The sequence below is a fragment of the Sciurus carolinensis genome, chromosome 9, assembly GCF_902686445.1.
Source record: "Sciurus carolinensis chromosome 9, mSciCar1.2, whole genome shotgun sequence".
Classification (NCBI taxonomy): Eukaryota; Metazoa; Chordata; class Mammalia; order Rodentia; family Sciuridae; genus Sciurus; species Sciurus carolinensis.
Window position 1 is genome coordinate 135,930,894 of NC_062221.1, and position 284,866 is coordinate 136,215,759.

Here is a 284,866-nt window from a genome sequence, read left to right on the forward strand (position 1 = left end):
AATCAAAAAAACTCCTCCAGAAAACTTCTAGACCTCAAGACCCCCATAGCACAAGAAGTAAAGCAAGAATCAATAAATGGGATAGATTCAAACTGAAAAGTTTTTTCTCAGCATAGGAAACAATCAATAATGTGAAAAGAGAGCCTACAGAGTGGGAGAAAATCTTTTCCACACACATTTCAGACAGAGCACTCATATCCAAAGTTTATAAAGAATTTAAAAAACTTTACACCCCAAATACAAAGAACCCAATCAATAAATGGGCTAAAGAAATGGGCAGACACTACACAGAAGAAGATATACAGGTGATCAACAAATATATGAAAAAGTGCTTATCATCCCTAGTAATTAGAGAAATGCAAATTAAAACCACCCCATGATTTCATCTAACTCCAATTAAATGGCTATAATCAAGAACACAAGCAATAATAAGTGTTGGCGTGGTTGTGGGGGAAAAGGCACACTCGTACATCGCTGGTGGAGTTGCAAATTGGTGCAGCCACTCTGGAAAGCAGTATGGAGATTCCTCAGAAAACTTGGAATGGACCCACCATTTGACCCAGCTATCCCACTCCTCAGTGTATACCCAAAGGACTTAAAATGAGCATACTACATTGATGCAGCCACATCAATGTTTATGGCAGCTCAAATCATAATAGGTAGATTGTGGAACCAACCAAGATGCCCTTCAATTGATGAATGGATAAAGAAACTGTGGTGTATATACACAATGGAATATTACTTAGCCATAAAGAATAATAAAATTATGGCATATGCTTGTAAATGGATGAAGTTGGAAAATATCATGCTAAGTGAAATAGGCCAAGTCCAAAAAACCAAAGGCTGAATGTTTTCTCTGATAAGTGCATGACAAAATATAACGATGGGGGTGGCAGGGTGAAGAGAACAATGAAGGAACTTTGGATGGTGTAGAGGAAGATGGGGTGGAAGGGGGTGGAGGACAGAAAGTTAGTAGAATGAAACACACAGTATTACCCTATGTATATGTATGATTACATGAATGGTGTGAATCTATTTTGTGTACAACCATAGAAATGAAAAGTTGTACCCCATTTGTGTACAATCAAAATGCAGTAAGAATAAAAAAGATTTTAATAAAAAAAATCTTTTACTTTATTTACTACACATATAAGAGTTGTGATTATTTTGCTGTAAAGCCCAAGGTTCATCTAGATTTTTTCATATTAGATTGATTTTAAGTAGTTTTTTTTGGGTGCTGGAGATTGAACCTAGGGCCTGGTGCATGCTAGGGAAGCTCCTACCACTGAGTAGTCTCCAGTCTCTAAACATTGTCTTCTGATTAATGAACTTATTTTTCAAGCATGCAATTTTTTAGGTTGTTTAGATTAATTAGTGTTTAATTTATGAAATGTACAGTTGAGACACATTTTGCATATAACTTCTTGGAAAACATATTTATTTACTTGCCACCACAAGATAGTTTTTATTTATGGAAAGGCTTATTTGTATTTTAAAGTAAGTTTACTTAGGAACAAAAGTGGGTCAATTTAAAGAAAGCATTAACACAAATGATTTGTACATATGACAAAACAGCACTTGCGACGATGGCCTCACAGTAATTTTGGGGTTCCCCCGGGTAGTGGAATGGGTAGAACACGGCTACGGAAACCGGGAAAGCCAGAGGAAGCCCAGTATATCGCTCATTCCATCAGGAAGAGTCGGCCCCGCCTCCTCTCCACTGCGGCGCAGTGCGCAGGCGCACCGAGACGCCGCAGCTGGGCCGGGGACCCACTGCGCAGGCGCGGGGGCGCCTGCGCGTGGTCCCCATGGAGCTTCCGTAGCTGTGCTGGCGCCGCGGGAGTGTCCGGGATGAGCGCGGCCGAGGCCGACCGCTGGGCGTGGCTGCTGGTGCTCTGCTTCGTGTTTGGGTGCAATGTCCTTCGGATCCTCCTTCCGTCCTTGTCCTCCTTCGTAAGTGGCTGCCTGCCCTCCAGGACCGGTGGGGATGCCGCCGCAGGGCCGGTGGCGTGGCGGGGTCCCAAGCCCGCCGCCCGTGCGGACGCGGCCGGCGCGCCGGGGCTGGCCCGCTGGTGTTTTAGGCATTTCTTGTCAGTTCCGAGCACCTGAAGTTGCAGAGTTTGCTCGGAGCCGGCTTCGTAGGTTCTGGAGCGGCGGAGGACACGGGCCTCGCCTGGTCGCGCTCTCACGTGGTGGGCGGCGCGGCGAGCCTCGGGCCGGTGCCCGGCACCGGGCGGCCAGCCTCGCGCGTTCGGTTGGCCCCGTCCCTGGACGTCAAGCGGCCCTCGGCTGCAGGGGCCCGGGCTTCCCGGGGCCTCGCTGCATGGTCGGCGGGGCCAGGTCCCGGAGCCACGGAGCCCGGGTGCAGGGCCTCCCAGCATTTTGGGACGAGCGGGGCCAGGAGGCTGGCGTAGAGAATCCCAGCTCAGGGTGGCGCTCCCGGGTCCGAGGGGGCAGCAAGCCGTGGGGGCAGTCTCGCCCGCCGTGAGCGTCTTACCTCGCGACCAGGTGCACAGCTGCAGTGCGGGGAGTCGCCACCGTCCACGTCTGCCCTCTGGCCTGTTGGAGCGTGAGTAAGGGATTTGGTGGCAAATTGTGGGGCAGGGGCACCCTCTCTGCTCACAGCAGAAGCCTGAGACTTCAACTAGAAACCGTTCTTTCTCTCCTAATATAAATTGGTGGCGGCGGCATATTTTAAACTAGGCAGGACTTCTGCTTCTTTGTTTATTCTACCAGGGTTGGTTGAGTGTGTGTTTTGGGCAAAACTCTATTCTAGGGCCTTAACCCCTTTCCCCGAAGTATAGAGGATTTTCCTTTAACCCCTGCACGCCTTTCAGAATCTTTCCTGATGCTCCCTGATGGTTAAGAGAATATCCTAGGTGCTCGTGTTGCCTAATAGACTGTTGAAGGGCTGTCTTCTGTTTTTTGTTATGGTTTAGCTCTGAGGTGGCTCCCAAAAACTCACGTGTGAGACGGTGCAAGAAAATGTGGAGGCAAAGTGATTGGGTTATGAGAACCTTTACCTCATCAGTACCTTATCCACTGGAAGGGATTAAGTGTGTGGTTTGTCTGGGCAGGTAGGGTGTGACTGGAGGAGTAGGGCACTGGGGTGTGCCTTTGGGGTATATGTTTTGTCCCTCTTCCTGTTTCCTGATTGCACGTGTAGAGCTGCTTTCTTCTGCCCCGATGTTCTGCCTCACCTCAGGCCCAGAGCAGTGGAGTTGGCCATCTATGGACTGAGACCTATGAAACTGTGAGCCCCAAATCAACTTTTCCTCATCTAGAATTGTTCTTGTCAGGTCTTTGGTCACAGCAGTGAAAAAGCTGACTTTCTTTTTATGTGAAGTACACTTAACAGAATTTATCATCATCGTTGTTAGCTGTGCAGTCCAGTGACAGGAGGACCTTCTCATTGTTGTGCTGGCTTCTCTGTCACAGCGTCTTTTATCGCCTTTGGCTGAGACTCTTGCCCATTACACGGTAGCTCTCGTCACCTTCCCCCAGTCCCTGACAGTCGCCATCTACTATCTCAGTTTGTCTACTCTGGGAGCCTCATGCAGTGGAACCACACTGTTTTTTTTTTCCTTTTATGTCTTACTTCACTTAGCATACTACCTCATCCATGCTGTAGCATGTCAGGATTTCCTTCCTTTTTAAAGACTGAATAATATTCCATTGTATGTATGTACCACATTTTGTTTATCCATTTATCATTTTTTTTGGTACTGGGGATTGAACCCAGGGATGCTCTACCACTGAGCCACATCCCCAGTCCTTTTTATTTTTTATTTTGAGAGAGAGTCTCACTCAGTTGCTTAGGGTATTGCTAAGTTGTTGAACCTCTCAAGTTGCTGATATTACAAATGTGTGCCTACTTGTTTATCCTTTTCATCTGTTGATGGATGCTTGGGTTATTTCTACCTTTTTTTTTTTAATTTGTTTTTTAATTGTAGATGGACACAATGCCTTTAATTACTTAATTAATAATTAATTAATTTAATGTGGTCCTGAGGATCGAATGTAGTCCCTCACGTGTGCTAGGCAAGCACTCTACCACTGAGCCACAACCCTAGCCCTATTGACTGTTCTCAAAGTGAAGCTACTAGAAATGGATGTACTAATATACGTTTGAGTTCTTGCTTGCCATTCTTTTGGGCATGTACACAAGTGAAATTGCTGGAGCTGGTGCGGTAGTGCACACTTACAATCCCAGCTACGGCCGGGCTGCGGCAGGGAGATTGCAGTTTCCATGTGAGTCTTGGCAACTTATTGAGATCATGTCTCCAGATAAAAAAAAAATCAGAGGACTGAGAGAGTGTAGCTCAGTGGTAGAGTGCCCCTGATTTCAAACCCCGAAACTGCAAAAAAGGGGGACTTGCTGGGTGGAATGGGAATGCTTTTGAGTTCCACTGCGACGCTGCGCGCTGCTGGCGGGGAGGGCCAGGCCATCTTACGCTCCCCTGCAGTGCTCAGTGTTGCGTTGCCGCCCGCCTCCCAGCACTGGTTAGCTTCTGGTTTAAACCACTTGCTGTCCTGATAGGTGCAGCGAGGCTACCGTGGTGTTTTCCACTTGCGTTTCCCTGGTAATCACCTCGAGCCTCTTTCCGTGTGCCTATGGCAGTCAGTGACATGATGGTTTATGTATTTTGGTTTTTGTTTGTGGTTCCTGGTTCATAATATCCATGGCTCTTGTTATTTTGGAATGGCCTCAGAGCAATAAAGATTAAAGACCTTTTTAAAATAATTTTGGGGCACTTTGGGCCTCAGAAGCAGATTCCGTCTTTCTCGTCCTTCTCCCGTCCTCCTTTCACCGCCTTTTCTCCCCGAGGCAGGCCCTAGGAACAGAATGTCTCTTCCCTGGGGCGGTCGTAGGACCCAGAAGCAGAAGCTTCCCCGCTTTCTGTCTAGAGCTGAGGCGTACTCCTCTCTCAGCTTCTAGCTCTTTCTGCTTGCTTACGTTCCTACATGACTGTCCATTCTTCCGTCATGCCTGTGTAGTGAAATCTCCTTAGTCTCCCAAAGGACAAGGTGTGGGCAGCTTCTAGCCAGCCTACCACGTGGAAGCTCACAGGAGCGTGCACAGGAACTCGGCTGTGTGTTGACAGGGTGACCACCTCAACGGGGACGGGTTCCCCTGCTCAGGACCTTCCTGACCTCACTTTTTATTCCCTTCGTCTGCTGCTTGTCTGCATCCTGTAAAATACCCTTGTAGACATGAGTTTCCCTGAGTTCTGTGAGCTGGGCCAGCAAATTCTTTTATTTTTTTTTGCAGTGCTGGAGCTTGAACCCAGGGCCTCTTGCATGCTGGGCAGGTGCTCTCCCATTGAGCTGTATTGCCAGGCCCTGGTCTAGCAAATTAATGGAACCTAAAGCGGGGCTCTTGGGAACTCCAATTTGTAGCTGGTCTGTCAGAAATTACAGAGGCTGGCACTCGTGATCAGCGTTTGAGGTGGGGATTGTCCTGTGGGCAGAGCCCTCTACCCGTGGGATTGAGTGCAGTCTCCTGGTAGATTGTGTCAGAGTGGAACTGAATCAGAGGAAGCCTAGCTGGTGTCTCGGTGGAACTGATTGCTTGGTTGCTGGTAAGGAGAGGTCGCCACCCATTTTGGGGTCACAGTGGCGGTCTGCATTGTGAGCGTGCAGCAGGAGAAACGGTTTTCATCTCTCTCACCTCTGTGTTGTTTTGGAGGCTGGCTGGGCAGGTCTTTTGCCCTTTTAGTCCAGTGGGTTGATTGACTGCATAGGTACAGGAGGGTCATACTAGGGTAGGTGCTGGGAACCAGTGGGCAGAGGCCGGGGTGAGGGTCCTGGCGCGCCACGTGCACTGCGTAGGTGCAGCAGTTTGTCCCTGACGCAGCTTTGCAGACGGTCAGGTGCAGCGCAGTCTGCCTGTGCAGTGTGCAGGGCCTCCCACTATTTCACAGCTTCAGCATCTTCAGTTGTCCTTCGCTTCTTTCCCCTGTGCACTGGGGATAGAGCTCAGGGGCACTGGACCACTGAGCTACACCCCAGCCCAGTAGTGTGTTTTGTTTAGAGACAGGTCTCCCTGAGTTGCTTAGTACCTCTGTGTTGCTGAGGCTGGCTGTGAACTCACGGTCCTCCTGCCTCAGCCTCTGAGCTGCTGGGATTGCAGGCGTGTGCCACCACGCCTGGCTCTCTTTCACTTTTTGCTGGAAAAAGTGGCCATTTCCCTTTCCCACTTCGAGGACAAAGGGAGAGGTGGACACTGGGGTCTGCTTGAGGCCCTGCTGTGAACCTGGCTGGAGGATGGCTCCAAGCGTTGGCAGGACACGGCCCGCCTCTCAGGGCCTGCTGGGACTGCTGCTGAGGGTGACGGGAGCAGTCCTGCAGTGTCCTGAGGAGGGGCAGCGCAGGCCTGGAGCTCTGCAGCGGCCTCAGTCCTTTCCCTGGAGGGAAGAGCGACCGTCCTGGGATGTTCCCGTGCTTGCTGTGGAGGTCTGCAGGGACGAGCCGGGCGGTGAGTCGTCCTCCCGCCGGTGGGTTTTCAGAGGGCTCTGGTCCTGGCTGGTGGGACTGTCGTGCTGTCAGGGCTGTGCCGGTGGTTTTATTCAGTGTCGGCCTGGCCGCCTCAGGAGGGCTGCTGTGTTCTCCTTGCCTCTCGTCTACTGGCATAGGACTTCCGTTTGGGGTGCTTGCTTGGTATTTGGGGCAGGTTGCTGGAGGCCAGCATCGCCCACCTGGACCTCCCTGCCTCCGTGTGCCTGCTCTCGCCGTGCTGTGACCCAGCCCCATCTTGAGCAGTTGGTGGGCACCACCTGGCGGCGATGTCACCTCATCCCCGTGTTCTTGGCCCAGGGGCGCAGGGAAAGGCAGAGGCCTTTGGGTGGCTGCCAGCCTAGGTGGGCTACAATTCCATACAGGCCTCCTCTGCCCAGGGGTCCTTTGGGTCTTGCCAGGGGCACATTTTCCTCAAGCCACAAGTTCACATCCATACTTCCTGCGCTGAGTGGCAGTTCTTGACCAATGCCCATTTCTGTCTCTGACAGAAGACTGACTCCCCTTACCCCTAATGCTTATGTGGTGTCCTTGCACATAATCTCCCCTCTCCTCTGCCACCCGTACCCAGTGTGGACGGCTGCTTCGTCCTTGCTTGGCTTCTGATGCCATGTTTGGGGGAGTTTCTGTTTTCCGACTTGTGCATCTGTACCCCTCACCTGTTCAGATTCTGACTCCCTGTCTGGCAGCCCTGTCTTGGGGGTTCTCTGAACCACCTTGCTTGGGTGCCCCGGGTGGGAAGGCCCTCCCCACTGGGCCCCGACACCCTGCTCTGGGCCTCTGCCTCATCACTGATACCCTGCACCCCCACCTTGCTCAGCCCCGTCTAATCTGGAACTCGGCTCTTCAGGACAGGAACAGTACGCACGTTCCCTGTCACTCAAATGGCTGCTCTGATGATGAAATTGATTTTCATTTTATAATCCTAATTGGATGGTTAAGTGAAAAATACACACATTTCTACTGTAGCAATCCAAAAAGGAAAAATGTAGGGCTGGGGTTGTGGTTCTGTGGTAGTGCGCTTGCCTACCACATGGAATGCCCTGGGTTCGATCCTCAGCACCACATAAAAATGACGAAAAAAGGTATTGGTCCACCTATAACTATTAGTTTGTATAGTCATTCAAGTTCAAGGGAGTTTGGGGATTTTCTTCTTGTTGTTGGAAAGACTAGGAAAAGGCCACATAGCCTAGCCATGTAGGTCAAGGGCAGCTTGACAGGCATAGCAATATGATGTTGGTTTGTCCTGTCCAGCCAAACCATGGTCAGTCACCTCAAAAGCAGTAGCGGGGGATTCCCTCAAGAGGCTGTCCCAAACCACCTGGAGACAGGGCTGGGTGGAATTCCAAAGAAAGAAGTTCTAAATGCTGGGGTGATCTGTGCAAAGCGTTTCTCAGGGGAACTAACTTACAGCACACCACAGTCATCCTCGTGACAGACAGTGAGAAACAAGATGTTTTTCCTAGGTACGTCCTCCACAGGGGACTGGGTCACTAAGTTTATGTGGGTGTTTGAGGGATTTGCTGAAGGTGGCTGGTCTCTGCATGTTGAGCAACAAGGCTAATCGCCCAGTGTTTTCCAGCACCTACCTAAACCATGTCCATATTGAGGAATGTTCAAAGCCACATCGTGGGTTCAAGCCTGCAAGGAAAACAGGCGGCTGGCTGGTCACAGAGTAGAGAGCACACTGCGTTTCTCAGTCAGAACATGGAGGGAAAGGTGGGAAGCTGGGGAACCCTCCTCTGCCCACGTGGAAAGACGCTCATCTCTCCTCTGCCCTGCCAGATGTCCAGAGTGCTGCAGAAGGATGCAGAGCAGGAGTCGCAGATGAGGGCCGAGATCCAGGACATGAAGCAGGAGCTCTCCACGGTCAACATGATGGACGAGTTTGCCAGATACGCCAGGCTGGAAAGGAAGATCAACAAAATGACAGACAAGCTTAAGACTCATGGTACTGCAATGAGTGGCACCTGGAGAGTGTCACAAGAGCTGTTGAGAGATTCTTTTTTTAGATTTTTAAAAAATTGTTGATGGACCTTTATTCATTTATTTATATGTGGTGCCGAGAATTGAACCCAGTGCCTTAAACATGCTAGGCAAGTGCATGAGCCCCACGTGCAGCCCCTGGAGGATTCTTCATACATGGGTTTGCAGAACGTAGGCTTTGCTTCTTAGGTGTTCTAAATGTCTATGTTCTCTGCAAGAAACCCAGTAATAAATATTACTTTCTCCTTATTTGCTGGTGAAACTTGGCATTCTAAACAAAAAAGCATTTAGGAATCCTTTTAGATTTTCTTTGGAGCCAACATTTCTGTGTAGGTTTTCATGTTCAAATTCAGCACTTTTCCGAGGGAAATCTAGAAAAAGATCTTGTAGTGTTCTCAGGGCCTCTGTTCCTCTCTGGAAAACGCCCACAAGTGTTGTGTCTGAGTGAAGGGCAGCCATGTGCTGAGAGGCCCTGCTGGTCTGCACAGTGGGAGAGCAGTCTTTGTGGTACATCCTCAGGCTGGGGACAAACTGGACTCCTGCTGGAGGGTGAAGTGTGATGTGGACAGGAAGTAGGAAGAGAATTAGTACTGTTGACACGGGGTGGAGGCGTTGTAAAAAGAACCTCTGGTTTAGGTGGATAATTTTAAGGGTTTTCAAAAGTGAAGCTCTCCTGACCTCATAATCTGAGTAGGTAGGATGTTGAGTGACTTTTAAAAAGTTCTGTTTTATATTTCTAGATATATTGTTCTGTCCGTAATCGGAAGTACTCTGTCAGGCTGAGCATTTCTGGGGGTGTAAGTGTTTTCTCGGTTTTTCAGGACTTTCATCCTCTTCTCTTTTCCTTTCAGTGAAAGCACGGACAGCTCAGCTGGCCAAGATAAAGTGGGTCATAAGTGTCGCTTTCTACATACTGCAAGTAAGTGCGCTGTCCCCAGGGCCGTTGTGACTGGGGATGGATGGGCCTTCAGATGCTGTGGCCTGTGGAACCGTGTCCCAGGGTCCTGCCAGCCTGTGTCTCTGACACCCGTGAATTTCTAACTACACTGGAAGAAAGCCTTTCTCGGGGCCTGGGTTGTCAGAGACTGGGACTTTGGCAGATGAACTCTGAAGTGACTTTTTGGGAGTTCCCACACGGCCTCTGTTCCAGTACGGTTTTGAGGCCTGTGGGAGTGTTGTAGGAAGTTCACAAGGACCTGTGTTTTCTAAGATCTGCAGTTGTTTTGCATATTCCATGTTCCCTAGTGATAAAGAGCACTCCATACCCTCCAGACGGGGACCGGTTCTTCTCATAAACTCGGCTCCGACTTCTTGGCTGCAGGTTCCTGCCACACGGCTTCCCTTGGACCTGCCACCTCTGCTGCTGCTCTTGTGAGGCTGTGGCTGTGCTGTCCTTGAGTGTGGCGTTATGTATGTCTTTGCCGAGGTGAAGGGTTCAAACCAGCCTCCCAGAGTCTAAGTCTGGGTACACTGGAGTGAGATGGTCCCGAGGCTCTGTTTCTGAAACAGATCGGTGTCACAGAGGCACAGGGTCCCCCGGAGCCCCTCCTTTAGTTCTGCCCATTTTAGTGGCCTATTCAAGGCTATGACAGGACAGTTTTCCACTCACCTCTGGAACGGGCTCGCCTCTGCATTCACGCGCTGACCCTGCTCTTGGGGGCATTGGCTCACTTTGCAAGGACCTTGGAGGCGTGGGAATGCTTCTCTCTCACCCGTGTACTCGACTGTCCCTGAGCGAGGCAGAGACAGGCAGTGGGACCAGAACACCTGCCTCTGCGGGGACTTGGTTGGTTCATCAGCTAACTTCCATAGTGTGTGTTCGGATTCGTCATGAAATATTAAGTTGCCAGTTCATCTAAGGAGGCTCAGCCGCTTGTTGGCAGTGTGTTCTGGGCACGTTCAGGAACTTCTCCTCAACCAGGCCTTCCTTCTGGAGGCTGCAGCACTGGAGAGCAGAGGCTGGTGTGTCTGTTCTGTTGGCTGCAAGGGCTGGGTTGACAGGGCTTGGGGCCATCGGTCCCCCAGTGTTCCATACTTTGCCGTCTTTTCCCCGTGGTTATTTGTGTGGTGGCAGATGGTCTGTCCTCACCAGAAGTGTCTTTTCCAGGCTGCCTTGATGATCTCGCTCATTTGGAAGTATTACTCTGTCCCTGTGGCTGTTGTGCCGAGTAAATGGATAACGCCACTAGACCGCCTGGTAGCCTTCCCTACCAGAGTAGCAGGTGAGGACTCTTTGGAAAACACAGGGCAAGACTCTGTGGGCTTCCGCAGAGGTGGAGGGAGGCTGAGCTGCCTGGCATCATTGTCACCATCTGCTGGTGAGCCGTGGCTTGTCTCAGCGTGTACCAAGCTTGCAGTAGAGCAGCTGAAGTCCAGAGAAGCTGTTTAACTTGTCCAGGTCACTGCAGTGTCAAAGAGCACACTCGAATCAGCTGAGGCCCAGCAGGGGGAGTCTGGTGCCCCAGTCACTGAAACACCACCTCAGGTTTCCAAATTCCGTCTTTTCTGTCTGGAACATGATTGGCCTTTCTGCACACCTGCTGTCGGCCCTCCTTTTACCTTGGAAAGACAGCCTCTTTTGGATGTTAAAAGTAGTACATGTCAGTGAAGAATGATGAGAAACAGAAATCGTCAGAAACCCACGTTGGGCATTTTGATACACGCCTGTAATCCCAGCGACTGAGGTTCAGTCGTTGGTTCCGTAAAAACCAACCAAACAAAAACAACCAAAAAAACCCATTAGTTATGGATTAATACCTCTCGTAGTATATTTTTTCCCAGTCTTTTTTTCCATTCATCTGATGTAGTTCAGAACTTCTGGTACATACCATTCTTCCACTCTGTTCCCTGGAGCTGGAAGTCCAAGATCAAGGTGCTGCAGGACCCATGCTGATGAGGACACGTGTTCTGGTCCATAGGTGGCTCCTTGCCTGTCTTCAGGTGGTGGAGTGAAGGACAGAATGAGCTCTCAGGTCACTTCCTAACACTCTCTGTGGGGTAGGGTTTCAGCATGTGGATTTGGGGGTATAAACATGTAGAATGTGGCACTGTATCAATTCACTCTTGACTAGTGAATTTTCTTTACTAAGGAATGTTCTTACAGTCTGTTAATATCATACACAGCAATGCATCTTTCTGGCAGCAGAGGGAACTCAATCCAGTGTCTGTTGTTCACTGTCATTTCTGCTTAGTAAACCATGCAGCCCTCGGGATCTGTGTAGTTGGACAGATTTGGACCTGTGAACTTACTCTTTCTTAGCCCAGCACTGCTCAGAAAGAATTGCAGTCGTGTAATTTCCTCTAATTCAGTTGAAGGTGACAAGGTTATTGGCATGCTCTTATGTTCAATTTCTTTATTTTCAGGTGGCGTTGGAATTACCTGTTGGATTTTAGTCTGTAACAAAGTTGTGGCAATTGTACTTCACCCTTTCAGCTGAAAAGGAGGATGAATACTGCTGTGGGACCTTTCGTGTCCTGGGGATTAAACCCAGGGCTCTCTACCACTGAGCTGCAGCTCCAGCCCTTTGTGTTTTTAATTTTGAGACAGGGTCTTGCTAAGTCGCCCAGGCTGACCTCAAACTTGCCATCCTCCTGCCTCCACCTCCCAAGTTGCTGGGATTATAGGTATGCCCCACCATACCTGGCCCAGCTATATGACTTCTAAAAATGATTTTCTTATTAGGTTAAAAGTCTGATTGCCACTTAAAAAGAAAACACAAAAGACAAAACAAAACAAAAAAACCACCCCAAAACAAAACAAAAACCCCACCAGCAACCCAAAGTAGATATGGTAGTTTTTTTGTTGAGTATGTTCTTGGGCTTTGTTTAGATTCCTGTAAGAATCTCAGTGTTCTCCAGTTGGAGACATGTGCGTCAACCACCCAACACCAGGTTTGATACACTGACTTGCTCTCCTGACACACTGTCCTATTGCCAGCTGGAAAGTCACAGCTTTCTAACAACTTAATCCAGTTCAGAAAGTAGCTAGATTCTACTATCACTACTAGAACTTGAACCTTTGTTTCTTGTTTCATGGAGTACAACTGAAAGGATAACACTAATTGACATTTCTTGTTCTTTTTGTGTGTCTAAATGTCGTTTTTTGGATGAACATTTGTAGAGTGTGTATCATCTACTTATTTGGAGCTGTTAGTTTTTCATCACAGTGTTTTATAAGTATATTGATGAGACCATAATGCATTGTTTTGTGATTGAATTGTTTTGTATTTAAAGTATTTCAAATTAAGTATGTTTTATAAACGTTTAATATTTATGCTCAGTCGAATGGAACAAAGTTAGAAAAACAAAGCAGGGAGTCTGACTGAATCAATCTGGATTGACACTTGCTCGACCTCTCGAGTATGACTGCTGATTATTTTTTCGATGCACTTTTTGTAATCATAACATCCGCGAGTGCTGGCGTGACTTCTGCCACCGCTCACTCACGATGGCGAGAGGCTCGGCTGCTAACTCTGTGACCACAGCGCAGCAGCTGGGCTCTGTCGCTTGTTTCCAGGAGGTCATGGTGATTCTTGTTTTCCTCAGATCTAGTAGCAGCTCTTCACTATTCCAGCTGATCCTACTGGAAAGACAAGTGCTTTGGTCCTTTAGTCCATTGTCACGCTGAGGCCCACCAGGGCAGGTGTGAAGTCCCATTGACATAAGCTCACGAGACGCTGCAGACTTCCCAGCACCACCTGTTTACGATGTGTGCAGACCAGGAAGCGGGCAGTGTTCACGGCAGTCGCGTCAGGACTGAGAGGAGCGCTGCGTCTTGTCTCCAGGACGCGTGAGAAGCCCGCAGGAGGAGATGGAGGGGCACAGGGAGGCTGCCTGCCTCCCTGTCCCAGTGAGCCACAGCCCTACAGATGGGTCATATGGGAATCAGTCGGGCAGCCAGGACAGCATCCCAGGGGCCTCCGCGGTTCGCTGATCAGTGTCAGGTCCCCTGACACGACCCTGTCTCCAGTTGGTACCACAGGAATCGTGACAAGTCTTGCTGAGGCTGAGGAAGGACCGAGCGCTCAGAGCTCTTGAGCCCTTCCGTGCACACGACTGGTTTGTAAAGATTAATAGGGAAACAGAAACGGCCTTAATGTTGCACATCATTGTTTTGTTTTTCAAAAATTGTATTTGTTTTATTTGATAATAAACAGGGTGTTGAATTAAAAAGATAAGAGAAAGGGATACCATCTTGTGACCCAGTTTCCCAGAGTTCTCATGTTACCAGTTTCTTATGATTTTTCCAAGATTGCCCATGTGTTTATGAATACTGATGTATGTGCTCATAAAATAACTTTTTTTTAAGTTATAAAAATAAAACCTGAAAAGAAAGCAATTCTTATTGTATTTTATTTTTTTAAATCTAACTGGGACAGTATAGAAAAATAGTGAGAAGCACAACCTCTGATTCCACAGGACGAGAATTGCCGGGCTTTGCTTTTCCTATGTGTGGGGTGCATGTTATTTATGGATAACAGGGTTTTTATTTTGTTCAGAATATTTTGAACAAAATATTTATTAAATTTACATATTTTAAAATAGCTTCATATAAAAACAAACATCTCTTTAATTTAAAACATACCTCAGACTCTCTTATTACCAGTTTTGTCATAAACGTGTGGCTTACCCAGCTGGGAGACCTTTGCAGGCACAAATCCACAGTCACTTCCGAGTGGGCCCCTGCGCCCTGGCCACCGTGAGGCACTGAGCTACTGGAACTGCACTCCCCTTCCCTGGGCTGCTGGGAGCCCACTCCCCTGAGCCTGGCCTTTGAGACTCCTTGGAGCTTCTGACCACCCGAGACAGTGACTTCTCCCCCTCCTCTGACATCTGAGTGTGCCACGACTCCTCAGCCATCTTGTGTGGCGATGACGTCTGCCATTGTGCACTTCGGTTGCTTGTTTCCGGTCCTGTTCTTTTGTAATAAAAAGCTTACTTTCTAGTGAGGCCCTCAGGGCCCTCAGGGCCAGAGACAAGTTACTTAGACTGTGCTGACCTTTCCAGCATGTCCTGGGTCAGGAGTATTTAACAGAAAGAAAAAAAAAAAAAATCATGCAGTGATTTTCTACCACAAAACATAAATTTTTTTTTTTAGTCATCAGTGGACCTTTATTCTATCTCTACGTAGTGCTGAGAATCAAACCCGGGCTGCCACTTGCTGCTTGCCACCGACCAGCGGGACAAACGACACGTACTCTTCAGAGGTTCATGAAGCAGCTTCCCTTTATTCGGATCACACCCTCAATATACAAGCAGTCTCCTGCATAAGCAATTGTAACCAGATCTGTCCATCCAATCCTATTAAAGGTCAAGCGATGGCGAGCTCAAGCACACATGTGAGGTATATCTGTCCACCGCTAGGCAGCTGAGCTAATTATCATACAGCCGATGGTAAATGCTGCCTGTTTTTCTCAAGGCGCATTCAGCACGCCTTTGGCTCTCTGCCAGTCGCCATCTTGGATGCATGTGGGTTAACCCTGGGTCCCGGGTCTCGCTGGCCACACCGGGCCTCACACGTGCTGGGCAAGCCTCCACCACTGCACTCGACCCAGCCCTGTAAGGCCTGTAAAAGTGCGTTTCCTTCGTAGCTGAGGTGATGTTAGTTAACTGTCAGAATCTGGGGTGCTGTCCCCTCGGGGCGGCTCCCAGGCCAGGCCGCTCGTGTGCCTCTGGGTGTGTGGGTGTTTGTGGGGCAGCTTTTCTGCTTGCACATTTGGGGTCCAGCACATCCTCTCCACCTTTTTTTTTTTTTTTTTAACTTTTTTCCAAGGATGGGTTTATTTCAAAATTATAAAGATATATATTATTTTTATTACATGTAATAAGCAATTTTAAGCTTATAGTAAAAAGTTTAACATGTTTAAAGTTAAAAAAAAGATGTCTTAAAAACGTGGACATTTTTAAAAAGCCGAATAAGCTAAGTATCTCTCACAGCACAGATATCTCCCTTAAATATTCACATTCAAAAGTTGTTTTGAAAAGATTAAAAAAACTGGCTAAAATTACTTAAAATTGGCAATGATTAAAATCTCTATCTTTGGAAGAGTATGTTAATGACACAGCGACGTTAAAGCCAGGCACACTTAGCTGTCTGGCTGTGCGTGTGGTCTGACCAGTGCACGGAGAGCTTATGCAGTCCTGTGGTTGGTGCTGTAGCGACCACTGCACCAGGAACAGTGTGCTTCACTAGCAAGGGACTGTCAGCATCCCAAGGTGCTTTTCCAGGAGCAGCTTCTGATTTTCAACTTAGGAGAGAAGAGCAGCATTTAAGTACTGCATCCCTTGCATATGGGATGTATGACAGACTGTACCAGGTCATGGACAAGAACTGCAATATGCAGAATAGTAAGGCCAATCCCTTCTTATGCCACACAAGGGCAGCACACAGGGTGAATATGAAGCAGAGAAGCATAATGACTGTTGCAAGCAATCTTGTTGTTTCAAACATTTTCTTCAGCTGCTTCACAGGTCCCATTAAAAAGCACGTACTGGCTAATGCAGCAAGATTCCCAAGGTGTAAAATACTGCAAAAAGCTTTATGTCACCAGGAAGCCACAGCAATCCGGTTCCAAGGATAGAAAAAAAAATGCCAGCCACGAAGCATATGATAAACCATTTCAATCTGGTGTTGAAACTGAGAGATGAGGCATCCAGGACCTGCGCGGTCAGGCCCTGCTCCTCATCGTCCTGGCTGCTCAGGACCCGCCGCAGCTTCTCCATGGCCCAGTCCGCGGGCCGCAGTGCCGGCTGCTGGCGCCCACCCGGAAACCAGGAGCCCATCCTCTCCACCTTGAGTGCTGACTTCTCTAGGGAGCTCAGTCGCAAATGGTATCGTGCAAAATTTTTGACAATATGGTGGTTAAGGACATTGGGCTCTAAGAGGTGGAATAATCATTGTTCCTTCATGTTCACTAAATTTTCTTCCTGATCTTTTTTTTTTCTTGGTTTGGGGATTGAACCCAGGGGTGCTCTGCCACTGAGTCACTTCCCCAGTCCCCTGTTTGCAGCCTTTGGCCATTAGAGACAGACATTCTCGGCCAGCTCTTGTGGTGGCCGGCACTGGGCTAGACTCCAGGGCATGTACCAGGCCTCGAATCGCTGGCTCAGGCGGTGGGCCTATTTCATTCTGCTAAGTAATGCCAAAATGTTCTAACATGGGTGAGCCAACGTGTGCCCTCCTGTCAGTGTGCAGAAACCTTCACTTGGTCCACACCGACGCCCAGGCTTGATCCGGGCCTCCTCTTTGGCTTTTGTTGAGAGGGTGGTACCATGGTTTCATTGTATTTGCTGACTCCTAACAAGACACTGTATCTGATCCTGTTCTTGAAATGCCTGATCCTGCTCGCCCGTTTCTTAGACTGACCTTTCGTACCGATTTAATTCCTTTATATTCTGAATCCTAAGGTTTATTCACTAGGTGTGAAGCAAGTCTTTTCTGCATATTGGGGCTTTTCTCTTTGTTTGTAGATCATTTGTTGAACAGATATCAGTCATAATCTACCCTTTTCCTTTGTGATTTACTTTTGTGTCTTAGGAGTCTTGACCTAACCAAAGATCGTAAAGATTTCCCTGTGTCTTGTAAAATTAGTACTATTATACTTTTTAAAAAATATATGGACCTTAATTTTACTCATTTATTTAGGTATATGTGGTGCTGAGGATGGAACCCAGGGTGTCACACGTGCCGGGCAGGCCCTCTGCCACTGAGCCACAGCCCAGCCCTATTCCACTTTCCATAGTTAAATCCAAAGCAAACTTCATTTTAAAATAATTTCAGGTTTACAAAAATAGCACAAATAACTCCTGCACAGCCTTCACTTAGTTTCCACAAACGTTTTAACACCTTAACATGAAACTGCTATTCAAAAAGAAGGTAAAATAGAACTAACCGCTAGGTCTTACTGGGACTGTGTGCATTGCCCACAAATCTTTTTTGTGATCCAGGACCCAGTCTAGGATCCCACGCTGCACTTGCTGGTTATGTCTCCTGAATCTCTTCCAACCTGGGATAGGTTTTCAGTCTTTTTTCCAGAAAGATTTTGACACTTTCGAAGACTGCTGGCTAGTTATTCTGTAGGAAAACCTAATTTGAAGTGCTTTGAGATACATTCACGATTGAATTCAAGTAAGGCATTTTGACAAAAATACCACCTTCCTGGTGCAGCATGCTGCTGTGTCTCCTAGTGGTAGTGGTGTTAGCTTTGGTCACTTGGTTAACGATGGGGCCTGCTGAAAAAACATGGAAACCCACTTGAAAAGCTCCTGATGTCTGGAACAACTTGAGAACAAAATAAGTAATTATATTAAAAGGATTATAATTTGTAGAATAGAATAAGTACCCACAAGTCCATGTTAGTATAAATAAATGAGAAAAAAGGGATTTCCCCCCCGACTAGAGAATTCAAATAATGAATGTAGGAGGAATGGTGGGTGCGTTGGCAAGCCCCACAGTACTGTTGTGGGCATCTTTAAGGTGTGCTAAGATTTGTGGGCAGGAATGTAAGAGCAAGATATTCACATTGTTTCATGACTTCTCCATAAAATGCTTATTGCAAAGGGAGAAAAGAGGAAGCTGGGCAGATAGAGTGGAGCCTTTTTCTTGTGCCAGGGATGGACCTGGGGGCACTTAACCACCGAGCCACATCCTCAGCCCCTTTTTTGTGTGTTTTGAGGCAGGGTCTTGTTTAGTTGCTGAGGCTGACTTTGAACTCAAAATTCTCCTGCCTCAGTCTCCCAGGTCTCTGGGATTACAGGTGTGTGCCACCACACTTGGCTAGAGTTGAGCCTTTGATCAACCTGGAACTGATTTTTGCATGTGGTCAAGCTAGGGAACCATTTCTTCCCATGTCTCCTCACCCCACCACACAGGTGCCCACTTGGCAGGCACCAGAACTCTAGGATTTCTTTCTTTCTTTCTTTTAAAATATTTTTAGTTGTAGATGGACACTTAGTTGTAGATGTACCTTTATTTTGTTTATTTATTTCCTTTTTTAGTGGTGCTGGGGATTGAACCCATGGCCTTGTGCATTCGAGGCAAGTACTCTACCAATGGAACTACACCCCAGCCCTATTTAGTTTTTTTATGTAGTGCTGGGATGGAACCCAGGGCTTCAGGCATGCTGGGCAAGCACTACCACTGAGCCCCAGCCCCCTAGGATTTCTTACGGCCTGGGGTAGGGTAGGTTCCTCCAGAGAGGACTTGCACTTCTGCTGCCCTGGGGTTCTGCCAGCCTGGACCTCCTCTTTCAGTTTTAGGTGGTGTAGACCCTTGGGGCCATCCAGCTGCAAGCTGTCTGAGAAGATGAGGGCTGTCTGGCCTTTATATGTACAAGGTGGTGTCCTGAGGCTGAGGACCTGGGGGTGGGGGATGCCAGGACTGGGTGGGAAAGGGACCCCTGGCTGCCCAGGTTGGCCCTGTGTCTTCCTGATGCTCAGGTGTCTGGATGTGGCCAACGCTGGCTGCAGAGCCTTGCTCCCCTCCCTGCCTGACTGCCCTGTTTGCCAGCTGGCCAGCGCCACAGCATGTTCTGTGGCGTTGATGCTGTATCTTTAGCCTCTTTTTCCCCCTTTTTCTGACTTTTTTCTGTCTTTTTTTTTTTTTTTTTTTTTTTTTTGCGGTACTGGGGATCAAACTCAGGGCCTTGTGCTTGTGAGGCAAGCACTCTACCAGCTGAGCTATCTCCCAGCCCCTGTCTTTCTTTTTTACAGCAGAAGTGTTCAAGTACCTTCTCTATCAGAAGGTAGCTATGCATCCTCAGGTGATGAATCTGTTTTTATTTTAAAAATCATTTTTACTTGATTATAAAGTTTCATTCATGATGGAAAACATATAAAAGAAAGTCAAACTAGAAAACACTGAAAATAAATTTAAAAGTTGGCCAGGACTTTATTCTCAGAGATAAAAAGTAGCATTCTACTGTTTCCTTACACCTTTCCCTATGCTCAGTGACTAGAGGGCAGCAGCCAGGAGCCATGGAATACTACAGCTGTGTAATAAATAAACCAGTCTTCAAAAATAATTTAGAAAAAAGATGTAGATTTGTATTTAAAATGTCACCACTGAATAATACACAATAGATTTTAAAAATTAATTAGCAACAAAGCAGCAGCCTAATTACCCAGTCAATCTAAGCACTAACATACACAACCTGGCACGTTGGGCGTGGTCCGATTAAAGGCGCATGAGCAGCAGCATCTGAAACCAGCTTGTATTAGGGTATGATAATGCTTAAATAATCACTTTTCTTTTTCCTTCTGTAGGTGACGATGACTGAATGGAATTGACCACAGTCAGGTTAGAATCTCCAAAAGCGTTGCTGGCGGAGGCCTGACTGGGAGGCCCGAGGGGTGTGGCCTTGCTTCTCAGAGTCTCCTCGGGTCTGTCCGCCGCAGCCGGGTTGCGCTGGTCACTTTTTAAGACACAGCCCGACCCGAAGAGTTCGTCCATGAGGCTGCTCTTCTTCTCTCGGAAGCTCGCGTCCTTGGCCTTCGTTCTGGAAGACTTGCCGAAGGAGGGCTCGTACCTGCTCCCGGGCTGCCCGGGGCTCGCGCCTTCCGAGCTGCCGCGGCGCCTGCTGGAGCTGGGGCCGCCCCGCGCGCTGCCCGGGTCGGCGTGCCCGCCCGCGGCCGGCAGCCCCTGGTGCAGGTTTTCGGTGGCCTCGGTGAAGGAGTAGAGCTTGCGCGGCCGGCCGGCCGGCCTGGCGGGGGCGGCGGGGCCCTTCTCCGGCGGCGCCTGGGCTCCGGGCGGCTGCCCGCTGCAGGTGACCCTTTCCTTCCCCGGGTCGCCCGGGGCGCCCGCCTGGCCGCTTTCTCTCTCGGGATGAGTCGCTTGAACTCTTTTTGTGGGTAGTTCTTGCTCTTGCAGGATGGTTTTCCTTTCTTGCTCTTCCTTCTGCTCCGCCTGTCTTCCGGTATTCTCCAGAGGCGCCTGCACCTCCCGATGCTCCTCGTCCTTCGATGACTCTGTATGGGAAAGCAGACAACGCAGTGCCTTTAACATCCGTGGATTTGTCTCAAGGTGGCTTCCTGACAGGCACCTTGGGATGGCAGCACGGGTAAGAACAGAAAGGGCTGCCTTCAACGACCAGCTTGACAGCTACGCTTCCTAGGAGGTCCCAAATCCCTGGGAATCGTGCAGCCAGTCAAAATGACATTCATGCACAGACTTTGCTGACAAGGTACTGGTGGGCGTTTGACAATACTAGCTGGGCGTCCAGCCCATTAAAACAAGGAGAGGGTTTTTCACGCGTCCAATTGACGTGTCATTTCCAGGTGGCGGGTGACTGGTAGAGCCTTACTGCAGGGCAGCTTGGCAGGAGCCAGCAACATTTCAAGTGCACAGACTCACAGGCCTGACCGCCTCACTGCCGGGACCAGCAACCTGGTTTAGAGACTGGACAGGGTACCCGTCTGTCAGAGGAGTGCTGTTTGGATCAAGCTGGTCGTGTGCAGTCTGCGGAGCTCTAGGTTGCCGTGAAGAATGAGGTGCTAACTCGAACACTACGGGCAAGCACGGCAGGCAGGGTGTTTGTTTTTTCTCCCTTGGGTGCTGGCGTTGACCCCAGGGCCTCGTGCATACTGAGCACCTGCTCTACCGCTTGCCCGGGGCTGGGTCGTCACATTTGTTCACCGCTCCCCTCCCCGTGGCTGGAACCGTGCCCGACACATACCATATGCCCAAAAAGAGTCTGTCAAATGAATGAATAAACTTTCTAGGATAATAGGAATTACACACATAGATCAAAAAATGGATGGAAGACGTAAATGGACCAGTGACCTCAGTGGAAGCCAGCTGGTGACCGGCGTCCGCCACACTGTGTAATTTAAGCCTTCTCTGGCCTCACACCAAGGTGGGCCGCCGGGGTCTCTACTGAGGGCAGGCGTGTTCAGCAAGGGCTCTCCTCTCTGCCTGAGGGAGCGCGTGTGAACACAGCCCCTAGCCAACGGGAAAGGGTGCACTGTGCTTTCCTCAGGAATCATTCTTCCCAGCCTTGCAGAATGTCACCCGGATGGCGTGTTGACTGTAACGTGAAGCAAAAACAAGGAGGTAGAGTCTCCAGAACTCAAAAGGAAAACGACCTCCATTCTGGTGTCTTTCTACCTCAGCCATCATTCATCGAGTGCCTGGTGGCAGGGACACTTCCTGAGGAAGGCACAGGTTCACCGTACACCACTCCTTCTTGGCGCTTAACGCATAAGAGAAAGAAGAGGACGTGGTTTGGGAAGCAGAAGACCTGGTGGAGAAGGTGGTGACAGAAACCTGCCGGACACCATGGGGATCCCACCGTGCACCAGAGGCAGAGAGGACCCCTGCTCCGTTGTGCCCCCAGGCCCAGGGCCAGGTGCGCGGGCCTTGGCCTGCCTCACCCATGGCTGCCTTGCCATGTCCCTGCAGCCTGCGGCCCCTCCTTGCACCCACAGAAGCGTCCTGCTTTGCCTCCTCCTGAAAGCTGGAGGTGGCTTCGGTGACCTGCGCGGCCCTCCCTCTGCCCTTACCAGCCACTGTTTGGCCTCGCCTGCCGTGGCAGAGGCTGTTCACTGATGGCTCTTCTATCTGCAAGGACCTTCTTGCCCTCGCGGCTGACTGAGCCCCGGTGCATGCAGGGGAGCTGGGGCTGGTGTCCCTGCTTAGCTAATCGATTCCTGAAGTCTTTTACATGGCAGTATTTCCCTCTAATCAGCGGGTCGGGACGCAGTGATTCAGAACTGAACACACTGTCTGGAAGGAACATACTGTCACGGACTGAGTTTGTGTCCCCTTCTCTGCTGAGTCCTGTTGCAGCTGGACCGCTGGTGGGACTGGACTGGACTTGGAGCTCTGCCCTCCCACGGCCAGGTCCTGGGGTCTGAGGCAGTGCCTCTAGGAGGCAAGTACAGCGCTGCTGAGGGACAGCCCCGCCCCCGGGCGGCCTGCTAAGGACGGTGACTTTAGGTGAAGTACTAAGGGTGGGGCAGGAGGAGTGACCTATGGGTCCTTCCTCACCGCGGGAGGGGCGTGCCCTCTCCTGCCCGCCTCCACTGCGCAGAGGCCGCGTGCAGACGCGGTGGGAAGTGACCTCTGCAGGCCAGGCACCAAGGGGCCAGAACCTTCAGCTTGGACTTCTAGCCTTGAGTACTGTGAGAACTAAGTGTTTCTGGTTCAAGCCACCGGTCTGTGGCTTTCTGCGGCAGCCCAAGGGGATGAACAGACACATCAGTGCAGGGGACTGGGGGGCGGGGGAATGACGGGCGGGAGCCCAGGACAGCGAGGAGACAGCTGTGAAGGGCCGGGTGTTGGAGGAGCGCCAGCGCTCTCTTACTTTCCTCTGTTTTGGTGCGGTGGCTTGAACCCAGGGCCTGTTGGCAGCCGCTGTCCCACCAGGCTGTGTCCTCCTGCCCCTCTGTGCTGAGCCAGCGTCCTGAGTACAGGCGCTCTTACCGCACGCGCCTCTGCACGCATGTACGATTCACAAGGTAAAGCAAATAAGAAGAAAGGAGACTTTTATTTTCGGTGCTCGGGGTCATCAAACCCAGGGCCTCAGGTATACTAGGCAAGCAAGTACTCTACCACTGAGCTAGACCCCACCCCTAAACAGGGCTTTTTAAAGGTGTTAAAGTTACCTTCATTTTTCCTCTTAGAATCCTCTTGTTTTGGTAGTTTATTGATACAGTGAATGATTTCATGGTTTATTTCAGTTGGTTTTTCTTTATGACTGATGTTTCCTGTTGCCGCTTTACCCTATAATTTAGAAAAGCAACCAAAAAAATATTTTTGGGGGGGAGTCTACATAATTGCAGATGTGTTTTATTCTAATGATTCAAGTTCTTTTGTATAGAACAAGGGACTGTTTTGTAGCTTCCCATATTTTTGTTAAGACACATTTAATTAAAACACTGTAAAAGTAGCAGGATGTAAAATTTACACCCATAAATCAATTGCATTCCTGTACACCAATGATGAATCAGCTGAAAGAGAAGTTAGGAAACTACCCCATTCACGATAGCCTCAAAAAAATAGGATACTTGGAAATCAATCTAACAAAAGAGGTGAAAGGTCTCTGCAATGAAAACTACAGGACACTAAAGTCAAAGATCTTAGAAGATGGAAAGACCTCCCATATTCTTGGATAGGTAGGATTGGTATAGTCAAAATGGCCATACTACCAAAAGCACTATACAGATTTAATGCAACTCCTACTAAAATTCCAATGACGTTCTTCACAGAAATAGAAAGGTAGTCACAAAATTAATTTGGAAAAATAAGAGGACCAGAATAGCCAAAGCGATCCTTAGTGAGAAAAGTGAGGCAGGAGGCATCACACTATCTCTCCCCCTGCACAAAACTCATCAAAGACCCAGGCTTTAGACCGGAGACCCTGCGCCTACTAGAAGAAAATATAGTCCCAACTCTCCATCAGGTTGGCTTAGGAACCAACTTCCTCAGCAAGACTCCAAAAGTGCAGGAAGTAAAAATCAAGAAACAATAAGTGGGATGTATCAAACTAAAAAGCTTCACTGCAAAGGAAAGAATCAAGTGTGTAAAGAGACAGTCTACAGAACGGGAGAAAGTCTTTGCCACCTGCACCTCAGACAGAGCATTAATTTCCATGATGTATAAAGAACTCAAGAAACTTAACACCAAAAAAACAAAATCCATTTAATAAAGAACTGAACCTTCACAGAAGAGATATGAATGGTCAACAGATTTCTGAAAAAATGTTCAACATCTGTAGCAATTAGTGAAATGCAAATTAAAACTACACTGAGATTCTATTTCACTCCATTCAGAATGGCAATAATCAAGAATATAAGTAACAATAAATGTTGGTGAGGATGTGGAGAAAAGGTACACTCATACATTGCTGGTGGGACTGCAAATTGGTGCAACCAATATGGAAAGCAGTATGGAGATTCCTCAGATAATTGAAATGGAACCATTTGACCTAGTTATACCACTCTTAGGTATATATCTAGGAGTTAAAGTCAGCATACTACAGTGACACCGCCACATCAATGTTTATAGCAGCTCAATGCACAATAGCTAAGCTATGGAACCAATCCAGGTGCCCTTCAACAAATGAATGGATAAAGAAAATGTGGCATACACACACACACACACACACACACACACAAACAAACAAAATGGAATATTAGCCATCAAAAGGAATAACTTTATGACTTTTGCTGGTAAATGGATGAATCTGGAGACTATCATGCTAAGTGAAATAAGCCAATTACCCAAAAAAAAAAAAAAAAAAAAAAGGTGGAATGTTCTCTCTGATATGTGGATACTAACACAGAATAAGTGAGTGTGGGGGGAGAATAGATGTTCATTAGATTAGACAAAGGGGAGTGAAGGGAAGGGAGAGGGATGAGAATAGGAAAGACAGTAGAATGAATGGGACATCACTTGCCTATATTCATATATGAAACCACAACTGGTATAACTCCACAAAAATGGGAGGCTATACTCCATGTATATATAATATATCAAAACACATTCTACTGCCATGCATAACTAAAAAGAACAAATAAAAAAACCTTAAAAAAGTTCTAATGCCCAAGTGAGAAAATTAAAAAAAAGGAAAAGAAAAAAAAAAAAAGACACTGTATGATTTCAAATTTGCTGTACCTTAGTTGTCAAAGGTGGAATATCTTCTGATTTTTGGGTTTCTTGGTGACTCACACATGTAAATGACACACTTTTTCTGTCTGCTTGTACTGATTTTGTTGAAGAAACTACTGAATAGGCAAGACACATATTTTACATTTGGAGGCAATATTGATTTAAACATAAAATACCATTAATATAATAATAAAACACAGTATACTAGATATTTTCTAAATATTCAATACAACTATAACATTTACTATTTTCCTTTTTCCCCTGCCATCTCCCTCATTTTGTCCTTTTTGGGTGACAGGTTATGGTCATCAGGGTTAGGAGTGAAAACAGGTGGGCGTTGGGCTAAGACAGCATGCTGTCCCTCTGGAGGGGATTTGGAACTGCAGATGTGCACTCGAGTGGCTGAGCCCTGCAGAATCCTGTGTCAGAACTCGGTACCAGTGGTGGACTGTCTGAGGAAGCACCCAATCTAGACATTTTCTCATTTCAACTCCATGGTGGTTCATTGTCTTTTCTGGCAGCTGTTATTCTGAATTATGAGCCAGAAATAACAAAGGAAGGCAAGGAAATTGTAGTGTGCTGCCTTTGAAGGTAAAAGTGTAGTTACTGTTTCTACCAAACTCGAGCCCAGTGTTCTGTTGAAGCTCCTCTGAGCAGAACCTGCTGGGAGATCATGGGGGTATGGAGGTACTTGCTCATGGAAAAATGCTACTCAGCAATACAAAAGGTCCAAGCTCATGGAAGCATCAACATGGGTGGATCTCAGGTAAGCCAGGTACAGGAACACACGTGCTCTGTGATTCCACTGGTGTGAAATTCTAGAACAGTCAAACTAGCTATTGTGACGGAGGGAGTTGGAAGGTGGCTTGGGCCAGGGCTGGGGATGCTGACTGCGGAGGGGCAGGAGGCGGCTTCCTGGGGAGATGCGACCTCCATCAGAGTGCGGCTGCCTGGGTATAGCATTTGCCCAGATCCACTGAGCTGAGAAGCTAAAACGGGCGCCTTTTATGGAGGTAAAGTATACATCAGAGACCATACACTGGCTAACAGATACAGGTAGAAAGTTCTGTCTGGGGCAGATTTTTCTTCAAGCTGAAAAGTTATCCTTTTCTTCCACCTTAAGACAAAAAAGATTTGAGCTGAAAATGAGAAAACAGGAAAGCATTTCTATTTTTTTGGAGCTCAACATCACAGCTTCGTTATTCTAAAATCACAAAATGGTTTTTAGTAACTAATGAAATGCTTTTAAACATGTCTGGCATTTGGGGACTGGAGTTGGGTTCAGTGGTAGAGCACCTGCCTAGGTCCAATCCCCAGCGCCCCCCAACAACACATAAATCCATTATGTGTGTAAATAGAAAAATATGACTAGGTACTTAAAAACAAATTTTGAGCAAAGTTGCTAAAACATACCTTTTGGGTAATCTTCTAATTCATGTAAATTTTTAAGTATTCGATTAGTATAGATGTTTCTAATTTCAAGTTCACGATCCTTCTCCTAAAAAGAACCACAATATCATTTTTTTCTTTGACTATTTGCTTTTTTTAAAAAAAAAATTGGTTGTAGATGGACACGATACCTTTATTTTACTTATTTATTTTCCTGTGGTGCTGAGGATTGAACCCAGGGCCTCACACGTGTTAGGCAGGTGCTCTACCACTGAGCCACAACCCAGCCCCAACGATTTGCTTCTATTAACTTTGATGTATTTTAAAAAATAATGAGTTCTGTATGCTCTGAATAAAATATGTAGGTTCTAGAAGAAGTAAACAGGCCGTGCCATTCTGGACACCAAAAAGCACTACTTTTTGACGAAGTGGCACATTATGGCAATGGGGAGCATGTTTGTGAAGAACCTTGCAAGTCCGCTTCTTTCCCTGTACCCTTCTGCGCCTGGGCCTGTGTCCTGAAGTTTATTGTTCCTCTGCATGCCCACTATAGTACGCACTGGCCACACCTTGTGATTCAAATTAAGTAAAATGAAATAAAATCTAAAGTTCAGTCCTCAGCCACACTACCCCTATCTCAGGTGCTCAGTCGCTGCTTGCAATGGTGACCACAGTAGTGGGCTGCAGTGACAGAACATGCCCATCACCCCAGAAAGTTCCATCAGACAGCGCTGCCTTGATACCAGGGCAGATGTGGGAGCCTGGAACGAGGACAGCAATGTCAAGTTTTAAGTCTCAATAGTGACGTTTTTTGAGTCTTGGAAAAATGAAAGTTTTGAAACCTGACTTGTAGGGGAGAAAAAGGGATTTTATTAAATACTAAATGCTCCTTCTTACATATACAATGGACTCAAACCCACAAAGTTTTATTCCCAGACATAGTCAAGGGAGGTGGGCATGTGTGACTGAAGGTATCTTCCAGTGTATGATTGGAGAGGAGAACTCGGGTGGGCCCTGGGGATGCAAGTGTGTGTGAGTGGGGGTGTAGAGTGTGTTCTGGTCTCCTTGTGCCCCTTGGGATCAACTCTATGAGCCAAGGAATATTAGGGGGTAAGAAACACCTCTGAGGTTTAAAAAAGACTCAGGGCTGGAAGACTTGGTGTGGTCCACAAAAATTGCAAGCCTCTTAAAGCCCACTTTCTTCATGAACCTGGAGTAGCTTTTTTTAAAAAATCTAAATGGCAGATTGGAAGGGGCTGAACGATGTCAAACACCAGGGCTAGTGCCTCCTTTACCTGCGCTCAGAGGGCCTGTGTGGGGAGCTCCCTGGGGCTGGACACAGGTGACCCCATAGCACTGGCTTCAGGACAGAGAGTCTTACCAGGGACCAGAGGGAGCTGCACTCAGAGCATTTCATCAACAGTCAGCAAGGGACTATCACCAAGATTTGACCACAGTGACAAGAGGCCAACCATATTTGGTATATACCAGACTGGGTCCTGGGAACATAATTAGTTAAGACCGTCACTCCTTGGTGGAACTCACTGTAGAGAGGAACCAAGGACAGACCATGGATCAGAGACCTCTTTGTCCCACCACCAATAGGTCGTCTCTATTTCCTCTTATGCCCAGCTGTCCTCTCTACTGAGAGAGGGAAGAGGGGGAGGGAGAAGAACTCTGCAAACCTAACAGGCAATCTAAAAGAAGACTGATTTTTTTTTTTTTTTTTTTTTTTTTGGTACTGGGGATTATTGAACCCAGGGGCATTTAACCACTTAGCCACATCCCCAAACTTTTTTATGTTTATTTTGAGACAGGGTCTCACTAAGTTACTTAAGGTCTCAATAAGTTGCTGAGGCTGGCCTTGAACTTGCAATCCTCCTGTCTTTGCCTCCAGAGTTGCTGGGATTACAGACATGTACCACCTACCCAGTAGGGAGGCTAATTTTAATTAGAGGAGACTGAGATAAGTTTTTGTCCATTTGTCCATCTCCATTCCCACACTAATTTGTGGGAATGGGGTTCATAAGGAAGAGTAGTTCAGTTATAGAATAGAACATGACCTACTTTTATACATCTGAATGGTAGAGTATAGGCTTGGTACTTAATCTTAAAATTAGTTTATTATGAAATATACATAAATGGGTGAGAATACTAATCTTTTCTAAAATTTAGGTTTCTAGAGGCAAAAATGCTGCAGTCCTCTCCTTTTTACTTCCTTCTCATTGTGGTGACACTTTGCTCAAAGACTGGAAATGATGGTTCAGCATGCTGAAAAGCTGATCAAGGATCTTCTGGATACTATGTTGAAGAGGAGGGATATAGTACAGAGACTTTTCAGAATGATTTGTCACTCATGCTGGTTAAGACAAGAAAGATTGTACATTTAGAGAGGCAAATTTTGATTATCTGGAAAATTCATTTGCATGCTTTGGTATGGTCTGGGCGCACAGGAGTAGTATGTAGTTCAGGGGCAGAGAGCAGGAAGAAGACAGGTTAAGAACTGGTTCTGATGTAAGCAGTACAGGGAGGTGGGGGTATTAGGAAGCCACACGAAGGGCAATCCTTTAGGATTGGAACAGAGGTTCAAGTCAGCTACCTACTATAGAGCTGAACCAAAAATCTAAAACAATGGGTTTGGTACACAATCCAGAATACTTGGACGGTTGTTTAATTAGTTAATTAAGAGAATAAGAAAGAAATCCCATGGTCAGGTATGCTCATAGGATTCTTGTGAAATGTCCCTAGGAAAGACTACTCACAAGCTCAGAGGACATCAGGTCAGACTTAAGAGGGACGTTAGGTCATGGTGTGGAACCGTGGTAAGGTCAGTGTAGATGGCTTACAAAAATTAGGGAGCAGTGTCTCCATAGGCACCATCCCTTGGCAGGAATAAGATGGCAACTGGCATGTAAGCAGGGTCATGGCAGCTCATTGGGGAGCTGAGGAAGGCTGACATCTGTCCTCTTACTTCAGCCCGTGCTCCACAAGGGGGCCTAGACTTGGAATGGATGACCTTGAAAACAAGTGTCAAGGTGCAGAGATAGACATTCCATCTTTGGGATGGGACCTGCCCAAGCTCAAACAATAATGGCTTATGTTAATGTGGCAGATTGTGTTTTCCTAGAATTGCCACATCAATATTTCTGTTCTCTGTGCTCTAAGAGAACCTCATGACTGCACAAGCGGTGAAGTTCACCACCTCGGGTGCCTGGCGGGTGGGGCGAGGTGGAAGCGATGCTGTCTGGCTGCCGAGGCAACGTGCTCCCCCTAGCTCTCCCTCCTCCCCCCATCTCTCTCTCTCCATCCTTGCCCTTGGAATGCTGCCACCCAGTCCCGAGGAAGCCTACACCACGTGATTCCAAGTATGGAATTCCAGCCAAGCCCTCAGCCATCAGCTGGCACCAACTGCAAGAGGAGACTTCAGAAAATTCCAGCCCCAGTCTTTCCACCACCATAGCTGAGGATGAGACGGGTGCAGACCGGCAATCCTGGCAAGCCCTACCTAAGCTGTTGATTTGAACAATATTAGTGTTATTTCTTAAGTTATTTAAGTTTTGGAGTAATTTCAATACAACATTGTAACAGAAATAGTCCAGACTCTAAAACATCTTGAAAGTTTCTATTCTTCCCTACTTGGATTACCGCTAGCAGTGCGCATGGAGAAGCCTACAGGATAACCTCATTTTCCCAGCTGAATAGCGTTGGTGGGAGGTGGGAGTTATCCTGACAGGCCAGGGGCTTAATGACTGAGGGATGAGAAGTGCACAATGAATTCTTTAAAATTATTTTGTGCAACATATTCTCTGGATGTGCGACCTTTTTCTTGCTTTTTTTGCATGCTACTGGGGTTGAACCCAGGGCCTCACACACGCTTGCCAAGTGCTTTACCCCTGAGCTACACCCCCAGCCCTGTTTTATTTTCAGAAAGGGTCTCAACCAAGTTGCACAGACTGGCCTTGAATTTATGATCCTCCTGCCTCAGGAGGATCACTGGGATTAGAGGTGTGCATTAAGGAACCGGGCTTTTATTTTTCTTCTGAATATATTTATCTCTTTGACCTCTGGCTCTTCATTTAGGGAGATTTTCCCAATATCATTAGGTTTTCTAGCTCTTCTACTGACTTTTGCATACTGGCGTGTTTTAAGTTTTACTTTTTCTTAATTGTTCCATGTTCAGAACATCCTATTTTATGCACACAGCACGCACTTTCTCTCCTGGGATATCAGACTGAACTCCAGGTCAGTGGCTCTGCTTCTTTTCCTCTGCTCTTTTGTGCGCTGGTCCTTTGCAGAGTCTGCGGGTCTGAGCGCAGGTGAGAGGGTAGAGCCGCGCTATCTTATGTGCTCTGCTCTGCATTTCTCCGGCTTCTTGCTGAGTGGGAAGGAAGCTGCTCTGGCTCATGGCTGGAACTTGCTGACTGACCGCTTCACTGTGAGGAGTCCCTCGGGGAGGACTGTCCCTGGGACACAGCGTTCTGCCAGTAGCCCCACTTCTCCTGGAGCAGTGCATTCACTTTGGGGAGGAGTTCTGGAGTGATTTCAGTGCAGCACTGTGACAGGAACAGTCCAGGTTCTAAAGCGTCCTCATGGCGTCCACTCCTCCCTGCTTGGATCCTGCTAGCCATGCCCACTGCGCAGCTCCGATGCCACGGGCCGTGGAGGCGCTGTCTTCTCACTCCTGTCCTCCGTACCTGCCGGCCAGCCCTGAGGCCAACAGCCTCTGCACCTCACTGCAGGAAGGCTGCTGCCCCCCAGGGGCCCGAGGGCCTGAAGGCAGAGGGACGGGCAGCCGGCAGTGGACTCTTCAACCCGCCTCCACAGAGGATTGGTGATTTCCTCGGACTCACAGCCAGCTGCCCCAGGGCTCCACCCAGTCCTCTGAGTCACCTCTGAGGATTCTGTTCGGGGTTTCTTTGCATGTCTGTCAACCCCTCTCTAGGACTTTAGCTTGTCATGGTCTGTGTCTGGTTTCTCCATCAATCTGAAAACACCTGCTTTTATCTTCCTGAAGTTCTTGGGTGGCTCTGGTGCAATCAAGGTATCCTTTCTGGGGTGAATTACTACTTTAAAAATTAAGTTTTCTGTTATTTCCATGGAGCTTTGGCAGGAAGGGACAAAAAGCAGTCTTTTTGATCTAACCATTTTTACTCATTTTTTAGGCACATAAATTTGTATTTTTCTTACTTTTTTTGAAAACTTTTATTATGCCATGCCCACTCTTCTTGACCCTATGCCCAGCCTGAAGTTCTTTTAAGCAAACCCTAGGTATTATAATTTAATGTCAACATTTCAGCATCTAAGGAGAACAGCATGTCTCCTAATCACGTATGATTCCACCCTCCAAAATCAACAATAAATCTAAACCTTAATATCATCCAATATCTACTTGGTTGCACATTTTTCCTATTGTCCCAGGATAATTTTTCTACAGTGCATTATAATCACATGTAACAGTGGAATTCACTGCTGCATATTTGCACATGCACAATAACTTGGTCAACTTCATTCCCTAGGACTCCCCTCCCTCCCCTTCTCTCCCTCTGGTTCCCTTACTCTGCTTTCCTGGTTTCCTTTCCTTTTCTCTTCCACTTTAATGTGAGGGTCTTTTTAGGGCACCGTCATTTCTTGGTGACATGCTCTGGGATACCGGTCTGTGGTGCATCGTTGGATGTATTTCTGGCTGGCTTTGTGCTGGTTCTCTGCTGATGATTAGTGAACGCTGACAGAATATCTATTGCATCAGAGCTTGAGGATCCCACATTCTCTGTAGGTCCACAAGAGTGGGAGAGGGTCGGGTACTTGTGTTGAACATAGCAGGGTTCTTAGGGAACACCTTCTGGGATTGCTCATCTAGACTTGACAACTCTGTATGTTCTAAAAAGGCTTGGGAGTGAGTTAGGTTGAGGAACCGGGTAGGTGTGGTGTCTGTGGTCTCTTGTGTCGTTTTGTTCTGCTGTTACTGTAGGAGTAGATGTCCACGATGGGACCTGAGGCCCCTCCCTAGCCATTCATTCTTTGGGCCTGGCCATCAGAGAAGGAGTTTTCTCTCCCCTGTTCTTTGTGTTAGAGTACTGCTGAATGTGACAGGGTCAGGCTGTGTGGAGCAAGGCTGCTGTCTTTTGGTTGAGCTGGGGGTGTAGCTCAGCAGAGTGTCCATCCCATGAACTCACAGGGTCACCCCAGATTCCCAGCATCTGGCAGAAAATGGTGGAAATAACAGTAACAACCTCAGTGAACAATATACAACATTTGAAAAACTACCATAGGCCTACTATGACATCTGTGACTCCAATAGCCATAGAAACAGGAATGGTGGGGTCAGCCACACCAGCAGCAGCCACAGACGACTGTGAACTAGATAAACGGCACCAGAGCAGACACCAGGTTTCAACTGTGACATCCACAGCACTAGCTGCAGTGGCATGAATGTGGGGCCAGGAGTTATATGAACTTAATTGTTCTAAAGCAGGTGAAAATACAGTTCATCAAGAAAAAGAAAATGGGGTAGGAAGGCAAAGAAAGTCCTGAATTTCAAAAGATGAAAAGAGAGAAAGCAGAAGGGAGGCAGCAAGTGAGGACCATAAAGAAGGAGAACAAATAAGAGACCAGAGAGAGCCGGGGAATGAATTTGGCACTGGAAGGAAAAGAGAGGAGAAAAAGAGGAGCAAGAAAAACAAAACCAACAACAACAAAATACACAACCTAACCCTCAAAAAACAAAACAGCAAAATAACAAAAGCAGAGTAAAAAGCAAAAAAATGATGAAGAAATAACTGTGTAGATATATGCATATACATGAACCAAATAGCAAATATTATTATAACAACCCCAAATTCTGTTTAAAAAAATAACTTTAGTTGTAGCTGGACACGAATACCTTTATTTTGTTTATTTTCATGTGGATCGAACACACTGCCTCACACATGCTAGGCAAGCACTCCACCGCTAAGCCGTAGCCCCAGCCCAACAAAAAATTCTTAAAGAAAAATGAAAGTGTGGTCTCCACCGAGGTGGTTGGAAGTGTGGACGATGGTGATATTCAGTCTATGCCAGATTCTCTTCTTTCCATTTCTTCCTGGGCTGTGCAGCCCTTAGAGAGAGCAAGAGCTGGGGATTGTCAAAACTTTCCTCCTCTCATGTCGCTTGCCAAGCTGCCAGCTGGAGTGTCCGGGACCAAAGCCGGTTGGAATGGCTCTCAGCTTCCCTTCTAACCAGTACAAAGCAGGATGAATGGCGATTGCTGGTTACTGGAGTTCTGTCTGGGCAGACTAGACTGATGCTCTTCCAGGGTGGGGCCAGTACTAAAAACAGTGACTGTTTTTGTCCTTACTATGTATCTCAGTGTATTTTATTGCAGGCAATAAATCCCATACAATACATAATACAATGTGTGCATGTAACAGAGTGTAATTCATGTATGTATATAATAAAATATACATACAGTAGATGAAATCACTTGGAATATTTTCTTTCCGTGACCTTATGCCATCAAAGGAATATAAAGTTGTGTTCATTTTTCTACATTTTACTTTGGATTTTTGGTTATAGTTTTAGTTTTTTTATTTTTAACATTTAATTCTGTTTTATAATTTTGCAAAATATTTGTATGGTTCCAAAGACAAATCTACCAAAAAATATTTAAAAAATCTAGGTTCCACAACTATTCCTTTTATCCCTCCCTCTCTGCCTTTTCTATTGTTCTCTTTTTTTTTTTTTTTTCAGTGCTGGGGATTGAACCCAGCGCCTTGTACTTGAAGGAAAGCCCTCTGCCAACTGAGCGAAATCCCCAACCCTCTATTGTTATCTTATCATTCTTTTTCTTTTTAAAATACAGGCGAATACATGGGAAATCTGTATTGCCTCCCCTTCCTAAAGTGGTAGCTGTTTTAGCCAGCTTTTTCACTGCTGTGACTAAAAGACCTGACAAGAACAATTGTGGAGGAGGAAAAGTTTATTTGGGGCTCATGGTTTCAGAGGTCTCAGTCCACGGACAGCAGGCTCCATTCCTTGGGCTTGAGGTGAGGCAGGACATCACGGCAGAAAAAGCGTGGTGGAGGGGGAAGTGGCTCACGTGATGATCAGAAGCAGAGAGACTCCACTCACCAGATAGAAAATACATACCCCAAAGGCACGCCCCAGCGACCTGCCCCTGCAGCCATACCCTGCCCGCTTTCAGTTACCACTCAGTTAATCCCACTAGAGGATTAATGCACTGATTGGGTTTAGGCACTCATAACCCAATCATTTTTCCGCTAAACCTTGCATTGTGTCACAGATGAGCTTTTGGGGAACACCTCACATCCAAACCATAACATTCCCCTGGCCCCCCAAATCTCATGAACTCTCCCAGTGCAAAATGCATTTAGTCCATTTCCTAGAGCCCCAATAGTCTCAACAGTCCCAAGATTGCCCCAAAGTTCAAGTCCAAAGTTTTCTCTGAGACTCAGGGCAAACTTGCATTGGGAGTTCCTGTAAAAATCAAAAGCAATTTACAAGTATCCAATTATAAAGGTATAGTTAACATTTCCATTCAGAAAAATAGGGGCCTAGAAAGAAGGGATGGGATCAAAGTGAGACTGAAATCCATCTGTGCAAACAGTTCCTGTAGTTCTGTCTGGCATCTGGGCACATGGCATGGTGATATCCTGTCCAAAGGGTTTGTGTAGCTCCGTCCCTGTGGCCTCGTGGGCTTGTCTCTGCTTGATTCCTGCAGTTTTCCTAGGGTGATGCCCTACATTACTGGCATTTCTTAATCTCGGAGGTCTCTAGTGCAGCATCAGCTTCCTCTTCACACCTCTGAGCACTGTCCTCTAGAGGGTGCCCTCTGGCCTCCCAGGCCTTCCCCTTTGTCCAGCATCCTGCATTCCTGCAGACCCAGCACCACATGGCTGACGCCCAGGTCTGCTGCCATCTTGAGCAGTAGCAAGCCTCTTGAGATACTGGCTCCAGCAGCCTCTGAGTGCCTGGGTGACTGAGCTCACTGAAAAACCTTCCTAGGGCCCCTTGTGCAAGAAGGGTACCAAACTTGTCTCTTCTCAAGAGAATTTTTACTTTTACTCCCTGAATCTGAGATGGGTTCGGTCTTGCTAACTTCTGAGACGCCCTCAAACCATCTTTCTTATTGTTTCTGGGCAAAGTCTTTAGAATTTCTTTAGTGGCAGTAATGTCTTTAATAACTGCAATTTCCTTAGCCCCAGTTTTACTCCCGCCTTTGAAGTCCAAGTTTTTCAAATCTTTCTGCTCTGCTTTCTGCTGCTGCATATCACAATAAACTTGGCTAAAAGCCACCAGCATTATCCATGGCACTGCCTGAATACTATGCTGCCTAGAAATTTCTCCTGCCAGATTAAGAAGTCCATTGCCTTTAAAATCAGCCTCACAGGGCTGGGGATATAGCTCAGTTGGTAGAGTGCTTGCCTTGCAAGCATAAGGCCCTGGGTTCAAATCCCCAGCACTGCAAAAAAAAAAAAAAAGAAAAAAAATAAAATCAGCCTCACAGAAAGTCTCAGGACACGGAAAAAATGCAGACAACTTCTCGATCAGAGCATAACATGAATAACCTCTAGTTCAATTTCCAATAGAACCTGAACCTCTTGAGCCCTGTCTACAGTCCTACTGACATTCTGGTCTTCTGAGCTCCCACCAGAATTGGCCATTAAGCTCCACTAACAGCAATCTAAAGCATTTCCAGCTTGTACAGCTAAGCATCTCAAAATTCTTCCTTCAAATTCCATAAAGGTCCATCAGATTTGAACCACATGGTAAGGTTAGACACAGCAATGACCCCACTTCTGGTACCAATTTCTGTTTTACTCATCTTTTTGGTTGCTGTAACTAAAAGACCTGACAAGAACAACTTTAGAGGAGGAAAAGTTTATTTGGGGGCTCATGGTTTCAGAGGTCTCAGTTTATCGATAGCTAGCTCCATTCCTCTGGGCCTGTGAGGCAGAACATCATGGCAGAAGAGTGTGGGAGGGAAGTGGCTCAGGACATGATAATCAGAAAGCAGAGAGATCCTTTGCCAGATATAAAATCTATACCCCAAAGGCATGCCCCCAATGATCCACCTCCTTCAGCCATACTCTACCCTTCAGTTTACCACTCAGTTAATCCCATCAGGGGATTATTCACCAATTAGGTTAAGAGTCTCATAACCCAGTCATTTCTCCTCTAAACCTTCTTGCACTGTCTTACACATGAGCTTCTGGGGGGCACGTCACATCCAAACCATAACAGTAGTACACTGTAACTTTCCTCCTCCTTCTCTTTTTCCCTTACCAATATACCCTGGAGATTACTTCATAGTAGCACATAAAGATTACTCTTTTTTTTGCATTGCTGGGAATTAAACCTGGGGTCTCATGCATTCTAGGCAAGAGCTTACCACTGAGCTATATTCCCAACCCTCTTTCTTTTCACAGATGCACTGAAATACATTGTGCAGAGGTACATTTACTTTTCTTTTAAAAAATTAATTTGAATCTTATCGTATATAGAATTTTGTGTTCTTCTTTTCACTAAGCATCTCCGTAAGTACTAAGCATTTCTCCTGTCAAAAAGGGTTGTTGTGGCTACCTAATATTTGTATTCATATATCTATATAAGGAGATAAATAATTGCCGGGCACAGTAATCCCAGCAACTGAGGCAGGAGGATCACGAGTTCAAAGCAAGTCTCAGCAACTTAGCAAGATCCATCTTGCTAAGATGGATATTTAGCAACTCAGCGAGATCCATCTATAAATAAAATGTAAGAAGGAGTTGGGGATGTGACTCAGTGGTTAAGCACCCCTGGGTTCAATCCTTAGTTAAAAAAAAAAAAAAAAAGCAAGCATACAATTTATTTAAAAATTCCCTGATTGTGGGCTGGGGTGTGGCTCAGGGGTAGAGCACTTGCCTAGCACTTGTGAGGCACTAGGTTTGATCCTTAGCACCACATACACATAAATAAAACAAAAAAAGGTATGAGTACATCCACAACTAAAAATATTTTTTAAAATTCCCTGATTGTGTCTCCACATGTGTGTTTGCCTTGATCAGTGGGTCCTGAAGCCTCTTCTGCCTGACTTCTAAGCTGGTTGTTTTAGCCATGCCCATTTTCTGGCACATTCTTAAGTCTCCTGAAACTACAGAGAAAAAAAAAAATGAGCAGAACCCTTTGCCCTGCTTTACAAAAGGAGAAGTCACGTCCAGCAGCCTCCTCCTCCCTGCTCTGGGTGTTCCCACCTGAAGCTCCCAGGAAGTCCAGACTCCCTACTTGGCCTGGAAAGGTCAAAGATCCTTATCTAAAGAATGAAGCTTAACATTTATTAACTGAAGATCAAAACCTGTTATTCTTTCCTTGTCTTCTTTAGTTTTTCTAAATCATTGAACATTTTAGAAATCTCGAAGGCAGAAAGATAACAACTATAAAAAGAAATATTTTAAAAATTCTTGAGGTTGGCTGCATATGCAGTTCAGCGGTAGAACAGGTGATCAACAAATATACGAAAAAGTGCTCGTCATCCTTCGTAATTAGAGAAATGCAAACTAAAACCACCCTAAGATTTCATCTAACTCCAATTAGAATGGCTATTATCAAGAACAAGCAATAAGTGTTGGCGTGGATGTAGGGGAAAAGGCACACTCACACATTGCTGGTGGAGTTGCAAATTGGTGCAGCCACTCTGGAAAGCAGTATGGAGATTCCTCAGGAAACTTGGAATGGACCCACCATTTGACCCAGTTATCCCACTTCTCAGTTTATACCCAAAGGACTTAAAACCAGCATACTACATTGACACAGCCACATCGATGTTTATAGCAGCTCAACTCCCAAGAGCTAGATTGTGGAACCAACCTACATGCCCTTCAGTTGATGAGTGAATAAAGAAACTGTGGTATAGATACACATGGAATATTACTCAGCTATAAAGAAGAATAAAATTATGGCATTTGCTGGTAAATGGATGAAGTTGGAAAATAACAAGCTAAGTAAATAGGCCAAGCCCAAAAAACCAAAGGCCAAATGTTTTCTCTGATAAGTACTTGACAATATATAATGAGGGGGCTTGACAGAAATGGGGAAGAAAAGAATGAAGAAACTTTGGATGGTTTAGAGGAAAATGGGGTGGGAGAGGGTGGGGGATGGAAAGATAGTAGAATGAAGTGGACAGTATTACCCTAGGTATATGTATGATTACGTATATGAATGGTGTGAATCTACATCATGCACAACCACAGAAATGAAAAGTTGTACCCCATTTGTGTATAATGAATCAAAATGCAGGCTGTAAATATAAAAAAAGTTTAATAAAAAAAAAAGAAACATCAAAAAAATTCTTGAGGCTGGCTGTAGATGCAGTTCAGTGGTAGAGCACTTGACTGGCATGTGTTTGATCCCCAGAACAGGAAAAAAATCTTTTTAAAATTTTATTTTTAAAGCAGCGTGCATACTTCAAAAGGCAGTTTTGCAAAGGTCTTTCAGGGTGAGATCTTAAATAAATTTATGGACCATTAACATGTACCCTTAGTATTACAATGTTACAAGTTAATTTTTAAATTTAAATACTTATTTTGAGTTACATTAAAATGTTAACAAAATGCAATAATATTACTTAATGTGATGAAATGAAAATGGTAACGAGAAGTCTTATCAGTGAATGGAACAGAGCTTTAATTTTTCTAATTGCAGTACATATTCACAGCATGTGAGCTCATTCTAACAGCTGCAGATCTGTCTGGCCAAGATCTTAAGGTTGGGTGCAGCGACACACACCTATAATACCAGCGGCTCTGAGACAGGAGGATAGAAAGTTCAAAGTCAGCCTCAGCACCTTAGAGAGGCCCTAAGCAATTTAGCCAGACTCTTTCTCTAAATAAATATAATAAAGAGTTGGGAATGTAGCTCAGTGGTTAATCCCTGGTGCCAAAAGCAAAGCAAAACAAAACAAAAAACCCAGAAAGATCTCAGGGATCTTAGAAATGACCTAAGAAACACTTATGAAATTAAACAATCTGAAAAAAAAAAAAGAAATTAAATAATCTGAAGGCATAAGAGACATAAGTATAGCTCTGATATTTTGGGACACAGAATTTCACAGCTTTCGAAGATGATTTGAAAAACATACCCTGAGTCTTTGCTGCAGGCGTTTGACTTCTGTCTGCAGAGTATTTGTAGCTGCGTGAGCAGCTAAAGTCTTCCGATTTTCAATGGCCAGCTGCCGACTGAAGGTTCGATTTTTCAACCTCAATTGTTTTTCCAAGTTCTGAAAGCAGTATATATTTCAACTCTTCTGTAGCCAATTTGGCATTATGAAAAACTTCAACTACTATGGAACTAAGTACATTTACGAGAAGTGCAAAGTTTTAAATCAGTTTTAGCAATTGGCTAGCTTAGCAGACACAGATTAGAACCAATTATCACCCCGGCCCTCCCCAAAATTCTCAGATCTCATTTCTAGAGAATAAATCTCATGCTTTGAGTCCAATGTCCCAGTGTTTTTTTTTTTTTTTTAAACACATTCTGGAATTTGACAAAAAATTTGGACACATCCTGAAAAATCAATAAATACAATGTCATACTTTAGATAAAAAACTAAGCGGTTCTGCACAGGGGCCCCTCTTAGGACATCTCCATGCTGCTTCTTACAGGGTGGTCCAGCTCAGCGCAGACCATCAGCCACAGGGATTCCAGAAAATAGATGCTGCAAGTTGTAATGGGACTCAGGCTGCCGTCCACACTACGGATGACAGCCAGGTGACCTGGTCACCGTCCACACATGGATTCACTGCTCTCTGCAACTGTTTACTAGAGAACTGTTCTGAACTTCTGACAGAGGCTTAGCCAAAAGGACTTTTTCTTTTTTACATGAAGTAGGGCCCTCCCATTATGACAATAATACTTTTCCATTAAGGAGAAGTGGAAAACAGAAAGCTAAAGAGACGAAATTACACTAAAAATCCCACTCCCTAAAGTAGTGATATTTAAAAAATACCTACATGCTTTGACCCACAAAACATTTCTCCTCTACCAAATGCCCTAGGACCAAACCGAAATGCTCCACATTATCATGTGCTTCTGATAGTCAAGAAAAATGTTAATTCTGAAGTCTGCATTGCTTCTGTCTAGAGGTACAAAAAATGAACTACTGAAACATTTATACATAAAATATGTAGATGAGATAAAAATACATTTACTTTTACATGACAGATACATACTAAGACGGATCTAATATTGTCCTAAAAGCCAAATAACATGACTTTGGTATATAAGAGTGAAACAGGTTTCTCACAAGGTTTTACAACTCATCATACATCCATTTTTTTTTTTTTTTGCGGTGCTGGGGATCGAACCCAGGGCCTTGTGCTTGCAAGGCAAGCACTCTACCAACTGAGCTATCTCCCCAGCCCGCATACATCCATTTTATGTGAGACAATTCTCTTTGAAAGTAGAGAATTTTATCAAAGGAAGAAATAACTGAGATAAAAACATGGATGAAATGAATTTGATACTTATTTCAAGTTCATGGAAAATACTTGCCTTTGCATCAATATCAAAGAATTAAACAGTAAATTAATTCCACTTATGTCCATAAAGTCTAAAACTTCCTTCAGTACAATATGGCAAGAGATTTCTCTATACTCTCAGGGCCCCTTCTAATGTAACCCTGGCTTCTGACATTTGGGGCTATTGAGGAAATCAATCTACTTATTAGTTATTTTAATTCCTCTTCCTTTCCTGTTCCATGTGGCATTCTGGGAAAAGTTCCTAATTTAAAAAACAACTAAAAATGTCTATGTGGTAACAATGATGGGTCAAGGCGATGAGGGAGAACCCAAAAAAAGGGGCTGACCAGATGCTGTGTTCAGGTTTTGGGGAAGCAGGCTTTTAGGGACAGTTCATCGAGGGCTGATTTGAAAGGGAGTTCTGCACGAGGCGGGCCAGCTCTTCCACACCCGAGAAGACTTCCCGCGTGCTGGCGCTGCGCGTTTCCACTTAGGTCAGTCCAGCTCGAGTGAGCTCACGCCCACTGCAGCGGAGCAGACTTCTCCAGTCGAGAGCCTCTCCTGTCTCTCTTCAAGCCTCTCCCTTGCCCCGGCCTCCCTCGACACAATCTGCAGCATGCCAAGCCGAGAGGGTGGTGATACTGTTACAGGGGTGGACTGGATCAATGCACACTCTCTTTATTAATTGTGAGGGCTTAAAATTTCTAGGCTTCTGGGCTGGGGAGGTAGCTCAGTTGGTAGAGTGATTGCCTTGCATACACAAGGCCCTGGGTTCAATCCTCAGCACCACAAAAAAAAAAAAAAAAAAAAAAAAAAAAAAAAAAAAAATCTAGGCTTCTGAAATACAGACCTGTATTTTTTTGTCATTTGCTTCCATTTTTGTCGTAAGAGTAGACAGTCTCTGAGTCAGTTCTTCCCTTTCTGCAAGGTTTTTGTCTTCGGAAAGTTTCTGCAGAGCCTGCAAGGTGTCTTTGGTCTTTAATAACTCGACATCAGTGTCTCTGAGTTTCCTGGATACAGCTCTTTCCTTCTCCTGGGATTTCCTAAGTAACTGCCTTAAATTTCTTACTTCATTCTGGTGTTTAATCGTTATTTGAGGTAGATTGTTTTGTGAATTCTCATATTTTCCTATAGCTTTTAAGTGCCTAAGCTGAAGTTGTTTCAAAAACTGATTTTCTATAATGATGGCTTCCAATTTCCGACGCATATCAGCTAATTCATTTTTTAGCTCTTTAATCTTGTGAAGCCTGGCTGAAAGTATCCGATGGGCCATGGCGTCTCTCCTCTGGGCAGTCATATTGACTTGAGAATTGAAAACAGATGAATTGCAGGTACGCTTTTTTTCGACCGAGATTTCCTTCCGGCCTGTATAAGCAGACAATCCAGTTTATTACTATTAATATATGTAGATATGCAAATATACACATATGTGTACCACACACATATACACATGCACAAACATAAGTGTCACTGGAAGGGGAAGGAGCTAATGCTTAATGAATACCCATGCTTTTAGGCTATGTATTATGTGTGTGTGTGTGTGTGTGTGTGTATGTATATATACATATGTGTGTAATATATATCCCAGCAGCTTAGGAGTCTAAGGCAGGAAGATCTCAAGTTCAAAGCCAGCCTCAGCAAAAGTGAGGTGCTAAGCAATTCAGTGAGACCCTGTCTCTAAATAAAATACAAAATAGGGCTGGGGATGTGACTCAGTGGCTGAGTGCCTGAGTTTAATCCCTGGTAACACCCCCCCCCAAAAAAAAATCATTAATGCAATTCTGATTAATGCAATTCTGTCCCAGTCCTTTTTATTTATTTATTTTATTTTATTTTATTTTTTTTTGCGGTACTGGGGATGGAACTCAGGGCCTTGTGCTTGCGAGGCAAGCACTCTACCAGCTGAGCTATCTCCCCAGCCCATTAATGTAGTTCTTTAAGGTCATTTGTAGTCTATTAAAATAGACTATAGCTAGAGATTTTTTTTATAGCTAGAGATTTTAAGTCATTTGTCCAAGCTTACATAGCCATGAAGTGACACAGAATGGATTGAATACCAGGTCTTCTTTGACTCTCAAATCTGTACTTAGATTTCTGTTGTAAAAGTTATACTAAAAATCATGCCACTGTAACAGCTAATGTCTACTAAGTGCTTATTATACGTCATGTGGTGAACTAAGTACTTGTGCAGATTATCTGGTATAATTCTTTCAATAATATGAAGTGGTAAGTGTTGTGTGAGGACCCATTGTGAAACTCTCTTATACTCAGAATGACCCTTAAAAAGATATTAAACTGGGCTTGGGTCATGGGCTCAGTGGTAGAGTGCTTGCCTAGCCCGAATGAGGCACTGGGTTCCATCCCCAGCACTACATTAGAAAAAACTAAATAAATGCCCAGACCAAGTTCTCCTCACAGGCTCAGCCCTGGGGGTTGCTCTTCTCCATCCTCCAGGAAGGCTGGGACCTCATGCAAAGACATCTTGGCCTGATCTGTTTCCACCAGCACCCCCCTCCCACCCTGGGGCTCTGGGCACTGAGAACCCACCGGCCCCCAGCCAAGGGGAAAGAGCTCCTCTGAGACGTCCCCACCCCTGCACTGAAAGGGACTCCAGATGCTTGCCACTTCCCCAGGGAAGAGGTCCGTGTCCCTCCTGCCCGCTGCTGTTGCCTGGGCCCTCGCCAGCACAATCTGCCAAAGCCGGAAGTTCCTCTGCCCTCCCCATCACCTCACGTGCTTTTTTGGTGTGTATTTTGTTTTGTTTTTATGATTTTTGGAGCAATTTAACTTCCCAGTTGTTTATTTTCACAAAAGAAAATAAAATTGCAGTTTTATAAAAAAAAAAACTAAATAAATAAACAAAAAAAAGGATTAGCTAAGAAAGGTATTAAACTGTTAAAAAATATATACATATATATATAAAATATATAAATCCAGTGCAGTCAATTTTGCTTCAGTACTTTGGACACTAAATGAAGTAGCTGACGTGTTCTTAGGGCCTTTATTTATTTATTTTTTCAGTGCTGGGGATCAACCTAGGGCCTCTCTCATGCTAAGAGAGGGCTATTTTAAACAAAAGGTATCTAAAATATATCACCCTTAGCACTAGGTTTATATAGCTGCTTTGGGTGTGGTACCTGCGTCTTACCATCACTGTGCTATTATCTCATTTATGGACAGACACACCGATACTTGGGGATGTGACTTGCTAATGGGCGCACAGCTGGCGAGTGGTGAGAGCCCATGGTCTGTGTGCCCAGGCTACGGCCCCAGAGGCATGTGGACATGTGTACGTGTGCACCGGACATGTGAATCTGCGTGTGCCTGCGTACCCAGTAGCATGTCCACATTCTGAGAAAGGGAGAGTGCAAATGGATTCTAAGACCTGAAACAGCCTGGTTCTCATTCTGGAGCGGGAATGGTCCTCAGTGGCCAGGGCCGTGGAATCCTGCCCGAAGCCACTGGCCCATGCGTGGGCACACTGAGACACGGTTAAGGCGTTGGGCCTAGGTGGTGGGACAGGCAGTTCTACCCCTGGTGGGAGCCGCCTGACGGGGCAGAGCGTGCTTCCCGAGGAGACCTCAGGACCCTCACTGCACTGGTGTCCCATCAGCAGCGATGACTGTCTGCGGCGGTGCCTTCGAGGGCCGTTTTCTCACAGAAGTGGCTGTGGCTGCATGCTCAAGCGTCTTAGAATAGGTTTTGAGCACATTACCGAGTGGAGAGCAGAGCCAGCAGCCTGGGGACCCTACTGGGGGCTGGGGAACAGGCGTCTGTGCTGGTGTGCAGGCCAAGTGCTTCAGGGCCCTGGGCATGACGAGGGTGTCCCAGACCAAGGCAGCGTGGGTCAGGCAGGACTGAGGCAGGGAGGGAAGGGTGACACGTGCTGTGCCACTGCCGGCACTGCCGAGCTTGCCCCACCCGGAGCGTCTTCCGCCTCTTGGACAGTGAGCCCGGAAGTGAGAGAATTTCCCTGAGACTAGGATGAGGGGCAGTGCATTCCGTGGGCACGGGGGCTCACGTCCCCTTCCACGTCATCGCATCTTAAAAGGCGGGAGGGTAGAAGAAGAACTGAGCGTGCCTGGGGACACATGCACGGCCACGGGAGCTGTGGCCAGGCCCCAGGCGTCCAGCCGGGCACAGAGCACACGGGTGCTTGGAAGAGGGGCGGGGGAGGGCGCGAGAGCGATGGGGGCGACGGGCCCGAGGCCCTTCCCCACGTGCTCCCTCCATTCCTTAAACAGTCTGAGACTGAATTTGTACCACTCGCGTTTGGTGGTATACAGCAAGTTCATACTGTATACACATGGCGCATTCTTGTGTAACTATGGAGGTTATGGAAAACTGGAATAGGGTTTAGTCCTCAAAGGTTTAGATCTCATTATTCTTAATTACACATAATAGGAATGGTATGATATAATTTTGATCCTATTTCACATAATAAGGCAGATTTAGCCAAACATACTTTAGGATACCTAATTCTTAAACCACTGAGCTAAAACACTCACTCAGATTAACTTAGTTCACAAAAACATACACATTCGCCGAAAGGCACTTCACATTACCTACAGGGTGCTCAACACCTTGGCCCCGCTCCCCCTCTGTTCTTGCTGGCATCTTTCCCGAGTACCTTCCTGGTCACCTGGCCCGGTCCTTCCTTGGTAAAGCCTGCTGTCCTCTGTTCTGTCTGGCCTCCTCTCCTGGTCCCTCCCCCTTTGTTCCCACTGTCCCACTGCCTCCCCAGGTCCCCACATCTTGGCTGTTTCCAAGTATCTTGAGTCACATTCCCATTAGCTGGGCTGACTGGGCCCTTACTGAGGCTCCTCTCTCCCTCTTCCCGGTCTACACTCTATTTTCCCCTTACAAAAGGATGGATCCACTTTCTCCATGCACCAGGGAGGAAGAGGGTCAAAGGGAGGCCTCTCCCTGTCTGCCCTCGGCAGTTTCTGTCTGATAGATAAGGCGTCTCTTCCACACTATCTTGGTCTTCCACTCTACCTGGCCAAGGACAACAGGGTGAAAAGGGTCTAGAGCAATTTAGTACAGTAGTTCCTTTTTTGGCATACCAATGATTTGAAAGACAATCACACATCTTGGCACTGTCTTGACAAAGACAATATATCAAAGGAAGCAATTTTCTAATTAACAGGATATGTAATTGAATGTATTTTGAAAGCATATTTTCTACAAAAGAAGGAAACAGTTTTTGAATAGCAAACTGTGAAAATACGTTTTTTGCTATTTACAATGATTTTAGTAAATCTCTAGTGTTTGACCAAAGTAAAAATCTTATCAAATTGAAATTCTCACTTCAGTCTCAAGATTTTTCCTAAGGAATGTTTTTCTGCCATAAAATTTGCTTTCCTCGATTCTCTTATTTGGGAAATACTGATGATTCCAATCCAATGTTACCACCTTTCAAGAGTCAGAGATCCACTTTTAATATCAGAAAACTTAACCGACACTGAACCTTCACTGGGGAAGGGACTACCCTGGCTAATAAATAGTAAGCCTCTTTGCCCTCAGAATTGTATTACCCTAGAGTGGAACAAATTACTTGCTGTTTAAATTACTTTGGCAAACACTTGCAAAACACAAGCTGTATGGGAATAGGAGAATAAAACCACCAAGAAAATACTTTATCACTCTGGGACAAGACTTTAACTTACAATTAGTGTTTTCAGTTCTTTTCTTAAATATTCTTTTTAGTTGTAGGTGGACATACCTTTATTTTATTTATTTATATGTGGTGCTGAGGATAGAACCCAGTGCCTCACATGTGCTAGGCAGGCGCTCTACCACTGAGCCACAATCCCAGCCCCTCCTGTTCTTTATACACTGGTGCCAGGGTCCTCAGTGCTTAAAGGCACATGTAAGATTTGTTTAAAACATAACTAAATATTAAATAAACATGAAACAACACCCAAGTAAGAGTCAACCTTTTGCTCTACTGGATGATGGAATTCAGGATTCTAGTCTCCTATGAAGTAACTGAATCGATTCATGTTGCTTTCAGTTTATGAACTGGTATCTTCAGCATATTATACTCACTCAATAGATATTTACAGAATAAACAAACAAGAAATAAATTTTAAAAAGCTAAATTATAAGGTATAGTTTCTTATAGAAAGTTTTATGGATGCCAACTGCATTCCTGAATAGTCCCTTAAAAGCTTAGAATTGATGTAAAATACAGTGTATAAATCTAGGATCCCTTATCATAAGCCCTTGGGACAGGCTGTTCAGATTTTTTTGTTTTTGTTTTTGTTTTTTTTGGAGACAGGGTCTCACTACATCGCATAGGCTGGTCCCCAACTCCTGGGCTCTATATATGTCTGTCTGTCTGTCTATCTACTTACCTATCTACCTATCTACCTACCTATATTTTAGTACATGGGCTTGAATCCAAGGGTGCTCTCTACCACTGAGCTACATCATCAGTCCTTTTTTATTTTTTATTTTGAGACAGAGTCTAGCTAAATTGCTGAGGCAGGTCTGGAACTTGCTATCCTTCTGGCTCAGCCTCCCAAGTGGCTGGGTTACAGGTATGAGCCACCATGCCCAACTCAAACAATACATATATTTTTTAATTTTAAAATTTTCAATTTTTTAATTTGTTCTAATTTGTCATACATGACACTAGAATGCATTTATACATTTTTATAGATCATACATAATGGAGTATAATCTCTCATTTTTCTGATTATACATATTATAGGATCACATCAGTCATGCAGTCATATATGTCAATATTTTTGTGGTAAAATATACAACTACTCACTAAATAAGATAAATGAAGCTCAGTTTCATGTCAGTTCAAATCAGATTTTCTTTTTTACAAATAAATTTTGGTTCTAGAGGTTGGGTTTTCAGAGATTTGTAATGTGGGCGAAGGACATGTAATGGCAGGACCCAGCCAAGGTGTCCTTTTGTGCTCTCTCTCCCCCAAATACCATAAACAGACTTCTGTGACAGAGCCACACCACGAGAGAGGGAAGCAGACTTTCCCTCTTCTGCTCAGGTCTCAGTGGGCCTGGGGGGCCCATTCCCTCCTCTCTTAAGAAGGGAGTCTTAGCCTCTTGGGTATCTGGTGAAATCTATGGGTTCTTCTCCCTAGAAAAGTTAACAAATGCACAAAGATTCTTAAAAAATAAGGGATTCTTGAAGAATCCCTGCTCTGTAGCTGGGAAGCAGGTGACTGAAGAGTCTGGATGTCCCAGAAGTGGCAGGGAGGACCCAGGTCACAACTGGTAATAGCAGGCTGGGGAGGAAAGGACCTGGGCAAGTGAGGCAGTGGCAGAGGAGCCCCCCAAGTTGTAGGCTCCCGATTAAGTGCTTCCAGCTGTTGGCCAGGGTGCCCTGATGGCCAGAGTGACAAAGTCCCAGCTGCTCCTGCAGAAGGAGTGCAAGTGGGAAAAAGTAAGGCAAGCCTGGGCAGTGGTGCAGGGGCAGAGTCGCCACGTGGCTGATTCCAGCTGGGACGGCAGAGTTGACGGAGCTGGTACTTGTACAGTCTACAAGGAAATGGCACTAACAGCAGCCTTTTGAACCTTTCTGGTTCAAAAGACTGTTTTTGCCACTACGCTCACCAGTTTTGGCGACCGTCCTCTTGGGTTGTTGAGACAGGCATTTGCATTTCATTGGCAGTTCAAACCTGGACTCTTCAGCTGAGATGAGAGGCAAGAAGCCAGTGAGATCCAAGTACTGTGGTCCTCTGTAACAAGGCCACCTGTTGACTGAAAAGGAACCAGCCTCACTAGTCGGCACCAGCAGGCTAAGCCATGTGAGGATAAGACTTCACATTTTAAACCTTTCTATTATTATTATTATTATTATTATTATTATTATTGATATTGGGGATTGAACCCAGGGGAGCTTAACCACTGACCCCTTTTTATTTTTTATTTTGAGATAGGGTCTCTCTAAGTTGCTTAGGGCCTCTCTAAATTGCTGAGGCTGACTTTGAACTTGTGATCTTTCTGCTTCAGCCTCCCTCGCTGCTGGGATTATAGGCGTACACCACGGTGCCTGGCTAAACCTTTCTATTACTTTGTAATTATCCTTAATTTCTTTGTTTCCTATTTCCTTCCATAAAAGTTTATGTACAATACACATTTACAATATGGAAAGTTAGCAAAACAGAACATGGACCTCTTCAAAATACTAGCAAGTTAAACAACATCATTATAACCAGGAATCCAGCCTCGGCTGAGAAAGCTTGCCTCTTACCTGTAGGCTGGGTGGTTTTAGAAGCATTATGCTTTTTCTTCTCCTCCTTTTCTTTTTCCAGAGGTTGTCCTAAATAATTCCTGCTGGCGGCGGCTTCTGAACATTCAGAGACGAAGTCTTCTGAATAGTCGTAGTGGGAGCTCAGGCTCCTGCAGGAGCACTGAGATCTGCTGTAGTCTACGCTCCTGTCCGAAGCCCTGCCGTTCCAGGACAAGCCATCGGGGCCCGGGCTTCTGCATTCTGCAGGCCTCCTGCTGTCTTCCAGGGCCATGCTGGGGAGATGCTCTTCCGTATGCACTTTTGTTGTATCAGCCAAAGACATCAGAGACAACCTAGTAATAGAAACGTATTTTTGAATCCATGACTATTGACATGAAAATGAAGCATGCTTTACTATGTTTTATTTAACTATATGAGTAATTATGACATGAAACAAGGCATTATTTTGAAGTATTTTCCAGAAGAATTTCAGTTTGGTTTTCATGTTATTTCTACATAACATATAAGATCCTGAAACCAAGTTTTGGTAACATTCACAAGTGATATGAGATAGAATCATATTTGGGGGACAACATTGACAATTATTTATGAATTACTGAATGACATCTTGTTTCTAGAGGCTGGTTGTTAGTTGGGTATTTTTGCCTTGATTAGAACTGAAGAAAATGACAGTTCTCTGTAAGTCTGGCCAACTGGTGTGAAATACAGCTCATGACATTCAGACATATTTATGGAGATGTTCGCTTTCATTTACTAATGATGAGATCACATACTTTTGAGATTAAACATGTAGAGCACAAAGTAATTAATCTTCTAGTTTTATAGAGTAGTATATATTCTAAAATCAAGAGTAATATTACTAATAGTAATAATCTAGTGACATAAACTTGATATGCTGATTAGGAGTTTATGTTTTAACTCAGGAAATTTACTTTCCTTTTGTGCTTCATTTAGCTAACATAGCATGAATATGATTCCCATGATTATATACTATAAGATGACAAAGGAAGCAATTCAGGAAAACATGCATATTTTCAAGGGAAGATCATGTAGGAATTAGAATTTCTGTGAAGGAAGTACACAAATGGAAAACATACATTTCTCTAATAAAGAACTGAGCATGCTTTTGTCTGCACCAAAAACCAAACATATAAATAATGGATTTGGGAAAATCAAAATGAACTTTTAATGTGAAAACTCAAATCTTATTTGGGAATTGAATAGTAGAGTAGACTCCAAAGAAAAATGTTTAACAGATAAAAATGAAAATGCAGTTTGATGGTGTGATCCTAAATTCTAATAAGGGGCATATGATATCACATAGTGGTTAAAGGTCCTTGTAACCAAAGGCCATGACTGAAAAACTAATCAAGACCTACCTGGTATTGTACTGCTTTCACTTAGGGTGGATTTGTTTCAAATTGAGTACAATTTAAAGTGGTTTAAACATAGTAGTTCTTCTTATCAATGAGTCTCTTGAAAGCAGCATATTGGTGGGTCTTTCTTTTTAATCCAATCTGCCAGTCTGTCTTTTGATTGATTAATTTAGGCCACTGACATTCAGGGTTATTATTGAGATATGATTTGTATTCCCAGACATTTGGGCTTATTTTTGGTTTTTAATTGGTTTCTCCTTTGAAAGGTTTTTCCTTTAAGGTAGTTCCACCCTTTACTGACCTACATTGTTGTTTTTCATTTTCTCCTCTTGGAATATTTTGTTAAGAATATTCTGTAGTGCAGGCTTTCTATTTGTAATTTCTTTTAACTTTTGTTTATCATGGAAGGATTTTATTTCATCTTCAAATCTGAAGGTTAGTTTTTCTGGATATAAGATTCTTAGTTGGCAACCATGTTCTTTCAGAGCTTGAAATATGTTGTTCAGGCCCTTCTAGCTTTTAGAGTCTGGGCTGAGAAACTGCTGATATCTGTATTGGTTTCCCCCTATATGTAATCTGATGCTTTTCTCTCACAGTCTTCAAATCCCATCTTTATTTTGAATGTTAGGCATTTTCATTATAATGTGCCTTGGTGTGGATCTGTTGTGATTTTGTGCATTTGGTGTTCTGTAAGCCTCTTGTAGCTGATTTTCCATTTCATTCTTCAGGCTTGGGAAATTTTCTGCTATTATTTCATTGAATAGGTTGTTCATTCCTTTGGTTTGTATCTCTGTGCCTTCCTAAATCCCAATAATTCTTAAATTTGGTCTTTTCATGATGTCCCATAGTTCTTGGAGGTTCTGTTCATGATTTCTTACCATCTTCTCTGCTTGGGCAACTTTATTTTCAAGATTAAATATTTGTCTTCATTGTCTGAGGTTCTGTCTTCCAAGTGGTCTAGTCTGTTGGTGATGCTTTCCATTGAGTTTTTTTATTTGGTTTATTGTTTCCTTCATTTCAAGGATTTCCGTTTGGTTTTTTTTTGAGAATCTCTATCTCTCTGTTGAAATGATCTTTTGCTTCCTGCAGTTACTCTTTCAACTGCTTATTGGAGAGATCATTCATTGCCTGCATTTGCTCTCTTATCTCATCCTTTGCTTCACAAATCATCTTAATCATGTATAATCCGAAGTCCTTTTCTGACATTTCTTCTACCATAGTATTACTGGATTCTATTAATATAGAATCTAGATTTGTTTGGATCATTTTCTTCCCTTGTTTTCTCATGTTCATGTATCTTCCCCTCTAGCAGTGCAGATCTGGGGTATTGCAGTTTTCCCCCTATAGGCTTATAGTGACCCCCTACAGGGTTATAAAACCTTTTCTTTAAGGGGAAGATCAATATTAGCAGTGCCCAGTTCAGAAAATAAGCCACCCTAAACCAAATGCTCCTAAGAGGATGTTAACAATATTGTCATAATAAACAGAATGAGTTCAATTATTATCTACCAGTATAACAAATAGATTTGCAATAAGGTCTGCAGTTTCTAATGGAGGACAAAAAGGATGGGGAGGGGTATAGGATGTAGTTGTTAATGGGATAAGAAAAGAATATATAGAAGTTCTAGATCATAGAAGGAGTGAGAGTGTAATCAAAAGAAGTTGGTTGTTAGCATGGAAAAGGGAGAAAGAGGCTCTGAGGGAACAGGTAAACAAAAGGAAAAGAGAGTGAGAAAAGTAAAGAAATAAAAACTTAAAAATTTTCAATAAGGAGAAAAAAAAAACTACACTATAACAGTCATATAGTATTCAAACCTCCCAGTCTTCAGTAGCCTGACAATGAGCTTCCAGTGCCCAGCAGGCATCTCAGGATGAGATTTGCCCCACCTAAAGATGGGAGCTTCTGCTTCCAGGATAATCCAAGATGGCTACTCTGGCTTCCATATGTGTTGGCAAATGGGGAACTGCAGCTCGGGGTGTGGTCGGTCTGGTTGTGGGATCCTGGAGGTGGGGCACAGTCAGTCGAAATGGGGGTCCTAGCAGCGGGGAGCAGTTAGTAGGTCCAGGGTCCTGGAAGTAGGGAGTGGTCGGTTGGGCTGAGGGATCCTGGAGGTGGGGCTCAGTCAGGCCAGCCAGGGGTCCTACAGGTCCTGGCTGTTGTCTAAAATGGTGGCATCACGTGTAACCAAACCTGCGGGTACTGTGACCGAACTTCCAGGCAACAGCAGGCAGTTGACGCTCCACTGGTGGTCTGCGGTCAGTCTGCTGGCTGCTGTCGGATGATCAGAAGGTGAACCTTGGGTGGTGGGTGATGGGTAGGTGAAAGGCAGGTAACGGACAGGCAAGAGGCAGGCAAATGGCGCATGGTAGGCTCCAGACAGTGAGCAATCAAGAAACATATATCCTCTGCTTGAAACCTGAGTTATCACGGTAGTTCTTCATTTGTAGATCCAGAATGTTTTGGGCCAGCAAATTATTCCCCAGAGCAACCCTCACAAGTCGCTTCAGGATCTGTGGAGCTAAAACAAGTCCTCAGTTTCCACTGCTAGCATTCTAGCATTTTGTGGACAAGGACGTTGTAGAATCTGACTTGTAGCTTTTGTTTTTTCAGTTAAAAAAATTTATTTTGTACGAGGGATGGAACCCAAGGGCATTTCATCACTGAGCAACATCCCAGCCCTCTTTATTTTTTATTTAGAGGCAAGGAGTTGCTAAGTTGCTTAGGACCTTACTAAATTGCTGAGGCTGGCTTTGAACTTGTGATCCTTCAGCCTCAGCCTTCCAAGCCTCTGGGATTACAGGCGTGTGCCACCACGCCCAGTTTGTACTTTATATTGACATTACTCCTTGGTACTGGTTGAACTGTCATCTGTGTGGCACACAGACTGGGGACACTGTCCCTCCTATTGTTTCACACACTCTCCCACACGTCTCCTAGGCCTGGCCGCTCTTGACAGCCCTGGTGGCATACACTCTTCCTAAGAACCCAAAGGTTTCACATGAAAGTTGTCTCCCTGATCACCAAGTCCAGCTCCCACCTGGCTCAAGACAGCTGCTCACAGCAGCTGAGCCCTCGTCCCTGACAATAAAGAAAGAGTGGGTTCCAAAGGACACACACTTCCGATACTTTCAATGTACTCTCTTAGTTGTCTAAGTGAGAATTTAAATGGAAGGAAGTGGAAGTCACACAGAAGGAGGTTACCTCAGTTAAGCAGCAGAGGGTCCTGCATGTCTTCATAAAGCGCCCACGGTAAGGCAGGGTAATGCCACTCGCGGGTCATAGCAACTACCTCAACAGCAGATCGAAACCAACAAATCCATCCTCTGGGACTTTGAAAGGATTATCTTTTCATTTGATTCTTAATTCTCCTGTGTTATCGAGAAAGCAAAAGAGAAATTAGCTGGCAGTAGAGCCTTTCCATCAGAAAATAAATCTCACTCTCTACTGGGAGATTTCTTCCTAAATCACATTCTGCTTTTTGCTGCCTGTTTGACTTGCCTTCTCTGCTGATGACACACATTGCGCCGTTCACAATCTCCCTCTACAAAGAACTCAGCCCAAGTCTTCTTATCTGTAACATTAACCTTGTGCTTAGTATCTCACTAGTGCTTGTACGTTGTGCAAACTGCTTTCATGTCAACCATTCCTTGCAGCACAGAAGAAGGCTCAGGTGAGGTCAAAGGTTAAGTGACCGTCCAGGCTCTCCAGGGCTTTTCCATTCAGCAGTGGACAGCATACGGGGGACCATTACACAACCCTAACTCAAAGGAGTTCTCTTCCCAGCCAACATTCTGCCATGTGGCAGTGGGCAGAGGACGGGCAGAGGCAAGGTTCCTGATTCATGACTCTTTGCATCTGGAATAAGAAGAATCCCAGATGTTAGTACCTTAAAGAACTACAATGCCTGCTTAGCCCTCAAAGCCTTGCCTGTCTTTGTCCCTGGAAGCTGTTCTTGCCCACCCTTCTTGTTCAGGACCTTAACCCCTGACTCTGTTCTTTTCCATCTTGATAAATCCAAGTTATCCAACAATTGTTGGTAATCTGCAAGAAGTATTTGGTTTCTGGCCCGTTGTTAGTGCCATGAGCTAGTCTTGGCAAAAGCCTCGTGAAGACTCCCTCCTCCTTCCTTGCTTCAGAGTGAGGGAAGTGTCCTTGGACCTGGGGTGAGGCTCGGGGGTATAGAACATACTTAGCATTCACAAGGCCCTGGGTTCAATCCCCAGCAACCCACACACGCACACACAGTCTTTTCATACCAGCATCTTATTAATTCAAGAGTATTTTTCATGCTATACTCACAAACTGCCCAACAGCTCCCCCGTGGTGGGGAGTGTGATGAAATAGAAGATGATAGACAATTTAAAGGCAGAGAGACTTGGTTGGACCTGGGTCCATCTGTCACATAAGGGCTTTGACCCTCTGAAAAATATTTCTTACACCACCAAATTCACAGGGGCATTACAGGGGGAAATGAAAGAGTGTTTGTGATGCAGAGTAAGCATCAACAAATACTAGTTTTCCAGCTGGAGGAGTAATTCTGGGACAAACACAAGGGCCACCAAGGACATTGCTAGTGTCTTCATTTGAGAGATGCCACCAAGACTCAGTCTGCTTTCCTATGGACTGTTGTCCCAGGGACAGCCCCTGGAACAATCCCATTGGACTGAGAACTCGTGTCTTGTCCCTGTGGTACTCCGGGCTAGCACAGAGCTCTTTCAGTATTTCCACATCCCATCGACTACGCCTACAGAAGTCTCACAAGTTAGCTTACCTAATCATGATGAGGGCCTGTCTTTTTTTTGGTACTGAGGATTGAACCTAAAGGCACTTTCCACAGAGCTACATCCCCAGCCCTTTTAATTTTTTATTTTGAGACTGTGTCTTGCTAAGTTGCTTAAGTCCTTGTTGAGTTGCTGAGACTGGCCTCAAACGTGCAGTCCTCCTCCCCAGCTTCCCGAGTTGCTGGGATTGCAGGCATGTGCCACCACACCCAGCAAGGTATTACTGGCTCCATAGATGTGGAACGGAAGACTTGGAAAGTTAACTAACTTATCCATAGTCACAAAGCTAGTAAGTGGCAGAATCGAGTTTTGAACCCAGGTCTGCTTGCCTTGAAAGTTCTTTTCACTGCACCATATTTCTGGACCCCCCAAAATGCATAATTTGACCCGATACATTTGCTTGCTGCAACCTTAAAATGTAAACTATGCAATATTTGTGATGAACCTAAGGGAATTACCAATGACTATGTTCTTCATTAGTTGATCTCCACTCTAGTGTTCCAAATTCTAGACTATCCTGAAAACAATCACTTTTCCCTTCATCTTTCAGTGTAACTCTGGATGTGACATAGGAGCAACACTGAAGTGACGGACACAACACTGACTGTATCCTACTGCGACTATTTTTAAAAGGATTCCCTCTGACCTCACAAGTACTGTCTGAGGGCCAAGATGGGCTTTGGTTGCTCCATGTTTGACACAGTGAAGAGCTAGTCATCCTAGTCTCTTCGTCTATAAAGATTGATACAACGGGGAGAAAGGAAAATATTCAAATGGAAATCCATTGGGATGAATAATCATAAGACTTGGAAAACAAGACTCCATATACAATCTCACTTCTAACCCAGATGAAAAGGTGCCCGAGGGCAAGTCTTGTGACTCAGCTGGAATTCGGTGGTGGGCCGAGGCCACTGCTGCCCTCCCCACCTGGGTCTGTGGTCAGAAGCCTCTGCTTCTGACCCAGGAAGTACTGTCTCCTGTGGGTCTCTGCATTTTGCAGGATCTGCATAGCAAGGAGTTAGTAACTCTTTAAAATGCTTGAAAAAAACTGTACAGTTAAAAATGTCCTAACAAGGAGATGTCTAGCAAAATTGTCCTCAATCTTTCTGACTCACTTTACCTAATGCTACAGGTAAATTCCTCAGGATGAGCCCAAAACAGAACCCTACTATAAAGGCATTTTCTTTTTCTTTGTTAGATGGATGGTGGGTAGAGAATTCTTTATTTCCACAAATTTTCTAGATGATGTACCATTGGCCTACTGTCATTAAATTTATAAAACATGATATGAGGCAATCATTCTGCTCTTGATCACTATTATAACCTAATTTATCTCATGGAAAAAATACTGTAAGCAACTTGAAATTAATTGCTGTGTTCACTGATTTATCACTGTGTTATAATGCTTTGGCACAAATATTTAAAAATCAAAACCTGTAATTTCAATCCATATCCCAAGAAACTGAACTTTGGGGAAATGGCTAAGAGTTATCATAATCACTTTAGATGGCATATTAACATACTGTATTGTTTTGGAAGAATGTATCTATAGTTGGTGACAATAGCATGTGACCTGGCTGGCCCAGGGACTTATCAGAACTAATTAATGCTGGTGTCACTAAAGCCAGATTTTAGGTAAATTTATTATGCCTCTTTTTGCTAGAATGATTGAAAGACAATTGCTCTCTTTTACTACTAATGGCCTAGTCTTTGACAAGGTGAGATCATAAGAAAAATAAGGCTTCACAGTAAGAAGTTCAATGCAATGATACCAGCACTTAAGGGAATGTAGTAGGTGGATCACCAACATTTGATAATTTTTTTTTGGGTACTGGGAATTTTTAAGGAATATTTTTAAAGATGTTGATAGACCTTTATTTTTTTCATTTATTTATACGTGGTGCTGAGAATTGAACCCAGTGCCTCACACATGCTAGGAAAGCGCTCTACCACTGAGCCCCAGCCCCAGCCCAATTTTGTATTTTATTTAGAGACAGGGTCTCACTGAGTTGCTTAGCATCTCACTTTTGCTGAGGCTGGCTCTGAACCCAGGATCCTCCCATCACAGCCTCCTGAGCCCTGGGATTACAGGTGTGCACCACCACACCCGGCAACATTTGATCATTTTTAATCTACCCAATAGATAAATTTCTTTGGCCTACACATTTTATAAGAAAACAAATTCTTCAGTCTTTGCGATGAAATTATTTTTTAATTGAAGAAAACCCCCTTTTACTGAGGTATAAATGAAATTTAATAAACTGCACATATTTAGAGTGCACGATTTATCGTATCAGACATTGTGCATGTGTACACACAGCGGTACTCACACACTCATGAGACTGTCATCACAGCCAAGAGCGCGGCCTAATCGTGACTCCTGCTTCCTGAACCTCTCGGTGACTCCTCTCTGCTGTCACTCCAGCTCCTCATCCCCATGCTGGGCAACTGGGATGTTTGCATAGATTAGTTTGCATTTCCTAGTTTTATAACAATGAAATCATACCATATGTACTTCTATTTGGTTTCTTTAAGTCCGCCTACCTAGAGAGTCAACATATTACTATGTGTAGTAACAGTTTATTTTTTTGCTAGGTGTGGTGGTGCACACCTGTAATTCCAGCAATTTGGGAGGCTGAGGCAGGAGGACTGCAACTTCTAGGCCAGCCTTGGCAACTTGGCAAGGCCCTAAATAACTTAAAAAAAAAAAAAAAAAAAAAGGACAGGGATGTAGCTTGGTGTGTAAAGTACACCTGTGTTCAATTCCTAGTATCAAGAAAAAAAAATTCAGGTTTTAAAATTGCTCAGTACCATCCAGTTGTTTGCATAAACCATGATTTGTTTATCTATATGTCTGTGTACAGACCTTTCAGCTATGTTTCTCGTATATTAAAAGAATTGCTATAAACATTCACGTACAAGTTTTGTGTATGGATGCTATAGTTTGGATTTTTAATGTTTCCCAAAGGCCCAAAAGATCCCAAAGGATCCCAGGCCCTTCCTTCCTGTCTCCCTTTGCTTCCTGGAAGCCCTGAGGCGAGCAGCTTCCTTCATGATGTTCTACCTTCCCACAGGCCCAAGAGCAACAGGACAACCAATCGCAGACTGAAATCTCCAGGACTGTGAGTCAAAATAAACCTTTCCTCCTTAAAAATTATGATCTCAGGTATTTCGTCACAGTGGCAGAAAGCTGACCCACACCATGGAACCTTTCCCTAATACCTGTTAATACCTGGGAGTATAAAGGCTGCATGATATTGTAGGTGTATGTTTTTAACTTTTTACGAAACTTTCAAACTGTAGTTGTACCATTTTACATTCCCATCACTAGTTCCTGAGTTCCAGTTACTCCCCATTCCTGCTAGCACTTGATATGAGTATACTTTAGCCTTTCTAATAGGTTTGTGTAGTGATATTGTGGCTTTGCTTTGCCAAGTAACTGATGGCATTGGACATCTATTTGTGTGCTTATTTGCCATCTGTTTTATTTAGCTTTCTTGTCACTTTGGCCAAAATACCTAACAAAAACAACTTAGAGGAAGAAAAGTTTATTTGGGTCTCATGGCTTCAGAGGTCTCAGTCTGTAGAAGGCTGACTCCATGGCTCTAGGCACAATGCATCATGGTGGAAGGGCCCAGTGGAGGAAAGCTGCTTGGCTTTTGGTGAGGCCAGGAAGCAGAGAGGTGGAGCAAATGGGGAAGGGGCTACAGGGAGGATGTACCCTTCCAGGGCACGTTCTGAGCGACACACCTCCTCCAGTTTCGCTCTGTCCATTCAAACCAGGATGGACTGATTAGCTCTCACAATCCAATCCAATCCAATCATTTCACCTCTGACTATTTCTGCATTAACTCAGGAGCTTTCAGGGGACACCTCATATCCAAACCATAACAACCTTCTTTTTTCTTTGGTGAAATAATTGCACATTTAAAAAATTGGATTGTTTTGTTATTGAATATTCAGAGTTGTTCATAAATTCTAGATGTCCTTTGTCAGATCTATGCTTTGCAAATAGTTTCTGAGACTTGCTTTTTCATTCTCTTAAAAGTGTATTTTAAAGAGAAGACATTTAAAATTTTTTCATGAAGCCCAATTATCAATTTGTTATTCTATGAATGGTCCTTTTGGTATTGTACCTAGGAAGAGTTTGCATAACCTGAAGTCACAAAGATTTTTCTCCCTGCTGTCTTCTAGAAGTTTTATAGTTTTAAGTTTTACTTTAAGTCTGTGACCCATTTTGAGTTAATAATTATGAATTTTTTATTTCTTGAGATGGGGTCTTACTGTTGTCCAGGCTGGTCTTGAACTCCTGGGCTCAAGTGATCCTCTTGCCTCAGCTGGGATTACAGGAATGTGCAAAGGGAGAAGGAGCTACAGGGAGGATAGACAGCCACAGTTCACTCTTTTGATATATGTACATATGTCCCTATGAATTCTATTGCACTGATCTATTTCTCTAGTTTTGGTTCCTGTAGCTTTATAATTAATCTTGAAGTCAGGCAATATTAGTTTTCCAAATCTGTTCTTCTTTTTCAGAGTTGTTTAGGCTATTTTAGGTCCTTTTGAATTTTCATCTGAATATTATAATTAGTTTGTCAATTCCTAAAAAAAAGTCTAATAGGATTGAGGTTGGGATTGTGTTGAATCTGTAGATAAATTTAGGGAGAACTCGTGCTTTGTCAATATTGAGAATTCTGATTTGTGAATACAGTACACCTCCAATTTATTAGATCTCTCTGGCTTTCGCAGTTTTCAGTGCATAAATCTTAAACAAACAACGTCTGTCACATTTATCCCTAAGTGTTTTCTATTTTTGATGGTAATCAGTGATGCTGTTGTAAGCGGTACTGGTTTTTATTTTCAGTTTCTGATTGCTGCTAGGATATAGAAATACAATTGGCATTTGCAACTAACCTTATACCCCACAACCTTGCTATACTTGCTATGAGTTCTAGTAGGTTTTTTTCGTAGCTTCAATCAGGCTTTCTACTTAGATGATGATGTCATCTGTGAGTAGAGCGAGTTCTCTTCTCTTTTCACACGGCCTGTTTATTTCTGTGTTACGTGGTTGCTCTGGCAGAATCCCCAGGACCACGCTGAATAGCAGCAGTGGTGAGAACGATGTCCTTGGGTTGCTTTGGCTCCTGGAGGAAAGCACTCGGCCTTTGACATCAAGGATGCTGTCGACGACGGCTTTTTCACACAAGTTCTTTATCAGGTTGAAGATAGGTCCTTCTGTTCATGGGAATAAGATGAATCCCAGGGAAAAATGTGAAATGAGAAGACATCAAGATAGAGAGGGAACAGGTAAGAGGGAGAGTCAAAAAGGAGCAAAGTCATTGGGGCACCCGATGAAGGCCTAGAAGATGCCCACCTGGAAAACCTCAAGCCACTGTGGCAGAGGGCCCCCCACTGGGTAGTACAAGGAGCAGCTGTGGGGGAACAAACAGTGCTTTACCTTCCCAAGCATCTGAATCTTCTGTAGCCACGGAGAGCTCTGTGAACTCCGTACTGTGTCCGAGGCTAGGGAAGGGTGATAGGCACTGTCTGGAAAACCAAAAGGCTTCCCAGCTGTTTCTCAAAAGTGTTAAAAATTGGGCTGGGGCTGTAGCTCAGCAAAGAGAATTTGCCTGTCATGTGTGAGGTACTGGGTTCAATCCTCAGCACACATAAAAATAAACAAACAGATAAGATATTGTGTCCATCTACAACTAAAAAAACATTTTAAAAAAAGTGTTAAAAATTAAATTGAGGGCTGGGGAGATAGCTCAGCTGGTAGAGTGCTTGCTTTGCAAGCACAAGGCCCTGAGTTCGATTCCCGGTACCGCAAAAAAAAAAAAAAAAAAAAAAAAAAAAAAAAAATTAAATTGAAGCCAGGGGCGATAGTGCATGCTTGTAGTCGCAGGGACTCCAGAGACTGAGGCAGGAGAATTGCAAGTTTGAGGCCAGCCTTAGCAATTTAGTGAGACTTTGTCTCAAAACTTAAGAAAAAGGGCTGGGATGTAGCTCTGTGGTAGAGTGCTCCCAGGTTCAACCCCCAGTACTGGGGGAAAACAAAAACTGAACATTGACTCACGAATCAAGCAGAAGCCAGCTGTGCTTTTCATTTGGGGTCACTGATAGAGGGGCTTAAAGAAAAGCCTTTTACAAAGTGAATGAGGCAACACAAAGAAAACAGTGGATAAGTTACCGAGTTGTCTTATTTGGACTATTTGGTTGGAAAGGTCCTAAGTAGCAGCTGGGTGGCAGTTGTTAAAGTTGCTCACTTTCCTTGACATTTGTCATTTCTGAGAAATGCAGCAGAGGTAGGCTTTGGTTTGCTTAGGTAGCAACCCAGGGCCTTAGCCACTCCAGTCTAATGGTTTCCTGGCTGATTATTCTAACCAGCAGTAGAAGCAGCACCCCACCGACTTCTGGATGGCCAGGATCACCTGGGGTCCAGTGATTGCTCCTATGTAAGGTCAGGTCACTTTTCCTTCCCTGAAGTTTTCATCTCCAGAGGAATGTCAGGGCACAAGTCACGCTGGTTTCACTTTTCTGACACTGCTGGGAATGCACACTGTGTGGTAGGTAGCTTGGAAGGCAGGTCCCAGTGACCCTCCCTCCTTCTCACGCCCTTGTGGGATCCCTTCCTGTTGATTTGACTTGGATGTCACTTCCAACATTAGGTAACTAAAAGACTCCCATTGCTGTCTTTTTTTTTTTTTTTTTTTTAATTTTTAAAATTTTTTAGTTGTAGATGGACACAATGTCCTTATTTTATTTATTTATGTGGTGCTGGGGAATGCCCCACGCATGCGAGGCAAGCGCTCTAGCACCGTGCCGCCACCCCAGCCACCCCAGCCCTCCCGTTGCTGTCTTAATCACTCTCTTTTTGTCTCATTTGCTCACACTGATAGAAGCCAACTACCACACTGACTCATGGACACAGCTGACTCATGGACACAGGGCAAGAAACAGAGGCTTCGGCCAACAGCCAGTGAGGAAGCGAGCCTGTCTAACAGCCTGTGAGGTACAGAGAGTCCTGCCAGCAACCATTTGAGGGGGTTCGAGTTTGGACCTTCTCCCAGATGAGTGCTCAGGTAACTGCAGCTCCCACTGATTCCTGATTTCAGTCTTAGGAGACATCCTGAGCAGCAGGACCCCGCCGTGCCTGGGACCCGTGGCATAATAGATGTCTGTTGTTTTCCAGTCAGTGAGTGTTCATTTGAAAACTGGAGAGAAACTTGCAGAACAGAAGACTTCTGTGTGGACCACGGGAGGCTACAGTTAGCAGTGATCTTGCAGAAAAATGGATGAACAAAAGACGTAGTTCACTTAGGTTAAAAGGTGCTTTCTAGAATGTTTATTTACCTAATTTTAAAAACAATCTGTGTAATGCTATATTTTCTCCATCTCTAATCAATTAATTTTAACAAATAATGATGTTATCCAAAATATTTTTTTGAGTGGTGGCCAACCACACTATTGTATTAAATGGTTTAAGTCTGGGGGTAATTATCATACAGGCATAGACGATAAACCCAGGTAAATCTTATTAAGGCATTTCAGTTTCCAAAATTAAAAAAAAACTGGATGTTCCTGATTGCCAGTGGTTCAATTTACATTTTTTGACTTTAAGGTGGACTGCAATCCACATGCATTCAGCATAAACTGCATTTGGAATTCTGATCTTTTCATGGGCTACAGGACTCTCACAACGCCAGGCAGCGAGCTGCAGCTCCTACTCAAACAAGCAAACACCCAATACCCCAGAGTGTACAGTCTTGCCAGCGATTTTTCTTGATACAAGTATTCAATAAATCACGTTATTCAGAACCTTGTTATAACACAGGTTCTGTGTTAGATGATTTGCCCAACTGCAGGCTAATGTAAGTATTCTGTGTACATTTAAAGTAGGCCGGGCTAGGTAGGTCAGGTGTATTAAGTGCATTTTTGGGTGTATTGGAACATAGTCCACTGCAGGTCCAGAAGCATCTGTACTTGACCTTAACATACATCATACCTGCCAAAGAAACAGAACACTCTTAGCTTTCTGGAATTTCTGGGACCCCAAAACTGCTGTAAAATTTCTACCTGTGCCCTGAACCTGGTCTTTTTGGGTTCTCCTGGCTGTCACCATGAGAGTTCATTTTATTCATGAAACTCAGCCTGAGAAACATTATCTGTGATATAAACCAAAGAAAAACCAAATTTGATTTTTGGCTGTGACTACAGTTAGTAATAAGTACACAGAATACATGTATCGAGTAGCTCTCTGGAATATTCAATCTATTAAGTACCAGTTTTCTCACTGATCTGCTAAAAATTGATGGATGACTAGTATCAGGCCTAACCTATTGGTGCACTTCTAAGGTAACTAAACTGTTTTAGAGTGTCTCTGTGTTTATACAGATGGACTACTTGCTACAGTTATCAATAAAATGCCTGCAATTACACATAAATGGAGTTCTGATTATGTAGCACATAATGGAAAAACCTAGGTCTTGGGCCAACCACCCAAAGTTCTTAGTAGTTAATTAATTAACATGTTAAGTTAAAGAACATTTATTCAGTGTCTGCTGAGCCCTGGGGTCATGAAGGCAAACTTCTGCCTTCAGGATATTAAATGAGGTCCATTTCTCCACTGCCCTAATGAAAACATCTGACCAGGTGGATGATGTGTTTTTCTGGAGTGCACCATGATGAAGGATGGCTGCTTACGAGAACAGTAAGCGCCTGTGCTGTGTTCGCTTATTACAGAACTCGAGAGAAGAGTGCGCTAGGTCCAGGGGTACATCTCGATCACGCTTGAATACTACAGTCAGGGGTTTCCACCCTGCTTTTGGATTAAGGCTGTCAAAAGAAAGTATCTGCTAAAATGTCGTAAAATGAATTCCTGCATACCTGTTGTTCTTACTCAACTTCCCTAAGGTGTCTGAGGATAAACTGTATGTTCTGAGCACAGGGTTCATCACACTGTAGAATTTAGAGTTTCCAGGGTAGTATTTTTTGAAATATTTTGGTCTCTTTTAAAAGATAGAATATATTTCAAAAAACCTAAAATGATCTTACAAAAGGAAAGTGCTACTATTTCACAAAGAAACATTTATATAAGAACAAAAGTTCTGAACCAGTATTAATTCATATAAATTCATTTGCATTATGAATTGTTTTATACTTCACACACCAAGGCTTTTCCTCTATTAAACTGAATCGACTATTGGCAGTTGATTGGGAAATAATAATAATCATCATCTTGATTGAACTTATCCCATGCTTATGCTGAAGTAAGGTCTGAAGAAGTTATACTGAGCGGTGCTTTTCAAAATGTTAGAGGCAGCACAAAAGATCCTGTAGTTCATCTGACTGTTCTTTCTTTCCAGTGTAAAACAGAACAAAAGTAGAGTGGATTATGGGCTACTTGTCTGGAAACAACATAAAACAAGAAAAGGAGGACCTCTGGGTACAACTGGTCGGCACTGGATCTCATTTTGGAAGGACTGAGGTTGGCAGATTTAGCATCACATACTGAAATTCGTTCTTCTGAAACACAGTATAGAACAAGTGTGTTACAGAAATGCAGACTACCAAGAAATACGGAAAAAAGATGTTCTAGCTTACTCATAAGTTAACACAAATTAAAACAACCAGATTCCATTTTTCATCTATCAGAATGGCAAAAGTTAAAGAATTAGGCAAAACATGTTGTGGTAATTGTCACTATTAACTGAGATTGCACAGTCTAAAACCATGGGAATAAAACCTATTTCTGTTTATGGACATGCATATGTAAGGATCTCCAAGACATGTTAATTCTAATCAGTGTCTACATGCTGCTCATTGCCTTCCATAACGAAAGGAGTTAAGTCCCATTTTTGAAGTTTAAAACTTTCATATGGTTCTGATGGGCTGATTAATGGTCCCTTAAGGATATCTATATCCCCAGAGCCTGTTACTATATGTAGGAAAAGTGACTCTGCAGTTGCGAACAATTTCAAGAACTTGGGTAGGAAACTTTTCCTGAATTAGCCATGTGACCTAATATAATCACGTGGGCTTTTGTAAGAGGGACTCAAGGAGTCAGAGTTAGGTAGCCCTATGATGAAGAAGAGGCAGAGACAGAAGACACTATGCTACCAGCTTTGAAGATGGAATAAAGGGTCACAGGTCAAAGAACATGACTTTTCTAGAAGTTAGCAAAGGTAAGGGATTGGACTCTCCCCTGGAGCCTCCAGAAGGAAACAGTCCTGCCAGAATCTTAAGATATTTCAGACTTTGGATCTCCATAATTTCAAGAGAATAAATATATTTTATTTTAAGGCACTGTGTGATGATTTGTTATAGCAGCAATAGGGAACTAATACAGGTGCTTTGAAAAACATCATGAATTAAAATGACTAAAAACAGGCTATTAAGATATAAATTAAATACACTATTATAAGAAGTTAAAAAAGAAGGTGATTATAATGCTTTGGGACAGTATTTTTTTTTTTTTTTGATACTGGGGATTAAAACCAGGGGTGCTTTACTACTGAGCTCCAATCCCAGCCCCTTTTATTTGTTACTTTTTGAGACAGAGTTTCACTAAATTGCTTAGGGCCTTACTACATTGCTGAGGCTGGCCTTGAACTTGCAATCCTCCTGCCTCAGCCTCTTGCCTCAGCCTCTGAAGTTACTGGAATCACAGGCATGTGCCATTGCACCTGGCTTGGTACACTATCTTTTAATTAATTAATTATTAATTTTTAGTTGTAGATGGGCACAATACCTTTATTAATTTTAAAAATTCTTAAATTTTATTTGTTCTAATTAGGTATACATGACAGTAGAATGCATTTATACATTTTGATAAATCATACATAAATGGAGTGCAATCTCTCATTTTTCTGATTATACATATTGCAGGATCACACTGGTCATGTAGTCATACGTGTACATGAGGTCATAATGTCTGTTTCACTCTACATGAGTCCACACTGACATAAATGAGTAAATGAGAAAGCTCTGTCTTGTGCTACAGCAAAACTAACACCTGTACAAGAGTGGAAATATAATCACTATTTGACAACGTCTACAGAGGACACACACAGGCAGGAGCTGCCAACGGATAATGAAGGTCAGTGAATGTGAGCGGACGAAGAGGAGGATCTGCCATAATATTAGGACATCCCTTCCCCCAATACTAGTCAAGTGTAAAGGGAAGACAATGACATTGTGAAGAAACCCTGCAGACACCGTGGGTCAAGGTTAGCAGTGGTGGGACATGTCCCTGGGTGCTTAGAAGGGCACAGTCGTTTCTGTGGCCTCCCTACCAGGAGCACGCCTGAATGTGGGCAGGGGAAACATCAACCAGACCTAAGTTTGGGGTTTTCCTACAAAAGAAAGGCCTGAACTCCTTCATGTGCACCCTGATACAAAAATGTTGAATGGACAGAAAGCTCTTCCCTCAGCCTATGAACTTGGTACTAGTTTTCAAGGACACCATGTCAAACACATCTACTTTTAAGATCATGTGTCCTGGTTTTCTGCTTCAGATCTCTGGTCACTCTAGAAGTCAACACATAGAAGTTTGAACTGAGTCCTCTTCCTCGCTCCACCAGTGCACCAGCTATTTGGACTCAAGTGGCTAAGGCGAGAAATCAGCCGATTTGCCCAGGCCCCTAAGGCCCGTCTAGCACTCAAATCCTCAGGTGAAACCGAACTGGATTTACCAGAAATTCAAGCTGACGACATGAAAATGTGTTGTGTTCAACGACTGGATGGTCATAGACTATATGGTGGGTTTTGGTCATTTAACAATTTTAGACATTTTATTTTTGACAAAAAGCCTGAATTCATTACCAGGCTGACACCTCAAAGCTGCACCTTTAGGATAAAAACTGTGCCTCTCTACTTCCCCCAAGTGGCGAAAAATGCAATGGGCTGCTCTGCCCAAAGGAAAATTTAATTTGGATTTTCCCAGGGCTTTCCAACCACAGAGGTGCTGATTTTTAGCTCCCCTGCGACCACATTTAAATATTTTCAATGTTTACCTATTTTTTTTTTACTAGAATTTTTATTCTATTTCAATAAAATTGTGTTAAAATACCAGAAATGTACCATTTCTCATACATTCTTTCAACACATATTGAGCGCTCGCTGTGCCAGGAGCTGTGGGCGGGGTGGGGACACCAGGACGAAGACAACACCAACAGGGGCTTGTATGTTGACAGATGCTCGTGATAGCAGTGACTTCTACATTAAAGGAGATACAGTTCTGTCAGGTTGTGTAACAAACTGGATCCTGACAAGTGACCCAAGGAGGGACCCCCATGGAAGCGCTGAGTTGAGACAGGAAGTCAGTGGGCACTAACTAGGAGGAGGGGATGAGGGCAGGAGGACAGTGGCAAAGCCTTAAGGGTGCAGGGCGCCCATGTGGCTGAGGTCCAGTGGAAGGGCCAGTGGCTCCTGGTTCCTGATGACTCTGGAGAGGCAGGTGGGTGGGTGGTACAGGGCTTGGGAAGGCCATGCATATCTGGATCATGTGTTCCAAAGTGAAGGGAAGTGGCAGTAAACTAGCGGAACACCGGGAGGGCTGGCGTAACCGGTTATGCCTCTGGCGGAGGCTGCTCAGGCTGCAGTGTGAAGAACAGAAATGAGGAAGGTCAGAAGGGGTAAGGGGACCAGCCAGAGGCCTGCAGAAGCTGAATGAAGTGTGTTCAAGTCTGGATCTACAACGATCCCCAGTCCAGGTGAGGCAAGAGGCTCCACCACGTGTTCCCTGCTGTGACGTGCTACCTTGCCACAGGTTCAAAGGTAATAGGTTAACCAGCCATAGACTGAGGCCTCCAAAAACTGTGAGCCAAAATAAGCCTTTCTCTACATTACCACAGGTACTTGTTAGTTATGGAGAGCAGACCAACACAAGGTGGCAGCGTGGACTGAGGTGCTGGTAATGATGAAGGCAGGAGAATGATGCCCAGGACAGGGCTGGGCTGTGGGTCAGCAGGAGAGCGCTTTCCTAGCACGTGTGGGGCACTGGGTTTATCCTCAGCACCACGTAAAAATAAATAAATAAAGGTACTTAAAAAAATGCCCAGGTGACATTACCAGGACTGCCTGCTGGGGTACAGCGAAAGGCCAAGGAGGAACCTAGCTGACAAGGGAAGAGGTTCCACCTGGGGCTGGACGGTGGGATACTGTGTGGTCCTGCGGCTGTTGAGCTGAAGGTCTGAGTGATGTTAAGAAGCAGTATCATTCAGCTAGCTGGACGTATTGGTCTAGCTCAGAAGAGGCCACTGTGAAGAAAGTTGGGTGTCAAGAGCACATAGCTGGCATTTAAGGCTGTGGGCATGGATTTATGCCTACTGTCAAGGTCTAGGGGAACAGAGAGAACAGACGAGGAGTATGAGCAACTCCAGTACTTCGGAGCCTGGAAGAGGAGCGTGAGCCAGAATGGCAGCAAGAAGAGCAGGGGAGCAGGGGGGGCGGAGCATGCAGAGGCGGGGAGTGTGTCAAGAAGAGATGGGGCAGCAGTGACGAAAGCCACTCAGAGACAGAGCATGACAAAGCCTGCAAATGTCCATCAGAGGTTCTCCCCGGCCCCCTGCATAAGGATGAGGATGGGAGCCTGACTGGAGGGGGTTGAAGATAGATTCTGAATAGGTGTAAGATGTACTGAATATGGCAATTCCTTAATTAGTGGACCTGTCCAAAGGGATGAAGGATTAAACAATAATTGGAAATTGAAGGGGAATGTGGGGTAAAGGATTTCTTTTTCTCTCTTTTGTGATAGGAGACTTGAACATTTAAAAGCCCTGGGTGAGGGGATGGGGATCGGGGTGAGTAAACAGCATAAAGCCAATTGAGATGGACGAGGTGATTACACTGGAGAGAATGGACACCTCATACCATTGGGGCTCTGACCAGTGAAGGGAGTTGCCTTGGATAGGAGGGAGATGAGATGGATAGGGATGTAGTAGTGTTTGCAGTTTTGTGGCTGGAGATTGAGGGTCTCCTGACAGCCCAAAGTTTCTCTGTGAAGTGACTGCACAAGGTGGGTTGTGTGAGACGAGATTTGCTAGAGTGCAGGCTTGTGATCTGTGACCTCCTCTGGTTCCTCAGTTAATTGCAACCAACTCTTAGCGAATTGGGGTTTCACTTGATGGGGAAAAGAAGGGGGTTGGGAGTTTAAAAGATTGGTAAGGGTACAGGTTCGTAGAGGCCATTACCTCCCTGAAGGCAGGGACTTGTCACATTGATGATTGTCATCTTTGACTGACTAGGGTACCAGCACCCAGGTACCGAACTATCAAAATAATCAGCACGGGGATGATCACTTGTCTCCATCTCAGTTTGCCTCTTTAGATGCTTCTCTTAAAAAAAAAAAAAAAAAAAAAAAAAAAAGTACGGAACAGAGCTTTAATTCCTACATGGTTCCTTTTTTTCTCACTTGGAGGAAGGCTTGGAGTCTTTTGTTCTTCCCTGCAGTGAGGTTCTTACTCTAGTGAGGTTCCAGGGACACTGTCATATTTGTTCCTTTAAAAAAGCTATAGGGCATCTTTCAATTTGTAGCTTGTTAACAGTACCGTGCTTATGCAGTCTTGTCTACCTGGCTTAACAGTTGCAATTCTCTAAGCACATACTAAGAATACATTTTTATCTATGAGAAGAATGAAATTAATATAATCCTTTGAAAAATTTGTTCACATGAAATAACCAAGAAAGGGAAACTAACATGACTGCCTGTAATCAAGTAGGGAAGGGTAGAAGCCAAGAAAACAATTACAAGGTTATTGAAATGCAAGCACCAGATGACAGTTGCCCGGAGCAGGGTGGTGGCAGTGGGGGGTTGGAGAAATGGCAGAACTGTGCCTCTTTTCTGAGTACGTCTAGGATGCACTGACAGAGGAAGGCACCAAGGCTTGGACAACCTGAAGGGAGTTTCTGGTGAGGGGCTGGCTCAAGAGCGTGGTGGAGCAGGGTGGGAGAGCGATCAGGAGTTATCTTGGATCTACAGCCTCAGGGACTCCTTAGACGCCTACCAAGGGTCACGGTAGGCTGCTGGGTGCACCAGTGTCACCTTCAGGGGAAGGGCTAGGGTTAGTGAGCATTCGGGGCTCAGCGGCTCTTACATGTGGATGCAGTCGTCTAGGGAGCGTCGGCAGAAAACAGGCTCAAGGTCACGTTCAGCCCGTGAAAAGCTGGCCTGGAAGAACTCAGTGTTGTCATAGCTGTGGCACCGAAACGTTAGAGCCTTCCGGGAACTTGTGCACAGAACCCTAGACTGAGCGCGGGGAGGACGAAAACCGAGAGGCCTTTTCCAAGCTGCAGAGGCTCACGGGCAGGGGCGAGGGCCGCAAGGTCGGAGGGAAACCGCAAACAAGCGAAGGCGCGTGCAGGGAGGCGGAGGCCTGCGGTCGGGCCCCACGGCCCGGGCTCCCGGGGCCGTGCCCGGCCCGCTGCCCGAGCGGCCGGGCGGCTGAGCGGCTGTACTCGCCGGCGCGCTGCCGGCGCTGGTCGCTCTTTCCGGGCAGGGGCGGCGGCCGCCCACCCGCCGCGCTTTGCAGAAGGAAACGGCGGCGCCTGGCTACGTTACCAGCGGAGCGGCGCTCGAGGCCGGCCCGGCAGGGACCGGGAAGAGCTCAGCAGGCGCCTGGGGTGGGCGACAGGCGACAGCTGCAGGCAGTTACCTGTTTCCCGCGGCTCCTGCGGCTGCGCCAACCCGGCCTCTCTTGGGCGCCGGCGCGTCGCCGTGGAAACCGCGCGATGCCCCCTGGGACGACCGGACTCGCAGGCGGGGCGGCGATGCGCATGCGCACTCGGAGCCGCCCACGCGGCGCCTGCGGCGGTAGCGGGGGCGGGGCTGGCGTTGCGCGGCGTTGCGCGCCGGGCGGCCGGAGGGCGCGTCTTCTCCTAGCAGAGGAGTTAGCGGGGACTCGCTGGAGCAGCGTCCTCCATTCCAGCGCGGCGCCCGGGCCCTGCGTCCGCTGGTGGTCGCGCTTGGGCCTCTGCCGCTTGCCGCCGGGTCTCGGGACCTGGGTTCAGCGCGCGGCTCCGCGGGGTAGACGCCTGCGCCCTGCGGAGGCGGTGACCCGGCGCATGTCCTTGTCAGCTTTCTCTCACTCGGATGGGTGTCTCTGATCGCGACACCACGCGTTTCGGTGTAGAGAATTCAGGGACGGACAGACGAGGACAAGGAGAAACTCTGCCCACCCGGGTGGTGGAATTACTGTTGGTTTTTAACTCCTGCCCATTTTATCAGTAATTATTGGCACATTTAATTGTACTCACTTCCTCGTCAGTAGGAAGGATAGATTTTTTAAAGGAAGTCGTCCTTATTTATTGATTTCCGGAAAGGAGCATCGACCTGGCCGGATCCGAAGCTCACATTCCTCCAGCGCCCCCCGCTCGCCTGCTTGTCTTCAGGCTGGCTCTGCCAGGGTGCCCGCTGGCCTGGGCTCCTGGGCTCCAGCGACCCCCTTGCCTCAGCCTCCCCAGTAGCTGGGACTGCAGTCATGGGCCTCCGCGTTCAGGACTGGGGCCCGTTTTGAACGTGATGTTCATCCTTGTAGATACTGACTTGGAGGAACTTGAGACGTGTGAAGGTTCCTTCTGTGATACATGTTGCATGTGTTTACTCCAGGTTGTCAAGTAACTTTGTTTACAATGTATTTTGGTATTTAGGTAGTCAAGTGCATCACATTTTCCCTTTAGAATTCCTGCATTTGGTGTTTATGCGGGAGGAGCTGTGGCTACTCCTTTTCACATAGGCTGTTTAATTCCACTTGGGTAGGTGCGGGCTGGGACAAAGCTTTTCTCCACATCACCATCCCTTTCTCGGTCCACTGTTAGGAGTGCCTCCCCCCACCCCCCACCCCAATTGGAGAAGCTTAGATGGTGAGTTATCTGTAGATGATGGTGGTGGTGGGTTTTGGTGGTAGTGGTGAGCTGGGCAGCATCTCCAGGTGGACAGACAAGAGTCACTGTAGAGATACAAGGAAAATAGTAGGAATTGCTATAGTTGTGTAGTTAACCTTGCATGTTGAAGCCAAAAGTTAAGTTTTGGTAGAGTTACCTCAAAGATTGCTTGTGGTGGAAATCAACCTGGGCAGTATTCCAGGGACTGGGTGTCCTTTCTGATCACAGGCACCCACCTGAGGGTTGGGGGAGCAGGCCTCAGTGCCTTCAGGACTGTGGAAGGGGCAGGTGCAGAAGTCAGGGAGGACCCTGCCCACTCCAGGATCCAGTATCTCCTCCTCCATAGTGAGCAGCAGGGGCTTTGAAAACAAGGGCTAATATCCCCCTCCTGCCTCCTGAAAGACTTTGTCCCTAATGCCCTTGATCTTGATTTTGAAACTCATTGGAAGAGCTTGGGTGACTAACATGAATTTTTCTGATTTTTAACAAAATCCAAATCATTTACATAAATAAGATGGGGTAGGTAGAGGCTGTAGTAAACAAATTATTGTTTGTTTTCCTCCAAAGTTTTTTTTTAATTGTAAACAAATGGGATACATGTTGTTTCTCTGTTTGTATATGGAGTAAAGGCGTACCATTTGTGTAATCATAAACTTAGATTGGGTAATGTTTGATTCATTGTTTTTTTTTCCTCCCCCCCACCCCTCCCACCCCTCTTTTCCCTCTGTATAGTCCTTTCTTCCTCCATTCTTGCCCTCCTCCTTTAACCTAATCCTAAATAATTCAATCAACAAATGGGCTAAGGAAATGAATAGACTTCACAGAAGAAGATGTACAAGCAATCAACAGATATATGAAAACATGTTCAACATCTCTAGTAATAAGAGAAATGCAAATCAAAACTACCCCCAAAGTCTTTAACACAGCGAAGGTAACGTGCTGGTGGCAGGCATCATAGTGACCAGCGAACCTCTGGGATGTCAGGAAACCTTACAAGGCCAAACAGGTGGTGAAGGGAGAAAGCTGGAAAGGGGCCATTCACAGAGGAATTGCTATTGTGTTACAATTTACTGAGTTTTTGAAAAAATCTTCCAGAAAAATCTTAAAATAGGAAAGCTGCTCTTTATTTAAAGGCCCTTGTGGCTTTTCTAATCCTTCCGTTTGTTAGCCAAAAGCTAGGTGAGGCCAACCTCCTCCTGGACTGAGACGGTGTTTTCTGAGCTTTTCTGGTGGCTCCAAAGAGCTCCTCCCTTGCTTCTGTTCCCTCTGCTCCCTTGTTCCCAGGGCCCCACCTCCCTTGTCCCTAGGCATCTCTCCACGGATCTCTGATTGGTGCACCGCACAGCCTGGCCTTTTAGGGACTGTTGTCGGGCATTTAAAGTGATAAGGGAAAGGGTCCAGTGGCTGCTTTTATCAACCAATCAAATATTTTCTTGACAGATCCCAAAATATTCCTGGGCCAATGGAGGGGGAAGCCCGAGATGCCTGTCTGCTCCTCTGAGGGGCAGAGCTTCCTGCGGGGGGTGGGGGGAGGCAGAGGGGAGCCCTGGGCAGCTGCCCGCTCGACCTGGCACTTGCTCCTCCTTGTCACTGTCAGGATTTGTCTAGCGACGCGTTCCCTGATAGGGGTGTGTTGGAGGGAGTCCTCTTTCTGACTATCGAAATGGTTATCAAAGTGTTCGTGGCCACTTCTTCCGGGTCCATAGCGGTAGGTGTCTGGTGGGATCCGTGGGGCATGCTTCTTTCTCTACTGTTTTCTGGATAAATCGGGGTGGGAATTAGAAGGAGCCGGTATGGACAAGTGTTGGCCTTAAATTCTTTTGAGCGTGTGAGTCAACTTCACTCTGCATTGAGGGCCATTGGCTTACCGTGTTTTTGTAGTGTTGAAAATAGCGTGTAAAGTGTGTGATCCAGACAAGTGTGTGTGTGGATTCCAGGAAGGCGAGTGTTGGATGCTAGAGTTTATGACGCGATCTATGTGCGTTGCCATTGCATAGATTATAGACTCATGAGCTTTTATTTTTATTTTTTTGGAGTGTTTCTGCTATTAAGTCTGCAGAATTTAGACTAATTTAAAGCTAGAAATAAATGACACTTTGTACAACTCTATTTGGAGCATATGATGAACAGGATTGCTAAAATGACTCCTGAGCCTAATTACTTGTGTGTGTGTGATGTAACCACACAGAAAGTGTGAAGTCAGTGTAATATTATTATTTGAGGAAAATGATGTCACAGTGACAAGAGCAAACATCTCTGAGGCCACAGTTTAAAATGCTCCAGGAATTCCAGTGGCCCACATATAGGAAGTAGGAGCCAACCTCCCTAACATTGCTTGGTCTGATGACCGAGAGCCCAGGCACCTGCCTCCCACGTGCCTCTGTTCTCGGGCTGTAGACCTGCCTTAAGAAATACGAGACACCTTTCTCCTTGAGAATGATTCAGGCTTTGCAGGCTTGAATCTGCTGTGTCTGTCTGGGATTGACCTTTCTACCAGCATTTTAGTAGAAATTCGGAAGGCCCTGAGAAGAAATCATTCTACAGTGCCCAGAGTCAGGGCCTGAGAGGGGGCCGTTTCCTTTTATATCTTGTTCCTGGGGGAGCTCCGGTTGCAGCTCGGATTTCTGGAGTCACAGCCCCATTTCCAACCCTGAAAGTTCCCAGGGGTTTCAGAGGGGGTGAAAAGAAAAGCAAGAGAAAAGATCCTGCTAGCTCCAGGAGATCACAACCGCTCAGCAGTTGCTTTAGTGATCTCTGGAATGGGTTGACAGAAAAAGGAATAAAGATTCCAAATGGAAAATTCCAAATGTCAATCTTTCTCGCTGATGACTGGAAACTTTTAGTTGATATCTAGAGTATCTTTTTGTTTGTTTTGGGATGCTGGGGAGGGAAGCCAGGGCCTCACACATGCTAGGCAAGTGCTCCACCACTAAGCTGCATCCCAGTCCATGAGTACATTTTTGGATTATTTTGATAAAACATACTATTTGAGGAAAATGGCATCGGGGGCCTTAAATGTTCAAGGCGGAAAACTTTTACTACTTAACTGCCATCTTCTGTATATTCTGTAGTCTTGGTGTGTGTGACCTTGTGTATTCTTTGGAAGAGAAGGAGTAAATTTATGGATTTCTTTTATTTTCTAGATTTTTTTTTTTTCTGGTACTGGGAGTTGAACCCAGGAGTGCTTAACCACTGAGCCACATCCCCAGCCTGTTTTACATTTTACTTAGAGCCAGGGTCTCACTGAATTGCTTAGCAAGTGACTTTTGATGAGGCTGGCTTTGAACTCACAATCCTCCTGCCTCAGCCTCCTGAACCACTGAGTGTGTGTCATCACACCTGTCTCCAGCCCTTTTTATTTTATTTTGAAACAGGGTCTTGCCAAGTTGCCCAGGTGAACTTACCATCCTCCTGCCTCAGCCTCCTGAGCCTCTGGGATTACAGGCATGCGCTACCATGCCTAGCTAAATGTATGAATTTCTTAGTTTTATTTGATGTCCCACATTCCTGAAACTTGGGATCATGATTTAGTGAGCCTTGGAGGACCCGGAGGAATGCCACTCATTCCAGGATCTTGGACAAGCCAAGTTGGTTCTAGTCCCCAGCAAATGTTTCAGTGCCACTTGCAACTGTGTGACCTTGGGAAAGGCATTTAACCTTGTGGAGCCTCGACTTCCTTGTCTGTGAAATGAGGATAAGAATAGTGCCCACCTCACGGCGTCGTCACGAGGGCGTCTGAAATAGGATGCTCAGTGCCGGGTCTGGTGTCAGGTGCCCCATCCATGCTCAGAAAGTACCGTGATTACTGGTTAATCACTGCTAGTTTATATTAGTTGCTGCCATGATTTTTATGATGATTGGTCCATTGTAGTTAATAAAATTAGCATTACAGCTGTTATAATTATCACTTATGACAATTATTAGTCAACATATCCTGAAGAGGGAGAACTTGCTACCCCAGCGCAGGTGCTGCTGAATTTTCATGGATCGGGAATTTCCCCCAACAGCGGCTTGGCAGGAAGACCCCGGGAGCAGCCCCTGTGCTGGGCGCTCTGCAAAGCCTTCCTCGCTTCTTCAGCACAATGTATTCTTGCTTCACACCTCATCAGTCAGGGCATTCTGACTTCTGTTGGATAAGTGAAGTAAATGAAGAAGGAAAAACACACTGTAATCTCTTCAAGGAATTGAATACCCGCGACTGTGTGTTAGCGCTCTATTTAAGGAACTGTGATACATTTTATCACATTCTGGAGGGGGTTTGGGTTAAAGACCATGGGGAAGCAGAAGGCAGGTGTCTTCTTATAGGACTCTCTTCTCTGGCAGAAGGCCTTGGCCACAGTGGGGCATGGGGACAAAAGGAGAGAGGACAGTCTCTGCTGTTTCCAAGATGCACAGCCCCTGGAACTTTAAGGTCTTCAAGGGCAGACCCTGGTGGGGACTCCTGGAGTTCTTCGACTGCATCTTGGTTGATAGTGTGAATTTGGTGGGAGACACATGACTCTTGAATGAGATGGATCTGAGTGTAAATCTTGGAACATTCATCGATCATCAGACCCTCAGTGTTACACCTGTCTGGCCTGGAATAACGGGTGCTGGGTGCCTGGCAGGACGGTTCTCAAATCACGACACACGTGCTTTCCCACGTGTCCTTACTCAGGTCCCTGCGGTGGCACTCCTCGAGGATCTTCCTCACCCCATTTTTCAGGTGAGGAAATTACAACCTGAGTTCTTGCTCAGACAGCCACTTTCTGGTCTGGGACGGAAACGCAGGCTGTTTGTGACTCAAACCCAGCGGGCTTTTTACTAGAGGACGGTGACCTCACTGGAAAGCTCCTAACTGTACAAGACAATAGGCAGGAGGTGCCAAGTGGGTGACAGAAAGAGGTGCCGCAGTCAGATTGCTCCAACACATTAGTGTGACTTGTGGCAAAGCCTTCAGGAGGGAGAACAAACCTTTCTTAGGAGTACCCGTGACACGGCAGGAGCACAGAGCTCTCGGCCTCTGCTAAAGGCTCCAAGAATGACGCAGGCCCCAGGTTGCGCAGGTCCTGCAGAGCTGCTCCCGGGACAGATGGTGCAGCCTGTGGAACCAGCACTGGCCCATGGCACTCTGAAGGGTGGGGAGAGTGGTGGAGAGAGAGAGAGAGGGTCCATGGCAGCAGCTCTTGGGCAGCTGTGCTCACAGCCCAAACAGTGAGCCCCCTGGGGCCATGACAGGGAGGGCCCTCTGAGGGCTGGTGCTGTGCCTCTGCGGTCAGCTCAGGAGGCTGCAGGAGAAGGGCCACCCTTTGGGAAGCCTGGAGGGTCTCCTCCATCAGGAACCTTTAGGAGAGAGAGACCCCTCACCAGAGGTAGGGTATTGGGGGGCAGCATAGGGGACAGTGCCAGCCAGGTGGGCTCATGTGCTCCCCTTTCCCCTTGTCCTTCCTCTGAGCTTGTGCTGGACCTTCTCCATAGGTGTCCAGCCCAGGCACAAGTCAGGTGCTCCTCCTGTTTTCCTTTTGAGCTGGTTTAAATGACCAGCCTGGGGCCAAACAGGTTCAAGTTTCTTCTTGATTTGCGGGGAGTGGGTATGGGGGACTGAGAAATGGCACTTAACGCAGAGCCTGGCGTCTGCCCGTCACATAACTTACCTGGAGGCCCTCGCTGGTCCTGCAGTGAGCAGGTGAGCAGTAAGCATGGTCGCCCCTTCCATCTACTCCACTCCTTTGCCTTTCTTGGAGAAGTGGAAGCCAGGACTTTTGGAAATGTTTCACCTCTTCAGGAATCATGCGGTAAAATACAATGGAGCTGATGTTGGTGAAGGGGTCTGCATAGAGTCAAGGAGACGGCCTCCGCATGTTTAATTAAGAGCAAACTTGCCTCAAGTGAAGACAGCTCTACTTTTTGAAACAGCAAAATGTATCTCTGAAAATATCTAAAGGACATTTATAAAATGGCACAATTATGGACAGGTTGGAAAGGATATATGGAGAATATGATCAGTTAAAGTAATGATTTAGTCCCACAACCTGTCATCAGGTCTGATGGGATTTTGAAATATCAAAAAATCCAACTGTGAAGCTGTGGAACATGAAGCAGTGTCCTTGCGGAGGAGAAGGTCAGGGTTGCTGCAGCCCAGCGGTGGGGGGCGGGCAGTGTCCTCTCTGTTTTTATGGGGGACACCCAGGAGTCACCAGGCTTCTTATGCAGACAGTTTAAAGGGAATTGCTTTATTTAACACCTTTCTGTAAAATTTTTTCCATGCTTGTCCCAAACTGAAATGCATCTTGGCTCAAGTCTTACTGCCTGTGGGTATTGTACTGTAGCTAATAGCAGACTTTAATTTATCAATATAATCCTTTTAGTCCAAATGTCTTTATTATATTGATGGTAAAGATGTTAATGAAAAATTAAATGCATAATTACTGTTCATATATGTAATTTATGACAATTCAAATATAATTTGTATATGTTTACTTTCTGATAATACAAATAAATTAAAAAATTTTGACTATTAATCTGTATTTTATATTACTGTATGTAAAATCAAATGACCATCCCAAACAAATTCCATGTACAAATTATTTTATGATATTTTGTATAATTTGTTTTGGTGGTGATTTGATTCCAGGGCTTAAACATTGATATGTGTCTTACTTTTTTATTAAGTAAGGAATACATTATCCATGAGTCATTGATAGTCGTTCATTTTTGGCAAGAAGAAATAAAATGGGTTTTTTTTTTTTTTTTTCTTTTCTGGGGGGGGTTGGGGTATAGAATGCTTTAAGAGAGGATGTGGACTTAGCCAAAAGAGGGTTTGCATTTAGACATTAGGCCTTGTTTGCATCATTCTGGTCTGGTCCTGTTGATAAACAGGTCACATGAAGGTGACGAGGGGCCCTTGTGCCCTATAAAACAGTTTTAGTGACTCATTTTCATTCTGAGACACTAGTCTATTCAGAAGACTTTTACAAAAATTCAGATATTATGGGGCTGGGGATATAGCTCAGCTCATAGAGCGCCTGCCTGTCAAGTAAGACCCTCGCTTCAATCCCCAGCCCTGAAAAAAAAAAAAAAAATCAGATATTAGCTATTTTTGTGTCCAAGAAAATTATTATTAAATGTTAATATTCCTTTATAAAGTGGTCATATTTATGCCTCTGTGATATCCTGAGTACGTTCTGCGTCTATAGTGTACAAATTAGTTCTGTACTGTTTTTCTCCCAAATGAGCAGTTTAAGAATCTTTTCACCAGAAGGACTTGGCACAATGTCTTGTGCAGAGTAGAGAGTGGTGAATAACTGTTGACTGACTGCACTTGTAGAGATTTATGCCTGGGGTCCTAAAAAAGGGGGTCCACAGAGTCTTCTGCAGCTTTTCACAGAGCTCATACTGTGCATGGTATTGCACATTCAGGGAGTGAATCCTTTGATTGAAAATTGAAAATAGTTGTGACTGCTTTATGGGGAAGGAGCTCTAATCTTTAAAGATAGTCACATTGACAAGAAATCGCTGTGGGGACACGCAGTGGTTCCACATGTGCCACAGGCAGAGAAGAGTGCACCCCTAGGGTGTGGCGGGCGCTGCTCCCTGGGAGTCAGTGGGACGAAGGAATCTGTGGGACAAAAGTCTTATTCTGCTGCGCTGCCTTTTTAAGTCCTGGGAGAAACACTTGCCAGCTTTTTCTGTCCTGCCTTCTGTCCTCCTGTCATCTCCATGCAGGCTTTTTGATTTCTGGTGTTATTTCTAAAGTTCCTTCCAGTTCAGTGTGACTCATACTCCTGTTTCCGTAACTTTGAACGAAATGCATGTTAGTGTAGGAATGCGTGTTTTATATTTCATAGTAAATTATCTTTTTTCCATTTTCTTTTTCCTCTTTTCCTATTCAGTTCTCCTCCTAGCTAATTTTTTTTTACATTTTTGGCTATTTCAAGTTTTGAGTTATCAGAATTTTCAAATACTGCAAATGAGAGATACGAGCACACCTCTGTTCCAGTTAGGTTGATTAGACAATAATTTAAACACTGATGCTATTAAAACCTCAACATTTAAATGGCTACTTTTTAATGCAGAACTGTGATTTTTGGTATTTCTCATTTTAATACTTTACAAAATTATTGGTGTTGTATGGGTAGTTAGAGAAAGGATTTATTTTATGTAAATGTCAACAAATGTTTTTCAAAAACAATCTGAAAATATTTTTCACTACTCTGGACCAGATTAGGAAGAAACAGCAAGAAGTGGTGGGCTTTTTGGAGGCGAATAAAATCGACTTCAAGGAGTTGGATATAGCTGGAGATGAAGACAACAGGCGGTGGATGAGAGAGAATGTTCCTGGGGAGAAAAAACCTCAGAATGGGATTCCTCTGCCCCCACAGATCTTCAATGAAGAGCAGTATTGTGGGGTGAGTATTTGGATTTGTGGGAAATCTTTCTGTGTGTGTGTTTATCAGAATCGTTCAAAGCAGATGAATTTTGAGACAGCATTTGAAATCATTCCCAGTGGTCAGTTCACCCTCTATTTCTACCATCCAGTACCTGGATTGTAGATCTGCTGTGAACAATCCATATTTGAGATTGACTTAGGAAATGGTGGAAACAATAGCATGATGATTCAGAGGCTTTTTGGGGTTATTTTAGGTTCCTTATTTAATTTTGAAGAATCAAGGTCACTTGTTCAAACAAAATGTGCATTTATTACTTTTTTATTTTTTAAGTTTACTTTTAGCTATGCATGACAGTAGAGCGTATTTGGACATATTATACATACATGGAGTGTAACTTAGTCTAATTAGGACTCCATTCTTGTGGTTGTACACGATGTGGAGTTTCACTGGTCATGTATTCTATACGAACACAGGAAAGTGATGTCCAATTCATTCTACTAAAATGTGCATTTAGTTAGAAGGAATTGTCTCTTCCTTTGCTGAGAGTGCATCCACATGGACACATGGTAAGTTTCCACTTTTATACAGATTGATTTGTGTAACTGCAGCCTTACTGTAAATAAAAGATAAATTTATGTGAATTTAGTTAGTTTAAAAACTGTTCAAGACATTTGATTTTAAGAGCAGTTTTTATACATTTAGTAGTTTATTTCAATAGAAAATAAACTGTAATTAGAGTTTACAGATTGTGTCTAATAAATCAAATTGTTGAGAAGGAACATTTAACAAATCAAAGGACTTTAGAATATGAGGACTGGCAATCACCTTAGGTGGACACTCGGATGAGAGCAGGTCTGCCTAGTGGGGGCAGCTGCTCAGTGTGCTGCTTCTGAGAGCTGAGGCGGGGCAGGATCTGAACCCCTCTTCTCCTCTTGCTGCACAGAGCTGCTGGCTCCCTGGTGTAGGTTTTCTTTATTACACTTTTCATCGAAACCACCTGTCATCAAGCAGGTGAGGGCCAATTCTGCCGCTGTCAGTTTCAGTGAGTACAGTTTTGTTGGAACACATCCATGAGAAGTCCTTTACCCATCGCCCGTGGCTGATCTCACACCAGGGCAGATCTGCATGGCGGTGACAGGACATACGACGCACGAAGCCCACGTGTGTATTGTCTGCTTTTTCACAGAAAAGCCTCCACACCTGACGTGAAGCACAAATTGTTTAGTTTGGGGGCTCATGTTAGTTTCCTGTGGCTGCTGTAGTGAAGTGTCACAGAGCTGGTGGTTTAAACAATAAAAATGTAGTCCCCCAAGTTCTGGAGGACAGAAGTGTAGAAGTGTGAGATCCAAATGTTGCTTCAGGGTTGGCTCATTCTGCAGGTCTGAGGGACAGCCTGCCTCTGCTTCTCCCAGCTGTCCTTGTCCCTCTTTGGCTGGGGAGGTGTGGCTCCCAGCCCTGCCTGTCTTCACTGGGATTCTCCCTGAGGTCTCTGTGTCTTCACACGGCCTTCCTGTAAGGACAACCTCAGTGGAATAGGACGCACCCTAATCCATGCCCTTAATCATAACTGATCACATCTGCAAATACAAGTGCCCTGTCTGAGGTGCCAGTAGACGTGGGGTTGTGAGGGATGCTCCTAGCCCAGTGTAGGGCTGGATGGATTTAGGTACCGGATCAGCTTCTTCACAGGCTCAGCTATAGTCCTGTGGCCGTGGAAGTGTTTTCAGATCAGCTTAGTGTGGTCAGTGTACATTTAGGGGAACCTGTGGTCCAGTTCAGCTCCCCCGTGGATTTGACCTGGGCCTCCCAGCTGCGGCAGAATTTCCTCCAGAAATTCTGGAGGAAAATTCCGCCCAGCCCCGCCTCTTCCTCACCTACATTCCTAAGAATTGTTCCTCTTATTGAATAAGAAAGGGATAATAGGGGCTATTTTCGTGATAATGGTGAGGAATTCAGTTTTATTTTTTCTAATGCGATTTCTTTCAATAACCGAAACATCAACACATGCACACACTGGAAACAATATGGTTCAAAAGGTCTCCAGTGAAGACGATTCCTCTGCCCTTTCTGGTCCTGTCACTCTAGCTGCCTTCCCCTGAGCCAGGCTGGCTCTGTGCCATGTCTTGACATTCTTAGCAAGTTTTGAACAAAGGGTCCCAAGTTTTCATTTTGTACTGCTTTGAGGTCACTACTGTTGGCAATTTCTTGTTTGGCTTTCCAGAAATTTCCTGTGTGCATTCAACAGTGGTTGACTGGGGGTGTGGCTCAGTGGTGGAGTGGTTGCCTAAAATACTCAAGGCCCTGGGTTCGATTCCCAGCACTGCAAAACAGACAAACAAAAACCCATTGTCTATCACCTCAAAAAGGGGATATGCTACCTCCACGTTGTCTTGTTCACTTGATAACTGCGTCTTGGGGGTCCCTGCAGAGTTGCATGTGCTCCTTGTTTTTATGGCTGTAAGGTGTTCTTTGTGCATGTCATAAATTCGTGGGTGACCCTCTAATGGAGGACATTCACGTTGTCTTCAGTCTCACACTGTTGCAAACACTGCTCCCTGAGCCATCTCTGTGGGCAGACTGGGTCTAGCACAGAGGCAGGACAACTGTGCTAAGAGGTGCTGAGCTACAGGAACTGTGGCCTCACGTGTAAAAAGGTGCTTTTATTATGCCTTGTAGTTGTACAGAGAAGTGGGTTCATCCTGACGTAACCGTGCACACACGGGGTTTAGTTTGCTCCATTTCAGTCCCCAGGGCTCCCTCCTTCCCCCAACTCCTCCCTCCCTCTGTTCCTCTCTTCCACTCCACTGGTCTTCTCTTCACTTATTTCATTTGCACCTCACATTTTGAAATACACTTATTGCAAATGTCCTTCTCTCATGGCTGACCAGGTTGACATCTCTGTCCCTTGAGTTTAGGGTGGCTAGTTCCCAGTGACTTTCACAACCTTGAGTGTGGCATACTTTTGGAAACAGTCTGTTAGATGAAAAATTGATTCTCACTGCTTTGATTTGAATTTCTTTCTTTATGGGTGAGGTGGAACATCCTTTTGAAGCTGTTTATAAGCTATTTGTGATTTTTCTATGACTTTCCTGTGCATATTCTTTGTCCTTTTTCTATAGATAATGTGTACTGGTTTTTACAAGGGTCTTTGTATATCAAGGAAAACAGCCCCTTGACTACCATAGATATTGTAAACATTTCACCCACGTTTCTTATTTGTCTTTTGACTTTTTAAAGGGGCATTTCTTATAATGCAGAACTTTTAAATGTTGCATGTAGACAAATTTATTATTTTTTTTCTGTATGGGTCCCATACTTAGAATTTCATTTAGAAAAGCTTTGTGCACTCTAAAATTATCAAAAGAAGCATTTCCTGTTTCCTTCTAATACTTTCCCAGTGAAACTAGGATTGAAAATTTCTTACTTTTGCTTCTTGAACTGTCCTTTTAGATTTTGACTGTTACAGTAGAGACAATGTTGAAGCATACAACTTTCTGTCTATATTAACTACTAGGGTAAAAATTCTGCAGTTATTTTCTGCTATAAAAATAAAACCTCAAAGGTATCTCTTATCCTATTTTGCTGTGATCTGGCATTTAAAAATATTTAATTGTGGAGAAAAAAAATTACTCCAAATGCTGACTTCCATTTTTAAGATATGTTTTCCTCTTACAATTGTAGATCTAATGAGTTTGCAAATTGTTTTGTTTATCTCTTTTGGGTTCTTTTCAGTCCTGCCTTTGGGGAGGTATTAGCAGCTACTGTACTTTGAATCTTGAATGTCCTCTGAGGATCCATGTGTTAAAGGCTTGGTCTCCAGGGTGGTGCTCCTGGGATGTGGTAGAAACTTTAAGAGGTGGGGCCTAATGAGAGGTCTTTAGGTCACTCTTGAAGGGGATAGTGGGACCCTAGACCTTTCTTCCTCTCTTTGCTTCCTGGGCGTGAGGTGAAAGTTTTTCTGTTCCAGGTTCCTGCCATGATGTCTTGCCTTGCCACAGACCCAAAGCAATGAGGTCAATTAGTCATGGACTGGAACCTCTAAAACTGTGGGCTAAAACCTTTTCTCTATAAGTTTGTTATTTCAGTTATATTTGTTATATGATGGAAAACTAATGAACAGTAATTCTTAAGAGAAGCTTTTCTGTAGGGCCGGGGTTGTGGCTTAGTGGTGGAGTGCTTGCCTAGCATTTGTGAGGTACTGGGTTTGATTCTCAGCACTGCATATAAATAAATGAATAAAATAAAGGTCCATTGGTATCTAAATTTTTTTTTTAAATTTGCTTTTATGCAATCTATGGATACTCCTAACAAAAGTTAATTAATGAGGCAGAGGGCTCTGGTTTCAGAAAGTAAGTGAAAATGATTTGTATTATGGGCTCACATTTTAACAGGAGCTCAGAAGTTCTGATGGATATGTCAGGTTTCAAATGGCATAAATCTGGAGAGTTTGTCGATGTGTCCTTCCACATGACTGGAATGAGCACCATAAGAACTATTTAAGTTGTCTCTCTGGTTCCTGAGGAGTCTTGATCAATCACGTGCCGTGGCTGATAATGGCAGCAGAGGAAGGAGACTCAGGGACAAGTGGTGGATTTCTCGTCTCAGGGCGGTGTGGGGACTGGACGTCAGGGAGAGTCCTGAGTATCATTGTGCCCCTGTGCTTGAACTCCTGCTGCCCGGGGCAGAGCAGATGAGGATATTATTTGGGAGCCTAGGCAGACAACTCTTAGAGGAGGGGGACAGGAGGAGGGAAGCCAGGCACCATCACAGGCAGAGGAGGACTGCCGGAAGTAGCAGACACATCTGTGGACAGCAAGTTGGAATGTGCACCCTCAGTCAGAGTAAGGGCTGGTGTGCCTGCCTGGCTCTAAGGCAGCCACTGAGCAGAGACGGGGGGAAGTGAGGAAGGACGGAATGCAAACCCACCAGGGCGGGGAGAGGCTGCTCAGCTTGCTGTTGTTACTGAACAGACTATCTTGTGTTCTTAAGAACTTGTTTTGAGAGCCCACCACCACCCAGCGCTCCACTCCTGGACTCAGGTCTACTGCGAAGCTCAGGAGCAAGTGGAAGAGCAAGGCCCACACCATGACCTGGACCCCGAGGCTCCCAGCCACTCTTGGCGGGGCGCTCACCACTAGTGGGGTGCCCTGGGCAGTAGGGGGAATTCACTCCAGGCAGCTGTGCCTCACGTAAGCTCTTAACATCTTACGGTTTGCGTAACTCTAAGCTGTCTCCAAACTTCTGGAATGAGGAGATAGTACATGGAGGAAAGAGATTCGGGCATGAAATCAATGAGGCCAGGTAAAAATTCTGTAGCTCTTACTTTGAATTGTATGTATGATGTATTTGATGTATGAATGATGTATTTGATCTAAATCTAAATTATTTGATATAAATATAAATGTAGTCATGGTTCGCTTAACGAAAGGGATACATTCCAGGAAATGCATCGTTAGGCAAGCATCACAGAGTGTATTTTCACAAACAGATGGCATAGCCCACTGCGTACGTAGCCTATTGCTCTGCTGACTTTGCTCTGGCAAGTAATTTTCCTCTGCAGGTAGTTTATGTAGAGTGTCCAAAAATTCTTCAGTCTCCTGCTTACCAGAACTTGCCTACTCACTGGTGCTCTCACAGTGTGTAATGAATCATGATTCTTGATTTGTTTAGATCACCCAGAGCTAGCAGTAAATTCAATCATTCAATCATAGTTGGGTTCAGTCTTTTCTTTCAAAAAAAATAGAATTTGTTTTGAAATTTACCATTTATGATTAAAAACATGTAGTTTAAAGAAGAATGAGACAGCAGGGCATGGTGGCGTGCTCCTGTAATCTCAGCTGCTCCGGAGGCTGGGGCAGGAGGATCACAAGTTCAAAACCAGCCTCAGCAACTTAGCGAGGCCCTAAGCAACTCAGTAAGACCCTGTCTCTAAATAAAACATGGAAAAGGGCTGGGGATGTGGTTCAGTGGGTAAGCGCCCTGGGTTCTAGTCCAGGCACCAAAAAACAAACAAACAAACAAACAAACAAAAAAAGTCACTCAGTTGAAGAAATGTGATGTCAGCAAAAATGTAGAGGCCCACTGTGTGCTCTCCCCTGGTGCTCCCCTCCCTCTGCAGACGAGGCCACCCGAGGAGTTGTTTGTCTGCCTTCCCTTTCTTTCCACATACCTAAACCGTGCGTCTTTTAGTTTTGAAGTTTTTAGACACACACTCTGGGTGCTCTCTGGCCTGTTTCTGTCGCCCACATACTTTAAAGATGCCTCCAAGCTCGTTGGTGGTGGGTCTATTCACTTTTCTGCTCTGGAGAGGCCCTGTGTGATTCCTGGCTTTCGGCTTCACACCTATGGCACAAGCCTTGTTCTCAACAGGCTGCTGGTGACACGTTTCTCTTGGTCCTGTTAGTAGGGTGTGTCCCGTCTCTGCTGTGGGCGTGCATGGCCTTGACAGGTGGCTTCAGGTGCTGTCTTGGTTTCTCTTGGTCCTGTTAGTAGGGTATGTCCCATCTCTGCCGTGGGCGTGTGTGGCCTTGACAGGTGGCTTCAGGTTCTGTCTTGGTTTCTCTTGGTCCTGTTAGTAGAGTGTGTCCCGTCTCTGCTGTGGGCGTGTGTGGCCTTGACAGGTGGCTTCAGGTGCTTTCTTGGTTTCTCTTGGTCCTGTTAGTAGAGTGTGTCCCGTCTCTGCTGTGGGCGTGTGGCCTTGACAGGTGGCTTCAGGTGTTTTCTTGGTTTCTCTTGGTCCTTTGAGTAGGGTGTGTCCCGTCTCTGCCGTGGGCGTGTGTGGCCTTGACAGATGGCTTCAGGTGCTGTCTTGGTTTCTCTTGGTCCTGTGAGTAGGGTGTGTCCTGTCTCTGCTGTGGGCGTGTGTGGCCTTGACCGGTGGCTTCCAGAGTTTTCTTCCCGGGTTCTGCCGAGGTGCTCCTCCAGCAGTGGGAGAGAGGTGCAGTGCTCACGTCTGCCACGTGTCGCGTGGTCTAGCTTTGAGTTCCTGGTTACTAGGGAGCGAGTGGCTGTGCGTCTTGTTCCCGTGCCCTCTTCTGCGTAGCTTGGGTACGTTTTCCTGGGCGCTCTGGCCTTTTCCTTGCGATGGGCAAAGCTTTGCGCAGTGTGGAGGACTCCAGTCTCGTGGCCCTTAGGCGTCATAGACGTCTTCTCCCGTTCATGGCTTGCCTTTTTACTCCTCTAACTTGAAACCTATAATATATTCTCCTAGACTGTCTTCTAAAATTTTGATAATTTTTGGTTTCATATTTGCTTTTTCAGTGGACTTCAAATTAATATTCTGTGTGTGGCGTGAAGTAGAAATGTAATTACCATTAAAAACCTGGATCACCAATCGTCTCATCCACTTTTTTTGTTGTTTTTTGCTGCGCTGGGGTTGGAACCCAGCGCCTTGTGCACGTTAGGCAAGCGCTCCACCCGGAGCCCCACCCCAGCCCTCCCTCGCCCGCATTTATTAAATAACCCGTCCTTTCTTTATGTGCCTGAGTACCAGCTTTGCATGACCATTTTCACACTGCATACCGTCTAGTCCTGAACTTATGTCCGCTTGTGCTCTAGGGCAACGTGTCCGGTGATCACGGATTTCCATGGGACGCACCACCTGATTCTGCTGCCTGGCTCCATTATTCCTAGCTCTTTGCCTTGTCATTTTAGATTATATTGTTTGGTTCCTGCTGGGATTTTGATTGAAAAAGTATTGAATCTATACTTCAGTAGATCAATTTGAGAAGAATTGGTATTTTAAAGCTACTTTTCTTATAGAAATGTCCAATCCAAGGGCACAGCTATACAGCATCATTTATTTACATCTTCTGCAATGTTGACGTTTTCTCCACACATATCTTACTTTTTTTGAGGCACTTCACATTTTTTTATGCCATCTCTTTTTTCAAACTACATTTTATTCCTGATTGTGTTGTTAATATAAAAAATAACATTTCGTATTAATATTTCTATCCAGCAACCTTGCTAAACTCTTGGCTGCAATGATTTATCTGTAGATTAATTTGGGAACTATATATATGTAAATAAGTACATATATTATTAAAGGACAATTTTGTTTATCCCTTTACTCTCTTCATTTCTTGGCTTAATGCACTGGTGAGGGTTTTTAAAACAATATTGTACAGAAATGATAATAATAGGACTTGTTTTTCAATTTCAAAGAAAGTTTTCAGTATTTCCCCATTATGTATGATTTTTTGATAAAGTTTCGTATAGATGCCTTTATTTGACTAGTTTCCTAGTGTGTTAGTCACCCTTTTATTACTGCAACAAAACACCTGAGATACTCAGTTTAAAGAGTGGAAGGGTTTATTTAGTTTGGTTCAGTTCAGAGTTTTAGTCTATAGCCAGTTGGCCCTGTGGCAACGCGGCACATCATGGCAGGGAGTGCCTGGTGGACAGGGCTGCTTACCTCACGGCCAGGATGGGCAAGAGAGGAAGAGGAGGGGCTGGGGCCACACCCTCCCTCTTAAAGGCACAACCTAATGACTGAAAGACCTTCCTTGGGGCCCCACCTCTTAGAATTCCCTCACTTCTGGATAGTGCCACCTGGGGCATAAACTTTTAGCACCTGGGCCTTTGGGGCACATTTAAGATCTAAATGGCACCTTGTTGACTAAAACATTGAACTATCCTGTGACTAGATATTCAATTTTTCTTTGTGTCTGGATAGTTCATCTTTTATAATCTATAAATGGAATGCACTATGCCCATAGATTTCTGGTGTTGGATCGCGTAGTTTCTGAGGAAACTGGATTTGGTTGTGATGTGCCAACTTTTGTATGTGGCAGGTTCGGGCTGGGAATCTTACCAGGATTCTTGTCTCTGCGTATGGAGGGAATCCCAGGCAAGCTTACCTTCCCTGATTCTGGTGTGCAGAGGAGTAGGCTGGCCTTCGCACTCAGCTGGGCTGCTCCCCTTTTTATTCTCCGTGGCCATTCATGGATTTATCCTGTTGCCGCTCTGCTCTAATTCCAAGTGTCGATCCCTTCCCTGCCGTGGGGAGCTGGCTCCAGGTGCTTCTCCTTCGCAGTGAGTGCAGGGCCCAGCTTTGTCTTAGGGGGTTGCTGGAGGGACCCTGCAGGGCCAAGGGACCTCAGCTCCTGGTGCCCACCCACGCGTGTGGTCTGCTGCTGCTGCTCCTGTCACGGTGACAGCAGTGTTGTGCGTGCATGTGTGTGTGTGTGTTACTGTGAGTGTGAGAGTGCATGAGTATAACTGAGTGTGCGAGTGTAGGTGTGAGTGTGACTGGGTGTGTGTGGTGTCTGTATCGATGAGTGTGCAAGTGTGATGTGTGTGCAAGTGTGAGAGCATATGTGTGCATGTGAGAGCATGTGTGATTGTGAGTGTGAGAGTGTGTGAGTGTAATTGTGAGTGTGTGAGTGTGGGTGTGAGTGTGACTGGGTGTGAGTACGTGGTGTCTGTATCAATGCGTGTGCACATATGAGGCATGTGTGTATTGGTGTGTGCAAGTGTGAGAGAGTGTGTGTGCACATGAGTGTGTGTGATTGTGAGTGTGAGAGTGCATGAGTGTAATTGTGAATGTGCAAGTGTGGGTGTGAGTGTGACTGGGTGTGAGTGTATGGTGTCTGTATCAATGCATGTGCATGTGTGAGGCGCGTGTGTGTATGGGTATGTGCACATGTGAGAGTGTGTGTGTGAGTGTGAGTGTTTGTGATTGTGTGTGAGAGTGTGTGAGTGTAATTGTGAACGTGTGAGTGTAGGAGTGAGTGTGACTAGGTATGAGTGTGTGGTGTCCAAGTCAATGAGCGTGCACATGTGAGGCTGTGTGTGTGGGTGTGTGCACGTGTGAGACTGTGTGTGTGGGTGTGTGCACGTGTGAGGCTGTGTGTGAGGGTGTATGCATGTGTGAGGCTGTGTGTGAGGGTGTGTGCACGTGTGAGGCTGTGTGTGAGGGTGTGTGCACATGTGAGGCTGTGTGTGTGGGTGTGTGCACATGTGAGGCTGTGTGTGTGGGTGTGTGCACGTGTGAGTCACCTTGCTCGAAGGCACGTGTAAGTGCAAGTGCGTGTGTGCGCGTGGGTGTGTGTCTGCACCTGTGCCCGCTGGCTCTGGCCTCGGCCCTGCCTGGTCGCCTGGGAAGGTGGAGGCGGCCGCAGGTGCTCTCTGCAGTGCTCTGGCTGCCCTCCTGGCTTCGTGCCTTTTCTCTGCCTGGCTTGACAAAGGTTGTTTTGGAGACCGTGTCGCAAGGCCTCTGGTCTCCAGGCTAGCAGAGCCGGAAGCTGAAAACCACCGGTGCTCCTGGGTGTCCACGTTGGCTCCAGCAGGTCAGGAGACTGTGACTTGTTCTTCAGCTCAAGAAGTTCTGAAGGAGCTGTGTGGTCCTCAGCTGAAGCAAAAGGCAGTTGCCCAGCCACGAGGGACCTTTCCTAGAGCAGAGCTGGAGAAGTTCTGGGATCTTCCATCTCTGGAATTCTTGTAGCAGCATGCGTTTCCTCTTCAGGTTTCCTTAATGCTCTGCCTCTGCTAAAGCATTGTCTCGTGTAGCCCTTCTTTAAAAAATAGAAATGCATTTTCTTTTATTTAGAAAAATGAAGGCTCAAAGTATGGTTTGTTGTGGTAGCTGTGGGAAAAATGTTAACCATTTTTCCTTACTTTGGTTTAAACAGCCAATAAGAGCAGCCGGCTCCCCTTCACTACCAGTGGGCAGACACAGGGACAGGACCACTCTGCAGACAGAAGGAGCACCTTTTGAGGAGAGAAATTAATTTTAAACTAAGTTAAATATCTTACTAATAAATGCATTTTTTAAAAGGTAGCATTTTTGTCCTATGATCTGGAGCATAACACATGTACCAATTTGAAAAATAGAATTTTTCTGCATGTTAATGACAGGTGTTACTATAACAAGTTCCTAAGTGAAACTCTTTTTATGTAAAAAAATCCTACCAACCAGAAATGAATTTTGAAAGTTGAATTTTCTATAATTATACATATCTTAAAATAATTGAGTGATGCTTTATTATAGAACATGACTCAAACTATTGTTGGAGTTTCAATATATTCCTGAAGAAATGGTCACAAGAATATTTAATATACTAAAATGGAAACAGAGTTTACAGTTCTGATTTACAGCTATGAAAGGGCAACTTCTATTTAAAACTATAACCAATGATGGAATGTACTCCAAAAACAAACTTTGGTCAGGCCACCTTTAATATTGGTGAAAGGAGTCAGATGTTGGTTGCTGATGAAAGTTATTTTAATCCCATGTGCAAAAGAAGTACAGCTGTCTGCTGTGTGCTTGACATCAGCACTTCTTCTACTTCTTCTACACTTGAACCATTTTAGATTTATTAATTTAAGTCAGCATTGTCACCTCTCTCTCTTTTTTTTTGGTACTGGGGATTGAACCCAGGGGCACTTAACTACTGAGCCACACCCCCAACCCTTTTTTAAAAATATGTTTTAGAGACAGGGTATCACTGAGTTGCTTAGGGCCTTGCTAAGTTGCTGAGGCTGACTTTGAGTTCACAATCCTCCTGCCTCAGCCTCCTGAGCCACTGGGATTACAGGTGTGCATCGGGGTACCTGGGCACATAGACTGGTCACTGACTGCAGAGAGCCCAAAAGCCCGATTCTGTTGTGTCTGCATAAACGCATCTGAAGAAGCATTTCTGTTCTTGTCCTAATTTTGAGTCTAAATACTAATCCAATTTCAAAATCAAGAGTTTTTTAGATCCAGGAAGTCTTGGAACTGTTGCACATGTAAAAATCGTGTCTCTGAGAGGCTTCTCTACCTGCTGCCCTCTGGTGCACTTCTTAAATCCCTGCTGGCTGAGTAGCAGTGCCCCAAGCAAGGGGACCTCACAACTCTAGACCTCCCACATCCTGGTGGGTTTGCTCCGACTTTAGAATGTGACTGCAGCTTTCAGGGTAGGCACAGGGGCAGGCGGCACGGATGGAGACCTCAGAGAAGTGAGAGCAGTGGTTGCCAGAGGCTGGAGGGGGAGGGTGGGGAGGATCTTGGGGCAGGGGTGCCGTGGGCAGGAGTATCTCCCAGTCTTCCACAGCACAGCAGGGTAAGTGTTGGGACTAATGAGATGTTAACTAACTCAGGCTGACTCCTTACTCCCTGGTCAGTGAGCAAAATCAAGGCTCAAAGGCGGTTTCAAAGGTTCATGACGATAAACCGGACCACCGTCAGGGATTTGTTAACAGTTCCGCGAACGTGATCAGCTCGTGCTTGCCATATAGTCCTATGGGACTCTTGCGTGCGTGACCCCCCATGCCTTGCTGACCTTTAAGCTGATTGGTTCCCGCCTAGCCCCCACCCTACATAAAAGCTGTGTGATTTCCTCAATAAACGAGTTCCTGCTGTGACGGGTCTCCCTGACGCCTCTGATTGTCCTCCACCTGGAGGGCTGGGAGCGGGTGGTCAGTTGGCCCTACCTATCCCGGTCTGACCTTGTTGGGGAGTGTCCCCTTCCCTTGTCGCTGGTCGAGAAGGGCAAGGGGGCTTAAGACCCTGACAGGTAAGTACGCCTGACATCAGCTAATGGTATCTTCCTTCTCTTCCCTTCTTCTTGCTGTGTTGCCCAGGCTGCATTAAGCTCCTGGGCTCAAGCGATCCTCCTGCCTCAGCCTCTGAATAGCTGGCTGAATAGCTATAGGCCATTGCTACTGTGCCCAGCTTAGTTAATGGTAGAGAAGGTGTTCCCAACCAAGAAAGGATAACGGTTTGAGGTGATGGATATACCAGTTATCCTGGCCTGAGCATTACACATTGCACACATGTAATTGAAATGTAATCGAAACGTCACACTGGAACCCATAAATAAATACGATTTCTATGTGCCAGTTAAAAGTGATGTTTGGAGGCACTGGGGATTGAACCCAGGGGTGCTCTACCACTGAGCTAGATCTCCAGCCCTCTTTACTTTTTATTGTGAGACAGGGTCTCACTGAGTTGCCCTGGTGGGCCACAACTTGCCATCCTCCTGCCTTAGCCACCTGAATAGCTGAGCTTTCAGTAGAGTGCCACCGTGCCTGGCTTAAAAAAAAAAGAGAGAGAGAAAATGTACAAAGAAACACTTCAGTGAAGCAATCATGATTTGTTCACAAAACTGTGAAAACCAGTGATGTAAAAATTGACAAATCAAATAGAACTCTAATAGCATTCTGCATTTCCAGAACGTGCTTTCCCAGTGGTGCAGTGTTCTCGATGGACCATCCACCAACATTTTCTGTATCCGTGTGCAGTACTTCTATTCAGTTATTGGAATAGTTTTGACGAGACGTCCCATGTAACTGTGATGATCAGGAAATGGGTTTCCTCAGTTTCTACCTGGCACAGAGGAGTGAAAACAGAACGGCAGCCTCTTACTGCTGAACTGGACGCAGGATCCTCAAATCACAGTCTTAAAAGAGGGGAGGGAGGGTGCTGGGGACAGAGCACCAGACGCCGACAGGAGAGTGGAACTGTTTGGTCAGAACTCAGAAGCGCTGCTTCCTTGGAAAGTTCTTCAAACACCTCACACCACTGCCTGGAGCCCGGCAGCACAAGATGCTCACGTTCGCTGGGACACGCAGAAGCTGGCGCGCTGTCTCAGCTTCCCGGGCTCAGTCACTAGCCTCAGGCTCTTTCCAAGTGCTGCTCCGCCCAGCGCTGTCCAGACTGTGCCCTGGGTGGGCCTGGAACTCACTTCTTTCACTGAGCACGTTTATTCTTGTGCTGTTCGGTCAGAAGCCTTGGCGAGCACCTCAGTGCAGGGGCCACGCAAAGGCGCTTTCCCTCTGGGCCTCCCGTCTGGTCCCCGGGCATGGACACGGATGTCACAGGAGCTCTGTGGCCCTCTCGTGCTTCCTCACGTCTTGGGATGCTAAGCACGGGTGTCCTGCACACCTCGCGACCGTAGGGCGGGCACCGCGTGCGGATGTGGCTCTCCGGTGTTCTCTCCGTGGGCTGGGCACACGTTTCGCGATCGCACGGCCTGTCCTCCAAGCGGGGTTTTAGGCGTTCTCAATCTGCTGTCATCAGGAAACGTCTTCCCCTTTGCTTGGTGGCGGCCAGCTCCCGAGGGACTGGAAAGCAAATCTGCACCTGCCTGTCGCTGGTAGCTGTGGTACACCTCGGTCTGTTCCTCACTGCTCATCACAGGTGTTAGGACCCGAGGGTCTGCATCCCAAATCTTTCCATTCCAGGCACCTGGATTCTACATCCTGGCTGGGGTGACGTGCTTTTCTACCTTCTTGCTCCTCAGCTCTTTCACTTTTTTGCACCAGGGATTGGACCCAGGGCTGCTGCACCTCTGAGCCACATCCACAGCCCTTTTTATATTTTATTTTGAGGCAGAGTCTTGCTAAATTTCGTAGGGCCTCGCTAAGTTGCTGAGACTGTCTTTGAACTCGTGATCCTCCTGCCTTGGCCTCCCAAGCTGGGGCCACCATGCCTGGTTTTCCCCAGCTCCTTCAGATCACTTCCTGTCCCTGGACATAGTCCCAGGCCACCTTCAGTCCTCCTGACTCTGGGGTACAGGTGTCTGTTCACTCTGTCATCCTGACCTCTGAGTTCTTCCACTCTTTTTTTTGTTTGTTTGTTTGTTTGTAATTTATTTATTTTGATTCATTGTAAATAACTGGGGTAAAACTTATTTCTCTGGTTGTACATGAAGTAGAGTCACACCATTTGTGTAATCAGACATGTACACAGGGTAATGATGTTTGTCTCAATCTGTTATTTTTCCCTTCTGCCCACCCCTCCCACCCCTCTTTTTCCTCTATACAATCCATCCTTGCCTCCCTCCCACCCCCATTATGTATCATCATCTGCTCATCAGATCTTCCACTCTTCATCCTTGGTGTCTGCAGCTTACTTTTTGGGTGACCATTATTTTCATCAGGACTAGACACATCATACTTCTGAGAAGAGAGTTCATTAAAGAAGCCCAGACACCAAGAATCTGGCCCAGACAGGGCAGACGATAACATCATTAAGTCAAAGTCTTTTTTCACCAAAGCCTCGTTGTGCAATGTCCCCGGCCCCTGGGGATACACCAGGACGGAGAACATCTGTTTCCACCCCTGAAGCCCTGTCCACCCAAGCCTGGGGGAAGCGCTGTACGTAGACGCTGCGAGGGGTGAGAACACAGTGGCTCTGAGTCCCACATCATCCGCTGCAACGGCCACAGCACCGAGTTCCCCTCGCAGGCCTCAGTCACGTGGTGTTTTCAGAAACAGTTCCACCATCGTTGTCACTGTAGCCATGGTTCCAGACACACTGAGGAACTCAGGCCTTACACACCCAAATCTTCAGGCCCGAGGAACTGTGGTCAGGGTACCCCGACCTGCCTGGCACAGCCCCGGCCCCTCCATGTGGGCCGGGCGCACTCACCAGTAGCAGGTTGGGGACTGGACGGGTGGGGCCGGAGACCCCATGGTACTCTGTTCCCCTCAACTAAGAATGGAGGCATTTCCACAAGTGCGTGCATTACCTAAGAGGCATCGCTGAGCGACACGGGCCACACACGGGAGAATGATGAGTCCACAGGAGCATAAAACAGCTTCCCTCTCACCGCAGCTGGGGTTTGGCTTTAAGCTTCTCAACGCACCTTAAGAGTCGGGTAGGCAAAGCTACAGCTGAGTTGGTTGGAGCCTTGTCCTGTTGGAACCGTGAGGCTTCTGCCATGCTGCTGAGATGGCACCTCAGCCCTGATGACAAAGATGGGCAGAACGGAGCATCTGGAGGAGCACCTGCCACGGTTAATCATTAAAACCCTCCTCCGAGCTATTGGCAGCCCCATTCCCGGGAGCAGGTGCAGGGCTGGGCCTGCCCTGAGGCACTGGCCCTGGTGGGGTCTGAGTGGGGTGCAGCTTTACGAGCATCAGATTTCCATCTGGCCATGTCTCAGATCACTCCACAGTTTCCCCCATTTTACCAAAACAACCCCCTCCCAAGGTCTAAGTCTTCCACAATCCTGTGGCTCCTGGCATTGGAAGGAATCAGCAAGATGAATGGACACTCGGAGCCACCTGGCAGCAGTACGGAAATCCTGCGTGGTCTGTCGAGACTGATCGGGGTTCAGAGCTCAAGTGAGAAGTACCCCAGTTAAAGATGCAAAACTTCACTGTGTGTACTTGAATCCTGCCAGCAGTTCCTGAGCATAGCAGTGTGTGTGTGTGTGTGTGTGTGAATTTTCACTATGCTATATTGGCACATCCATATGAAAACAAATATAGTTTATGGTTGAATTTCTTAACTTTTGGGCTTAGACATCTTTTTTTTTTTTTTTTTTTTTTTTTTTTTTTCTTTTTCAGTGCTGGGGGATTGAACCCAGGGCCTTATGCTTGCAAGGCAAGCACTCTACCAACTGAGCTATGCAACTGAGCTATATCCCCAGCCCCTGGGCTTACTAATCTTTGACAAAGTAATCTAGCATAACCTTATGTTTTAGTTTCTAACTTGATGATAAATAAAAAGGACCCATTTAGGTCAACATATGGGCTCTCAAGTGTACAATGGGTTTAGATATTCCCTTTCTTTGTTTCCAGGATTTTGACTCCTTCTTCTCTGCAAAAGAAGAGAATATTATCTATTCCTTCCTTGGCTTGGCTCCCCCTCCTGGCTCAAAGGTAAGCTTGATGGGTGGCTCAGAGCAGGGCGTGATAAATGAAGACAGCAGTCAGCAAACAACACTGTTTAGTAAATGGTGATCTTCAAATACGAAATCACAAAAGTTTCACTAATTTTGTGAAATTTTTGGACTGCTTCATGATTCTGCACGTCAGCCTCCTATAGAGACCACGCTAATCTTTTGGGTATTGTTTCCGTTTTGGTATATGTGTTGCAAAAGCAAGAACTAACATGATTTCAGCATACTCTATTCTGAGGAATGCTTTCCTGTAGGGATAATGCAGAATATTTACTAAACATTGTTTCAAAATTATGCTTTTCATATTTTTGATGTTTTCACCTTGTTATAGCAGATTTTACAATACTTAAGAAAGTTGAGAAATGTTAGGGCTGGGGATAAAATTCAGTGGTAGAGTGCGTACTGGGCATGTGTGAGGCCCTGGGTTCGGTCCAGCACTGGAAAACAAAACCAAAAACCAAAAACCAAGAAACAGAAAGTAACCATAAGTGCAATCATAAACTATGTGCAACTGGGAATTCCTAGCTTGAGTTCATGAAATTATTTTGTCCTGAATTGACTTCTCAAATAGCTCATGTTAATTTCATCATAATAGATGCCCTTAGGTTAATTATTTCTATTTAAAATGCATCAAACTTGCTTTTTAATGGATTAAAAAGGGGAAATGTAAGAGCTAGACTCAAGCCCAAGGCAGATCCTGTAGGCTTTTTCCTCGAGTGTTGTCTCGTCTTTGAACACATATAACTAAATAGGAAATTACTCTAGTGAGACCAAGGCCACCACTCCTGATGTCCCGGGTGGACTGCCCACCTCACCTGGGCAGTGGCCACTGCTCTGCCCACTTGGAAAGTTTGTAGAGTCCCTTCGGTGCCTGTTTGCCTCCAGAACCTGGCTTCCTCTCCCCTCTCTTCCTTCTAGACGCTTCTCCACCAGCTTCTCTCTCTCAGTAGCCATCTCCCATATTCCCATCACTTCCCAGGCCCGTCTCTCCAGACCTCGGGCACTGGAAGGGGAAAGTCTGGTTTATGTCCAAAGGCCTACTAAGGGGTTTTCTAAACAAAGTGACTTTGCTATCCCTGGTCAAAAATAATGTGGCAAGGCCGGGCGTGGTGGTGTGCACCTGTAATCCCAGCAGCTTGGGAGGCTGAGGCAGGAGGATCGTGAGTTCAAAGCCAGCCTCAGCAATTTAGCCAGGAGCTAAGAGACTCAGCAAGACCCTGTCTCTAAATAAAATATAAAATGGGTTGGGATGTGGCTCAGTGGTTAAGTACCCCTGAGTTCAATCCGTGGTACAATCTGTGGCAAAACTTTTAAATGAGAGTTTTTTTAAACCTTAGTTCATAGGTCATTTTCTTAGAGCCGGCTTCTGCAACTAGATCCAAAGCAAGAGAGGCGAAGTAGGAAAATGGATTCTCCTCCTGCTCACAGCAAACCTTGGGAATGCACTCTCATTCTTCCTTTGCAATCTTGCTTCTTCCTATTATTTTTTTATTATGGCATTAGATTTTTTTTTTCTTTTACAGTGTGGCTCTAGTCTGTGTGACAGTGAAAACTTTTCTGAAATACTCCATCACTTGGCTGTATCATAATTGGCTTATTCATCCCTGTACTTTTTATTTTTACTTATTCATGCATCATAATGGCTTAGGCTGTTACGAACTAATACTGTTGTTTAAATAGTTTGTATAACATTTTATCAAGTAAATGTAAGGTAATTCTAACCTGTGATTGCTGACCATTTTTTGATCATAATAACTGCAGCATGGCAGGGAAACAGTGTTTTCTTTTGGAATATTTCCTTAGGATAAATCCCCAGTAACCCTTTTAGTGAGACAAAGTGCACAAATACTATTATGGATTTGAAATGCACCACTGAGTTGTTCTCTGAGGGGATTATGCCCTTCATCCTGCTGTGCCACAGTGGATCAGCCTCGCTATCCAGATGTGAGTGAGTTTAGTCTCCTTGATCTTAGAACATTAGATTCTATTTTTAAAACTGCTTTTGATTTTATTGTGCTACAAAGGGAATTTAGTCTGATGAATTTCTGTCTTAAATATGGGTTTGCAACGCAATGTGTATTTTTCTTTGATATTTTATATTTTTTATTGACAAATTAATATTCATTGTGTACAACATGTTTTGAAATGTGTTTACATTGTAGAATGACTGAGTTAATTCACATATGCACCACCTCACATACTTACCATTTTCTGTGTGGTGAGAACAATTAAAATCTACTTTCTGAGACTGGGGTTGTGGCTCAGTGATAGAGCACTTGCCTCACACATGTGAGGCATTGAGTTTGATCCTCAGCACCACATACAAATAAATAAATAAAATAAGGGTATTGTGTCCATCTACAACTAAAAGAATACTTAAAAATATCTACTTTCTTAGTAATTTTGAAAATATAATGTTTTTTATTGTGGTCACTGTGTTGTACAGATCTCCTGAACTTATTCCTCCTGCCTAACAGGCAATATGTATTTTTATTTCTCTCTGAAAAGACTGTCTTTTAAATTTTAAAATTAGTTTTTTTTTTTTTTTTTTTAATCAAATTATTACAAGTGTTGCAAGGTCAAAGTCCTGTAAGCACTGTTATGAGAACAGGACTCTGCTCTGTCGTCCCTTGTGAGGACAGGCTGTGCCCTTCCTGCTTTCCTTCACAGCTTGCTGGGTTCGGAGGTCCAGGCTGGGTACTGTGCTCAGCACCCTGTGGGGCCGCCCACATGCCCCTGCGTCCCGAGGCTGCCAGGAGCCTTGTGGCGGCCTGCCTCCTCATCCTTCATGCCTGCCTGATTTGTTTCCCCAATCCTGGGAGGCTGGGGACCCTCTTGTTTGTTCTGAGGTTACACGATGAGGGGCCTGGTGTGGATCTTTCCTTCATTGTCCTGGGTCTCCTTCTGGAAAGTCCCTCCATTCTGGGAATGAAGGTCGGGGGAGTCTTTGTGGAGGTCATTTTCCTTTGGTCTCCACTCTCTTCTTTTTTGGAATCATTCTTGTTTGAATGTCGGGCCTCTTGGGCTCATTCCCTAATATCTTTGGTCTCCCATTTTCTGTGTCTTTTCTACTCTCTGGGATATTTCTTCAAGGCTTTGCTTTTTCTTCCTCTATTATTATGTCTTCATCTTTCCTGTCATATTTTTACTTCTTAAGAGCTCTTTGTTTTCTTTGGATGTATTCTTATTAGTTAGCTTTCTGTTTTTGTTATATAGTTTCATTATTTTTCTGAACTCTGATTTATTAAATATATATATGTATATATATATATATTTCTCCCACTTATTTTATTGGTGTGTTATAGTTGTACACAGTGGAGAGATTTGTTGTTACATATTCACACATACACACAAGGTAGTGGTGTCGTTTGACCAATACCACTCCTCAGCACGCCCCCCCCTCCTCCCACCCTACCAGCCCTTTCCTCTACTCATCTCCCTTTGATTTTTTAGGAGATCCACCCCAATTTTATTTTCCCTTTTCCTCTCTAGCTTCCAAATATAAGAGAAAACATACAACTCTTGACCTTCTGAGTTTGACTTATTTTGCTTAACATGATGGTCTCTAGTTCCATCTATTTACCAGCAAATGCCATCATTTCATTCTTCTTTATGGTTGGAAAAAACTCCATTGTATATATACACCACATTTTCTGGATCCTTTCATCCATCGATGGACACCTAGGCTGGTTCCATAGTTTGGCTATTGTGAATTGTGCTGCTGTAAACATGGGTGTGTGTGTCACTGTTGTTTGATGACTTTGATTCTTAGGATAAATACCTGGGAGTGGTATAGCTGGGTCATATGGTGGTTCCATAACTAGACTTTTGAGGAAACTCCAAACTGATTTCCATAGCGGTCGTAGTAATTTACAGTCCCACCAACAATGTAAAAGTGTTCTTTTTTTCTCCATATCCTTCTAGCATTTATTATTATTTGTATTCTTGATGCCTACAATTCTGACTGGTGTGAGATGAAATCCAAGTGTAGTTTTGATTTGCATTTTCCTGAGTGCTAATGATGTTGAACATTTTTTCATATATTTGTTGACCATTTGTATTTCTTCTTCTGGGATGCATCTATTCAGTTCATTTGCCCATTTATTAATTGGGTTATTTGTTTTTTTTTTTTTTTTTTTTTTTGTGGTGCTGGGGATCGAACCCAGGGCCCTGTGCCTGCAAGGCAAGCACTCTACCAACTGAGCTATCTCCCCAGCCCTATTTGATTTTTTGGCATAAAGTTTTTTGAGTTTTTTTTTTTTTATATATTCTAGATATTAATCCTCTGTCAGAAGAGTAGCCAGCAAAGATTCTCTCTTCACATTTCTAATAGTTTCCTTTGCTGTGCAGAGGCTTTTAGTTTGAGCTATCCCATTTATTAACCATTGACATTATTTCCTGAGCTTCAGGGATCTTATTGAGAAAGCCATTGCCTGTGCCTAAAAGCAGGAGTGTTGACCCTACGTTTTCTCCTAGGAATTTCTTAGTTTCTCTCTAATTCTAAGGTCTTTGATCCATTCTGAGTTGATTTTTATGCAGGGTGAGAGACAAGGGTCTACTTTCATCTTCTACATAAGGATAACCAGTCATCCCAGCACCACTTGTTAAAGGCTGTCTTTTCTCCAGTGTATGTTTTTGGCACCCTTGTCAAGGATTAGATGACTGTGGATGTGTGGTTTTGTCTGTGTCTTCTGTTCTGTACCATTGGTCTCTGTATCTGTTTTTATGTGAGTACCATGCAGTTTTGTTACTATAGCTCTGTAGTATAATCTGAAGTCAGATATTGTGATGCCTCCAGCATTGCTTTGACTATTCTGGGTCTTTTATTCTTCCAAATGAATTTTAGGACTGTTCCTTCTAGTTCTGTGAAGAATGTCATTGGTATTTTGATGGGGAGTGTATTGAATGAAATTGAGAGTAAAAAAAAAAAAAAAAAGACCAATGTAACAAAAAATGGTTCTTTGAAAAGATAAACAGGTTGGTAAGCCTTTAGCCAAATTAACCATAAGAAAAAAGAGAGAAAACCATTCTCTGTTTTTCTGTAAGTATCCTTTTTCTCCATTTGCTTCCCTTTTTAATTTTGTGTGAGATGTTTTTCTCCTGTGTCTGGTGACCTTGACTGTATTCAAGACAATGTTCTAAAAAGTTGATCAGAAACCTTGTGCGGTGGCTTTGCTGCAGGAAAATGAAAAGATCCGCTGCTCGCTGTTAGGGACCTTGGACTGTGGGCTTCTTCTGTTGGTTTTAGGTGCATTGTCCCCGCCCCCTCCATCCCCTGAGGTCATGGGGCAGTGACAGTGTGAGTGTAAATGAGGGTAGACCTGGCTGCCACTGTTCGAGACACAAGGAAGGGGGACTGGAGGGTCTTCCCTTTCAGGATTGGGTTCCATAGGCACCCCTTGTTCTCAGTGTGTTCCCCACTTCAGCCAGCCTCAGGCCCAGGGGATCCGTTTCCCTCTGGTTCTGAGAGGGGACAGAGAGACGTAAGTGGTGGGGGCACGAGGTTGAGGGACTAATCCTATGGGAGGGGCCCACAGTGCTGACCCCCACATGCTTTCTTTTCCAAGAAGCAATTTACCTGCAGCCCTGCCTGGCTTATGTGGATGGGCTATGTCACATTCCTCAAGCAACAAACCTGTTATCTGCAGGAGAAATGCAGGCCCAAGATAATGTCCGTAAGAGGAACCCAAGTCACCCTGAAGGGGGGGACTTTTGTGACTCTTTTCACAGACCAGCTCCCGAGACTCAGGGAGATAAAGATCATTCCTCCTAACCACAAAATCTGTAAGAATGTGTGGTTAAGAATCCAATTAGAACTGGTCAGCATGGCCCAAAGTGACCTAGAGTTGTCATGGCAGTAGACTTGAAAGTCTGGTGTCATCTTACTGTCAGTCAAGGGTCAAGAGGCGGACCTGGGTGGGACTCTCTGGAAACTTCTCTGGGATCCCAGTAAAACAGGAGTGCAGAGGGACATGCCGTCCCTGTCCTTTCTGAGAGGACTGACTCTTTCCCTTGGGAGGGTCCTGTTCCCTTTTCCTACCCCTTAATGAACTCATGCCTGTTACTCTGAGTGACATGTCTGAAACCTTTCTGACTTGATCACAAGAATTGGGGCGTGAAGGGGGGTCTTTGTGCCACCTCAGTTCCTGGAAGGCCCCCGCCCTGTAACGGTTCAACCTCTGCAGAGACTAAAGCTGCTTATTTAGGAGGGGAGAGTCACCTGCTGTCCAGGGAGGAGGGACTCAGGCTATGTCTCCGCTCCACGTCTGGCTTGTAATCTGTTAGGTTCCGTGTATTTTCTGGTTCAGTGAGTGACCACTCAGCGGTTCCCTCTCCTGCCCGTGGGTCGTGGACCTTGTTTTGTGCCCCACACAGCCTCCTCCCCTGTTCCCTCATCCTTGTGGGGTTTCTTTGTGATGTTTTTACTGTCTTCTGAGAGGATGCCAAAGCCAAGATCTGTGGTCGAGGGCTGGGGCTGTGGCTCGGTGGTACAGGGTTGGCTGGGTTCCATCCAGCACCACACAAGATAAAGAAATAAAATAAAGGTATTGTGTCCATCCACAACTGAAAACATTTAAAAGGAATCTGTGTTCGACTAGAAGTCGTCTGTCCTTTTCAAGGACCTCAATCACGTAGAAAAGGGAGCCTCATCCCGTCTTCCAACCTCTTTCTCTGTGTCAGTTAACTCTGCCCAGTTTGCCTTTCTGGTTGTGTAATTGAGATTAAATATTTTGATTTCTTGATAGGGCTTTGTGTCTAATTCACAGGCGGGCAGTGTGTTCAGTATTGTGCAGCGTCACCACTGTCTGCTTCCGTGTTTCCATCACCCCACGGCGACACCTGTTGCCCCTGAGCTGTCTCTTGCTAACTCAGCATTTCTACGCCCCGGGAACCATAACAATACTCTCATTCTTTATGGATTTGCCTCCTCTGGGCGTTTCGCCTTGATGGCATGCTAGGTGGCCCTTTGTGCCTGCTTCCTTCCCTTGGCATGACGTTGTCAAGGGTGGTCCGTGCGCTAGGTGTGTCAGGACGTCTTGCTTTGTTAGAGCAGAAGGTTGTGTTAGTTAGCTCCAGTGCGATCTTTTGCGTAACCAGGGCCGTGTGACCGCTTAACAAATATTCATGTGTGTGCCTCTCCCAAACAAAAGAATGTGAGGTCACTTTTGCTTTAGTTAAAGATCTGAGTCATTACAGAGAGATGGCAAGGTCGCTTTTCCTTACCCCGGACTTGTTCCTCTCCCTCCCTGGAGGCCACTGCCTTGAAAAATTCAGTGTGTCTAACAGTAACTTTCTAGATGTCATTAGGCGGCTACCACGTCTGTCTTTCTGTCTATATTTTTAAGGCCTGATCACTCTTATGTGTCATGGAATGCTCTGTAACTTGCTTTTTTTTCCTTTTGAAATCATCAGGGAAGATATGCTGATCTTTTCAAAGAGCAGCAGCTGTAGCTGCCACGAATGATGCCTTGAAGGCTCTGGGATTCAACCCATTCCGCAAGAGTCCGCATAGGATGTAGCCGTACACAATATCATCTAGTGGGTGTCGAGGAGAAGATACAGGCAAATGAATCGTGAGGCTGAAAGGTTTAAGTAGACTGCTCCAGGTCGCAGGGCTCACAAGCCATCGGCCTAGAATTCGAACTTTGCATTTTCTCATATGTGGGTCACATGACCCGTATCAATCCAGCATCCTCTCCATGCCTCTGTGTTTACAGGAAGTACATTTGTAGAAAGAAACATCTTGCCTTAGGCCTACCATAAATTTAGAAAAAAAGAACTAATTTGCCACATATAAAGCTATCATGCCAATATTTTTACTCTGAAATTAATATTTAAAATAAAAGATCTAAATATTTTTCCTGCCTCTTTAACCAGAACCTGTAATTCATCTCTGGTTGTTGAGAGACGATTACTTTTCACAGGTCAAGTGTCAAAGACAGGATAGAATTAGAAAAGTCACCCTTTTCCAAACGACATTGTAGTAATTGATTGCAGCACAAATAATCAACAGATGATAAAACTGTTGGTAAAAGGTATTAGGGGCATTTTTTTTTTTTTTTTTTGGAACTGGATAAATTTCCTATGCTAAAATCTTATTTTGCCCAACCGCAATATCATTTCAAATTCAAAGGGGAGACTGATCTTTATAACAGAGCTCTCGATTAACAGAGTAGCCACACCCCACCATCCCTGGCTGGACCCACAAGACCACGTGCTGTCTGCTGTGTTGTGAATGTGAAGGATGTAGTTTCACCTGCCACGTGTTCTGCTGTTTCTTTTTTTTTTTTTTTTGCTGTGCTGGGGATTGAACCCAGGGCCCTGTGCTTGCAAAGCAAGCACTCTACCGACTGAGCTATCTCCCCAGCCCTTGCTGTTTCTTTAATAATTTATTCTTTCAGGAATATTCATTTGCACACATGCTGACTGGACATTGGCCCAGCTGACCGGGGGTTTTATGGTCTAGGATGAGTTCTGTGTCAGCACCCTACAGTAGATGTAGCAGCTGTCTGTTCGGATATGAACGTGGACTACCAATCTCAGGCCTCAGAGCAGCCTCCTCCATAGCTTGATGGTGGTTTGTCCTTGCAGAACTCATGCTGAAATCTGATTGCCATTGTGGGGGACTGGATCAGCCACCTGGAGGGCAGGGTTGTAAGGCGGGCCTACCTCCACCCCTTTTATCCTTTCTGCATGTGCCTGCTTGCCGGTCTCTTCCTGCTGTGAGTTGAAGCAGCTGGAGGCCCCAGCTGACTCCGTGCTATTGGACTTTCCAGTCTCTAAAATTCTGAGCCAAAATAAGCTTCTATCTTTCATGAAATACCAAATCTCCACTGTTCTGTTTAGTGACAGGAAATGGGTAAAGCAGTGTCCTAAAAGAGTCGAGACCTTGCTTGATACTGGAAGATCTAGCAGGAGCTAAGCAGGTAGCAAGACAGTGAAGGCACTCCGGGAAGACGGGACGGCAGTGGGATCCAAGAGCACGTGGCCATACGTGGTCAGTGGGTCCCACTCGGGGTGGGATGCGGAGCTTTCAGTAGAACCTGGGGTCTGAGGTGGGCAAAGACAAGAGACAGGGCAAGTCACGGAGGCAGGAGCAATCCTGCAGTGGGCCTTCCACCTCCCCGACTGCTGTTCACACAGCTCAGTGCAGAGTAGTTTGTGTCTTGCAGATCCTATGACTCAGACAGCAGCATGGACGTTGTTAGAGAAGGACACAGGATCTGGGGCTCGTTTACACCCTCAGAGCCAGATGCAGTTCATAACTCAGAACAGGGGCTCAACTCCGAGACTGGAGGCAATGATTGACAAACCAGGCAGTGAATCACTCTGGAGATGCTAAACACTCTTCTTGAAATTATTGATGGGACAGTTTTATTGCCACTTGCCTTTTTAAACAAACAGCCTTATGTTGTGGGACCTATCCATGCTAATACTGTTGTGCCCAGTGGCTCGAGACCCCACAAAGACCACCAGAGACCAGGATCAATGCAAGCAACAAAGAGTCATTTATTAGCAAGCTCGAGCCTGGTCCTCCGTGCACTCGGAAACCGGTGACGCTAAGAGGCCCTGAGCCCATGTTTAGCAGAGTTTTTATAATGAAAGGCAAGCAGTTTTACAGTGCTCTTTTTGATTGGTTAACATATAAAATTGCATACAAAGCATGTTATTTTAAGTTCTGGGTCACCCTGACCACTGAGAGGAGGGTGGTCGTTATTTTTAAGTTCGCTTTTGTGTCAGCAAAGTTTGCTTTTGGGTCAGCCTGACTGCTAGGGGAAGGGTGGTCGGCCACCTGGCCCTTACAGATAAAATAAGGGACGAAAATACTTTGTGGCTTTTCTGAGGGGTTGAGGACAGTTTGGGAAAAGCCTCATATTTACACAAGTGCAGGCTTTTTCTATCTTTTCAATACGTGCAAATCAATTTCATTCTCTGCTGTGACTCATCCCATTTTCTTTTCATGTATTTTTTCCTGCTGGCAGTTTTTAGCAGGGTACCCTGTGATGTTTCATTACATGTATACATCATGTGATGTTCAAATCAGGCTAAGCATGTGTGTCGTTTCTTATGAGGAGAACATTCAAACTCCCTTCTTGGTGCTTTTAGAAGTGTGCAGTGTTGCCACTGTCTGCGGCCTGTATCCCGTGGGTAAGCACCCCAGAACTTCTTGCTCCCGCCTGACTCTAACTTAGTTCCCATTGGTCAACCTCTGCCCATCTCTCCCTCGCCCCTCCTGGCCCCAGCATCTGAAAACTGTTGCTCTACTCTCAGTTTCTATGAGACCAGTTTTTAAATTTCTGCATGAGTAAGACCCTGAGGTACTGGTCTTTCTGTGCCCGGCTTATTATAATGACCCGGGTTCCTGGTTCCACCGTGTTGTTGCAGTGATCTGTCTTTGGGTCCTGCCCTGACTTGTGCTTAGGTGTCCCGTACTTAGGTGTTGTGATATTTCATGAAATTCTCTTTACAGGGAAGAAAGGGGTGGCCATAGGATAAAACCCGTCTGGAGGGACCTCTAGTCCAGATCTTTCCCTCAGAGGAGGAGCGTGGAGCACAGGGGCGTAGGTGACTTGTCTGCAGATGTCCCTCTGATCAGCACACAGTCTGTGCTGAACTTGTTGCTGTCAGCATGGCAGGTTTGTGGTGTTCACTCAGGGATCCTTGAAAGACAGACACTCAATTTATGGAGCTGCCGACTTGTCCCAGTGTTGTGTTGTCACAGACGACACTGTAGAGAAGCATCGGTGAGGGTAACTCATCTCACTAGGCCACAAATAGGCCCTCCTGACAATTATGCAGAAGCGTATGTCTAGAAAATGAGCCTGAGTGTCGTAGGCAGCATTGCTGCTTTTAGAAAAATCTCCTTGTCTGTGACAGGCTGTCCCAGGCCAAGAACCAGGCGCGTCTTCCCAGGAGGCTTTGTAAGCTGGCGTTTGCTCCATAAAGTCTACCTCCATTCTTTAAAAGCATCTGTCATAGCTGATCAAATGAGTACCCTTCTTGATATGATGTTTCAGGCAAGACCTCGGTTGTATAAATAGGGTTTTCAGTGAGGCCCTGGCAGGCAGGAAGACAGATTCCTATTAAAGCTCTGCAAATAAATGTACTGCCGCAAAAAGTAAAATATATTCCAACTCGACAGGTAGAGTCAATAAAAAATGTTGAATTCTACAGGGATCAGGCAGGGAGACTAAGATGTCATTTACAAATATTTCCTTTTGATTTATAAAAGCAAAGTTGATACATTATTATGATTTATAAAAGTTAAAAACAGGGGCTGGGGATATAGCTCAGTTCGTAGAGTGCTTGCCCATCAAGTGCAAGGCCCTGGGTTCAATCCCCAACACCACACATACACACACAAAATTTAAAAACAAAGGGAACAACAACAAAGGACTTCTTTATGTGTCCAGAAAATTAAACATTAAAATAACCCCAACAATGTTGCAAACAAAAACTCCCCACCAAAACTCCCCTTGCTTCTCCTCACTTAATCTAGTCCTGTGCGATTGACCCTCGCCCACGGGGTCCCGGGCCGTGGTCTCCAGAGCCATCTGCATCTGTCTAGAGTGCTGGGCATCCTCACGCAGTCCTCTGGGGTGGCCTCTGTGCTCTCTACACGATGCCCTCACAGACCTGCATCCTAATGGTCCTCCACAGAGCCCTTCCCTGTGGGGATCTGGGCTGTCGCTCTTCAGGGGAGAGGAAACATTCTGGCCCGGAGCTGATTGCAGAAAACTCCCAGGGAAGTCTCAAAGTAAAAGAAGCCAAGGAAAACATCTCCAGGTGATACAAAACTTAAAATGGGCGTGGCTTATTTATTACTGATAATTTTCAAATGGCAAAAGACCTGAGAGTTAGAACAAGAATAATGCACTAGATGAGAAAATCTGGCTGTTTCTGTGGCATGCAAACAAACCAGTGATGTCACTCCAAAAAGGTCGTAGAAAAATGAGCTGTAAACATGACCATCGAGGCTATTTTAAAAGGACTCACAAACACTGTGTCTAGATTCTAGGAAAGAATTTAGAGGAAAAATCTTGACATAATATGTCTGATTACTCAGAGACACCACATGTCACAAATATACCAAGCATTTGGAAAGAACAGGAAGTAGCGAGAGTCAGTACCACTGGCGAGGCCCTGAACGTCTATGTATTAAAAAATAAAAGTAGGCGATGGACCCCCAGATGCAAAGCACCATCCTGAGCCGTGCTAGACCTGAATTAAAGAAGCTGGCACGTGTGACTGATAACCGGAACCATGGTGTCTGACACTAGGAGACAGCGCCGGGAGGGACGTTGTCAGGACAGCGGGGGAACGTGTCCAGGTCTGGGTGTGATTTGATTCTCTCTCGCTGGCAGAGATGAACAGTCACGACAATGTCGAAGTGTGGCATCTACAGGGTGCTATTGGGGTGACGCTCAGTCTCAGCGTTCGTACGTTCCAGCAAGTGCTGTCCCCAGGGAGCCACCTCAAGAAGTCCTAATGTTCCCATCAGCAGAACCGACATCACTCACTCACAAGAGCTTTCAGATCCCTCTCCAAGGTCACATCTCTGTCTGATGAGAAAGGCACAGTGACATCTCGAGGCAATGTAATCTAGGGCCCAAAGTGGTTTGCAGTTAAGTTTCAATACTAATTTCTGGTATGATTATCGATCTCTTGTTGAACACTGTTTTGACAAATGGCAAAATGTCTAAAAAAGTGCCGCGATTCCCAGTCACCTGAAGGAGGCCACGCTAACCAGAGGTTCAGATGTCTTGGACTGACAGGGTGCAGATGGCCTTAGGAAGCAGAGACAAGGACGAACTCCTGGTGAGAACCGTCAGAGAGATGGATTTGCAGCACGAAATGTGTTCTGCAATTTGTTCATTTTGACTACGGTAGATGAGCAATAGACTGTGCATGCCATCGTGGCCCAGGCCATGGTCCAAGGAGAGCGGAGGGAGAAATACATCAAATGTGACATAACACAAGGAAATAGAAATTGTGAGTGAAGGACCAGAGCCTAGAAGTCAGACTTGGGACACAGACTTGGGACCAGAGCCTAGAAGTCAGACACAGAAGTCTCCTGTGTGACTAGTAGAAGTTCCAGAAGAACAAGAGACCTGCTGGGAGAGGTGCCAGAGGGCCACCAGCCGCCGGTGCTACCGCTGCCCGGCCAGCCCCTTGTCTCACGAGTGCAGGAAACCCAGTGCGGTGTGAGGGGGAGCCCCTGAGAGATGGAGACGGGCTGCTCTGAAGGACACCAAGCCCAAATACCCTGCAAAGGTGGAGCAGTGCTAGGGGTTCTCCAGGCCAGCAGGAGGTGCGTCCCAGCTCAGGAGGGGCCTGGGCACTGGTCTCGATCAGCCTGGAGGTGGAACCCTCTCACTTCACCCCCATGCTGCCCTCAGTCCCAGCGGTGGTCAACAGAGGTGCCTATTGCTGGGCAGAGGCCTTGGGAGCAGCCCTTGCCCGTGAGGAACAGGGAGGAGGTAGATCCTGGTGGCATCCTCCACCTGGATGCCCACAGGAAGCACTGGGGAGCTGTTAGAACTAGGAGATGCCACATCCAAGGTCAATTAGGAGAAGCCCTCCTGTGGGAAGCTCCCAGGTGAACTTATTATTCTGCCAATGTCCACAACTACTTCTGTAAATGAAAAGACTTAATAGTATCGAAATGGAGAATTTTAAACCATCTTGGAGAAATCCAAGCATTATGGAAGGGAGTATGTGAGAATTGGATACTCACATTGAGAATGTTGTTTTTGGACTGCAGAAACGGAGAAAAGGAAGGGGTCGCAGGTGGCTTGGAGGGTTCACTCGGCTGGGTGGGCAGGTGAAGCCTCTCTCTGTGGACCGTACGTATCATGTAATTGTGATGCAGTATTGGCTTAATGATGACCATTCTGAACAGGAGGTAACGGGGTTGAAAAGCTTTCCAGAACATCTACGTGAATGAGGTAGGAGGGAAGCTGGGAAAACACGTACACCAGCGAAAACGAGGAAAGGAAGCGCTAAGAGAAGACAGGCGAGCTGCCCTGAATTAGTGCAGCAGGAGAATTGAACTAGTTCCATCAGTCGTTCTAATACATTTGACAAGGCCAAGGTTTCCTAGGGGAGAAAAGACAGTTTGGATTTTTGCACTGTTGTTCTACAATCGACCGGAGGGGTGTTAAGATCCCAGTCCCTAATGGTGCGTGTTCCGTTCCTCCCTGTAATTCTATTCGTGTATGCTTCAAGTATTTTAAAGCCCTGTTGTTGGGCACATTTATATTTTTGGATTTGTGGCTTCCTCATGGACTGATTCTTTTGTATTTGTTATGTTTCTTTATATCTGTAATATTGTCTGCATGCATTAGTAATGCTATTGTGGACTTCTTAGGTTTACTGTTTGCATGGTATATTTTTTCCAACTATATACTTTCAACCTACCTGTGTCTTTATTTTTATAGCATGTCTTCTGGAGACAAAAGAGGGTAATTCTTGTGTACTTTTATTCATTTTGACAATTGGCATATTTGGTCCCTTAGAACTTCAATAATCACTGACATAGTTGTATGTGTTTATTTATTTATTTATTTAATGCAGTACTGGGACTAAACCCAGGGTGCTCTCCTTATGAGCTACATTCCATCCTTTTTATTTTGAGACAAGACCTTGCTAAGTTGCTTAGTCTGGCCTTAAACTTGCTATCCTCCTGCCTCAGCCTCCCAAGTCACTGGGATTATAGGCATGCACCACCACACTAGGTGCTGTGACTGTTTAGGTTTGCCATTTGATTATTAGTTTTCTATTTGTCCCTTGTTGTTTTTCTCTATTTTACATTTTTTCTTTGTTTTCTTTTGGATTATTTGGCTATATTTCAGAGTCCCCTTTTAGTTTGTGCATTGCCTGGCTCACTGTTCCTCTTGGCACACTTTTGGTGGTTGTTCTGGTGGTTATAATGTAAATTCTTACTATCTCACAGCTTAGTTACTATTGTCACACTTTAGAAGCATGAAGAAGCCCTGCCATCCAGACGTGAGGCTGGCTCCTGCTTCCTGTCCTGGCCGTGTGTTCCATTTACACGCCCCTTCCCCTGCATTACATGGTATTGTAGTCTTTGCATTAAACAGTCTTATGTGTTTTAAAGGAAGCAGGAGGGAAGGAAAGCTTTCCTCTTTCCCAGGTGCTTTGCACGTCTGATGCCGAGGAGGGTGGCGTTTCCTTCCCCTGGTGAGTGTCCTGGAGCCCCTCACCTTGCTGGTAGAGCAGGTCTCCGCCCTGGCTCTTAGCTTTCCTTACCTGGATTGGCTTTGTTCTGCTCGTTCTTGAAGGGTTTTTCCACAGGGCACAGGATTCTTAGTTGACAGTTATTTTTTTCCTGACAGCACCTTAGATGTGTTTTTTCCCTTCCGTCTTCCTGTTTGCACAGTTTCTGGTGCGATAGGATGATCTGAAGTCCTTTTCCCTGGACTTAATTTGTGGTTTTTCTCTTGCTGCTTTCAAGATTTTCTGTTTGTCCTGCATCTGCAGCCATGTGGTTATGATATCCTAAGCCTGGTTTCCTTGCGCTTCTTTTCTTCTTCTTTTTTTTTTTTTGTACCAGGGATTGAACTCAGGGCATTTGGCCACTGAGCCACTTCCCCAGCCCTATCTTGTATTTTATTTAGAGACAGGGTCTCACTGAGTTGCTTAGCACCTCGCTGTTGCCGAGGCTGGCTTTGAACTTGCCACCCTCCTGCCTCAACCTCCCTGGCTGCTGGGATTACACACGTGCGCCACCGCCCCTGGCTATTTATTCTTATTGATCCTGTGAATGTATATCTTTCTCCAAATTTAGGAAATTTTCAGCTAAAAATACTTTCACTAGTGCTTTGTAGTTCTGTGTAACAGTGGGGATCACCTGGACAGAACCGTACAAGCATGGAGTGGAGTTTGTTCCACGTCAATCCCCAGTGCCTCCTCTTTCCCGTCCCTCTTCCCTCCTGCTGATCCCCTTCCTCTACTCTACTGGTCTTCCTTTTGCTTATTTATTTATTTAAATTGGTGCCTTATAGACATACGTAAGGTGGAGTTCATGGTGGTCTATTCATAAGGCATGCAGCATGATTTCATCAGTTTCATTCTGCAGTTCCTTCCCTTCCTGAACATCGGTTATCATTGGAGGGTGGGAACGGAGGGTGTGTGTATGGCTTGTTCTGTGAGCTCTGAGTGTGTTTGTAATAAAGCTAACCTGATATTTCAGAAGGCTGGGAACCACTTCATAACAGAGCACCAAGTGGGAGGTGTAGACCTAGCCCTGTCCCTAACTTGTGATGTGACATTTTCTGCCTTTATTTTCTTGTCTCAGAAGTGTGTGGTAATGACCGCCCTGCCCACTCGGGCCATAGTGTCACCGTGAATAAAACGAAGGATGCACATGAATATAACTTGAAGAGTTAAAAGACACTGAAATGCAAGTTATTATCCTCAAGAAAATTCTGAAATGTTCTCAATTTATATGATGCAGGTTGCAAAGTCTCCGGAGGAAGCATCTTCCCTTCCCAACGGTGATGTAGCGGGAGAGGCGGAGAGTGCAGCTGAGGTAAGGGCGGTGGGCTGCTGTCTGGGACCACCTTCTCCCATGCCAGTGTCCTCAGAATGGCTGCTTGGGCCTAATCTCTCTCTGTGTCTGTTTGTCTGTCTATCTATCTGTCTATTTATCTACCTACCTACCTACCTGCCTGCCTATCATTTATCTATCCAGCACATCTGTCCCTCCATCCATCATATCTATCAATCTATCCATCCGTCCATCCATCTATCCATCCGTCCGTCCATCCATCCATCCATCCATCCATCCATCCATCCATCCATCTTTCCATCGTGTCCACCTCTCTGCCCTATTTATCTGTTTATATCGGTCCATCTGTAAATCTGTTGTCTTCGAAATCCTTAAATGGGTGAATTGAGACTGCTCTCTCAGGCAGCTTGTTACTATAACATGCACATCAGTCTATTGACTTTGCCCGTGAATCCAGAAAGCAGCGTTGGTGTTTGGAGAGCCCATCAGTAGCAGCTAAGTGAGCTCCTAAGTAGGAGGTCTGTCTGCTTCACTTATGTACCATGATCTAATAAGAAGACCGCAGTGGGGTGTTCTGGATCTTCCTTAGGTGCTTCCTTAAGATCAGTGATTCACTGGGCTTCTTCTATGACCAGGGGACAGAGAAGGCTCAAGAAAGTGGAGAAAGCGAGGCACAAAGAGAGGGCGAAGAAGACGCGGGCGAGCCCCCCGAGCCCCAGGAGAAGGTGAGGCTTGCTTTCTTTGTGGGTCCTTCTTTGTCCTTTTCCTATGGGGCTCCTACCGGGTACAGGAGCTGTGCTGTACTCTGGGCACACAGAGGCTAGTGTGCAGCTGAGCACTGAGGGTGTAGCTGGGAGGAAGCAGCCCATTTTCATTCAAGTGGGGGCCACTGGGGACCAGGTGTGGAGTGGCTGAAGGAGGACCCGGCTGTGGTGTTGTGCTGTTGGGGTGGGTTAGGTTTCTGTCCTTGGCCAAATCAGCATCCTTAGCCCCTGGTCTGGAGTAACGCCCTCCTCCCAGGATACCCTTTCTCAAGAGCCAAGCGGGTGGGGTGTATTTGTGGGTACCCAGAGGAACTTGAGGATAAAGGGGTCCTTGGGAGGATTTGCAACACAATTCAGTCCAGTCACGGGGACAGCAGGTCCCAGCAAATCCAAGGCGCAGGTCTCCTCGTCATGGCTGATGGATGGGGGTAGGCGGGGGAGGGAAACTGGTCCTGTCAGCTCAGAGCAGAAACAGGGCGCCAGATGGGGCACTGATTCAAGAAATTCAGGACATGTGGCTCGGTGGCCTTGGCTGTAGAGGAGCCCGGTGGGGCTGGGGCAGGGTGCAGGCCTCAGGCTGAGCTCCTGCAGAATTCAGTGGGGCATCATGAGAGCTTTCTAAAACGCGGGCAGTGTGATAGCGTGTCCATGTTTGGGTCTGGCTTTTATCAAGGCAAAGTTATTTTACTACAAAGGTAACATTATTCTGAGATTTATTCTTTGCCAACCCAGAGGCCCTACCTGAAAACCCCGGTGGCCTCCCAAGCCTGAGGCTGGACTGGGCTAAGGGAGCTCCTGCCACCCTCCTGGCCCTCGGCACCCAGCTGCCCTCTCAGGCCCCGCTCCCCGCCTGCTTCCTGACACTCACCACCACTGACACCTGGCCTCTGTTCTGGCCACCCGCCACCAGCAGCCTGTTCCCTGGCCAGGTTCCCAACAAAAATAGCTGCTGTGGGAGGAAGGTCCTGAGACGTCCCTCTCCTGAGGCTCCCTGCGGCCTTCTCAGAACTAGGAGGTGTCGTTCCTGTTGTGTGCTTCCCCACATTAATGGTGCACAGTGTCCCCAGCTCTTATGAGGTTGGCTTAATTGACCAGGTGATTACGATTCTTTTTAAACCAATGCTGTTGTCCGCATAGTTATTTGCCCCCCATGAGGTCCGTTCAAGCACTGACCACAAAGGGTTTGTAAGATCGGCTGAGTCCTGATAGTCTGGCATTTCGTGAGCTGAGGCTGGTAGCTGGTTATCTTTACATTTTGGATTACTGTGTCCCGCCTCATCCTCAGGGGTCAGAGCAGGAGTAGCATCACACACATGCATTCATTCAACAGTCTTTGGGGGGCACTGGGATGGAACCCAGGCCTCGTGCCTGCTGGGCAGGGCTTACCCGGGAGTCGCAGGCCAGCCCCCACTCACAGTTATGAGCTGCACAGATGGTGGGCTGCCCTGGGCTCAGCAGAGCGCGGGGACAGAGGAGCTCTGGGGCTGGGAGGGGCGTGAGACAGCAGAGCCCCGCCCCCACCAGCATCTGCACCCAGCTCCCTCGACCTTGCGAGGCCACTTCAGTGGGTCCTGTGAGCAGGTCCTTTCTCTGCTTCACATGATCTTCAAGAAATAAAGTCAATTCAAATACTGGCCAAGTGCCAGGCCCTCTAGTTGCTGCTAGTTTACCTGTCACGACTGAGACTAGGAGTGATCCCTCTAGGACCCGACTGCCCTCCAGCCGGCTCTGAGGGTGACCCCACTTTAGATAGTCTCTGCTGGTGTGGTGGGCCTGACGGAGTCTTTGGGGACCCCACGCTCGCTTCCCTCAGATCAGATTAAACCAGAGTTTCAATCTGAGCCTATGAAGATAAGAAGAAAATCAATGTGCTTTGAGATCCAAAGGGTTAATGGCAGACGTCCCGTGTTCCTGTATCCAGCTGCTTAACTCATAGTGACGGAGCTAAATCTTGGTTCCAGATGGTGGCTGGGCGCTGGAGATCCAAAATATGAACAGGACATAGGTCATGACCCCGAGGGGCTTGCAGACCAATCAGGGAGACAGATGAGTAAGTGGTGTTTGTGGGAGCAGATAAGAGGGTCCCCTGACTCCATCTGGGGCTGGAAACTCTGCCCTGCAAATGTCACTGTGAGCATGTCCTGTAAGGGTGGCCCAGGAGAGAAAATTGCTGGTGATTCAATATGGCTGAAATGGAGAGTGGGGAGGGGTGAAGTAGAAGGGGAGGTTCAAGGGGGAGGCTGGAGGGACAAGGCTGGAGGGGGAGGCTGAAAAGGGGAGACTGGAGGGTTAAACTGGAGGGATGAGACTGGAAGGGGAGGCAGGGCCAGAGGACTTTTCTGGGGTGTCTAGACCCTCCTGTGATGCATGGTCCAAACATGAGGGCAGCGTGGGAGACTTGCTGTCAGTTAGGACCAACTCTGTGGCCACAGTGTGGAGAACAGGTGGAGATGAGGGTGGAGGATCCCACAGGGGCTCCTGTCAGCAGGCAGGTGAGCACAGAGGGCAGTCCTGGCAGAAGGGATGAGAGGCCAGCAGGGGTCGGTGGCATCGGGGGCTGCAAGCCACGCCTCACCCTGACAGCAATGCCCGGATGTTGCAACAGGCGCTGGACTCTATTCCTGGACGTGACTTTTGCACTGACCCTTGACACGTGGCCAGTGGTGTTTAACTGGAGACTCCTCTGGAGATTCCCAGTGCTGAGAAATCCTCTTGGTCTGACTTGGGTATGGCCCGCTGTGTCAGACACTCGCGTTCTGTGCCTCTCTGAGATCTGAAGGTCTTGTTCTGGAACTGGCCCCAGACCCGAGGCTGGCCCAGCGGACGCAGCAGTGTCCCGGATCCTCTAAGTTGCCCTCCGTGACTTTGCTTTTTCTGTTACTGATCTTGAGAGGTTGCCTGGTACAGGAGGAGGGACACGAAGTCAGTAGTCACTAAGCCCCCCTGGTGGGGGCCCCGATTGTGCCACTTACTTGTCCTGTGACCTTTGGCAAATGACCCAACTCTGTCCTCAGTATCCTCATCTGTCCAGGGAAGGTCTGGTGAGGTGGGCCTGACCGAGTCTTTGGTGACCCCACCCTCTCTTCCCTGGCAAGTTTCTTAATCAGAAGTCAGTGTTTAAATACTAAATGGTTGAGAAATGCTATCATTTTGTCCTGCTAGAGAAAAAGTTTTTGGTCTGCTTTTATTATCAGTTCACAAAACAAAAGCACCCTTGTAAGATGAAAGGCAGAAAAGACATTTTTGCTGAGATTTTTAAATCACTTACATGTACGACCTGAATTTACCAGCTAGCTCCGGAGCTCCTGGGTGCGCTTCTGTAGAGACAGAACCACACACGTTACTAAGCAGCATCACTATTTAATTGTGTTTTGTCGGGAGTTTGATTAATGGAAAAAATATCTTTAAGCTCGTCATGTTCGAGAATGTGAATATGATACGTAAAGTCAGTGGAGATCTCCCAGCGTCCGTGGCTTTGCCGCTTACATATTCCAAGCATAAATGACCGTGCTGCTCATTCTGAGGGGCTTCTATTTAAATGCAGTTTGCTATTTTTCAGATTCAACTTAGAACTTACTTGCGTTTGTCTTTTTTCCTTAACTTTGATTGATGGACCTAAGGAAGAGGAGGAAGCAACCGCAACCGAAGAGGTACGTCCTCATCTTCAACAGTTGTGTGTGCTCGGCTGGATGCAAACAGTTCTAGGTGACACTGTCCCAGCTACAGCCACCGTCCCCTTGTTCTTCCTAAGTAAGGGAGAGGGTGTGCCCCAGAGGAGCCCCTGGTGATCTCTGAAGAGGAAGTAGGTTGGAGGAAAATTCATGTCAGGGAGGTGGGCAGAGAAACAGGATGTGCCCGTGGGCCTCGCTGGCCTCCATGAGAAGGCCGCAAGTCAGGCGGGGCTGGGCCAGCACAGGGCGTGGGTGGACAGTGGCTCTGCTCTTGCCCTTTCCCGCCTGTGGACGGCTCATGGTGCGCACAGCTCGCGCAGTGCCGGCGGAGGTGTCGATGGCCTCCCGTTCATCCCATCGAGGAGGGAGGGCTTCCTGCCCCCTGGTGTGGGGATGGACACGTACACCTGGCCCTGGACCCTGTGGCGGACAGCAGGCTGTTAGCCACGCGCCCGCACACCCTGCAGGAGAGGACGCCAGGCAGCGCAGGGTCACCCTTGGGAGCAGCACAGAGGAGCAGGGCCTTGGAATTTGCCTCTGCAGCGTCAGGGTGCGGGTGCTCACAGGAGGTCGGGTGGTGTGTTTGAATAATGCCAGTGGGCAGGACACCTAATTGCAGTTGCAGAGTGCGTGTGCGCGCATGTGTGCACGTGTGTGTGGGAGAGTGTTGGGGACTAGTGCCGAGCCATTTGAGCTGTACTGTTTCCACCCGATGTCAAGGGGCACATGATGCTGGGTCTTGATTTTAGTGCTTATACTGCAGGTCTCTGTCTGAGTCACCTTGATCGGCAAGTTTAAACAGCCATTTATCATCAAGTGTCTGGACATTGTGTCACTTGGAATCCTAATGTCATGCTTGGGTGTGGCATTAGGACACTGCTTGGAGAACAACTAAAATAGAAGAGAATAAAGTTTCACAAAGACAGAAGATTAAGAATTGTATAAAATCAGGAGAAAGTCTGAAAAATCAGCAGTACTGAGGATATAGCTGTCAAGTGCAATAAAAACATTAAAAGAAAACGATAAAGCCATATTTGAACTCTGTTAAGGGCAAGCTTTATAAGGAGGTCTGCCCGCTGTGACGTGTGGTTTCACGTTCTTGTTTGTGGAGGGGAAGCCATGACCAGTATCTCAGGCACAGGGGAGAATGTCCTGGTCCGTTTGGAGCTGAGGTTTTTGTCCGATTGGGGAATTTGAGTGGAAATGTCAAAAACAGGGAGGCCTTAAACATGGACTTTAACTTGAAGTATATACATTGTATATGTGTATTTACTTCAGTTGTTTAGATATTAGAATGAGGACTCTGTTCTTTAAGTAAGAATGGCAAGATTAGCATGACCTGTTGTTTTCCTAACATGATCATACTCATTTGTCTCTGTGAGAATGGTAGTTTTGGTTTCTTTAAAATAGAGCAGAGACTTAAAGATGTGTGCAAAGCCACTTAAGTGCACAAAGATCTTATGAATACTTTCTGCCACTCCAAGCTTTTTTAGCACCTAAAATGACAACATTTAAAGGTGATTTACATGTATTGGGTCTTCCCAAAGTATTCCATTCAGTTCACATAATAAAAAAGGCCTTTCCCTGCTCATATTTAATTGCCTTCCATGCTATTGTTGAAATTATTTAATTGTGATAAGACTATAAATTGCACACACAGATGTGGGAACAGATGACCGATTTGGGTAAATGCAGATTTGGTTGATGTTGGTGCTTACCCTACTAGTATGAATGCTTAGTGTCCTCTGCTCATATCTTATTTTAAAGAATACAAACCACAGCAGAGGTTCTCAAAGTGGGGACCCCAGATCAGCAGCAGCACCTTTAGAAATACAGTGGTCTACTTTGACCACGGTTTCACTCTCATTAGTTTCAATTACCCATTGTCAACTTCAGTTCAAAAATACTACCTGGAAAAGTCCAGAAACAAACAATTCACAAGTTTTAAATTGTGTGTATTCTGAGTGATGTGATGTGTATTCTGGGCAAGCTGGCTTGTGAATCGTGTGTGTCTGGTGTATCCACGTGGTATATCTTACCTCCCTGTTAGTCACTTAGTAGCCATCTTGGTCATCATCAGCTGTTAAGGTCCTGCAGGGCTTGTGTTCAAGTGATCCTTATTTTACTTTATATTGGCCCCAAAGCACAAGAGTCATGAGGTTAGCAATTTGGATATGCCAAAGAGCAATCCTAAAGTGTTTAAGTGAAAAGGCAAAAGTTCTTGACTTAATAAGGAAAGAAAAAAAATGTATGCCTAGGTTACTAAGCTCTACTGGAGGAACAAATCTTCTGTGACTTGTGAACAAGGAAAAAAAATTAATCTAGCTCTACAGTCACTCCTCAAGCTGCAGAAGTTACAGCCACAGTGAATGATGAGCTAAGAGGGAAAGGCATGGAATTCGTATGTGCACATGAACAGGAAAACGCGAACGTGGGCCTGGCTGCCACCTGAGGTTGTACACACCCACCAGAGTCTTGAAGCAATTGCCTGCAGATTAGAGGGGACCACTGTGCACATTTTCAGGCCCTGGCCAGACCTACTGGACGAGGACCTAGGATGGAAGTAGTGTGTGTCCTAGCAAGCCCCCTAGGTGATCTTGATGCCTGATCAAGTCCGAGAGCACTGGCTAAGATTGTGTGTCTTACATAGCTTGATGTGTGGTCAAGGTCAAGTCAATTGCTAGAGTTTCTGCTGTTCAAAGTCCATTTAGATTCAAAGACTCTAACATTTATTTTACATTTGAAGTTTGTGGTTGGTTAAGAAAAAAGAAGCCCAATTCTTTATTAACTCTCAAATTCAGTTTTAAGTTTTCCCATGGAAATCCTCTCTTCCCATCCGGTGTTGCTTTGCCAAAACCTCCCAAGTGATCTCTTTCCTTTCTGAGAGATTTTGTTCCACACCCTACTCGGCCCTGGGGGAGGAGCATCATGGTGATCTCCGCTTCCAGGGCTGCCAGGCCAACCTGCTGTTGATGTTTCTGGCAGATGTGGAGGGGATACACCTGGTAAAATTCTTCCTCGGCTGCCTGTTTTTTTTTTTTTTTTTGGTACCAGAGATTGAACTCAGGGGCACTCAACCACTGAGCCACATCCCCAGCCCTACTTTGAATGTCATTTAGAGACAGGGTCTCACTGAGTTGCTTAGTGCCTCACTTTTGCTGAGGCTGGCTTTGAACTCTTAATCCTCCTGCCTCAGCCTCCTGAGCTGCTGGGTTGACAGGCGTGTGCCACCGCACTTGGCTGCTTGCTTGTTCAACCTGCAGTTTGTGACCTGGGATTTGGGATGTGAAAGTTTAGACACTAATGTCACTGGGACATAACCTTATTGATGTTTGGATGAATCAGTTTAGGGAATTGCCTCCTGAGGTCCGAAGCGATGTGCTCAGATTCTTCCTTCTCTTACACCTTTCCTGGGTATTTCCCAAGTCTCAGTCTTTCATTTTAATCAAGTCTTTCATTTTATTCTTGGGCATTTAAGGATTAATCACTTTGAAGAGCTAATCAGAGAACTACATTAAATCACAAACTCAAGGGTAGGGAGAATGACTTATCAAAGTCTTGGGTGGTGTCCAGGGGGTCTGGAGCAGGTCACCAGCATTAGAGACAGTCCCACATGGCAGAAGAAATCCCCAAGGAGACTTGTGTTGGTTTTTGAAATTACAAAACAATTCACAGTCTTTATAGAAAATTTAGGAAATACAGATAAAGGGAAGGAATAAAAAAAAAAAAAAACTTACAGTGCCATTATCTAGAAATAACAACTAGCTACCCAAACACACACACACACACACACACATACACTTGCACACATGCACACATATATAACTATCAAATCTTGGTCATTTGTAACCCACTTTTTCAATATCTGTATTTTGCATAGGCAGTAAAATAAATTTGATTAATTATTATTATTAATGAATCAAAGATAACCCTATTTTTGAACCTAAAGATTAGTTCTAACTTATTCTACACCATTTTTTATTATTTATATCTTCCCAATGATTATTTCTTTTGTATCCCTCTTGCTAGGCAAGTGTCTGTTTTTGAAATCCTATTTTTTAATATCTAAAAAAAGCCAAAAATCATCCCATTAACTTGGAAGTACTTCTAGTTCATATGTGTAGGCTGCTGGGTTGAAGAAATTAGCATGTTGCAACAAAATATAGCCAGTTCTTTCTGACAAAATTCTTTTTCCTGAAGTTCTCATATTTTGTTCTTCCAACTGTATCCCTTATGAATTTTTAAAGGAATTTGGTGAGACTGATGTGCTAATATAAGCAAAGACTCCATGTGCTTAAGAAAAATCATAATACCCATTAGAGCAACATACTTTTCTGCAGCACCTTTCCAAATTACGGAGTCTATGTTGAGAAGAAGAATATCTCGGTGTGATTTTATGTGTGATGTGTGTGGTGGTTGTGTGTGAATGTGGTTAGTGTGTGCATGTGTGTGGTTTATGTGTACATGTGTGTGTGTGGGTTGTGTATATGTGAGTGTGTGGGTCTCGCGGGTCAATGGGAAGCCTGTGCCTCCCGTTTAAGATTTTGCCTGATTTTTCTCATTGCGTCTTTGGCTCTCAAGCTTCTCAATAATAACATGATTCTTGTTAAACTAAGACGGCCGAAGTGACGGAGGAGGGAGCGGAAGGGGAAGCAGAGGAAGAGGATGCTGACGAGGGAGAAGAGGAGCCTGGGGACGGAGGAGAAGATTCTTAGGCCTCTTCATGCTCAGTTCTTCTAATTTCCCAGGTACCTGCAGGATCCTGGTGCGAAACACGGGCTTCTGCCAGAGTGCGTCTCAGGGGTGACGGGGTGACAGGAGCAGCGTGAGTCCCCGTTTAAAGCCATCTCCCCGCCAAGGTCTGCTCTGCAGCTGCGAGGCTGTGGCTGTGCCCTGCCGGTTTCTGGGGCACAAGGGTGGGATTGGCAGGAGGACACACCCTCTGAGCAGGGGGCTGTGTGCATATGCCTCTTCTTCCTCCGTGTGACCGCATGTGAGGTGCGGGAGGGGGCACAGAGGCCCTGTTGCTGACGCCTCTGGTGCCCACACAGAGGCCCTGTCGCTGACGCCTCTGCTGCCCACACAGAGGCCCTGTCGCTGACGCCTCTGCTGCCCACCACAACCCATGATGCTGGCGGTAAATTAAACCTTAAAAAGTCACAAAGCTGGTTGTCCATTCACAAACAATAAATACTGCTGCGAGCCACATAGTCTTAAGTGCTCGATGTGACATTTCCCCGTATTCGATGTTAGTGCTCACGCAGGAGCTTGGTGGAGGGTGCTGTGCGACTAGGGGCCTTGGGCAAGCTTGTGCTGCTTCCTACCTATAAACCTCCATTGACCAAAAAAAAGCCAAAAAACAAAAAAAGCACAGTTCTTAATAGGTGGTGAACGTGGTGCAGAAATGTTGGAAAGATGACGAAGGTGTCTCGTAGAGGGATGGAGGAGGAGGGAAATGAGACTTAACAATGTAGGCAGCAAAGATGGGACAGAACCACGAAACCCTAAAGATCCCAGGGCCAGGAAACAGCTGGGGTCCCACGTGCCTGGAAGGCATTACTGAAGGAGGTGTTGTTATTGATATCACTGCCTCAGGGCTGAACTGGGGCTGCACTACCTGAAGGAGGTGTCGTTATTGGTATCACTGCCTCAGGACTGAACTGGGGCTGCACTACCTGAAGGAGGTGTTGTTATTGGTATCACTGCCTCAGGGCTGAACTGGGGCTGCACTACCTGAAGGAGGTGTCGTTATTGGTATCACTGCCTCAGGGCTGAACTGGGGCTGCACTACCTGAAGGAGGTGTTGTTATTGGTATCACTGCCTCAGGACTGAACTGGGGCTGTACTACCTGAAGGAGGTGTTGTTATTGGTATCACTGCCTCAGGGCTGAACTGGGGCTGCACTACCTGAAGGAGGTGTTGTTATTGGTATCACTGCCTCAGGGCTGAACTGGGGCTGCACTACCTGAAGGAGGTGTTGTTATTGGTATCACTGCCTCAGGGCTGAACTGGGGCTGCACTACCTGAAGGAGGTGTTGTTATTGGTATCACTGCCTCAGGGCTGAACTGGGGCTGCACTACCTGAAGGAGGTGTTGTTATTGGTATCACTGCCTCAGGGCTGAACTGGGGCTGCACTACCTGAAGGAGGTGTTGTTATTGGTATCACTGCCTCAGGGCTGAACTGGGGCTGCACTACCTGAAGGAGGTGTTGTTATTGGTATCACTGCCTCAGGGCTGTACTGGGGCTGCTGTTTATTTAGGGTGGTTTCACTCTGATGTTGTCAAGGTCTTTACATGAATCAAATAATGATTTTTTTAGTTTCCTCCCTGTGGTTTTCATGCCTGTGTTGAACAGTCTGAGACATATGTTTGGACCCTTGCTTAGAGCAGCCGGGGAGGACGTGCTGGGGACGATCCTGCAAGTACATAGCCGGTCCTGGGTCAGGGCTGTGCTGATGCAGTGGGGCAGATGTGGAGCTTCCCAGGCTGGAGCTGCACTTCTGAGCTCTGAATACCGACCGGCAGCGCCATCGCTCTGTGTGCCGGAGACCAGTGTGCACAGGGGACCCTCGTCTTCACTTGTCTGCAAGTCAGAAGTTAGTTTACAAAACCATATTTTTAGGACATCTGGGAGCTGGTGAGAGATGCTGTCGCACTCGGTTATTGGGCCACCAAAATTTACCATCCCTTCGATTACACTCCGCATCTGGTCTGGGGCTTGGTTTCCCTCTGACTTCCTCCATGTAGGGATACACAGGCCTCCGTCAAGGACAGCAGATTGTGCTTCTGGTAGTGATTCCATTTCTCAGGAATGAATCAGGACCCATTTTTGAAAAGTGAAGTGAGATGCCCCTGAAGAGGGTGGGAAGTGAAAGTCGTCCTTACACCGGGCTCATGAGCGCCGTGAAATCACCGCGTTGGCTCTGCTTGGGAAGTTCTTTAGAAATCCTGCATTTTTACTGTGATAGTTATAAAAAATATTGAATGAGAAATGGCACAGCTGAGAGAATCCTCAGTGCGGACAGATGGCTTTATAGGCCAATTAAATAAAAAGCAACCACAGCTGCGTCTAGCACATTCTGCCTGTTCCTCTGATGGCTTCTAGTTGGAATCTGGTCCACAGCAGTTTTTTCATCCCAGGCAGATCCAATTGCCTTTCTTGAAAGGTGACGCGGCAATGCCCATCAGGATTCTGCAAACCATTGGGCTTCAGGAAAGACACACGTCCTAACTCACAGATAGTCCGGGTATCATATGTGTGTCTACACATGATTTTTTCCTGTTACTGGAGATTGACTTCAGGGGCTCTCTACCATGGAGGGACATCCCCAGCCCTTTCTTCCTTTTTTTGATTTTGAGACAGGGTCTTGTCAAGTTGTGGAGGTAGTTGGCCTTGAACTTGTGATCCTTGTTCTCAGCCTCCTGAATAGCTGGGATTACAGGTGCATGGCACTGTGCCCAGCCAGGTAGTTTATATTTTGTTTGAAGAGTTGATTTTCAGATAAGCATAGCAATAAGAGCAAGCTCTAAATTCAGTCACTCTGTTTTTCCTGAACACCTGGGGAAACTAACCGGAGACCTTGACTTGCATATGGTGTGAGGTAGGGGGTCCCTCAGAGAAAGGATAGAAGCCTGGGCTTGGTTTTCCATAGGAAGACTTATTTCCTCTTCTCGCGCTGGGGAACAGACGCTCAGTGGTGGTTTACGGGACGGAGGCAGTACTTTCCTTTACTCTATTTTGTTTAATGAAGGTTGTGGTAAACACTCTCCGTCTCCTTAACGGTCTTCTCCCTGATATTCCCCCTTTCTTTTAGAAGACCCACACCGAGAAGCAACATTTCAAGTGTCTCCCCCACAAAGCCAGTGAAGTTTTTTGGCCCGAAGCTAGGACACCTGTCTCAGGATGCCGGGGCTTCACCGAGGACCTGTACTTCTGACATGGTTGATATACATGAATATCTACTTAATCATATCAATATGAAATGAAATGTGAAGTTGATGTATGCATACCTTCATGTACCTGATGTTCTTGGTCTTGGCTTAATTTTTTCTGCTTTGCATGAATAGATCTTCTTATTAATATCCTGAAAAAAGTGATTTTAAGGACTAGAACTAATTCTCTTTGTGTTCTAGCAGAAGTACTTCTTTGTACATGCCTTATGCTACTGTCTTAATTAGCTTTGAAGATGAAGGACTTCCCAGAGAACCATGATAAATAAAGACTGATAGCAAACCTCTCCCCCTGTGGTTCCTTTATTTGCAGTCTGCCTGTGGACACCTGAATTCAGTGTGTCTGTTACTGAGCCCGAATCCTGTCTGCACTGGGATGGAGGTTTTGTGGCACTGATTATTGGGTCTGTGTTTTCAAATTGCTCTGATTATTTTGTTACGTCGTATCTTGGGTTGTACAAATTGCTGTGCACATTGTCTTGGAAGCTTATATAACTGTTCCATTGACATGTGTGGGGACTGTAGGGACCAAGATGTGCTGTGTCTGCGCTGCAGCCAGCAGCTGCTTCTGTTTCTCCTGCAGTCTGCTGATTGCGCCCTGGCCTCTCCAGGGGAGCCTGTCCTGCGGTTTTGCCTTCCATGGCCCGGTGTGCTCCACAATGGCTGGTCTGGCCCTGTCAGTGTGCCCAGGTAGGTTGGGTGGCATTTCTCTGCTGGCCTGCCCACCTCTGTTCACTGTGGACACTCTCTTCCCTGTAGGGTTTTGACGATGCCCCTCCTCTCTGCGTATTCCCTGTCCCCTGAATTTTTCTTGCAGCACCCATTTCTTCTGTACTATCAGCAGAGTGGGGTCTCCTTGCTGAGCTCTTTCCCTGTCTCCTGACATGGTGGCAGTTTCCCTGGGAATGGCCAGAAACCTTTCCCTTTCTGAACCTGCATGTGGATCTTGCTGCTGGGTCCTGTGCATCACCGGGGAATGTATCACACGGTTACAGAAGTCATGTGGCTCTCAGGGACTCGGGAAAACAGCTCTTCACTGGTTACCCTAGTAACAAGAGACATTTGGAAGAGAATTAAGGTTATTTTGTTCAAATTGTTGAAACAATCTGCTTTAAAAACATTTCTCCCATTGCTAAAAATAGGGTGAAAGACTACAGTGACATGGAAAGTAATAGGATTAAAATTAATTTCTATTTTATTTCATTGCACTTAAATGTGTCCTGTTTTAAAAGCCTGCATATATATATGTGTATATATATATATGTATATATATATTTTTTATTTTTTTATTTTTTTAAAATTTGAGGCCATGAAAAAAAACCTGCCTGTATTTTAAAATCATAACTCCACAAACAAATGGGCCTTGAGCTTCTTCAGCCTGGGTTGACTCTTAGCTCTGTTGTGGTGAAGTAGAATGGGGTAGATTTGGCTTGGTGCCAATTTCCCTCTTAGTTCTTGTATTTTAAAGTGAAAACAAGTATTTGTGCCAATAGTAAGTAAAGATAAACCGTGCCACTTATTTAAATAGAAATTTTTTCTTACATTGTCTGTTTCTTGTAAGTTGGAAAATCAACTTCCCAGGACAGTATTTTTATTTATTCACACTTCGTTTTCCTTAAAGTGTCGTTGAAAGGCGGAATCACTTAGGTCAGTCATAAGCCACAAAGTGCCTCACGTCTTTTCTCATTGTGGTTTTGCCCGTCGCGCAGCCTTGGGTGGTCCATGGACTCAGGGTCGTAGTCAGGAACCCTGCAAATCTGACACGTTTGACCTCGAGATACTGTTGAGAATCCACCTCTTTCTCTAGATAGGAAGCTTCTAGAACCTGAGCAGCACTGTGGATATGCAAAAGAATTCCAAAGCCCCAGTGAGCAAGCAAGATCACTTTGAAAATTAAAGGAGAAAAAAATGAAGTACAGAGAACAGGAGTAATTCTATGGGAATGAGTTTTTGGCATTTGACTTGTTGGTCTAAAGGAGGCCTGAGCATTCAGAGTAATGCTTTTGTTTATTTTTAATTAGAAAAGCAGCAACACAAATCTGGAGTGTGCGTCCCTCAGCCAGAGCAATCCATGCCCCTTTCTGTAGGCTGCTTCCCCTCCCAGTTCCGCTATTTCTTTGGACTGGAATCGACCTTCAGGGCAAGGATCTAGGGCACACATTAGGGGTGGTTTGTTCTTAGTTTTTTGACTAAATGTGAGGGGCACAGGAAGAAAATGGAACACGCTGCTGGTGAGGATCCTGGGCATCCTCACCAGTGTTTCCTTTTACCCCTTCACCTGCCACCCTGCAGGAGTGGTGGTCAGTGGCCCAAGTGCCTGCAGTAGCACAAAGTGACCATTAGGTGGAGACAAAGACAAGCTTCTGGGCCCGGTGTTCAGGCCCCATGGCTCTGTGGGTCTGTTGAAATCAGAGAGGGTGGGCAGAAGGAATCTCTCCTCCAGACAGAGGAAAAACAAAAGCCCTCCACCTCAATTGGTGCATTGTTAGTGTAAATTTTAGGATTTAAAAAAATTCCATAACTTGCTTCTGGCCAAGGGTGGTGCATTTTTAAAAGCTTTAAAAATGGACAAATGATTGTTTGAATGTCCCATCCTTAACATAGACAGCAGTTTAAATTCAGCCAAGTCATTGATTGCATGTTTGATGAAGATACAGGATCTTCCTGTAGCCTGTAAGTGGTTCTGTCTTAACACAGAAGTATAAAGAACCCTGATTATTGAAGCCTCGGATCATTCTTCCCTGTCCCAAACCTTTTAGTCTTTTTAAAAATTATTTGTTCTATTTACTCATACATGAGAATTCATTGTACACAAATGGAGTACAACTTTTCATTTTTCTGGTTGTACACGATTTAGAGTCACACCACTTTACGGTAATGATGTCTGTCTCATTCCACCATCTTTCCCACCCCTTGATCCCTCCCCTCCCCTCATTCCCCTCTGCACAATCTAATATTCCTACATTCTTCCCTTACTCTGCCCCCCACTCCATTATGTATCAGCATCCACTCATCAGAGAAAACATTTGGCCTTTGTTTTTTTGGGATTGGCTTATCTCACTTAGCATGATTTTCTCCAACTCATCCATTTACCTCCAAATGCCATAATTTTATTCTTCTTTAAGATTGAGTAATATTCCATTGTGTATATATACCACAGTTTCTTTATCCATTCATCTTTTGAAGGACATCTAGGTAGGTTCCACCATTTAGCTATTGTGAATTGAGCTGCTATAAACATTGATGTGGCTGTGTCACTGTAGTATGCTGATGTTAAGTCCTTTGGGTATAAACTGAGAAGTGGGATAGCTGGGTCAAATGGAGGGTCGATTCCAAGTTTTCTAAGGAATCTCCATACTGTTTTCTAGAGTGATTGCACCAATTTGCAATCCCATCAGCAATGTGTGAGTACCTTTTTCCCCACATCCTCACCAACATTTATTGTTGCTTGTATTCTTGATAATTGCCATTCTAATTGGAGTGAGATGAAATCTTAGAGTAGTTTTGATTTGCTTTTCTCTTATTACTAGAGACGTTATACATTTTTTTTATATATTTGTTGATCAATTGTATATCTTTTTCTGTGAAGTGTCTGCCCAGTTCCTTAGCCCATTTATGAATTGGGTTATTTGTACTTTTGAGTTCTTTATAAATTCTGGAGATTAATGCTCTATCTGAAGTGTGTGTGGTAAAGATTTTCTTCCACTCTGTAGGCTCTCTCTTCACATTATTGATTGTTTCCTTTTCTGAGAAAAAGTTTTTTTTTAAAAATTTTTTAAAGATGTTGATAGATCTTTATTTTATTCATTTATTTATACGTGGTGCTGCGAATCGAACCTGGTGCATCACACATGCTAGGCAAGCACTCTACCACTGAGCCACAACCCCAGCCCGAGAAAAAGTTTTTGATCCCATTTATTGATTCTTTTTTTTTTTTGATAATAAATTTGAAATTTTATTAATCTTTATATTTTATTTATTTTATTGATACATTATAATCATACATAAGAGTGGAATTCATCACACCATATTCATATATGCACATAGCATAATTTGATCCATCTCATTCCCCGGTACCTCCCCTTTCTCTCCCCTTTTCCCTCCACCTTACCTGCTTGCTCTCCTCTACTGATCTCCCTTCTATTATTATTCTTATTATTTAATTATGTATATAAATAGGATTCATCATGGAATATGTGTACAAGGACTTAACATAATTTGTTAGATTTCATTCCCCAGTATTTACCCATGCCCTCTCCTCTTCCACCCATCTCAATCCCCTTCTCTACTCTATTAGTCTCCCTTCTATTTTCATGAGATTCCCTTTTAAATTGGAATTTTTAAATTAGACTTCAATATTATACTAGTAATTATACATAAAATGAATGGTGTTTTAGTTAGCTTTTTCACTGCTGTGCCCAAAGGACCTAACGGGAACAATTTTAGAGAGGGAAAAGTTTATTCTGGAGCTCATGGTTTCAGAGGTCTCAGTTCATATGTGACCGACTTCATTCCTTAGGGCCTGAGGTGCAGAGCATCATGGCAGAAGAGTGAGGTGGAGGAAAGCAGCTCGGGACATGGTCACCAGGAAGGAGGTAGAGAGAGCCTCTTGCTCACCATGGACAAAATACATACCCCAAAGGAAGACCCCCAACTACCCACCTTCGCAGCCACAACCTACCTGCCTACAGTTATCAACCAGTTAATCCCTATCCACTGATTGGGTTAAGGTTTTCATAACCCAGTCATTTCACCTCTAAACTTTCTTCCTTTGTCTTACATGTGAGCTTTTGGAGGATACCTCACATATAAACCATAACGAATAGATAAAAAACAAACTGAAGAATGGACATGCACTGTTTATAGTAGTATAAACTCATTGATAATAAGGGTGAACCAGATGTTGGCAATGGACAGAGAAGGAAAGAGAGAGATATAAATAATTTCACAGGCACAATTGACAGGACTTGTTGGAGGGGAGTACAAGGAGGAAGAGATAGGTGTAAATAAAGGAGATGATGCCTTTAAAAGAAAGAGGAAGATGGATTTGGTGTGGTGGAAAGTTTTGCATCTGTGTCTACTATGTATCCAGACTTTTACAGTTCCTGGAACAAAGAAGGCATTATTACAATTACTTATCTATGTATTCACTCTTTACTGTATGCCAGAGATCCTGAGCACTAGAGACATGGAAGCAAAAATAAAATTGAAAAATAAGATTTCTTGCTCTTGTTTAGTATGGTGGGATTTCATGTTGCTTTACCCAAACTAGATTTCCTTGGTCCCTTCTGTTGTTTTTGTGCTGCTCTGAAGTGCTTTCTACTTCTTCTTTTTTTTTTTTTTATTATTGTATACAAATGGAATACATGTTGTTTCTCTATTTGTACATAGAGTCAAGGCATACCATTTGTGTAATCATACGTTTACATAGGGCAATGATGTTTGATTATTTTTTTCCCTTCCTCCCCACCCCTCCCACCCCTCTTTTCCCTCTATACAGTCCTTCTTTCCTTCATTCTTACCGCTCTCCTTATCCCTAACCCTAAACCTAACCTTAAACCTAATGCTAACCCCTCCCACCCCCCATTATATGTCCTCATCCGCTTATCAGCGAGATCATTCATCCTTTAGTTTTTTGAGATTGGCTTATCTCACTCAGCATGATATTCTCCAATTTCATCCATTTGCCTGCAAATGCCATAATTTTATCATTCTTCATTGCGGAGTAATATTCCATTGTATATATATGCCACAGTTTCTTTATCCATTCATCAACTGAAGGGCATCTAGGTTGGTTCCACAATCTGGCTATGGTGAATTGAGCAGCAATGAACATTAATGTGGCTGTATCTCTGTAGTATGCTGATTTTAAGTCCTTTGGGTATAGACCAAGGAGTGGGATAGCTGGGTCAAATGGTGTTTCCATTCCAAGCTTTCTGAGGAATCTCCACACTGCTTTCCAGAGTGGCTGCACTAATTTGCAACCCCACCAGCAATGTATGAGTGTTCCTTTTTCACCACATCCTCGCCAACACCTATTGTTGCTTGTGTTCTTGATAATCGCCATTCTAATTGGGGTGAGATGAAATCTTAGGGTAGTTTTGATTTGCATTTCCCTTATTACTAGGGATGTTGAACATTTTTTCATATATCTGTTGATTACTTGTACATCTTCTTCTGTGAAGTGTCTGTTCATTTCCTTAGCCCATTTGTTGATTGGATTATTTGTATTCTTCCTGTAGAGTTTTTTGAGTTCTTTATAGATTCTGGAAATTAGCGCTCTATCTGAAGTATGGTTGGCAAAGGTATTCTCCCACTCTGTAGGCTCTCTCTTCACATTGCTGATAGTTTCCTTTGCTGAGAGAAAGCTTTTTAGTTTGAATCTATCCCAGTTGTTGATCCTTGCTTTTATTTCTTGTGCTATGGGAGTCCTGTTAAGGAAGTCTGATCCTAAGCCAGACTTCTGAAGTTCTGAGTTGAAGATTTGGATCTACTTTTTCTTCTATAAGATGCAAGGTCTCTGGTCTGATTCCGAGGTCCTTGATCCATTTTGAGTTGAGTTTTGTGTAGGGTGAGAGATAGGGGTTTAATTTCATTCTATTGCATATGGTTTTCCAGTTTTCCCAGCACCATTTGTTGAAGAGGCTATCTTTTCTCCATTGCATATTTTTGGCACCTTTGTCTAGTATGAGAAAATTGTATTTATTTGGGTTTGTGTCCATGTCCTCTATTCTGTACCATTGATCTACCTGTCTATTTTGGTACCAATACCATGCCGTTTTTGTACTATTGCTTTGTAGTAGAGTTGAAGATCTGGTATTGCAATACCCCCTGCTTTGCTCTTGCTACTGAGGATTGCTTTAGCTATTCTAGGTTTTTTATTCTTCCAGATGAATTTCATAATTGCTTGCTCTATTTCTGCAAGGTACATCATTGGGATTTTAATTGGAATTGCATTGAATCTGTATAGCACTTTAGGTAGTATGGCCATTTTGACAATATTAATTCTGCCTATCCAAGAACATGGGAGATCTTTCCATCTTCTGAGGTTTTCCTTAATTTCTTTCTTTAGTGTTCTGTAGTTCTCATTGTAGAGGTCTTTCACCTCTTTTGTGAGATTGATTCCCAAGTATTTTATTTTTTTCAATACTATTGTGAATGGGGTAGTTTTCCTAATTTCTCTTTCTGAAGATTCATCACTTATGTATAAAAATGCATTGGATTTATGAGCATTGATCTTGTAACCTGCTACTTTACTGAATTCACTTATGAGTTCTAAAAGTTTTCTGGTGGAATTTCCAGGTTCCTCTAAATATATAATCATGTCATCAGCGAACAGGGATAGTTTGAGTTCTTCTTTTCCTATTCGTATCCCTTTAATTTCTTTGGTTTGTCTAATTGCTCTGGCTAGAGTCTCAAGGACAATGTTGAATAGAAGTGGTGAAAGAGGGCATCCCTGCCTTGTTCCAGTTTTTAGGGGGAACACTTTCAGTTTTTCACCATTTAGAATGATATTGGCCATGGGCTTAGCGTAGATGGCCTTTATAATGTTAAGGAATGTTCCCACTATCCCAATCTTTTCTAGTGTTTTGAGCATGAAGGGATGCTGTATTTTATCGAATGCTTTTTCTGCATCTATTGAAATAATCATGTGATTCTTAACTTTAAGTCTGTTGATATGGTGAATGACATTTATTGATTTCCGAATGTTGAACCAACCTTGCATCCCTGGGATAAAACCCACTTGATCGTGGTGCACTATCTTTTTAATATATATTTGTATGCGATTTGCTAAAATTTTGTTGAGAATTTTTGCGTCGATGTTCATTAAGGATATTGGTCTGAAATTTTCTTTCCTCGATGTGTCTCTGTCTGGTTTAGGTATCAGGGTGATATTGGCTTCATAGAACGAGTTTGGGAGGGTTCCCTCCTATTCTATTTCATGGAATAGTTTGAGGAGTATTGGAATGAGCTCTTCTTTAAAGGTTTTGTAGAACTCGGCTGAGAACCCATCTGGTCCTGGACTTTTTTTGGTTGGTAGGCTTTTGATGACCTCTTCTATTTCATTGCTTGAAATTGGTTTATTTAGGTTGTGTATGTCCTCCTCGTTCAGTTTAGGTAATTCATATGTCTCTAGAAATTTGTTGATGTCTTCGAGGTTTTCTGTTTTGTTGGAGTATAGATTTTCGAAATAGCTTCTAATTATGTTTTGTATTTCAGTCGTGTCTGTTGTGATGTTTCCTTGTTGATTCCGAATTTTAGTAATTTGAGTTTTCTCCCTCTTTCTCTTTGTTAGTGTGGCTAAGGGTTTATCAATTTTATTTATTTTTTCAAAGAACCAACTATTTATTTTGTTAATTTTTCCAATTGTTTCTTTTGTTTCGATTTCATTGATTTCGGCTCTGATTTTAACTATTTCCTGTCTTCTACTACTTTTGGTATTGGTCTGCTCTTCTTTTTCTAGCGCTTTGAGCTGTAGTGTTAAGTCGTTTATTTGTTGATTTCTACTTCTTTTTTTGAATGCACCCCATGAAATAAATCTTCCTCTAAGTACTGCTTTCATAGTATCCCAGAGATTTTGATATGATATGATATGATATTTGTTCTCGTTTACTTCTAAGAATTTTTTTATTTCCCTCCTGATGTCTTCTGTTATCCATTCATCATATAATAGTGTATTATTTAATCTCCAGGTATTGGAGAAGTTTCTGTTTTTTATTCTGTCATTTATTTCTAATTTCAATCCATTATGATCTGATAGAGTACAAGGTAGTATCTCTATCTTCTTGTATTTGCTAACAGTAGCTTTGTGGCATAAAATATGGTCTATTTTAGAGAAGGATCCATGTGCTGCTGAGAAGAAAGTGTATTCGTTCTTTGTTGGATGGTATATTCTATATATGTCCGTTAAGTCTAAATTATTGATTGTGTTATTGAGATCTATAGTTTCTTTATTCAATTTTTGTTTGGACGATCTATCCAGTGGTGAGAGAGGTGTGTTAAAATCGCCTAGTATTATTGTGTTGTGGTCTATTTGATTTCTGGAATTGAGAAGGATTTGTTTGACGTACGTGGCATAGATATTTATGATTGTTATGTCTTGCTGATTTATGCTTCCCTTAAGCAGCATGTAATGTCCTTCTTTATCCCTTCTGACTAGTTTTGGTTTGAAGTCCACATTATCTGAAATGAGGATGGATACTCCAGCTTTTTTGCTGTGTCCGTGTGCATGGTATGTTTTTCCCCATCCTTTCACCTTTAGTCTATGGGTGTCTCTTTCTATGAGATGAGTCTCTTGCAGGCAGCATATTGTTGGATTTTTCTTTTTAATCCAATCTGCCAGTCTATGTCTTTTGATTGATGAGTTCAGGCCATTAACATTCAGGGTTATTATTGTGATATGATTTGTATTCCCAGACAATTGACTCATATTTGTTTTTGACATGATTTGGTTTCTCCTTTATTTGGCAATTCCTTTAGGCTAGTGCCTCCTGTTGCTGATTTGCATCGTTCTTTTTCATCTCTTCCTCATGGAATATTTTGCTGAGAATGTTCTGTAATGCTGGCTTTCTTTTGTAAATTCCTTTAGCTTTTGTTTATCATGGAATGATCTTATTTCATCGTCAAATTTGAAGGTAAGTTTTGCTGGGTATAAGGTTCTTGGTTGGCATCCGTTTTCTTTCAGGGCTTGGTATATGTTGTTCCAGGCCCTTCTAGCTTTTAGGGTCTGGATTGAAAAATCTTCTGATATTCTTATTGGTTTCCCTCTGAATGTAATTTGATTCTTTTCTCTCGTGGCCTTTAAAATTCTGTCTTTATTTTGTATGTTAGGTATTTTCATAATAATGTGCCTTGGTGTGGGTCTGTTGTAATTTTGTATGTTTGGAGTTCTATAAGCCTCTTGTACTTGGTTTTCCATTTCATTCTTCAGATTTGGGAAATTTTCTGATATTATTTCATTGAATAGATTGTTCATTCCTTTGGTTTGTTTCTCTAAGCCTTCCTCAATCCCAATAATTCTTAAATTTGGCCTTTTCATAATATCCCATAATTCTTGTAGATTCTGTTCATGATTTCTTACCATCTTCTCTGTTTAGCCAACTTTGTTTTCAAGATTAAATAATTTTCTTCAATGTCTGAGGTTCTGTCTTCCAGGTGTTCTATCCTATTGGTTATGCTTTCTATGGAGTTTTTAACTTGGTTTATTGTTTCCTTCATTTCAAGTATTTCAGTTTGTTTTTTTTTCAGTATCTCTAACTCTTTATTGAAATGATCTCTTGCTTCCCGTATTTGGTCTTTTAACTGTTGATTGGTATGATCATTTAATGCCTGCATTTGCTCTTTCATCTCCTCCTTCAATGCCTGCATTTGCTCTTTCATCTCCTCATTAGCTTCCCTGATCGTTTTAATTACGTACATTCTGAACTCCCTTTCTGACATTTCTTCTGCTGTGCTGTCATTGGGTTTTATTGATGTAGTATCTAGGTTTGTTTGGGACATTTTCTTCCCTTGTTTTCTCATATTGGTCAGCTGTCAGTGGGACCCTGAGATATTGCAGATTTCTGCTATTGGCTTATAGTGTCCTGGTAGATTTCCAGTGTATCACCTCCCAGCCCAGTAGCCTGATGTCTTGGAGGAATTTGATAATGCAGTGCATTCGAAGAAAGCGGCCCCTAGCCGGCTACTGGTTCCAGGGTTTGGAGCTGGCTCTGTGCGGAAAGGCTCTCACTGGGGGCCTGCACCGTGCAGCTGGCTGTGTGGGAGGAGCCCACCGCTGGAGTGTGGAAGGCTACCTGTGGAAGACTCTAGCTGCCCTGCCCTGCTCTGATAAGCCACTTCTATCTGTGCCTGCCACCCGGGCCGAGCTTTACCCAGTGGGCAGACTCACCCGTGGCTCTATTTCAGTCCGAGTCTCTCAATGCCTCCCCTTCTTAACTCCTGGGTTCTGGAGCGACTGGGGGTGCAGTCACCCTCTAGGCCACCATCTTGAATCGCCCCGTGGAAAGTGCCTGCGGCCGGAGTGGGAGAGCCGCCTGAAGAGGTCTCTGGCTGCCCTGCCCTGATCCCAGAGGCTGCTTGCGGATCGAAGCTCTCCATTGGTTCAGGGACTTGTGGCTGGTTCTATGTAGAAAGCCTCTCACTGGGCGGTCTGGTCTGAGAAGCTAGCCTTGAAAGGCACCTCCCACCGCAGGGGTCCAGGCTGCTTGGGGAAGTCTCTGGCTGCCCTATCCTGGTCTCTGAAGCTGCTTGCGTGCCGGAGTACGCTGTGCTGCGCTGGCTCCGGGACTTGGAACTTGTTCTGGTCAGAAAGGCTCTCACTAGGGGGCCTGCTCTGAGAACCTGGAGAAGCTGGCTGTGTGGGCGGGGCCCACCGCCGGAGTGCGCACGGCTGCCTGTGGATGACTCTAGCTGCCCTGCCCTGCTCTGATAAGCCACCTCTATCTGGGCCTGCCACCCGGGCCGAGCTTTACCCAGTGGGCAGACTCACCCATGGCTCTATTTCCGTCTGAGTCTCTCAATGCCTCCCCTTCTTAACTCCTGGGTTGTGGAGCGACTGGGGGTGCAGTCACCCTCTAGGCCGCCATCTTGGACTGCCCCATTTATTGATTCTTGATTTTATTTCTTGTGCTTTAGGAGTCTTGTTAAGGAAGACTGGTCCTAAGCCAACATGATGAAGATTCGGGCCTACTTTTTCTTCTATTTGCTGAAGGGTCTCAGGTCTAATTCCTAGGTCCTTGATCCATTTTGAGTTCAGTTTTGTACAGGATGGGAGATGGGGGTTTAATTTCATTTTGCCACATATGGATTTCCAGTTTTCTCAGTACCATTTGTTTAAGAGGCTATCTTTTCTCAATTGTATGTTTTTGGCACTTTTGTCTAGTATGACACAACTGTATTTATGTGGGTTTGTCTCTACACAGAGACAAACTTCTATTCTGTACCATTGGTCTACCTGCCTATTTTGGTGACAATATCATGCCGTTTTTGTTACTATGGTAGTTTAGTTTAAGGTCTGGTATTGTGATGCCTCCTGCTTCACTCTTCCTGCTAAGTATTGCTTTGGCTGTTCTAGGTTTCTTATTTTTCCAAATGAATTTCATGATTGCTTTCTCTATTTCTATGAGGAATGTTATTGGGATTGATTCCCAAGTATTTTATTTTTGTTGAGGCTATTGTGAATGGGGTAGTTTTCCTAATTTCTCTTTCAGAGGATTCATCACTTATGAATAGAAATATATTAGATTTGAGTGTTGGTTTTCTATCCTACTACTTTGCTGAATTCATTTATGAGTCCTAGAAGTTTTCTGGTGGAATTTTTTGGATCCTCTAAATATAGAATCATATCATCAGCAAATAGTGATAATTTGAGTTCTTCTTTTCCTATTAGTATCCCTTTAATTTCTTTGGTCTAATTGCTCTGGCTAGAGTTTCAAGGATGATGTTGAATAGAAGTGGTAAAAAAGGGCATCCCTGTTTTGTTCCAGTTTTTAGAGGGAATGCTTTCAGTTTTTCTCCATTAAGAATGATGTTGGGGCTGGGGATATAGCTCAGTTGGTAGAGTGCTTGCCTCACAAGAACAAGGCACTGAGTTCAATCCCCAGCACCACAAAAAAAAAAAAAAAAAAAAAAAAAAAGAATGCTGTTGGCCGTGGGCTTAGCATAGATGGCCTTTACATTGTTGAGGTATGTTCCTACTATCCCTATTTTTTCTAGTGTTTGAAGCATGAAGGGTGTTGTATTTTATCAAATGCTTTTTCAGCACCTATTGAAATACTCATATAATTCTTAACTTTAAGTCTATTGATGTGATGAATTACATTTATTGATTTCCAGATGTTGAGCCAACCTTGCATCCCTGGGATAAACCCCACTTGATCATGGTGCACTATCTTCTTAATATGTTTTTATATGTGATTTGTCATAATTTTATTGAGAAGTTTTGCATCTATGTTCATGAGGGATATTAGTCTGAAGTTTTCTTTCCTTGATGAGTCTTTGTCTGATTTTGGTATTAGGGTGATACTGCCTTCATAGAATGAGTTTGGAAGGTTCCCTCCTTTTCTGTCTCATGGAATAATTTGAGGAGTAATGGTATTAATTCTTCTTTGAAGGTCTTCTAGAACTTGGCTGAGAATCCATCTGGTCCTGGGCTTTTCTTGGTTGGTAGGCTTTTGATGGCATCTTCTCTTTCATTGCTTGAAATTGATCTGTTCAAATTGTGTATGTCCTCCTGGTTTAGTTTGGGTGGATCATATGTCTCTAGAAGCCTGTTGATGTCTTTGAGATTTTCTATTTTGTTGGAGTATAGATTTTTAAAATAGTTTCTAATTATCTTTTGTATTTTAATAGTATCCGCCATGATATTTACTTTTTCATCACTAATTTTAGTAATTTGAGTTTTCTCTCTCCTCTTTGTTAGTGTGGCTAAGGGATTATCAACTTTGTTTATTTTTTCAAAGAACCAACTTTTTGTTTTGTCAATTTTTTCAATTATTTCTTTTGTTTCAATTTCATTGATTTCAGCTCTGATTTTAATTATTTTCTGCCTTGTACTACTTTTGGTGTTGATCTGTTCTTCTTTTTCTAGGGCTTTGAGATGTAATGTTAGGTCATTTATTTGTTGACTTTTTATTCTTTTATTGAATGAGCTCAATGCAATGAACTTTCCTTTTAGTACTGCTTTCATAGTGTCCCAGAGATTTTGATCAGTGTTCTCATTTACCTCTAAGAATTTTTTTTTTAATCTCTTCCCTGATGTCTTCTGCTATCCATGCATTGTTCAATAGTGTATTTAGTCTCCAGGTGTAGGAGTAGTTTCTATTTTTTATTTTATCATTGATTTCTAATTTCTTTCCATTATGATCTGATAGAATGGAGAGTAGTATCTCTATTTTTTTGTATTTGCTTAGAGTTGCTTTGTAGTATAACATGTAGTCTATTTTAGAGAAGGATCCATGAGAAAAAAGTGTCTTTGCTCATTGATGGATGGAATATTCTATATATGTCTGTTAAGCCTAAATCATTGATTGTATTATTGAGTTATGTGGTTTCTTTGTTCAGTTTTTGTTTGGAAGATCTATCCAGTGGTGAGAAACGTGTGTTAAAGTCACCCAGTATTGTTGTGTTGTGGTCTGTTTGATTCCTGAAATTGAGAAGGGTTTGTTTGGTCTACATAGATGCTCCATTATTTGGGGCACAAATATTACAATCATTATGTCTTCCTGATTTATGGTTCCCTTAAGCAGTATGCAATGTCCTTCCTTATCCCTTCTGACTAACTTTGGCTTGAAGTCCACTTTATCTGATATGAGGATAGAAACCCCTCTTTTTTACTGCGTCTCTGTGGGTGGTAGGTTTTTTCCCAGCCCTTCACCTTCAGTCTGTGGATGTCTTTTCCTAGAAGGTGAGTCTCTTGAAGGCAGCATATTGTTGGTCCTTTTTTTAAAATCCCATCTGCCAGTCTATGTCTGTTGATTAATGAGTTTAGGCCATTAACATTCAGGGTTATTATTGAGATATGATTTGTATTCCCAGTCATTTTTGTTTTTTAACTTGACTTGGTTTCTCCTTTGACTGACTTTTCCTTTAGGGTAGTTCCTCCATTTGCTGACTTTCATTGTTGTTTTTCATTTCCTCCTCATGGAATATTTTGCTGAGAATGTTCTGTAGTGCAGGCTTTCTAGTTGTAATTTCTTTTAACTTTTGTTTATCATGGAAGGATTTTATTTCATCTTCAAATCTGAAGCTTAGTTCTGCTGGGTATAAGATCCTTGGTTGGCATCCACTTTCTTTCAGAGCTTGAAATATATTGTTCCAGGACTACCTAGCTTTTAGGGCCTGGGATGAGAAATCTGCGAATATACGAATTGGTTTCCCCCTATATGTAATCTGATATTTTTCTCTTGTGACCTTTAAACTTCTATCTTTATTTGTATGCTGGGCATTTTTATTATTATGTGTCTTGGTGTGGATCTGTTGTAATTTTGTACATTTGGTGTCCTGTAAGCCTCTTGTATTTGATTTTTCATTTCATTCTTCAGGTTTGGGGAATTTTCTGATATTATTTTATTGAATAGGTTGTTCATTCCTTTGATTTGTATCTCTGTGCCTTCCTCAATCCCAATAATTCTTAAATTTGGTCTTTTCATGATGTTCCATAGTTCTTGGAAGTTCTGTTCATGATTTCTTACCATCTTCTCTGTTTGGGCAACTTTATTTTCAAGATTAAATATTTTGTCTTCATTGTCTGAGGATCTGTCTTCCAAGAGATCTAGTCTGTTGTGATGCTTTCTATTGAGTTTTTGTAAAAAAATATTTATTTTTTTATTTTTTACAGACTGCATTTTGATTCATTAACACAGCCACATCAATGTTTATAGCAGCTCATTTCACAATAGCTAGATTGTGGAACCAACCTAGATGCCCTTCAACAGATGAATGGATAAAGAAACTGTGTATATATATACAATGAAATATTATTCAGCCATATAGAAGAGAATATTATGGCATTTGCAAATAAATGGATGGAATTGGAGTTTTTAATTTGGTTTATTGTTTCCTTCATTTCAAGGATTTCTTTTTTTTTTTTTTCAGAATCTTTATCTCTTTATTGAAATAATCTTTTGCTTCCTGCATTTGCTCTTTTAACTCATTACTAAAGTGATCATTCATTGCCTGCATTTCCTCTCTTATATCATCCTTTACTTCATGGATCATTTTAATTGTGTACATTCTGAACTCCTTTTCTGACATTTCTTCTACTGTGCTGCCAATGGATTCTATTAATATAGCATCTTGGTTTGTTTGGGGTGCTTTCTTCCCCTGGTTATTCATGTTGTTCATGTATCTTCCCCTCTAGCAGTACAGATATGAGATATTACAGTTTCCACCCTATAGGTTTATAGTGTCTCTGCACGTTTCTAACACCTCATCTTTAAGGGGGAGATCAATATTAAAAGCACCAGATGCAAACAATATGCAGCCTTAAACCAAATAGCCCCTATTAAGATTTAACAGGGTTGTAATAAAGAGATGATGTTTGATTATTATCTACAGCATAAACTATTGGTTTGCAATAAGGTCCACAATTTCTAATGGTGGACAAAGAGGACAGGGGAGGGGTGTAGGATGTGATGTTAATGAGGTAAGAGGTGAGAATGTAGAGGTACAAGATCATAGGAAGGATGAAAGTGGAATCAAAAGAAGTTGGTTAGCAGGAGTAAAGGGAGAAAGAGACTCTGAGGAAACAGGTAAATAAGAGGAAAATAGAGATAGTAAAATAAAAAAAGATAAAAGAAAAACACTGTAAAAAAAAAAAGAATCTACAACAAAACTGTAATATACTATTCAAGCCTCCCGAACCTCAATAGCCTGGTGCATGAAAAATACTTGATTTCAAAGATAATGGGGATGTGAGAGTAGGAAATGAAAAAAATAATAATAGAGGGGAAAAAACAGAGTCTTGAAGGAAAATGAACACTTGTTTCTGTTGGAGTTCAGCATCGTCTCGACCTCCTGTCCCTTCTGATAGGTGGGCTTGTCTGGAGTTTGCTGGTAACCCCACCCTCAGGATGGTGACTGTCACTAAGGTGGGAGGATTAGACTTGGAGGTGGGACTCCTGGAGGCAGAGTATAGCAATTGCCAGTCTTTCTGAAGACTGCGCCCCAGGACTGTCCTTTGGGATCCATTCACATGACACAGGAGTCTGGTCTTAGCCCCTTCCCTCACCTGTGGACCCCAAATTCCTGGTCTATAATTTAGTCTATAAAGCGTGTCTCTCCTGCCTCCGCCTTTTGACTTTCCAATCAGGAACCTCTCTTCCCGGAGGCCCTGAGGGCTGAGCTCCAGGACCTGGGCACCTGTCTTGGAAAGCTGTTCTGCATTGGTCAGATCAGGACCAGGCATTGATAGCTGTGGGTCAGCCACGTAGCTGTAGGCACTGGGCTGGGTTGGTGGCTAGCGGGTGGTTGGGTGACTGGGAATTGAGGAGCTGAGGGCTTGCTGATTGTCAAACCAACAGGACCAGGTGATCTGTGGGTGCCTTACTGGGGAGGGAGCTGTGGACCAGGCTGATGTCTAGTCCTAGCAAGGGCTGCCCAAGTTGTCTCTGGGATCCTGGTGGGTGGTGGTCTGGTTGGTTGGACGAGCCGGGATCAAGATGCCCTCACACCCTTTTCCCACCTACCGACCCCTTGCAAGGCTCTCTCCTGCCTCTGCAGCAAGATGGAGGTTATTAGCACGCCTAGCAGGGATACCTAAGATGTAACCAAGCCTGCAGGGCCCTTGGTGATCATCTTTCGGGTCTGGGTTGTTATCCCTAGATGGAGGTGGTCACATCTGTAGTTGGTGGCGGCAGTGGTCAACCTATAGGTACTTTGATAATGGGCTTCTAGTCTCCAGCAGGTGTCCCAAGATGGAAGCTGCCTTCAATAAAGATGGCGGTGGTGGCAGTAGAGGTAATCCAAGGTGGTAGCAGAGGTGTTCCAAGATGGAGGCTGCCACGCCTTGGTAGATGGGGAGCCGTAGTGCGGTGTTTCCCTACAGGATGGCGGGCCAGATTCGCAGGGATGGGCCACCTTTTACTCTTAATAGAACATAAGTCCAAATATTTGGAGATGTATTCATGATCCTAACCAGAACATTCCTTTCACTGTTGTCTGGGGTATTTGATATTTTTACCACTTTGTGTTGGAAGGAATTTCTTGCCAAGTAGAGAAGTAGAGTTGCAAAATCTTTGTAATGCATTAGAATGTTGGGTTATCTTCTAAACTGTTCAGAGATGGTGACATTCATGTGTGTGTGACACATGAATGTCACCATGTGTGACGTGTGGGTGACATATGTGACGTGTGGGTGGTGTCTAAGCTGGGAGGGCTCTGGTGTGAGGAGCACGGAAGGAGTGGGGGCCTCACTTGTGGGGATCCCTTTCAAGTCCAGCAGTTTGGAGACTCAGTGCCTGGGTATTTTTTAAAAATCATTGATTTTTGTTTTCTCTCTTTTTTAAAAATTTTATTTTTAATGATTCTTTTTAGTTATACATAAAAGAGTCCATTTTGATTAAATTATACATTCATGAAATATATCTTATTCTAATTAGGACCCTGGTCTTGTGGATGTACACACGGTGGGATTTACTGTGGCGTATTCACATATGTACAAAGGAGAGTCATGTCGGTTTCTTTCCACTGTCTTTCCTATTTCTATCCCTCCTCCCCTTCTTTCCTCTTTGTCTAACCTGAACTTCTCTTCTTCTCCCCCACCCCTTTATTGTGGGTTAGCTTCCTCATACCAGAGAAGGATAGGCTTATTTCACTTGATAGTCTCCAGATCCATTCATTTACTGGCTAATGCCATAAAGTCATTCTTCTTTATGACTGAGTAATACTCCATTGTGTGTGTGTGTGTGTGTGTGTGTGTGTGTGTGTGTGTGTATCTATACATATGTATATACACATTGTACATTTCTTTATCCATTCATCTTTTGATGGGCATCTAGGTCACAGTGCCCAGATCTTGCCAGCACAGGTATGTAAAGCCTTCTCACTATGAACTCTTGTGTACCCAGCTGCTGGTTTATGGTTAGTCAGGCTACTGTCTTTCTTATTGGTTTTGTTTGTAGCATAGATTCTGTGCTTGCTGTGAGTCAGACTCTGTAACAAGGGCTTCACACAGTTGCTACAGTAACCTGGAGAGGTGGATACCATCCTCACTTGGCAGAAGGGGAAACTGAGGCAGGGGACACTTGAGTGCTGGTGTAAGGTCACGTATCCTGGAAATGACTGAGCTAGAACTGAGATGTACTTATGAGAATCTGGAATAAGCATATATATTTAGGCAAGATGTCACTAAACCACTTTCTAAGTTTCATTATGCACTTACAGCTAATACCATGTCTGAGAGGGGCATAGGCTACAGGTGTCAAAAATGTTAGAGCAGGCAGTTGTTTTGATTAGAATGAGCTCGAATCTTGGATCATAGCAAATGTCAAAATATCCCCTAAGGTTCTCATCTCGAGAAAATAAGGTTTAAAAATGTTAATGGGAGGTTCACACTCAGACCATTAGGTGTTTGAAGTTCTTTGCAGGGAGTTGTAGATCAGTTAAAGTCTAAGTTATTTAGAGGAACGTTATCTCAGGGATCCCCAGTGATAAGTGGCAGAAGAGTTGAGTGACATTTACTGTCAAAGAAAGAAGGTGAATTAAAATACAATACCTTGAAACACTGAATCTGAAATTCTATCGCCCAGATAAAACACCGTTAGTTCCCTTCAGTGGGTATGTGCACACACACGTGCACACACACTCAGAGTTTTAAGCACATGACGCCATATCATGTGATATTTTGGTGGTGAGCACGTCTAAACATTGGTTTTTGATTATTTCTTTTCTTACCCAGGAAACATCGATTTATTTTTAAAAAAAGAGTGTATTTATTATAAGACTTCTCTGCATTTTGCTTTTTCCCACTTAACAAAGCACTGTAGAAATCATTGCAGATTTGCTGGTAATCTTCAAAGCCAAACTCAAAACGCCGGCTGTTCACAGGCTGGACACGCTTCCTGCCACCCGCCCCCGTCCTAGAGCCCGGTTCCCCTCCTGTGGTCTCTGCAGCATTCAACACGCATTCTCAAAGCCTGCTTCTTGCGGTCATGGGTAGAATGGTGTCCCCTACAGAGGCACGTGAAGTCCTAACCCCTGGTTCCTGAGCACAACTGCCTATGTAACCATGCCACAGTGACGGCGTCGGGGTGACCTCGAACTTGGGGTGACCTTGGACTCGGGGTGACTGCATCCTTCTACGGAGAGAAAAATGCCGAGTGAGGAGAGAGGTACGGCCACCCCAGGGACGGGAAGGGCAGGGTCTCAGAGGAGCGAGGTCCTGCGGGACACTTTGATTTTAAACTGTCAGCCTCTGTAACCGTCAGAGGACAGACTCGGTTGTCTTGGGTCACTCGGTCTGTGGTTCTTTGTTACAGCAGCCCCAGGACACTCATACACGCAGCTTCTTTATTTTCCTACCTCACGGTCCCTTGCTTCTCTGCTTTTCCTTTCTCTCTTCGCCCTCTGAATACATTTCTGAAGGACCTGTCCATGGTCTATTCTTCTCCACCTGTGCTTTCATTTTCATGGTTTTGTTCCAAATCCTCACGATTCTCTAGTCCTGTGTGTATTATGCAACCTGTTGCAAAGAATGGGGCTGCTTCTCTGCCTTTTAGAAAGTGGTGATTACCTCCTTGCACCCCTTAGAATGGCTGCTATAAATAATGGTAAGCATTGGCGAGGATGCAGAGGACTTGGGATGCTGTGACTGTTACTGGGAACGGTAGTGGTCCAGCAGCTGTGGAAAACAATATGGAGGTTCTTAAAATACTAAAAATGGATTCATCACATGGTCCAGCAATTCCACTTCTGGGTATAGACCCAAAAGGACTGAAAGCAGGGTGTCAGAGTGGTATTTGTACTCCCAAGTTGTGAGCAGCATTTTTTCACAATAGCTAAGATGTGGAAGAAACCCAAATGTCCGTCAATGGATGAATGGATAAACCATTAAAATATGGTATGTCTGCACAGGACTATCATTCAGTCTCAAAAAAGGAGATTCTTTCAAATGTTCCAACATCTGTACCTTGAGGACATCATACTAAGCAAAAGAAGACAGCTGAGTAGGTAAAGTCCTGGGTGGCTTCGTTATCTGAGATGCCTAGAGTGGTCCAATCCAGAGACCAAGTGGTCATGTTGGTTGCCCGGGGCCATTGCTGTTTAATGGGTATATAGTGGTGATCTTAAAAGGTGAGAAAAGTTTGGAGGTATGCTCATAAAGACCAAATTAGGCTGAGGGATGCACTTGTGTGTGGTGCTGGGGTAGTCTCCAGGGCAGGGATGCAGGAGGTGCCCGAAGTGCACCTACTATGCAGAGTCCAAAGCGCCTGCTAGCTGTCTCCACCTGCAGCTGCCTGGAACTCAGTGAGTCAAGCATTCAGCTGACTTCTTGATTCAAAGCTACTTTTCTTCTTGGTGCCAATATTTCTGTTGATAAATCTAATCTTTCAGCCATTGTCCTTGAGAACTTGGTGCTGTCCTAAATTTTTTTTATTACAAAACTAATCTATATTCATACTTAAGAAAATACAGGTAAATAAAAAGGTAAACAAAATCATCCATAATCTCTCTGCCCAGGAATGACCAATGATATCATTTTGATGCACTTTGCTATCATTCTTCCGGGCAGTTGTTCACCTGTTTACAAACATTGATTTGTGGTTTTACTTTTCTCTCACCCATGGCTGTGCCCTGGACCAGCAAGATCACATTTAATGACTACACGACAGTCTACTGTTTGCATGAACCAGAGATTTTACATTTCTTGACCATAGGGTATTCAGATTGACTTTTTAAGGTCATACATGGTGCTGCAGAGAATATCCCTGTAATGATATCGTTGTTTCTGTTCCTGATTAATCCTTAGAGGGAACTTCCCAGAGGCATAATTATTGCAAGATTAAAAGGCATGCACATATTTCTTGGGTAAAAGTTTTAATTTGCCTTTATGCTTCTTTTAATCCCTTTGTTAATTTGAGAAAAAATACATATTTTATTACTATTTCAACATATATTTCTTTAGCTACCAAGGAGATTGAGCACTTTGTATGTATTTATTGCATGTTTGTGATATTCTCCTTTGACAATTGATTTTTCTTATCTTTTGCCTATTGTTTTATTTGGTGGGTGTTTGTCTTTTTCTATTGCTTTCTTGGCGTTCTCTTTAGCTTCTCTTTCCAGGCTACCCCCACTCCCCACATCCTGTGTATCAACTGAGGTTCTCCAGAGAAACAGACCAGGATGTGTCTCTCTATATACATGAACATGTAACAATATATACTATATATGTGTATTATATATATTGCACACACATATAAGCACACATCTTTTTTTTTTTTTTGGTTTTCTACAATTTTTTTTTATTGTAAACAAATGGGACACATGCTGTTTCTCTGTTTGTACATGGCGTAAAGGCATACCATTTGTGTAATCATACATTTACATAGGGTAATGCTGTTTGATTCATTCTGTTATTTTTTCCCTTCCCCCCACCCCTCCCACCCCTCTTTTCCCTCTATACAGTCCTTCCTTCCTCCATTCTTGCTCCCCTCCCTAACCCTAACTCTAACCCTAACACTAACCCCTCCCACCCCCATAAGCACACATCTTATTGGCTCTCTATATAAGGAGCTATAGTATAATATATATAATCAATTCTAGTTATACACTTGTCTAGAAGGGAAGACAGTTTAAGGAATTGGTTCACCTGACCGAGGAGGCTGGCGAGTTCAAAGTCACCAGGGAGGCTGGCAGGCTGGAGACCAGGACGAGTTTGCTGTCGCCCCAAGGCCCAAGGCCATCTGCCAACAGATTTCCCGATTCCAGGAGAGGGCCATCTTTCTCTGTGAAGGCCTTGGACTGATTGGACGAGGCCCAGCTGCATCATGGAGGGTGATCTGCTGCACTTAACATCTGCTGGTTTAACCGTTGATCTCACGTGAGATGTGCTTTCACAGATGCACCTGGAAGATTTCAACCCAGCTGATGCAGAATGACCCCCACAGCCTGGTAACTGGACTCCACAGTGTCTCGAGAGCTCACTTTCTCTTGTTTCCTCTCACATAACCTTTATTATTTATTTATTTACTTTTGAGTACTGGGGATTGAACTCAGGGGCACTCAACCACTGAGCCACATCCCCAGCCCTAGTTTGTATTTTATTTAGAGACAGGGTCTCACTGAGTTGCCTCGCTTTTGCCAAGACTGACTTTGAACTTGCGATCCTCCTGCCTCAGCCTCCCGAGCTGCTGGGATTACAGGTGTGCACCACCACACCTGGCCTGTCACATACCCTTTGGAGGAAGCTTCTTCCCCTGTGTGGTTTTCTTATGTGCCCAAGATTTTGTGATACCACTGTGAAAAGGTGCTGTTTAGTTCCTTTTCCCTCCATAACGGGTTGGTCCCGGTGCCTTCCTCCCGTGTCTGTCATGTGGACGAGGTGACACCATGCGACCAGTCAGTTAGGTTAGACATGCCATGCAGTCCCCTGTTCCTCTCCTGGAGCACCTGTCCTTGGGTCCCCAGAGCCACGTCCTGAGCCAGCCCAGGCCCCCGCGAGAGGTGTCTGTGGGATTCCAGTGCACAGTCCCATCCCAGCAGAGCTGAGTGAGATCTCAGGTGCCCCAGCCCCCAGTGTCTGAGCCCCCCAGTGACAAGCTGTCCTGCTGAGCTGTGCCCACGTGCACCATGAGCCTTGGGTGGGTGACCCACCCAAGCATCTACACGCTGCTGCTGGGATGTCCTGCGCAGTGGGTGCTCCGCTCGGTGCTCCAGTCTGTGCTTGTCCCTGTCCCCGTGGCGGCGGGACATCTCACCTCCACCTGACGGCGCCGGCTCCAGGCGGCATCATCCTGTCCTCGGCTCCCTGCATTGCTTCCGGAGGGCCCGCTGCTCACCCTGCCGGCGCAGGGCACGTCTCCGGTTCCTTCCGCCCGCAGCCGGTCCTCCAGGCCTGGCCTCTTCAGTTCTTGAGCCCACTCTTCTAAAGGATCCCGATGCAAAGGACAGGGGCAGGGAGAGCGGCTCCAGTCGCAGTGGCCGGGACCTGGAACTGCAAGGGACTCAATCCAGACCCACAGGGCGCTAGGGTTAGACCACGGTGCCCGGCGCCAGTGAAGGCTCACCGCCCCCGGGGGCGCCCGCCCCCGTCTCCTGCCTTCACCGTCCTGTTTCTCACATTCCAGTTTGGATTTTCCTTTTCCAGAATTCACAGGCATGAGTAGGACGCAGATTTGCTCTTTCTGTGGCTTTCTTCCCTCCGCAGAGCGTCTCTGAGGTCCGTCCTGGTCCAGTGGCCTCCTCCTTTTTGTGGCTGAGAATGGAGGTATTAAAGTTTGTGTTTTCACACTGCTGTTGATAGACATTTGAGTCATCTCCATTTTTTTTTAATTCATTGAAGGTCTTCTTTAGTTATTTTTCCACATTTTTACGGGTGCTTTAGAGTTGCACATATTGATGGATTGGTTGTTGCATATTGTCCACGCACACAGGTGACAATACCATTCGACTGTGTCACTCCCCATCCCCAGCACTTCCCTCCCTCCTTTCCACCCACTCCTGGGTCCTTTTCCTCTTCTGATCTCTCTTTGATTTTTAGGAGATCCACACCAATTTGGGGGTATTTGGAATAAAACCGTCACACACATTTGCAGACAAGACTTTCTTGTGCACAATTATCTTTATTTCTTTGGAGAAATACCAAATAGATAATTGAGATTATAGATTTTTGAGGGTAGACTCACATTCTATTCATTTTTGTGACCTAAGGCACAGTACCTTAAGCCAAAGTTTAAGGGAATTTCTTGCTTAGAAAGGGGAATAAAGGGCTGGGGATATGGCTTAGTTGGTAGAGTGCTTGCCTTGCAAGCACAAGGCCCTGGGTTCAAGCCCCAGCACCGCAAAAAAAAAAAAAAAAAAAAAAAAAAAAAAGGGAATAAATACTTACTGAATCTTTATTACATGCCAAATGTTCCTTAAGAGTTTCTTCTTACTGTTGTATTCATGGGGGTTCATTCCAGGAACTCTGGGGATCCTAAAGTCCTTAGATCTCAAGTCCCTTATCTAAAATGGATATACCCCACCCCATCTTACTGTATGTTCTAAATCATCTCTAGACCACTTATCACACTGAATATGGTGTAAATGTTATTTATTGTTCACAGCACAATGGCAAGAAAGGGTCAGTACAGAGGTTTTTTTTTTTGTGGTGTTGGGGATTGAACCCAGGGCCTTGTGCATGAGAGGCAAGCAGGCTACCAACTGAGCTATATCCCCAGTCCCAGAGTCAATTTTTTTTCCTGAAAGTTTTGTTGGCAGTTGGTTGAATCTGTGGTCACAGAAGGCTGATGGCATTTAGGCAGAAATGTTTTGCTTACAGAATTTTATTTCTTGCTGGAGAGGGGCAAGCCTAGAAGACTTACGTGGAACTAGGACCCAGCCTGCTCTCTGATGCCAGGTTTCTTCTTTCCTGTTATCTTTGGCTGCCCATCCAAACAGTTGACTTGATTTAGTTTGTGGGGCATCCTTAACTTCTCCTAAAAACCTGTGTGTGTGTGTGTGTGTGTGTGTGTGTGTGTGTGTTTTGGGGTGGCGGCGAGAGGGCCACACTGGCCAGGAAGGTGGTCAGATCCTGCAACAGCAAAGCCCGAGTGTGAGCCCTTAACTTGGGGACACTGCCTGCTGTCCTATCCTTCACTGTCAGAGAACAGGGGCCGGGATGTAGCTCAGGGGTAGAGTGTTTACCTGCTAGCATGCCTGAGACCTGGCTCCATCCCAACATCCTCCCCACCTCCCCCGCCAAGAAAGAGAGAAGACAGTTGTTGTGGGGCACAGCTTAAGAACAGACGGATCACCACTGAGAAGTCCAAATCTGAGTCTTCATCAGCCAGCCGCCTGTCTCACACAATGCCCCAAAAATGACTCTTGGGAGAACAGCCCCGACCATGGGGTTGTGGGTGTTTTATACCATAAGTCAGTATATCAATCATTAAGTGTCTTTTGCTATGATTCAAAACTACAAATTAACATCACGAGATCTAAAATCATAAGCAGAAGGGGAAGTGGGTCAAAACAACCTTACTTAGGTACAAGTTAAAGAGTGCTCACCAACATCTAGATAATTACTGTTGACATGGACATTGTCTAAGAAAAATAGGAATTATAAGAGAAAAATTTTACATTATATAAGAATTGCCATTTTGTGTTGCCAAACATGTCATGCTAAACAGCTGTTGGTGGGTACAGAGGAGGGGTGTTCCCACAGGAGAAGCATTTCCTACATGACATGGAGTCTCAGGGTTAAATGGAGTCTGTTTAGTCATTGCCCATATAGCCTGGCCCATAACATTTCCACAGAGTCAAATATGTCAACCTGTCACAACAATCACCATCCAGATTAAGAAACATGCACCAACTGTTTCCATGTTCAAGAATCAGTGCCCTCTCGTGGGAGTTCAGGCTGACCCGCTGCTGTGTGTGCACACCATCCTTCACAGACCCACAGGCTGCTCTGGAGCCTGCCTCTGGAGCCGTGGGACCTTGGAGACAGGAACCTCCAGGGTCCAATATTCTTTAGACCTTGGTCTCTGTTTATCCCTCCAATTGGGTTTGGTACACAGGACAGTGGGCACGTGGGTCAGTGTGGTGCTCAGCACTGCAGTAGGGCAGGGGGCTGGAGGGTCTGGTGCTCAGCCAGGGGCGCCAGTGTGTCCATGTGAGTCAACCACGTCGTCTCATGAGCCAGCAATGAGAGGGTCAGCGTCCATCTCAGCAGAGGCTCCCCAGACCTTGTTCCAAAGTCTTGGCCACCATCCAGTCTCACTGGTGGGTCTCATGACACAAATACTAAATACTTTGGATTTAAAACTGACATGCCATCTTTGAAACTGTGCAAGTTATCTTTACAAGAGGCATTTGCAAGCTGGGTGTGGTGGCACACACCTGTAAACGCAGCTCTGAGGGAGGCTGAGGTAGGAGGATCGCAGGTTCAGGTCTGACCATGCACCTGGTGTGGGAAGAGGGCTTGGCACCGAGGCACGCAGCTTTCCTGGGTAGGAAGCATTGCAGGGCCCCGGGTCACCCTGGGCCCGCACAGCTATTCCACCTCACCATTACTGTTTCCTCCATGAGGTTGGATTTTGAATCAAAAGAACACAACTGCTCAAGGACAACACTATAGCGACCTTCATTCTGAAAATGGCAGGTCGTGGAGAGGGACAGACAGGCTTTGTGGAGGTGAAGTAATTTCATTCATTTGATTGAAATAAATTTAAGTAAAAAGAAAACAAAAAACCCGACCCAGGAAGGGTAGGAAAGCTGAGGAGAACCCTTTTAACATGGATCTTTTTTGAAAGAGTCCCATGGCTGAATTTGGACGCCTCAGTCCTTGGGTGTCACGCTTGGCTTACAGCGCTGTCCCCATGGCCTTGACGAGTGTCCAGTTCTCTGTGTTCAACAGAGTGGGTGGCGGAGCTGTCAATCAAAAACGGACACCCGGAGTCCCTGGCTCAGCTGGACCCGACTCCCCCCAGTGCCGCGGGGGTGGGGATCTTATGGGAGGCCCCTCCTCCAGCCCCGCCCACCTTCCCTCCGCCGACACCAGCCACGTCAAATCTCCTGCTGAGAGCTACTTGAGAGCCTGCTCCCCGGAGCCTGGCGCTCGGCACAGAGCGCAGCCTCCTCCACCGCCCCTGGCCTCTGAGGCCGAGGCTCTGCTTTCCCCAGGCTCCTCTGCATCCCCGTCCTGCAGCCATAGTGACTGCGTGTGTCCCCGGTTCTCTCTTCCCTCTGAGCCTCTCTCCATGCCGTGCCCTATCCTGGAAGCTCCTGCTCATCCTCATGCCCTGCAAAGCCTCGTTTTTCAGTCGTGGTGGGGACCCCAGCTTCCCAGCGCCTTCCCTGAGCTCCCCAGCGCCCCCGACAGCTTCTCCTGGCCGCTCGCGCCGTAGCAGAGCCCACGTTCCCTTCTTAATCAGAGACCCCGGGCTGTCCTGGAAAATCAAGGAGGCAGACCCAGCAAGCAGGCCTCTCGGAGCAGCAGAGAAAGGGTGGTAAGTCAGGCTCAGTGGAGCCAGTTTGGATGAAAGCATTCGCCCCCGCGTGACTGCGTGGAGGACAGCTCTCAGGGAACGTGCAGACCCCTTTCTGGGCCGGTCTGCCCACAGCCGGAGAGTCCACCCAACTACTGTTCAGTCTTTCACTCTTTCTTGGCTGCAGGAAAATTTTCCTTCTCCGATGTTTTAAAATACAGCATGTGACGGGAAATTCCAGGCTCACAAGGCCCCAGGCCAGCCCCTGAGAAGGTAGATGCCACTGTTCCCAAGCGGAAGGCCACACAGGGGGCAGCAGGCTGGGCAGGAGGCGGAGGGCTCTGTGGGAGAGAATGGGAGAGAGGGTGAGTCATTCCAGCAGTTCTGGGGCTTGGATGGTCCCTGGCCCTGGAACCTGGCCCTGGCCTGCTGCGTGGCGGTCTGGAGTGAGAAGAGCCAGGCGTGGTGAGGAGTGGACGGCTTGCACTGGAAAAGCACGCTCTCCAGGAAGCTGCGGATTGTCCCCAGGGGCTAGAGCAGTCCCGGCCCCGGGCCTGCCAGGCCCTAGAAGTCCAGGCATCGGAACGCAGAGGCAGAAGACATGGTCCATGTACCCAAAGCACAGATCATACTAGATCTTAGATCTCGGGAACAAGACCTTGTTGAAACGGCTTGCCTGGGGGACACAGAGATTTAGGGATTCTGCTGGAATGGGCAGGAGGCCATTTCCCAAGAGGTGCCCACTCCTTGGGGTAGCCAAGCATCGAGGGGTTCGGTGGGAAAAGCCATGGGTACAGCCAGGAGAATCAGCCCTGAAGATACTAATGCTGCGCGCCTGCAGTGTACCCAGGTGCTTTAGATGCACCTAGGGACTTCGATGCTGTCTGCTTACAGCAAACTATTAAATGATTGCACTCAACTATGAGCTTCTCCCTCGAGTTTTGGCTGATGTCCTGGAATTATTCTCTAACTTCAAGTTGTGTGGGAGGCCGTGAAAGGCTACAGCATTTTCTTATCTTGTCCAGTAGGTATCTTTCACTGGATAAAATGTAGGATAGGGGTGAGAAGTGACACTTGGTCTCTAGCAATCCGTAGATTGTACTTCAAATGCTGAATGCACACACATACACAAACACCCTTGGATCTGTTCCTCCAAATTCTTCAAATAGCAAAGCTACCCTGCTCTTGTCATCAGGGAAGTAACCTGAGTTCTTAGTTTAATGTAGTACATATACACAATGGAATATTACTCAACCATAAAGAAGAATGAAATGATGGCATTTGCTGGTAAATGGATGGAACTGGAGATTATCATGCTAAGTAAAGTAAGCCAGTTCCAAAAAACCAATGTTCTCTCTGAATGTTCTCTCTGATATGTGGATGCTGACCCCACAATAAGGGACAGGGAGGGAGGAATAGAAGTTCATTGGATTAGACAAAGGGGAATGAAGGGAAGGGAAGGGGGTGGGAATAGGAAAGACAGTAGAATGAATTGGACATCACTCTCCTGTGTTCATATATGACTACACAACTCGTGTAACTCCACATCAGGTACAACCACGGAATGGGATCCTACTAGAATAAGTCATACTCCATGTATGTATAATGTCAAAATACACCCTACTGGCATGTATATCTAAAAAGAACAAATAAAGAAAAGAAATTTTAAAAATTGGGGGGACAAAGTCCCAGCAAAATCAGGCGCCATTACTCCCGAGTCTTGCTTCTTTGGTAAGCTTCACTCCCTGTTTCCCAGGCTCTGCAACAAGGGTCGCCATGGTGGCAGACGACCTCCGATATTTCCTGCGACTCTTGCTTTCACTGCCCTTGTGGGTTGGCGACGCTGAGGCTGGCTCTGTGAGACGGTGGTTAAGTGGCTGTGAGTGACCCTGGGCCATGTGCCAGCCTCTGCCGCCCTCTGCTCAGCCGCGCTCTGGGGAGGGGTCCCTGGAACAGAGGGGAGACTGAGAGAGGACGTCAGGGTGACGACTCTGCAGCCGCCCCACGCTGGAGCCTGGTTTGCTCTCCCCGTCCTCTTCCCGTTTGAGTGGGAGGTGGTTGGCAGAGTCTTTCTTCTAGTCACATGGTGAGTAAAACAGTGAATTCGGTCTGAAGGGAAGGCCTGGTGGTGCGCTGTGGGGTGGGCAGAGACGTCGGGGTGCTGAGTGTCTCCATGTTGGAGTCAGGATTTGAACCCAGGCCGCGCAGTGTGGGAAGTCGGTGGCTCCTTCCTCCATCCCTGATCACGCACAGCAGGACTGTGAGCATCCAAAACAGCTGAGCTCCGCCCCTCGCCCGGCTCCTTCTCCTCCTTTCCACTTCCTCGTGCCCCCTTCCTCCTCCCTCTGCCTCCTCTTTATCCTCCGTGCCCTCCCTCCTTCTCTTTCTGTCCTTTGTTCCTCTCCTGCCTGTTCTTTTTCTTCCTCTCCTTTCTCCTCCTCCTCCTCCTGTTGCAGCCACCACTCATTCAGTGTCCACTGTCCACGCATCACGTCCATCTCTCCGCCTACCGCGTCTCCCTGAGTCTTTCGGCGGGTGTCATTGCTCCCGTTTTACCAGGAGCCGGCAGCGTTACCCGGCTCCTCAGGTTCGCACAGCTAGTGAAGGGCTGGGACTGGACCTGGGGCTTCCCTGGCCTCGGCTAGTGCGCCTGACTCCCCGAGGTCTGCCTATCTGAAGTTAATGGCCCAGAGAAGGCACTCTTTTCTCCTTGGCACAGGGTAGGAGGCCTCGGGCCTTCTTGCTGGTTCTGCTAAATTCCAAGGTAAGTCGGAGCTGCCCTGGTGTCAGGTCGTGTGCACGCAGGTTGCGGTGGCTGTGCTTCTGTGACGAGTCTGGGGCCTGGTCCTCACAGGGCCTGGCGTGGCTCTGCAGCGCCCAGCTTCTGCAGATTCTCCGAGACCTGTCCTGGGCTAGTTCGCGGATCTACTGAATACCCAAGACCATGGCTTCCTTTCAGGTCCTGGCAGGGCGCAGCCGTACTTCATCTTAAGAAACTCTGATGTGAAATAAAGAATTTATGTCTATAAAACATGAACTATGGCCTTTAATTGACCACCTTTATTTTACAGTGTTGTATCAGTGATTCTGGTTTGGAGAGTTTTCTTATTTAAGTAACTTGTCCCAGGATTACCTGGTAGGAAGTTCTGCTGGGACATGAAATAGACACATTCCGCAGAGACGCCTGAGTGGAGGCACGGTTTCCATTTACAGAGCCCAGCTCCACGCGTGACCACAGCCTGCTCGAGGACTTTCCACGGTCCGAGGGTCATGGTTTTGAATCCAAGAATAAAACCAACCCAAACTGTGTGATTATAAACCAAAAAACAAACTTGCTTAAAAAAGGTCTGTATGGGAAGAACCCATTTCCCCGATGTCACTGAATTGAAAAATCCAAGCGGGCAGGACTTGGTGGCACAAGCCTGTAATCTCAGAGACTCAGGAGGCCGGGGCAGGAGAATCACAAGTTAGAGGTCAGCTTGGGCACCTTAGTAAGAAGCTGTCTCAAAAAATAAAAAGGTCTGGAAGTGTAGCTCAGTGGTAGTGCACTTGCCTAACATGTATGAGGCCCTGGGTTCAATCCCCAGCACTGCCACAAAACCTCCAAACCCCCCAACAATGATGGCAACAAAATAAAGGTCTAAGTGTCAGTAATTACAGATGGCTTTGCAGAAGTTCTCTTTTCATATTTCTTTCCTTTTCCAAAATGATTGTTTTATATTTGACATCAAAGACTGATCTAGGCCAATTTATTAGCGGTGGCTCAAAACTGAAGCTTTTTTCCAACCCTGCCCGCCACCCAGCTTTTGTGGCGAGGTGCAGGGACCCACCCTGGAGGGTGAGCCTGGTAACCATGGCAACAACATTACCATCAACCAAGTGGCTCCGGAGCCTTTGCACTTGTCTGGGAGGCTAATTTCCACAACAAAGCCTTTTCTGTGTTGAAGGGGGCGTAGGAAAGCTGCGGTCGTGGTGGTGGCTGTGGGCGTGGCAGACCTTCAGGCCGAGGACCTGCTAGGGAGAATGTAAGTCACCCCTTCCCAGCAAAAATTGTTTGTGAACAGACGAACGAGGGGCGCTGGCAAGGCTGGCGAGTGTGCCCGTAACTCAGGCCTCCTGTGCTTCCTGTGCCGGGGCTGCGGCACTTAGCGCTCTGGGTCTGCTCTCTCCAGGTTCTTCAAACATCTCTCGTCCTGCCCTCAAAGTGCCCAGCCACCAGAGCCGGCTGGGGGTCTGGAAGGGCGTAGGAACGTCGCTGTCCTCGGAGCTTGTCTCAGAGCCACCGTGGGCTGGGACAGGTGCTGCTGCTGGTCAGCTGCTGCCTTCGCTATCTGCTTCCTGCACAGAAATGAAGCAGGATTAAAAATGGCACGTCGCTTCAAGAGCCGGGGCTTGAGGCTGTCACAACAGTCACGTTGCTAGGGAGGCACGCTGTCAACTGATGAGTCATCGAATCTTAAATTCAAGACAAAGTGATCCCAGGTTAAAAAAAAATGTCCGGGCCTGGAAATGGCGAGCCTGAAAAGAGGCTCCGAGCTGGAGAGTTCTAGGGAAGGGGAGCTTGGCGGGAGAGTTTAGTGACGGTCAAAGCATGTCTGACTCCCAGGTCAGCAGCTGCGTTGGGTGTTATGATGGCAAAACCCTCAGGCTTTGCGCTTAGATCTCGCTTTCCTCGTTTTCAAAGTGTGCTCTACCTTTGGGGGGTGATTCTTCAGTTCTTAAACAGGGATAAAGTCATACTTCCTAATGTGGGAACTGGATGGGATGCTTCCTGTGTGATCTCGGCACAGTGACCAGTCATGGTTAGCAATGTTGGCTCAATTATGGCTGAGCTAATCGGGCCCTGCCGGGATGTCTTTGGAAAATATTGCCTCAGTATAGAATGTGGTGGCAGAAGGTCAGGTGAGCGCTTCCTGACTCTTGACTGGTGGCTGCAGTTATTCAGATGTTGGTACAAACTTCTGGACCTTAGGATTAACGCGTCCTGCCCTGAGGCTGGAAGGAACTTCTCTTCCCTATGAAGAAGGGTTAGGAGTGTGCATGCAAACCGCCACCTGGCTGTCCTTGCTTGAGGTGAACCAGTTCCTTTGACTGCTGCCTGACTGGGTCTGAGTCAGGGAAGAGGGATGCCAAAGAGCTTCAGCCAAGTGGGAGGGATCGTAGACCCTACAACGGGCCCCAGTCCTGGGCCCATGCCCACCCTGGTTCTGGACCCTCTTGGGCTGTGGCCACGGTGGTCTGAAGACAGAGCATCCTGTGGACCTTCAGGTCAGGATGAAAACAGTTGAAGGTTTGGTGGATCTTCCAGTGGGTGGCTTGGTGTTTGGTTCCTTGAAACCAGCCAGGAGTTGAGATCTGCTGGGGGCTTGTGTGGTTTTCCATCCAGGCTCCAGGGAGAAAGGCAGGTCTCCCTTGGGGCTGTCTGCTCTGTGGCTGTGTGACCTTGAGCAAGCCTCTGGGGAGAGAACTGGACCGGCCCCACAGGGTGAGGGGAGGAGTGTGGGAAGATGCAGCCTGAGGGTTGGCAGGGCTCTGGGTACCCAGAAAGCCCTGGTTCCTTCAGGCACAGTCCTTCCTGGTGGGGTCTAGGGGACTTCAGGTGCCTCAGTGCCCACTCCCTCCTATGGCTCTGAGTCAGGGCAGTTCCTGTGTGCTGGCACAGGGCGCTTGCGGGGAGTTGTGGGGTTATGGGCTGAGGCACCATCTCCGCGGTCCCTGGGGCCACATCAGTAGACAAAGAGTTGCCCTGAGCAACTTGGGCAGGGTAACGGACTTTGCGAAGCATTATTAGGCCGCTAGACCTTCCAGGGTTAGTAGGGCCATGGAGCCTCTGCTGGCTGGGTGCAGGTGCACGTGGTCTCTCTCCCTCCTTCCCTCCGGCCTCTGCTGTCTCTGTACACTTCTCTGTCAAATAGAGAGGCGGTCTTCCACAGGTTTGTTTTTTTATTCTTCTGGAAACCCATCTAGCATTATTACACTGGCTTCACCTGCCTTCTGCTATAGATTTTGGGGGTAGTTTCTACTTATTTGCTATTACAAATAATGCCACCATGGATATTTTTGTACAGACATTATTGTAATTTATGCAGATATCCATAAGGGAGATTCTTACACAAGATTTTAAGAATTGAAGTGGTGTTAATCTGTGCACTTAAAATGTATGGGACCAAATCCATCTGCGGATGTTCTTGTACTCCAGCCCACCGTGAGTGAGCACCTGTTTCCCATGCTTAAAATTTAAGATTTTGCCAATATTGAAAGTAACTCATATTTATTATTTTCGTCTTAGCGTCTTTAATTATGAGCCAGTTTTGAGGTCTTTCCTCATGCCGATTGGCTGTTTTGTGCGAACCACGGATTCCAGTGCCGGTGCTTCCTGCCTCGGTGACTCCTTGCTGATCTGTGAATGTTCTCTGCACAGTGAGGAAACAGGCTCTTACCTACATGGTCAAGCAGATTCAAAAAGTGAATCACTTGGCGTGTCCTCTGGTTTGGTTAAGGTGTTTTTCCCCCCACACAGGAATTCTAAAGTGTTATGAAGTTCAATTATCAACCTTTACAGCCTATGGGATCAGCAGAGTCTTTAACTAGCAGGGAGTGCCCTGACCTGGCCCTTTAGTGGTGGCGGTTGGGCCATTAAGAACAAGTGCTGCCCTCTCTTTATGGCCTGGTGGCCTTTCAGGAAGACTCACACGTCTCCGGGCTGCTTTCCACTGTGCTCTCAGTCCTACCCATAGGACACACCTGCCGCGCCAAGTGTCCTGTGACCTGACCTAGTGGTCCCAGTGACAGGGCAAGTGCTGCTTGATCCAGCCCCTGAGTTTTCTGCAGAGACCATCACCTGGGTGAAAAGTGGAAGGAGGTGTAGAGGGAGCGGCATCTGCCAAACACCCCTGCCCTGAAGCCACGGGGTCAACCGTGAGGACTGGCCGGGAGACACTGTGCTGGTCAGGGGTTCTGCAGGCTCGCTTCTGCTGAGCACGGGAGGATGGGTTGGCAGACATACCCTCTTGCTGGCCAACCTCTGGGGTTTTCCTGGTGTTATTCTTTTGGATTGACTGGTTGCTTTAGGTTGGAAAGTGTTTGTATGTTGGTTCAAGCAGGCTCGTGTCTGGGTTGTTTAATCAGCTTTATTAGTTTCCTGGGTAACAGATCACCAAAAGCTTGGTGACTTAAAACAGCAAAGATTTGTTCTCTCACCGTTGGGAGCACAGAATGTGCACCTGTGGCATGGGGGCTGCTTCCAGGGCCCCAGGGAGGACCCTCCTTGTCTCTCCCAGCTTCTGGTGGCCTCAGGTGTCCCTCAGAGGCCACAGCATCACTCCGACCTCAGGCTCATGACCCTCCCACCTGTGGCTCCTCCCCTCCTCCCCTAAGAGCACCAGTCACTGGGTTTCGTGCCTGCCCTAAAACAAGGGTATCTCATTTTATGCTCTTTAGCTTAGTTACATCTGCATATTATTATTATTATTATCATATTTTACTGGTGATTGAACCCAGAGCCTCATGCATGCTAGGTTACAACCCCAGACCTTTTTATTTTTTATTTTGAGATAGGTTTTCACTAAGTTGTTGAGGCTAACCTTGAACTTGCTATCCTCCCGACTCAGCTTCCTGAGTAACTGGGATCACAGCTGTGTGCCCTGTGCCCAGCTCAAATAAAGCTCACATTCTGACGTTCCAAGTAGACATAAATGTTTTGGGAGGGAGGGGATTATTAAATCCACTATACCAGCTAAGGCAGAAGATCTCCAGACTCAGGCAAATATAGTCTGCTTTCTAACAGTTGGACTGTCTGAGAGCTGCGAGTATCAGGTGTAGAGCTGGCTTGTTGAGACTGGAATTTAATATAGTATGTAAGCTCCTTGAGTCGTTTTGATAAGACATTTAATGACCAACAAAACTTTCCACAAAATGCTGATGCAGTCAGTAAAGATCTTCATCAAAGACTCTCGGTCACTTATAGATAAGTTGGCCCTTTACTGACTGTGATCCTGGCCACAAGCCTTCACTTCCTCATCTAGAAAACGTGGTGGCAACAGGACCTACTTACTGAAGTCATGTGAAGGAAAAGCACCTGCAGTGTTTGGTGGGGCTCTTGGAATATATTAAATGCTCAGTAAAGAAAGTTTTAAAATTCTTAAGAGCTTAGAATAAGAGGCCTGCTCAGTATATACAATAAAATGTGGAAATATAGGTGTTTCTAAAAAGAAAGTCAAAAGGAGCCTGTCTAAGGACCCTGCCATGGAAGCAGAGATAGTTGGATATTACCCAACCCACAGGGCACCAGGATCAGGGTCCCGACAGGAAGTAAATAGCACACTCTAATAGGGACCCTCAAGAAAGGCTTCAGAAGGCCATGAGGTACCAAGCACAGGTGGGCTACAGGGGAGCTGCTGGGTTTACTGCCATCACAGGGAGAGTTGGGAGGGAAGCAGCCCCATCACCTGAGGGTCAGAGGCTAGGAGGGAGGAGCAGCCCTAGAGAAACCTGCCCGGGGAGCAGGGACCAAAGCCCTGCAGGGGGCAGGGATACCTGTTCTTCCTGCTTTTAGTCCCCTGCCCAGGGGGGTCTCAGTTGCTGAGTTAATTTTGAAACCACAGAGCAAGGGAGGTTATTGGTCACCAGGGTGCCTGTGTGTGGCTGACCCAGCCCCTAAGAAAGCGAATACCCGAGGGCAGGAAACCAGGGGGAGAAGGCTGGGGGAGTCTGGGCTGGGGGCGCACATGAAAGATAGCAACTGGGCCTCTTTATCATCTGAGGTTCTTTGTGGCACTGTGTGGAATGTCCCCTCCTCTAGGTGGCCGTGACCCTGAGTGACAGGCAGCCAGCGCCCAGCACCAACCGCAGTGACTGTGCGCGTCCGCAGAGGGCCGTGCCGTGTTTGCCACCCTGGGCGGAGGATAAAGGAGCGTGGCGTGGACTCGGGGCGCACGACAGGGGCGGGCACTTGCTGGCAGGTGCAGGGCCTGGCTGGGCGGCAACTTTAGGTGTGGCTGCCCCACCTTCGCGTCCGAGCCAGCGAGAGAGCGGGACAGCGTGCCTGACGCTCCTAACGGGTGCTGCTCGCTCTGCCCTGTGACGGACAGTCAGCACTGCCTGTTGCCGGGACGAGACTCGCTGTGCTCTTCCCCAGGACCGGCAGCGTGGGTTCAGGCCTTCCCCCAGCGGGAAGAAACCTTCAGGAGACATCTGTTCTCGCTGGTGGCATCTGGCCCTGCAGAGCCAGCTCATTTCGGCTCTGAATCTGCGGCCTTCTCCACCCCGTTTACCTATAGGATCTCCTCCCTCTTCCCACCTCCCTGCCTCCCTCCTCCTCTGCCCTTCCCCTCCCTCTCCCTTCTCTCTCTCTCTCTCTCATTCCCACGTGGACATCAGGTTCAAAAGGTTGAGTCAGTCACCCTCCGGATGCTTGGCACATTCTCCGTACTGCTTTGTGCAGGCACCATTTCTATTTTATTCTCTAATTCTATGTTAGCGACAGCTATTGCGCTTATAGACTCTTCCAGGGCTGACTTTGGGCAGGGCCACCCTGAGGGCTTCCTTCCCTGCACTCCCTGCCCACCGCCTCTGTAGCCTGTTGGGCTCATTACCACGGTGGCCTGCAGCTGGGTCCACAGCGAGTGGGGGAGCCCAGGGCTCTGCCTCCTCTACTGCATCCTGCTCCCTCCCAGTAAGCCTCAATGAAGTGCCCATCACTTTGTTGCATGCTCTTACACAATGGGGATCATCATTTTGTAGTCATTTAAAAAATATAAGTACCAAATTATTACATCATAAACCTCTTCCTTTTTTTTTCAATAAGCAATAAGTCAGATTCGTCTGTGCTCATGTGTGCAGCTCATCTGTGGTTGCTCCCAGTGGCTTCCTGCAAGAAGGCATTCCCCTGTCCTCTCTCCCACTGGGGACACCAGATGTCTCAGGCTCCCTGTTCTACACATAAAGCTGTGATGCGGGGTCAACGTGTTTCCATAAGGGGTTGTGCAAGCATTTCTATTTCCGTATCAGAATTGCTGGATCCTGGGGTGCTGGGACTTAGTCTGGCTGAGCTGGGCCCGATTGCTCCAGAATGGCCTGTTCCACAGGCACAGTTCCACATTTCCACATCCTGCCGATGCTTGGCCCCAGCTGGCTTTTGAATGTGTGCCAGGCTAATAGGTGTAAAATGATTTGCTGTGGCATTAATTTGCATGTCTCTGACTGCTAATGACTTGAGCGTTTTTCCCAAGCTACGTGACTTGCCTTCTTCTGTAGGTTGCTCCTTTGCCAATTGCTTGGACTCATGTAATTATTGGAGTTGCTGGAATTTTCTTGTGGGTTCTCAGGGATTTCTTTTTTTTACCTTTTTTATATTTTGTTGATCTTATTTGTTGCAAAATCTTCTCCCTGTCTACCAGGTCCTCTGTGAGTTTTTTGAACACAAGTCCTTCATTTCTCACATAATCAAATGCATTAATATTTTTCTACATTTGAAATTTTGTTTAAGAAGTTCAACCCTGTCTTCAAATCCATAAAGGTGTTCTCTTATACCTCTGTTCAGGTCACAGTCCTACCTTTCTCGAGTTGGAGGTTGAGTTTATCTGCAGCTCACCATTATTTATGTGTTGATGAAGAAGCAAGTATATGGTAATTGATAGAGCTTTTCCCACACTGTCTTCCCCTCAGGTGCTCTTCCCTTGCAGGGCTTGGTCACCACCTTTGCTGTGTTTAGCCCTTTCTAGACACAGGCGTGGCCCAGAACTCTGTCTCCTATCTCCTTGGTAGTTGTCTGTTTTGTGCGCATGTGTGCGGCCTCATTTTAAACTTCTGGGACAGAGTCTCACTATGTTGTCTGGCTGCCCTCAAGCTCCTGGGCTCAGGTGGTCTTCCTGCTCGGTGCCCCAGTGCTGGGACTACAGGCACAGGTCACCATGCCAGCTCACACAGCCATTTTACTCCCCAGACTTTGAGGTGTGTCTCAGGCCAGTGGGATTAAGGTCCGACTTCACTTGGCTTTTACAAAGTTGACTTAACTCTTTACAGATCTTTTTACTGAGTCCCCAAAGCCCTACCTGGGATTTTATTGCAGTGGGGTTGCACTCGCAGGTGAACACAGGATTGCAGCTCTCTTGTTTCCCATGGAGGTTTCTTCTCTCGTGGACCCTTGATTTCACACCCTCTAACAAGGGTCAAGGGCGGACCCCAAGGATGCCATTCCCATGTCCAGAGGGGAGTACCTCCTCAGACCCCTTTCTCCATCAGATTGGGTTTCCAGAGGGCTCAGAGAGAGCCTGGGCTGTGGTGAGGCTCCGCCTCCTGGTCTCCTTGCCTCCATCTGCAGGGGTGTGAGGGCACCCAGCTTGCCCACCAGATCCCAGCACTCCAGGCTCAGCACACATGCTGGTCTTGTGTCCACCATGACTCACCTCTGTCCCTTCTACCCACCTTTGTCATCACCTGATGCCCCAGAGTTCCAGGTGACCCCTCACTCCTCATGCCTAATCCAAAGGTGGTTGGGCATCCCCAATTTTCTGCATTTCCCATTCCTGCCCCAATCCTTGGACATTCCGGTGTGCTTCTGGAACACTCCCTGCTGGACCTTGTGGTCCTGCCTCCTCCTTGCTGTCCCTCTGGAGCCCCCTCAACTCCTCAGCTTCGAGGCTCCTGTGGTCAGACTCTCTCCTTCTTTTCCTCTCATGGCTGTTATTTCTTGAGCCCCTGTTTCTTGATGATTTTGTCTCCTGGCTCAGGGTCACTCTCCATCACCAATCCAGCTTTAATTCCTGGTTATTTCAGTACATATAGTTGATTCTTCCAGCTAGGAATTTTCTAGTTCCCCAAATCCCTCTTCAATGACCCTCTCCATCCCCCAAACCCCATTCCCAGGTGTTTCGTACTAACCTAGACCTGTTCTGCCCAACAGGGTAGTCACTAGTCACCTGTGGCTATTTAAATTTAACCAAAGTACAGTGAAGAATAGATAAAAATCTGGTTTCTTAGTTGTACCAAGTGCCAGTGGCTGGGGCTGCCATTTTGGCTGGCGCAGATGGGGGTCACTTCCAGCATCACAGGTAGTTCTGCTGGAACTTTCTGGCTCTGTCTGGGCTTTGTCATTCTTACCATGTGATTCCTCCCCAATCTCGACTGCATGCGCCCATCCCTGCCCACTAGCTCCTGGACTTTTCCTCCTCTTCTGTCTGGTATCAGAACTCTGCCAGTCCTCTGGTTCTTCAAGAACCTCTGCACAACTTGCTGATCCCGCTCCTGTTCCCGTCCCTCACCTTGTCCTCCTGGAGCTGCGACTGAACCCTGCCCAGCCTGCCTGCTGCGCCTTGTGCCTCTCACTGAAATGATGGATTTTTCAGAGTGAGTTTATTGCAGAGCTGGCTAAGCATGGAAAAGGGTCCCAAGCCTCCCACCCACTGCCCCAGGGAAGGGCTTGGGGATGTTTTTGGGTAGGAGAGCAGGGCCTTCTGAGGTGCAGGGACAGGACCTTGTGGGTGGTCTGCGTCCGTATGACCGACCTTCATGGCTCTTAGGGGTTCATGCTCAGCAGGGGGCACAGCAGCACGATCCGAGGTGGAGTTCTCGCCCCCGACACCCAAGCAGTTGCCTGTCCGCACAGCCCTGTGAAGTCGGTGGTTTTGACCAAAGTGACCATCGAGTCCCTGACAGCAACCTCGTCCCTCCTCAGCAGACACTCTTCAGGCCCCCAGCCCACATTACAGGGTGCCCTCCGGGGCAAAGCTACTGAGGGGCGTGGCACACTGACCGGCTGTGTGGCTCGGTCAGCCGAAAGCCAGTGCAGCCGCAGGGTTTGGCCCAGTCCCCACGTGCCCGTAGCTGCCTCTCCTCCCCTGGTCGACTTCCCTGGTCACACGTCAGGGTCACCTGCTGTGTGCTCCACCTGGTCTCCTCCTGTGCCCCCGGCTTCCTCTGCTGGCTCCACAGACCTCAACCCGTGAACTGCGTGGACGCGGGGCGCCACGTCCGCTTCCCTGTGCTCCGACAGCTCCGGTGGGGCTGGAGAGGACGTGGGACCACGCCGGCGGTCTCACCTAGATCCGTGACCGTGAACCTCAGCGGCCACTAGTGCTCTCGTGACATGCTTCCTGGTGCGTCCATGCCCCCTGCCCGCGGATGGTCCCCTGGCGCCCCTCGCCCTCTCCTCCAGCCTCACTCCTTCCTCGCTGAGGATGTAGGAAACTTTCCCAGGCCTCGGCTGCGACACGCGCCGGCAAGCGTGTGCGTCTGCACCCTCTGCTTCCCTCCTGTGGCGGGAGAGGCTGGCCGAGCCCTGGAGTGCACGATTCTGCAGCAGGTGCCAGGGGCCTGCCTGCTGTCACCTGGTCAAGCGTGTAGCTGGGTAGCGTGTCCCTTCCTGTCCTCCTTCCCAGCTGTGAAGGACATACTTTCATTTGCTTCATCTTGAAAAAATAAACATCTGCGGCTCGCACCTCCCTCCCTAACGGCCACCCATTTCTTTGCTCTCCGGGCGGATCTCCTCAAACATGCTTCCCGTCCCCATTCCTTTCTCAAGTTCTGTTTTATGAATCACATTTTAATTCGTGCATATTAATCATATAGAATGGTGGGTTTCCTTGTGGTGTATTGGCACGTGCGTGCGGCAGAATGTGGTCCACGTCACTCCCCGGTGCCTCCCCTCCCCGAAGCCCCCTTCTCCCACTCTGGTGGCCTCTCCTGCTTTCATGATGTGTTCCCTCCCCGACCAGCTTCCACCGGGAGAAGACATACACCAATCCTCTTTCTGAGTCGGTTTCACTTCCCTTAACACGATGTTCCATGGTTCCATTCATTTTCCTGCAGATGACATAGTCTCGTTCTTTGTTTTGGCTGAATAAAAATCCCTTGGTATAAATGTCACCCTCACCACCTGCCACCTCCCAGAGGCCCCTGGGGTGTCTGGCAGAAGCAGACCACTGTGTGGGGACACAGCTTCCAGTCAGCCTGCATGTTGGTTGTAGGCAGAGCCCCACTGAGCCGAGGTCACAATCCAGAACCACCAAAGGACTCAGTGCACACTCAGGAGTGTCAGTGGACATGTACCCGTCGCACAAGGCCAGACCCCCAAGACCCCAGGCAAAAGAGAAGTTCCCCGCAGTGAAGCACTCATCCCAGAATGATCAAGGACATAAAAGAACGGGAAAACTGCCGCAATGAAAAGACAATGAAAAAGAACTGAAAGATTTGCAAAATTACCAAATCGAACTTCCATAACTAAACAAATAAAGCCATTGAAATTAAAACTTACATGGATCGAAAAACAAATGGAATGGAAGTTAGACGTGAAGATATGACTTAGAAGGCGGGGAGAGATATGAAGGCCAGGTTAATAGAGTGGCAAATAGATGCCCACAATCATTTTATGGAACTTCCAGGGAGAGAGAGTGGAGGAAATAGAGGCAATACTATTAAAAGAAAAATGGCTGAGGATCTTCTAATCTCAATGAAGGAAATGAATCCTTGCCTTCAGGACCCAAGTCATATACAGAAAAATAAACCACCAGCTGGAAACACGGACATTAAGCCACAGACATCAAGACAAAGACCCTGAGTCAGCAAGGAGCAGAGTCAGGTCTCACACAGAAGCATATACATTAGACACCATTGAGCTTACCTGCAGCTGCCAAATCAGAGGACAATGAAACAATAATAAAAATAACAGTCAGTGGTATTTAAGGCATTATTGTGTTCTAGTGATACCGCTGTTTACCGGTGACGAGTTCTGCTCCCTCTAATGTTGAAGTCTGAACACTAGAGAAGCAGCCAAGGCAAGCATATGAAGCAGGTTTTATTTAAAGGTAATAATATAGACTTCTCCCGGGAGGCAGAAGGGGCCATGGCTGATGTTCTAGAGTCCCAAGAAGTGAGCGCGCCCTACATCTTTTATAGGTTAGGGTCTCTTTTGGGCTTCCTGCTGTCAGATGGCGGCCATCAGGGAAAGAGGCTGGCCTCCCTGAGCAAGAAGGCACTGCCTCCAGGCTGCCTGTAGACGCAGCTCTTCCCGGGGTCCCTGGCCTGCTGGTCTGCCCTGCAGATTTCGGACTTGCCAACTCAGAAATCACGTGACCCGATTCCTTAAAATAAGCCTCTCTTCTCCTCCCTCTCCTTCCCCTCTCATTCTTTCCACTTCCATTGTTGCTGTTTGGGGAATCCCAGTGATACAAGCAGTGTGTTGATGGAAGTTTCAGGGAGTTTGAGCTGCTTGGGACAGGGAGTTCACGGTGGCCAGCGCTGCTGCGTGCGCCTTGTCTTCTCCGGGTGGGACGAGCTGATTCTGCAGTCCCGTGTGCAGCGGTCACAAGTCCCCTCGTCCTGTTCAGGAATTTGTTTTCCTGGAAGGTGTTGGGTGGCCACCTCCTGGGCCTCTCGCTGCTCATACCTGGAGGGCGGGAGACCACCCTAGGGTTCCTCCACACCTGCTGCTGGCAGGGGGCGGGCTTCGTTTTATTTTCACATGTTTTCAGGCGTTTGCTGGTCCTCACGGAAGATCTGTTCTCACTTCTCCTTTAAGGTCTTACAGCCGGGGGCAGCGGCTCAGGCCCGTCGTTCCAGCCACAGGGGAGGCTGAGGCAGGAGGATCTCGAGTTCAGAGCCAGTCTCAGCAACTTAGCAAGGCCCTGAGCAACTCACGAGACCCTGTCTCAAAACAACAACAACGACAACAACAACGACAAAAGACTGAAAAGGAGCTGGGAATGTGGCTCAGTGGTAAAGCAGCCCTGGGTTCAATCCTCAGTACCAACACAAACAAACAAACAAACAAAAGACCCAAAGATTCCATAGTTGTAAAATAGCCATGCCAAAATAAGACGAGACAAAGGGAAGGCAAGAAATAAACATTAAAGAAGTTGAACAGGCTTTGCTTTCTTCCTTCAGTGCATGGGTGTAGTTTAGTGTTGGTCATGGTCAGAGGCCCCAAGGCCCCAAGGCCGGAAGGGTCCCGATGCCTGTGGGCTGTGTTCATGCGGCTCAGCCTCCGTCCAGCCAGGGGCAGTTATGGACGAAGCCTGTCCTTGTGCTGAAGCCCTCACTCCAACGTGACTGTATTTGGAGATGGGGACAGGAAGGGGTCAGAAAGGAGACTGCTCAAGAGAAGAGGCCACAGGACACAGCAAGGTGGCCGTTGTCTGCTGGCCAGGAGGGACAGCCCTCACCAGGAGCCGGGTCTGCCAGCACCTGGGTCTCGGATGTCTGACCTCAGAACTGTGGAATGAAGCCACCAGACTGTGGTGCTTGATGGTGACAAGCCGCCGGCTGAGACTCGGAGACAGCCTCTCCTCCGGGTCTCAGGTCAGGGGCGGCTTCCTCCCTGGCAGGCTAGCCTGGCTCTTGGTGGAGCTGACGCAGGCCGAAGCGACCTTGCCCATCTGACCCGTGATGAAACTCAGGCCGTCTGCCCCCTCGCCCTCCGCCTGTCAGAGTGGCTCAGGGGCCGCCTGTCACCCGCGTGCCTCCAGGAGTCACCCAAGGGCCCGCCCGCTGGGCCTGCCGCTTCCTCTTCCTGCAGCCCCTTCGAGCCCCTTCTCCTCCAGCACATGGATGCTGTGGGCTCAGCAGAGCCTGGTCCTCAAAGGTGCCCACCTCACCCCACCCGCATGCCTGTGCACCCCGATTCTGCCCAGGAGGGCTTCTCCTCTGCCCCGCTCAGGGAGCCTTCCACCAGCCCTGCAAAGTCCAGCTTTCCTGGCCCTCCTGCTGGGCCGCTCTCCTGATGGCCGAGGGGCTCAGTCTCCGTGTCCTTTGTGCTCGGCAGGCCTCCTGCTACCTGGGGACAGTGCCCTCTGGTAGCTGGCTGCCCCATCTCCACGTGGCGTGCAGGCTGCACAGGCACGGGCCTGGGAAACGTGCGGAGTTGGAGCTGGCAGCTGCGGGCCGCCAGGCAGCCCGGCCACCGGGCAGCAGGCTGCGACTGCACGGTGGCCTCCTTCGTCTCTGCTGGGGGTCCTAGTGATGGTAGGCAGTGGTTTCTGCTGGCTGACTTTCAGGGTCATTTTTATTGAATGTAGGCATTTACTCAGGTTTGCAAGTTGTGCAAGATTGAAACCAGGCATGGCCTCACTGGCCTTGGCTGTGTCCCCTCTGCTACTTCTTGTTTGGAGCTGCCTGATTTATGAATTGCTGTTTGCTCAGAGAATCCCCCCCACCCCCATACTGGTGATTGAACCAGGAGCACTTTACCACTGAGCCACATCCCAGCCCTTTTTATCTCTTATGTAGAAACGGCTCTCGTTAAGTTGCCTAGGCCTCACCAAGTTGCCTAGGCTTCACCAAGTTGCTGAGGCTGGCCTCCAACTTATGATCCTCCTGCCTCAGCCTTCCCAGTTGCTGGGATTACAGGTGTGTGCCATCACATCTGGCTTTAAATAAACTCTTAAGAATTTTATTGTGTCTCCACTTAACAGAGGCCTTGGAAGAAAGCACCCCTGCTGTTGTCTCCATGCAGCCTCTAGCCTCCAGAACTGTGAGCAGTAGTGTGTTCCTGGAGCAGCCCGGCAGCCCTCGCCCCTGCCTGTGGCTTTACTCAAACTCCCTCCACATCTGCCGCTGCACCTGCTACCTTCACCTCTGTGACTATGCCCCCATCTCCACAGTGCATGTGGGGACAAGGCTGCCTCAGCTGGTCCTGAGAGGAAAGCCTTAGGACTGAGGCTTGCTGGTGACAGAGAGGCAGAGGTGCAGAATTTGGGCTGACTGAAGTGGGCAGATGAGCCAGGGTCCAGGTGGTGGAGAGGAGGCAGGAAGGGCTCCCTGTGCCAACCCAGCAAAAGGAGCCCAGGGAGGGAGGGAGGCCTCCACGTGTGGACGAGCAATGGTAGAGAATGGAAGCTGCTGGGACCGGCTGTGGTGGTCCGGGTGGGTTTGCTCTGCTGGCGGGGGTCCTGGAGGGCAATCCCCGGGCCGCTCCCTCCCTGACACCCTCTCTGCTCTGTGGAGTCACGAGTTCCCCTCTTCCGGCCCTCTTCCCGCTTCTCACTCTTACCTTCTGCAGGTGGGGACACGCATTTCCTCAGGACCACCAGGACACCCGCTGGCTTTTGCCCGAGGGTCCCGCTCTGTGCCCGACACGCAGTGACCAGTGGATGCGCGTTGGATGAAGCAGTCAAGAGGGAGATTCAGTGAGCGCTCTGATTTTCTGCTGACTCATTCGCCTTGGCTTGGGATGACTGGCAGGGGGTGGGCGATCTCAACCCTCAGCTGGGATTCAGGGGGAGCGGGAGACCTGGGGTGCGAACGATGAGTGACTCCGAGGACATCCAAAACTGCATCCAATTCCAACGTTTCCAGAGGCTCTCAAGTCAGGCCTAGCACAAAGACTATGAGAACGATGGCTCTCCTTTCTTGTCCCAAAGGAAGAATTGGGCAGAGTATTGAACAACTTCTTTACCATCAGGGAAACCGGGCATTTCAACAGCTCGTATTATCACTAAAACAAAATAGATGTCATGAAGTTTATGGTGTTCCGTTTAGAGATTTGAAATTCTAAGCATCATTTTCTTATGCTATAAAATAAGATGAATGTCTTTTCCATGATGACTTTTTAAAGATTTGAACCTTTGACGTGACGAGTGCTGGTCACCCCCCACTGGAGACCCAGGTGAGCCATGCCACCCTCCGCCCTCAAGACACCAGTGTGCTCCGCAGAGCCCTACCCGCTGGTGTTTGTTTTCCTAGGCTTTTGGACTTATTAAGTCGGGTGTTTCAGCTCATTCTGGAATGTTCCGTACTGACTGCGTGTCGCTGCACTTGCTTACACAGGGAGTTCTTTGACAGCTGGCAATACTTCCTGCATGAAACGCTTGAGAACATGCTGGTTAGTTCTGTAGTGGAACTTGGACCCCTCGAGGGTCCGATTGTTTGTCTGAAGCCCCAGCAGGATACACTGTGGACATGCTCATGATCTAACGCTGCTTTTTCAGCAGGTAAGCAAGAGATGAGAACTCGGATGTGCTACCATTTCCCAGGGTCCTTTCACCAGACCAGGTTCTGGGCTGAATGAACCAAACGCCATCCCCAAAATATGGGTCATCAGCATAGTGAAATGACAAAGCAGAGACCCAGCTCACTGCCGAGGCCCCTGTCCTGCTACTCTGTCTGCGGCTGCTGCCAGCTGCCCCTAGAAATACTGGAACTTCCTTGTGGGTCGGAGGCAGCTGTCCCGGATCCTCAGCCTCCATCCCTATTGAAATGTTCCTGTACTGAGTCGCAGTGAAAGAAGATAAAATAATAGATAGTAAAACGAGCAGGCAGGATAATGGGCCCATTCAACCGCGCCTGCAGGCTAGCGGGTAGACACACTCATGAGCTCCAGCAAGCCACTTCAGAGATCAGGTGCATTCAGGTGGCATGGCTGCGGACAGCAAGGCCTGTTTCCAACCTAAAAGACCTCGAAGCCCCCCTGCGGGAATACCTCCAGCCAACTCCTCTGTCCCAGAGGTGAAAAGGGAAGCTGGGTGAACCCAGGGAAGGTGGGTGAACCCTTCCTCACAGGAAGGAGGAGCAAGCGAACGGGATGGCAGCCAGGATGCCTTTGCAGTTCCTGGGCCGGCACAGGGAAATGGGTTTCTCTCTCTTCTCACCTAAATAAATCCTACTCTGTTACTCTTCCCTTCCGTGACTGTCCGTGGTCTTCAAAATTTATGAGACAAGAACCCAGAGGAAATGGGTGAAGCGGGGAATCTAGTCTCATCTCAAAACTCCGGTTTCACCGGCCGGCAGCTGCGCCAGCTCCTGCCTCTGCACCTAACCCTCCTCCATCGTCGGAATGACTGAGGCTGGCAGTTCCCAGTCACGAGGCAGAGAAACCAAGGAACACCAAGAGGAGCTGTCACCTCGGCCTCTTCCCTCCCCCCGCAGTCGGCATGATGCCAGGGGTGGCTTCCGGGATCACAGCACGCAGGCAGGGATGGCCTCAGCACCCCACGTGTACCAGTTACCACCTACCTGGTAACACCATGCAAGAGCTGGGGACATAGTGACATGAGGTCCTTTCCCCGAGCGGGGTGGCAGACGCGTGAGCTGAGGGTGTAGCCCCCCCAGTGCGGGGTGGTGAATACTGCTGCAGGGGCAGGCCAAACGTGTCCCAGGGACAGTCGCTACCTGAGCCAGGGAGAGACAGTGGCATGCACACGGGGTTTTGATAGCTGATCAGGAGTGTTCTAGGGACCCGGGAAAGGAAAGTGGGGTGGACGAGAGTAATAATGCTAGAGCCATGTGTCACCAACAGTGGACTGTGGCACAGCTGGTGACAGAGGCCAAGCAGTTCTCAGACCGAGGTGAGGTGAGGGAGTAGCTGCTGGCCAGACTACGGATGGTCTTCCGTGTGCCTGCCTCTGGCCGATGCGATCAAGGTTTTTAAGGAAGGACCTGACTTACTTAGACGGAATTCTCCCAGTGGAGTCCAGAGGGAGACCGGTCCAGGGGAAGCTGCCGAGCACCTTTGTGGGGAGCGACCTGGGCTGGATCAAGGGCAGCTGGACTCCAAAGACTGGCCGGCTGGGGCGGGAGTGGGAGGACATCAGGCTTCTGCCCTGGGTCGGGTGGACAGGGACCTGTGCCTCCAGCCAGCCAGGGTCGGAGCGGGAGCGGGTGGGGGGAGCTGGCGGGAAGCACCCCAAGGCGCCTGTCCCTTCTGACTTCCCACCCCTCCCCTGCCCTCTGCCAGCGCTGAGCCTTGGTGATTGTCAGAAGCGTCGCGAGGAGGCGTGCCCATGTGGTCAGGGGGAGGCGTGTGGCCCGGAGCTACACGGTGCACCCCTGTCTGTGGCGGGAGCCATGTGGCTCGGGTGGCATTTCCACACCTGTGCCTTCTTTCCCCGAGGGTTCTGGTGGGGACAGCCAACCCTTGGCACGCTCTTCCTCCTGCGGTGCCCTGGGTGGGGCCTCTGGCACTGTGTCCCCGGGCTGCTGCCTGCAGGCACTGCAGAGGGGCTGAGGCGCATTCTCCTGTGCCAGGGAGAGAGGGCTCCAGTCCCTGGAAAACACTTTTATTTCCAAGCGTGGCAGTTGTTTCCTGGGGACCGTGGGGTCTGGCTCCACCTACGTCAAGCTCAACCGTGTGCAGGGACTTTCACCTCTCGGGTTCCAGGGGCCCGGCAAGCTTCCTCTTTCTGAGTTCGTGAACCCGAGTGTCACGGCGACATGGATCCCAGGTAAGGGAAGGGAGAGCAGAGGCATCGCCCCGACTTACTTGTTTCAGATCACCATTTAATTTCAGAACAACTCGACCCGAAGTGGGTTCTGGAAACATCATCACACGGCAGGTTCTTTAAAAAATGCATTTCAGCGTCAGGCGAGTTTGGGAAAGGCTGCTTCCTCCTGCTCTCCTGGGCTCGCGCAATTCACTGCAAAGGCTCTGAGAAGGCCTGAGGCAGAACACGGTCCAGACAGGGTCCCCCAGGATGTCAGCCGTGAGACCTGGGTGACTGTTTTGTGTTTTCTTTGCTAAACGGCTTTTTAACATCCGGGGACAGGCTTTTGTACACACAAACCGTGCAAACCTTTGAAAGTCACGTTGTCGATCCACCAAAGAGGCGGGCGGGGAGGAGACCCACAGGAAAGGGTGCACAGGGGTTCCCGGCCCTGCAGAGAAGACCTTGCCCCCTTTCGAGTCCATCTCCCTTTTCCATTTTTACCTGCTCTCTAGTTTTTTTCTTACCACTCTTCACCCTATTTCTTGATGTTTTGCCTCCGATGAAAGTAGGGTAATTAGTTTCTTATCTTTTTTTAAAGCATTTCATCTGGCTTCCAGCACAGTGGCTAATTACGGCTGTCAGGGTTTCCTCCTTTGAAATAACTCTCTGCCAAGTCCGCAGGCTGCCCGCCCCTCCCGGCTGAAGAGAGGAGCCCCGTGGACCTGGTCTCTTCTGAGCTGTAGATGTGATAACACGGGTGATGGAAAGCGAGGAGGAAGGAGGTGGCTGGAGAGACGATGTACCCCCCGGACACTCCATGCGGTCCTCTCTGCCCAGGCTGGTTTCACCTGGACCAATGATTTCATCTTTCTGGGGCTCTGATTTTTGATCTGTAAGATGGGTACAGGGGCACCCACCTCGCAGAACTCCGCGGAGAAGGAACTGAGTTAGTGGAGCTCAGGAGGAGAACTGTAGGCAGCCAGTTTATCACAACAGCAGCAGTGAGCGCCTTTACTTCTAAGGAGATAACTTCTCCCCTTGTCTTTGATGAAATCCTTTCTCCAGACGTTTCTCAATAAAACCCATCATTGGAAAAGAGAGCTGGGGGTCACAGCGTTTCCAGCATTAAGCATCGCCAGCATTTTAAATTTATTTTGGAGATCAAAACTGCTTCTGAAAAGACATGCGTGTCAAACAAGCACACCAAAACAAAAACCTGCATGTGCAGTGGAACAGAAAATAGCCAAGGACGCTGGGAGAGCCGAGCAGGGCCAGCGAGGCCAAGGCCAGGGCTCCGACCTCAGCACCTGCTTCCGACCGTGGTGCTCCTGGGTCGTTCAGGAAGCCATCAGTAGGGACAGGCTCAGCCAGAGCACATGTCCTGCTGTCCCACTGCAGACCTGGGACACCTGTGTGACAAGGGCCACAGGCTCTCCGTCCCCAGTGGAGACCGGGAGGCTCTCAGTGTCGTCTGAGAAATGATGGCGTCTGCAGGCTGCGGAGACGTGTGCTCCAGGGCCTGGGGGGCGTGGCATGCTGACGATCCAGGCCTCCCCCAGCCCTGGTGACTCAGCTGTCCCCTTTGAAGGGCGCTGACAAGGTGCAAGTTACTGATGGGTCCTTCCACTTGGTGGCCCGTCCCTATTCACCCACACTGGTCAGCCAGCCACCAGGGGACATCTGCAGGGGGCAGCAGAGGTCTCACAGGATGCCCGGAACTTAGCACTGGGAGCTGCCTGGAGCCCACCCCACACTTCCTCTCTGTATTTCATACTGGATCCTAATGACCAACGTGGGTGGTTAGAACTGAAGGGGGACTTCCCCTTCCACTGATCCAGAGAGTGGAAGCAGCTGTGGGCCAGAGCTCTAAGGCTGCAAAATGCTCTCTCTGCAGCAGGGTGGGAAGGGGGCTGTTGAGGGAAGCCCCTTCCACTGAATAGCTCCAGCCTACTTTGTTCCACAGGATGGGAGGTCCAGACACACCACACTTGAAAACGGAGTTTCTAACTTCTAAAAAGAAAACAATGGGTCAAGCTCAGCCCCGTCTGAGCCCCGTCACGCAACGGGTCAAGCTCAGCCCCGTCTGAGCCCGTCATGCAACGGGTCAAGCTCAGCCCCGTCTGAGCCCGTCATGCAACGGGTCAAGCTCAGCCCCGTCTGAGCCCGTCATGCAACGGGTCAAGCTCAGCCCCGTCTGAGCCCGTCATGCAATGGGTCAAGCTCAGCCCCGTCTGAGCCCGTCATGCAATGGGTCAATCTCAGCCCCGTCTGAGGCCGTCATGCAATGGGTCAATCTCAGCCCTGTCTGAGCCCCATCTTGCCACGTCAAGCTTCTCTCACACTCCCGTCCCTGCCCAGAGCCCACAAGGTCAGTTACTGCTAAGTTGCTCCCTCTCCGGTTGCTGTTGCTCCTGAAGAGGAGTCTGTCTTTCCGGGTGCCTCTCAAAGTTAACGATGAACATAAAAAGCCAACACCTCAGAATGTCCGCACTTCAAATGACCGTCACCTCCAGCAAATGGCCCAGACTGCAGTCTTCTCTGTGACGTGCCTCTTTCCAAGCTGTCTGCAGAGCTCTGGGTACAGGGAAAGCTCTTCGGTGTGAATCTGACTTCAACCCATCAAAACCCCTCGGCGCTGGGTGGGTAGCTTCTCTGGCAGGTTTTCTGTGTGCCTCTGAAGGGAGGGTGTCTCCCAAGGGTGGTGGAAGGAAGAAGGCTCGTCTGAGATGATGACGTGGCTTCCCAAGGAGAGAGGGCAATGGGACTGGGGGTAAGGCTGCTGCCGCTGCCTTTGCTTAAAAACCAGGTTCTGCTGTTTTAGAATTCCACTCTTCTTCCTTCGCATCGCATGAGTCATGTGACGACTGGACCAGGGGTTCTACAGAAAGCCCAGGGTCCAGTTGAAAACAAGACCCACGTCCAACCCCTCCAAGTGCTGCTTGGTTGTATGCGACAGGCCTGTCCATGCCAGTACCGCTGGCGACAGACAGAAAGATGCTCCATTTAAAAAAAAAAAAAAAAAAAACAATATATTTTCTACTCTCTTTCTTGGAAAACTTAGGGAAAGAAGGAAAGGAAAATGGTTCTTGAATGTATGCATCTAGAGTACCTGGAGGGCTGGGGATATAGCTCAGCTCATAGAGTGCTTGCCTGTCAAGCACAAGGCCCTGGGTTCAATCCCCAGCATTCCCCACCTCCCCATAAAAAAGAGTACCTGTAGTTCTCCTTTTCCAAAATTACCACCAGTGAAACCATCTGAGCGGTGACCGACTTTGCTACGACGCTTGCTACTCTATCAGAAGGCCCTTCTGGTCTGAGCAAAAGTTGCAGTGATTTGTACGGAAGACGGTAAGCGGTGCTGAGTATCATCGTGTGGGCTGCTTCTGCGCTCGGGGCTCTGAGCTAGGCTCTGTGTATACGCTCACTTTTTAGTTAATCGCTAACTCATCCCTTCGTTTATCCATCTGCCACCTGTTTGAGTGCCCACCATACCTCAGGCACTGTGGAAGGTGCCAGGGACCGGAGGGCACAGCATGGGCTCCATTCTTGCTACATATCGTCTGGTGCTAAAGGCAGAAGTGAAGGCGATGACAAAAGTGCCTGAGAACTGTTCCCTGTCACCCAGACAAGGCACGGAGCACCCTGGAGACCACAGCCTTTGCTTGTGCCATTTTCTTCATAACCCTGCCGACAGCTCTGTCACGTGGGCTGTGCAGAGGAGGAGACTGAGGGACAGAGCCGACGCAGCGAGGGAGAGGCTGCAGAAGCAGGGTAACCGAGCTCTTCACGTCGCGTCCCTCACTGGCTTGGAACTTCTGTCCTAAAGATTCCAGGTGGACCTTTAGTTTTAGAGGCCTTAGAATCAGCCTAGGTTTAGATATTCTAGAACTCACTGGAGAGGGAGGGAGGGCGCAGCCCTGGGCAAAGAATGGTGTGCTAAGCCAGCAAGCTAGTTTACGTAGCCAGCACAGCTGAAAGCCAGCGGTCACTTTCCAGGAGTCCTTGGGTTCTCGTGTGCCATTGAACTGCACCGTCTGGATAACCCGAGATGGAACAGCTACGTGAACACATGAAGTAGAAGGGAACCTTTGCAGATGTGGGTGCTGGTCACTGGCCTTCTTCTGCAGCAGGAGGGTCAGGGGCTTTATTTTGTAGAGGTGGCCAGGGACTATCCAAGGCAGACTCGCTTTGGGAATCTGATCTCTTTTCCCAGGTAGACTCCCCTTTCTGGCCTGCTCAGAGTCCCTGCATCATCTGGACATTGTGGTCCTTCTTCTTCTTTTCTTTGGTACCAGAGATTGAACCCAGGGGTGCTTAACCACTGAGCCACATCCCCAGCCCTTTTTATTTTGTATTTTGAGACAGGGTCTCGTTGAGTTGCTCAGGGCCTCCCTAAGTTGCTGAGGCTGACCTTGAACTCGCAATCCTCCTGCCTCAGCCTCCCTAGTGCAGTGTGGTTCTTCTACTCATAGGAGTGAGGTGCCACCTGCATCTCAACCCACATGGTGCCACTGGCCCCAGCCTTGTCTATACCATGCACAACTGGCAGGTTAAAACATGAGGGCCACCCAGACTTGGCCCATGTGTCCCCAGTCCCCTTGGGGTGGCAGGGGTCATAGGTGAACTCTGAAGCCCCACCTGCTGAAGACCCCCACCTGGGAGGGGAAAGGTCAGCCTGTGCACATGGGGTGGGTCAGCCTGCATGCCAGGTGCCCCCATGAGCAGAGGGCCCAGGACGGTGGCCATGCCGTGGGGCACACACGGCAGGCTCTGAGCAGGAGCCTCTCCCTCACCAACTCTCAGTTCCCACGACCTTCACCTTGCTCACCGAGAGCTTTGTTTAACAGTTCAGAAAACTGCCGTGGGCCCCGAAGCCTTCCGGGCGAGTCATTCTAATTAGTATAGTGGCTTCCCTGGGAAAACCGCTTTCCAGGCCCCAGAGAAACACTGATCATTCTCTAAGTTTGCAGGAGGATGCTGGGATGTCTCAGTCACAAGGCTGGTGCCACCCAGGTTCTTGAATCAGAAGTGCAAGGGTTTCTGGCTAGCAGTGACTTGAGCCTCCCAGAGAAGCAGGCAAGCTCCCCCACCTCCACATACCGTGCCCACTAGCCTGGGGCAGGAGTGGGAGGAAGGGACCGAGCTGTGCCTTCGTGCTGCCCACACTATGCAAACAGCACCTGTTTTCTTCACCCATCCAGCTGTGGCACAATGGATGCAGTCTGGCCGTTACTCTATGTACTGATTCAACAAGCACATCTTGGGCATTCATGTGTGCCAGGCTGAGACCTCTGCTGGGATGTGCACCCAGAGATTGTCTGGCAAAGGAGACAGAAGCACAGAGAAGCAGCTGTCCATTGCAATGGCAGGTAGCAGCTCTGAACAAGGACGCTAAAGGTTGTATTAATCTGCTTTCCATTGCTACAACAAAATGCCCAGGGTGTGTACTTTATAAAGAAAAGGGGTTTATTTAGCTCACAGTTTTGGAGGCTCACAGTTCAAGATAGGTGGCAACATCCATTTTGTCTTGGTCGAGGGCCCTCCCCGCTGCTGTATGACATCCTGGTGGGTGGTGTCATGGTGGGAGCCCATGTGTAAGATCACTGGGCAAAGCAGGAAACTGGAGAGTGGGAAGGGGTCAGCCTTGCCCCCCTCACCTAATTACCTTTGCATTTAGCCCCACCTCTTAAAGTTTCCACCACCTCCAAATACTGGGCACTGAGTTCCCAACACATGAACCCTTGGGGAACATGCCCAGTCACATCCAGACCATAGCACAGAGGCAGGGAGTGATGGTGCAACGGCACCCGCGCGTCAGCCTGGCGACAGGGAAGGAGCAGTGGGGTCTGAGCCAGGAGAGTCCCTCTGGGAGAGGGAGCGGTGTGCAAGGGTCTCCAGGTGGGAACGAGCGGGACCTGCTGGAGACTTTGGCCAGCACTCTGCCGTGGAGCGTAGCCTCCCAACCCTGACGAGTGGCCAACTCCACGGCGCAGTCCTGACCACTGTGTCCTGGTGCCGCTGTGGGCCCTGGTTCCACTCCTTTCTGCTGTGGCAGTTCTCAACGGGGATGACTGGCTTCCGGGGGGAGTTTGGGCAAATCTGGAGATATTTTTGGTTGTCGCAACCTGTGTGTACCCTTGTCAGGATGCTCCTGGCACTGAGTGGGCAAAGACCACCCGGGATGTTGCTGAACATCCCGCCGTGCACAGAACAGACCCTTGCCAACGTGTTAAGTGAGCTGGGGTAGAGAATCCTGTTCCAGGTCTCAGTGACCCATGGAAGGCTGGATGTTTTGATCAACTGTCATTGGTACCAGGCTCTGGAGAGGGTTGGAGACACCTGGAAAGAGGTGGTTTGCAAGGCCTGCAGGTGAGACCCACCCTCACAGTATCAGGACAGACCAGTCCACCCCACGACCTCTAACAGTTTAGCCAAGCCCAGTGCCAGGGTTCAGGCCCTGAGCTCCAGGGGGGACGCTTTCACTTTCCTGGCAGGTGCCTGGAGGCCCAGGCAAAGCTAGCTCAGCTCCAGGGATGTTCACTGGGATAAGCAGTGGGTGCACTGCATGCTGACCTACCTGATCTCTGCCCCAGCCCACTGTCCACACAGAAACCCCATGTCCTGGGCCGGCTGCAGGGCCTATGCTTCTGCTGCCCTTGTGCCTGGATCTCCCTCCAGCGTTCTTGGCTTCTCACCTTCCCATCTTCTCATTAGGCAGCTCCAAGGCAGTTCCTGGGTAATTGCCTCACCCCTCCATGCCAGGCTGCTGGAGCCTCAAGCTGAGATCCCCCACCGTGCCCCTCAGAGGGATGCTCTGTCTCCTCCCCAGAGCCTTTTCTCCGGTTCTGCACCGCCTCACAGTCTCTCAGCTGTTCTGTGAACAGTAGCTGACAGGCAGGCACCCGGGAGGGCAGGCCAGGTGGGCGGGGCGGCAGGAGGCCTCCCTGAGGGTCTGGGAGGGAGAGGGCAGGGGCTCCAAGGGCCCAACCTCACCTCCTGCCTGCCGCCTGGTTCCTGTCCTCCAGGGGCTGCCAGAGGCGGCACCCGCTAGGTCTGCTCAGCTGTGACTGCCAGGCACGCTTGGTTACCCCAGGAAACAGCAGCTGCTTGCGCCACCCGCTGCTGCTAGGGTCCTCCTCCCTCCTCCTCAGACACTTCTCCACCCCGCCCCGCCCCGCCCCCAGGCCCCCACTTTGGATTCTTATCTCCCTACATTTTTGCTTCTTTCCCCCAGTCCCACGAGCCCACTTTATTTTGTGCAAAAAAGATCACAGGTGAGTCTCAGGGAAACAGGACCGGGCATTGTTCTGAAGAGTTGAAGATAGGACATTAGGGAAGGGAGGTCAGATTCATTTAGCTAGGGGTAGGGGACTGAGAACTGGCCCCATGGAATTTACAACGGGCCAGGTAGATGACCACTGTATCAGATGTTAAGTCCTCAACTCTTAAAGAAAAAAAAATACGCACATACACGTATGCAAAAATATCTATTTTTCCTGCCAGAGGAAGGTGGGGCATCATCTTCTGCCACCCCACCCCCATTGGCTGTTCCTTGCCATACATTCGTAGTCAATTCGGGCTTTGCCTGTGGCCCTGTGACCCAGGACAAGTGCCTTAACTTCTTTGCTGCTCTTTCCTCATGGGTAGCACCTACTTCATTGGGGGACCACGCCGTTATGTGACCTTGACTCCTGGCTCCGAGGCGAGGCAAACCTTTGGTAAGGAAATAGCGTCTCTTTTTAGAGACAGTGGGGAGGCAGGCGTTCCGGAGGTCCCGGGGTTTGGGAAGCACGGGACCCGCCGGCTGCTCTGCACTGGGAGAATTTTCAAAGTTAACTTCGGGACTGTCCCCTGGGAGGGCAGGACGGCGAACTCCTGCAGCGGCCTGGGGATCGCAGCAAACTCCGCCGCGGTGACTCGCTGGCGCTGGTCAGAGATGCGCTTCCCGCCGCGGCCCGGGGGCGGGGCACTGCGGAGAGTTGCTGCCTGTCGGCCCGGGGCGGTGGTCCGGCTGCCGACCGCCGGGCCGCGGGGACCGAGGGACCGGGCGACCGCGGCGCCCCCTCCGCGCTGCAGCGCCCCCGCCCCCGCGGCCTCCTCACCTATCAGATTTCCCGTGCGCACCGCCGCGCCGCTCCGCCCACCTCCTCAATGCCGAGCCGAGCCGAGCCGGATCCCATCCCCGGCCTGGACCAGCGCCGCCGCGGGCCGGCCGCGCGCCCCGTGCCTCCGCCGGCCGGGATGCGGCGAGAGCTCGCTGGGCGCGCAGGCCGCCTGGCGCCGAGGATGCCCCGCCACGGTAGGGCCGGGCCGGGCCGGGCCGGGGCGCGGCGGGCGGCGCGGGGCCGCGGGACCGGAGGGCGCCTGCAGGCTGCGCGCGGGCGTGGGTGCCCCGCAGGTGACCGTGGCCCTGCGGCCGCGCACTGCGGGCGTGCTTTCCCGTGTTCGCTCTTCATTTGTTAATTAAGGGGAAAAAAGGGCTCAGGACCATAGGTCGTGGAACTTGGTGTGACAGTGTATTCGTTTGTAAGTCCCAGCGCTCCCCACGCCGCACGCTGGGAGGTGGTGTTCCCGGGTGGGCAGCCTGCAAACCTGGGTAGGGAATTAACCTCGGATGCAAACGTCACTCCGCTGGAGAGAATAACCAGCACCTCGGAGACGGCTCAGCCGACACCCTGCGGCAGGCAGCGCCCCCAGAGCGCGTGGGGGAGTGTCAGGGACCAAGAAGAAGTTCTCATTCTGAGAACATTCTGACCTTTACAATAAGCAGCAGCGCCCCTCCCCCCTCCTGGCTGATAATTCTGACAGTATGGCGCCTATGGCGCCCTCCCTGCTTCTCTTCCGGGACTTCACCTTCCCGGGGGCGCGAACTTCATCTTCCCGGGGGCGCGAACTTCACCTTCCCGCCAGCGCGAACTTGCACCCTATGAGGAGCCCAGTAGAAGAACACAGTCAACCAGCCTGCACCTCCTCATACCCCTCATTCCCTCAGCATAAATACCCGTGAGAATAATAAAAATTTGCAGCTTGATCAGAACTCCTGTCTTGCTGTCACTCCCTGTGTCTCTTGTCCCTTTCATTCCTTCTCTCTTAGGTTCGCCTTCCTCTTTGATGTCCCGCCGGGACAGGAGCGGCCAGGCTGATAGCAAGATGGTGAAAAGCCATCCTTCCACCGAGGAGTGACAGGAGGGGTGTTGGCTGCAGGGAGCACGGAGGGCAGGCTCTTAGGTCATCCCTAAGCACAGTGAGGTTCCTTAGGCTCTGGTAACAGCATTTTTTCTTTTTAACAATGTCTGCGCCAGGTGTGTGTGTGTGTGTGTGTGTGTGTGTGTGTGTGTATTTGCGTGCACGTGCACAGATATAATATGTATGCTAAATGTGCAGGAAATATTTGTATTTGAGTAACTTTCCCCCATCCTGTCCTGTTTCGGTTTCACTTTTTGTTTAGGAGTCTTCTGACTTTTGGGGGACACATTCAGCTTTCCAATTCCAAAACTGAATCTGCAGTAAACAGACGTGGTAGAATCATTTTTCACCCTTCCTAATAAACTTTAAAAATCTTCGTTATGTATATAGCAACTTCTTGTAAATATTAGCATCACCTCCCATTTCTGCATTTCCCTCATTTATTCTGTCTGTCCTGGGTTAAAGAGCTGGAAGGGTAGATTTCAGTAAGGAGAGGGCTGGGGAAATGTCATGCTCCAGAGAGTTCTGGGGTGTGACACGGCTGCTCCTTCCAGTGTTTTATGGATGTAGGAATTGATTAGTTGCATTAGTGGGGAAGTGTATGCTGATCAGCCCATCCTGTGGGTAGTGAAGTGTTTCAATTAAATTAGTCTTGAGCAGGGGATGCCCCTCAGTGCCCCGGTTTCCGTCATCAGTGCTGCCTACACAGAGCCTTGTGCACGCTCCATCTATATGTCCCATCTTTTGTGGTGTTTTCCTATTAAAGTAGGTGCGTGTGTGATAGGAAATTTGGTTTTAGAGAGAGAGGTGTGTGTGCGATATGGAAATTCGGTTTTAAAGAGAGAGCATTAATATGTTTAAGGAGTGCCTGTGCCTTAGGCCTGTGTTCCAGCTCCTCTCATTCCCACCTCTTTTCATGTCAGTTCACTGCATAGTTTTTTCCTTAAGGTAAATAAAAAACAGAGTCTGATGTTCAGGGAGGACTCCAGTGTGAGGCTGAGGAGGGAAACTTGGCACATCCCCAAAGGGGACCCTCCCCCACCCTGTCACCTCAGAAACTTAGGAACGTCTGTGCAAAGATTCTCTAAGACCCAGGCGTCCCCTCTTCTGTAAGGTCTCAGGTAGGTGCTTTGAAGGAACAAGGACCCTTTTGATCCTGAATGTCACGAGTCTGCAGACTTGCCGTCACCAGGCATGCTCAAGTGGTGACAGGCCTCCTCCTTGCAGCCAGGCAGAGCCCTCTTTCCTCCGTCCCCATCCACCAGCTGCGGGTGGGACAACTGCTGCTTCAGACCAGTGCCTCGGATCCTGGAAGTGCTTCAGACGCTCCCTGTCCCCTTCCTGGGGATGGGCTTAGCCTTGGGCTCTGAGCCCAGGCACTTGCGTCCCATGGGAGTCCCATTTGCCTCCTGTGTGTGCTTGTCCATTTGACTGGGCTTCTGATCAGGTTTCTACTTGGTTTTCTGCCAGGACTAGATCCTGGTCTTGAATCCTAGTTCCAGTGGCCTTAAGAAGCCTCTCTTCCCAGGTTAGTGGTGTTAGCAGACCCAGGTCTGGCTACTTCCTGCTCCAAAGCCAATATTTGGGAGCTGAGAGTTGGTGGGAAGAAATCAATTTATTCCAGGACTGGCTCCTGAGAAGATGGACAGGACTATTGTCCCCAATTTTCAGGTGCTCAAACACACCAAAGGGCTTTCATAGGGAGGCACTATGGACAGTGGGCAAGAGGTCTCCATCATCCAGAGTCTGTGTTTTCTCTTCTGCTGAAATATCTTACGATAACCAATTGACTTTTGCATCCCAGGCCAGTCCCTGTACTCTTTTAGATAAACATGTTATTCCCCTGCAAGTTAAACATTATTCCACTTTAATTAAAGAATGAGATCAGCAGGTCCTTGGGCCACACTTTGATGTTATGTGAGGACCATCAGGTGTTCCCGGCTCTGAGAAGCTAAAGGAAGATGGCTGCTGAGAAACTCTTGGGACCAGTGTTTATCTAGTTCCTTTTTCTGCAAGAGCTGATTCCAGCAGTTGCATCTCAGTCATTCAAAAGTGGCTTTATTTGTAAAGGGGGGGAAACAAAGAATAACGTCACGAGGGGCAGTTTGCAAAGTCGAGTTAATCTAAAGTAGAGTGGCACTGCCAAGGTTGCTGTTAGGTGGGATTGGTCTTCCCGGAATCTGACGACATTGAACTGCCACACCCTGCCCCTGATGATCACTAGCCACCAGGAGCCTGCAGTGCTGCTCTGGCCCCATCCGGGACTGGGCGACTCAGCCCTGCAGCCTCCTGTGTGTAGGTGGTTCTGTTGACTTCCTCCTTTGTCCATTTCTTCCTTCTGCTCCCACCAGGCCCTCAGGAAGGGCTCCTCCCTGCCTTCCTGATTCTCCGCTCTTCTCCTCTCCTTGACCTAAGGTTGGGGCTCCATCAGCCTTTGTGTCTGGCTGCCCCTCGGTTTGGACCACACTTTTCTTTGCCTGTGAAAGGAGGGGGTTCCTGGGGCCAGTGTCCACAGGGAAGTGATAGGTGAGGGGGATGACAGAGATTCTGACAAACTCATGTGACCTTCAGTTGAAAACCAGGATCAGGAGATGAGAGCAATGGCACCAGGCTCATTCAATCTGTCAAGCGGAGTTTTTAGTCTAATTCTGAACATCGATCGTCCCACATCCTCTGTAGGAGACAAAGAGCTCGAGTGTGTTTGAGTCCACGTTGGGTAAATGAAAGCTGATCGTGCGTTTTCTCATAGGGAATGAGGGAATATTCATGTCGTCACAGAGAGCTCAGGATCTGGAGCAGGATGTGTGGTTCGAATCCCAGGGCAGCCCGGGCTCTTGTTATGCAGCCTGGGCAAGTCTCTTGATTTCTCCCTGCCTCAGTTTCCCTCCATTGAAGTTGAAGATACCAGCAGCACTTATTTCGCGGCGCCTGACCCTAGGATTTGATGGTTCTGAATGGCTGAAACTGCAGAGCAGTGTTATGGAAGGTCTAGCTGTCACTGCTGCTGATACCTGTTATTTTCTGAGCATTTTCCTCTGCTGAATAAGATTGCTTTTGATCAAGAATGAGGTGTGGATATGAAGACGCAAAACTCGTTTTATTGAACTTTGAAAAAAGAAACAACAACTTGGTTTTAAAACTCATTGATGAGAAGGTATGCCAGAATTATTTTGAGGTCCGGCAGCATGACTGGAGTCAGAGGCTGAACACCAGGGGACCGTGTTGGTGCCGTCTCTGTTACGTCTCTGCTTCTCTGTGCTTTCCGGAAGCCGTCCCTGTGTTCCTGCTTAGGCTTGTGACTCTGTCTTTCCTGCTTCTGTGCTTTCTCATTCTGCAGACGTGCGTTGGTTACCTGAGGTCTTCGAGCTCCCTCTGAAAGCTTGTTCTGTGTCCTGGTCATCTCCTAGTTTCCCTTGTTTCGCTGGTTTTGTGTTCGTAGTTGCTTATGGCAGCAGATCAGTTATTGTGAACATTTTTAACCCACTTCCTGGAGTCCGATGTTTTCCAGAGTGACTTCTTGATCTTGCACATTTCCTGCACTGTCCTTTTCCTCTTCTTTTATGATTTGGGCCTAAAATGACCCTGAAGGGCCATGTGCTACAGGCCTGGTCCCTAACCTGTGCTTTGGGAGATGGTGGAAAGTTTAGAGGGCGGAGCCTAGTGGGAGAGGCGGTCATGGAGGTCATGCCCTCCAAGGGCACATCTTGTCCCTACCCTCTCCCTCTCTGTCTGCTTTCTGCTGCCACAGCCTGTCTCCTCTGTTGTATTCTGCCTCACCTCCCGTGAACCAGGATTCCATCTCACCCTAGTCAGAATGGCAGTTATCAAGAATACAAGTAATAATAAATGTTGTCAAGGACGTGGGGAAAGGACCCACTCATACATTGCTGGTGGGACTGCAAACTGGTGCAACTGCTCTGGAAAGAGTATGGAGATTCCTCAGAAAACTTGGAATGGACCCACCATTTGACCCAGTTATCCCACCCCTCAGTTTATACCAAAGGATTTCAAATCAGCATAGTACAGTGATGCAGTCACATCAATGTTTACAGCAGCTCAATTTACAATAGCTGAGTTATGGAACCAACCTAGGTGTCCTTCAGTAGATGAGTGGATAAAGAAAATGTGGTGTATACATACAATGGAATATTACTCAGCCTTAAGGAAAAATGAAATTATGGCATTTTCTGGTAAATGGATGGATCTGGAGAATATCATGCTAAGTGAAATAAGCCAATCCCAAAAAACCTAGGGCTGAATGTTCTCTCTGATATACGCTGCTAACCACAGTAAGGTGGGGGGAAGGGAAGAGTAGACGTTCATTGGGTTAAACAAAGGGGAATGAAGGAACCGGGGGATGAGAACAGGAAAGACAGTGGAGTGAATGGGACATCACTTTCCTGTGTTCATATGTGAATATACTACCAGTGAAACTCCATGTCCAACCACAGAATGGGATCCTAATTGGAATGAGTTATACTCCATGTATATACATGTCAAAATACGCTCTACTGTCATGTACATCTAAAAAGGACAAATTAAAAAAAAGCCCCAAATCAAATTTTCCCCCTCCGGGTTGATTTCCGCAGGCATTTAGTCACAGCACCTCGGAGCTGACTAACACATCTTCTTTTCTGTGGTCTCTATGCATATTTGCTCAGCTGTCTCTTTCTGTGTTAAACATATTTAGAAGGGCAGGTTTGGCTGGACTTTCAGACAACTTAAGTGAGTTGTCCTTTATTGCTTCTTATGTGAGTTTTATTTGTTTTCTTCATATATCCAATTGTTTATTGGATATCATGGTTAAATGCTTTTCTGTTTCCGGAGGGTAGGAGGAGAGGGGTGCACTGGGCATCATGGATAATCATGATTGGTGAGTTCGAACTCTATTTGTTTTTCCTATAATTTAATTAAAAATTGTTTTCAAGGTCTGGTTAGGTTTCCCGTCGCCCCTAAATTCAGGCAGTGACTTGGAGTCATTAAAATGACTCTTTTCCAGTGATAAAGTATTTCATGTGCCACAGTCAGAGAGCTACAGATAAGCCACGTGTGAGCACACCTGGCCCTGGTCAGTCCTAATACTGCCACCCCCGCTTCCGAGCCAGTAGGAGAGCATCCCACAGCCCCTTGTCCCCTCTGTCCCCTCCCAACTCTCCTGCCCTCTCTGTTTTGAATTGTGCCTGATCCTCCCGTGCGTTTTCATGTCACATGTGAATCAACTGTAATTAATTATGTGATGGTTTTCCACTCTTCAAGTTTGCTAATGGTTTCATCCTGTCTTAATTGCTTTGAGCTGCAGTGTGGAAATTCCTTTGTCAGGCGATTTTTATGAGTGCATGATGGTCCTGTCTGCTCCTGGGGCTCATTCTGACATGATCGTGCGTTGTGGAGCGTAATCTGCTGCACTTCAGTCCCCAGTGCTTCCTCTTCTCCTCCCTCCCCTGTTCCCTCTCCTCTACCCTGCCCGTCTTCCTTCTGTTTGTTTGTAGTTCTGTAACGTTAGTGCTTTATGGACACTCATAAATGAAGAATTTGCCACGGCGAGTTCGTCTGTGTACGTAACACAGTTTGGTCAGTTTGATTCCACGGTTCCTCCCTTTCCCCACCCGCTTCCTCCAGCCCCTTCCTCCCCAACTCTACTGATCTCTCTTCTATTTTCATGGGATCCCCCCTAATTTTTCCCCTTATTGTGGTCTAGCTTCCATATATGAGAGGAAACATTAGGCCCTTGACTGCGGCTGGTTTATTTCACTTAGCATGATGTTCTCCATTTCCATCTGTTTACCAGCAGGCCACCCAGTGTCATTCTTCTTTATGGTGTGCATATAAGCCACATTTTCTTAATCCATTCATCTCTCGTGGGCCCCTGAGCCGGTTCCCTAACTTGGCTATTGTGAATGGAGCGCTGTAGATGTGGATGTGACTGCATTGCTCCGTTAGGTTGAGTTTAGTTCTTTCAGAAATACACTAAGGAGTGGGGTAGCGGGTCCTATGGTGGCTCCATTCACAGTTTTTGGAGGAATCTCCACCCTGCTTTCCAAAGTGGTGGTAGGCGGTCCTACCAGCAAGGTACCTCCCCTGCCCTGCTCCTTCCTAGTGTTTATTATTTGTATTTCCAATCCTTGCCATTCTGACTGGAGTGAGATGAAATCTTAGTGTAGTTTTGTTTTGCATTTCCCTGAGTGCTAGAGCTATTGAACATTTTTTCATACATTTGTTAGCCGTTTGTATTTCTTCTTTTGAGAAGTGTCTGTTTGGTTCTTTTGCCCATTTATTAAATGTTTTTTTTTTTGTGTGGCATTAAGTTTTTTGAGTTCTGTGTATGTTCTGGATATGAGTCCCCTATCTCAGGAGCAGGTGGCAAAGATGTTTTCCCATGGGCAGGCTTCTTTTCACGCTCTTCATTGTTGCCTTTGCTGTGCAGAAGCCTTTTCATTTGAGGCCGTTGGCCTTTTGGGTTTTGGGTTTTATTTCTTGCACTTTAGGAGTCTTCTTAAGGAAGTTGGTTCCTGTGCCAACATGTTGGAGTCTTGGGCCTACATTTTCTTCTAGCTATTGCAGTGTTTCTGGCCGAATTCCTCGGTGTTCCATCCATTTCGAGTTGATTCTTGTGCAAGGTGAGGATCGGGGTCCAGTTCTACGTTTGGATATCCTGTTTCCCAGCATCATTTATTAAAAAGGCTGTCTTTTCTCCAGTGTGTGTTTTTGGCACCTTTGTGGCGTATCAGATGACTGTCAGTGTGTGGGTTGTCCATCTTCTCTTCTCCCCCACTGGTCATCATGTCTGTCTGGGGCCACTGGTGAGCTGCGCTTGTTAGGTGGCTCTTTTACACTCAGCTGGTTTTCATTCATGGTTTTGAAATCTCTCCGCGTGGAGATGTAGCTCCAGTTTTTCACTTTCAACGCTGTTAAGACCCTGTTGTGGGAATCTGCCTCAGTTGGTTCACGGGTTTTTGCCACGAATGCTCTGAGGAGTTCCATTTTTGATGTAAAGTTGCAGTATGAACACCCTGTGCACGTCTCCTTTGCACACCTGTGTGAGCCACCTAACCATGATCAGGTAAGAGGGCATGTGTGTCTCCACATGTCCTGACTCTGAAGACTGCCTTCTCTTGGGGGGTTGTACCACGGTAGCCCCACCCACAGTGTAATTCAGTAACTTGGTGCCTGGTCTCCATAACTTCCCCAACACTTAGAATTATTTCATCTTTAAATTTTTGTTAATAAAATGAGTGTGAATTAGGATCATCTTAAGAAGTATTTGCCTGATTTTAGTAAAGCTGATCATCTTTTCTCTCTCTCTCTCTCTCTCACACACACACACATGCACACACACACACACACACACACACACACGGGTTTCCTCTCCAGTGAATGGTCTGTTCATGTCCTGTGTGGGTTTTCCATTTAGGGTGTCTTTTGCTTATCAATTTGTAGTAGTTCATTTAGATATTTCTGAGCCTTTATTTCAGTAATATAAATTGCACTTCATCCTCCTAATCTGTGGCTTGTGTTTTTATGTTCTATTGAATACTCGCTTTTCATTTTTAATTTGATGAAATTTGCTAAGTATTACTTTATGGTTTTTACTTACTTTATGGCTTTTTTTTTTTTTTTTTTTTTTTTTTTTTTTAACAAGGTGCTGGGAACTGAACCCAGGGCCTTGTGCTTGTAAGGAAGCACTCTATCAACTGAGCCATAGCCCCAGCCCCTTTATGACTTTTTCTTAAAGAAAAAAGCTTTTTGTCTTAAGAAATTATTTTCTGTACTAAGATTTTAAAGATCCTCTTGAATATTTTCTTCTAGAAGTTGTAAAGTTTTGCTTATCCAGTTTAGGTTTTTAACCTGCCTTTGATTTGCTTTTGGTGTGTTGTGAGTTAGGGATTCAGATATGATTCTTCCATTTGAAAAGCTGGTAATCTCAGATCATTAATTCAATAATCGTTTTCCTGGTGATGTGCAATACTGTCCATCAGGTATGTGCATGTTTGTTTGGATATGAGATGTCCCCTGAAAGGTCATATGTGAGATAATTGCAAGAAAGTTTAGAGGTGAAGTGATCAGATTATGAGAGCCGACACCTAATCAGTGATCCTGATGAGGATTACCTGGGTGGGAACGGTAGGCTGGTGGGGTGTGGCTAGAAGACAGGTCACTGCGGGAGTGCCTTTGGTGTATATATTTTGTCCCTGGTGAGCAGGGTTCTCTCTGCTTCTTGGTGCTGTGTCCTGAACTACTCTCCTCCTTCACACCTTTCTGCCATGATGCTCTGTCTTACCTTGGACCTAGAGCAATGGAGTCAATCATCTGTGAACTGAGACCCCTGAAACTGTGAGCTCCAAATAAACTTTTCCTCCTCTAGAATTGTTCTTTCCAGGTATTTTGGTCACAGTGGCAAATAAGCTGCCTAAAACAGTGTGGATCTGTTTGGAGGCTGTTTATTCTATTTTATGGTTATCTTGGTTGGCTTACACATTTACTAAATGAAGTTTATTAATTTTCTTTGTTAAATCATTATTATTTTTGATCTTTGATCTGCCTGATTATATATTTCTAAGAGGAGTGTGTAAAAATATAGTGAATCTTTATGATATGGTCAGTTTTTGGCTGTATGTTATGAGGATCCCTTGCCAGGGGTCTTTGAGTTCATGTGGACCTATATTGTAATATTGTATAGTGAGCTGCTGTGTGGTATTGTTTTTATTTTACATTTTTTATTTGTTCTTTTTAGATATACATGATAGTAAAGTATATTTTGATGTATTATACATACACGGAGTGTAACTTAGTCTAATTAGGATCCTGTTCTTGTGGTTGTACATGATGTGGAGTTTCACTGGTCATGTATTCACATACGAACACAGGAACTTGGTGTCTGATTCATTCTACTGTCTTTCCTATCCTATCCCCCTCGCTTCCCTTCATTCCCCCTTGTCTATAATCCAGTGAACTTCTTTTCCCTTCCCCCTTATTGTGTGTCAGCATCCGCATATCAGAGAGAACATTTGGTCTTTGGTTTTTTGGGATTGGTTTATTTCACTTAGCATAATAGTCTTAGGTCCATCCATTTACCAGCAAGTGCCATCGTTTCATTCTTCTTTATAGCTGAGTAATACTCCATCGAGTATCTGTCCCACATGTCCTTTGTCCCTTCATGTGGTGATGGCTCCTGGGCTGACTCTGTGGCTTGCTCTGAGTGGAGCTGGGCTGCTGTGTGGTGCTGATGCTGTGGCTCGAGTCTCTTTAGTCTCATGTAGCTGTGCTATGGGTCGGCTGCCTTCTTTCTTTTTTTCCCCTGTTGCTTCTCGGTCTCTCGGTGCGCCTTTCTTTGTTCCTTTCCTCTGGGTTGTGCTTAACTTGCCTATGGCTGAATTTCTTCCAGTCTGATAGTAGTGGTTGAGCAGGTGGGCTTAGCTCACTGGCTCCTGGTCCTGAGGCCTGTGGGGTTCTGTCAGCCATTGTGTTCTCTCCACCAACTCCCTGTGAGTCCTCTGTTCCTCACTTTGCAGCAAGGCTTCTGTTTCTGTGTTTGAAAATGTCCTTATTATGGCCTCGCTCTCCTGGGCTGACTCTGAGGCCAGTGGAGGGCGGCGGCCTCCAGGGGGCAGCGCTAGTGGCTTGCTCCCTGGAGAATCATAGCAGCTGGAACTCTGGGGATACCCTTGTTTAGCCTTCCTAAGGACAAAGTGCCCACTTACTGCTGGTGGTCAGTCAGTACTGCAAACAAGACCCATTGCTCCAAGACTTGGGTATTTTTTTCCTCCCCGCCTGTCCTCTCCTGGAAGTCCTGTTTGTGCTTCTGCCGTAAGACTCAGTTGACTGGCCGAGCCGGTGGGAGAAGCTCACTCACACGGGGACAGCTCTGTGCAGGTCAGGGATGGCCTCAGTCATCTGGCGGGTCTGTGCCTCCTGTTTCCCTGGCAGCATGGCACTGTTTCGTGTCCTGTTTTGGCCACATTCAGACCCTCTGTACACATTTGTCTGACAAAAACTCTTGCTTTGATCATCTGTGGCGTTGGTACAGAAAAGCCAGGAGTGGTCTGTGGTGCTCTTACATCTGATCGAGGGAGGGGCTCCCTCAAGCTCGGGAAGACACTGCTGTTGCCTGCATGGCAGGGATTGATGGGCTAGGACACAGCGCTGTGACATCAGGAGGGAGGTTTCCGTGTGACCGAGGGATTCAGATTTGGGAGCCTGGTGGCTCTACCCCTTCCTGCGATGTCCCGCTGGAGGTCTTGGCCCAGCTGTGACCCCATCCACCCCATTCAGTTAGTCTTTTATTTATCTGTGTTCCTCGTTGGCCTCTGAGATGGGGTCCCCATAAACTGTCTAGTGCCAAATAAAAGTGGGCAACCTACCCCTTGTTGATGTTTGGAGACGAGGGGTCCCACTGAGAGTGAGGACGACGGTGTCTACCCAGTTCAGACACCAGAGACCGGGCTCTGGGGGCACAGATCTAGTTTTACATAGGATTGTGCAAGACACAAATAGGCACATTATCCAATCAGGTTAACACACTAGTTAAAGCATAACGGAAACGAGCTACAGGTAGGCTGTACGTCACACTCATGTAAACCAAGCACGCCTGAGTAATTCTGCCCAGCAATGAGTCTGAGACAAAGGACTGGGGGTCGGTAAGCTCCAGCACAGGGCATGAGGTGAGCAGCGCGGGGAGCTCACATCACAGCTTGCTGGGGTGCTTGATGAGCAAGGCCTTCCCTCAGATCATAGCTCAGCCTCAGCAGCTGCAAAGACCTTCAGTCCATGGCGAGTCTTTACCATTACCTCAGTTTCTCTGTCCAGACTGTTTGGCTTATTTAAACCATGGTGTCAGCGACTGCTGTGGAATCAGCTTGAGGAATGTCCCTACATTTCCCCCTTCTTTACTAATTGAAGCAAGTAGGGTCTTGGCAAATACTTGTTGTGATTTGGCACGGTAAGCTAGTCGCTTAGAAAGAAGATTGAACATACAACGAAACCCACATATGCATAAGAGTACAACAAATGTAAGTACGAGCGCAGTTACAAAAAGTTGCTTTAACCAGGACATGTCTGGTAACCAAGAAGTCAGTCAATCTACAGGCCTGTATTTCCTGGTTCTTGACAAACGTTATTAACAATATCTTTTAAATGACTTAGGTCTTTGGAAATAGAATTACCATTATTGGTTAAGTTGAAACAACACATATTCTTAGCTCCTTACAGCCCTTATGGTGTAACAGCAACAAATAATCAGTGGCAGCTTGATTATCAAGCCTAGCCTGATGATGTTGTCTTTGTTCCTCATTGAGCATTGCAATAGCCATAGAGGTATAATTAATATTTTTTACCATGGCACAGGCTAATTTCATGACTTCTTTATATGCCCCTGCAGCCAGTGTGGAATTCCTACTAAAGAAAATGTGAATGCATCATACTCTGCCTTAGATAACAAAGTTACAGAGTCATCAAGATTTTCGTCGAGAGGAATGGCTCACTTATTGATCCTCTGAGAGGGATGGTGTCCTAAAAGATCACGGGACACGGATAGAAGTGCAGTAGGTCTGCTAAGACAACAATGTGTACCATGTGACATATTGGCTGGAATATAATTAAATGTGTAAGCTCCACAGGAAAAGAACCAGCCAGAAGGCAAAGGAACATGTGCATGCACATAACTAGCTAGTTCAGTAGAACTACAGTTAAAAGAAGGATTTCCTACATCCCTACAACCCCTCGGTCTGCTTTTCTTGAGGTTCATTCTGCTCATTGAATGCATCATGTTTCCAAAGAGTCCAACAGTAAATAAACCTGCTGAGCTTTGTTTGGTCCAGTGGACCCCGCAGGTCGCCCGGCCTCCCACTCACCGCCACCCCACTCTGCCCACAAGCACACAGGGCCCTGGATGCCACGCAGGGCAGTTTGGGCAAAGTCACCCTTCAACAGCAGAGTGCATGCTGTGACCCCCAGCCCTCAGCTTGGCTTCCCTTTAGCTCTTGCTTTTTATTTTTGAATTAGCAGTTTTATTGTGGGTATAATAACCATGTCATAGATGTTGTCCAGAAGCCTACAGTCCAACTGAGTAATTTTTTAAGCAATTGTGGTAAAGTTTACATGAGTTAAATTTGCCACTTTAGCCATGATTCTGTGGCATTCTGTATACTCTCAGTGTTGAGCGATCCAGAACATTTTCATCACCCCACTGTCAATCATTTTGGCCCCCCACCCCCATTCCTGGTCAGCAGACTTCTACTCTGTGTTTGTGACTCTGACTACTCTAGGTACCGTGTGTATGGAACCATATGTTGTTAGCTCTTCAATGTCTCACCTATGGCTTAGCTACCGTCTTCGAGGTTCATCCGTGCTCAAGCACGGTAAGGACGTCTTTCCTTCTTAAAGACTGAATACTATCCTGTCGTGGGCAGGGAGCACATTTTGTTACTCATTCATCTGTCAGTGGATACTTGGGTTGCGCCTACCTTTGGCTATTGTGAGTCATGCTGCCATGGACATGAGTGTACCAATCTCTCTTCGAGTGTTTTGATTTTATTTCTTTTGGACCTTTGCTCAGAGGTGGAATTGCTGGATCACATGGTAATTATTTTTAAGTTTTTGAGGAATTGCTGTAATATACTTTTCCACAGTGTATGGCACCATTTCATGTGTCCAGTAGCAATGCACGAGGTTCTGGTTTCACTATGTTCTCACCCACATTTGTTTTTTCCATTAAAAAAATACATTAACTGTCACGGGAGGTGTGAAGGGGTATCTTGTGGTTAGGTTTGCATTTCCCAGTGATTAGTGATGTCCTGTGTCTATTCAAGTCCTGGGCCCATTTTTAATCAGATTGCTTTTGTTGTTGACAAACACCGCATTTTAACAGATATAATATTCTTGCTGTCAGCCTCTTGACAGATATCAGGACGATATTGATTGGCATGCATTTCTCCTCTCCTTTTCTCATCATAATTATCCACCAGCCATCTGTGGATGCCAGGGTTTGTCCTGCACTCAGGTTGAACAGAACAGTTCTGTACCTCCCCACCCTCTTCCTTATCGCAAGTGTTGGGTTCGCCTTAGCTCTTGGTTCTGTGGAGAGGAATTTTACTTAAGCCAGCTACCATGGTCATCTTCCCTTTCCTTCCTAAAGGATTGGTGTCTGCTCCCTGATTTTGCCACAGAACTTGACCACTAAGGTTGCATTTTGTCAGGGAGCTTCTGATCTCCAGATTTTCCACAGGATCTGTACTGGTGGCTCCTGTTTTCTTTTGGAGGCTCCTTTGGTCCCTGGGACCTTGTCTCTGAGAGGCTGTGAAGGGTAGTGGGCAGTAGGGTTGGGGGTGCAGACTCTGGGGCATCTGCACCTGACTGCAGGGACCATGAACTTGCCAGGCTGGAAGCTTCACCCCACAGTTTCTTCTCAGTATCAGAGGGCATTAGCACCTTCCTCCTGGATGAACAGGGAGGTCTCAACCAGAAGCCTCGTGAAAAGCTCCTAGGACAGCGACGGGCATGCAGGGTTCACTCCCGTTGGGGAATGAATCTGGTTTTTCTTTGGTGTATTTAGTGGATCCTTTCTGTCTCCATTGCCTGCTCTTGCCTCTCGGCTCCTGAATTCTTCTTCATTGTTTGGTTCCTTGACATTGTCTCACTCTTGCTGTTCTATGTCCCTTGTTGTAGAGGTTGATAGTAACCAGGCTACCCCTTTACCTTAGTGACCACTTCTTGTGGCACAAAATGGCCCCACAGGGCATTTCCTGGAGGAGACGTTGACCTCACTGGCTCATACCCAGCCATGTCAGTGCCACCACAAAGGTGGAAGAATCGGACTTTCCATCAGTTTCTTTGAATTGCATTATTTTGGAGATGATATCACAAATATCACTGCACAGTGGACTGAATGGGACCACATTGAGGGACTATATCCTGAGAAGACATAAGAAGGAACTTCAGGGCTTTACAAGTCAGATGAAATCACAGAAGTCTTAGGACTTGTCCAGATTATTGCCTGAGTTCTTACTAGTTCTTGGTTACTCCGTGAGTTATTTCATGTCATCACTGCAACAAAATACACGAGGCAACTAACTTTATAAGAGAAAAGGTTCATTTAGCTCACAGTTTTGGAAGTTCCAGACCAAGATCTGGTGGATTCATTGATTTGGCCTCTGGCAAAGGTGGCACATCATGGGGACCCCCGTAGGCTCAGACAGCCAGGCCTAAACTGGAACAGAGAGAGAGGACAGGCCAGTCCTGGGATCCCTTGCAAGGGCAGCGCTCCATCGACCTCAGGACTCCTGCTGGCCCCACCTCCTCCAGCCTCTGCTCCCAGCGGCTCTGCCCAGCAGACAGTCCACACGTGCACCTCGGGGGACTCCCAGGGCAGCATCCGCACCACAGCAGCTACTAGGAGGCACTTGCTTGGCTTGTCACAGACTTGAGGTTGTTCCTATTTCTTCATTTACTTTTCCACTTTCATTTATGGGAGAACTGCCTCGAGAGGTTAAATACGCTCAGAGGTCCATGACCGGGCGTGTTGAGGATACCGCTGAATTCCCCTAATTCCAAATTCGGAACTTTTAACATCTAGCTAAATTCTGTGTCATTTCACCTTTTCCGTTTCTCATTTTAAAACTTCCCTTTGCTGTCTGCATTTATTGGCTCTGCTAGAGCCTAACCCATTTTTAGAGAGCGCGAGTGGGTATTTTTGTCAGAAATATTTTGTTTTAATATTTGAATTAATTTAATCCTGCTTTAGTTTTAATGTTTCTCCTATTTTCTGTAATTTATGTTTTCTAAATTCTTCAGCAGCTTAGTCATTTTATTTGTTTAATAGTGAAAATGCTTAAACCAGGCACAGCGGTGCATGCCTGTAATTCCATCTGCTGAGGAGGCCGAGGCAGGAGGACTGTAAGTTTGAGGTCATCCTGGAAAACTTAGCAAGACTCTGTGTCATATACAAATAAAAATAAGGGCTGGGCTAGTTCAATGGTAAAGCACCTCTGGGTTGAACATATAGTATCAAAAAAAAAAAAAAAAGGAAAAGAAAAGAAAAAAAAAATTTAAGGTTATGCATTTGCCTCTAAATTTTGAATGCGTCAAAAGGAATAGACCTGATATTCTTATTTGCTTTATTTTGTAAATAATGTTATTGCACGTTGACTTTCTCCTTTACCTCATAGTTAATTTTCTTCCTTTCTAAGTGGTTGGGTGTTTGGATGATCTTTATTAAGTTTAGTGCTAATTCTCAGGTTTATTGCCTCGTGACTAGGACGCAATATTTCCCCTTGAATCTGCAGAGGTACATGGAGACGTAATAGCAATGCTGGCTTAAAATAAAAATGACTAGAATTTGGAAACAGTACTTATAAGCATTTACTTTAGTATAAACTTGAGTTTTTGTTTTTCCACCTGATGTCTAAAATTCAAGCAGAATATCCTCAATAAAATTTTAGAGCAAAGTGCTTGCTAGTTTTGTTTTTATGGGAAAACAGTTCCAGCCTGTTCTGTAACAACCCGCACTCAAAGCCAGATACCTGTGAAAAAATTAAGAGGCGTCTTTAAATGAAACAGGAGGACTCTCCAACAAACCTATCAATGTTTAACAATTTTAACGAGCTTTTTAAAAAGTGTCATATGTTAGCTGTGAATCATTTCACATTAGAATCTGTGGTTTTCCTGCCAAAGTTATCTTCAGTAAAACCAATGTCTTTGCAGCCAGATCTGGAAGGAGTCGTATGTGGGAAGCTAGAGGCAGATTCCACAAGAAGCCCCAGTGTTGGAGGGGGAGTGTTTTGCACGCCCGAGTCTGAGCTCTGTCAATACCCCTTTGACAGTCTCGGCCACATTCCTGGCCACCTCTATGACTCACTCAGAACTGCTGGGCATGGGACTTGGGGACCAGGTGAGTGAAGGCTCTCTCCCTCCCCTCCCTCTCTCCTGGCTTACATCTGGGCTGGGTTTGTGCTTTCAAATGAGAAACAGTGAAAGACCCAAGGCGTTGACTGCATTCGACTGGACATTAGTGTGTTCTTTCCTTCGGAGCTTACGGAGTTGGGCCAAGCTCTCTTGGCTTTGGGAAGGTAGCTTCTGTAGATTCGCTGCAAAGCTGTGACTGGCTGAGGTCACCAGAGGTGAGAAGGCTGTCTGGGAGGTAAGACCAGGCAGGAACAGCAGAGGAAAGGGTGGAAATAGCTCCCTGCTGTTTTCATGCCTTTCATTTAACCATTTGTCTTCTCTTTGATAACTGTTGCTCTCTGTAGAGTGTTTCCAGACAAATAAAGATCTAGTGAGGAACGCTTGTTGTGGAAAAAATCCCATTTTTTTCCCTTTGAAAATATTCCTGGAGAAGGGAGGAAGTGTGTCCTGACAGAATGGAACGTGGCGCTCCTGTGGGCCCTGTTGAAGTTGCTGCTTAGGAAGTACACAGAAGATATTCAGGTCATGATGCTTTGAGCCATTTTATGAAATCTCTCCATTTTATTAATTTTAATAAGTGTGTTGGTTTGTGAGGGCTGCTGTACCAAATTGGTGCCAACTGGGTGGCTTCAGGAGAATGTATCACCTCCTAGTTCTGGAGGCCAGAGTTCCGAGAGCAAGGTGTCTCTGGGTTGTACCAGGAAGACTGTCCGATGCAGCGACACCTCCGTCTCTGCTGTCAGCTCCACTTGGCATTCTCCTTGTGTCTATGTCCAAGTTCCCTCAATTAAAAGGACACCAGCAACATTGGATTAATGTTCCCCTCCAGTGTGACCTCTTTTAACAAATTACATCAGCAAAGATTCTATTTCAAGTAAGGTCACATAATGAGGCACTGGGAGATAGGACTTTGGCATATGAATTTCAGGGGAATGCGATTCAGTCCTCAACTGTAAGTGTTTGTTCATTTGCTCAGTAATTTTTTTATTGAGCATTTATTATGGGAAATGTACTCTATGGGGTGTTGAGGTTTAAATAAATGTCATCACACAATTCCTGTGTCTGAGCCACTTGCAATGAAAAAGAGAGACATAAACCAGTTAACTGTGGCATGGTGGCCAACGTAGAGGTGTGTACCAGGAGTTCAGGTGGGTGCCAAGGAGGGGGGTGTTGGTCAAGCCTACTTTTAGGGGAGATGTCAGGCAGAGTTCCTTGAAGGGACAAAGTTTGAGCTGGGCTTGAGGGGATTAAGAGGAGATTGCCAGGTAGACTTGGGGCCGCCAGGACAGAGGGAGCTGCACAGAAGTGTGAAACAAGATGCTGTGTTCGTAAGACTTTGGCTCAGGGCTCAGCAGAGTGTGTGCACTGTGGACTGAGGGCTGCCTGTGGCAGGTGTCTGTGTTGGGGGGACCCTTCGGACATGTGGATCGAGCAGTTGGAGGCAGGAGCAGAGGGCAAGTCTGCGGCTGCACACCAAGGTGGTGGGAATGGCATGGGTCTACTGCCGTGTCACTCAGTGGATTCTAGGTCCTTCCACCCGGAGGAGGAGTGGAATTGGAGGTGCTCCTGGGATGCCTGCTTGGCGTTTGGATCTGTAGACGTGAGCCTAGCCGTGAGCACAGGAGGGGAGGATGCTTCGGGCCGCTGGTGTGTGATCACAGGTATGGATGAGGGAGATACGGCAAGCCAGCAGAGACACCAGCACACCTGAACCGTAGGGGCAGCAGGAGGAAGAAGAGTCCGCAAAGGAGGTTCCGATCAAGCACCAGGGAGAGGAAAGAGGAACGAGTCCATATAAAGTCAGGGACTTTGACAGTCACAAGGAGAAAAGTTGGGGCAGAAACACCCAACATCACAAATAGGTCACACGAGCCAAGGCTGCCTTCACACTGTAGCTTTCAGTCTCATCTGCTGTGTTACCAGTCTGACATTCGAAAAGTCACTAGAACCTTTACTGTAATCTTTCAAAGAACACCAAAGACGTGACATGGTTTGGATATGAGGCATCCCCCAAAAACTCATGTGTGGGATAATGCAAAGATGTTCAGAGGTGATATGAACAGGTTGTAAGAGTGTAAACGGATAGGGGATTAATCCACTTGAATAGATTAACTAGGTGGTAACTACAGGCAGGTGTGATATGACTGAAGGAGGAACGCCACTGGGGGCTTGCCTTGGGGTTTCCGTTTGGTCCCTGGCACCCCTTTCTCTGCTTCCTGGACATCATGAACTGACCAGTTTTCCTCCACCACATCCTTCTGCCATGATGTTTTGCCTTATCTTGGGCCCAGAGCTGTGGAGTTGGCTGACCATGGACTGAATCTCTGGAACTGTGAGCCAAATAAAGTTTTTCTCCTCTAAGTTCTCTTCAGGTATTTGGGTTGCAGTGTTGAAAAACTGATTAAAACAAAAATTGGTGTCAAGAAATGGGGCCTTTGCTCTTTCTAACTGGACCATGTATTTTGGAAGCATTTGGAATCAGTTTATGGGAAGAATTTGGAAAAGGTTAGGCAGAAATGCAAGCTGGAGAAGTCTTAGAATGCTGTAGCAGAGCTTACTGGGCAATTCTGGTGGTGCTCAGAAGACCAGAATGCCTGTAGGACTGTAGATAGTAAAGTCTGTGCACTCAAAGTTTCAGAGGGACAGGGGGACTCTATGGAAATGGACTAAAGGCCATTCACGTTATGTTCTGGCCAAGAAAATGTCTACATTTTGCCTGTGTCCTCAGACTATATGTGAGACTGAATTTAAAGGTGATGTGATAATTAATCTGGCAGAGGAAATTTCAGCATTTAGGCATGAGTGTTGCTGGTGGCTTTTAGGCAAGTTTACTGTAATAACCAGGAGTGGAAATCAGAGCAAAAAGATTTAGAAAAGTCACTTTCAATTTGGTCAGAAAATGCATGTAAAACTGGGGCCAAGGAAAGTGTGGTCATTGAAGATATTACCACCACTGAAGGGATTCTAAGTACTTTATACAGAGAAAATAGGAATTTGGCTTGAGGGCATCTCAGGAATTGGCAAGATCACACCCAATGTGGACTCAAGGATGTAAAAGTAAGAATTCACTTTGAGAAGAGAACATGGGAGCATCCTGCTTGCCTGGGAGTGGGGTGGGGACTAGGAAGTTGTTTCATCATGCTCCGTCACCCAAGCACTCTGAGGCCACTGCAGTCATGGTCCCAGGAGGCAGAACTTGGTGTCATCCACATGGTGCAGGAATGCAGGATGCTGGAGGTAGGAGGTCATGGAGGCTTCCATTCAGATTTCAATGGAAGGTCTGGGAGGCCAGGCAAAGTATAGAGGGGTCAGAGTTCCTGCAGGCCGCCCCTGAGAGGTTGATGCATGAAGACTTGAGAAGGAAGTCGAAGCTGTAGTAGGTCTTCGAGATTAAGAGATGCCAGTAATGCGAAATGTCTGGGGAGGAAAGCTGCAGAAATTAAGCAGAAACAAGCTGAGAGAAAAGCCTTGTGGGCTGCAACCAGCAAGGCATAGAGGTGCAGCTTGCAGCCTTCTGGAGAGAATGTCAGACCCCCGGGCCCAGGTGCTGGACGAGGACTGGACTTGTTTGCCCAACTGGATTTTGGTCTTGTTTTGGTCTCATCTGTTCTTTCTATGCCCGTGTTTCTCCTTTTTGGAATGGAAATGTTTATTTGTTGCCATTTTATATTGGATATTGTTATGGGGCGTGACTTAAGAACAGACCGATCACCACTGAGAAGTCTGAATTTGAGGTCTTTATTAAGCTGGCCGCTGACTGTCTCACACAATGCCCCAGAAAATGGCTATTGGGAGAACAGCCCCGACCACAGGGTTGTAGGGGTTCTTATACCAAAAATCACATCAATCATCAGTGTCTGTTGCTATGATTTGAAATTACAAACTAACATCATGAGATCATCGACAGAGGGGGAAGTGGGTCAGAATAACCCTTACCTAGGTACAAACTAAAGAAGGGTACTAACATCCTCACAATCACTGTTCACATGGTACATTGTTTAGGAGCAATAGGGATCAAAAGAGAGCAATTCTTCACTACCTAGGAGTTGCCATTGTATATTATTAAACATGTCACACCAAGTAACTGATGATGGGCATGGAGGCGGGGTGTTCCCATGGGAGAAGCTTATTTCCTACATAACATGGAGTCTCAGAGCAGAATGGAGCCTGTTCAGTCATTTCCCCTAGAATCTGGCCTATGACATTCTCATGGAGTCAGATCTGTCAGTCCATCACATTGGAGTCAGATCTGTCAGTTCATCACAGATATATGTGACTTGCTTTTGCTCTTGCCTTGAGTTTGCCTTGAGTCTCAGGTGGGATTTTGGACTTGGACTTTGGCAATGCTGGCATTGTTAAGTGTATGAGGACTCTTGGAGAGGGACTAAATGAATTTTTCACTGTGAGATGGGCATGAGCTTTTGGAGGCCAGAAAATGGAATGTTATGGTTTAGATAAGAGTTGTTCTTCAAAAGCCAACGTGTGAGAAAGTACAAGAATATTTGGAGGTGAAATTATTAGATTATGAGAGCAGTAACCTGATCAGTGGATTAATCTGAATTAATCGGGTGGTAACTGTAGGCAGGTAGGGTTTGACTAGAGGAGGGAGGTTACTGGGGGTATGCCTTTGGGTTTATATTTTTTCCCTGACATCTCGTGCTCTCTTTGTTTCTTGGATGTCATGAACTGAAGTGACCCTCCACCACACCCTTCTGCCATGATGTTCTGCCTCACCTCAGGCCCAGAACCATGGAGTAGACTCACTGTGGACTGAACTTCTGAAACCACGAGCCAAAATAAACTGTTCTTCCTCTAAGTTGTTCTTGTCAGGTTGTTGGGACACAGTGACCAAAAGCCAACTAACACAGGTGGATTCTAGTCTTAATACCTAAAAAAATTTTAAACCTATTTGATTTTCAATTCTATCTGTATCTGCCTCCTCCTAGGTTTCCCTGTCCCTTTCTCCGAACTCTCCAGAAGTCCTTCCATTCAGATCTCGCTGGCTTCTTCCTTGGTCCCCATGGCTGTGTCTCCACATCGACTCTGTTCTGCTCCACTAGTAGCCCTCTGCCTTTGTCAAAATGTCCTCTCCTCTCGATCACCAGCATTCCTGAGAGCCAGGGAGGACAGGCCATGGGTATTCCTACTGTGTCAATTCTTTCCTGACTCCAGCAGGCTCCCTGACCTTTGTTGAAGCGGTTTCCGAGAGGCCATGAGGAGTGGGGGTGGAGGCAGGATTTCGGCGGGTGCAGAAGGCAATCCAAGTGACAACCACAGGCTGTTTATCCTGGAAGCTTGGTCTGCAATAGAAGGGAGAGAAGAGTGAGAACAAAAGCAGTCAGGTGATCGAGGAAGGGTGTTTAAGAGACTTTGGGGGAGCAAATTTGTTTTGCAAATATCTCTGAAAGCAGAAACGCGTGTAGGAAATGGCTGTCATCAACAGGAAAAGCCGTGCCACTTGCTCTGTTGATCCATATTGTCACTGGAACGGATGAGGAAGGAGGCCAGCCTCTCATCAGTCACAAACCTGGATCCCAGAGTGTGGCCTTTCCTACCAGGAACGCTTGAGGATCCCTCTGAGGACAGGGATGGAGGTGTGTGGAGTCTTCCTGGGAGGAAGGGCATCAGCAGGGCTCAGTGGTTCTGGAAGGCTGCAGCCTCGACCCACATGGTACATTTCAGATGATTTGTTCAGTGCGTCTCTGTGCACCTCTCTGGCTTTCTTCCCACTGAGCTAGGCTCCGGGCTTCCTGTACCCCAGAGGCTGGGTAGAAGGCAGCTACAATATCCTGTCCTTTTGGACCAAGTTTTTCCTAACCCAGAGATATCCACAAAATGGCCTTTGTCATTTTCTGTTGGCCGACTGAGTGAGCTCTACCGGAAGCAGGGAATGGTGTCCTGGCCCATCTAGATGGATGTGGATATGGATAGCTTCATCCCTGGAAATTCTGAGGGTGCCTTTGTCCAGGTCTTGCACCATGATCCCTTGGTAATAAGGAATTCATGAAACTAGGGGTGACTCTATTGTTCATCAACACTGATAAGGTACCTCCAAGTTCAAGGGGGGCAGGTCAGTTGAAATTAGTGCAATAGTTATATGTAGTGACATTGACTTTCCTTGAGTCTGTACTTACATGAAACCTGGAAGTTCAAGGTGGTTAACAGAATATTGGTGTGGGGCACTTTTACAAGTCCTAAGCTGTGAACTAGGTACAAGTGTCTGTAGCCTGCATAGTATTTATGCACATATGGCAATTCTGAAATTGTTTTTCTGATAGTGTTTACTTTTTTAAGTGGACTATAAAAATGTCCCTGAAGCCTTTTGGTGTGACCCTACCAGAAATCCTTGCCATCTTGTGGGTGGAGTCCTTTGGTAACCCTGATTTCTTTCTGTAATGATGTAGAAATCCCTTCCTCAGAATGAAACTTTTTGTTCTAGAATCAGTTCCAAGTGTGCAAATGTGTTGATATAAGGTAACAATTGTTGACATTTCACGAGTTCTTCCTGCTTTACAAAATTGCTTTCAAATATGTTTGTTTTATTTTTGCCGCTAGGCAATCCTGTGTTTAAGTAGAATCTTTCTGTGTTTTCTGTTTGAGGAAATAGAGGCTCGGGGCTTTAAGAAACCTGATCAAAGTCAAAGGGTTTTGAATGGAGCCAGTGGTGGAGCCCAGGCACGGCAAATAGGTCTTTATGGTAAGTGTGCCTGACTGACTGCACCAGACTTCTTGGGCACCAGTGGTTTTCAGCTCCTCTTGAACCACAGTGAGTCCCTTCTGCAAGGTGAGTCACACACACCTATGGTCCACCCCACTCTTGCCTTCACTGGTCCTGTGCTGTCTAATATCTAATTCTAGTCAATTCTGTGTTCTGTTCAGCATCTGGCCTTATTAAATTGACTCTATGATACAATCACGGGTTGTGGTGCAGACTGAAAAAAATTACATTCAGTCACTTTCCTGAGCCGCGGAAGAAAGTTGGAAGTGGAGGATCGTGAGGAAGGAATGGGGGTGTGAGCTCCAGGGGCTTCAGGGGAGGAAGGGGCAGGTCACAGGGCCATCTGCATGTTAGTGGGTGGGAGAATCTGGGCAGCAGGTGAAATGTTTGGGGACATGGCTCTGCCACATGCCCTGTTTGTCACTTAGTCTGCTACATTGGCCACCATCTTGGAGATGGTTGGCCCAGTCTGCCCGCGCTACCTCTTGTCCCCAGTCCTCTCCAAGTGTGTGCTGTTCTGCTGTTGACCACTCACATCTGCAGGCGAAGGCCTGGGTTGTGCAGCCTCGGAAGTCTGAGTGAAGTCTCTTGGCAACTGCTCAGCTCAGAGTTTGAATCTTGCCTGGCAGAGGGTCTCCAGGTTCGGGGCCAACGTCCTGGGCTCTTTGCTATGGCTGGGACTATACCTTCTGCTTCCTCTTATCTTGTCCCAACAATGAGGATGGGACATTTTGTGCTGCGGAACTGACGAAGGGCTTTCCACCCATGGGAGTGACCGGTCATCTACGACAGCAGTCAGATACCAGAATGTGCACATCTAGGAAGTTTGCTCAGTGTCCTCAAGCCTCAGCAACTTATTCTTAAAGTCAGGGCGGCCATGACCTATGGAGTCACTGAAGTTCATTGAGAAAGTGCATTTAAGAAACTTACTGGTGCTCGATGTATAGAAATGACTTTATTACAGCTATGCCAGCTTCCTTCAATGACTCATAGGATGAAATGTCTCAGGGGTAAAACAAGGACACACTGAGCCTTGGCCCAGAGAGCTGAGGGAGGGTGTGGAGCCCAGAACCATGAGAACCGCAGCTCCGCTGGGGGGCTGAGATGGAGGATCCCAGCAGAGAGATGTGCCTTTGGTCAGGGGAAGACAGGACAGAGGGGACAGAGGCCCTGAGCCCTTCTGAGTTGGTTGTTTGCCCATGGCCAAACCCAGAAGACTGACCAGCCCCAGACACCAGCCTGCTGGGGTCAGAGAAGCCCCGTGTCCTCGAGGGCTGTGGGCACACCTGGCTCTTGCCAACTCCCTTTCTTTGGCCAGGGTCCTCCATCCAACCAGCAACTCCTTCTCTGTGAATTGTGGAAACCGAAACTTCCCTGAGAGGCCCCCACTCATCCTGTCGTCCTGCGGAGGAGAGTCGCATTTTGGCCACACTTTGGCGCAACAGGCTCTGAGTGGCCTCGGGGGGGTCTGCATCTTCAGGTGTCAGGAGAGAACGGCGCCCCGCCTTCCTGCTGGGTCCTGTGCCTCCCTGTCCCTCGAGGCTGGGGACAGCCCTCCTGTGTATTGGCATCTGGAGATCTGATAGCACAGGGGGTGAGCCTGGGAGGCCGGGTGGGAGCCTTCCTGCCTCTCCGCAGTGTCGAAGCCCATAGCAGGATCCATATCGCCCTGTTGAACCTTGCCGGGTCTTCCTATCCCGGGACAGGAGAGAACCTTCCCGCAGGGCCGTGTTCCATGTCCTCCATCTCTGGAACGGTCGCTGTAGGGCCGTGTGCACAGGGACTGGCACATACTTTCCAAATTAAATTTTGAAAGGATAGCATGGGAGGCTGTAGTTTTTCAAAGTCCTAAGTCTGAGGGTTACTGGTAGTTCTTCCCTTCTCCTGTCTAGTCACCGTAGGGGAGCTTCTTCCTGCACTTCAGCTCTGCAGGAGGGGAGAGGAGCCCTCTTCCCACCCAGAAGGCCTTTAGCGGTCTGGTGGGTTCTAGAGAATCAAAAGAAGGGGTGTGTGCTCTGTGTGCTCACTGCCCCTCTGAAGGGAGAGGCCAGCCCTGTCCCCAAGCCCTGCAGGGTGAGTTAATGGCCGGGTGACACCCAGGTTAAGACATTGCAGGCATAAAACCACCATGGCAAATCTTGTCATGTCAGGCAACCGAAATCTCTTCACATCACAGAACTGAAAGTCTCCCCGGTTCCCCTTTCTAGGCAGGAAGCTCCTGCAGATGTCCCTGGTCTTGCACTCCCTGGTGTTCTGCGTTCCCAGGTTCCTCAGTGGCTGCCCCACCTGGGACACCTCCCTGCACCGAGGGGCTCCTCCATCCGGCCTCTTCCTGCCTCTTCTAGCGCTCTGCTCGCTCCGTGTCCTGCTGGGCCCAGGCTCTTACCAAGGACAACACCGACTCCCAAACCAGTTGAGCCGAGGCCATGATTCACAGGCGTTTCCTGCCGGAACCCTCATGCCATGGCGTTTTCTTTCAGTGGGATTGGAAAGTGCCTGGAGCAAAGTGAATTTTCTAGACTAGAAAGATGGGGCATTTGGCAATCCATGATTGGTTGCGAGGGTCGGACTAGCTCTTTGGGGGATGTCTCAAGAAAGCAAGGATTGTTCTCTGTTGGGGAAGAGGGGCATGGTCTGTGGCCTCCCATTCTTGGAGCAAGTGGGGGTCAGAGGGTACTTCTTGGGGCCTGTCACGATGGTCCTCATGGGGTGGCATGCCTTGACAAGACAGCTTGATTTTTTGGGGGTACCAGGGGTTGAACTCAGGACATTGGACCACTGAGCCACATCCCTAGCCCTATTTTGTGTTTTATTTAGAGACAGGGTTTCAGTCAGTTGCTTAGCGCCTCACTTTTGCTGAGGCTGGCTTTGAACTAGCGATCCTCCTGCCTCAGCCTCCAGAGCTGCTGGGATTACAGGCATGTGCCAAGACATCTCATCTCATCTCATCTCATCTTTTATGTCTGTTGTCATCAAGGGGGCCCTAGCAACCAGGGAGGATCATGTTTGCAAGGAGTAAGTGGTGGGCGGATTGGTGTTTTCCCATCTTGAAAATCACCCCTGGCGAACACCCTGGTGTTGGTCTGGTTTGTGTCTGAGTGTCTGACCTCCATAAGTAGTTGGCCCCCTGTGATTTCTGGCTTCGTATCTGTGTGGTGGCTTTGAGGTGACCAGGTGGCCGTGGCCAGTGATACCTCCTAGATGTGCCCCTGTTCAGAGTCTGCCGGCCGTGAGGCGGGTTGAGGGAGCCATGCCGTGACCTCAAATAAAGACTGTTGTTTGCTGAACTCAACTGTCCCAGCAAATTCATACAGACAACCTTTGCGAAACGCCACCTGCCAAAGGCAGGCCCTGATCAAAAGGTGAGAATAATAGTTCACTGTAAGCGCCGCCCTGCAACCCAGCTGTCCTGGTGGGAGGTCGCTTGTCAGCATTGAATACTCTGGTAAGCAAAGCCCCCAAGTAGAGCACACGTTCACAGTGAAATTTTGGGCTTGAGTGGCAGTCCTGTGGCTGCCGAGTACCCTGTGGGGACTGTACGGATGCGTTTTATGCCCACTTCTTGCTCTGTTGGAGTAAAGTGCTCATGAAGCCACACCTCTCAGGGATTCTGCCTGCTTCTCATAATTCCATTTTCAAGAGAGAGAATAGAAAGTGCCTGGTGTGACCAAAGAGCCCCCGCTGCTGCGGGAAGCCGGCAGCTGCCCTGTGGCTGGACGCAGGCCCTGCAGCCGCCTGGGCGCAGCTTCTGAGGCTGCAGCTGCTCTGTGCCTCCAGTCTCTGCCAGGGTCCACCGTGCCAGCAGCAGGAGGGAAACTCGCGTGCTGTGTCCATGCCACGAAGTTAGGCCAGGCTTCCTTCTTCTCAGAAGTCACTGAAGACTTATGAAGGCACAGAGGTCAGAACCTCCTGACGCACTGCGGGCCTGGGCAGCAGCTTTGCCCAAGGGGAGGCCCGTGGCCCAGTCTTGGTTTTCAGTGAGGGGACGCCACCTTGTCACCAAGGCACATCCTTTGGCTTCTGGAGGCACGAGGGTCTTCACCTCTTACCTGTCCATTCAGAACTCTCTGCCTGGCTTCTGTGGGCCAGTCCTGTGCCCCGGCAGACGTTACCACGGTGAACAATACAGAAAGCAGCCTCTGCCAGGCTTCTGGGTGACCGACAGAAGGGGACAACGCGGGGGAGCGGCAGGGGCATGAAGACTAAGGAAGCGCGATCCCAGGAGTCGGGTGAATCCGGTGCAGCTGGGGCCCGGGCCTGCAGCACGGCTTAGCTCTGGAGCTGGCAGACAAGGAGGGCTGGCCGAGCAGAGGGGCCCCCAGAAGATGGCGCAGGGTGAGAAGAAGGAGGCGAAGGTCAAGGAACTGAAGGGAACAGGGGTAGCCTGAGGGCAGAGAGGTGGGGGAGGTCACCTGGAACAGGAGGGGCCGTCCTGAGCCAGGAGTGCGTGGGTCGTCACCTTAAAGATTGCCAAGCTTACTGAAGATCTGAAGCCTGCAGAGTTAAGATGGTTCCATGCAGGACAGTCAGAAACTAGGTCTACTGGCCCTGCTGCATAATGAGGGCCCTCACGTCACCAGAGTCTGGTGGGCCATGGTTTCTGGAACCAGTAATGCTCCCTGGTCAGCCCCTTTCCTTCTTCCCCTGAGCCAGTGGCTGCACACTGAATTCCTGTCACCTCTGAGTTCTTCATGGGACCTGCCTCAAGCAGCCCAGAGTCTGCAGCTCTCTGGTGAGAACCACAAGACTCAAGACTAATCTGGGAGATATTCTTTAAGAGGAATCCCTGGTCTTTGTTTTTAAGGTGTTTTATTTGGGGTTGAAGACACCCCCTTTTTTCACCAGACCTGGGCAATCAAAGAGCTTTTACAAAATGTTCACATTCTTTTAATGTGGTTGGCTGTGCAGAATAATTAATAACCCTGTTAATGACATTCTGCTGACCTTTTTTTTGCGGTGTTCATTTGTTTTGTTTGGAGTTTCGTCAGAAGAAAGACCCTACTACTTTGATTCTTGACTTGCTCAAGTAATGAAAAGCTTGTTTTCTGAAAAATCCCATTGTGGATTCACCTTTCTAAATCAACGGACATCATTTTTGTTCTCTTTAACATTAGGCATAAAATTGTGCAGTAAAATTGTTCACTATTATTTGAGCTATTGTGTAGAAAAGAAGACTTCAGAGGTTGAAAAGGATCGGCTTCAGATGAATGCTGAGCTGTGCTCTTGGCCGCTCATGAGTTGGGAGCTGCAAGCAAAGGCACCTAAAAATTAAAAAAAGAGAAGCGGAGGAAGCCTCAGCACGGGCTGGTGGCAGTGAGGCGGAGCCCGCTCTCTGTAGCACGCTCACATCCCTCTCTTGGACTCTGGTCCAGGGGCTGGGGAAGGTTACCCTCTCATGTTCAGGAGAGAACACAAATCTGGAAGGTCAAGTGTAGCTCCCTAGCAAGAGGGGTCAGAGGAGCTGAGTGGGCCTCCAGACTCTGGAGGAAATCCAAGGGGACGTCTTTGACGAGTCACCGGACTGAGTGCGAAGCAGGTGCTCAACAGCGTTGGAGGTGGTCCTCCCTACGGACTGACCTGCATATTCCCCCCTAAGTTCACACGCTGAAGCCCCAAGCCCCGATGATGGAATTTAGAGATGGGCTCTGGTAGGTAAGTAGATCGCGATCATGAGGGTGGGGCCCTGCGAGGGATTAGTGCCCTTGTAAGAGAGGAGGTCGCGGAGTTCTCTCTGCCCTGGGAGGAGACGACAAGGAGACACCACCCTCCCAGAGCCCGGCTGTGCTGTACCTTGGTCTCAGACTCCAGCCTCCAGAATTGCAAGGGAGTAAATCTGTTGTTGAAGCCACCCAGGCTATGATATTTTGTCATGGCATCCTGAACAGAGTAGGACAGTCCTTAAGATTCCGTTCCTCTAAATTCACAGATTCTGAGAGCAGCAGCGTTTGTGTGAGTCTCTGGCCCTTTTCTTACCATTGGATTGATTGGAGCTGTCATGATCAAAGAATTGGGAGGCCTCTTTGTTGCCTTGATGCAGAGAGAGGCCCCAACAGATGCCAGACTTAGGAGCCTTTAAAGCCCTGCCAGGGACTGTGGGTCCCTGATGTCCTCAGCCGAGGTCCCAGCTGCTCATGTGTGCTTCAAGGCCGCACTGAGCTATCCCACCGTCTCCTCCTTCCTCCCGTAGCTCTTCAGTCTGCACACTGCCCTGTTTCTGCAGCCACCAGCCCATCCCAGGTTCCCCCATCGGACTCTTGAGAGCAGCTCCCCTTGAACATCCCAGGCAGGAGCCTCCTCTGTTCTCTCCCTGCCCTGCTGGATAGTAAAGTGGTAAAGCAGATTTTATTCAGGAACTAGTGCAGTAGAGGAGGTGAGCTCAGTGGGAACGGGGCTCCCTTCTCTAGGCAGCACGGGCATGTGGGGATGGGCAGCCCAGAAGCAGGTGGGGCCTGGCAGTGGGAGTTACTTGGAGGACTGGCAGGGCCAAGATGAGTCTTGCTGAAGGCAGGCTGCGGAGACCAGAGACCAGGGGTGGGGGATCCTGGCTAAGCCAATTTAGCAGGCACAACAACAGGAATTCACCGTTTCACAGAAGCAGGAGACAGAGGTGTTGGCTGGGAGTTCTTCAGGGGGAAGCTGCTGCAGGCTCTCTTCTGCCTTAGGGGATTTGCTTGGCCACCCGTGGTGTTCCTTCACTGGTAGACACATCGCTCAGTCTCTGCTTAGAGGTTCACATGATGTTCTCTTTGCATGCAAGTCTGTGTCCAGACTTCTCCTTTTTTATGAGGACAATGGTCATGAGATGTTTCTGAGGTATTGGGGATTAGCTTGAGCATGAGGATTGTGGGGGGTGGGTTGCCACAGTTGAACAGGTGCTGACCCACAATAGTGCAGCCTGTGACTTTGTCATGGAAAGAAATCACTGAGTCACCAGGCTCTACCGTGCCCACAATCCCAGTGGCTGAGGCGGGATCACAAGTTCAAAGCCAGCCTTAGTAACTTAGCAAGGCCCTAAAGCAACTTAGTGAGACCCTGTCTCTAAATAAAAAATGGACTGGGGATGTGGCTCAGTGGTTGAGCGCCTCTGCGTTCAATCCCCAGTACACATGCACACACACAAAACCCGAGTCTTCACCTCATTGTGGTGGAGTGCATATCCCCAGATGTGGATGGGGCTCCTCCTGCCTTCCAAGTCTCGCTCTTTCTACTGGACATAGAGCTGAAAATGATTGTTACATGCCGTAGTGGAGAAGTGCATCTGTCACTCAGGAGCACTTTTAAAAACATTTCAGTTTATGTCAACTTGGTCGATTGCCTTGGTAATCCTAGGTTTCATTCCATGTGTGTAAAAACTGTTTTTGTGAGCTTTTTTGCTGCTGTAACTAAATGACCTGACCAGCACAATCGTAGAGGAGGGAAAGTTTATTTAAGGCTCATGGTTTCAGAGGTCTTAGTCCATAGAAGGCAGGCTCCATGGGGGTCGAGGTGAGGCCGAACATCATGGCGGAAGAGCGTGGCAGAGGGAAGCAGCTCCCATGAGATCAGGAAGCAGAGACTCTACTCTCCAGATACAAATATACATCCAAAGCCACACCCAAGTGCCACCTCCTCCAGCCATACCCCACCACTTCAGTTACCACTCAGTTAGGGCCTGTCCAGGGGATTCAATCACTGATTGGGTGAAGACTCTCACAACCCAATCGTTTCTCCCCTGAACCTTCTTGCATTGTCTCACATGTGAGCTTTTGGGGGACACCTCGTATCTAAATCATAACAAAAGCATTACTCCCAGAAGGAATTCATAGGATGTAGCCAATAAAAAGGGTGTTTATGGGGAGCTCAGGTCTCCTTAACTGACTCTGGGAAGAACTCACCTCCTCCAAGCTGCGGGAGGCCCAGTGTGCCCTCAGGAAGGTCACTGTCCTCCGAGGGGCAGGTGCCCGCCAGCTTGTACTCTCCTTCCAGGTGCACATGGATCTCAGGGGAGACCTGAAATGTGAGCAGAGAGCCAGGATCCCTGAGAAACCTGTAGACTATGCTTCCCCTTCTTCGGTTTCCAGCCATTTCACGGAGAGCTCGTCCCCGGCGTGTCTGATAACAGAAAGGGTGGTAGCCACATTGGCGAGGTGGAACTTGAGGGCAGAGGGTGGAGCTGACATAACAAGTGTACTGACACTTCTTTGTTTGGCAGAACTAATTACTGTCCCCAGTGTGGAGACGAGGGCACAGGTGCAGAGCGGTGAGGACCATGTTGGAATGAGCTGGGATGTGAAGAGTCTTCGGGTTCCGAATTCCGCCTCCTTTTCATCTTAGCAGGCTGCCTGACATTACCAAGGCCTCCCGTGCCTGCTTGAGAGCTCTTATCAATGGAAATCAGAGTGGGTTTTGACAACGACTTGATCTGACAGTAATTGAATATTTTCATGGTGCAAACCTCACCATGTGGTCAAGGATCCTGCCTTCCATCTCCGGCCAACTGATTTGTTAAAGCAGCCACGAGTGCTTTAGTGTACAGAAAGATAAAGTGGACAGAAAGGACAAACCCAGGCTTTATTTCATAGGGCCTGTTCTGTGATACACTGGCCCAGGAAGTGCAATACTTGCCCCCACCCCCCAAAAAAATCAGATTTGTGGTCTAGTAACTTTGGGCAATTCTGTAAAAGATATCACCTTTTAAGAAATTTATTTTCATTTAAAGTGACTGAAACATATTAATGTGGTGTGCACATATAGCAAAGAGCACACATCTTAGCAGATGGCTAATAGAATGTGGAGCATCCCTGTGCTCCTCCCAGTTTGCAGCCCCTTCCACCCCAAAGGTAACCCCTACTCTGACTTCCTCCATTAGGGTGAGTTTTGCCTGGTTTTGACTTTAGATGGAATCTCTCCATGCTTCCTCTTCCAGGTCTAGCTCTTCTTCAACACAGGGTCCATCAGGTGATACGTCGAGTGTTTATCCTGGCTTGTCTTCTCTATGCCTGTCATGTTTCATTCACCCAACCTGCCCGGGCTGAAAATTTCTTACCAACACTTGTGTGTCAGTTTGTGGCCTCACAGCTCCATCCACCCTTTTGTCTGACTGTGAAAGTGCATCTGGGCCCTTTGAATATTTTCCCCCTGCAGCTCAGCCGTGGAAGCTTGTTGGCGGAGTGTTTTAGTCACCTGTAACTAAAGGACCCAACCAGCACAGTTGTGGAGGAGGAAAAGTTTATTTGAGGGCTCACAGTTTCAGAGGTCTCAGTTCATAGAAGGCTGGCTCCATTCCTTGGGGTTCAAGGTGAGGGGACATCATGGTGGAAGAGTGTGGCAGAGGGAAGTGGCTCACGTGGTGGTCAGGAAGCAGAGAGAGATTCCACTCTCCAGGTACAAATATATACCCCACAGCCACGCTCTCAGTGAACCACTTCCTTCAACCACCCCCACCTGCATCCCATCAGGGATTAATTCACTGATTAAGTTAAGGCTATAACCCAGTCATTTCTCCTCCAAACCTTGCATTATCTCATGTGAGCTTTTGGGGGACACCTGACATCCAAACCATAGCATTCTGCCCTTGGCCCCCAAAAGCTCACACTCATCCGACAAGGCAAAATACATTCAGTCCATTCCCAAAAGTCCCCGTAGTCTCAACAGTTCTGAGATTGCTCAGAGTTCAAGCCCACGTTCTTCTCTGAGGCTCAAAGCAATCTTGAATTATGAGCTCCTGTAAAATGAAAAGCAATTTACAAGCATCCAATATATAAAGGTAGAGAGTAAACATTTTCATCTACAAAAATAGGGAAGGGACCAAAGCAAACCTGAAATCCAGCTGGGCAAACAGGTCCTCTAGCTCTGTGTCTGGCCTCTGGGCACATGGCATCATGATGTCTGTCGTGTTCCTCGCCCGCAAGAAAGCACGACACAGGAATCTTCCTTCAGCAGTTTAATCAGGACCTTATTATTATATAACCATGGTTTTTCTTCTTCTTCCTTGAGCCGAATTCGTACACCTTTATACTCTTGCAATAGCCAATCTACTCCTGCCACTTGGCCTATGTTCATAGGTGCTCCCATTTGCAACAGTTGGCTCAACCAAATATGGGCTTGTTTACCTAGAAAGCACTTCAGGAAACCAGCGCCATCTTATCATGGTGGCGAGGCGGCTCGCCACAGCTCCCCCTTCTTTATTTTATGAACACAGGTGAAGGTAGAGGCCCTATCCTACTGTGCAAAAGTGGCAGATAGTGAACGTCAGTCCCAGAGTGGCGCCTTCTCCGGGCCTTATAAGTGGCTTGGGACCGTGCCTGTCTTAGGTTGAGGGGTCAGCCCGTATCCTTACCCGTCATCAAAGACTGTAGATCATGCTACAGCTTCTGTCTTAGGTTGGTATACGGCCACCTCCTACATTACCCGTCTTTGACTACCGGTCCAGCATACTCAGCCATACTTGAGGGGAACTGCCGGCCTCTAAGGCTGTCATGACTTGTTGAAGGATGATTTGATCTCTCTGTTGGGTGGCTCGTAATTGATAAATTAAGCAAATGAGATATAAAACACCTAAAATATTAGTCCTAGGGAGCCAAGGCCTGCCCATTGTTTTACAAAACCTAGAGCAGTAGAGAACCATTTGACCATTTCAGATACAGGTGCCACATTTACCCTGGTGGTATTGACTCTCATAATTTCAGCTCTTAGTTGAGAGGTTAAATTGTCAAACCCATATGACCAAGTACAAGTAAGATAGTGAGAAAGATTTCTAGACAACATAGCTGCATGGCTATCATTATAAAAAGTGATAGGGGCAACACAAACTGCTCTTAAAGAAAGAACACATCCCAGACCCATAAGTTCTTGTAACAAGTCCACTTGTTCTTGTAATAAGTCCACTCTTTGATTTACTAGGAGGATGCCTGTTCTTAAATGTTGGTTTAAGGTCTCTTGAGTCTGTAAGGCAGTGGCAGTGTTTTCTGCCAAATGATTAACTGTAGTTGTTGTCTGTATTGTAGTTGTCAACGCGGCTGCTGCAGTTGTGGCTGCTGCTGCAGAGACTGCAATGGCAGTGATCACAGCTGTTGTGATGCCAAAATCTCTTTTGTTTCTTGATAATAGCACTGGTAGTTCTGTATCTGTAACAGAGACTGGGACTGGTAGGAAGGTAGGAATAGGCATTAAGACTGCCCGTGAGAACCTAGAAGCATTTCAACATTGAGAGAGAAGTTTGGAGAATAGCAGCTTGATAAATACCCTGCTTTAAAACTTGTATACTTGGAAAATATGAATACATTTAATGTACAAGGAGTGACCATTTCACAATTACCTTGACACTTTAATCTTACTAAATTTAGTTTTTAAAGAAAAATTTAGACTCTGTAACATAGTACAATACTCTTAACAGTTGTTTAACCATAATTGTATAAACCCCAATTTTTAAGACTAATTGTTTTAAAGAATAAGACTTAATAGACACAAAGTTAAGAGTAAATTAGTGTTTCTAAGAAATCCTTGTTATTTTACCATGTCATTTTACCATATAGATTAAACTTTGGCTTATATCAGAACATTAGTATTTCACCTTAGGAAAACCCTTAAATAGCTTTAGCTGTTTCACATACATACAACCAACTTAGTTACACACAGACTTGTTGAAACTTGCCCTTTACTTACACACAGACTTTCTTAGCACTTACTTAGACCCTCATGTATTCCATCACACAGGCACTTTCTTACCCAGAAACATTTTCTTTTCCTTTTTATTAAATATATTTCCAAACCTAGAACCTTTTATTCTCTCTTTCCTATCTGTTGACCTCTTTTTGTTCACATTCTGAAACAACTTTTATGAAATTTTTGAATTTAGATAAATTACACCATTTTAACAAGATAAAATACTTTGTTGTTTATAGTACTCTAACTGAAACACAGTTGAAACCTTTAGAACCCTTTGTATATAGAATTGTACTTGTTAAGACATAACTCTTAGTAACCTTGTTTTTAGTCAAGATATTAGACAAGTGTCCTGAACAGTATTTGCTGTCTCTTTCCTGTTGAAGAAAAGTCCTAGAAACAATTGATATTAGACATTGTTTAACATCAACATTCCATTAGTTTGACCACCTAGAGACTTGCAAGTTATTTTTAAAGACATTTCACTTTTATTAGTTTACTCAATTTAAATTGAACCTTTTTAAATCACGTGAATAAAAGTATTTGGATCCATTTTTAAATTTTAATTTTAGGAGCGCTCAGTTTTGATACAGACAAAACATGACATTAGACAGCACAACATACACATAACACAAAATCAAAGGCCTTGTAACTTTATAGGTGAATCTCCATTGCAATGTAACAGATGTTCAAAAACTCTAGTTGAATAAAAAATAGAACTGATCAAAAAGAAAAAAAAAATCATTAACCTAGGTATGCAGGATGAAAATTATGAGCTCAAAAATACAGCATTAAAGAAAAACAAAACAAAATAAGAATCCTGGAAAATGAGTTAGTTCTGTGTAGCAGCCCAGGAGTTTAAAACAGACACCTTTTTTTTTTTTTTTTTTCTTATCTTCAGGTTACCCCCCTTTCCCGCTGAGACTGTTGCAGTTTACATTCCAATGCAGGCTTCAGCAAGGCCAGGCAGGGTGGAGGGAGGATCACCCAGGACTTTTTAACCCTTTTTCTTCCTGGTTGAGAAATCAGGTTAGGTTTGAATGCAGAAAATCACAAAACATTATTTCTTACTACTTTTGAGGAATGGAGCTGCTGAGCTCTCTGCCTAGGGGGAGGACTGCTTCAAGGACACGGGTGTTCCCTCCCTAGGTGGCCATGGAGCTGCGTGGAAGGGATCAGGAGGGGGGCCTTTTTCTGTCTCTTGTGATAGTTTCTCTTGATCCAACAAGCCCATATCTAAAAACCAAGGGGCTTTGTCTTCTACAGTTTTTAAAAACTTCCTAGCTGAGGAAACCTTTAAAGGTGCTCCATTAGCCTTTAATAAAGCCTTTAATAGTCCTTCCATGCGAACTCTAGACACCTCAGAACCCATGATTAATTTGCCCCCTTTCGAGTGCCACTTTCACTTTAATACTTTTAATGTGGACCGCTTTTCGCTTAGTCCAGGGTGTAGCCGCCTTTCGCGTGCTACTTTCACTTTAATACTTTTAAGGTGGACCGCTTTCCGCTTAGTCCACCCCGAGCCGCGTTTCGCTTAGCTCTGTCTCCGGACTGCCTTTCGCTAGTCCACTCCGAGTCGCATTTCGCTTGGCTCTGTCTCCGGACTGCCTTTCGCTAGTCCCCGCTCTCTCTTTATCTACAGAGGAGCGTCCCACTATGTGTGGACCCCACTTACCTGTGGTACTTACCAGTGCACCCCCTGACCACTGAAAGTTCTGATTCCCGGGTCTTGGCACCACTTGTCATGTCCCTCGCCTGCAAGAAAGCACGACACAGGAATCTTCCTTCAGCAGTTTAATCAGGACCTTATTATTATATAACCATGGTTTTTCTTCTTCTTCCTTGAGCCGAATTCGTACACCTTTATACTCTTGCAATAGCCAATCTACTCCTGCCACTTGGCCTATGTTCATAGGTGCTCCCATTTGCAACAGTTGGCTCAACCAAATATGGGCTTGTTTACCTAGAAAGCACTTCAGGAAACCAGCGCCATCTTATCATGGTGGCGAGGCGGCTCGCCACAGATGTCCTCTCCAAAGGGCTTGTGTAGCTCTGCCCCTATGGCCTTGTTTGTTGCAGCCCAAGTGACCTTTCTGTTGGCTTGTCTCTGCTCAATTCCTGCAGCTTCCTTAGGATGATGTCCCACATTACTGGCATTTCTTAATTTCGGGGTTCTCCATGTGGCTTTGGCTTCCTCCTCACATCTCCACACCTTGCCTTCTCAGGGAGTGCCCACAGGGACTCTGACCCAGATGCTCTGTACCTGCCTTCCAAGGCTTTCCTTTGAAATCTTGGTGGAAGCCTCCATGAACCCCTAACTCCAGCATCCTGCCTTCCTGCAGAACCAGCACCACGTGGTTGATACCAGGGCTTGCCACTATCTTGAGCAGTAACCAAGCCTCTAGGGACCCTGGTTGCAGCAGCCTCTGAGTGTCTGGGTGGCTGAGCTCATTGAAAAAACTTCCTTGGCTCCCTAGTGCAAGAAGGATTCCCCACTAGAATTATCCACTAGCCTAATTCTCCAGAGAATTTTCACTTTTACTTCCTTGAGTCTGTGTGGTCTTGCCAGCTCCTGAGATGCCCTCAGACCATCTTTCTCATTGCCTTTGGGCAAAATCTTTAGCATTTCTTTAGTGGCAGTAATGTCTTTAACAGTTGCAGTGGTGCTTAGTCCCAGTTTTTCTCCCTCCTTTTAAGTCCAAGTTTTCAAATCTTTCTGCTCTGCTTTCAGCTCTTGAATATCTTAATAAATTTGTCTAAAAGCCTCCAGTATTATCCATGGCACTGCCAAATGCTATGCTGCCTAGAAATTTCTCCTGCCAGATTAAGAAGTCCATTGCTTTTAAAATAAGCCTCACAGATAGTCTCAGGACACGGGAAAAATGCAGACAACTTCTCAGCCAGAACATAACAGGAATGGCCTCTAGTCCAAATTCCAATAGAGTTCTTCTCTGAACTCTCTTGAGCCCTGTCTTCACTGTCCACGGTCCTATTGGCATTCTGGTCTTCAGAGCTCCCACCAGAATCAGCATTTAAATTCCACTTAGAACAATTTGAAGCATTTCCAGCTTGCCCTACTACATGTCTCGAAATTCCTCCCACCAATTCCAAAAAGCCAAAAAGCTTTTGAACCACGTGGTCAGGTTAGACACAGCAATGACCCCACTTAATGGTATCAATTTCTGTTTTAGTCAGCTTTTTCACTGTGACTGAAAGACCTGACCAGAACAACTGTAAAGAAGGAAAGGTTTATTTGAGGGCTCACAGTTTCAGAGGTCTCAGTCCATAGACTGAGCAGACTCCATTCCTTGGGGCTCAAAGTGAGGTAGGACATCATGGTGGAAGAGTGTGGCAGAGGGAAGGAGCTCACATGATAATCAGGAAGCAGAGAGAGAGAGAGAGTCCACTCTCCAGATACACAAAATATACCCTATAGCCATGACCCCAGTGAACCACTTCCTCCAGCTACACCCCACCTGCCTCTAGTTACCAGTTAATCCCATTATGGATCAATTCACTGACTAGGTTAAGGTCATAAACTCAATAGTTTCTTCTCCAGACCTTCTTGCATTGTCTCACACGTGAGCTTTCTGGGGACACCTCACCTCCAAACCATAGCACAGAGGGTGCCTGAGAAGCACTGTAGGGGGAAGATTTTTCCCACCCTGGTCCAAGGGCACTGGTTTAGCAGGCTCCTGTAGCATGCCAACAGCACCCAGCAGAGTGACTCCCCTTGGTTTCATAGCAGAGCCCACCTGCCAGACAGTAATCCATGGCAACCAAGAGGGCAAGTGCATGGTGAGTTCCAGAGGTTGGATGTCAAGTGCTCTGCTATGCAGATCCAGCAAGGTCCAGAGCTCAGCTTGGGTGTGGGAGCTTTTCCTTGGATGCTTGTTTCATGTGTAGGGCTGTTCCTTATGTATGCTTATTCCTCTATGCTTTAGAGTTCTTTTTATTTTTTTATTGTTAATCTCTTATTCTCAAATCTTTATTATAGTAAATGATTCCCTTTTCAAATTATTGTGTGGTTTCTCTCTCCTGTTTGGTCCCAGACTGATGGAACCATTTTTGGGAGAGTATGAGCCATGCTGCTGTGAACATCTCGACTGTGACTCTTGGTGGACGGGGCAGTTGCTTGTGTTGGGTGCACGTGCTGGCCTGCTTGCTGGGTCACACAGCTTAGGTCTAGCCGAGGTGGCTACTACTGGTGCAGGAAGACAGAGCCAGTGGCTCCGTGTTCCCGGCAGCACTTGGTGGTGTCTCCAGGTTCATTTTGGTCATGCTCATGGGTGACAATGGTGTTTCAAGCTTGCTTTGTTTGCATTTCCCTGATGACTAGTGGTGTTGACCTTTCTTGGGCATGTGGCTGTTTGGGTATCTTCTTTTTTTGAAATATCTGTTAGTAAGTCATTTTTGTAAAATGGTGGGTGTTTTGCTCCTTAATGATTTGTAGAGATTCTCGACGTGTTTGGATAGTTGTCCTTTGTCAGATGTAGGTGCGGCGCATATATTCTCCCGGCCTGGGGCTTGCCTTTCACACTCCCAATGGTGTCCTCTGAGGTCACTTTTTCAGCCTTTTCTTCTGTGGTGTGTGTGTGTGTGTGTGTGTGTGTGTGTGTGTCTCATGTTTAAAATTAACAAGCCAGTTCAAGATCAGAGAGCGTTTCTTCCAGAAGTATTACTATCATGCTGTTCAGCTTTCAATACATAGCGTCTCTGGGTTTGATTGCTGCGTGTGGCATTAAGCCCTTCTTTCCCCACGTGGACATCCGCTTGACCTGTGCTCTGTTGCAAGATGGCTCCTCACGCATTTCGTTATTGTGATGTGTTTGTCGTTTGTCAGGAGCCGCATGTGAGTGGGTCCTCTAGTCTGCTCTGTTGATCTTTGTCTATCCTTGCGACAGTTTTCTTAGGTAGAATGCTTACTGTTGGAAAGCAAGCTGTTGGACTTTGCTACGAGACCAGGAAGATATCCTCCAATTCCACATAAACATCTGTTTTTCCAGAACCATCCTGGTGCAGACTGGGTTGCGTGGCCTAGCCTCTGCCTCCCGTCTCTGCCAGCTCTTCTCTGGGATGTGTTCTTCCTCCTGCTGTCCTCCTTGGGTGGCTTCCTACCTCATGATTGGCACCTCTTCTGTAAGCATTCGGAGCACCTTTGCCACCTCACCAGCAGGCTGCCCTGGAAGCCTCCTTTCCAGGCTGCTCAGGAGAGGCAGGGGCTCCCTGGTGCATCAGAGCAGCACCAGGGCCACAAGGAGATTCACATGGGAGGTTGGCCACACAGCTATGGAGGCCGGACAGTCCCCAGTCTGCAGTCAGCAATCTGGAGACCCAGCCAATGGCGTAGGTTCCAGTCCCAAAGCCACCAGCCTGAGACACAAGCACAGCGGGTGTCCCCTCCACTCCGAGGCAGCAAAGCCTGACGGAGCTCCAGCAGCCCGGCAGGAGGAAGTCCCCTCAATGGCAGTCCTGTCCTTTTGATCACTTCAGGCCCCTCGGCTGAGTGACTGACACCAGCCCCTTTGGGAGGGCTGTCCGCTCCACTCAGTCCACCCATTCAAATGCAGCCTCACCCTCAAACACCTCACAGACGTGTGACCCAGCATCTGGGGGTCCCCTGGCAGGGCCATACAAAACTGATACATAAAATCAGCCCCCACAGCACGGAGTTGCACAGGCTCCTGTGCCTCTGGAACTGACTCTTGGTCCTGGTTCAGCAGCAGGGAGCTGGACGCCAGGCTGGAGTTGCCACCCGTGTAGATCTGGGCCCCTCCGAGGGTCTCCCTGGGCACTTACTTCTGCTCCATGATTGCTTGGGAGGGCACCAGGGTGGCCGGCTTTGGCTCACACTTGGAAATTCCTTCCCTCTGCTTGATCCAGGGGCAGATGTTCACGGTGTCTGCAGCCTGAGAGTTTGGGTGGGGGCTGTCTTCTCTAAGAAGAGAGCAGTGGAGGCCAGCGGTCCTGGGCCTCACTTCCTGACTCATGGAAGAGGTACCTCTAGCGTGTCTCCTCCGGGAGGCCGGGGCTGTGCCAGGCCGGTGTTGGGGTGGGCTGGTTGTGGGGAGCTCCCGGGCTGTGCCAGGCCGGTGTTGGGGTGGGCTGGTTGTGGGGAGCTCCCGGGCTGTGCCAGGCCGGTGTTGGGGGGGCTGGTTGTGGGGAAGCACTGCTCTTCTTTGGCGCAACCACACGTGACCAGGAATCCAGGCCTCCGGGCTGGTGTCTCTTCGGCACCCACTCAGGGGAGGGGACGCCGGTCTCCATGATAGAAGGCAAGGGAGGTCTGGGGCGACTGGCTCGTGCTGCCCTCTCCACACTTGGTGACTCTGTCGGTACACGCGGTGCCCACTGGGTGGGGGTGAGCCTGGAGTAGCGCCACCAGGGACGCTTGTTGAAACGCAGGCTTCTGGGCTCCGGCCTCCTCTACCAGCATCTCAGTGGGACGGAAGCCAGGAAATCAGGTTTTGAAGAAGCCTCCTGGGAGATTCTGACACCTCCCCAGCTTGGGAGCCCCTGTGTTCAGGCGGAAGAGACCCCCGTGTTGTTTGCTCTGTGTTCCTGTGACGCTCTTCTGGCCTCCACAGTCTGTGTGATATGAGACTTTCAAGATCTATGAGGGCGACCGTGGAGCAGGCCACAGACCCCAGGCCCACACACTCCCCGAGTCCCTGGGTCTGCCTGGGTCCCCCTGTCACATCATACTTGCCCTTCAAGGACCAAATACCACATCCTCCACATGGTGACCGACTGTCTTGGACTCTTGCCAGTCCTGTCCAGGGGGCGTGGGTCCTGGGACATGCCCTGGCCATGTGCTGTGGTCCTGGGGCTCTGTCTGGCCTCAGGCTTGGTCCTGGCTCTATGCTCTCCACAGTGGACTGCTTTCCTTTCAGATGCAAGAGGTGGTCCCCCGCCATCTTGAATGGAACTTCCCAGACTGTCCGTCTGGTTTTCTAGTCCCTGGGAATGTGGACTTCCCATCCCTTTATCTCTGTGGACGGCAGCTGTGGTCAGGCTTAAGGCTAGGTCTCCCCACCAGGCCCAGGAGGGTGCTGGACCCTCCGTGTGCTGAGAGGCTAGGACTTTGACTTCAGGGTTTCCTTCAGACAGCCCTTCCTGCCCAGAAGCTCAGCGTGTGTGGCTTACTTGTTCCATCTTATTTTAGAGTCAGTGCCCCTTCTGACTTGCACACTGACCTCTGGGGCATTAGGAGAGGCACAGGACACACCCCTGCCCTCCAGGCCTCCCAGCTGGAGTGACACGGTGGCCCAGAGGCCAGCAGGTGGGAGCGGGCCGCTTTCGTCTCCACTTCGTGCGCTGCATGTTTACTCCAGCTCCGAGGCGCTGGAGCTGGGATTACGTTGCTCACAGGTCCTGGAGCAGAGCCTGGACCCACAGCCTGCTGGGTGAACTCTGCGTCCACTTCTGGCTGACCAGGCTCCAGCCTGAGCCAGGTGTGTTTGGAAGTGAGGATTCCGTAGCAGAGATGGTTCCTGTTCATGGCTGTGTCCCAGGTAAAGCAGAGTGGCATCTGCCTGGGTCGCCCTCCTCCAGCCAGCCACGGGACGCACTGCTCTCTCCAGAAGATGCAGTTTCAGTACCGTCTCTGCGCCTCCCTGAATTCACTTGTTAGCAAAAGCTCGGTCCTTGTCCCCCATGTCAACCCAATAAGGAGAACATGATTTTCAGAAAAAGGAAAAAGAAGCTTTATTTCTTTGCCAGTAAAGGAGAAACATGGGATCTGTCCCCGAGCTGTGATCCTGCCGGTCAGGAGGAAGACAGGGCCTTTGAAGGGCTGCGTTCTGGGTGTGCCACACCCGGGCGCTCATTCGCTGGTGGCCCTGAGAGAGCTGTTTCTTAGCTCTTCTGCTGCCGGCCGCTCCTGAGGTCTGAAGCTGGGCTGGGAAGAGGGTGATCTTGTTTCCCCAGGGTGAGGGAGGGGGAGAAAGAGAAGAGAAAGTAAACAAAAAATAAACAAACCAAACCACAGGTGGGTTTTAAGATAATCTGCAGTGGCGGGTCAGCAGGGGCGTGTTCCACGCGTGACTGGACCTTGTCGCACCCCTCAGTGGAAGATGGGGTGCCTGATCCCTTGATGGAGGACACAGACTCAGAGATGCAATCCCTTTGTGACCGGGATTCCAGGTGTGACTTTGGAGGTGGTGTCTGGGTCACTCCACGTTAGGCGGAAAAGATAGTCCAGCTGCTCGTGGCAACAGAGACGCCCAGCTTTGCCAGCTGGGCTGGGCTCCCGCTCTGACCCTGGGCTGCCGTTTGGTATTCAGCCAGAGGCCAGCGCGGTGAGTACGTGACTGTCCGTGCTTGGGAACTCGGATCCACAGGAAGGGTCTTGAGAAAAGGTCGGCTGTGGGGAATGACAGTTTGAGGTTCATTGTTGAAGCCACCTGTCGAATCAGAGAGCCCAAATGTCCAAGAAGGAAGCAAAGTTGGAAGGTCTCATCCTTCTCTTGCATTTGGTTTTGTGTTTCTCTCTAAAATATAGGGGAGACCGTGGTTTGGTCTTCACGCCCTGTGACCTGCATATCCTAGCCAGGCGGGGAGATGATCTCACAAGGAAGAAGGGGGCATGCCCAGCATCCCGGGGCACAGAGCAGAGGGGTTCCTGCTTCCCTTTGCCTCTGGCAGAGCTTCCTCTGGGGTCACAGTGAACTCCAGCTGGACAGGGAATCTGCAGGGATCCTGAGCAGAACAGGAGCGTGGCTAAGTCTGCCTCAGGAGAAGGTCCCTGAAGAGTGAGCTGGTTCTAGAACGCTCTGTGATTGCTTCATTTCTTTCTTTTTTTGGTCCCAGGGATTGAACCCAGGGGTGCTTAACCACTGAGCTATACCCCTTGTCCTTTATAATATTTAGAGACAGGGTCTCCCTGAGTTGCATAAGCTGCTAAGTTGTTGAGACTGGCTTTGAACTTGTGCTCGATTCTCCTGCCTCAGCCTCCCAGACTACTGGGGTTACAGCTTCATTTCTTTTAGAGTGAATATATTTAGAGTTTTGAACTAATGAAAATTTGAGGGACTCTGTGCATCAAAATGACCCCCTGTCATTTCACTCTGCCAGTTTCTTTTCTTGCTGGCCCTTCTGTCCTCTCACCCAAGATAATGGGTCCTAGTCATTCTTTTTAACTCATAGCCATTGCGTGGGGGTTGATGGGCTTCCTCATTTCTGTTAAGTTCTTGAGGCAGCATCCATACGCTCTGCTCCACAGACAAGGTGAAGTGTCAGGATGAGAAGTTGGACTGTTAATTCATGAGTTCAGTACACCTCCTTAGAAAGCTGTGAGGTGCAACCCATTAGACCCGCAAGAATTCTTTGCCATTGGCGTGTGGTCACCACGGTGGGTGGGCGAATCATGCTGGGCCTGTTGACTTCACTGTACCCATTTCACAGATGAGCATAGTGAGGCAGGAGTGGGGTGCACATGCTCAGGGTCACACAGGTAGGTGGCAGAGTGGCACTACAGATGCAGCAAGCGGTGGGGACCTGCCCATGAGGCGTGGGGACCTGAACACTGTTTCTTTCTTCCTAGTGATTGCTGAGAGACAGAGCCGTCCTTTTTGGTGAACGAGTCGGTCCCAGAACCCATCGCGTGGAAAGTTGTATGCCGACAGTCCTTCACGACGGATTTCCTCTCAGCTTCTGCCCTGTGACTCAGCTTTCAGACCAGATAGTCTCCAACCCAGCAAAAAGTGAGTTGCCTGCTCTCTCAACATTATAATGTCAGCATGCACGATCCTGAACTTGAGAAGAATAGCCGAGATCAGGGCAAAGAAGGTGAAAGAAAACCAGATGGGAGATGTGAGAAAACAGTGTAAGAAAATGCACCGCAACCGGCCCTGGAATTCCCAGGCTGTGGGGCCCGTCAGACACGCAGGGCTTCCTTGGGAGTGGGGAGTCGGGCCGAGAGTCTGGTGAGTGGTTCCCAGCCCTGCAGGTGCTTCCACCCTGGAGGAGCTGGAGGGCAGGACTGAGGGCCTGCTGAGGTCCTGGTCCCTCACCTGCGGACAGAAACCCAGACGCCCATAGCTGGAGTCCTGGCCAGCTGCAGAGCAGGCCTCTGCCCAGATGCCCCGTGCTCTCTCTGGTGCCATGGCCAGAGTTGCTGGCCACCCTTGCTCCTGCCTGCTCACTACGCTGCTCCTCTCCTGGATGCAGCGGGATCCCAGGCTTCGTAAACAGGGGCCTCTCAGCCACCCGCTCCTGCACACACAGCTTTTAAAAACTACCTGGATGCTTTTAAGTGTACATCCTGCGGGGTCCAGGGTGAAAGTTTGATACTGGCATTCACTGTAACGACACCAGGGTGGCTAGCATTTCCATTTCCTTAGACGTTTATCGGTTCTGTCCTGGGAACGTTCGCACTCCGTCCTCCTGGTTTTGGTGAACACATACTCGGCTGGTGCGAGCTGCGCTCACCCCACTGTGCTGTGGAGCGCGCCCCTCACCCCGTGGTGTCCCGGTACCTGCTGTCCCACCTCCCGCTTCTGAGGGCTGACGGCTTGGTCTTGTTCCTTGCAGATGGCTCAGCAGAAGCTGAGACTGTTGTACGTGGGCCTGCTGTTCGTGGGAGCGCTTTGCTTGTATTTCAGCATGGCTCCTTATAAAGAAGAGCCGTTTGTCTTCAAGAAAAAATATGGGACATTCCTTCAGCTCCCAGATATCGATTGCAGGCAAGATCCCCCCTTCCTCGTCCTGCTGGTGACCTCATCCCACACGCAGGCGAGCGCGCGCACCGCCATCCGGAAGACGTGGGGGAGAGAGTGGACGGTGAGTGGAAGGCAGGTGAGGACCTTCTTCCTCCTGGGGACCACGGGCGACCAGGAGCAGATGAACGCGGTGGCCCAGGAGAGCTATGAGCACGGCGACATCATCCAGAAGAACTTCAAGGACGTCTACTTCAACCTGACCCTGAAGACCATGATGGGCTTAGAGTGGGTCCACCACTTCTGTCCGCAGGCGGCGTTTGTGATGAAGACAGACTCGGACATGTTTGTCAACGTCCACTATCTGACCGAGCTACTGCTGAAGAAGAACAGAACCACGAGGTTTTTCACTGGCTTCTTGAAGCTCAATGAGTATCCCATCAGGAGGAAGTTCAATAAGTGGTTTGTGAGTAAATTTGAGTACCCTTGGGATAAGTACCCGCCTTTCTGCTCCGGCACCGGCTATGTCTTCTCCAGCGATGTGGCCAGCCAGGTGTACGAAGTCTCCGAAAGTGTCCCGTTCATCAAGCTCGAAGACGTATTTGTGGGGCTCTGCCTGGCCAAGCTGAGGATCAGACCTGAGGAGCTCCACTCCCAGCAGACGTTTTTCCCAGAAGGGCTACCCTTCTCCACCTGCCGTTTTAAGAAAATCGTGGCCTGCCATTTCGTCACACCCAAAGAACTACTGACCTACTGGCATGTCCTGGAGACTTCCCAGGAAGATTGTCCAGAGGTCTGAGTGGAGCCCTGTGGCATGTGGGTCCAAGAGTTTGGAGGGCACTGCTGAGAATCCTCGGGGGTAGAGAGGGAGAGAGGAGAAAAGGGGGGGCGGGGCCCTGGGGACGCTGCTCTTCAGGCCTCCACACCCAAACCAGAACAAACGTGTGCTTCAGAGAAGTTGCCCCGAAATCCCGACCCCGCCTCCCCAGCACGTGGGTCCCTGCTAAGCACCTGGTACACCGCATGTGCTCATTTCAGGGATCAGCGTCCCCGGGAGAGGTGGACGCGATCCTTTCTATTTTACAGATGAGGAAACAGCAGCCAGAGAGGCACAGCCTCTTGTCCCAAGGTTCATAGCCAGCAGAGGCTGACCAGGAGTGAAAGCTGAGCAGGCATCTGGTTGGCGCCCCAGCGGGGTCTCCCGTCCCTGGGAGAGGATGGTGTGGTAAAGGCGGAAGGAAGCTGGGCAGCTGCACTCTCACTCTTTCCAGAGTGCCCTGCGCCTCCACTCCTGGTCCCATGCTTTCCAGTGCTGAGTCAGATGCTGCAGTTCCTTATGTCCCCCGGGATGGCGGAGCCGGGCACCGAGTCCTCATCAGGGACTCGGTACTCAGCCCAGAGTGCGTCCCAGCTGGTATGCGTGCCTGCGTGCTGCTGCCCGCACCACCTTCAGTGGAAATCGACGTTACCTTCACAGATTAGGCTCAGGAGCCACTGCCAGGTCTGGCTGCTGCAGGCTGGCCACACCGCTGTCTCCAGTGTGAGCCTTCGGGGCAGCCGGTCTCTCGGCTGCAGATGGCTGGGACAAGCCATAGCTCTGGAGCACTTTAGAGCTCTAGGTTGGACTGAAGGGCCGCTGGGTGTGGCAGCTTCTAGGAACTTTTCAGGCATTTGCTTGGCCCCATGGCCAGCTGCTTTCAAGGGCCCCATATATATAAAACACTGAAGTCTCCCTGTGTCCACATCCCCAACTGACCCCAGCTCGTCATCACTGAATTTCTCACATGACCAAGGACCAATTGAGTCCCCTGGCTTGGAGGGTAACTTCCCATCTCTCTCCCCCAGAGGTTTGTGTGAGCCGATTTTGCAGGACTGCATGGAGAGAAGGCACTTCTCTGTTGGGACTTGTCATTCGGCCACTGTCAGTAACATGCAGCGTCTTGCTCCTTATCATAGGAATGGTTGGTTTTTCTTTTTAACTTTTTACTTTACCAGACTTCAGGCCGCTGTGAAGCTGGCAAAGGTTGGCCCAGGCTCTTACTGGCACTCAGGAAACCTTCTTGCTATACAGTGGTCTGGAGGACGCTCCTTGCAAGGGCCTGGTACCCCGTCTAGCGCAGCTTTTCCTGTGTCTGGGTCGTGCTGTGGCCTCATGGATGGTTCCTCATCCTGGCTGCTCTCAGCGGCTAGGCTGCATTCAGAAAAGCCTCCTTCTCAGGTGGAAGCTGGAGGGATGCTGTTGTTTCTGGGGCCCAGGTTTTGCCAGAGCCCCGGCCTCCGGTTCCTTAGGACCGGCTGCCTCTGGTTGGGTAGACGATGGTGCTTTGAGGTGAAGCGCTTTGTCTGGCAGGAGGCCGGGCCTGTGTTAGTGGTCCACCCTGTGCAGTATGTGCTGTGGCCATACTGCGTCTGGGTGACCTGTGACTGAGGCCAGTGTGGGTGGTCCAGCACCAACCCGCAGCCCTTGGTAGCAGGGACGGGTGAGGACAGGTGTGGGCTCCTTCCACAGCCTCCTGTGGTCTTAAAGGATCTTCTGCAAAACCTTCTTTCCTGTTTCTTTATAGTTTCTTTTTTTCTGTAGAGAAAGATGATTCCCTGACCTGGAACTTGAAGGGAACTTCGTGCTCACACGGTCCTGCTCCTCACTTGTGCAGGATGGGAGAGAAGCTCAGAGGGACCCAGGGGCTGGCCCCAGACGTCGCAGCTTGCATGCTGTGGGATGCAGGCTCCAGGTGTTCATGTTCTTACCTGAGAGGAGGACCGTGGGACAGCCTGGATCAGGGTGGAGAGGCTGTGCTCTCCCAGTGACTCCCAGCGTTAGTTTCCAGTGGGACTGGAGAGGACCTGGGTTGGATGTACCGTGGCTTCACTCTCAGGCTTCCAGAGAGGAATGGTTTTGAGAGCAAAAACCATTTGCCTGGGCCTTGGATGTTCTGCCTCATCCGAATGCTCACCATAACTGCACAGGCAGCTTGGCCGCCAGATTCTGTGGTTTGTAGGTGAGGAAACCGAGGCAGAGGGAGCGGTAGGACACCTAGCTCGAGGGTAAGTAGCCAGAAAGTGTTGGAAACAGGACGTGATCCCACGCCCCTGCGGGCCACCGTGTGAGTCACAGCACTGCCCTGGGTCTCCCAGGCTGTCAGCCGGTCCCTCCCAGAGTTCCGGGGCTGGGGGGCTCATGGCGTTGGCTGCTCCACCCACACTCCTGTGGATGCTTCTCAGACGCCTCCGGTCACCACATGCCACCCCCAGAACCTGCAGAGGCCTGTGGGGCTCCAGGGCCTGGCACCTCTGCTTTTGGATTTGAGTCCCAGCTGGTCTCACCTGGAGGCTGTGCCTCCTGCCCTGGTCCTCGCTCTCCTCCCCTCCACGCACGTCCCCTCTGCCGGCTCAGCCCCCGGGCACACAGTCCAGCCGTCCTTCCCCCCTCACACAGCAGCGCCCACTGCCACCTTCCCTGACCTCTCCCTCCAGCTGCGGTCCTCGGGTCCCTGCGTCAAACCACGCGGGTTTTGGCGCCCGCTCCAGCCTCCTGTTCCTTCTCTGTGTTGGGAAGTCCCCTCGGGTCAGGTTCTGCGTCCCACACTTGCCCCAGCTTTGACCTTGCCGGGCTGGCCTCAGCCCTCCTCTGACGGCACCTGACGGGGTGCTCACTTCCTGGACGGTTCTGGGCACTAGCTTCCAGGATGCCTCCCGCCCCTGGCTCCCGTCCTGCCGTCCTGGCTCCCGTCTCTTCTGCTTGTTCTTCCTCTGGCCCTGGCGTCCTGGGCTGGAGTCTGTGGCTTGGCCTGGCTGCCCTTTCCCTGTCGACACTGGGTCAACACGGGGCCTCGCCCTGCGTTCTAAATGTCCTCTGGTGTGTTGGTGGCACCCGACTGGTCTCCAGCCAGGTCTACTGCTGCCCTTCAATCTGTCCTGTTCCCCGTCTGCCTCGTTTTACATGATGAGCAAAGCTGCCAGCCAGCCCCTGCCCTGTGGCCTTCCCTGTCCCAGGGCGTGACCACTCCAGGCTTCCCGTGGCTTCAGGCAAAAGCCTGGGAGGTGTCCTGACTCTCCTGCTGGGCTTGGCAAAGACTGCAGGCTCTACCTTCACAGCGTCCACCTGATGCTCCTCCGCCACTGCCACCCTTGCCCACTGCCACCTCTCACCTACAGTCCTGTGGTGGCCTCCAGCCTGGCCTCCCAGCCTCTGTCATTTCATTGCTGTAGTCTGTTCCCAAGAGCATCCAGCGTGAATCTCCGAAAAAGTAGATCAGAGACTCTGCTTGACCTGAATGTGTTCCCCAGAGCCCCCAGGTTGGATGCGGAACCCCCAGTGCAGCAGTCTCAGGAGGCGGGGCCCAGCGGAGGCGGTTAGGTCCCGAGACCTCCACCTGGTGAGTGGAGTAGTGTCGTCCTCGCAGGACTGGGCTGTTTTGAAAGCGAGCCTGGCGCCCTTGCTTGCTGGATCTCACCTCCTTTTGCCCTTCCCCCTTGCCCCGTGAGACCGTGCGCACAGAGGAGCACGCTCTTGAAGTTACCAACTTCCAGAACCGTGAGCCAAACATCCTTCTTCACAGGTGGCTCACTCTCAGGTGGGCTGGGCCAGAGCACCTCACTCTGCTCAGAGTCCCCAGTGGCCTTCCATCTCCCAGCGAAAGCCACATCCTTCCTTATCTGCCTCTGTCGTTCCCTGACCTCGTCCCTTGCTTTCTCCCCTCACTCGCTCTGGCCTCTGCTGTCCCTGAGCAGGAGGCCTGCTCCAGCCACGGCGGTCTCTGTGCTCCTCCTTGAACCTGCACCTCGGGTCTCTGCGCTGACCGTTCCCTCCGCTAGGAACTCTTTCCTCAGATCTTCCCATGGCTCACTCCTGTGCCCCTCGAGTTTTCAGTCAGATGCTACCTTCTCCACGAGGACCACCCCCACCTTGAGAAATCGCCACTCTCTCTACCCCAGTCCCCTTTGTGTTTTCCCTTGGCCTGTGACAGTTTCCAGCGGGGTGCATACCAGTTAACGTGACATGCCCGTTTTGTTTCTGGCTTGTGTTCTGCAAGCTCTGTGGCTCTCTGCTTTCCTCGCTGGCACACCTTGGGTTCTTGGATGGGTCCTAGCACAGGACAGATGATGACATCCGTTGAGTGGAACCAGATCGACCTTTATGGAAAGCGTTCAGAAGGGAAAAGGGAGTCCGGACTTGTCCTCTGTAAGGGGAAGCCTCACACATTGCAAGGCAGGTAGAGGTGCGTGGCCGGCCCGCATGCCTGACTTCCAGCCCCACGGCCCGCCATCTTGCCTCAGCCACGCCCTGGGTGAGCCCTGCACACCCGCCTTCCTCTCTTTGATGATTTATTAGCAATTGGCCACTTTTCCTCAGTGTATGGGCTCTAAGTCCGGGAGGAGAATGACATTAAACAATGGCCCTGAAATTCCCCAGATTCTCCAGCCTTCCTGTCCCTGACATGTGGGCCCAGTTCACACTCCCTGTGCCTGCAGGTGCTGATAACTGGAATGAGGGAGAAAGCACTTTCAAGTGACAGTAGGATTGCCACGCTTCTCGGCTTGAGGAGGCTTTGAGATCTGGTCCCGTCTCCTTATCTTATGCATGGGAAACCTGAGGTTTGGGAGTTGGTGCCTCAACTCTGTGCCCAGGGGCAGTGCAGGAGACTGGACCTCTTGGTCCTTGTCCTGGCACAATGGCCACCCTGTTATACAACTTTTATAAAACAATTCATTCCTACTTGACTTAAAACAAGCCGTAGCCAAACATCATGCTGGGTAAAAAGAGAGGAATGAAAAATCAAAGCCAACAGAAACTCGTAGGTCCCTCTCCCTGGGTTCTGTCCCTCAATTCAGACATGAGCCTGTCTAACATCTCCTGGCTCCAGCAGGGAGGTGCCAGCAGGCCGCGGTCTAACACCAGACTCAAGGCCTTCCTTCCCCAAGCCCAGGCTTCCCCGACTCTGGGTCTCAGGAAATGTCCTCACTGCAACCCTGTCCACTCAGCCCAAGTCGTCCTTGCACTGTCCTGCCCCGTCACCTTTCCTTTGCCCACGTCTGATGTTGCCAGCTCTGCGGGTTTGACTTCTTCTCTCCTTGTCCACTCTAGACCCTGGTCTAGGCCGCCATCTTGGTTCAGCTGAACTCAGGCCACCTCCCTCTGACCAGTCTCACAAGTTAGATCATGTCGCCTTCCAATCTGTCCTCCACTTTACCTCCAGAGTAATTGTGTGTGTGTGTGTGTGTGTGTGTGTGTGTGTGTGTGTGTGGTAATGGCAAGACTCTGCCACTGAGCCAGCTCCAGAGCAATTTTCGGAAACATCAAATATAATAAGAAAACTTGGAGACCCAGGGAAGCTGAGCGTCCTGGCCGGGCTTTGTCCTGAGGGCAGAACTTCCTGACCTCGTGAACGTGAAGGCCTCAAACCTACAGGCTGCAGGGGAGGGAGTGGGGTGTGGCAAGAGCAGCAGTGTCCCTGCTTCCGATGTCACCGCCCATTTAATGAACTTCACAGTGACCTCCGTTTGCAAAGTTAACTTCAGTCACACCATCATGGGTGGCCGGCGGGCCAGCCCCAGCTCCCGCTAGGCATCCAGCACCACGGCTCCGGCTGTGCCCAAGCCTGGCACAGCGCCAACGTGAACTTTGATTAGTTGATTTTAAAAGCTTTTTATTCCCTTGAGTATGATTATTTTTGTGCAAAAAATTACACACATACTTACTTTGGTTTTTAAAATAATGTATTAATTTTTTTCTTCAAGTTTAGACTTCAGCTAACAAAAGGAAAATATAAAGGGACTCTGGGTTTAGCAAGAGTAAAGTGCATTAAATGTACTTATGTGCACAAACCCAATCTCAGTTGGAATAAAAGAAATATACCGTGGCAAGGACAAGCTCTTGGGTCTCTAGAATTTAGTTGGAGGCTCCGGTGTGATTCTGGGGGCCCTTCATCCCCAGGATGGTGTTGTCTGGAGAGCCTGCACGTGCTGCGGAATCGGGCCTGCGTCTGAACTTCAGCTCTCTCACCTGCTGCCTGGAGAGCCAAGCTACTCAGCTTCTCCTTACCTTGGTTTTCAGTGCTTCGACAGGAGTGAGGGTCAAGCTGAGGGTCAAGGCTGTGGGTTTTGCAAAAGAGCTTTCACTGAGTGAATGCGCAGCGTCCAGTCCACCATGGGGCCTCTGTTCGGCTGGAGGAGCAGGCATCTGCTCAGGGCCTTTTCAGGGGACAGATGGGGTCAACCGTGTCCACACTGCTGTCTCACTGAAGCCCCAGGGCTGTTGCAGGTGGCTGTTCTTGTTTGAATCACACCCCTGGTCCGCAGAGGCACCGCAGGGTTAGCTTGACTTGGTAGCTTGCCCAGGGGCTCGGACATGGGGAGACAGCTGTCGGCCTGACCTGTTGTCTCCGGGAGCAGCTCGCCCTCTCCTTCCCTGGAGCACGTTGGCTTGTCTTCACCCGGAAGCCCAGGGCTGGTCACCTGAGGGACTGCCATCTTGTCCCTTGTCCTAGTTGCTGCTACCTCTTTCCCAGCTGTGTCGACGGGAGTGTCATCCTGCTCTCTCCTGGTCCTGTTTGACCTCGTAAGGTTTGGCCCTGGGCCGTCTGTGGCTTCCCGAGAGCCACCCTGTTTAGCCGGGTCCTCCCCCGTCCCATCCTGGCCGGCCAAGTTCTGTGGTGGCTGGAGTTCCCCTCTGTTGGCCTGAACAAGTGTCTGGCTTCAGAACACCGACCCCTGTGTGCAGCCCCTCCAGCTGTGCTAACCTGCAACCCTCGCGGAACAGGACACGCAGGCTCTAGGAGTCTGAGAGAGAGAGAGAGAGAGAGAGAGAGAGAGAGAGAGGAAGCGGGGGAGAGAGAGGGGAAGAGAGAGAGAGAGAGGAAGGGGGAGAGAGAGGGAGAGAGAGGGGAAGAGAGAGAGAGAGAGGGAGAGAGAGAGAAGGAGAGAGAGAGAGAGGGAGAGAGAGAGAGAGGGAGAGAGAGAGGAAGCGGGGGGGGAGAGAGGGAGAGGGTGGAAGAGAGAGAGAGAGAGTGAGGGAGGAAGAGGGAGAGAGAGGAAGAGAGAGGGGAAGAGAGAGAGAGAGAGGAAGGGGGAGAGAGAGGGAGAGAGAGGGGAAGAGAGAGAGAGAGGGAGAGAGAGGAAGCGGGGGAGAGAGGGAGAGAGGGGAAGAGAGAGAGGGAGGGAGAGAGAGAGAGGGAGGGAGAGAGAGAGGGAGAGAGAGAGGAAGCGGGGGGGGAGAGAGGGAGAGGGTGGAAGAGAGAGAGAGAGAGTGAGGGAGGGAGAGGGAGAGAGAGAGGGAGAGAGAGGGAGGGAGGGGAGGGAGAGAGAGAAAGAGAGAGGGAGGGAGGGAGGGAGAAAAAGAGGAGGGGAGAGGGAGAGAGGCCTGGACGCTCCGTACATATGCCTGGGCTGGTTTGGTTGTGGGAGTGGAGGAGCAGGTGCCCCTGTTTTCTCAGCTATCAGGGTGAAGTGTGGCATTTGGGGGTCTCCCTTGGCCTCACCTCCGCACAGTGACTTGCACACGCATTACCCAAGTAGGGCTCACGGGGCCTGGTGCAGTGGAGACGTGAGCTGCAGGGATGGTTCAGTCAGCCATTCAGAGATCCTCCCAAGCTCCAGCCTTTGGGCAGACGTTCAGAATGAGAGTGACATAAAGTGGAGCGAACCCCACAAGAGAGGGTGCAGGGATACTCCTAGTGTCCTCTGCAGCACCGCCTCAGTCTGTAGTTTCTAAAGAAGAGAAAGCCAGTCTCCGTGGCTCTCCTGGACGCGCCACACAGTCCGTGGCTCTGTGGTGGATTCAATGATTAACGAGCCTGGTGCAATATCACAGCTGCTGTGCATCATTTGAAAAACAGATGAGATGACGTTTACATTTTCTCGTGTCTCCCATTCGGAAGGACTTGCTTTCCCATAATGTTTGTATTATGTTAAGGATTAATTTTCACCATTTGCCCTGGTGGGACAGACATGCTGACCCTCTCAGGCTGTGTCTCTCTGGGTTTGGGGAAGTTCTTGTGGCCTTACTCCTCTCTCCAGGCCTGTCCCGGGCTTGGGGCCTGGTGGAGGGGAGGTTCGTTTACTGATCTCTTGGTTCTCAGGGGTTTTCCCAGAGGAGGCAGCTCCCAGCCGGCTGTTCGAGTGCTGGACGGACGTGGGTACCAAGGTCCCTGCCCACGCCCATTCCTGGGCCTGTTATCGATTGCTGCCGACATTTGTTTATGTTCTCTTGGGCTCTCCATGGCTCAGACACCTGCTGTGAACGTTGGGAAAGAGCTTCCTGGGCCGAAGTGTGTTTGAAATGAACGGTCATGTCTCATGTCCTTCTGTTCTGTTGGGAGTGAGGATGGAAGGGACTCTACCTCAGGCTGCTGGGAACTCAGATGCCAAGCCTCCCCCTTTTCCTGCTTTTGAAGTCTGCTTCCCAGGAGGGGCCCTCCGTGGTGGTCCGAGAGGGACCCTGAAGGCCGGGGCTGAAACGGGTACCCTCGGTGTGGGTGAAGATCCCCAGGGCTGGGCGAGTCACGAGAGGAGGAAGCCGAATGTCTCTGACCAAAAACTAGGTTTTAATGAATTAAAATGTATTCCCTGCTTATCAGACATCATTCCCTTAAAATACAGAGCAGAGGGCGGGGGCCATGGCCCAGTGGTAGAGTGTTGCCTTGTACAGGTGAGCCCCTGGGTTCCAGTCCCAGCACTGAAAACAGAGAATGCAGGTAGGGAAAATGGACTCGGTAGCCAAACGTGATTTTTCGTGACATATGTTTGGTTTTCGGTGCTGGGTGTGAGCCCACGCCCGTCATACTGTGGGGCCCTGTCCGTGCTACTACCTCGGCTTAAGACATCAGTGCCTGAGGCGGGCAGGCTTCTGGTGGCCCCGTGACATGAACGCCACCTGAAAACGTCCCTGGGAAGTCAATGCAAGGCTTGCTGGCCCAAGAGTCCAGTCCCTTGGTTTTCAAAGTGGCAGACCAAGGAAGTGGCACCAGCCTTGGTCACAGCCTGCTCCGGGGACAACCAGGCAGGGGAGCGGTGGCTTGTCTCACCTGGTCCAATACAACATCAAAAAACTCCACTGTGATTAGAAATGTCACTGAGGGGACTTTGTGGCCATATTTTGCAAATTCAATGTATATGTCACTGAATGGTGTTTGAAACTGTCATTCCTGAATGTTAGGAGGGTCCACCAAATGTGACATCCCATGTTGGGAGTGGCGTATCTATTTATTTATGGCTTGTGAAATGGTGTTTATTGTTAATAAAGATTGTTACTAGCACAGCATGGTGACCTGGATGGCCCCACGTTGTAGATTGAGATGATAAACTTGCACACTTTCTGAGAAGTTAGCAGAGTTGGTCTGCGCTGGAACACCTTCTTTAAAAAAATTTTTTTTCTCACATGAATGTTCTCTGTATTAATTTTGTGTTGGAAAAATATTTTTAAAATTTGAAAAGTATACTGAATGACCTTGACACTCTTCTCCCTGTGAGAGACGGGCCCTCTCGTGTCCCTCGGATTTTGGAAGCTACGCAGCGGCACTGTGTTTGGAAGGCCTTGGGAGCAGTCTGGCAGGGGTAGGTCCAGGCCCGGGGCAGGCATCCTTTGGAATTTTCTTCTCTCAGGTGTACCTTCCTGTATTTACCTTGAAGATATCAAGTTTTGTGAAGTGTATGATTGTACCTTTGGTGTCTTGATGATAAGGTTGAGGTACAGATTGGACTCCTGGTGTTTCAAACTGTCATTTAAAAGGAAATAAAAGGACGGAAGCAGGTGCGTCTTTTTTTGGTGTTAGCACGCGTGTTGTGGTTCTCACCGTCCCGCGGTGAGGATCTCTGTCCTGGGACCCTGGGGATCTCTGTGCACGGACCTCTGCTTCCCTGCCCCACCTCAGAGGTGGCAGGAGCTGGGCAGGGCTGCACATGGAGGCGCGGGTGCCTGGCGACGGGCGGCGGGCAGGGATGGATGCTCTGCTCTTCCTCCACGTCCTTCAGCCGGGTGTCCCCCTCCCTCCCATGAGGACGTGAGGCTGGTGCCTCCTCACCCAGGAGCCTGCCTGGCCACCCTCCCATCCCTCTGGACTCTGGGCCCACCATCATCTCCTCTCCTCCATTAGCCCCTCCAGAGCTCCCTCCTTCCAGAACATTCCTGCTGCACCACATGCTCTTGCTGCCTAGGCTGCTTCCTGGATTCTGCCCCTTCCCTCCTCTCCGTCCTTTTCCCTCGTCGCTACCCCCGCACCCCACCACGACCTTGCTGCATCCCGGCTGCCACAGGCGCTGTGTGCTCGACTCTGCTGTGCTGGCATCTTCCTGGTGGGGGCCCAGGATCCTCCCCTTGGCAATGCCTGGCACCCTAACTGCTGACCCCAGCCTCTCCCAGCCCCAGGGTTCTGACACGCACCCTCCGCCCAGCTTCTCCCCGCCTGGCCTGCTCTCCCACCTGCTCTCCATGGAATGTCCCCACGCACTCTGGGACCTCATTCCTCCAGGTCACGTCACGATGGGGAGGACTTTGCTGGGGCTGCTGTAACAAAGCCACAGCCTACGCCACAGTCACTGTCTCACCCTCTGGGGGTTGGAGGTCCCAGGTCAAGGTGTGTCAGGCTGGTTCTTCCTGGGGCCTCTCTCCTCGGCCTGCAGATGCCAGGTTCTCACAAGGTGGTCCCACTGTGTGCATCTGTGTCCAGATGTTGGGATTAGGGCCACCCCAATGACCTCATTTAACTTCAATCACCTCTTCAAAGGTCCATTTCCGGTCACTTTCTGAGGTGCCGGGGTTAGGACTTCAGCCTATGAATTTTGGCTGGGGGCACAGTTCAGTCCACCAGAGTCCCCGCCTCTGTGTGGCCTTTCCTGCCACCTCCCTTGATCGTCCTTGTCTCCCACTCCCCCCACATTTGCCCAACTGTTGGTCCTCTCCTCCGAGGGACCCCTGGGCCATGTCTGAGTGCCTCTCACACAGAAAGGTTTTCTGAACAAATGAGCCAACCTGTGGCTCGGGGGATGGAACTGGAGGATGAGCAGGGACTCCGTGGCTGGCAGTAAGTGGTGGGTGGACTGCAGGTGGCCCCAGCCAGGAGTGGGTGGGAGGCAGAAGAGCCCAGTGTCCGTCTGCTGCTCCAGCGTCCTGGAAGCATGGCATGGTGACGGGACCCACGCTTGGCCATTGGGCTTGAGCTCTTAGCCCAAGGGACCTGACTTCTTCAAAGGTGAGCTGAGACGGTCCAGTTCCTCTTTCCTGAGGTCGGATGGGAAGGAAAGGACCATGTGGGAATGTGGTCTCTCCGGTGGGCCCCCACTATTTTGGGGAACTGATACAAAGTCATCAGGTTTTAAATTTTTCTAATAAGGCCACTTAAAACAGTCTCTCTTTTTCTCATCATGCTGCACTGACCTATGCTGGGTACTACCTGAATATGGCCACCCCGTTCAGATATTGAAAGCTAATAAAGGTGCACAGTAATCTTGCATGCAAGTGACAGAGTTGGAAGAGTGTGCTTTAGTTAGGGTGTGTTTAATGGTAAGCGAAAGAAATTGCAATTAGCTTTAATCAGAGAGGCAATTTATTGGTTCACCAACTTGGCCAGGTGCCTGGGGACCCTGTGGGATGGGGTGGGGAGCTGGTCAGTCAGTGGAGAGGACCCCGGCCTCTGTTGCAGTCAGTCCGTCCCCTCTTGCTTTCATTTGCAGGTGACCTCAAGGTCTCCTGTGTACTCAGCTCTTCCTCAATGACAGAGACCGCGGAGTGGAAGGAGAGGGCATGTTTGTCAGCTTCCATGGTTGAGTCCCTGTGAACCCTGGCGAGTGATATCATAGGCCCAGGTCTCAAATCAGTCCATGCTGCCGAGGGACAGAGAGGGAGGATCGGCCACCCCTGAATCATGGCCCCTCAGCCCTGCAGCCTTGAGGGCTTATGATGTGTCAGCAGAACCATGTGGGTTAGACACAGGGACACCTCATCCTAGGGACAGGATGCTGCTCAGTCCAGATAAGAGAAGTCTATCACTGGGCAAAGCTCTAAAAACAGAAGGAACAAAGCTGTGGTGGCCGATGACAGATGGAGTGTGTCACTGAGAGAAGATTCTAGAGCATACCTCCTAAAACCTCCTTGTTAGGTAGCTGTCTACTTTCTCTTTCCCTGGGTCTACCAGCCCAGGAAGGCCTAAATGGCCCTGCTGATGAGCCTTCACCTGGTTCAGTAGCCGTTATGCATTCTCTCTCTTAATCCTCCTCCATCGCTGTGAGAATCATGCCTGCTTTATGACAGACAGGGGCCTTCGTGGGACACTAAGAAGCCAGAGGAGAGATAAACTGTGACGTCACCACCTCTTTTTACACGGCCTGAGACTTGTCCCTAACCACACACATAAGTGATTGGACAAAGCCACATCCCTTCCTTGTCATGACATGCTGCTTCAGTTGTCCCGTCCCTGAAGCGGAAGGACAGGTGTGCACAGAAAGGGACAGCTGCGGTGGAAAGCCACAGCGTCCGCACCCTGGCTGTCTTCAGAGTTGTTATTGTGATCTGCACGTCCAGAGTTCATGGCCCGTGTCTACCAACGACAGCATGACAGCACGCCATTCTCCGTCTGTCTCCTGACCGGGAGGGCTGGTTCAGGCAGGTTGCCCCAGTTCTCGCTGGACAGATGCCACTGTTGACCGTCTTATTGTCTGGACCCTGTGGAGCCCTGCAGGCTTCTGGGGTCACTGTCCTTTGTGCAGATGGAGACGGGAGCTCAACAATTAGATTCCTTTCAGTGATGAGAACCAGGCGGCACCTAAATTAGATGACATTTGTATTAGTGCCTCGGGCAGCGATCCTTCTGGTAATGCTGGCTCATCTTGGGTAGGAGGCCTGGAACACCAGGTGGGGAGGGGCCTTGGAAACCAACTGGTCCAGCTTCCCTGCTGTTCAGATGGCACGACTGAGTTACAGCTGACTCGTCTGCAGACAGCAGAATCGAAGCCTTTTTACTCATTTCTCTGCGGTTGGAACTGTTTCTGGATTTTGAATGTCACGTTACATTATAGCACCTAAGATGCTATGTTAAAAAGCCAACACCTTTCCGTGTCATTTGCTGAGTCTGCAACATGTAACAGAAGACCTCAAGCTTAAAGCATCCCTTGCAGGAGGCTGAGACAATGTAAATATTGTGTCCAAATCATGCAGCTAGAAATGGTCCTTGGATTTCTAACTCCCAGCACCCTGCATTCAGGCCTGGAATTCAAATTGGAGCCAAAGCCGCTCCTTCCTGGGGCTGTTTGTGAGGCGCTGTTTCCCTGCACAGGTCGAGGGCAGTTGCTCGCATTCATTCAACGGCCTTTTGCTTACGGCTCATCGTGGGCCGGAGTCTCGGCCCTCACAGGCTCATTTTCTGTTAAGGAAGGTGTTGACGAGGCCGAGTGGTAATGCTGGTGAATGAGTGGACACGGGGACGACACCGTGGTATTCTAGAAGAGCCAGGAAAGCTTTCCAAAGGAAGCAAAATCGAATGGGAAACCTGGCTACGACGCCTGGAAGGAGCTGGAGCCTTCCGGAGCAGCACGCGTGTGCCAACGCTGATGAGCCCCAGAAAGCAGGCTGGGCGAGGGAGCGTCCTGCGACACAACAGAGCCCAGGGGAGGGACGCGCTGCGGGCCAGTGTCGGTGTCCCCAGAGCCGGTGGGAGCCTAATCCACATGTGGTCGCATTGGCAGGGGCTCTGAGAGGTCCCCAGGTCAGGAGGGTGGAGCCCTCAGGGTGGGATCAGTGCTTCTGTAGGACAAGACGTGAGATGATCTCTCTGCCCTGTGAGGGTTCAGGGAGCAGGCCAGGAAGCCATCTGCCTACAAACCAGGGGCGAGTCCTCTCCAGGAACCACGTTGGCCAGTCCCTGGATCTCAGGCTTCTTGACTCTGGAACTGGGAGAAGAGATGACTGTTGCTGGAACCCCCTCCACGGTGACTGTCATGGCAGCCTGCATTGACCAGACCAGACCAGACCACTTAGGGCAGATGGCGAATGGCTGAGGAAGATGTGCTGGACAGACTCTAAATTGCTCCCTGGCGACACCCACCCTAGCCTCCAGGACCCCATGCAATGGAGCTTCACAACTGTGACTATGTCACATCGCATGGCAAAAGAGATTTTGCAGACCTAGTTAAGATCGCTAATCAGGCTTTGAGTTAATCAAAAGGGACACGATTTGGGTGAGTCCATGCTATGAGCCCTTTAAATAGAGTTTTCTCTTGTGCTCATCTGCAGAATTAGCATGAGGTGAAGGCCACCAAGCCCCCCAGGCTGTGCCCTCTGAAGTGGGCATATGTCACACCTGGACCCACTGGGGCAATGGCTCGACTGGCCAGACCGGAATGCAAAGGCCCACGGCAGTGCCAGGCAGAAGCCGCAGCACCCCACACGCCCTGGGTGCTCCCTGAAACTCTTCTGTCCCCGGCTTTACACTGCGGGCCTGTGGTGGCTGTGGCAGCCCCTGAAGCTCCAGTCTCAGGCAGTTCTCTGTTCCTCAAGAGCACGCTCCCGGGGACCCACGCTGCTGTCCTGACCCCCTGGCTTGCACCCACCTGGCTTTCTTTCCTAATCGTGGTTTTTATTCTTTACATGGCCAGACTAAACATCTTCCAGATCTTCACATCCTGCTTCCCTTTAGTGATAAGTCCTGACTTTAAACGGCTCTTCTCTTCTCGCGTTTTATTAAAGATGATTAAGAGAAGCCTTGCGCATCCTGAGCACTTAGACACATGGGGGATCCCTCTGCAAAACATCCTCGTTCATTGCCCTTCATAAAGTCCTAGGACACGGACACATTTCAGCCAAGCTCTTTGTCACTTTATGAAGAGGACAGTCTCTCCTCTGTCCTCGGTGCCCTTGCTGGGTCCTCACATGTGGAAGGTGGAAGAGTAGAGAGTCCTCCCCTGGTGCTGGCACCTGGATCTGACGCGGCTAGTCTCCTGACTGGGAGAAACAAAATTCTCTCCTTTATGCGTCACACGGTTGTCACGGCACAGATGCACCAGGTACCACGTGTCCCTTGAAATTATATTATTATGAAAGAGAAAGAGAAGAGATAGTAGGGGAATTGAGCCCTCTCTTCCCCAAAAGAGAAAAAAATACTTGTGATTCTGCCTTTCAATGTGAAAAAAAGCATTTAATAAAATTAGACAGTTTTGTGTCGGAGTTTTCCAGAGAAACCAAACAGAATATTTATGTGTGTTTACATACATACACATGCACACAAAAAGATTCGTTTCTCGCAGTTGACTGTTTGGTGGTGGGACTGGCGGGTCTAGGTCGGTAGTGCAGACCTGATGTGCTCAGGCAGGGTCTGCTGCTGAGGTTTTGGGACGGAATTTCTTCTTTCTCAGTTTTGTCCTTAAAGCCTTTAGCCGTTGGAAGAGACTCAGTCGCCTTATGGAGGGTGGCCTTCCTGCTGTATTAAAATCAGACCCCACAGCTGATGGGTAACTGGAGCTCTCATCGAGCTACACTGACCCATCAAAGTGACCATCACATCCTTCAGGCCGAAAGTCAAGGAGGAATCGGGTATTTCCTTGATCTGGTGAAGGTAACGACCGTGCATGCAGGCTGTCTTCCACGTCTCCGCATTTTTACAAGATTCAAGGCTGCCCAGAAGGGAATCTCCTCCTTTCACTCAGGGAAGGGGTCTTGCCGAGTCTCAGGGGCAGTCCTGTTCCATCTCCCACTCCAGGAGCCCCAAGGGCCACTCCTCGCTCCCTGGCCACCATGTGACTAAGCCTCGTCAATCGGCTGCTATGCCAGTGACCAACTGGGAGTGGGTTTCCCAAACAAGCAGCTCTGGGGCCCTCTCCGGAGGCAGCAGCAGAAGCATCGGGCCAGTGCCTCCCGGGCTGGTCTTGGGTGTCCCCTGTGCTCTGGGTTCCATCGTGGCCGCCCTTGGCCCACGTCCACTCTCTGAGCCTGCTTTGTCAGAGTCCGCATTGATTCTGTTAGCAACCTGATATCATTCTGTTGTTGCTTGTGTTATAAGCTTGGTCTGAGTCATTTCCTGTCGATTGTAACCATAAACTCTAATTGGTATCTACGGAAAGCGTGTAGCAAAAATCAGACTTAATGGTGAGATGTCAGAAGCGCTACCTTAGAAAGACTACAGCAGTCTTTCTGAACCGAAGCCAGTTTGCTTCCCAGGAGATACCTGGCAATACCCAGATATATTTTGGGTTGCCCAACATGGGGAGGGGTTGCATTAGGGCATCCAGTGGTTGGAGGCCATTCAGGTTGCTAAACCTCTGCATAGTGCACAAGAGCAGTAACCCAGCCCAAAGCATCCATAGTGCTGAAACTGAGAACACTGCCTTAGAGCAAGGAGCAGGTAGGAGGCTGGCCTCCTGTACTGGCCCCTCAGCAGATTGGAAGTTCTAGGAAGCACAACAGAACACGAGAAAGAAAAGATCAAAGGACTGGAAAGGACAAAAATAAAATGTCTATCATTTGAAAATAATATGATTGGATATCTGAAGATGATATTGAGAAACACTAATGAAGATGTAAACAACTCATGAAGATTGCTAGATATAAGATCAATATACATAGTTCAGTAAGAGCCTGAAACAATCATTTAAAAAGTAATACTTCTCTGTATAACTTTTGCTAGTCTATGTTTACTGATAAAAAGTTCCTTGAAAAGTACAAAGGGAGAGGAGATGCAAGGGATCAGGGAAGGGGAGAGGAAAAGCTTTTTCAAAAGGGTTCTAAAGCAGATTGTAGGTCATGAGTAGTGTTCAAAAATGCTGAAAACAACTCAAAGGAGAATATTGCCCTTCTGTGCAGATTGGATTAAACTCAGATAAAACGGGAAGCAAGGAAATGCCAGGTAGTATATACACAGGTAGGAATGACACCAGTTCAAATTGTAAAGAGCTATGAAATATGTAAGAAGTCATGTAAAAAACTTGGCGATAATGAGATATGAAAACACCGGAAAGAGAAGGGGTGGTCCCAGCCTTTCAGGGCTGGTAACCTGGGAGGATGAGAAAAGAACAGGGTGGTCCCAGCCTCTCAGGGCTGGTAACCTGGGGATGGTGAGAGAACAGGGTGGTCCCAGCCTCTCAAGGCTGGTAACCTGGGATGGTGACAGAACAGTGTGGTCCTAGCTTCTCAGGGCTGGTAACCTGGGATGGTGGGAGGAGAACAGGATGGTCCCAGCTTCTCAGAGCTGGTAACCTGGGATGTTGAGAGGAGAACAGGATGGTCCCAGCTTCTCAGAGCTGGTAACCTGGGATGTTGAGAGGAGAACAGGGTGGTCCCAGCTTCTCAGGGCTGGTAACCTGAGATTGTGACAGGAGAACAGGGTGGTCCTAGCTTCTCAGGGGTGGTAACCTGGGTATGGTGAGAGGAGAACAGGGTGGTCCCAGCCTCTCAGGGCTGGTAACCTGGGTATGGTGAGAGGAGAATAGGGTGGTTCCAGCCTCTCAGGGTTGGTAACCTGAGATGGTGAGAGGAGAACAGGGTGGTCCCAGCCTCTCAGGGCTGGTAACCTTCAGATAGTGAGAGGAGAACAGGGTGGTCCCAGCCTCTCAGGGTTGGTAACCTGGGGATGGTGAGAGGACAGAGTGGTGCCAGCTTCTCAGGGCTGGTAACCTGGGATGGTGGGAGGAGAACAGGGTGGTCCTAACCTCTCAAGGTTGGTAACCTCGGATGGTGAGAGGAGAACAGGGTGGTCCCAGCCTCTCAGGGTTGGTAACCTGGGATGGTGGGAGGAGAACAGGGTGGTCCCAGCCTCTCAAGGTTGGTAACCTCGGATGGTGAGAGGAGAACAGGGTGGTCTCAGCCTCTCAGGGTTGGTGACCTGGGGATGGTGAGAGGAGAGGAGGGTGGTCCCAGTCTCTGAGGTCTGGTAACCTGAGATGGTGAGAGGAGAACAGGGTGGTCCCAGCTTCTCAGAGCTGGTAACCTGAGATGGTGAGAGGAGAACAGGGTGGTCCCAGCCTGTTAGGGCTGGTGGCCTGGGGATGTTGGTTCCATTTGCAGGACAGAAAACACAGGAAGACCAGCATTTGGGAGAGAAGGTATCGGCCTGGGTGAAGCCTGAAGTGTGTTTTGTGTTGAGTTGTGTAAGTGGAGACCTGGTGGGGACGGATGCACGGGTTCTGAGCCCAGTGGAGACAACTGGGCTGGACACCTCCACCTGGAAGTCAGCTGTAACAGAGACCACAAAGATGGATGAATCCCCAAGAAAAGAGGTAAGAGACGGAGGCAGCTGAGAAGCTGGAGGGAGTTGGAGCTGGAGGGAGTGAGAAGGGCGTCAGAGTGGAGGCACCAGTCCTGACTCAGGGGCCAAGGGCAAGCGCCAGAGGGGAGGGACGTGGCCAGCAGAGAGCATGGGGCTGGGGACCTGAGAGGGGCCACCGCTGGAGCAGGGCGGGCGGGGCCGGGGCCATGGCAGCAGCGTGGGGGTAGCGGTAGCACCTGCAGCCAGCGGGGGCACCAGGGCCTGTTGCTCTTGAAGGTTGGAGCAGCGTGTGGTGCGTGGAGGGGGAGCATAGTCAGCGAGAGGCCCGGGGTCTAGCGGGGAGTTCTGGGATGAAAGAAGCAAGCGGAGATGTCCCTGGGAAGAAAGGACGGAGGAGAGGAGTTGAAAGGGAAGGAGGCAGGGCTGAAAGAGGGAGCCTGGCGAGCGGCCGGGGCTGGGTGGGCACGCAGGCAGAGGCGCAGGGGCTCCTCGCCCCCAGAACTGCGAAGGCGGGGAGAGCTCTGGCTGGACTGACCCGGTGCCGTGCAGCATCTGCCGGCTGGGAGCGGGAGCGCCTCCTCTATGCTGGGCTTTCCTGGCAGGAAGCACCTCGTTGTCCAGCTGCGTCTCCACTGAGCCCAGCACGGTGCATCCACAGCAGACCCTCCGCAGGATTCAGGACCACGGAGACGACTTCTGTCCACAGGTCCCTGATCTCCAGGATTCGGAAGTCAAGGTCGCAAGGTGCCGAGGACGGTCGCAGAGTGCTGTTCCCGCGTCAGCCTCTCTCTCTGCTTTCAGAAGAAAGGGGAGGACAGGAAAACGGATGCCGGTTACCCAGAGGGGAAGGGAGACCGGTACAGAGGGACATTTCTGTGAATGTATTTCATCATATAGATTTTAATAGAGAGTTTCATTCTATAACCATGGAAGTGTTTTAAACAGTTCAACAAATTAAATCAAAGTGAAATAAAAAGCAATTCCTAAAAATGGAAAACAAACGGAAAAATCGACCCCGTCCCTATCAGGGCATAATCATAGAGACAAAAGATCGCCTTGATGTGATTTTAAATATAGTATTTTGACTCTACATGCCAGATTAAGATATTCTTGGGATTGAAAGAAGAAAAAAATAAATCTTAAACTCTATTTGGTTGTCTTACTATTATTAGTAACATTGATATTATGGAACCATGATATTTTTATTAGGGTAAAGAAAATAACGAACCGACAATAGAAACCACGATTTCCAATTTGCATAAGAGAAGAGAGACAATCTAAAGAACGGGAGGCAATGTTTGCAAAATATATAAGGTACTCCAAAAATTCAATAGCAAAATAAGCAAACCCCAAGTAAATCAATAAAGAAATGGGCAATAGCTCTAAATCAACATGACTCAAAAGAAGACATTCATTTTCTTTATCCATTCATCTGTTGAAGGGCACCTAGGTTGGTTCCATAGCTTAGTTATTGTGAACTGAACTGCTATAAACATTGATGTGGCTGTGTCACTGTAGTATTCTGATTTTAAGTCATTTGGGTATAAACCAAGGAGTGGGATAACTGGATCAAATGGTGGTTTCATTTGAAGTTTTCTGAGGAATCTCCCTAGTGCTTTCCATAGTGGTTATACCACAATAGATGAATGGATAAAGAAAATGTGGTATATATACACGATGGAATATTAGTCAGCCATAAAGAAGAATGAAATTATAGCATTTATCAGTAAGTGGATGGAACTGGAGAATATCATGCCAAGTGAAATAAGCCAATCCCAAAAAATGAAAGGCCAAAGGTTTTCTTTGATATGCAGATGCTAATTCACAATAAGGAGTGAGGATAGGGAAGAAGAGGGGTACTTTGGATTAGACAAAGGGGAATGAAGGGAGGGGAGGAGGAATGGGAATGGGAAAGCCAGTGGAATGGATCCGACATTACAGTGCATATGTGATCACACGACCAATGTGATTCCACATCGTGTATGACCAGAAGAATAAGTCAACCCATTAATGTATAATACGTCAAAATACATTCTACTGTCATTATAACTAGTTAGAATAAAAAAAGACATGCATATGTCCAACAGGTACATGAAGAAGGTGCTAGAGATCACTCATCATCAGGGAAACACAAAGCAAACCATAGTTAGCTGTGACCTCGCCTGCAAGGATGGCCTTATAAACCGGATAAGGGTAAGGAGCAGGGGTGAGGTCGTGGAGGACAGCCGTGCAGTGTGGTTTAGAAAACCAAAAGAAAGGACTTTGAAAGTTCTTAAAAAAAAAAGTTCTTAAAAGAAAGTTCTTAAAGGAATGACGCATGTTTGAGGAGATTAAGAAAGAAAAAAGCTAGATAAACACTCTGTTTAGAAGTTAAATGAAACCCCTGTGACGGAAATGTCAGCAGGAAATATCAGAGTGGTCTGGGGACTTTTCTCTTGAAAACATTTTTAAACCCTGTCCATCAAAAAGAGCCAAGAAGGGCTGGGGCTGGGGCTCAGTGGTGGAGCACTTGCCTAGCACGTGTGAGGCCCTGGGTTTGAGTCTCAGCACCACATATACACAAATAAATAAAGGTCCATTGACAACTAAAAATAATAATAATAAAAAAAAAGTCAAGAAGCAGGGACACTCAGACTGTGCCTTTTAATAAATGTTCTCATGGAAGGGGTCAGAAGCCCAGAAAAAGACTCCTCCAGCTTCAACGCGGGGCGGAAGTGGCAAGACGAGGTTCCACCTGTTGGGCCAGGGAGCCAGGGGGCATGGAAGACTGGAGGGCCCCACCCACAGACACAGGCCCCTGACTGTGGTGAGAAATTTGAGCTAACAAGAATATTAACTGCACTGGCTTAAAAGACATCAGATCTATAAAAGTCCACATATCTATTATGACACTTTAATAAGAAGCTTATCAATTCCCACTGGAACTCAATAGAGTCGTCTGAAAACCAACAGAAGCAGGTTAGAAGCAAAGATCTTGCCTTGGATGCAGAAACTCTATTTCAGGGACCACAGATTCTGAGTGAAACTTCTTTTTATAGAATTCCCAATAGTAAGTGTAGAAAGGACACAAATAATTAGAAAACTACCATTTTGTCATCTGAGGTAACCAGAGGGTGAAAAATGATCACTGCTCACCAAACCCATTAGGAGAAGAGTCGAAGTGGAAATCTATACTGCAGAGAACAGGCTGATAACTTTAGAATCAGGTTAGCATCCCAAGAGTGGGATGGTCTTACATGGACCATGCTTGGAGCCAGATTCCAGTCAACCAAGTGGAAGAAGACGTGTGTGGTGACCTTGGAATTCTGTACGTGGACTGAGTATTAGGGGATGCTGAAGAATTGTGGTTAATTTTTCTGGGTGTGAGAAGGCAGGGGAGTTAAGCACTGGGGTGACCGTATAAGGGAGAGATGCATGTGGAAATAGTCGGGAATTTACCACCATGGTTCTGTGCAAAATTACTAAAGCAAAAAAGGGAGGAGATACATGAGATGAAATTCACGAAAACGTTAAAAACACAAGGAGCCCGTTAACAGCTTCTAAAACACTTTTCACACACAATCTCACTTTTGAAACGTTGCTACCGGGTCAGACAGTGTCATGCAAGGTATGTCTGATTTGGTTACAAGAGACAGAATTGCCTCTAAATGACCTTAAATGATGATTCCCTCTTGGATTTCATGGAACCCAAGAGCAGGGAGATGGGACGGAGGGACCTGGGTCAGGCAGGGCGAGGAGACTCCTGGCTCGGTGGGGCCCTGGTCAGCCAGGCTCAAATCCTGGCTTTCTTTGGGCCTGTAGGGAGGCAGCACATCATGGCGGGCGTGGGTGGTGGGGCACCCTGCTCCCTCATGGTGACTGGGAGCCAAGAGAGGAAGAGGAGGGACTGGGGTCCTGATGGCCTTCAAGGCCACGCCCCCCGAGCTAACTTCCTCCCACCAGGACCCCAGCTCCTGAAGGTTCTCCCACCTCCTCACAGTGCCACAGGATGGTGACCAAGCCCTTAGCAAATGGGCCTTGGGGGACACTTACCCAGATCATAGCAGAGCCCAGGCAAGACCCAAGTCACTGTCCTTTGTAACCTGATCTCTGAAGTGACAGCCTGTCACCCTTCTAGTCCTTAGAGTACCTCACCAGGTTCAGCCCCCACTCTGAGGGAGGGAGTTACTAACGCCATGAGAAGTCAGAAGCCAGGGGCGCCTGTGATCTCCCAGGAGGATTCCCGAGACACTGATCTCTGAGCGCTGTGTCTGTGTCAGCCAGAACCGTAGGAAGTATTCATATTTGATTGCTCACTTTCACCTGCAAAATGGCTTGCCTAATGTAAGTTACTGTCATAAGTAGGGGACTGAGAGGGCCTGCAATGAATTTTTTAATTCTGGAGGAAGCTAAGCCTGGCGAATCTTGGGTGTCACCAGGGGCGGCAGCTGGTGGAGAGAAGCGGGTGTCGCTGGACGAGGTCCGCGCTTGGCTTAGCTTTCTGTCTGTCTGTCTGTCATCTGTGGATCAGGTATCTTGTCCTGTTGTTGTCCAGGCTCTATTTGGGCATTCTTCAAATTTAGCCCAAGGCTATTGTCTTACAAACGTCTCGTATTCGTTTTGAGAAATGAATTTGTTTGTTCTAAACTAGGGGAAAAAATCACTCCAGCCCCTCTGGCCGGAGGAAGTAGCAGAAGAGGTTGACCTGGCCTTCCTCTGCCTGCCCCTCGCCCCGGGAGGCTGTGCCCCAGGCAGGCGTCACTCCTCATCGGGTCCCCAGAGACCTGCGGGCGGTGGCCGGCCTACGTTGCGCTCTTCTCTCTCAGGCGGAAGTGAGAGCCGCCACCCAGCCAGGGGCAACACCGCCAGCGACCGCAGGAGGAGCAGGAGCCCTTCAGGGGAGGCGCTCAACACCTGGGAACCCGGCACTCAGTGTCCAGGGTCGTCAAGGCCGGGAGGCGGGGGCTGGAAGGCTGGCTCGGGCTCTGGGCCTGTGGTCAGCAGAAGGCCCAGCTGCAGGCAGAGCAAGCTCACCGTCCTGAAAGGCCCCAGGCTCCCAGGGGAGAAGGGGGGCGGGAGACCTGCGCACAGCAGCCACCGGGACCCTTGGCCTTACTAGCCGTCGGGGCGCCCCCAGGTGGAGACTTCAGGTGCTGCTGCGCCAGGCGAGGGCAGGAACCCGCAGGCAGCTCAAGTCCCACCTCCACGTGGGCGACAGAGAGACCCAGTCCCCGCGCCCTGCAGGTGCCACTCCTTTCCTGCCCCAAGCGCTGCCTCCTCCTGGCCCAGGCAGAAGTCCCCAATAAAGCCTTGTCTGTGCCCAAATTCTTTCTAGGTCCAGCGTTTGTTTCTACGACTCTTGATCCCCAAACCCACTTCTGGTGACCAGGGGCCCGACCGACCTGCAGTTGACAGAGGTCAGGGCCCTCACTCCCAACCAGCTAAACCGCCTGGCCGGCCACAGCTGCTTCTCCCGCCTTCTCTTCTCTTTTCCCGGCAGTGGCGGAACCTGGGACTGAAGTCACAGCTGTCAGTTGAGCAGAAGGCCACGCTGAGGGGCACAGGGCTCACCAGAGGGATTGGACCCCACCCCTGCGGGACCCCGGAGAGGCAAGCTGCCAATCAGAGAAGGTCCACCAGCCAGTCTCCAACCAGGCAGGTCAGCTGGGCGGGGACCTGGGGCAGCAGCTTGGACCAGAGCAGCTGTTTGTGACTCAGGGAGGTCACAGTGGGGAGAAGTGGATGGGAAGTGGAGGGAGGAAGGCCGGACTAGAGCCCAAGGGCAGATCTGCAGCTGTGCTACTGCTCTGACCACAAGGCCTGCAGCCAGTAGAACAGCTGGCTCTGTTTACCTTCCAAAGTTGGTGCAAATTCTGGTTTAGCCAGCCCTACCCCGGAATCATACAGGGAAAGGGATCCTAGTTTGGCCAAGATGGTCCTGAGACTGGGCAGAAGGACAGTCGGTAGGTAATGAATGATTGGGTCAGGATTCAAAGGAAATAAAAGGGAATACCTCCAGACACTTCCCCTCCTCACCTGCTGCCAAGGTCACCTGCCTGCAGGGGACTTCCTCCCAGCAAGGCCTTGTTAATGAATGACCTCCCTTCCGACTTTCTGGGCAGTTATGGAAAGTAGGAGAGGAAACCCTGGCAAGATAAGAGGAGGAGGGAACAAGAGAAGAAAGGAAACCTAGACTCCATCTGAGGGGCAAGACACCCCGCTCCCTCGGCACCAGCTCTGGGCCCCCTCCTCTCTGGAGGAGTCTCTCTGTTCTGTCCTTAAAATAAACTCTGGTCTTGCCTCGGCGTTTCTTGGGTGCTCGATCTGCAACGAACGCCAGGGCAATGGGTTCCCGATCTGATTTCCAAGATCGGTTTCAGTGCCATGGGAGCCACTCCAACTATCCTTACTCGGAAGCCCTTTACGTTAGAGGCTGAGGGTGGATCCGAGTGTCCCCTCAGATCTCGTGTGTCCCGAGCGGCCCTGTCCAGAGGTGGGGCCTTGGGAAGTGTTTGGACCTGAGGCCCTGGCCTCTCGCTGGGTGCACTGCTGGGGACTGATGGCGGAGGGGGACCCAGCTGGAAGAAGCGGCTCTCCAGGGCTCGGCCTGGAAGGGTGGTCTCCTCCCAGCCCCCCTCTCTCAGCTTCCCGATGCCCCCAGCTGAGGTGCTTCCCTCCTCCAAGCCTTCCACCCTGACGCTCGGCCTACCCCAGGCTCCAGGAAACGGAGCCAGCTGACCATGGCCTGAGGCCTCTGAAACCACGAGCCCACATAAACGTTTCCTCTCCAAAGTTCTCTTTTTTTAAATTTTAATTTGTCCTGATTAGGTGCACATGGCAGTAGAAAGCATTGATACACTCTGATAGCTCATGCATCAATGGAGGGTCATCTCTCCTTTATCTGATTGTACATGTTGCAGGACCACATGGGTCAGGCCGTCACACACGTACATGAGGCAATAATGTCTGTTCACTCTCCTCCCCTTCCTACGCCATGTCCCTTCCCCGCCCTTCACTCCCTCTACCTAATATAAAGTAACTCTGTTCTTCCCTAGCCTCCTCTTATTGGGAATTAGCATCTGCATGTCAGAGAAAACATTCGGCCTTTGGTTTCTTGAGCTTGGTTTATTGCAGTTAGCATGATATTCTCTAACTCCATTTATTTACCAGCAAACGCCATCATTTCATTCCTCTTTAAGGTCGAGTAATATTTCATTGTCCATATGTACCACATTTTCTATCCATTCATCTGTTGAAGGGCATCTAGGTTCGTTCCACAGTTTAGCTATGGTGAATTGAGCAGCTGTAAACATCAATGTGGCTGCGTCACTGTACTATGTTGACTTGAAGTCCTTTGGGTATAAACCCAGGAAGGGGATAGCTGGGTCAGATGGTGGTGAAATTCTTCTTGTCAGGTGTTTTGGTCACAGTGATAAAGTTGGAAGGTGACCTGGTGATGCCCAGCAAAATTACATATTTGTTTGTCATTTGACCTGGAGCTCCCAGTTCTGGGCTCTATCCCAAATATAGTGTGGCTAATATAAAATAGCTGGGTTAATACAAAATGACAAAATGCCTGAAATCCAGTAATTTGGCTGTTTGTTCTCACCGGGCTAAGCCCTGCAGCAATAAGCTGTGATAAGGACTTTGCTCTGTGTTGATTGTGTAGCTTTCATAAAAAGAAATGACATGAATAACCCGTGGAGCATTACGCACCAGTCAAAGAAACAGGAAACGTCTTTACGTACTGCCAAGGAGTCATGTCTGAGGAGTTGGAAGACTGAGAGTCTAAACTTCACTCAATAGCTGGTTTTGTAAAGTTAGTATTATGATTATATGGATATTTTTAAGACTATATCCTAAGATATAATTAAGATGGAATTTCAAAAACTGAAGAGCAAAAGGAGACTGTCGGGTTGGAAAATTAGAGCTGAGCAGCTGGAACAAAGGCCAGCCCGCCAAAGGTGACCATCAAGTGGGCTAGAAAGTTCCACTGACTTCACGTCCACCTGTCGCTCAACAGGATCATCCCAGCCTATAAAAGCTCTGGGCAGCCTGGGCCACATGCGATTTTCTCTGGGTCCCTATACCCTGGGAGTCTGGGAATTTCACCCGAGAGCCAAATTCCAATAAAGCTTGCTCTGGCCACTTTCCGTTTGATTTTATTTGGCTGCTAACTGTGCCTACCTAGCCCGCCGAGCTTGCTGAGCCCGCCCGAGCTTACATTTGGTCCCGCCGAGCCCGTCCGAGCTTACAGAAACAAGTGACCTTGGCTGTGTATCCATTTTGTAGCAACACATGATTTACTTCTTCAAGTGACTTTAAAACCTAGTGATTTGACTATTCATTCAAAATAATGCGAGACTGGGGGTGAGAGGGAAGAGGAAACTGCCTTTGGTGACCTGACCGGGAGGTGGTGCTGACATGGTCCTCTGGCGGCTGCGAGGGGCGGGTGATCAGCTAGAGCCGGGCACTCCGTGTTGCTGAAAGGAGGAGTCCCTGTAAGCTCTGCGGGTTAGATGCACTTTGGTTCTGAATCCACTTTGGAAACATCAGGCTCAACTTCTCCCTCTCTTAAAAGCATTTCCTCGGTTTTGTCTATGTTAAAAGCCAGACACAATGAAAGGGAAGAATCCTCTGGCAACAAGGACCCTCGCTATCCACTTTGTGGTCTCTTAAAAAGAAAAAAAAAAAGCAATTAGAGATCCTCAAGGCGGAGCCTGGTTACAGACCCGAGGTAGAAAATGCAGGTGGGGAGCCGGGAATGCGCGCTGTCCTAGAAGGCAGGCGGCTGCCCACGGCACTGGACGGTGTCAGAGAGACCCGGAGCAACCGCAGTGCGCGTGGTAAGAGCCTGCGACACTGAGGCCTGCTGACGACAGTATGGAGCCGCACACGTGCAGAATGGCCACACTGAGAAATGTCACCGGCTTTGGAACTGGTCAACAAAGGGAAAGAAGAGAACACTATCCTCCTGTACAAAATACACTTTGCGCAGGGTCACAACCAGAGCTTGGGGCTCCAAGGGCCCGCGGCCGCGCTTTGTCCACAAAGTTTTACTGGAACACAGCATGTCCATTTGGTCGTCCGTGGCTGCTCCAGCAGAATGGGAGAGACCGTGCGGCCCACGAAGCCAAAGCCATTTCCCCCGTGGCCCTAAAGTGGACTCCTGCCTTAGGGTACCCAGGTGGAGGAGAGGAGCTGTGCTCCAGTAACCGCATTAAATACGGTAGAAGAGGGAGTGCCTGGCTGGAATGTCACCATCTTGCAGCCTTAATACAAATAATAGGAAAAACCACCGAGCAAAATCCATACAGACAACTGGCCACTGCTATCACAGAGGGACAACCAGATACTAAGGGCTTTCTGTTAGAGCGTGCCACCTCTGAGTATTGCAAAAAAAAAAAAATTCAAACCTCCGTCAGTGCAAACGTCTGTAGGCCACCACCCGATAGGCAGGGAATAGCTGGAAGGATGAACCTCTTGATTGACGGCACAGGCAGGCAATCCAGAAAGCCTCATGGGAAATGCCACAGAAGAACCAGCTTGGTTTCTTCAACAAGGATATTGCAAGGAATAAAAGGGTGGTGGGTGGGGAGGAACTTAAGAGAAAACAAACAACATGTCGATAAGTTGCAATTTATGGCTGGCCTTTTTTGTTTGTTTGTTTGTTTGAGGTGTAATAAAACACTAAGGGAAATTTGACCACATACTGGATTTTTGATGTTACCATGTAAATAGTGTAAAATCTCAGCTGCGGCAGTTGTACTATGGCTGTGTTTAAAAGAAGAGTCCGGCTGGGTGCAGTGGTGCGTGCCAGTAATCCTAGCGACTTGGGAAACTGAGGTAGGAGGATCCCAAGTTCAAGGCCGCCTCAGAAACTTAGCAAGCTCCTCAGTAACTTAGCAGTGGGTACAACTTAGTGAGACTGTTTTCAAGTAAAAATGGAAAGGACTGGGGATGTAGCTTAGTGGTAAAGTGCCCGTGGATTTAATCTTCCAGGACACACACACACACACACAATGTCTTTGTCTTTTATAGAACATCCTAGAATATTTGTGGATTGAAGGACAAAACGTCTGCGATTTACTTATTTTTTTAGTTGAAGATGGACACAGTATCTTTATTTATTTATTTATTTTTAACGGGGCTACTGAGACTTGAACCCAGTGCCTCACACATGCTAGGTGAGCGTGCTACCACTGAGCCACAACCCCAGCCCCTGAGATTGGTTAAGAAATAATTTAACATTATTGGGAGGAAGTGGGTGGGTGGGTGTGTCAGTGAGGGAAGATCTATGTCTTAGTGTTCCATGAGTCTTGTAAGAAATAACCACAGGATCGCTGCTGGTGGCTGCCAAGGGGTCAGAGGGCTACACAGGGTGGTGAGCCTGGTCAGCCAGAGCAGCCCTCACCCAGCCACACCCACTCAATCCCAGCCGCAGCAGGAGGAAGGGATGGCAGCTGAGGTCGGAGGGACTGTGACGTCCCCTGTGGACCACGGGTTTCTGAGCCTGGACTTGCCCACCTATGTCCCGTGCAGGAACAGAGCAGCATGGGTGAGACAGATCCAGTACCACAGAATGGCCAGATCATCCACAGGAAAAATTTAGGGATGTTTAGTATTATTTTCAAGCTGTTCTACAGTGTGATGAAAGAAGTGAATGAGTTTAAGATCACCCGGACACTATTGAGTTAAATACAGCCAATTATACAGTGTGGCATTTTTGTAGATTAAAGTCACTTTGAAAGAACCTACGTGAGGAAGTGGACCTACCGCACTGCAATAATTGAGGAAGAGCCCACACTGTCAAGTTTGGCACCACAGGCTAGTATTCGTACAATGGCTAGAAGGTCCATCTCAGCAGCTTGAATTTGCTGCTGATATTCTTAACCAGGATGCAAGAATTATCAAGCCTGGCAGCATCGGCAGCAGACCATTCAGGAATTTAAACTTTGGGGTAATGAGCTGCAGTATGTAGACTGACTTCAAAAAGAGGATGTGAGGAATAACTCTGTTTGGAACTAAAAGTACCTCACCAATTTGAAAACCACTGGTTACAGCGATCGTGCTGTGTTGGAAAGAGAAGACAGCACACTCTGGAAATGATAAAACTCGTATCACATCATGAAAGTGCATGCAACTGTTCGAAAGGGATTTTGCAGGATCATGGTCTTTCCAAATACCCTGATCTGTTAAATCAGTCACTTGACTGATGACCAAGTCACAGTTCCCCTTACCTGATTGCCTGTCTTGTGGGTATCTATGAAGATATGCTGGGAAACCAATGTGACAACAAAGAGGATGTTCTTAATAAGACATGAGAGTTACGTGAAATCCTAGCTACAGCAAAGGACACTATAAGAAAGGAATATTGGAGATATATTGAAAGATCCCTTCAAAGCCCACACAGCAGAGAAAAGGGGGCTCCCGACAAGTGTACAGCAGTAACACCATCCAGGAGAACTTGAGGGAATGCTTTGACTTTTTTTAGGAAATTCTAATGAGGAGTTTGAAATTGAAGTGATCATTTGCTTTCTTGTGGCCTAAATATGCATTGCACGGGTATTGCTTTTAAACAAGAAAAAAAAAAAAAAAAAAAGTACCACACACACAGTGACTTAAACAATGAAAACCTGTATTACAGCTCTGTTGGTCAGAAGTCTAGCGAGGGCTTCACTGGGCTGGAATCATGGTGTTGGTGGTGTTTTGGTCTGTGCCACGTTGCTATAACAGAACACCTGAGACTGAGGAACTTATAATGAACAGAAATCTATTCATTAGAGTTCTGGAGATGGGGGAGTCTAAGACCGAGGGGTGGCATCTGTCGAGGGCCTTCTGGCTATGTTATTTAGTAGCGGAAGTTTCAAGGGCAAGAAAGCCAGAAATAACTTGGAGCCTTAAACCCTTTTATGATTGGCACGATCCACTTCTGGCACTGAAGCCTCCCGTCCGCCGACCTCCTACCACTTGCTTTAGGTGGGCACCTTTGGACTCCAGCAGGTGGGCTCTGGCCTCATTGCTGGAGGTCCTGGGGAGGCTGCTTTCTCACCTTTCCCGGCTCCTGGAAACGCCCCCTATTCCTGGGCTGGCACCCTTCCTTTGTCTTCAGAGCCTCAGGCAGGTGAGTCTCTCTCCAGCTGCCACCTCTGGTTCTCACCACCTCGAAATGCTCTTCACCTGAAAAAAAACTGCAGCACTTGCATCGGCCGCTGGTGCCTCGGGACAATCCCCCAGCTCAGTGTCGGCTGATGGGCACCTGATCCCCTTCCATGTCACTCAACATCCTCGCAGGCTCCAGGAATTGGGCTCTAGACATTTTGGGGCACTATTCACCTACCTCATAATATGTGAGAGATTGTCCATAATAAATAGAAAAAAAAACCCAATAAAAACCTGAAGAAAAAATGTCTTTCCCTTTTTCCTTTAGATTGTGTTTTTAAGTTGGCAGTAGGACCAATTTTTGGAGCAGAAGCAAAGGTTTCAGCTGAACTTACAGTAATTACTTTGGCAACGACAGAGCCCCAAAGAAGGAAAGGCAGATTCTTCGTTCTGGTCACTGGGTAGGTGGCATCTAAAGCTTTAAGGAGACAGAGGAACCATTACAGGATAATGCCCCAGGGAAAATGGTTTGCTGACTCTGTGGACTTATTTGCACAGCAAATCTTTAGGGTGGTGAACAGTTACATAAAAAGAAACTAACCGTCGCAAAAAGAAGCAATTAAGAATGGCATTTGCGCTCATTTGCTCTGAACTCACAGCAGCCTGGAGCTGGGCAGACAGGTGCACCTTTGCCTTTCTGCAGCTGTAGAAGTTGGCATTCAGGGAAAGCGTACTTGCTTTATCTTCTAGTTAATTGGCAGGCTGGGCATGGGGCCCAGGTCTCCTGATTCTGCTGCCCCAAGCCGACTTTGTAAGCACCCGGGAAGAATTACCCTGTGCTCAGAAGACTGTTCAGATGACGACGAGGTAAACCCACACCAAATGTCTCCACAGACCCACATGCATCAGTGGAACACTGAAAGCATCCGTTAGGGTCACTTGCCTCCCTGAAGCTCCTCCTGCTGAGCTCCCACATGGACCTCCGGGCCCTGCAGCTGTGCACGCCCCAGTGAAGGTGGAAACAGCGCCATCAAATCCCACCTGCTTTCCTCTTCCTGGTGGGACATGAGAGGGCGACTCGCAGCCTCCCCTGTAGGTGGGCGGAAGCCAGGTGACCAGTTCTAGCCAAGGGGCTGCCAGCAGAAGCGCACCTGGTGGCCAGGATGGGTTCTCCATGTCTTTTCCTCACCATGGCAGTGATTTCTGAGGTCGCTGTTGACATGGTGGAGCCCCAAGTTAGAAGTGGCCTAGGTCTCAGTGACCCACTGGAGACTGCTTCAACCCGAGCTGATCCTGAAACGTGCGTGTCCCCTGCTGAATGCAGATCCTCCGGGCCCAGCCTGCGGGCCTGGCCAGTTTGACGTTTCTGCTCTGCAGCCTGGTAGCCGGCGTGCTGTACCTTTTTAGCAGAGACCCTCATCGCCATACAGAAGAAAAAATGCACGCAAGGATTACAAAGAACGAGGCTGAGCGATACTTGTAGCTTTCGAGAATTATAAGGATGGGACAAATTACGAATCATAGAACTGGGAAAGAGGAGGGGGTGTGTTCAAGACCCACCGCCACTGGTCAGCAGTGTTATGGGCAATGACACCCGAGAGGACCCTGTGCTCGCATGCAAGCCCGTTGTGACTGCGGGTCCCCCGGGGAGGGACGAGGGCCCAGGAAGAGACGGGTGACCTGCGTCCTTCCACTGTGCCACTCAAGGGACCTTCTATTCAGCGGGTCATTCCATCCGCCACGCTGGGGCCGACGCCTTGGTAAGCAGTGTGATGATAAGGAGGTCCCGCACTCCGTGCTTCCAGGGCTTGGCGAGCACACCAGCTGTGCCTGTCGTAGGCCGGTGTCCTGTGGCACCCGTTGAAGGTTTACAGAGCGCATTCTTCTTTGTGCCTCGGCGTGACTCAGGCGGGCAGAGGTCAGATCCCCACTTCCTGGGACGTGGCCAGGTGCCCTTTTCCCCTCCTGGCTTTCCTCACCGATCCGCTTCCATCTCCTGGTGTGTCCCCTGGCAGGTGACCGCTTCCCACCTCAGTGAGTGTGTTAAGGCTCCCTAAGGATCCCCCGAGGGCTGTGCCTCCCAGCTGTCCCCGCGGACATCCTGGGTCAGCTCCTCCTGGCCAAGATGGAAGGCAGGCGGGTCTCGTCTGTCCTCCCTGCAGGTGGACCCTGGAGGCTGTGTTCCGCCAACAGTGTGGTCTGACCACAGGACTGACTTCCGGTGAGAAGTGAGCCGTGCCTGCGTGAGGCCAGGGAAGGCGGGGTGCCCGTGTCCACCCTGGGTCACAGGCCACTCACCTCCTCCCTGCTAAGTGCACCATTAAGAGATGTTTGCCAAAGCCTTCTTAGAAGTCGCCGCCTTCCACCTGGGGTGCTGACGAGGGCCGAGGAGACAGGTGACCTGCGTCCTCCACCTGTGCCACCTGCGGGGCCTCTATGTCGTCAGCTGCCCAGTTTATGACCCTAGGCCACCGCCTTGGAAAACAGGAGCCATGGGAAGTGCCCTTCTCCCAGGGGCAATGCGGTACGCTGGCTGTAAATGCCTTTGTTTGATTTTTAAAACATTGATAACAAATTTTAAGTTTGTATCAATTTTAATTAAATGAGTTTAATTAAATGAGTTTTTGAATTTATATTTTAGATCTATATGATTTTTCCCAGATGCAGCATTTTTAAAGTTAGTCATTTGAGACCAAATTAAACCTATAGCATGTGCTAAGCGTCCGCGGCCACGAGGCCACGCCCTGCCCAGCCTCCCCGCCCAGGCCCACCCCTTTCTGGCCTGCGGATGGTCCTGAGTTCACGTAGGCTCAGTGATGGGCATGTGCTCGGGAACTGCGTCTCACTGTCGGGCAAACGTCACAGGGTGTGCTCTCACACCTATGTGGCCTGGTCAACCACTCCGTGTGGCTTTTTGCCACAATTAGGAGGCACAGTGAAGGTCACCGTGGAGAGACGTGCTTCCCTGAGCGTGTGCGCGGAGGGTGTGGTCACCCCGCGGCTGGGCGCCTGAGCAAGGCGTCGTGGAGCTCCATGGAAACCCTGGGGCGCTGCAGTCGAGTGACCTGTCACCAACCCAAATGCCATCCTGGGAGCACCAGGCTGCTGACAGCACTTCTCTGCAGGACAGGGTTTGGCCACTCTACCTCTCGCCCCAGCCCTTCTCACGATTTTTTGGTTAAATCTGGATTTGCTGGTTATGATCGTGTAAATTTTACTCCTTAGAAAATGTAACGTGCCATGGTCACATGTTTCTTCCTGTGAGATTTCCTCCTATCCTGCTCAAGTTAATACTCGTCTATTTTTTATTTGCTTTTTTTTTTTTAATGTAGCCATCAATAATTCCCCCTCCCCATTCAACTGCCCTCTGTTCTACTCACCATGTGGCCAAAGGTCATGGGTAATTCTTCTGGGGTAACTTGAACAGGAGTCCTCTGTGGCCTCTCTGTCCCACCGAATGGGTCTTCCGACTTGCTGCCCTGCTGGCAGCCTGAGCTCCTGTGCTCCTTCTTCTTGGTTTACACTCTGATGTGGGTGGAACACACCCTTTGGTGACTCCCCAAGCAAAGGGTATGTGAAAGGTGAATTTTTTGTTATCTTTCAGTCTTATTCTATTTTCTGTTGCTATAACAGAATACCTGAGACTAAGTTATAAAGAAAAAAAGGTTGGTTTTGGCTCAGGGTTCTGAAGGCTGGAAAGTTCAGAATCAGGCAATGGAATCTGGCGAGAGCCTTGTGCCTCGTAACACGGTGGGGAAATGTGGCAGGGCGGCAGGCACATTCGGAAGAGAGACGAGGAGGCTGGGCTCCCGAGAGAGCTGACCCAGCCCCTCCAGGAAAGCATGCATCGTCACCACCCGACACCTCTTGGAGGCCCCACCGCCACTGGGCAAGTTCCATTGGCAGCGATGTCTCTGCGTGAGTGTTGCCAGAAACAAGCCATCTTTAAACCAGAGGACTTGCTTACTAGAAAATGTCCTTGGTTTGTTAATACGGCTGTAGCTTGACGGGGTCTGAAGTGGAGTTCCAGTCCGTCCCTGGAAGCCCACACAAGGGGAGCTACTCAGCGTTGTCCTTGAAGAGAAAACTGGGATGACAGGAAGCTCACCTTTTACTACGTGACCTTTTGTGTTATTTGAGTTAAATCATCTGCAGATGCTGCTTTGTAAAACTTTGAAAAAAGACATCAGAAAACAGAAAACATGGCAAAGATGAAGAACTTAAACTCTACTCATGTTTCCCATGTCTGTTTAACCTGATCCGAGCCGTGAGCAAGGTTTTAGTGCACTACATTTTAGCAACGATGCCATTGTGCAGGCCCAATCGTAATGACCCGAGGGGAGAACACGCCGGAGATTCATGACCCTGTTGCCTCAGAGCTTCTAGAACATTGATGAAGGTCTGGCAAACCAAGGGAAAAGGAGTGCATTCAAATCCAATTTTGGCTGTCAAAGTGGAAGTAAATTGGTTTTAAATGGCCCCCCCACACTGGAATTCTCACTGCTCACCATTCCATCTTCACACCATTCCAGGCCCACTTTCTTGGGCTTTTCTTGGCCTTCCCACAGAATGGAACTGTGCACAGGACAGGCCTCTCGAAGGACAGCGTGAAGCAAGGGAGTCGCGTTGGCCAAGGGCTCATGTCACACAACATGGTGTTAGACCAGCTCAGTGAGTGAGAGTCTGAAGAGGAGATGCTGGCACCTGCTTTTTGTGATTTATTTTTGATTATGAAAAGTCTTCAGCCTGGTTCCCAGGCATGAATATTTACTTCTACAAGTATCCTTTGGTATTTTCCCCTGCATTTCTCAATAATTGTGGAAAAAATTGGCCAATAAGGAGAATTTGTGGGCACAGCACGCAGAGCAAGCTGAATTCCCATGACTCCCCTGGCCTGGGAGGGGCCTGGGCCCTGGGTGCTGTGTCTCCTGCAGGTCTGGCGTGGTGGCCTGGCAAGTGCCTGGCACCGGGGCTTTGCCAGCCCTCCAGGTGGCTGTCCCATTGGTCCTGCCCACACCGCTGCTCTCTGGTGGCCACTGACCCTCGGAGATGGAAGGTGGAAGAGTCCTTGTCTCTGATTATTGTTCTTTCTGGACATGAGTGTCTTCATATGCTTCACTTATTCAGCAATATAGATTTTTTCATTAATTGCTTTTGCATTTGATAGACTTTGGTCTTTAGAGCAGTTTTAAATTCATGATCAAAGGAGCCAAAGGTACAGAGTCCCCAGCCGCCCGCTGGCCCCCAAACACAGCCTCCCCCATCACCAGGGTCTTCCACCCCTGCTGCACTTGTTGAACTGATGATCTTGCGTCCACTGTCAGCAATGCTTAGCGTCCACTCTTGGTTAGGGACAAATGCCTGCGACGTGTGTCCACCATCATAATGTCCAGGACAGCACTTCCACTGCCCTGAGAGTCCTCTGTGCTCTGCCCCTGCCCCCTCCCCCCAACCCCGGCACTTAGGTCCCCTCCATGACTCTGTGGCTTGTTTGCTCTCTGCCCCTTCCTTCCTTCCTCCCTCTCTTTCTTTGGTTAGTGCTGAATAAAATTCCCTTGTTGGAAGATACCACAGATTATTTATCCATCCACCTCCTGAAGGACATCTAGTTGCTTCCTAGTTTTTGCAATTATGAACAGAGCTGTTATAAACATCTGTGTGTGGGTTATTCTGAGGAGGAAGGATTCCAACTTCTTTGGGTGAATACTAAGGAGCACAGCCTTGGGGGATCCTGTGGTAAGAGCATGCTCAGATCTTTGCTGGATCACATGGTAAGAGAATGCTAAGATCTTTGCTGGATCACGTGGTAAGAGAATGCTAAGATCTTTGCTGGAACACGTGGTAAGAGCATGCTCAGATCTTTGCTGGATCATGTGGTAAGAGAGTGCTAAGATCTTTTCTGGATCATGTGGTAAGAGTGTGCTCAGATCTTTGCTGGATCACGTGGTAAGATCATACTCAGATCTTTGCTGAATCATGTGGTAAGACCATGCTCAGATCTTTGCTGGATCACGTGGTAAGAGCGCGCTCAGATCTTTGCTGGATCACGTGGAAAGAGCGTGCTAAGTCTTGTGAGGAACTGCCAGTGTGTTCTCCAAGGGCTTTGTGCCGTCAGCATTCCCACCAGCAGTGAACTTGAGTTTTTGTTGCTCCACATCGTCTCTGGCATTTGGAGCCATTCTCTTCTGGATGTGGGTCATTCTCCTAGTTGTAGGGTAGGATTCGCTATTTATTAACTCATGTTTGTTGGTTTTTATTTCTGCTTACAAAGCAATGCTGGATAAATCTCCCCAGGTTTAATTATTGGTGAGTTGCTGGTGTACGTTGTTTGTCTCTCACCTAATTCCAAAGTGAACTCAAGAAACACGACCCACTTTAGGAACTCTCTAGTGCATTCCTGAGGAGTCCCTTGATTCTTTTGATAATCAATTTCTTGACTTTCTCTCTCTCTTTCTTTTTTTGGTACCAGAGATTGAGCCCAAGGTACTCTGCAAATGAGTCATGTCCCCAGTCATTTTTATTTTTTATTCTGAGATGGGATCTTGCTAAGTTGCTTAGGGCTTTGCTAAGTTGATGAGGCTGGCTTTGAACTTGTGATCCTCCTGCCTCAGCCTCCTGAGCTACTATGATTATGCATTGTGGTGCCTGGCTTGACTTTCTGTATAGCTGTGGTGCCGAGGTATGTATTTCTGAATACTACTGTTGAGTTTGTCTGTTGTTTTTTTAAAGCTTTATAGCCAGGTTTAATTATTTCCATTATGGTGGCAAGTTCTGCTGTGTGAATACTGGAGTGGACCCTCCCTACTGTTGGGGACAGTTCTGTTTTTGGCACCCATTGGCCATCACCACCCTGGGCAGTGCCCACTCTTGGTGTCCAACAGAGATGTCAGTGAGACTGAGGACAGGCTTGGGAAGAGACGTGTGCGGGTGGCTTTGGGAGCCCTGGATCTGGCTGCAGCACCTCCCTGGGATGCAGTGCCCCGGGGCAGGTCGGGACTCTGCTGAAATCGTTCTCTGAAGGGAGGGCCTTGGCATGCAGCGTCTCTGGATAAAGGACTGGTGAGGAGCAGCGGCCTGGGTCAGTGACTCCCTGACATCCTGGCAAGGGCTGAGTGGCGTTCCCACCTCCTGCCCCCCCTGTGACACAGACTGCTGAACACACTGGCCTCATTTAATTCATCTGTAGGGTGGATTTAATAGACCCATTTTTTTCTGTCCGTGAAGTCTGCTCATCAGTCCCAGGCTGATGGGATGTGTTCAGAATTAGGAGGCAGTTCATCTGCAGGCTCCCCAGAGCAGGGAGAATCCAGCTGAAAAGGGCCGGCCTCCGTGGCACCGGGTGCACTTTTGGCAGTGCTGAGTTGGGTGCCTGGCTCTGGGCGCTGCCCTCCCCGCCCTGCTCCAGCCCCTTGCTTGGTATCCTGGGTAATCACCTGCCCTTGCCCTTGTGGCTAAGCCACTGAGGTCCCCTTTATGCTCACGAAAAGTCATAGCTTCATTAATTGGTCCTCATTAGCCAGGGATTTGTTACACCTCTGTGTCTTACTTTCTGTAACACTCGAAGTATTTGCTAAGCAAATCAGCAATGTAATCAAGATCCCAGAGAGAATGCTTAAGTGATTAAGAGCCCAGGCAAATTACAATAGAGTATAATTGACTGTTTAAATAAATACTACAGGACTTCTCCCTCGTAACATTCTAGGTGGATAAGCTATTGCCTTATACACCTAGAAACCATAAAAGCCAGGTTCCTTTTCTCCTGATTCCATAACCTACATTGATGTGACTTTACCCCAAGTTGTGCCAATGAGAGCTTTGTGTGTGCTTCAGAGAATATTTCCAGAAACACGAATTGTATTTTATAAGAGCCATATTCTTTTAGTCTTAGAAAAGAGGCATACTCTTTGTATATGATTGCAATTTAAATGTGGATGACTTCTGTTCAATTTGCTTCTGTTCATTTTTCTTTTTTAAGAAAGCATTTGTCCGCCCACACAAAGACCTGGACATGAGTGTCCCTCACAGTCTTTATTCGCAGAAACTTAAATGAGAAACAGTTTGAATGTCCATTGCCAGGAAAATGAGCAAGCAGATTTTTGATATATTCATACAGTGTAACACTGACTGGGCGTCGGGAGGTGACACCTTTGGAAGGCCACTGCTGAGCCTCTGGCTCCTGAAGTTTCATGTCCGCCCCACATGCGGAGTATAGTTACCACACCCACGGTCCCCCAAATTCTCAACCCAAGTTCACCATCTTGACTACGTCTCCCCAGCTCTGAAGTCCCACCTCTCATTTGAATCACTGCAGTCAGATACGGGTGAAACCAGGGGTGATCCATCCAGGGCACAATTCCTCTCCATCTGTGGAATGCCAAACTAGAAAGGAAATTCTTCCAAAACACGAGGGTGGGAGAGGCAAAGAATAAGAGCCAATATAATAATATAATGTGTGTATCATTATATTAGTTATTATAATAGTATCACATATTATTATATAATAATATATACAATAATAATAAAACAATCATATTATTATATTAGCTATAATTATAATAATATATTATCATATATAACATTATATATGATGATATATTAAATAATAATCATATTCCAAAGGAGAGAAAATTAGAGGAGGAAAAGGAGTCACTGCTCCCAAGCAATTCTGGAATTTAGCAGGAAAAGTTCCATTAGGTTTCAAGGACAGGAATATTCCTCCATGACTTGAACCTCACTCTGAACCTACATCACTGCCCTCTGGGAGGGCCATCTGGTCTACCCCCAAGCCGCCATCCCCCATGGAAGGTAACATATAGATATGTTCTGGGGATTAGAACGTGGGCATCCTATGGGGAATATTTTCTAGTTGCATGAATTTATCCAAATGCACTAAAATGTACACTTGTGTGTTTTATTGTGTATGAATCATAGTTGTCCCTGGGTATCTACGGAGGATCTGTTCTAGGACCCCTGCAGATGTTCAAGTCACTTACACAAAGTGGCACAGCACTTGCATGTAACCTAGGTATGTCCTCCCATATACTTTCAACCACATCTGTATCACCTATAATAACTGATGCAATGTAATGCTATTGCTAATAGTTGCTTTACTATATCGTTTATAGCATTATAAGAGAAAGTCTGTTCATGTTCAGTACAGATGCATTTCCTCTTATGTTTTCAATCCACTGTGGGCTGATCTGCAGATGTGGAGCCCACAGATACAGTCAGCTAGCTGCTTACATCGGTGAAGGTGACTTTTTGAAGAAAAAGTGTTGATTCTTCCTTGGCATATTGTCCTGAGGCTGTTTTCAGAGTTAAAAGGTTTATATCCTACAAAGAAAACCGATTTGCACATGAAATCAGTTACTGTGATTATTATTAAAACTTACAATAATTTCAAATACGATCATTCTTCTTATTTCAGAGTGAACTTCAGATGACAAGAGGTTCATTATCACAGCGGATGGACTCTCTTGTCAGCGTGCTTCCTGTGGTTTCAGATGAAACGTTCAGTAAGGCAAGGAGCATGTTGACCTCTTGACACTTAACCTTGTCCTGCAAGGTTGACCTTGAGGCTCTGAATCTGGTAGAGTAGCTAACAGAATCTTCGGCTTTTCTCAGGGGCGTGGTGTCCCTCTCTTCTGCTGGCCATGTACATATGATCTCCAAAGGGGAAGGACTCACTTGAGCATGGGACTGGGTTCCAGCGTGCGTGTCATGGAGCCGGGTTCAGTATGGCGCACTCTGGACCGCATGTATACCTTACCTGGAAATCAGGTGATGTGCATCTTAGGAATCATCTGCACCGGAATCCTCTTGTTATACACAGGATTTCCTCTGAACCTGTTGAAATGCACCTTCCTATCCTCACGCAGACTTTACTGTGATTTCCACAGGGTGGAGGCCTTGATTCTGCATTTCTTAAGCTCTCCAGGTGATTCTGTGCTCACCAAAGTCTGAGAATCCCTGGGCAAAAGAGATGGAGAAGGCGTAGTCAGAGAGGTGGAGGCCCCTGGCGGCTGCGGTACCTTAGAAGTCCACAGGTGCTTAGGGAGGGAGAGTGTTCGTTTCCACTGTCTCATGATATGACAAGAGAGTAGAATGTCACTGATAAGCAGGGGGTTGTTGGTGACTCAGCTCATGCTGCTCTGGTGGAGCTGGAAGAGGAGGGCCAAAGACAGATCATCGGGTGAAGAACGTGGCTCTATTTAAGTCAAACCAGCAAACATGAGATCCTGCGGTTCCAGCCCATGTGAAACACGCGTCCGTGTACACGGCGTGCGCACAGTGATGTTCTACGGACGTGCTCTCTCTAAAGGAGAAAACTGTTTCCGTGTCCAGTGTTCACCCACAGGTGAAGGCCAAATAAGCAGGTATAACCACGCGTAAGCTCTGTGTAGCATTCACTAAGAATGAGTGGAATGTCCTTGGGAGAAAACAATTGCAATAAAGCTCTGTGTTCTCACAGGCACCCGTGAATGTATGTGAATGTGGAGGAAGGGGTCTGAAGAGATTCACATCGTGCAGTTATTTTAAGTGGCTGTCTCAGGAAGGGACAAAATTTGAGGAGGGGAAATGTCGTCTTAAGACATGGCTCCTGGAACAAACCACGGAGGCGCAATCCCAGCTTTGCCTTTTGGTGGCTGTGTGACTTTGGATAAGTTACCTAATTTATCTGGGCCTTGTGTTCCTCGGACGTAGTGAATTTGACACGTGCGCAGTGCCTGAAGCTGGCGACACAGTATCAACACAAACCTTAGCCGCTGTTGTATCAGGGCTGTTAGATTTCCATCTCCACGTTCAAAATACAAAGAACAACTTAGAGGAAGAAAAGTTTATTTTGTCTCATGGTTTGAGAGCTTCTAGTCTACTGTCGGGTTGGCTCCATTGCTCTGGAGAAGAACATCGTGCTGGAAGAACATGGTGAAGGCCAGGTGCTTAGCTCACGCAAGCTGGGAAGAAGACAGAAAAAGGAAGGGGCCAGGGACAAGATACAGTCCCCCACGGGCACGCTCCTAGCGACCCTCTTCCTCCAACCATGCCCCCTGTGCCTGCAGTTCCCACCGCCTCCCACGAGTCCATTCGGCTCCCAGGGAATTCGTCCATTGAAGAGGAAGAGCCCTCAGGACCAATCACTTCCCCCAAGCCTCACCTCCAGACCTAGCTGCCTTGGGGACCAGACTTCGACACAGGAGGTGTTGGAGAACATTCTAGATTCAAACCATAACTGAAGTGGTGAACAGAGGGGACCTCAGCCTCAGATATCTAAGTGTCTGGACTTTAAGCTGTGAGACTGCATTCCATTATTAATAATGTTACTAATCGTTATTAAGTATCACTAGTATGACCAACAATGACTTTGAAGACTAAAAGGCAGATCAAGTGGCAGGGGCAGAAGTGCACAGACTGTCAGGAAGCTGAAGGAGGAGCAGGGACGGGAGCTGCCCAGGGAAACGAAGCACCCGCTGCAGACGGCTCCGAGTCCTCGTGCTTTTGCACACGTCCCTGCTCCACATCTGCATCTGCTCTCTGCACAGTCCCCCGGTGACACTCCTGCTTGGCGGCTCATCTGGTCCAGCTTGTGGTCTGGAGAGGTGGGTGGGATCAGGGTTACTCAGCACAGGTGCTACTGCCTGAAGAGAGCTGCTCCCTCCCACCAGGTTCAGAGGGACAGCAGGGTCAGGGAAGGCTGTGGTGGCACCCAGCTAACTGCTGGCTCCTCGTGCTTCTGTGACATCGGGAGGCACCTTTGAGGAACATGCTGAATCAGAACAAGAACGTGGTCTCTTAAGGTCTGCTGCACTTCGGTCTCTAGCTTGCGTTCTGGAGAGCCGGCTGAGGATGCTGGGCAGCAGGCCACCTCCATAGCTGAGGCTGAAATGCGTGCCACTTTAGGACACAGACCCCACATAGCCCAGTGTCACCAGGAGCACCTGCTGAGGACTGGGGCGTGTTCACTCCCAGGTTCTGATGTAGGGAGGGGCAGTTCCCTCTGGTGCCCGCCGCTGGCTGGAGATGTTGGGCCTCCGCAGAGCAATGCACGTGGTAAGACTGACACGTGTATCCACAGAGAAGCCGTGCCGGTGAAAGTCATGCTAAGTGAACCCAAAAACCAAGGCCGAACTTCTTCTCTAATACATGGATGCTGATTCACAATGTGGGGGGATCAGGAGGAAGAGTCACTTTATATTAGGTAGAGAGGAGTGAAGGGAGGGAAGGGGCGTGGGGGAGGAAGGACAGAGAGTGAAACACATTATTACCCCGTGTCCATACAAGACTGCATGACCAGTGTGATCCTGCAGTACGTATAGTCGGATGGGTGAGGGACTGCGCTCCATTTATGTATGAACCATCAAAATGCATAAATGCATTCTACTGTCATGTAAACAGATTAGAACAAATTTAAAAAAATAGTCAAAAAATTCTAAAAAATCAACCGCAGAGACAAGCAAATAGGGCAGAAGCGGAGGGTGCAGTGCGGCTGGCGGGCTGCCCTCCCGTGGGGCTGGCTGGCTTCCTTCGCCGTCTCTTCCACCCACACAGCCTTCATCAACAAGGAACCTAAACACTGGGAAGTTAAAATTGACGGTCAAAAATCTCGCAGTCAGCAGCAGGGCTCAGACCGGCTCAAAAGCCTATTTTCTTAAGCAGTGAATCCACCTCAGGAAGCATCGACCGGAGACCAGAGGGGCACAGACACCCTGGGTCATGCTGGCCAGGAACAGTGGGCATCGCGTGTCCCGGCAGATGCCAGCCCTGGCGGTGACACCTGAGCTCCTAGCACCCTGCCTAAGGCCGTGGCTCTCGGATTCCACCCCAGGGTGAGCGAGCAGACCGTTAACCCCTGGGTGACTCGCCTGCTGGAGTCGACCGTCGATGGTCCACGCGAACGATCTGCCAGGACGGGCTGGGACGGCTTGAGCAGAAGTCACATCTAGACGCAGGAAACATACAAGGGGGTGGTCTGGTTGCCACCTGAGCTCTGCAGACGGAGACACCGGCGCTTCCAGAGCCCCAGCCACACTCCAGGCCCTGTGCTCCGTCATTTATACCCATCAGACCATTTCACAGTCACAACAGACACGGTCCAAGGTGACCGCTCCATCGTGTTAGATGAGGAGCTCAGGAGAGTCCAGCAGCGTCCTCCAGATTACACAGCTGGCCAACGGGGGATGGCGTGTCGGGTCCCTTCCATGTCCTGTGGCAAACGTGTTTGAGCAATATCCCCAAGTGTGGAATACGCTGCCCCTCAGCCCAGCAGGTCCACCAGGGCTTCCTCCTTACAGTGGAGGTATACAGCAGGACCATGTGCCTTTTCCCCTGAGGGTGTGCGCCACCAAGGCTCACACCCCCCAGGATCCTTAGAGATCTGCTGATGTCCTGAATTTACGGTTTCCCCCCTCCCGTGTCTCACGAAGACCCCCACCACTTGCCACTGTTAGTTAGTTCATGGACTCTACCTAACACGTTGTCCCCAGAGAGGACCAATGTCACGTTCCATGGCATGCTCTGAAGGTTCAGGTCTGCTTGGACATTGTGACAGGGCAGGAGGAAGACGTGGCCCTGGGACAGAGCTATAAATAAGCAGCGCTGTGCACCCAGCTGCCAGGGACCTGCCTCCAGCCCTCCCACCTGAGGCCAGTGCTCCTCGGCCGGGCCAATGGTGCAGAGCAGATATGGGCTAACTGAGTCCAGGCCAGGTGCCACAGAGGACAGCCGTGGGATTTGGGGCTCCTCCTGAGTTTGCGGCAGTTCGTTGAGATGTCTGTTGGGCAGGAACCCAGTTACTGAAGGCATGGGGAGAAGGTGACCCATCCCCACGCTCTTGTCTCTGGGGCTCTCTTGCTTCCTCTGGGGTGCAATCTTGCTTTTGATTTACCATTTCCCCACTGCCATAGCTCTGACCCCGGAGAACAGGGACCTACTGTGGTCCATCGGCTTCCTAGGGCTGACACGACGGAGCTTCTTTCCCTGGGTGGCTTGACAGAAACGCCTGGTTTCACAGGGTTGCAGGCCGGAGCTGTGAGATGAGCCTGTCAGTAGAGCTGGCTCCTTCTGAGGCTCCGAGGGGAACCCGTCCGTGACTCTCCCTGGGTGGTCGCTGGCAATCTTTGGTATTTCTGGGAGTGAGAAGCGGCACACCGATCTTTGTCTTTATCTTTTCATTGTCTTGTGTTGGGGTCCCTCAGCCACGTCTTGCAGGGATGAGAAAAGGGTTAACTGCCCGAGGATGTTGGCTGTTTGTCAATCAATTACTCATAAACTGATCTACTCAGTAAACACACAGGAGCCAATACTCTTTTTAAATGAGAGGGGACGTGATGGATTTGGCCACACCAGCTCTGGCCTCTTACAACGACAACTCGCCCAACTCTCTTTTATAGACACAGGTAAAGGGGGCCGAGGGGGAGGAGCTTCTTCTGTGATGGACAGGGTAGGGTGGAGTTAGGGGAGCCTTCCTCTTAGGGGGCTACTCCAGAAGGAGACAGGGAGCCACTCCCACGCAGCGCCACATGCCTCCCGGCAGTTCCTAGAAGTCAGGCCTCTGCGTCCCAGGGCTCAACCTAGTCTGATTCTGCTACATAAGTTCGGCTCCCCACAGTCTTACGTGGCTCTGTGTCCAAATCTCTCTCTTTCATAAGGACTCCAGTTATATAGATTAGGACCCTCCCTCCTGACCTTATTACATCTATAATGACCCTATTTTCAAGTAAGTTCACATTTGAAGGAGAGGATTGGGACTTCAACATACGCATTTTGGGAAGAAAAAGATCACAATCACAACTACCAAGTTTGTTGATTCCAGTTACAGGGGTGGCTGGGAAATGCCCACTGGGCAGCCTAGGGACCTGAGGGACCTGGGCTGGGACCCTGTTATCTAGTCCCAATATGTCCCCACTCTGCGGGGGCACCAGGAGGATGCTTTGGGTCTGAGTTTCAGTGCAGCACAGCGCCAAGCTGTCCGGGGTCCCCTTCCCTCAGGGTGCGGTCACCCCCTACGTGGCTGGAGAACTGGCAGGGGACAATGGCCAGTTGCATTTGCATGGTGCTGTGGGGTCCTTTTCCTGAGAACGGGTCCCTCCTTCAGTCCATGTGCTTGGACTCAGAACTGGCTCAGGTACGGAGACTGGGCAGGGGCTGTGGCTTCCTGCTGAGTGGCAGCCCGGCCTCCTGCTCGTCGCCCTTGGCTTGGGCTGGTGGTGTAGCTGGGGCAGCACCTTGTGGATGCTCACCTGTCCTGCCCCGGGAGCACAGTTCTGGCACCGTCCCCAGCACTGTCTGCGGGTCAGACTCCTCCGGCTGCCCCTCCAGTCTTGCACCTGTTACGATAATTGCACCCACCTGGCTGCCGACGGCGACATGCTGCCGCCTGGCCTGCGTTGGTCTGGGTTTCCCCTGCCCTCTGCCGTCAGAGAGCCCAGTCCTGCGGGCATTCCCCACTGGCGGCCACCACCTAACCTGCCAGTAGTGCTGGTGGCGTCTCATCACCGTGTAAACGACCGTGCCGGCCGGTGCCTTTTGGGACTTGGGAGTGTGTGCTTGCTGGTGTGCACTCTGCTTTCTGATCCTCCTCCATCTTTGTCCCTTCGGCTCTGGAGTCTCTGCTGGCCTGATGTGGCCTCTGCCCTCACCAAGCTCCCAGGAGCCATCCGAGTTGGCACGACTCCTGGAGGCCTTCCGGCGTGTTGGAGTCCACATCGCAGGAGGGTGGCCATCTATGTTCCACCCTCCCTGACCCGCACACTGCCCTGGCTCCTGCTGGCACGTTCTGTTGTCCTGCAGCTCTGTTGGGGTAGAGCTCCTTTCTCTCTTGGCCGACCCAATGCTCTTCCAGCAGTTGTGTGGTGCAAGTTAGTCCTGGCTCCTGGCCTGCTGGTGAGTTTGGGGTTGATCCTGGGCAGGGGCTGGAGTCACGTATTATCACAAGGCAGGGGACCGTGCAGTGCCTTTGAGTGAGGTTTGGGGAATGCATTGGTCAGGGGAGCATGGGCCACTTGAACAGGCCCAGAGCATTTAGGATTTCCAGTTGTACTAACCCCATGGTCACCATCCCAGGTCCTGGGTCTTGGTCCTTCCCAATTGGGGTCCTTCTCTGGGCATAGCAGGCTTGCGGTGGCTGAGGTGTTGATCTTTCCTGAGGCTCTGTTACCCCATGCTGAGTTCCTGGGCCTGGTGCTCAGCTTGTTCCCCCCTCCAGCTGAAGGGGACATAAGTCTCCAGCTGCAGGGGACATAAGTCTCCAGCTGAAGGGGACATAAGTCTCCAGCTGCAGGGGACATAAGTCTCCAGCTGAAGGGGACATAAGTCTCCAGCTGCAGGGGACATAAGTCTCCAGCTGAAGGGGACATAAGTCTCCAGCTGAAGGGGACATAAGTCTCCAGCTGAAGGGGACATAAGTCTCCAGCTGCAGGGGACATAAGTCTCCAGCTGCAGGGGACATAAGTCTCCAGCTGCAGGGGATGTAAGTCTCCAGCTGAAGGGGACATAAGTCTCCAGCTGCAGGGGATGTAAGTCTCCAGCTGAAGGGGACATAAGTCTCCAGCTGAAGGGGACATAAGTCTCCAGCTGAAGGGGACATAAGTCTCCAGCTGCAGGGGATGTAAGTCTCCAGCTGAAGGGGACATAAGTCTCCAGCTGAAGGGGACATAAGTCTCCAGCTGAAGGGGACATAAGTCTCCAGCTGCAGGGGATGTAAGTCTCCAGCTGAAGGGGACATAAGTCTCCAGCTGAAGGGTTCATACGTCTCCAGCTGCAGGGGACATAAGTCTCTTGATTTATTTCGAGGAGGCCCTTGGCTCTCCGTTCTGGCTCAACGTGCTGCTTGCTCACCCTCTGGCTTCCCTGAGACCCTCCAGTGCCTCTGCAGCACCAGCCACAGCCTCAGAGCCTGTAGTCCTAATGTGACTGTGTCCCAAGCCCCTTGGTGCTTCCCTATCCTGGCTCATCCCTGGGAAGGCGTCACACTGCACGTGGAGTGGAACTGCCAGGCACGTGGAGCTACCGCGGGAGCAATGGTGTGACGTCCTGGGACTTGCTGGGCAGTGAGGACCCACGTCCAGCCCCGTCTCAGAGCCAAAGTTCTCAGCCCAGCACTGGGACCGACCGTCACCCTCAGCTGCTGACGTGGGGTTTCACGCTGACTTTGCTGGGTGGGTGGCAGGGACAGGATGATAGTGGGTGGGAACGTGGATCGGTTGAGGGAGAAAGAGCAGCAGCGTGGTTGTGACAAGGCCTCAGCTGGCCCGTGGGGGCTGGGAGCCGGGTGCCCGCTTCTGAGGCAGCCTGAGGTGGGCCGGGTGGGCCTCTGCTCTCATGGTGGTCAGGGGTTCTGGGCTCCCCTGAGGCAGAGTGCAAGCTGGGCTTTCGCTGAGTGTGTTCCTGGGGTCAAACTCCACCACAAGCCACACAGGCCGCACTCCGGGGGGCTGGACAAGTGTGGGCCTTGATCCCGGAGGGGAGATTGGGCGGCTCCCTCCAGCGTCCACCATGGCCTTAGGTGAGCATACAAAGTGACCTTTCCTGAGCCACATCCTTGGTCCTTCTTAAAAAATGTCTTTATTTTTATTTTTAATTTTTAAACAACACAAACAAAGAACCCAAATAACCCAATTACTAAACGATTGGGCAAATGATGTAAACAGACATTTCTTAAAAAAAGAAATACGAATGGCCAATAAGTATCTGAAAAAAAGTTCAAGGTCCTTAGCCACCAGGGAAATGCAAATCCGAACGATGCTGCTACTTTATCCCACTTCAGTTAGCGTGGCGACCATCAAGAATGAATCCTCGTGATACACCCTGCGAGGACGTGGAGAAGTGTACACCCGGGCGTTGCCGGCGGGACTGCAAGTCAGTGGGAGCGCTGTGGACGGTTGTGTGGAGGTTCCATCCTGACTTTTACCAACACCAAGCTCTGTGCTACGCGGGCCTTGCTGCAGCTGCCAATCAAGGTGTCCTCTCAAGCTCGCCAATGGGCAGGCAGGCGACTAGGCCAGGCGGGGATTTCACATCTCAACAGGAGTCACATGGGATGGGAAGGGTGGCGGGGTTCACTCCCCCCAGGGATGGGCCAGGGCAGGAGGACCGACAGGCTCTTGCCCTGAGTCTCCCTTCAAGTCTTGTTCTCCAGCAATGTCCATTCTTGGAGCTTCCCAGAATTCCCCACATTTGCTGTCACCTAGGGTCAGATGCTGATGCTCCTCATGGCCCACACTGACAGGAGTGTTGTGGGACATAATTTTAAGAACAGACGGATCACCACTGAGAAGTCCAAATCTGAGAGTCTTTATCAGCCGGCCCCCTGACTGTCTCACACAACGCCCCAAAAATGGCTATTGGGAGCCCCGACCATGGGGTTGTGGGGGTTTTTATACCATAAGTCAGTACATTAATCATAAGTGTCTGTTGCTGTGATTGGAAACTACAAACTAACATCATGACGTCTAAAATCATAAGCAGAAGGGGAAGTGGGTCAAAACAACCTTACTTAGGTACAAATGAAAGAATGGTCACCAACATCGAGACAGTCACTGTTGATATCACTGTCGACATGGTACATTGTCTAGGAAAAAATAGGAGTCAAAAAGAGAACAGTTTTGCATTATACAAGAATTGCCATTTTGTGTGGCTAGACATGCAGACTGTTGGTGGGTTGGAGGCGGGGTGTTCCCACGGGAGAAGCATTTCCTACTGACATGGAGTCTCAGGGTAAAATGGAGGCTGTTTAGTCATTGCCCACATAGCCTGGCCCATAACATTTCCACGGAGTCAAACCCGTCAACCCGTCACAAGGAGGCCGCCCTGCATGGACTCCCAACCACCAGCCAGGGGCACACTGTCTTGGGAGTCCATCCTGCGTCCTCTGTGGCAGTGCTGAGACTCTGGGTGTACGAGCTCGTCCTTCCCTGACCCCAGATGCTTTGGGAGAAAACACGTTGCTGATCTGGTGAAGAGAGTGAGGGAGGCAAGTTTTCCTGAAACAGAGGTTCAGGCTGGGGGAAGTCATTACAGCCCATCCTCACGGAGCACTCTAGTGTCTGTGATAAATTATTCATTTGATCATGAAAACTGCTCTTCAGGCATCAGTACCAGATAGTGCTGGCGCTGAGCACGGAGTTTAAAGTACGTGTCCATCAGTGTTCACTTTCTTAGATGCCAAGGGAAGTTATTGTGTATATTTCTGTGACATTGAAGTGTTTTATTATGATCACATTTTTCTTTTGCGTCGAGAACTACACACATAATTCTCATGTGAAAATTTCTGTCAAAATTCAAAACAAGAATAAGTGTTTGAAAATGCTTTTCTGTCTTCTTCTGTTTTGCTGGCTGATGTTTGTTGATATGCTGTGTGTGTGTATGTGTGTGTGTGTGTTACTTATTGATAGAACTGGAAAGGAAATAATAGCATTTTTCTCAGTGTTCTGGCCTGGAAAAAGATTTCTATCTTTGATCAGTTTGTTGCTTGGTACATACTGTTCCCCGAATGCTGAATCTTAATAAAAATCTCCCTCAAATGTGTTTTTCTCTTTACTGAAAGGGAAATAGAACTTTCATTTTCATATCAAGGAAGAATGAGCAAAAATGGAGCTGTTCATAATTTTAACCATTTATTCTTAGTTGATTCTATTTACTTTTTTGACCAAGAAGAACATTTGATTCTCTCTTTGAAGACAATTAATATTTTTTGATGCTGTGAAGTCCTCTTTCTAAATATAAACAAATATGTGCTTCTGTTTTCAACTGGATGTCATTCCAACTTCCAGAAAGTTTTAGTCCCAAGCAATAAAGGTCCACATGTTTATCTTCTTAATACTCATCCCTGGAATGCATCTACCCATGCATCCACCCACCCACCCACCCATCCATCCATTCATCCATCCAGAATCCATTGAGCTTCTACCTATGACATGTACCAGAGGTGACCAGTGTGTGACAGCTTTGTCACTACAATGACATACCCATCACAAGCTATTTGTGGTGCATAAGAGAGGCTCCTTTTGGTTCATGGTTCTGAAGTTTCAGCTGCAACATTTGGGGACCGCATCTGTTTGGGTCTCTGGCAAAGGAGGTATATCAGGAGCCAGAGAGTAGAGCAGAGGAAAGACTGGGGTTTCTCGGTTCCTCTTGAGAACCCCAATGACCCAAGTTCCTCCCACTAGGCCCCACCTCCCGAGAGTCCACAGACCTCCCAATACCTACCACCACCCTGGGGACAAGCTTTCCATAGGACCTTTGTGGCTGCTCATCCAACCCATAGCACCAGATAGTGAGGATACATCGTAAAGAAATGAGAAAATAGGTTCCTGCTGCTGTAGGGTACAAAGCGTGTTCTGGTAATTTTAGCCTGAATTACGACAGTAGAAATACAATTTCTATTCAAAAATAAAACCTGATTGGACGATAATCATTCATGGGTTTTATGCTTAGTTGTAATTTACAGTCTTCTTTATTTGTGTTCCAACTTTAGGGTGAACATTCAAGAGTTCCCGAGTCACACAATTGCACTGTATACAATGAAAGGCAGGTGTGTCAGTGGAAGGAATCCACCCAGGGAGGTTTTTACTAGGATCAGTCAGATTTTACTAGGAACAGTTAGATTTTACTAGAATCCTGCTGCTCTGTTTATCACCCTGCAGTGCCACCTGGTGGTATAAATGGTAAATTACATGCAACCCACATTGATGACGAAATGTTCGATTCCTGCCACTGTGATGACCTGTCATTTATCATCCAAACGTGTATGGTCTTGGATGTAGAATGGGAGCCATCAGTAATTTCCCAGAGCAGCAAGCATAAACCAAGACTGGGAAAATCAAACTTATACCTTCAACATTCATGATGCAACAATGACTTACGTGCACCCTTTCAAAAAATCCTCGCGGTAACTTCATGAAAAGTGAATTCAAGCCTCACCTTCATTTTACTGATGAAGATGTGGGGCTTGTAGGGTTGCCAGATCAAATGGAGGACATGCAGGGAATTTCAGATAATCGGCAATCATATTTTGGTACAAGTGTGTCTCAAATATTCAGATAAGCCAGAAATACCTTTTAGAATAAACGTGTCCCATGCAGCATTTGGGGCATATTTGTATAAAAAATTGCTGGCTCTTCATCTGATATTCAAGTTTAACTGCAGGGAGGTCTTTTATTTTGTTTTTTCCGGAATCTGGAAGCTCTAGGTTGGAGAAGTTTGGTGCTGGGGCTTAAGACCAGAAAGCTAATAAAGACGGGCTGGTGTTTGAAGTCAGTCTTCCTTAGAATGACTCTCAGGCTCTTAATTGTGTGGTCACCTCTGGAGACCACGGTTCCCACCTGGACCAGAAGAGCAATTTGTGGGGAGGCCGAAGCCCAAGCTGTTCACTTGTACCAACAGTGTACACAGGGAGAGATGAATTAGCACGGGCACAGTTGGTTTTAACTTCACAGAATTCTGTGGCAGAAAGTGCATCTGGGACATAAAAGGAACCAAAGCCAGGCACTGGAAGGAACTGCAAAGTGTGAGTCTCGGGAGCTTTGAGTGCCATGCTAGCCTCAGGGGACTGTGCAGGGCTCTGTACCCGAGCTCAGAGGCGCCAGTGTGGAGGAACCTGGGATCCCAAGGGGACTCCCAGGCTCAGGTGCCAAGATGGTGTTGTAGAGGAGGACCCTGAAGCTCTCCCCCACCCTGGCCAGGGACGGCTCTCTGACCAAGGCAGGGGTGAGCCACGACTCTAACATGGCCCACAGTCCTCTTCTGACACCTGCCCTCCTACCCACAGAGGGGTCCTGGACGCCATCTTTGAACCTTTTGACTTGTCCTCAGGGCCACAACAGCAGGTGGTTGTGGGGACACCTGACCAAGGTGGACTAATCAGAGTCCATCCTCTGGAAACTTGGGATCAGAGTCCGAGGCACCGGTGAATCATGGTGGACACAGACCTGGGAGCTGGGAGGGTCCTGGCAGCAGGGCGCTGGGGAGGACAGGGAGGAGCATGTGGGGGAGGGGCGGGGACCCTGCGGCCCAGCAGCTCGCAAAGCTGCAGCTCCAGGCTGGAACCTGCAGTCCAGCTGGGTGTCCGTTCTGGTACTCCTGAGACCCCTCTGCCTCTCTGTCCACACGACGCCCGCATCGCCATCATCCTGGTTCAGGGCTGGGGACACCCCTCCCCCACCTGCCCCTTTTACTCATGACAGGAACCCTGTGCATCACAGATTTACCTGGAGAGCTCTCTCTGGAGGTGCCCTCACTGGATTAGACGCCTGTGGCTGAAATACTGGATCTTGGCTTCAGAACTGTTCTCAGTGTACCCCCAGGGGGCCCAGGCCGCAGACCCTGTCCCTCCCTCAGGCCCCGCCTGGCTGCCCTGTGTGAGCCACGCCTTCAACCAGGAGCTCTGTCACCTTCCTGCTGTCCCGTACTCCTGTCCTCCTGGGTGTCCCTGTCTGTGGAGGTGGCTGGCCAGCGCCTGCCTCAGAGGGTGGGGCTACCGATTTCTGTCACCAGCTGTGGCCAGCTGGGACCAGAGGAGAACCGTGCCCAGCATGGAGGGCGTCTGTGGGAGCCTCCTGGGGTCTAGTGGAGCTGCAGCAGATTGGGGGGCCCCCAGGAGGTTCAGAAGATCTCTGGATAGGAGTGGGGTCCATAGCCAGGAAAGTCAGAGACCGTGAGGTCACATCTGTGTGCCCAGAAGCAAGCCAGGGCAGGAACTGCTGGCTTGGCCGTGATGGGCATGGGCCTGTGCTCTGCCTGGCACCTCTCCCCTGCCTGGTCACTTCCTGCCCACTGCCCCTCTCAGGCCTGCTGCTTGGGCCGCCGTGATTGGCCCAGAGGTGGACATCTGCTCTCAGAAGGGACCACCAGAGCCTCCCTCGGGGGCTCTAGAAGTGGGGTCTGAAGGCCAAGCCAGCTTCCTCCGAGGGCTGGAGGTGTGGAAGGTCGGTGGCTGCAGCTTCTGAGGGCTCTTGTGTGGTGGAAGAGGAGCAGCAGGCGCCCGTCCGGGGGTTGTGAAGTGGTGCTCTGGGGAGGGCTCGGGAGTGGCTGCGGCTGCCCTCGGCTCTGGGAGTCACCTTGGTCTCCACATAATAAATGACTCGTTGTTCCTGAGGGTGGCAGCTGCCCGCAGGTGAACACAGGCCACCTCCAACCCAAACGTCAGCCGAGCAGTGAGCTGCCTTGCTCTGACCGGCTCTGACCGTGCTGTGGGGTCAAGGAGCCCAGCAGCTCCCAGAGTCCACCGCGGCCTGGGACGGCCTTGAGGAGCCCTGCCCATGACCATGGTCCCTGGAGGGTCGCAGCGCCCCCCGCCCGCCCGCTGTGCCTGACGTGCGCCCCCTGCTGGGCGTCTTCTCATTGCTCATCTTTCCCCTCCACCTGGTTGGAAGCTGTCATGGCCGAGCGGGCCACGGAAACATGGCAACCAAGCGTGATGTGTCCTGGACAAAATTCAGGAAAGGAAGGGACATCAGGGAGAACCACGGCCATCGGAGCGAGGAATGAGCTCTGGTTAATAACAGCGACCCTCCACTAGGACCTCTGAGTCCAGGACGGTCCACCAGAGGGGCAGTGAGAACCCAGCCCCTGGGGGCTGCCGACCTCCTGGGAAGCCCCCTGCTGCTCTCCGGGCCTTTCAGTGGCTGGAGCCAAGCTCACTGGATGACCTAGGATAGGTGATTCCACTCACATCAAGTTAACATGGCCACACTCCCCAAATGCCTGGCCAGGACACCTGGGTGGTGGCTGGTTCAATAGTTGGGGCCTAGAGGTCAGTCAGCTGTCACAGAGAGCTGACCGTCTCGGCCTCACTCACTCACTCTATCTATCTATCATCAGCTGTCAATCATCTATCCTCTGTTCTGCTGTCGTCTCTCTAGAAACTGCTCTACTGGACATTCCTTTATATAAATTATGCTTCTTTTATGATTATTTCCCTAGCAATGGGAATCACTGAATAGATGATTTTTAAGATGCTGGATGACATCCATTAGAGATCATCAAACTTTCTCTAAAGACTTTGATCTTCAGGTTGAACCTTGGGGAGAGAGTGCAGAACTTCAGATGCTATGGGTCAAAAAGAAGTGGGTGTTCCCTGAGGCAAGAATATGAAATTTGTTCCCATCAGGGTCTGAATTGGGCTCTTGAAAAATACACATCCACTCTTTCCCTCTCTCTCTCTCTCTGTCTCTTTGGACAGAAATTTGAGTCTTCCTGTAAAAAAGAAATCAGCTGTTATTTGCATGACATTACCAAACAAATTGCTTGGACCTGGGACAACTTGGTTCCTAGGTGGTATAGTGAACTCTGCTCTCCATCCTGATAAACAGAAGTTGGTAGAAACCTTTCTGTTCCATCCCTCTTCATCCTGAGCTCTTCTCTCTGGGGTGATGTTAAGAGAAGACCTTTCTCATCCTTGGTGGCAGGTGGGGTGAACTTCTGGCACAGTCTAGCCACCCTGTCATGTGGGGCCCACAGGAAGAGTCCCCACAGCAGGGTTGAGTGTCCAGCAGACTCTGCAACTGTCCTTATTTCTGGTCCAGCCTCCAGCTTGGTGATGCAGGACTCTGAGAACCCAAGATGGAATTGCAGGATGGCAGAGAGGGAC

General features: G+C 47.9%; 5 protein-coding genes, 1 long non-coding RNA gene, 1 other non-coding gene and 1 pseudogene across 17 annotated transcripts; 6 read left to right on the forward strand and 2 right to left on the reverse strand.

The window, feature by feature from the left end:
- The first annotated feature begins 1,771 nt into the window (after positions 1-1,771).
- On the forward strand, positions 1,772-13,840 carry Get1 (guided entry of tail-anchored proteins factor 1). Of its 2 annotated transcripts, none has more exons than XM_047563131.1 (5): positions 1,772-1,953; positions 8,302-8,467; positions 9,354-9,421; positions 10,610-10,724; positions 11,866-13,840. In XM_047563131.1, the coding sequence occupies exons 1-5, from the start codon at positions 1,852-1,854 to the stop codon at positions 11,937-11,939; spliced, it is 525 nt and encodes a 174-aa protein (XP_047419087.1). In that variant the 5' UTR covers positions 1,772-1,851; the 3' UTR covers positions 11,940-13,840. The 2 variants fall into 2 exon arrangements, with proteins under 2 accessions (XP_047419087.1, XP_047419088.1); XM_047563132.1 differs by lacking the exon at positions 1,772-1,953 and adding an exon at positions 2,002-2,569.
- A 1,793-nt stretch (positions 13,841-15,633) lies between these two features.
- Positions 15,634-16,239, reverse strand: LOC124992400 (vesicle transport protein SFT2A-like). Its single transcript, XM_047563133.1, is given in 2 exon segments — positions 15,634-16,017; positions 16,020-16,239. Coding segments are annotated over 2 exon segments (477 nt in total). The 5' UTR covers positions 16,225-16,239; the 3' UTR covers positions 15,634-15,745.
- A 3,159-nt stretch (positions 16,240-19,398) lies between these two features.
- Positions 19,399-71,539, reverse strand: Lca5l (lebercilin LCA5 like). 8 transcript variants are annotated; one of them, XM_047563123.1, is made up of 10 exons: positions 71,027-71,536; positions 53,794-53,960; positions 49,216-49,547; positions 48,576-48,722; positions 41,837-42,351; positions 39,609-39,746; positions 26,522-26,606; positions 25,115-25,224; positions 23,104-23,221; positions 19,399-20,466 (listed from the first exon to the last, which is right to left on the reverse strand). In XM_047563123.1, the coding sequence occupies exons 3-10, from the start codon at positions 49,535-49,537 to the stop codon at positions 19,733-19,735; spliced, it is 2,169 nt and encodes a 722-aa protein (XP_047419079.1). In that variant the 5' UTR covers positions 49,538-49,547; positions 53,794-53,960; positions 71,027-71,536; the 3' UTR covers positions 19,399-19,732. The 8 variants fall into 8 exon arrangements, with proteins under 8 accessions (XP_047419079.1, XP_047419078.1, XP_047419077.1 ...); XM_047563122.1 differs by having other exon boundaries at positions 70,469-71,536; XM_047563121.1 differs by lacking the exon at positions 53,794-53,960 and having other exon boundaries at positions 25,115-25,221; positions 70,469-71,537.
- On the forward strand, positions 61,929-65,827 carry LOC124992401 (uncharacterized). The gene is made up of 3 exons (XR_007110116.1): positions 61,929-62,041; positions 62,273-62,455; positions 64,739-65,827. It is a non-coding gene; the product is annotated as an uncharacterized LOC124992401 (long non-coding RNA).
- Positions 71,540-73,763: 2,224 nt separating the features above from the next.
- Positions 73,764-126,447, forward strand: Sh3bgr (SH3 domain binding glutamate rich protein). Of its 2 annotated transcripts, XM_047563130.1 has the most exons (8): positions 73,764-73,962; positions 80,456-80,641; positions 97,139-97,219; positions 113,720-113,794; positions 114,409-114,498; positions 118,158-118,187; positions 122,825-122,956; positions 126,024-126,447. In XM_047563130.1, the coding sequence occupies exons 1-7, from the start codon at positions 73,918-73,920 to the stop codon at positions 122,921-122,923; spliced, it is 606 nt and encodes a 201-aa protein (XP_047419086.1). In that variant the 5' UTR covers positions 73,764-73,917; the 3' UTR covers positions 122,924-122,956; positions 126,024-126,447. The 2 variants fall into 2 exon arrangements, with proteins under 2 accessions (XP_047419086.1, XP_047419085.1); XM_047563129.1 differs by lacking the exon at positions 73,764-73,962 and having other exon boundaries at positions 126,027-126,447.
- A 30,861-nt stretch (positions 126,448-157,308) lies between these two features.
- On the forward strand, positions 157,309-157,380 carry Trnav-aac (transfer RNA valine (anticodon AAC)). Its single transcript has one exon. It is a non-coding gene; the product is annotated as a tRNA-Val (tRNA).
- A 25,713-nt stretch (positions 157,381-183,093) lies between these two features.
- Positions 183,094-236,844, forward strand: B3galt5 (beta-1,3-galactosyltransferase 5). Of its 2 annotated transcripts, XM_047565578.1 has the most exons (4): positions 183,157-183,218; positions 206,607-206,696; positions 227,905-228,064; positions 228,894-236,844. In XM_047565578.1, exon 4 carries the CDS (start codon positions 228,894-228,896, stop codon positions 229,815-229,817), a length of 924 nt encoding a protein of 307 aa, XP_047421534.1. In that variant the 5' UTR covers positions 183,157-183,218; positions 206,607-206,696; positions 227,905-228,064; the 3' UTR covers positions 229,818-236,844. The 2 variants fall into 2 exon arrangements, with proteins under 2 accessions (XP_047421533.1, XP_047421534.1); XM_047565577.1 differs by lacking the exon at positions 206,607-206,696 and having other exon boundaries at positions 183,094-183,218.
- Positions 230,367-259,652, forward strand: LOC124993767 (protein farnesyltransferase/geranylgeranyltransferase type-1 subunit alpha-like; annotated as a pseudogene).
- The last annotated feature ends 25,214 nt before the right edge of the window (positions 259,653-284,866 follow it).

Bases quoted from the DNA above. Each gene is read 5' to 3' on its own strand.
- B3galt5 (XM_047565577.1), top strand. From the start codon at position 228,894: ATGGCTCAGCAGAAGCTGAGACTGTTGTACGTGGGCCTGCTGTTCGTG.
- Lca5l (XM_047563120.1), bottom strand. The intron at 39,747-41,836 runs GTCTGTATTTCA...TACTGCTTTCAG, and splicing joins CAAATGACAAAAAAATACAG to AACTTGGAAAAACAATTGAG. The intron at 25,225-26,521 runs GTATGTTTTAGC...TTGCCTATTCAG, and splicing joins ATTAGAAGATTACCCAAAAG to TAGTTTCTTCAACAAAATCA.
- Get1 (XM_047563131.1), top strand. From the start codon at position 1,852: ATGAGCGCGGCCGAGGCCGACCGCTGGGCGTGGCTGCTGGTGCTCTGC. The intron at 1,954-8,301 runs GTAAGTGGCTGC...CTGCCCTGCCAG, and splicing joins TTCCGTCCTTGTCCTCCTTC to ATGTCCAGAGTGCTGCAGAA. The intron at 10,725-11,865 runs GTGAGGACTCTT...CTTTATTTTCAG, and splicing joins CTTCCCTACCAGAGTAGCAG to GTGGCGTTGGAATTACCTGT.
- Sh3bgr (XM_047563130.1), top strand. From the start codon at position 73,918: ATGGTTATCAAAGTGTTCGTGGCCACTTCTTCCGGGTCCATAGCG. The intron at 113,795-114,408 runs GTAAGGGCGGTG...TTCTATGACCAG, and splicing joins AGGCGGAGAGTGCAGCTGAG to GGGACAGAGAAGGCTCAAGA. The intron at 118,188-122,824 runs GTACGTCCTCAT...TGTTAAACTAAG, and splicing joins AAGCAACCGCAACCGAAGAG to ACGGCCGAAGTGACGGAGGA.